We start from the raw sequence: 264,227 nt of genomic DNA on the forward strand, positions 1-264,227 counted from the left end.
GAACATGAACTTGGACATAAATTGGACATGAATAAACCAATGAAAACATCACACATTGAGCAAGAGAATGATCACATCAAGAACTGGGGAATTACATGACTAATACATTTTTCTCAGAAGTTAGTGTACTTGAGAAAGAAATATGAGACACATGATGATGAAGAAATAAAGAGAAATCAAATAAAATATTATTTCTGAGCAAAATATTTTTTAAATAGCTTTAATTTAGTCAAATTATGCAAATATAAAAATTATTTAATTGTGTGTATTTAGGATATACAGATGCTAAAGAATAGCCCCAGCAACAAAAACATGTCCTGTGATGCATGTATATATCCACTGTTAGACATTCTATAAAAAGTATCTAAATGTTTAATAAAAACACCCATACATATAAAATAAAGATGACTATCTGTTTATTGTATTTACTTATGAAACACTTACGTGAGGTTCCTGAGATTCAGTAAGGACGGAATGACTGCAGAAAAAAACTCTGTGCCTTTTCGGTCCACTTTAAACTGAGAAAACCTGGACACAAAATGAAGTGAGCAGGATGCAAACTAAGAAAAAAAGACATTGAATACACCAAAATCAGCATAAACTCTCATTGACTTACTTTAAATCCTGCAAGGCAAGACATTTCTGGATGGGAAGTGTCAGAGGAGTGAGATGCTGTCCTTCTATGTCACAGCCCTCAAAGCTAAAGAATGTGACAAAAGTGTTGTTGTACATCAAATGCACAGAATATCATATTAAAATGCAATTAAAGAAAAGCATAAAACATCCAACAACCAAACAAAAAGCCAACACACCTGATGGACTGCAGAGCAGGTTTGACATTTTCAGGATTAACTCTGTCAGAAAAAAACAGGCCAAATTAACTTTGCATATATAACATTATAAACCATTTTTAGACAATATTTACAGCACGTTGTCTATGAATGTAAAAATTATAGTGAGTTATGAAGCTTACATAGAAGTGGAGCTGGGACTGGAATTGGCCTCTGTAATCATGTTTATGGAAGCACAGTTGACCCTGCATATGTTGGGTAAAAGATGTTTTTTAATCTCTTTGGGATGATTCATAAGAAATATTTAGTACTATACTTTTTACATAATCATATAATACATTAGTAAGTTAGTATCATTTGCAAATGGATATATGTAAGTTAAAATTTGTTGTGCCATTGAACATGAACGTGCGAGTGGGGTCTAGTTTAGGATGAAATGAGGGTCACGTCACCACACAGGAAACCACTCTGTAATGATTTGTGTGTCTGTGTGTGTGTGTGGCTTGTAGGTGACTGTTTCAGGACCGCACCTGATCTCCCTGATGTGTGGCTGCAGATTCAGACATTTGGCAATGAGACTGATAACAGCATTTCCTGTCAGCCACGGCTCTTCAATCCTAATGCAAACATCCCAAACACATCATTATCCTCACATTGTATCTGCTATATAAAAATAGCAACTAATCACAGAAATAAACTAATTTTGTTGTTTCTTAGGGCACTTTTGGAAAATAAACTCTTAATATATACATGTATCACAAGAAAATTCAGACTTTCTTCCCCACACATCCACCAAAATTTCCATCACATCTCAAATCATGAAACACCCTTAAATAAACAGATGTTTTGTTCTGTTCTTACCTGATGTCTCTGTGTTGGTGACATCTACTGAACTGTTTGACAAAATACTCTATTTGCTCAGAAATCAGGCCATTATTTCTTAATCTGAGAGGAATAGAAAAATGTGCATTAAAAATCTGTATTAATATGCCAGCTATCCAAATTATTATAAAAAAATCCATGCAACTGTCGAAAGCGATATGTCATCATTTATCTGTGAGATCAATCCTTGTTAAAACCTTACTTCACAGTATGGATTGTGGAGAGCTTAGCCAGGCTGTCCAGTAAAAAGTCTTGACTCTGCAGTGAATTAGAAGACAATCTAAAGAAAGAGAGGAACAATATAATGTTTCTATGAGGTACAGCATTTTTCTGAGAGGACAATAAAGAAAGGGGTGACTTCAGGGTGACTTTTTGCCATTGAGGTGACTTGGAAAACTTGTCCCAATCAACCCTACCCTACTCAATTCACCCTTCTGAGTTTTAGAAGTTATGAAGTGTGCACAAAACACTTGTAATGTAACTGTGGTCAAATACTCACTCTAATGTAAGTAGCCTAGGGCATCCTTTCAGGATTTCCACAAGCTTCTCCAGGTGTATGACATCAAAACTGCACTCCCTTAGCCTGTGTGTAAGACAACTGTAAGAGGAAGCTAAACACCAAACCACTTTCACTTTTGACTTGAATAAACCTATTATCCTCGTGACCATTTGATTGTCTTTCGATTGTGATGCCTCACGTGCATTTTGGGAAATTACCTAAGAGTCTTGCCGTTGACATGTTCCTGCACAAAATGAATCAAAGACTGATCTTCCACTCCAAGACTAAAGAAGAGAAAAGCATATACAGTAGCTAAAAAACTTCTGAGAATAACTGGGAAAAAAAAACTTTTCTGTAAACCAATCATTGTTCATGTCAATGAAAAGTGAGCAACAAATGGCAATGTTAGTGCATTAGTCATTACCTGATTTCAACAGCAACAACTTTTTCACAGGTATTCATTGAGTTGACCAGATCCAGCGCACCTACTTGAGTCATTCGGTTGCCACTGATGCTGTGTGGGAGTACAGTAAGTAAACTTTATGTGGTAAATTAACCCATAATGTCAATTACAAGCAACAAATGTTAGTGAAGACAGGCTGTGACTAAACTCTTACCTCACTGAGCTTGAGATCTTTAGTTTGGGCAAATAATCAACGAAACATTTCACCCCTTCATCTTGGAGAAGGTTATGAGACAAGCTACAATGGGGAAAGAAATAAAAATTTGTTTGCACAACAGTAAAATGTACCGACTTCTAATAGGATGAGAAAACAGTGGTAAAAGAACAGAGGAATACTTACACTAGTTCAGACAGGCGAGGACAGTTCTCCAGTATCCTTGAGAGCTTCTCGACATTGGTTTTGCTCAGTTTATACTCTGTGAGCCTGTAAACATCAGAGAAAGAGTCAAAACCTCCTGTTTCCAAAGGTGCCAAATCTATTATAGTGATTCAGCATTCAGTTTAAGATGTATTGCATCAAAAGCAGTGTTATTTTAATATTATTTATATACTATTATAGTTTTTATTTCTATTTTCAAATTGCTTTTATTTTTATATTTAATATTTTTATATTTAAGTTTTGGTCATTTTGTTATGTTTTAAAAAATGTATTTGTTTTTTTATTTCTAAAGTCCATTAAATTACTCACTGGCACAGAAGAAATCCGCTCAATACCACTCAAATGCGAGTTCTGATAGCGTGAGATCACTGACTGAGTTCTGAACTCTAACGAATGCTCTCATTATAGCCAGCAAGGTGAATAAATTATTTATACAGTAAGTATAAACCACTTCATAGAGTTTTCACAAGAAGGCAGAACTCACTACATGCGCTGAACTGAAGTGTTTGAGAGCTTCAGTAATTTTAAAGGGTGTGTCATGCTGCTAAGAAGAACTTGACCGTTTAGTGACCATCCTGATTTAACTCTAAATAATTTAAAAGTATAATTTTTGTCATAATCACATGGCCATCAATAGTGAGCTGACATTACTTACTTGCAAATTGCTGCCTCTGCTTTTTCAGGAACAAATTTGATGAATGCTTCTGCCTGGTGTCTAAGAATCATGTTAAAACCAACTTTAGATATTCAAATAATCAATATTAGTGTTTTTAAAAGCATGTTTTAAGAAAGGTAATCCCTACTTTAATATCTAAAAATATGAACATAAATAAGACACCTTAGTTCTACAGCCGTGACACGCTGGCAGTCAGCAAGAGATCTGACCAATAACAAAGCCCCATTTGTAGACAGGTCAACATGACTTAAGCTGGAAAATAAAGTAATCTTAGATGAATAAAGTCAAATACAGCTGTGCTACAGGAACCAGACTGTTACGGCCACTTACTTCAGTAGATGAAGAGAAGACATTTCAGGAAGGATCAGCATTAACTTCTCAATGGACTCATTTGATAATTTTAGATGGGAGAACCTGTAACACAAATATAAAATGTGGAAAAGCAGAATGTAGGTGATCCATATAAAAGTATTTTGTCTACACTATAGATTAGCAGACATTAGAGCTACTCACTCAATCTCCAAAAGGTTTTCACATTTAACCAGCTGCTTACACAGCTTGGCCATGTAGGCAGGTTGGATATCACAATGGGTCAAACTGGAAAGACAAAAAACACATAAATTAACTGATTATCGCTAAATCAATGTATATAACAAAACTAAGAGATATACCTGAGTTTTTTATGCACATGTATCCCATTTTCACTTGGGGTCAGCTGTCTTGAAGCATGTCTGCATTAATAAAGCACATTAGTTATACTACACCAACATTACATACTTTACATATTAAGCAAAAATGTCTGCAGCCACATCTGTTTCCGTACCTTCTGCTGGTGTCAAACCAAAGAACCAGCTTTTTCTTTTCATTTCCACTGGTGAGAAAAAGCACAGTGTTAGCATTTTAACAGCCATTCAGACAGGCAGAAAAATGACCAAAAACTCAGTGCTGGTCTTGACCTTGCATTCACTCTCCTCAGGCTCTTCTGGTTACAGAGGGCAGAAGCAAGCATCACCACCCCGTCCATATCAACACCATTTTCACTGACACTGTGTGTGTTCAAAAACAAAATATATACTCTTTTGAAAACAGAAATGCACTGGCAGTATGGTAAATGGGGAAGTGTCTCACTGGATCTGTCAAAACCAAAGGAAGCTGCAGATAAAAACAGGCCTACTTGATCTCCTGAATTGTCCCTAGTTTAGGCAGAAGGTCCAGAATCTTCTTTAGACCCTTGTTACCCAGCGAGTTGTGCGACAAACTGAAAAATGAGGAAAACATGTAACATCAGTGCTGTACTTGCAAGAAGAATTGTGGGTGTATGAACTAAATCTGATATGAGGTACACTGAAGTTTAAAAGGTGGGATTTATGGTGAATTTTAATACTTACTCTAAAAGGGTTATGAAGGGGAAGCCCTTGAGTTTATTACACAGACTGGCTACATGTGAAACAGTGATGTTACACTGTTTAAACCTATAAGGAAACAATTACAAGAAACATTTACTTCCTGTCAGTTCAGTATGTTTGGTTTGGAAAATATAAACCCAATGAAACAGTGGTAGTGACACAGCAGAAATTGTGGTACACTTTCTCAAGGGTGTAGGTTTGATTTTGTCATTGGTGGGGACATAAGCAGCACCCGCTCTTAAGACGCTGTAAATAACTTTATTTTAATATTAAAAATTAAAACGCTCTGTGACCCTACTGTTGCTATAGTAACAAACATTTCAGGTGCATCTTGACAGATAAACTGCACATTCTTATTTCAGCAAACAGTTTGCTTTGTACATTCAGTGTAACAGCATTACGTTTAAGAGAAGTGATTAAACAATGAAATTAATCTGTGCACATGAATTTTAATCACTTACGTTATGTTCTTGCCTCTTCCATGCAATAAATGGGTGTTGTTTAATGAGCAGGGTTTTTATGGCGTATTTACTTTAACTTCTCAGGTACTAATGTTAATGGTATGACCCATTTCAGGTGCTGCCAAGACTTATTAGCCTTTTATTAAGCCTTATTTGGTGGAGTCAAGAGTAGAGATCTGAGCCAAGACTCTCTTGTGAAAGAGAATATTAATCTTAATGAGAATGGTTAAATGGTTTCCTGGTTAAATAAAGGCTAAATAAAAAATAATAACTAAAAGACACTAATGGACAACAGCATGCCATAAACGTATGTCTGTGACCTTGTAAGAGGGAGTTGGAGAAATCATAAAGAAAACTTTTGCACATCAAATTGCAGATGATCATCAATACATACTGTGAATGGCCTTTCACTTTTTATTCCTGATTACATTTTTTTTTTGATAAATAAATAAATGCATATAACAAGTCAGTTTCTCATGAGTATTTTGCATCAAATTTGTCATTTTTGTTTGCTGTCTTCAATATGATTGTCCTGAAATTGCATAATTTCTGTCAAGCCTATCCTCTTCCACAAACTATCTGACTCTATCCTCTAATTCTCCTGAAATGTTGCCAAGTGATGAACACTTGGACTTTATAGACACCACACACCACATTATTAAACAAAGCAAGATGAAAGCACAGCTCCTTCTATATGATATAATGAAGCCATAAAGTCTAAACTCATTAAGTCTAAAGTTCAGTGTTAAGTTTAAAATCTAGACTTTGTAACTAAGGATTAATTTGTTGTCCTTTATCTGAAGGAATATGATTTTTAAAGGAATCAGCACTTACCTTACATTCTTTGTCTCTGCCGTGTTATTCAAGTCTGTGTTTTCACTAAGAAAGAAAAAGTGAGAAAAATGCATTTTTATTGTGTTTTTAAATGCCTTCAGTGGCCATCAAACTGTGCAGTCACTACAGACTGCACTTTAAAGGTGGGGTAAGCGATATTTTAAAAAGGCTGTTTGAAAGTTGGTCGGACCGACACAACCAAACACAACAACAAACGTGTAGTCAATCAGCATTAGGAGAGACGGTGGAGGAGAGAGAACGAGCAAGAGGGAGATTTGAAGAAATACTGTTGAAAGACAGATGGCTGAGAGACATTACAAAAGAGAAAATCTCAGAGGAATATCACTGGCGGCAAAGCAATGTATAGAGCGATGTGTTTGTTTGGGTTGATTTCAAATATCAACAATGTTCAGCAACGACTTTCAGAAATAACATACTGCACTTTTAACATCAGGGTAAAAGCTATAGACTTGCCCTCAAATAAAAAAAAAAGATGCACAACATTTACCACCTATCAAACGTTATCACTTTCAGGCCATAGTGCATTGCACTGCAATAACTAGCCAAGTGCATATTGCACAGACAAAGTAACCACAAAACATGTGCCAGACATGAAATATGAAATATAAAACACACGGGGGTATTCTGGGGTATTACCGACCCTTCAAATAGTTCAAACACGTATTTAGAGACTATCTGTCAATCAGCACTCACCATATTGTGTCAGAGCTTTGTGAGAAGGAAAGACTGATCTCTTTATTCCCCCTATATACAATAAGAGAGAATAAAACATCCCATGACAATGAAATGGACCCAAATAGACAGATCAAGTGAAGTGCTATTATCTTCAAAAACTGAACAAAACTACACAGGGTAAAATAAAATAAGGCCAAGACTACAATAAATACAGTTCAAAACATGGCGAGATTAATATGCGTTTTACTTTAAAGTACATTAATATTAAGATTTTAAGGACATATTTATGGGACACAACTTTATGTACTGTAAAACACGGGCCCCTAAACAAAACCAGTTGAGAACCCCTAATCCAAATTGTGTGGAAAATGTTTCTCATTTGCCATTTTCATTATAAATGTATAAGACAGGCCAACAAAAAACAACTTACTCAACATGGACTTCCCGAATAGAGGTGCAGGCAGCCATCCTCTCAATGAGTGTGAGGACTCCATCTGTGGAGATGGTGTTTTTCCCCATCCTGAGTAAAAGTGTAATAATGTATCAGACGTAATATAAGTAATACTGTCGTGAATATCTAAATATCTATATTGTGTACAATCAGGCTTTTGAAATGAAAACACACTACTTACAAAACAGAGCAGATGTTGGGCAGTCTGGATAGTGTTTCCGCAATCACTCTTATACCTTCATCTTTCAAGGAGTTATCGCTGACACTGTCAGATAAACAGTGTTGGGAACGTTACTTTAAAAAAGTAATTAGTTATAGTTACTCACTACTTGTTCCAAAAAGTAACTGAGTTAGTAACTGAATTACTATAAAATAAAAGTAACTCGTTACCAGCGAAAGTAACTATTTGCGTTACTGTTAAAAAAAAGTTGCTATATGTCAAAGAATTTGGATTTTTTTTTAGCAGTTTTCACAAGTCAGTTGAAATGAGTAGAACAGACAGGTGTTTGTGCATAACTTTCGATATTTATTGCATGTCGACAGACAGCAAGAGGTTTATCCTGCACTTCAAGCATTATCTTTGTAAGAAAAGTAAACAGTTACACCATATAAAGTGCATTTAACTCTAGCAAATTAAATCAACCGCTCTCAACTTTTTATTAAAAGTTTTATTAATAAAGTAAAGGCATAGAACCAGTTTATTTGTAGTGCACTGACAATAGTTTTATATAATTAGTTCATTAATTAAATTAATAAAAAGACAAAAGGACCTTGAGATATGTTTGGTAATTGTACCTGAATGAATTGAAAATTAATTTGCTACATTTCAGATTAATAACGTTATATTTGTTTTCCTTAACATTTTAATTAGCAGTAACTTAAACACTTTGCAGTTTGAATATCCATAAACAAAATTACGGAGTATGTTTTTATGTTTCCACTGTTCGATCCATAGGGTTCGATCGCGTCCGCACCTCACACACACGCACGCACGCACGCACATACACACACACACACAAATGTAAACACTTTGTGCCTTTTCGATCGCGCCCGCGCCTCTCTCTCTGTCTCTCTCTCTCTCTCTCTCTCTCTCTCCCTCTGTGGCGCGTGTGCTGGCATGTGTGTAAAAACACTGGCTCTGATTGGCTACCATGAAACGCATGACTCTGCCTTAGCCAATCATAATCGCTTAACTCGTTATTAACCCACCTCCTCACTAGCTGTGCGAGCCAGGGGTGCGTTCGGATTGCACAGTTTATTCAATCAATGCATAGTAACGCAACGACTTTAAAGTCCAGTAAGGTTAACGGCGTTGTAACGACGGGAAAAGTAATTAGTTAGATTACCCCGTTACTAAAAAAATAACGTCGTTACCTAACGCCGTTCTTTTAAACGGCGTTATTCCAAACACTGCAGATAAACATAACACACTGTTTGACACAAGACAGATGTCCATGACAGATCATCAAGACCACCTACTGTAAACTTTTTGTCCATTCCAATTTCAGAGATAAGTCGAAAACTTATGTTTATCAGAAATATATTTGAACACAAACATGTCAGGCCAAATCACTATATTGCTTTAAATTTCAATCTATGAAGCCCATGGCATAGCAAATGGTATTACTCCAGGTGTGTGATGTGGGGACAGTCCTCCAAAGCCCTGGCAAGTTTTGCAGCTCCAACATCAGTGAGGCCTCCACTGATAAAACTGTAAATCAGAGGAAAAACACAAACCAGTGCAAAACACACTGCAAGGAAATAGTATGACAAAATGCATAAAGGTCACAACAGACACCGGATGAATCAAAAACTTACTCTAATCGCCGCAAGGCCTGGAGTTTAGACAGGATACCACACAAAGCCTCTGCAAACCTGTCATCGTATTTCCGGCTACGGAAACTTGATAGAAATATATTTGAAAGTTTAATATATCAGCATGACCAGTTTCAGAATAAAAACTACAACCTGAACCAATATCATGTGCAAGAAAGAAAATTCTGATATTAGAAAATCTATACTATTATGTCTAAATTAATTAAAAAATTTAAGCTAAAATGACTCAAATTAATGTGAATTTAGGCATCACAACATTATAATGTACAGTATGAAAAAATATATATTCTTTTTGAGATTTGGTAAAAATTACATTTAACATTTGTTAAATTATTAGTGTTTTTAAATATTAACTTAAGTGAGCATTAGATGACAGCAAAGGTAATCTAAATGTAAAATATGGGGAATTTCTGTAGTTTATTAAATATCCAATTTATTATACATCTAATATCAACTGATACAGATAAAATAACAACCAATTATCAGCTGATAACCAATATGGTACCACTATTTCATGCATCAGTATTTAAAGATGCCATATGGACTCCAATTTACTACACATAAATATTTTGTTCATAAAGGAGGATTTTATGAAAACTCACATGAGACGATCCACATTCTTGAAACTAGGGAGGATTTCCAAACAATCCAAGTCAATTGAACAGCCACCAAAGTCCAGACATACATTCTGATCAGCAGCTGCTGTTACAAATGCTAAAGAATCCATGTCAACTGCGTTGAGCCTGATATTTCTAAGTTCAAACTGCGGTCTCGAACCAACAGCTCTTGCCAGCTTAGAATCCTGTGTTTCACGGGCGCATCGGCACAGCTCCACAATTTTGGGGCCTGTTTGACTGGTACTTCCAGCGAAACCCTGCAAAACATTACGGACGACAGCTTGGCGCCTTTGTACCCAAGCCTTGGCTCCCTCGGCCACTTGAAGCTGGACCAAACTGGAGGTGCAAACCTCTGCAGCAAGCCCACATACGTAAAGATGGAGAGAGTCTGTAAAGACAGACTTTGGGTCAGTCTTGGTGGTCCAGCGGGTTTTCAAGTTAAGCTTCTTCTTAAGCTGACTCTCTGTTATGTTCTGACTGGTCATGAGGTAGAGAGCAGCGAGAAACTCCAGCATTGTAAGGTGCATGAAGGTGAAACCATATCCTGACGATCCATCCTCACACGTCAGCTTGACACGAGACAGTATCCCGCTTTTGATGCCAAAATCCTGGAGTTCTGGAGGCACTTCTTTGTCCATGAAGACTATGGTGCTTCCCTCCAGTCCTTTGAGGGCCAACTGGCTCATCTCAACAATTTTAGTTCTGTACCTCTCAAGTAGAGGTTTACCAGACACCCCACCTCCATTGAAGCGTCTGAGGGACGCCAACAAGATTTGCATGTAGATTTGAGTTAAGGACGTTGGAAGCTGTAGATCAGCTCCATCACTGGAGAACAGATGATCCACACACACACAGCAGATATGACAGAGTCCAGGTACATGCGACATTGACAAGAGGTGACGGCTGTCCATTAATAAGTTTACAGCCTTCTTTTTGAATTCATCTCCTTTTTCATGAAAGTAGTGCTCTGCGTATTCCTTCACACCCAATCGGTCAAACCCCTGAAGCTCACAGGTTATGAAACCAGGGCTCGCAAACATGTCTGTCACATCTCGTGGTCTACAAGTGACAAAAACTGTGCAATCTGGAAGGATTTTACGATTGCACAGTCCAGAGAGGAGATCTGTCATTGTCAGAGGTTTGTTTGGGTCAATGAAGCTCTCAAGCTTTCTAGGAGTTGTAAGCTTGGCACGAAACTCATCATATCCATCGAATATGAAGCAGACCTTCTCAGGGTTGGAGAGGATGAATTCAAACACCGCTTCGCTTTCCTCATCATCCTCACAAGCAGGATAGAAGAGAAAGAGTAGATCTTTAAGGGAAAGATCTCGTGAGATAAGATTGAGCTGCCGGAACTCCAGCAGGAACAGCAGCTGAATAGACGGGAAGGAGCCTTCAGCCCAGCTACGGCCGAGGCAGTGCACCAGCAGGGTCTTACCAGATCCAGCCTGGCCCAGCAGCACGACAACCCTGCTGGTGGTTTTCAGAAGCGACTCAACAGACACTTTATGCTCTGACTCTTCTCCTTCATGACTGTCCGGAGACGCTTGAAGCTGGGTGGTCCTGTCTTTCACTCGAAGAGGGTTCCTGTGTCTTAAATATACCCATGTGTCACTCAGACTGATGTCCTTTAACACAGCCTGTGTCACTGTCTCATGTTTTTGCAGTATCATGGATTTAAGAGCATCTGTGTATGTCTTTACATGATCTATGTAAGAAAATCAAAACATTGCAAATTTACCATGAAATATAATTTGCTGTTCATACAAAAATACGGTGGCCTAGAGAGCTCAACGTGCTGCAACTGAAGAAAACACATGCAAATAGAAAAACACCCACAAATTAAGAAAACATCTTAATCAGTTTCACAACACAACCAAATACAGATACGCGCTGCAAAAGTTCACAACACAACCAAATACAGAAACGCACTGCAAATAGCACAAGACCACAAAGGAAACGTTTCCTGGGGACCCCAATAACGAACCCGGCTGGGACATGCTTATTGCTCGTGAGCATCCCTATGCCCTACTCCCTTCGGAGGGCAGGCGGCAGAGCCCTTGAAGTGGGGACTTTGGAGTGAGTAGGCCACTTTACAGCCATTAAGTAGCCGTTTGGAACGGACTTGATGAAGGGACCAAAGAAAGACAACATTATTTCCTCATTATTTTCACCTGGGATGTTCCCATGACAATCAGCTGAATAACTGTTATTACCAGAAATATCTTATATATAGCTGTTAACATAACTGTAGCAAATAAATATACATTTTATACAAAAAAAGTTTTTAAAATGTGCATTATATATCTGTGTGTGAGTGTCTCAACTTTAAAACTTTCCAGGCCCTATTTTAACGATCTGAAACGCAAGTATCAAGCGCGAAACACAAGTAACTTTGTGGGCGGGTCTTGGGTGCTGTTGCTATTATACCGGCGGGATAAATGACTCTTGCGCCCGACGCAAATCTTAAATGGGTTGGCCTGAAGTAGCTTCATTACTCATAGGTGTGGTTTGGGTGTAATGTGAAATAAACCAATCAGAGCGACATCTCACATTCCCTTTAAGAGCAGGCGCGCTTGTTCCATGGCAGATTGCTATTATAACGGCGGATTTGCCAGGTGCGCGCCAGGAGCGGTTCACAGCCGAGGAGACCGAGCTCTATCTATCTATTTACCTATCTATCTATCTATCTATCTATCTATCTATCGTAATAATGTATGATTTTCAAAAATGAAAACTGCTGCTTCTGTGTAGATGAGAGAATTAAAGTGTATGCGCGTTGTGCACACGCTACATTGATTGGTGGCGGAATTTTCTAAACCTGCAAAATAGCATCAGGGAACGTTTGCGCCGGAACACGCCTCCTCTTTGCGCTGAACTGCCCCCGGGAGCGCAAGTGTATTTCCTAGTTTACCGACGTGCGTCTGTGGAGGGAAAAGTCCGCTGTGCACGGGTGCAAAATAGGAATGATACATGCGTCGGTGTACAAAGTCAATTGCGCTATGGGTGCAAGATAGGGCCCTCCATCTCATCTTTGGACCATGCATTACCTAACATTTCTTATGAAACTTATTTAAACATAACATGACAACATTTGTACAATGTAACTGATGTATAGATTAACATCTTTCCCTCGTGTTCTTTTTCTCTATATTTTTTTATTTATTTATTTATTTTTTCAGCTCATTGTTCTTTTCTCATTAGTATTCTGATGACATTGAACATATTGTTATTAAATGTTGTATATTGTATACAAAGTTGTATGTCATAAACATGTCATCTCTGTGTGTTTTGTAAAAAAAAAAAATCAAAAGAAATAATAAAATAAAATAAAGTAGACTTTGAGCTGTAAGCACGTCCCAGCCAGGTTCGTCACTTATTGGGGTCCCCTGGAAACATTTCAGTAGTCTGTGCTATTTGCAGCGCGTTTCTGTATTTGGTTGTGTTGTGAGTATTTGGAGCACACATGTGTTGTGAAACTGTTGAAGATGTTTTCTTAATTTGCGGGTGTTTTTCTATTTGGGTGTTTTCTTCAGTTGCAACAGTTTTCTTTTGTAATTTTGGTTTTCTTAACCATGTTTGCATCTAACAAACATCTTTGAAAAGTGTGTTTTGACTATTTCTTTAAAATAAATTCCATTTGGTTTGATATTTTGAAAAGACAGTGATATATATATTTTTAAGTGTGGTTTAAGTGTGCATATACTTTGGGATTGTATAATAATGCTGTCGATCACAATGTGAACATTAATAACAAGGTCAATGCTCAATGTGATGTGTTTAGCATGTTATTTTTTATTATTTTGATCATTTGCAAGATTAATCACTGGGAGATTTATTCTTCTTGTTGAATGGCCAATTGGTTGCTGTCATCCAAGTTGAAGTAAATGTTATGTTGTTCAAGCCGATTCAAGATATCTTTCACAATGAGTCAAAATTCAAATGGGTGTGTCCCTTAAAGAGTATAACATACCTAGTCGTGGACGTTTCACTTTTCGTGATGGTGAAGAATTATCTTTCTCACTTGTATGATTGAAGTTTGTTCCTTCAAAATATAGGGGAAAAAAAACTGTATGAATAATTATATCCCAGAATTCAATAACATTCCTATTTTAAACGAGGCTTCTTTCTTTAAACAACTTCAGGACACTTTCACTTTCACTTCAAAGATTTTTTATTTATTTTATTTTTTTATATGTGTTCAAATTAAATAATAGAACAAATATTATATAAACTGATATATGTTGTTAAATTAAATTATGATTAATAACAAAATTATGCTTTAATATTAATTGATGGTATGAGTAGGGGAAACCCTGCAGTACAATAAAAATAAAAAAAGACTTACCAATTGTATTTTCTGCTACGGATACCAGTGTAGTTTCAAGAAGAAAGGGAATGTTTTCGCAGTACTGATATATGATGGTGAGAAACTGTCTACATATGGTATGTTCTGCCGTTTTGAAGTAATCCACAGTGGCTGAGACAAGGTCTCTGTTGCTGGTCAGTGACCGTAGCTGATCCATTGTCTTAGGTTCCACTAAGGCAAAGATCCGATCCAGAACACCACTGTCCTGTTTGCAGAGCAAGTCCACCAGTGCACTGGCCTCCTGGGCCACCAGGAAGCCCCCCGACCAGTCCTCCCTCTCCATCCTCATCCATTAGCTGGCGATAAATCACTCATTAAACAGAAATTACTTCATTTTGATTTGTATTGTTTTAGTTTACATGACAAACCTTATTCACCACAATAAATGCAATGGCATTGAGTGCTGATATATAGGCTAAAACATGACAAAGCACAGGAGGTCTGTGATGGCAGTCCACGTTGTCTAACAACAGAGGCTTTGTTTGGCAGTGCTAAAAGCATGTGTATTGTTACAGTTAAAAAAAATAGACGCAGTATAGACGCAACTTTTCCAGATTTGTTATAAACAAAAGATAGTCTGTATGCTACAGACCAAGACAAATTATTGTTCAGTAGGAAATTTGTAGTAAATGCTTTCAGGGTGGCACTCATGTTATCACTGATATTCCAAATAATCTTCTCCATATGCATACAAAGTATGTAATATGAAACTCATTCAAAAGTTTTGCTATAAGGTTTCTGTCTATGTAATCAATAACTAAAATATAATAAATTGTTATTTAAAGAGCAGCTCGCGCATATAGTGCCCTGCAGGAAACGACGCATGTCATTCTGGAGACTATAGGTCAACCACATGGATGGCAACGTTAGTCAACAATGTGCTTACTCGCGACAAGAAACATTTACAAATGTTCTGTATGTTTATAAGATGTAATGGACTCACCGCTGGTGGCATAACGCATCGGTCCAGTATGAAATGAAACTAAAACCCTCTTTGGTTTCGTTTTCTTTTATATGCGCAGTAACGTTAGCCTACGGATCCTATCTTTAGCAGGAGTCTGGCGCGAGACTATTCAACCAAACCCGCCAATCCAGTGTGTCACTTAAGTATGTTTTTAATGTAAAACCGCATTGTTATCAATCGACGACTGAGCGTTTAGCCAGGTTTATTTTCCTGATACGTTTCTATGTATTCACAACCGAAAGCACTTTATAAATAATTCACAGACGTTATTTTAATATTACTTGAACGTAATACATTTAGAACACAAAAAAATTAGCGCTTATGTTGCTAATTAAAACTACTGTGGTTATTGACTCAATGAACAGTATAATCGATTTCAAAGTGTGCGCGACGCTTCAAAAACCCAGTTACATCAAATTTTACAACGTCGGTTTATAACATCATTTGAATCGTGAGATAGGGCAAATGAGGACACTCAGGGTAAGAGTGAGGTGAGGTCACGTTTATTGTGTGCTTACTCACTGACGCCACCCAGAGGTGAAATTAAATAGCTGTCCTTATAAGGACATCAAGATGTGATGTGGAGCTTTATCTCTGCAATGCATCTACAGATATTTAAACCGTATATAAAACAATTGGTGCAACTTAGTTTTCACGTTAGTTTAAAATGCAACTTACCTTAAGGCAAGACACCACAAGTGACAGAAGTTTAACAGAAGTTTTCATTTTTGGATGACCAATCCCTTTAAGAATTGGTAAAATAATAGCTCATGTCTTTCGGAAGAAAAGGTTTAACCAGAAACCTGCAACACACAATCATGTGTGACAGCACCAGGAAATATTTAATAATGGTAATACAATCTCATGTACATTTTTTTGAACTAATAAAGTTATATATATATCAAACTAATAGGCTATCACCATACTTCCCCAATCACAGCATATTAACATTAAAGTTTCTGAAAAATAATGTTTAAATATACAATGGGGCATTATCTAATTAAATATGCACTAATTTGCATACTTTCCAGAACAGAAATCTGAACACATGGTTAAAGCCAGGTTTAAAATTCACGTTTCATTTAGTTGACATATTAGAGTCAACGGTATCACTCCATAAATCAGAAAATACTGTCAAAAGCCAGAAGAAACTCCGTGTTTTTAGGAATAAAATGTTAGGCTATATAAACTAAGCAAATGATAAAAGAACAAACCCCTCTGCACATAGCCTAGGTGCATAGGTGCACTCAGTGCTTGAGAAACAAACTCATTTAAAGGAAACAACCTTAAAGGACATCCTATTGTACAGAAAATCTAGACACCATTGATAAAGTGTAATAAAATAAACACTTAAATATGTATTTTGGATGTTTAATTTTGTTTCCCAGAAGAAAATCTTGACAACTGCCCTAGTTCCTTGGTGCTCATTAAGGCTCCAGTTCTCATTAACTGTAATTGCATGAAAAGGGGTAGGCCTATCTTATAAACTGGCGTACCAGTATATTATTCAAAATGTCTCCCTTTGTGTTCCACTGAGGAAAGAGTGTTTGAAACAAGATGAGAGTAAATGATAACAGAAGTTTAATTTTTGGGTGACCAATCCCTTTAAGAATTGGTAAAATAATAGCCCATGTCTTTCGGAAGAAGAACAGGTTTAACCAGAAACCTGCAAACAAACAATCGTGTGACAGCACCAGGAAATGTTTAATAATGGTAATACAATCTCTTAGTTGCATTATGGAGGTCATGAGATCATATTACTGAAGAACATGTAATTCACATTTTCATATTTACAAAATTGATCATCAGTGTCACGGCTGGTGCCGTTTTGTATTGTTTGTTTGTGTTGTTCCCCTCCCCTTTCTGTTTGTTTTTACTTTCACTTTCTTAGCTCTGCGCCATTGGTGCTGCTCCCTGTCAATCATCGTTGGAGCCGATGACGTTGCCTCCGCTTTCGTCCAATTAGCGGACACCAGGATACTAAACGGAAACGCTGACACGGATCGAGAGAAAATGCTTTGTTCGTTGTCTGTTGCTATTCTATGGGGGATTGTGATCAAGAGACGACGTTAATTCTGTGTGATGTGGGTTGCCATTTTGTGCTGTATGTTCACATGTGTCTTGTGTGCTACCTAAACGACTCTTTTCCACCTCCCTTCATGTTGAAACCATTTGTTTAAACATGAACAGTTATTAAGGGGTTATTCCCTATACCCCTTATTAACTGCAGCGGACGTAACAATCAGCTACACAAAACATCAAACATCTTTACAAACAAGCAAAATTGCCAGAAAGAGTCATTCATATTTTTGTAATGCATGTGTGCATGTCTGAGTGTTGTTGTTTTTTTGTTGTTGTTTTTTTTTGTGCGAGAAAGAGAAGACAAGACTGTCAATCCAGTGTCCTCTTCAGGAATTCCACCAGCAGATGTTGTGGAAAACCAAAATCCATTTGGACTACCACATACCCCTGTACATTCACAATTAAAAAATAAGACAATGTTACCGTTCAAAGTGTTTTTCTTTGATATCATACATTATGACTGTAAAATACAGATTGATAATTATCTGCTAGTGAAATATACTCACGTCCTGAGGTAAAACTTCAGGATTGATGATGTCAAAGAGATAAAGTCCCTGTTCATCCATCAAAGCGGTTAAGTCTGGCTCCAAGTCTGAGGGGAGAGATGAAATATGATGCAAAGATATAGAAACACTTGATTTATATTGCTTGGTTATGGTGGCCACACTTACATGATATGACTTTGGGGATTCCCATCTTTTCCACAGCCTCCTGTAGATAAACTCTCAAGCTGTCTGCCACCTTTGAGGAGGTCATATAGCATTTATGATGATAAAATAGGTGATGTATGAAATAAATAAATAAATTAATTAATTCTCACCTCAGTGGCTCCTTCTGATGTGGAGACTTTTTCTATAGAGATACTGCAATCGTCACAAAACAGAAAAGAAAACTTTAAATCAGGGACATAAAACTTAAAATGTGATTGTGTAGAATCTATCTCCTTTATAACTTACTGCTCTGCAGTGGCTTTCAGAATTAGTTTCTTCTTTGCATATGAGGCTTTTACAATAACTGTCACATCCTGTAAGCACATAAACCATTGAAAACCCAACATAGGGAAACTGTCCCAATAACAAGCATTTTTTGTCATTATATCTACAGCGGGGGAAATAAGTATTGAACACGTCATCATTTTTCTCAGTAAATATATTTCCAAAGGTGCTATTGACATGAAATTTTCACCAGATGTTGGTAACAACCCAAGTAAGCCATACATACAAAGAAACAAACAAAAATAAGTTCAGAAATTAAGTTATGTGTAATAATGTGAAATGACACAGGGAAAAAGTATTGAACACATGAAGAAAGGGAGGCGCAAAAAGGCATTGAAAGCCAAGACAACTGCTGAAAACTTACAGTAATTAAAAAGCAATCCAGCCCCCTGTCAGTGGAAATTAATAACAGCTGGTTCAGTCCCAAATGATGGCCTACAAAAAGGTCTCATTGCCAAGGTGTCACACAAGACACATCTCATGATGGGTAAAAGCGAAGAGCTGTCTCAAGACCTTCGCAACCTAATTGTTGCAAAACATAATGATGGCATTGGTTATAGGCGCCATTCTAAGCTTCTGAATGGTCCAGTGAGCACTGTTGGGGCCATAATACGGAAGTGGAAAGACAATAATTTCACCATAAATTTGCCTCGACCAGTGCTCCTCGCAAGATTTCTGATAGAGGAGTGAAAAGAATAATCAGAAGAGTTGTACTTATTTCCCCCGCTGTATCTCCTTAATGTGCTTTAGCTTACGGTCTCAAAATAAAGTACTGGCACGTCTTGACTATCCAGCAAGAGCTCGACTCCAGCCACAGCTCTGACAGATGAGCCCTCTGTGGTGGTCCGCAAGTGTGGAACTGACACACTCCTCGCCTTTAACATTGGACCCTCTGAGGACAGCCACTAAAGAGAATGTAAAATCCACCATCACACTTGCACAAACACGCAGGTGCTCTAGTTTGAAATGACGGTTGGTGTGCTTCGGAGGGAAAACAATTTATTTGCATGTTCCAGTGGCTGTGTATAAAATGAGTCATTGAGTCATTCTAAAATGGCGGTCATTTCCTCCCCTTTGTGCGGTTTGAATATTTGTAATGAGTGCTTTAGTACCTTGCTCAATAATTCAGGCCTGGCTGAGGACAGCTCTGTCTGAAACAGATCCTGTAAAATAGACATTGCAGGGTTAATATAGTTAACTAAAACTAAAACCATAAAAAAAAATATGTTACTCAAAATAAATTAACGTTAACTGAAATTAAATATATATATATATTTTTTTCCAACATTTATCATTTAACTTAATTTGCTAAAATAACTAAAACTAAAAATTAAATACAATTATATAAACACACACACACACACACATGTATATGTATGTATGTATACTGTATGTATGTATGTATGTGTGTGTATATATATATATATATATATATATATACGTGTGTGTGTGTGTGTGTGTGTGTGTGTGTGTGTGTGTGTGTGAGTGTGTATGTGTGTGTGTGTGTGTGTGTGCTCTAGCTCATTTTTGTTACTGTCATATAAGCACTATTTCCACTCAAATTTGTGTTATGAAAATGTATGTAATACAAGTAGTAACTTAAAGGGTTAGCTCATCCAAAAATGTAAAATCTGTCATTAATTACTCATCCTCGTGTCGTTCCAAACCCGTAAGACTTTTTGTTCATCTTCGGAACAAATGAAGAATTTTTAAATGAAATCTGGGAGATTTCTGTCCTTCCACTGACAGCTACACAACTACCACTTTCAAGCACCAGAAAGGAAGACATCATTAAAGTAATCCATGTGACTCCAGTGGTTTAGCCTCAATTTTAAGAACTTTCTTTTGTGAGAGTACTTTCTTTGTGCAAAAATAAATAATAATTGACCACTTTATTCACAAAATATTAAATCTCCAACGTTCACAAGAGCACCATGACGCATCCGTGCTGTGTTGACCCAAGACGTTGTTGCGTGAATGCATGTCGGACCAGTGGAGTCACATGGATTACTTTAAATTATGTCTTTTTACTACCTTTCTGGGGTTTGAAAGTGGTAGTTGGCTAGGCTGTCAATGGAGGGACAGAAAGCTCCCAGTTTTCATTAAAAATATCTTCATTTTTGTTCCGAAGATGAACGAATGTCTTAAGAGCACGACATGAGGGTTAGTAATTAATGACAGAATTTTCATTTTTGGGTGAACAACCCTTTAATTCCATACACACTACACAGACTTATCACTGTAAATATAGTGTTTGCTTATATGTCTTAGTTTTGTTTTTTTGGGGTTTTTTTTCGTTTTCCTAGAACAAGGTTTTCAATGCAAAAAGGTTTTACCTTTTTCATGTTTTTCATTTAGATGCAAAAACATCTGCTCAAAAGCACCCCCTGGAGTTTAAAAGCATGTATTACATCACACAAATGCTGCGTATAGCTACAAACTTTCATAATACAAATGGCTCCAAACACATCTAATACTGAATGATATCATACTGTGAGATCTGTTCCAGAGATATTGCGAATAAATCGTCCATCATGGTGTGCGGCGCCAATTATGGAGTCAAGGAGCCCATCGGAGATCCAGAAGTAAAGCATGCGGTTCTCATTCAATTGGGAGGGGTTAAACACAGAGGTGTTGAGGTCTGAGGTCACATTATAAAATGTAACCAAACCCTGTTTATCAGAAGAACAACAGTAATCACATAATACGATATGCATTTATTTGAACAAAATCTTTAAGAATAAAATCTCAGACCTTATGATATGATTCTATATAATTAGATTTGATGATGGGAGAAGAGGTCACAGATATGTCTACACCGATGTTCCCATCACTAATAAACTGCTCTGCACACACAGAGAGAGATGTCACATCAATACAGAGCAGATACACACAACACATAACCACACACTCACACAAGACTGTTACATTAAAGAAGGGCAAATGAAAGCTCTGAATTTTACCTGCTTGCTCCTGTATGAAGGCCGCTAGTATGTTGGCCACATTGTTTATCTCCTTACAGATCTGTTAGAAAGGAAAAATAATGTTTTTGTGCTAATGTTTTGAGCACCTGATAACAAATGATAACCAGATAACAGAAAACAAAGTTCTAGTTACTGGAATAATGATTGTTTGAGTGCTAGAACGTTAGCTAAAATTCTGAGAACATGTTAGCTGGACAATCATATGGAACAGGAAACTAGGCACACTCACCTGTGACTTTACTACTAACTTCACTGTGAAAGTCACAATGTCTGTGAACATTCTTTTCAGCCATCCAGGTCTGCACACAGTCAAAATAAGAGTCATTTAAATGCTCTTGCAAATTAGCGCTGCTTAAGGGTGGAACATATTGTGTCAAATTGATCTCCAGGAAGTGCTCTTTACTCATAACCAAAAACTTTGACCTAGATATAAATCAAAGCCCAGATCTAAATGGTGTTTGTATCGTTGTATGGTCTGATCACTTCTAGTGTCTCTCAGTAATGTGAAATGTCAAACTCACTCTCTGTCTCCCTGCAGGAGCAGCTTCAGTTTGTGAAATGTGAGGTAACAGTCTGATGTGTCTGCAGCCACTCTGCCCTTTCCACAGTCTGACACACAATCACATATTTTTTTAGACAATAACTAGTACAGGGAATTCAGGATTAAGTAAGTAATGTCAAACAGAGCCGTCTAAACAAAATGTGACTCACTCACATAGTTTTGGATTGATGACCAGGTCAATTTGCGACTCAACTTCAAAATCCAGTGACTGTTTCAGGCTGAGTCTGTTTAAGAAAGAACATGGCAATGCAAATTTACATAGTGTAAACTAAGCAACAATAAATGGTACTTTCCACAAATACGGTATACTTTGTCTCGTGACTTTCAAGTAATAGAGGCACAAATTCCATGTTAAAAATGAATACATAAAAAGTAAGATTCCTAAAAATCCCTTTTGTAATTTTTTTTAAATATTCAAATATTAAACTCTGTTAAGTTATTGCAGAAATATATATATATATACTATATACTATATATATGTATACTCTATACTATATACTATACACACACACACACACATACATACATACATGTATATATATATATATATATATATATATATATATATATATATATATATATATATATATATATATATATATATATATATATATGAAGAGTTCAGATGCAAAAGCCTCTAAGTGCCATCTGAAATTTTCTTCTAGAATGATAATTTTTATCAAGCTTGTATAAGTTCAGTAATTTCACTTAATGGCAATGAAGATTACCTATTAATTGTCATTTAAGTGAAATTACTGAACTTAAATATACGAGCTTGATAAAAATGACCATTCTAGAAGAAATTTTCAGATGGCACTTAGAGGCTTTTGCATCTGAACTCTTCATATATAGCCTAAGTTATGTTTAAGTGTAAGAATGATGAAATTCAAAATTATTAGGTAATGAATTATGATTTTTGGATATTTTTTTATGTCCATTTAATGCTTATTTCTATGAAATTACAACAACAACAAAAATCACAGTTCATGGTTGTAAATTTTATTTAGACATTTTAGACATTATTTAGAAATTTTGCAAACTTCATAAAAATGCTTCAGCTAAAATAATGTTTAGTCTGTCTTCCTGAGGTTCATAATCAAATTTTCTGAAGGCTGAGTACCTTGAAAATAGATATTACTTCATTTTTGACAGCATAAATATAAATAAAACAGAACGAACTATGATTCTGTAACTGAAATATAAGTGTAGTGTGGAAGAAACCTTGAAGACCTTTCTCCAGATAGGAGCACTTTTGGACAAAACGCCCTAATGAACGCTGTTCAGTGAAGCAATGTGAACAGCAATAAGGAGATCTTTGCGTGTTGAGAGCTTAAACAAAAGACCACTGTTTTACAAAATCATATGTAGAGTAGAGCACAGGGTTAAACCACAGCTGTGCTATGACAGAAACCTGATTTGTGGTAATAAAAAGAAACACTCACAGCCAGCTGCCATATCCATAGTTGATGGTCCCTTTGAATACAGCAGAAACGTTTAAAATGGAGATCCCAATTCCTTCATTCTCTTTCAGCTCAAACTCACTCTTTCCGATGGAAAGGTTATGGATCTCTAAGCTGTGGGTGATGTGGGAAAGAAGAGTGTCGTGAGATACAGAATGTTACCACATAACATGTAAGCAACTGCAGGAGTTCCTTACTTGTGGAATCCGTATTTCACCGTCCCAAAGCCAATTGATCGCTCTCCCTCTACGCTGGGATATCTGGCATGCTGAAAAGCGGCCTGTATGACTTCAGTGGTCTTCTCATTCACTGAGGAATCAAGGCAGGGAGATATTTATTCTCTAGTCAAGGGTTTCCCAAACTCGCATGGGGTTTATGAGTTGATGAGAAGCTAATAATTAAATCATAAACATTTAAAATTGATTTATTTTTAAATACAAACAAACAATTTAAAACACATCCTATAAAAAGATTAAATATTTTATTTGTTAACCTGAATATTTTATTCATTAATCAACAAACTATGAACAAGTGACAGTGTTGTTAAATAATTGAAATATTAGATTAAATTTCAGGGGGTAAATATTTTAAGTTAAAGTGATTTGGCAGCCAAAAAAACACGTTTTTAAGTTTAGAACTTAGTTTAGTTATATTTTAAGTTAAAATGTATAATTATAAGGGAATATTTTAGGTTTTATGTCTCTTCCATTTTACTTGATAATGTGTTTTATAATTGTATTGACTTTTATGCTGTTCTTATTGAATTGTCCTGCAATCATTTTCTATTTCACAATCTTTACATATTACACAAATATTCTAATAATAGCTTTAAATGATACATTATACAACTGTTTTAAATGAAAAATAGCACGTTACACAGCATGACACCTCTTTCATGCTTAATACATTAACTATCTATTAAAAAACAGATACTATAATTTATTCTGCATGAAAAAAGGGGGTCTTGATAATGTTTGAAGTTATTTTTACCATCATTTTGAAACAAAATAACCTATTTTTTTGCTATCTGGTTAGTACTAACAGTTCCTAAACTGTTTTTGCAATTCCTTAACGCCATTTTGAGTGTAATAGACTTCTGCCATAGCTCAACTTGGCATGTTCATGAGAAAAGTAGCAATGTTCAATTTGTGAAGTCTCAACCTCCATAACGGTTTTGAAACTAAGCTCCTGTTACTATGCATTGCAATAGCATGGAAAAAAAAACTGACCAGGAACATTGTTAAAACAGCTCCACGGATTGTATTATTTGACACTGTCCCTTTAAAAATAAACCTTAACCTCAAACTTTGTATTGACTACAACTCTTGGCCTTGTTTCTATCTTGCATTAATCAAATTACTATTATTTTGCACTTGAATGAATTCTGCTCCAAAATAATGAATATCAAAACATAATACTCACTTACAAACAAGGTCTAAGTACATAAATCACTGAGAGAATACTTACGGACTACAGCTGCAGGATAGGTAAGTCTACAAACAACTCCTGTAAACCTGTAGGCCGAGGGAAGATCCAGACAGCAACTACTTATTTTGACCAGAGCAAGAAAAAGGAACAACGCTGTACTCCTCTCCATCTCAACAAAGTCTGAATGGACACAGATGAGGCTACACAGGCTACTCTTTCAGCAAGTATTTGAGTAGGAGGGACAGATTCAGAGGTAGGCCCAAAGGAAGAGGGGGAGGACAGGGCCTGTAATGTTTGATTTGCAGTGCCTCTCTTCTGGAGAACAGAGGAGAACATGGGGTTGACTAACAAATGTTTCTCAAGGTTATTGGAGGACAGTAAACCGTGCACAGGAATGTTTTTCTGGACATTCTGCTGTTCAAAACAAATAAGAGATAGGACAGAGTGGACAAGAGTAGGCCAAAGTTCATAGGGGTGGACAAGCTCTTAGGCGGTGGTGTAAAGTGCAGATAGGACACCCCGAAATGGACAGTCATCACCACAGTCCACAGGAAGTGGCTTTAGAAAGGAATAAGCCATACAAAACAAGTTATTATGGTTAGCAGATGCAAGCCAACAGACAGTTGAGTATGCTTAGGCATACATATTATAATCGGGCCACGATAGGTTTCTGTGTAGTTAAGTATTCTATTCATCACTACAGTATTCATCGGCCTGTCCAAATATAGGCTACATGTGTCACGATTTTGGTCTATGTATTTTGGGACTCTTAGTTTGAAGTTCTTTCTGTTCCGTTTTGACCTAGTTTCCCTTTTCCCGTTTAGTTCCCTCATTGCCACTGTGTATTTAATTCCTCAGTTCTTTGTCTTGGGTTGAAGGTTTGTGCTGGTGTCTTTATGTATGGTTCCTGATGTTTATTAAATGTGATTTTATCGTTCATCTGCGTCAAGCATCTTGGGATTATCAAGTCAAGCCAGTGTGTGACAACATAACAGCACAATATCAAATATTTAAAGAATAAAAAAAGTTTGCCATTCTTGCTTAGAATACACACAACGCAGATGCCAATTGTAATGCGACTTGCAAAAATCTCAATAATACCATTTCAGTTGGACAAAAGTGTGTATGACTATTTATTAGTCCGCATGTGGCCAAAGGTAAAACCTAAAATTATTTTTTTTTAAAAGCCAAAAAATAAAATCAAAACATAGGAGAAAACCTATGCTACACAAACAGAATGCAGCTCGCATTTCTATTACACTTTTCAAAGAATTTCAATATGAAATTGAAACAAAGTTGTTTATTTCTTTTTTCATTTTCTGGTACAAAGAGGCTTATCTTATTAATGTTAAACAATGCTATTTTATACATACAATTAAATGACAGCAATGCTACAGTGTTGATAAATACCAGATTAAAATTTTATTTTTTAGTCTCTCAGAACCATACATGTCCTAATTTCTGTCCTCCACTCTTGCAGGTACTAAAGTGCAGTTCCTTTGTGTAAAGAAAATGCAGAATTGCACGTCACTGAAATTGAAATTCGTTCGCCTTTGTTTCATCTCAAAGTCAACAGCAAACTCTGGTGCTCTTTAAATTGCAAATTCTGCTCAAACTACTTGAACGCATACCAAACCTTCTTCATAAATATTAACAATATTCATTTCACAGGTTGAATACAATTTAAAAAAAGCACATGTAAGCATATTTAACTTGCATAAACACCATTAGCTTCAAAGTGCCACAAATGCATTCTCCCTCCATCAATTCATGCAAAATCAATGTATGGCCTTCGTTGTCCATTATACTAGAACCTTAATAAGATAATCCCATGAGTTTAATCCTTGGATCACTCATCGTAGAGCACTTCAAGAGAATGAAGCCCTGGTGACAGAAGCCTATATAAGAGGATCAGGCCAGGAGACTGATACCATTGATTCCAGTCGGTGTGGTTATCTAAAGTGCTAAGCAAAAACTGTCCAGCAATATTTACAACTCCATGTCCATGTTTATACAGAATGTGCAACCAATGTTCACATAGGCAAAGGACTGGAAAGTGCTACTATTTGTAGTACTTGTAGCCTTCATGTATAATGTCCAGTCTAAATGGTCAAGCCAAGGGTCTCTAGGGTCCAGTTTTGTCGTTTCAGTCCGACTGCTTCCAATTCAGTTTGCAATGCCCTGTGGAGCCTCAGGTATCAAAGAAGCGAAAAAGGCTTTGAAAAACACCCATGCCGTCCATAGGAGGGGTCGTCTAACTGGGGTAACAGGCACTGCTATCATGGCGGGTTCAACAACTTCGGCATCCTCCACTTCAGCAGGGGGCGGCACCTTCAGGACAAAATGAGAATTATTAAATCACACACACGCCTACACACGCCATCCAAGTATAATTAGTTCTTATTTTCTTTCTTAAACAGAAACTATGACTCACTGGTTCTGGATGTCTGAGCTCATTTTGGTTCTGCTGGTTCTGTATGATCTCTGGTGCTGGTTGATTGTGAGGCCTGGCTTGGGGTCTCCGTCTAAAAGGAAACCAGCCTGCGGTGTGTCTGAAAGAGAGAAAAAGAACCATAAGAATAGCTTCAAAAAGGAAATCAGGCCTCCATAAGCTCCATTTCCATTAAAATTACACAATTTATTTTAAAATAGTCAGCCATTAGCACCTCAACTGTGCTCATTCATACATTACTAAATCACTGAGGACGCCCAAACTGTTTGTACGGTGGGGTGGGTCAAGATAAGGCCATAACATTGAACACCCTCAGATCAAGCTGAATATTGCTGGAGTGCTACGCACTAGTCTGCAGAGCAGTCAAACTGCCACGTTTGCAGAGATAAAGTATCAGAAGTTAATTGTTATCAGTTATAACAGCTGGAGCTCAACAAAATAAGTCCCAGAATGCCACCAACCAATCAGCAGTCATGTACAGGAAGATGTTTTTATCTATCTATCAGGGATCAGAAAGTGCTATCTGCTAATTTTTGCTTGCATAAGCTAAACTAAGCATACTGCTCAGGAATGCATGTTTGATAGTTTGTACACTCAAAGCCTGAAGTTATCTAACTGAGTGTGTATCTGTGTTTATTAACGGATCTCACACTTGCATTTTTCCAAAAACAATCAGTGTGACCAGTGTAGTCCAGTTCCCTAAACATATAACCTGCATGAACCTGTTCTTTTTAGTGAATCAAAAACATACAGCGCGAACTTCAACTCATTCTTTTTAGAGTCCAACTCCCAAACAAATGACTCTTATGAACTGATTCCTTAGTGAATTAAAAACATACAGTGTGACCAGTGTAGTCCAATCCCAGAACAAATGACTCGAAAACACTAACCACATGTTTCTGAATATTATGTTTGCAAAATTACAAAATAGACGTTTGGCGTTCAGTTTAAACTTACAGGTACATAATAACCAGGCTGCTCATGACCAGGACGAAGCGGCTCATGCTGGAGTAGTAGTACACAATGCTCAGGAAGACACCCAATCGGGATGCGGTGTACACCCAGTCCAGCCAGTCGCGGTTTATGTCCTCCTCGTCTTCCATCACAGGGCCACCCTGGGCATTCATTCTCAGATTCTGATTTGCTCCCTCTGGGTTGATGAACGCAGGACCTGGGGCGTTCTGATTGGCTGGCAGGTTGTTGATGGGACCTTGATTGGGTAAAGCTGCAGGTACAGCGGCTTGATGAGGGCCAACAGGCAGTGAGGTAGCAGCGGCAGGGACGGTCATCGGAGCGGAGGCGGCAGCTGTCATGGCAGCGTGACTGAAACAACACAGACGTTTCATTCACAGGTTGTACAATCTTGCTAATATTTTTATTTAATAGTAATAATACATTTAAAGTGCCCCTACTATGCAATTTTAAAGGCTCCTAATTTTGTTTTGGAGGTCTCCTAAAATATGCATCACATTTCTCAAAGAGTCTGAAAACAGTTTGGTCAAAGATTCAGTCTTTCTAAACCCCTCCTTTCTGCGAATGTACTCTGCTCTAAATGGTCAGACGGCTCCCAGTCTGTTGTGATTGGTCTACAGTTATCACCATATATGAACTTTAGCTACGGAAGCACAATGGCATCGGTTTTTCCGTACCAATTCCAGTGAGTCCTTGTCCTTTTGAACTGCATACAAAGTGGATTCGCAGCGCTGAAACAGTGTCTTCTCGACATGTTGACAACACGTTGTTGACGGGCAGCAAATGAAGACTATAGGCTGGCATTATGTAACTTTGTTACATTGTTACGTGGGTATGTAACAGAGTGGAATTGTTGAAGACTAGTTACAGCCGCTCAGAATCGATTCTTTCTTTTAGGAGACACTGTGCACTTTGATCGTTCACAAACAGCTATATTACACATTGCATGAAATGTAATATTCGAAAAAGCATATAGAGGCACTTTGATGATAATAAAAAAATTGGCCAAATTGTGAAGCCCTAAAAACATGCAAACCTGGAGCTTTTTTTATTTATTTATCTCATTTTACAATCGCAATTTAGATAAGGAAGGAAATAGTGTGCAATTACATGGTTTTTTTAACCTAATCGTGCAGCCCAACAATGTAATGTCTATATAGGGTGTACTTACTATTGCATGTAGTATTGGCGGGCATACATCTGCTGCAACCACAGAAGCTGTTGTGGACTGTAAAGGGAGTACGTGGGGAAGGCTGGGTGGGTCATCGCTGCTGTTACAGGCCTGTGAATGAAGGACAAACATTAACGTTAAACTCAACTTACACATTAACATTCATACACCTTTAACACTTACAGCACTGAATATCAATTTGACAAAAGACAAGAACTCACGTAGATGTGTCAGCACTAGTGTCGGGCCAGACAGCATGACCTCGCTGTCTAAGGCCATCCGTGGAGGTCACGGACGGTCCTGGAGACTCTGAGCTCTGGGTAGCAGTTAGTGGGGAGGGCTGGGAACTCTGCTGCTGTGTTGATGTCACCTACACCAAAGATTAGAAAGAGAAACACTTGATTTTTAAGCAGGAAAACCAGAACAGATGCATGAGACATTATGCAACTTCATGTGAAATTTGCTACAGGATTTGGTTTATGCAAACAAGGATGCAGAACGGAACAGGAAGTAAGCAGCTGTGTGGTGATATCTCCACCCAACTGAACAAGCACAGCACTACCCTGTGACAGTAAACCGCCACATCTGAACCATAATGTAAGGTGAACAAATATATTGCCTTGGAGCTAAATTCAGGACATGAAACTTATAAATAAACAGAATGTCTGTTTTTACATGTAGCACTAGATCTTACCACATGGCAAAAGCCTAATATAAACAGTAGATGGGAATAGCATACTTTGGGTCTTGCTCCTAGCTGGGCAGCAGGTTGGGGTCTCACAGCACACACCAGGTGAAGCGTAGGCTTGGTATCTGTAGGAACCTGCAGAAAAAGTTTTTTTTTTCAGTTCTTTTGACAGAAACAAGAGGTAACATGCTTTTTGAGGTGGCAAAGGCATACATCAAAGGAACTATCATATTGTGAAAGAGAAAGCTTTGAGAGATTGGATAAACCATGAGACTTTCACATTGACGCTCTTGATGGCATGACATCGATCAGGAGACAGGCTTTCACCACGTTTCAACAAATGTCCTTTTTTCAAATTCACAACTCGCTTCTTGAGAGGCTGCTAAGTGTTGTTTCTCTGAGCAGCTTTAAATTAGACTAACTTGAGCACATGATAAGAAGATCAGGCTGAGGATACAGTACAAGAGGTGTCTGTGGTTCCTCCCGTTATTATCATTTTGTTGTTGTTGTTGTTGCTTTGACAAAAACAATGACAAAACTATCAGTGTTTTTGCCAACACCCCTGCCTTTCAGGATAGCTAAATTTATACAATGAATCTTTTCTGTAACCCTGAATTTTGTTTCAGGGACATGGCCATGCTTTATTTCTACCATAAATGCCAAAATTGCTTATGATTATTTTTGATAGATTTTTCTGGATGCTCCTACTGGTAATGAAGAGTATTTTATAAAAATAGCCTGCAAATAATTCGTTAAAATTTGTATTTGTTTAATAATAAAATAATTTAAATATATAATACACATAAAATATAAATAATACATACAATTTTATAATTTTAAATGATAATAAAGTTTCAAAATCATAGATTTTTTTTTAATTTAAATATTAACAAAGAAATAGCTGGAATTCAATTTTTTTTATTTTTCATAGTTGGAAGCAGGTAAAGATAAGATACTGTAGAAAGTAAACAAGTGTAAGCCTCATGCATGGCAACCCATGTGTACATGTCTGTTGCAGTCACTTGTCAACCCTGAAATAAACACAAAAAAGCACCCATAGATGGTAAAGTCCCTCACCTTTGAGAAAACATCTGTCATAAGCAGGTTGTCCTGAAGCAGCTTGCCTGAGTAAATGAGTCTCTGGTCTTTCTCAGCCTAAAAGAAAATGAGTCCAAACGTCAAATAGTACCTAGAAAGTACCTTTATTTCAAGGTGACGTAGTTACACGTTACTACATGTACTTACTATAATAATAACAGTAAATTATGCATTACAAGTAGTTAACCGAAAACCAAACCCTAACTCTATAGTAAGAACATGTAGTTAATTAATATTACTAAATACTTATTTAAGTGAGTACAATGCAACAACGTTACTGTAAAATAAAGTGTAACCGTCTGTTTTTGCACAATGATATTAATCTAATGGTTGAAATGACAGATGTGTGTGAGAAGTAAAAACATACAACAAATTCCACATGTAACGTAACGTTACCTAGTAGTTGCTTCCGTATAATGCAAAATAACTACACAGTAGAGGAATAATGTTATAAATTATTAATTTACTAACACTATAAAAAAAGAAACCAATGGGGTGGAAATGTATCTTCTGTTTATAGAGTGCGAATGATTTATTGACAGTAAGATATTTCCTGCATTGCTCAGCCATGCTAGCTGGGTGTTGTATGTTGAGGAATGCTTACGACTCGCTAGATGTAACCCGACACCCATAAAATAAGAAACCAACCTACCGGGTTGTTGGGATAAACCTCGGAGAGGTGACATTTGAGGTCTTTTACGGTCCAGTCCACGCGCACTCCCTCGATCAGCTGATCGCCGTGAAACTGATTTGGCGTTTTAATAACCAGCGAGATAGTCTCTTTATCCGAGACCTTAGAACTTTCCATTTTTCCTTCGCAATTTAACCAATTAGAACTATATTAATGGTCGCATAAAATATCTACAGTAATTTTCGAAGACTTCACCACTCGATAAGTCAAAAGGACAATACACGATAAGGAAAGGTAGAGGTTCCTGATTCAAGAAGTTTCGGACGGCTCATAAGCCATGAAGTATTTGCGTGTAGTTTCCCCAAACACACTGTGGCCGCCTGTGATTGGCTGGGACGAGCTCGCGTTCAGACGTGGAGCCTGTCCTGAAGCCCCACGCACTGCGCACGCGTACTGAGAAACAGCCTTTAGAATTTGTTTTCACTGTGTTTCCTGTAAATGTTGTGATTGCATCAGATGGCTATTATGAAAGCTTCTTATTATCTCAGTACAGTTTTACAGAAATATGCGCATGTCTGTTCACGAATATGGGACACTTTGACGCCCCAAGGCTCAAATCCATGTTTTTTAGATTTATTTGAGATTAACGTTAACTGTTATCAACATAAAATTTAAAACATAAAACTTAATTTGAAAAGTAGCTATAGTTTAAACATAAAATTACTGTCTCCCCTTAAAATCAATGTTGTAAATTGGTTAATTTTAATTAAATTGAGTTGATTTTGATATTTTAAAATAAAAAGAAAAGAATAAACATTTCATACATAAGTAGTAATTTATTAAACATTCAGATATACATATGCAAACTGTTTCAATTGCTGAATTAAGATAATCAGAATCAACTAAGATTATTGTAAAATAGGCTAATTACACACATAATTTGAGAGGAAATTCTTTGAATAGTCTTTTGTTTGAATTATAACTTCTGGAGAAAGTGCATAACATAACTAAAGCAGCAAAAACAAATAAAATATATTCTGAGAATTAAAAAGTTAAACAAATTAGGACAAACACCCTATTAACCACAAGACATATGAAACCAAATGAAAGTAGGCCTATGTAAATCTGTCATAATTTTGTAATATGTCATTAACAAGTTGAGTTTCTTTTCATCTGATGTACGCGTGTGAACAGTTCTGTCAGGAAAAGGTGGCGTTCACTGGCAGTAGAGCGTCAGCACATTCTCCTGATTGCCTCGGACAAGAAGAACTGGGGGTCGAAGGTCACGTGACACGATCTCTAGCCAAGCCATGTAAAGGGGACTAGGACATGCCCCTCTTCGCCCCACGGGCATAGTTCTGCCAAACAACAAAATATAGAAAAATTACAGGTGATTTCATAAAGTCACATAGCTTAAAATGGTTGATCACGGTTTTGTTTAAATGTAATCTAAATTACATCATGGCACAGCATCCTGTATACTGTAGCACTTACACAATGATCAGTGCAGCATCTCTAGAGTAATCTTGAATAACTTCATTCAGGCGGATCTGTCGAAGGGACTACACAAACACAGGACAAACATCTTTAACCAGAACATGCATGAAAGTAGCCAAGCAACCTTTTTAAAGGCTTAAATTACCTTTGCTTTGAACGTTTCGAATTCCTCATCAGACACCATCCAGGAGAATTCCTTTGTTGTCTCGTCGGCTTCTTGACCATCCTTCTGGACTGAACTTACTCTATACGGAGCTATGAGATCTTCAAATCTTCTAATGCTGTTTCAATAATTTAAGGACAGAAATAATTATTTTAAATAGGAATATACGGTCCATTAATTTAAGAGGTCAGTGCAGAAAGTTGAATAGAATAAATGAAACTGTACCTCTCAGACTGTGGTTTTCCATTGATGTCAGGAAGAACTTGAATATCTTGGAAACCCAGACGGAACCTGCTGATCAAAGCTTTGAGCCTGACAAAATACAAATGCAAGCTCGTCTTAATGGACTTTGACATTCATAGGACCAATTAAATAAATGTTGTTAGAATTATTAAATAAATCAATTAATAATTTTCAAAGATATATAGTTTTACAGATATATATGAATAAATATATTATTAATATATTGTATGCATCATGTGATTAAATATTAGTTTTATGTTTAATAATATAAGACATCAACATATCATTAAAAAATAAAACACTCTCACATATATATATATATATATATATATATATATATATATATATATATATATATTACACACACTTTACCATTCAAAAGTTTGGGGAAGTAATTTTTTTTTTAAGAAATAGAACATTTTTCAAGGATGCATTAAATTGATCAAAATTGACAGTAAAACATTTATATTGTTACAAATTTCAATTAAATAAATGCTGTTTTTTTCATTCATCAAAGAATCCTAGAAAAATGCATATTGGTTTCCACAAAAAAACTGTGATGATATCAAAAAACCAAAATTATAGGACCAAATCGGCATAGAATGATTTTTGAAGGATCATGTGACACTGAAGTCTGGAGTAATGGTGTTGAAAATTCAGCTTTGCCATAACAAGCATAAATTACATTTTTAAATATATTAAAATAGAAAAGAGCCATCTTACATTGTAATAATATTTGACTATATTTTTAGGTTTAAATATAATGCAGTCTTGGTGAGCATAAGAGAATTGTTTCAAAATCATTAACACTAACCCCAAACCTTTGAACGGTAAAATATATTTATATCATGTAATATGTATGGCATGGACTTTGTATTATGAAGTGTTACCACAAATAATATTACAATAAAGGTTATGCATACTCTTGTTTCTGCTCATCGATATTTTGAGCTTCACCTCCAACAAACAACCTCACTTTGCATCTGCCCCAGCGTTTCTTGCGGGAAAGGAGGTACGGCACTAATAGTGTCAGACCTGACAACACAATGAATTGTTAAACCATGTTTTTCCACTGCAAAATCTTTAAAAAAGAACACATTATTTGAATATCAACTCACCGCCATCATCAGAGAGCCAATACACATCAATGGTCTTCTTTCCCTGTCTAGTCTGAAACACACTGGTGGGCTGGGACATGGCCATTAGTGCCTCAGGGTCCACTGAAACACAGGAGATCACATGTTTTGGAAAAGAGTCCAACAGCCTTGAATAGATTCAGTATTTAAGAGTCTGGATACACACGTGATGTATCAATTGTGGCTGTTGTAGCAGTAGTTGAGCTCCTTGTGTCAAGTCCTTGTTCAGTAGATGTCTCGAACCCTAGATTGACTAAAGTGAACAATTCCGTCACTGCACATAAACTGTAGAAATTGTTAAAAAGGGAGTTTTGAAAGAGTCCATACCATGTGCTTGCATCGTTCGACTTATGTCAAGACCCTCCTTCATCCGAAGAACACATACACCATATTGCAGGTCAAATGCATCGCTAAAATCACATGGAACTGTCACATGCCTTGACTTTTCTTCATCAGAATTTAACACTGAGGGAATATTAAACTATGTGATATACATACTGCAAAATTCCAATATAGTTTTCAATTTTGCTTGGTTGAGCTTTACGCCAGTTCTTCTTAAATCCCATCACTAGGACATTGGGCCTCATCCGACCCAAACCCGTACTCTGGAATAGAACCACCATAAACAGACATTACGTTTTGCTGGTATACCTTCATCGGACTCTATAAAAATTAAATAAATGATGTTTGTTTTGAGGTTAGAACATGAAGCGTAGTGCATTGTGGGACATAGGTGACCTGCAGCAGCATCTGTACGCCAACACGAAGGTCATCAGCCACTACAGTGTGGTAGAAGGACTTTATGCGCCGCTTGTTTAGCCAGCTTATATGAGGACTGCTTTTGGCTGAGTCCACAGGGCCAGGCGAGGGTTCCCCCTGTCAATAACACACAGTCAGTCAAACATAGAATATGTGCTCAGGAGAAAAGATGAAAGAGTGTTCAGAGTTGCAAAGAACTTTTAAAACTTGATGTATTGGACAAAAACTGTTTAACACAAAGTTTCAGTGAGAGATAAACAGATTTGGTAGTCTATGGAAAAGAGAAAATATGCAATCGATGTTTCCAAGAAACAACCAAGATGAAAAATGGTTCCAAATTTATTCTATCTATTATTATGAGAATTATATTACAGCAGGGTTCCCACATCTTTTGAACTTATAGAGTTTTCCAGTGGTTCATTATTATTGAAAGGGTCTGAAAATGTCATAAATATAAAGATTCTTCATTTGTAATGCGTCTGTGAGCTATAACACACATCTGTTTTCTATCAGCATGTCTTTTATGTGTTTTTTAGAGGTTGAATTCAAACCAAATACTGACAAATGTCTACTTAATAAATAGTATGTAAGTTTAGTACTGCACCCAGACAAGATTTCCCTGAAAGCTCATTTTTTGAGATATCAAAAACACAACTTTTATGGCTTTCATTTTCTTGCAGTTTTAAAGTAAAACATGTTTTGTAAAATATATTTATGAAAAAAATGTAAAATCACTCCTACAATAATCTACAATAGTCCAAGTGACTCCTTTAAAAAGAGACCAAACTTAAGTCCAAAAGTATTCATTCCGGTTGCATAAATGGTTAAGACTAGTCATCACATTTGTTTCTTTAAGACTGTTCATAACTAGTCAAGTTATATAAAAACGTAGATTGGTTAAGTTTGATACTAGAAACTAAGACTGATTGTCCCTTGACTCAACGCTAGTTGGTCATACTAGTACTTAAAGACACAGTCTTAACATAAGGGCTTTGTTTATGCAACCAGCATATAACAATTTAAAGTGGAAATATAATTTTGGGGTCTATGCCCCAAAAATGGGACTGACAAGTAAGGGGTTAATATGACATTTATATTTCCATATTTATATATTTCAATATTTATATTTGAGTTATACCTCCTGATATTCATAGGCTTTTCTTTGACTGTGAGAATCCTCAATGATTTATTTCTTTCTTTGGAAAAGGACATTTTGAAAAAATGTTAATTAAACATTTGTTGCGTAGACCACCCCCGCTTTTCTCAACCCTGTTTAATGTTTCTAAGCGTTAACTTACTGTAATGACATTTGCACATATCATAAGGCTCTGGTTCTTGGTGAAGGTGCTGATGAAATCCACTAGGGAAGGACGTGTACATGGAGGCCCAGTGAGGACCAAACACTGTGGCCTGAGAAAAAGAACAGATGGAAAAAAGTAGGACACAGGAAGAAATGATGAAAATTGAGAATGTAAAAAGAGTTGAAAAACACAAATGGAACATTTTCAAGTGAGCAAAAGACAAATAACAACATGAACAGGGTGTTATTTACCTGTAATTCTTAATATGGTCTTCCACTTGGTTAAGACCTACACATTGAGACAGTGCCATGTTATATGAGCTGGCTTGCATTGATGAACCCCAGTTGACTTCTGAAATGTAAAAACACAAAAACAGTCATGCACTAAGCAAATAATGAAAGCTTGGCAATATTATACGTATTTGGGATAAGTTGAAATGCTCATGAATATGAGCTTCATGAGACTAATTATTTCTGACAAAGACTCTATTAAGAGTGTAGGTGTCTTACCGGGTTTCTTATACAGCACATAACCCAGCAGGAAGATGATTATGCCGATGGCTATGAGAGCAGCCCACCAGGTTAGAAGAAACATGATGATCACAGACACTACTGCTCCAAGCAACGACAACCACTTGCTATAAAATCGAAAAGTTGGACGCCAACCTGCTCACGCACAAGAAAAATGAGAAATGCTTCAGTGAGCGGAATATAGCTATTCTGAGACGTGTGAATTTACAGTAGCATGCAGCGTTTTTTGAGTGCCGTAAAACATATTTTGTTTGCATTTGTCATTATCTAAAGAAAGAGCCCTGTGGTGGTTACAGCATGCACCATTAATCCAAATAGCAAACCACCATTAAATAAGCAAATATTGCATCATAAACTGTTAGCTTAATCCATCATGGCTTGATGTATGGGTTTAAGTGCTCACCTGGAGAGTTAGTGATGGATGCATGGAAGCAGCTGAAGTTGATGAGGGCGTAGGAGCAGAGGAAAAAGTTGGAGATGATGGGAGCAATGGTGTTCAACTCAGCTGAAAAATTAGAACATTTGTTTGTCAGAAGGGAATTTCTATAATAAAAAATAAGTACTTTTTTTGAGAGCATCCAACAATTGCATGGTCAAATTTTGATGTTTGGTGGTTTACCAATAAGAATGAAGCATATAGCGATGATATAGGCTAGCAGATAGCTTCTGAGTGGTTCATTATTCTTCCCATAACCCTTCCCGAAAAATCCAATGCCTGGATAGAGGTTGTCCTTGCAAAGGCACTATAGGGGGACAATGAATGGAAGGAATCAGAAAGGGGAATGGATAAGAGTTGTGTTAAAGGAGTGTTTGAATTAGTAAATAACACTGAAGATTGTTTTGCACTCTATAATGGAGTAATAAAGATGTTCAGGGGCTCATTCGTTACCTGGAAAACCTTAGGAGCGGACACCAGACAGGCCAGGGCTGAGGAAAGAGTGGCTCCAAAAATGCCAGCACTGATCAGAGGAGCAACTGCAGACACCAGGCTCATAGTCTGAAGTGATATATGACAGAACAACATATTACTTCTGTTAACCTCTGGTATTCCTCACTTAGAGGTCATAAAATATATATTTTTTAAATGTAATCATTGTACTAAATTTTGTTTGTTTAATATTTAGTATTTTGAGATATATTATTCACCTTCAAATTATGCACCATTTACTTCTATATAAAATAATACAAATATTAGAAAAAAACTTTTGAAAACTGAATTCAAAGTGCATATTTTTGAAAACGATACCATTATCATCTCTGTGTAAACTACAAAAACACAAATTTGTGAAAACAGTGATGTCAAGTGCATACGCAGTACGTGTTCAGTCTATAGGTTTCTTAACAAAGTGACATCGCCAACTACTGGCCTGGCAGCATAATACAGCGTTTTTAATCGTTTTCGTGGGTACTAGTGAACAGGGATCATGTTGACAACGTTGTCGTCTGTACGTCAAAGATGCAAAGGAAAAACGTTTCCATTTTAAGTACATCGTTGTCATGTAAACGTACCCTAAATGTCTGTATAGCAATATATGGTTAATGGTTGCATTTCCCATTCAAAATGTGACTATTATTTTAAAAAAAATTGCCTTTTCTGATCATGTCTATAATTTGTGTGTATTTAGAAAGTGCCAGAAAAGTCACCAAGTGTCATACATTTAAATATAAAAAAATTAAAAAATGTAATCTAAAATGACCGATGACCACCAAAGGGTTATTTTTGAGTTGATATATGGGAACATTTCATGTTTAGGGGCCAGAACAATGCGTTATACAGTATACATGTTTTCATATTTTCAGTGACACGTTGACATAACTACTCAATGACCATTTAGACATGATGGTCACCTGGTAATTATTGCTGAGTCCAAAAGGGCAGGTCTTATTGTTGATACAGTCAGTGAAGTCCCAGCCATAGTTGCAGCCAATTCCCAAACACTCCCCAGACAAAGATGATATGGTGTCATTCACAATACCAGAAGCATCACGCACTACACAGGAGCCTGAAATGCATTTAAAGAGCACAACAACAGGGAAATAACACAGCTGTAATTGTGACTGGATAATACAATGAGCCTTACTGGCATATAACTACATACAATTGGCATATTAATGTGCACAGTAACTGATATCTCACAAAATTTTGCTCTAATGTTGATGAATCCAGAGGATGCTAAATGAGTGAGCATGTGCTGGCAGCGTGTAATTTACGTAAAATACGCTCAAATCACTTCCATATAATGAACACTTTTGTAGAGTCACATAATTATTCAATTTCGAAAATATATATTTAGAAAACTGACAAAATGACTTGCCTTACTTAAAGCAGGCATGAAATTAAAATTATTAGTATTTCCTAAATGCATGTTAAAGATCTTATGAGTGATTCATCCATGTAGATGTTTATTTTGTTATTTTTATTTTTGTCCTCATAATTTTAAATGAATATGTCATAATTGGAGCAAAATCAAATTGATCCACCAACTAGAAGTCCCTTTGTATTTTACAATAATCCGTTACACTCGGATACACAATAGGGAATAAACATAAAAAGTACAGAAGAAAAACTTTGTCACTACTTCCATTTCATTGTGACTTTAAGGTCATCTGGACTACGTGGGGTTTCAGTTGGTTCTAAACATTACTGTGAATTAATTTTTTTTATTTTTTTATTTTAATACTTCTGATACTCACCAATAGTAGCTGAGATAATGAGATAAGAGATGGTGGTCCAAAAAATAGCCAGCATTGTACCACGGGGTATAGCAATATTTGGATCCTACAGGAGGTTTTGTGTGTGAGAACAATAAACAGAAATCTTTTAGAGGCTTGATTTCCTGCAAATAAATATGCTTTCTGAAATGCTTTATTGGAGGAAACATTACTGTGACTGGGAACTCAACTTGCCTTCAGATCTCCAGAGATATTAGCGCCCGCAAGGATGCCTGTAGCTGAGGGGAAGAAGATGGAGAACATGCCAAAGAAACTGCCCTCCGGTCCGCGCCAGCCGGGCACAAAGTTTTCCGCAAAAATATCAGCTATTGGGCACAAATTGAGACACTTTATGGGGACATATGGTAGTGTAATCTGACTAGCACTGAGAAAATGAAGATGAAGTGTTGTTATTAGCATATTTTTGGAACATATTGACTGCATTGCTCTCTGACCTCGGTAGCTGAAAAATCCTCTGGCTTGCTTCTGTGTAGTGGCTGGCATGATGGTTCCCACAATGTAACTGGCAAAGGAGATCATGATGACGAAGAAGAACAAGATCTGGGCCTGGGAGAGTAACGAAAACCAGTGTAAACTATTAGGAGCTGAACTTACTTAGGTAACCAGACAAAATTGCTTAAAATCGCTTTGCTTGTGAAACAAACCTTGGACTCCCATTCCATTCCAGCCATTGAGATGGCCAGAAGGCAGGTGACAGTAATCACTCCAATGATACGGATATCATTAAGTCGGTCTACCATGCTAACCCCAGTGTCCTAATGGGCACCAGAAAAAAGATATTGGTGGTGGTTGAGGAGATTCCCCCCTTCTATGTAAAGCGCTTTGAGTGCAGTGAAAAGCGCTATATAAACGTAATGAATTATTATTATTATGTCTCAAAATCATGGTTCAAACATGAGAAATAGTCACCATGAAATCAAAATGGACAATCCTTTTTTTTCTTTTTTTTAATGAAATAGCCTATTGCAGTAGTAGCCTATTGATTATAAATGATTTATGTGTGCACATCATTATTTTTTTTAATTCATGTGCCCTCATATTCTTTGATTGAAATCTTTGATTCCCTCCCTCTTGCAAACCACTTCTCTTTTCAGATGACATTTTAATTTCGGAGCAAGAGCAGCACGAGATTTCGGCGATAGCAAATGGTCCAATCAATTTCCAATAAACTAAATCAAATCCCGCCCTACATTGTTTCTTGTCCGTTTCACTCGGATATAGCCTACATCATAATATGGAAGAAAAGTCTGTCGAGACTTCCGATTCACGCCGACTTTAAAGAGACAGTTTAGCCAAAAAAAAAAAAAAGAAAAGAAAATTGTTTACTAACCCTCATGTTGTTTTAAACCCGCAAACTTCCATTGAATACAATTCAGAGTTCACACGTACTCAGATTTATGGACAGAGGTGAGGGACGGCTATGTAGACCTTATTCACAGCAGCGCCATCTTTGTTTTTTCAACGGGAATGAAAGCGAGGCTGTGAGGGATAAACACACATCTCTTCAGTGGGTTGTATTGTTATTTAATGTGTTTTTTGGATTAATCTGCTGACGAAACATTGCAAAAAATATAATTACAAGAAACTTAAGTAGACATAAAACTCCAGACACCATGCGCTGTGGAAAATTAGGCTATAGCTAAGTGATCTAGGAGCTTTAAAGAAATGCTTTCAGTCTGTGAGCAAGTTTTTTCTCCAGTTTTGACAGGATGATGTTTCTCCTCCTCTTCACTCTCGTCATTACAGCTTTTTACAGCGGATGCCATTGAAAACACGGTAAATCGATCCCTCACAGCCTCGCATACTTTCATGCTTGTCATGGCGCTGCTCTGAATAAGGTCTACAGAGGCCTCTTCTCACGCTGATTGGTTGGATTAGCCTACATCAGGGATAGGCAACTCCGGTCCTGGAAGGTAGCCACTAGCCAGATAACCAGTATTTTTTTTCTTTATTTTTTTTCGTTTTGTGTTCCAAAGAAGAATTTTTTGGGGGAAAATAGTAGGCTACATTTAAATTTTTGACTTTTTCTACTTTTTCTTTCATATTCAGTGAATTCTGTGTATACTGGTTTTCACCCACCTGCATGAGTGCCTGTACCGTTTCAGCAAAACCCACTGTGTGCATTGCTACAGCCACCGCATTAGCGAAAGCAAATATAAGCCCAATCGAGCCCCCAAGTTCTGGACCCAAACTACGAGAGATCAGAAAATATGTTCCACCTGGGGGAAAGAATTACAAAGAATAAAAAGAAATCAGTGGTGATATCTGATAGTTATTGAATAACATGACTAGGCCATATTGCATCCTGGAAAGAAGTCTGATGATGGCTTAAAGACAAGTAATTAATCATGTTAGTCAGTTTTACTCAGCACATACATGTAATGCATTGTCTTTACCTCCTTTAACCTTGCCATTAGTAGCAATGGCTGATGTGGACAAGCCAGTGATGCCCGTTATAGAAGAGGAGAGCAAGATTATAACCCAAGTCAGACCTTTAAAGTGAAGAGGAATATGTTCATATTATGCATTGTTAAAACACACAGTCACAGAGATCTGTAACGTAACAGCCCTCAGGTTCACAAAACATCAGTGGGAATTTAGCGGTAAAACACACACATAAAAATGAAGGGATAAAGACATAAAAACATAGATTGACATACCAATCCCTGCCTGCGCTGTGATCCAGGGAAGCCTCAGGTACAGAATAACACCCCAGATATTCAGCATACAGCGGATCTACAGAGAGTTCAAGAAACAGTGAAGCTTCAGTGGGATCAGATAACACAATGTAGAAATGCTTTCTGTTTGACTTTATTCAGATGTTTGGAGTATTTTACAAATAGGCAGAAAAAAGACAGTTTAGACACTTAAAAATGTATGAACACTTTTGCAATATAACAAAATGATTAAAAAGTTATTTATGTTTGTACACTGTAACAAAAAGTTGCTGCTTTAAATTTTGAGTACAATCAACTTGGGTGTTTAAGTCATTTCAACTTAAATAACATAAACTTAACAAGTTGAATCTAGTATAACTTATACAAAAAAAACGTACAGTACTTTAATGGTTTAAGGAATGTAAAAACATGTTGTCATAACTTATTGATCATATATTTTTTTACAGTGCACTATAAACATGTTCCACTAATATATGACAATCAAAAAGTGCCCAAACACTCTTAAATTTTAAAAAATATATATGTCTTGTCTTGTTTTAACATTTTAAACCTAAAAATCCTTTTTTGTAAAATTTTAGCTTGAAAATGTTTTTTTTGTGCTTCTATTTGTGTATATATTTTTATACATAGGCTACATACAGTATATATATATATATATATATATATATATATATATATATGCACTAATAGAAGAACAAAAAAAAACGTTTTTCAAGCTAAAATTTCACAGAAAGATATATACTCACACATGCATGCATGCATACATACATAAACTTGAGGAGAGCTGAGTTCATATTTTTTCAATATAAATAAAAAAATCCTTTAAAAAATGAAAGTTAGTTGTGATAAAAGTTTTTAATGGAATAAAATTCTTGCATTTTCTTGCAAGTTTGGCCCACAATACGTTTTGGTGTCAATGCTTCTATTATTGTTTATACACCAAGAAGCATGTTCTGGTGCGGTTTTAAAAAGTAAATGTTTGTTTTTTTGTGTGTAATGTTCTTATACCATGACTCCCTGAGCCCATCCAAAGCGAGCCGGTTCTGGTGGAGGTTCTGTGGGTTCATCTTCATCCAGGCTCTGTTTGTCCACACTCGACTCCTCATATAGAGGAGGTGGAGACGGGTCATCCTAAGAGAAAATAATGGAAAACATGACTATTTCTTTGTGGATTCCTGGATTGAAGATTTATTTATTTGTATTTATTTAGAATAAACTTTATCCTATTGATTCCTAATGAAGATTATCAACATTTCACTTTTATCTAGAGGAACAGACATCATTCAGCATTGGTTATAAGTTCATCAGTGCGGTTATATGAGCGACTTCTTAGGGAAAAAGTTTCGTTCCTACCTGAGGGTTGGCGTGAAGCTGAAAGAGAGACGGTCTTGACTTCTTTGCTCTCCCAAAAACCTCAGTGTTAGTATAGAAGTCATAACTCGGCGGTGTATCCAATGTGTCATATCCAGAAAAGATGCCAGAGCTGCGGGATGCCACGCTGTCACTATCAAAACTGCTACATCCCCCCAAACTGAATTTACGGTCATCTCCATTGTTCAGTGAGGAGACCGAGAACGGGCTTCTGGCGGTTGTGAGGTTCATCCCTTCATTGGCCTGCGGTACCTCCGGCACAAGTGAAACAACAGATGTCTGAGTAAAGCCAAGGCTTGATTCGAAGGGTTATATTATACCTGAGCCGGAAGGAACCACTTATTAGATTTGAGAACATATTCTGGAGCTTTTGTAACGGTCATTAATTCTCAATTGTTGCCGCAGGGCCTTTAGTTTGTACTGGGACTTGTAAACATCATCAGAACATGTAATGACTCAGATCTTTAGTCAGATATCCTTGACACAGGTTCTCAAGGACAAATGCATGGTTTGAGAGTCCTGTGTCATGCATGAGAAACAATAAATTATGAATTTCACTGGCAATGTTGTCAGCTTATTTGATTGAATGATTGAAATGTTTAATTTTATTATTCAGTTATTTCATTTTATTAGGTAGGCCTAATTTTGGTAATGTTTTACAGCGATCAGTCTTCAGCCTGACAAATTACAATAATGGCAAAACTTTCAACTTTGAACAATGGCTTGTAAATATTTGTTTGAGATACAACTAATATGGAGAAATTGTATTGTAATTGTAGTATTGACTGAGATGGTGTATTTAATAGTGTATTTTCCAACCTGTAGTGACCTTCATGTTAGCTGCATTAACCCGCCAGCACCTCACAGTCGTTCCAACTGACAGACTTTTGCCTTGAGCGTTGACTGATCATTGCTGAAGCAGTTCCTCATTAACTAAAACACCAATGTCCGCCAATGCATGTGACCCAGGGAGCAGCATCGGGTTAAGTAATTATTTCTGCAGAAATTGGTCTGGAAGCCCCAAAGGTGGAGCCTTTTCGGTGTAATTAGTGCGGGCCCTGCAAACGTACCCGCAGGTGCTCTCCTTTGAAGCAGATTTTTGATTAAATTTCTATTATTAGACACAAAGCTTAAGCAGAAAACAAACTGCTAAATGGTCATTTTGAAATCCTTATTCTGCCTGAGGGAACTGTCATAACAAGGAGTAGAAGATTGTATAAAGTGTTTTAAATTGAAATTACAATGAGCCTACTGTGTGAAACACTTCAATTTATTTCAAATTACATAAAATCATTCTTAGTTACACCTAAAGGTTTAATCAGATAAAACCAAATAACTGATTGTGTTGCGTTATTTATATAAAATAAGATGGACGCTCTAAAATGATGAAAGTTTGTAAAGAAAAATGATTATTACTATATAGGTTAAACCACCATTCAAAAGTTTGAAGTCAGTACTTTTTTTATTTATTTATTAAATTAATGTTTTTATTCAGCAAAGATGATGAAAAGTGACAATAAAGATTTACATTGTTACAATATATATATATATTTAAAAAAAATGCTGCTCTTTTGCATTTTCTATTCATCAAATAATCCAAAATCAAAACGTGTTTTTCACAGGAAAATTAAGCAGCACAACTGTTTTAGAAATTCATAATAATAAGATAATGTTCCTTGAGAACCAAATCAGCATATCAGAGTGATTTCTGAAGGATCACGTGACACTTAAGACTGGAGTAGCCTAATGATGATGGAAATTCAGCTTTGTCATCACAGGAATAAATTACGTCTTAAAATATATTAAAATACAAAAAAAGTTTATTAAAATTGTAATACTTCACATTAAACATAAAAAGGAAACTTCATCTTGGTTGTACAAAGTTTTATTTTCAAAAAACCACTCCCATATTTTTCCACATTGAGGATAATACATTACATGTAGCCTAAGCTTTGTATAAGGGATGAATGAGGCGATCCGTTAGCAGAGCTCCTGTTGACAGCGGTGTGGTGCCACCCTGGTGTTGTGAAATAGCCGGGTTATCGCGGACGTGTGACATCGGCCTGATTCACAACACCAGCTGCAGCACACACACCAGTCCATGCGGTGTGAAGACGGAAATTTGCCCTCCAGGTCTTCTTCTTCTGTCCAAGACACTTCTATTTTGACACTTGTGATATGGAAGATTGAATGAATGTGGACCAGGTTTGTCCTTGCAGGAGAGCTTTTGCTTAAAGGGTGAAATAAAGTTAAAACAGCCTGATTATTGTGAATCCTGCACCTTGAATTTAGGACAGTGCACTGGAATATTTAGCTCCAGATGCTAATGGTTACAAATGCAAAGCAGAGTTTCGAGGGAGCTGAAGCAGACACTGCAGCCGGCCGTGACGAAGCAAACACGTCCATCTGTGTGCTCTATGGGCATTTCCTCCATAACCCAGCATCTGCTGAGAGAATCGATGTCACACACACACATCCCTGCTCTCAGAACTCTCTGAGAGAGATTTAAACCCTCCCTGACCGCCCGGACACTTGTACAGTAGGATTGTTTGTGTTACACAACATACATTACATGAATAAGTGTGAGCGAACCAAAACAAAGGCAAAAAAAAAAAAAGTACGTAACGAACTAAAAATGAAAAATACTTCTAAAGCATTTAATAAAATAATAAATTCATTTCAATACATTATTAAAATAAAAAGTTGTATCTGTTAATATAATTTAATGGACCTGAACTAACATGAACTAAGTTCTTACTAACATTAGATGAATAAATACTGTAACAAATGTATTGCTCATTGTTAGTTAATGCATTAATGGGAATTTATTGTGAAGTGTTCCCTTAAAATAAATACTTGGTTGGTGCCTTTGTTACAGTGTAATTGTATACTTAAGTACGGAGTAATATTAAAAAACAACATGTACTTACTATATGGTTAGGTGCATGTAATTATGCATAATTTACTGTTATTAATATAGTAAGTACATGTAAAGTGTAACAAGGACAGTGTAAAATAAAGTGTTACCAATATTTATAACCTCTAATGAAGAGCAATATAAATAAATACAATATTTGAGAGGAATGTATAACTAGAAAAATGTATAATCACTATTGAAATTTGTCTAATTAAATTCCATGCCATTTCCAGACCTGGAAAACAGAATTCCCTAATATTTCCAGGACTGTGAGAACCCTGTATGTATAGTACAGTAATCTGTGTTTGCAACCAAATCTACCAAAGTGAATAATCTCACTGATATTAATATAATAAAGAATATAATCTCCATGAGATGTGCAAATTGATTGCTTGATATTGGATGTCATGAGAGATAAACTGTAATTGTATATTTGATATGGCTTTTAAAAAAAGAATAGCAACTGAGATGTAATAAACTAAAACAGAAAATGCAGGACAAAACAATAACGTCACGTCAAAGTAAAAATGAGGTTTATGATAAAAAATTAAATTGAAACAAAACTGAACTTAATTTTTTTTTATTTCAAATCATGGAAAGAATACAAATATAAGTTGACAAAATAATGGTGGAATGAGGACAATAAAGGAGAGTTGCAAGAAAAGGGTGGGGTGGGGCGTTTCAGTTCATTAGGACCTCCATCTGAACCAGTCTGGCATTGGTATCTCCAGCCATCCGATACGGAATCATTCCCGCAAACGTGATCAGAGCCCGGGCTTGACTGCGCAGCAGCTACAGAGAAATGCACACACACACTTGAGAAGAGCTAATCAGGATTAACATGTATTGTCACAGTGTGTGTCAAATGTCCAGTGAATAATGGTCTCAGGATTAGTTTTATAGTTGAATAAGCAATAACTGTTATCTTAGAGAATACATCTTACAGTGTCTCTGTCCTCTAGGGTACGCTGTGGTCTTCCTGGTGTGCCTGCTGCAGCCCCCTTTAGACGCTTATACTGCGTGAACAGGATATTCATTGTGGCCAGTAGAACCTCGGACAAATTATGTCTGACCTGGAAATATTATGGAGAGAATGTCATGTGAATTAAGGTCTCCTCCATTCTGGCCATTTAAAATGAACACAATTTTTCAAAAAATATAGACTAGATTTTGGTCAACTCAACCAAAAAGGAAAGATTTGAAAACGCATACTAACAACTTGTTAATTTGGGGTCACGTGAAATGGCACAATAACATTTGAGATAACAGCAAGTGGGCAATTTATGCTAATGCAAGATGATCTCTTACCTCATCACTGAAGTTTCTGAAGGCCGCGACTCGCTCCTCAACACTGTCCTGACTTAAGGGAACCAACTTTAGCCTCTCAATAACCTGACACAGAATGGCACAAAAATATAGATTAGTCAGATACCTAGCTCTAGCAGCATGGGCCCCAAGGTCAGCAGGGAGGGGTCTTATTGGCGACTTACATCGTAGGCTCGGTCTATGTGGCCGGCGTGGTACTCATCAAAGAACGTCATGAGGTCCAGAAGCAGGTAGAATGTGCTGTCCACAGACTTCTCCCCAGCTATACCGTTGGTACGGTACCTGTGCTCAAACAAACAAAAGGTGTTCATTGAAACTACAAGACCATAAAACCCATAATGCACCATTTAGATGGAGGCTACTAATGAAAGCCTGTAAAAAAAAGAATGTAATTGTGAGATAAAATAAGAAATAAAGTCACAATTGGCAGATACTATTACAATCACTATTACAAGGAACAAAGTCTAATTGCGATAAATAGTCGTAATTGGGAACTTTTTTTAGCTTCCATAATCTATAGAGGTCTGTGTACAAAATACGTACCTTTCAGCAATAGCCACTGCCATGTTTTTGAGTCGCTCTTTGTTGGACTGGGGCTCGCTGACTTGAGCAATAACTGGACTCAGCAGTTTGTTCATCAGCTCCAGGACCTTATCAGAGTTCTGATGCAGGAAAGAAAAGATGTTTTAGGCACAAAATCATCACTAGACTAATAAAGCCAATGGCACATCACAGCATATCTTACCTTGGCTAACTCGTACAGTTTGACGGCCTCCTCAAACAATCCCTTGTTCTCGGCCTCCGAGGCTACCTTGGTAATGATGGCCCGCGTGTCTCCGGCAAATTTGTCAATCACGCCGGGCTGAAGGGATTCAAACAAGCACTGCTTAGAGCAGAGGACTTTGAATGCACAATGGTGTTGTCAAAATGGCTTTGAGCATGAAAGGCCAGACTGTGTTGTAAAGACCTCCGAGACAAAAGCACATTCTACACAACCCTGCACGGCTGAATGAACCAAATATAAAGCAAAATCAATGTGTGCAGTGCACAATGAGTTACAGAGAAAGAAGTGGCACGTTCGCTGTCTGCTAGTCAGGTGATATAACAACAAAAGCCTCCAACATACCTTTCTGCTTCCATCTTTTTCGAGTCTTCCAAGAAGCATATCAAACTACAGGAAGAGAGTTAAGAATTGACAGAAATTATGTAATGATAACAGCAATTAGTATGCAGAAACTCTTCCTCCAATGAGCTCGTACAGGCTTCTTACCTCCCGACTCTCGATGACTAGCTCGCTGACACAGCGCATGAACATGTTTTCTCCTTGACTGTCCTTCTCATTCCTATGGCCAATCAGAGAACAGCGATTTAGTTTTCACTCGGTGCAGTACAGCAATTATGCCATTTGTAGCACAAAATCACTTTGACCTGCGAATGAACGTGCTCGCTTAGTGATACGCACGGAAACCCAGAGATAAAAGACCTTTAGAAGATCAACTGTTTCCCGTGGCTGCGAGGTCTCTTAAAACAATGGGGCAAGTTAGCATCGAATTCACAGTGTGCATGGAACAGGTTTAATTATTCATAGATCATTCGTGGAAGGTTCTGAGTTATTCATGACACATTAATCTCTTCTCAGAGAGGGATTTCCGCTCAGAATTTTCAGGGAAAAAGTCATGACTTACAGTTCAGCCACTCATCAAACAGGAAACAAGATGATTTCAGGACAGGTTTGGTATAATGAAGTATAGATTTGCTCGATAGCTGTTCAACCTGACTGATTTGAGATCAGCTCTTTCAGTATGTTACCCCCAGATGACCCAATAGCATCAGCTGGGGTTAGGATGACCATTACCGGAGGAAGTAGAAGTACTGTAGAGCCTCTCGTGGGTCAGTGGACTCAAACTTGCGGGTGTAGAGCATAAGCAGCCTGATGAAGTTCAGCCTTCGCACCATTGGAGGATCTCCAGCCTCTTGACTCACTGAGAAGAGACCAAAAACCTCCTTAGAACAGAAACTAGATACAATTTAGAGTTGTCACTCAATGATCACAACTTACAGAGTTGTGCGCTCTGGCCTGATGATTTGAGCAGCAGTTTGAGTTCGTACAGCACCAGAGCTACGTGAACTGCATGGCTGCGCAGACGCTCCACTCGGAAAAGGAACGCTATGGCCGCCTCAAACTGTGCCGTCAGGAAAAGCACCTGGAAGTACAGGAATGGCTGGTGGCTGGCTGAGAAATGGGACTCGCCTGCAGAAAACAATTCAAATAATGCCACACACCTTTATGAACACATTCATGGACATTTGGGATAATCCAAAACCACTTATAAAACAATATAAACCACATATTGGAAATGTGCACATGCAGCCAATAAGGATTTGTAACTTAAGGAATTCGAATGCTTCTTTAAGCGAGTAATAGGTTCCACATAAATCTTCCTCAGCTGTGAAGTGCTTAAATAGGCTGTTTCATTTCCATTTGCATGAGTTGAAATAATCCCCTCTTATTTAAATTGCCATTAAAACTGACGTCTTAAAGCAGCATTGAAAAGACCTGCTGTGACTTTGCATGGAGCGTAGTGGCAGCGCAGCTGGGAGTGAAGGAGTCTTATCAGCAATAGAGGGAGTCTTTAATGTGGTGTACTGCAGGAGTGCTGGAGAGATAAGACTGACTCATCAGGCAGGTGGAAGAAACTAAGCGGATGCCTTTTTAAAACTGGGCGAGGAGAAGTTTAAGCCATGAGAAAACAGCACAATGACATACACTTTTATCTGGGCTAGGCACACTGGCAGAGACTGAATAGGGGGGTTTTGCATACTGACTAACTTCCTAGTCTTTCACATGCCCAATTAAATCTCTTCCTTTAAGACTGGAGTGAATCTAAAAGATAAGTGGGAAGATTTATTGGCTTTATGGAATAATTTGACCTGAGTTTTGCACATTGCCAGAGGCCACTTGATTTATAGAGTTGAGATCCCTCTCCCAATGCATTAAGACATATTGACAACATTTTTGTAACTGTAATATTATAACTAGAGTAGTCTGATTAATCCAGTTTTACAGAAATGGTTAGGGTCCCCTTGTCACTAATAAATTTTGATCAATTTGATCCCAATTTTCATCATTCTTTTTCTCTGAATCTGATCGAATCTAGTTGAAACCTGCCCGTCACAGAACAGCTGTTAAATATTTTTGATGACTGTGGGTCTCACCATAGTCCTCCAGTAGCTGTTTCTGAAGTTGTGCCAGAGTCATTCTGTCCTGAGGCGAGCTGCTACCGTCCTCATCAAAACACACTTGATTCAGCTGGTAGGGACACAGAACACGACTCAAAAACTGGGCAACTAAACCCTCATCAGTAAAAGATAATATACTAACGTACAGCTATAACGTACACACTGATATACGATCAGTGACTATATCTGACCTTGAGCCACAGGTAATCCTCGGTCTTATCGGCCACTTCTCCATGATTGTCGGCGATGTCGCATTTACCGATGAGGCAGTAGACTGCACGCTTGTAGGGGTCTGCGCTGTTCCTCAGCACACGCCGGTAATGAAGTCGTAGTTTATTCTCTGTGGCTGGAGACAAACTGAGAAGAACAATGCAGTTGAGTAAATTTATGAGGAACTATAAAACGGATTTACTGAATTATTCAGGTTTTAAGATAAACTTATGCATGAGATACAAAAAGGGAGCAAGCTGGGTCAAGCATACCAGAGAGAAGTAGTTACCAAAAGCAGAGGAGAAATAGTTCTCTTAGGATGTGATCTAGTTTTTGGGGTGTGCGTATGTGTGTTCTCACCGTCGGTCGGGGCTGTTCATGTACTCCTGAAACCAGATCTTAAAGTCTCCCAGCTGATGCTGTGCCCTGTTCACCACCTGCATGGCGGCAGACAGGTCTCCACAACGCAGGCAGAAATAGATCAGAGCCCACACTGAATGTCCCTCCACCTCGCCGTCCTGTTACACACATGCACGCACAGCAAGGTTTATCCTCGGGTCACACTGCGTCCATTTACCCCCTTTTTACTTTCGAGTCTGAAATAAGCAGCTTATTAGCCCATGCAGGGAGAAACCACTGCTGTTATCTAAACTACGGAAGCCACACTCAGAGCAGTTCGCTCGAGAGTATCTGCAGTGATGGCGTCTAATCTGTATGATGTAGTGCTGCCTGTGCTGTGCGGTGTGGACACGTTTTGCTGCAGTACCTGCATGCCTGGCAGCGGGGTCGGCAGCTTGATGTTTAGGAAGCTGCATACGAGCTGATAAGTGCCAGGTACACCACCCAACTGAGCCTGGTGCAGATTCCCAAAAACAGTGACCATAGTGTAATTTTTATAGCTGCAGAAGAGAGAAACAAGCATTGGGTTAAAAGAATGATTGGTTCACAAACTGAAATCTCTACGGCCTGTAAGCACGCTTTAATCTACACAAGAGCAAAATCAAGCCGATGAAATGTATACAGCATAAAATCGACATTCACAAATTTTCATGAAATTGTTTCATTAATTTCCATGACTTTTCAAGTGATGGACTATGTGGGTGAGAAGTCCCTGATATTTTCAGGTTTTCAAGGACCATAGGAACCCTAAACATACAGTACAATTCAAAAGGCACTTCTTTTATTCAACAAGGATACATTAAATTGATCAAAAGTAACAGTTAAGACATTTATAATGTTACAAAAGATTTCTATTCTAAACAAATTCTGTTCTTTTGAAGTTTCTATTTATCAAAGAATCCGGACAAAAATGGATCACGGTTTTCACTAAAATATTAAACAGCACAACTGTTTTCAACATTGATAATAAGACGCATTTCTTGAGCACCAAATTAGCATATTAGAATTTCTGAAGGATCATGTGACTCTGAAGACTAGAGTAATGATGATAATTCAGCTTTACCATCACAGAAATAAATTACATAAAAAAAAATAATAATAATTAAATTATTTAAAAAAAAGTCTGTGACTTATTTCAAAACCATTTAACATTTAGTGTAACTGCTGAATCGTACAAACAATTTCCACAATAAATTGGAAGTCTTTAATCAGTGTAAACTGTACAATTGTACACTGAAACATTCATTACTTCAATGAGCTCATTGTTTCTTCCTTAAATTATTACATTGTTTAAATTAATATATTCTTAGTTAACTGTGATTTTGTAGATGTACATTTCTGAAATACATATCTTAGACAGTTACCTCTGATAACAGATCACTCTAAATTGTAATGTGGAATTGCAATATGAAACGATGTGTATTGTGAAAAGCGCTATACAAATAAATGTGAATTGAATGAAATGTGCAATTTTTTCAATATTATCTCTCTAATCAAAGAGCAAGCTGCATTTCCTTTCTTTCACCTGTTCTCCAGGAACTGTAGAGCTTGTCTGACGAAGGCCATCTGCATGTCCACAGACACTCGACTCTTCAGAGTGTCCTTTGCCGGCACCAACAAAACGTCTGTCATCTGCTTCACCATGAGCCACATGTCTGAAACGTTCTACAAACACACGCACAAACAACTTTACTATTAATGCAATCGCTTCCTGAAATTTCTGAGATGAAAAGCACAGTTAAGAACACGCATGCAGAAGCCAAATGTGATATACCTTATCATCCAGGCTTTCGGCCACTGATGCACAGAGATCTCCCAGGTTGGGCTGAAGATGTCCATTTACTATCTTCTCATTGAAGATGTAGATCTAAACAAAAGAGGAAAAATGCAAATTGAGAATGATGGTCAAAGACTGACTGCTGTCTAAGGCCAAGCTCTGGGCAGCTGGATCCACTATGATCTGGAGGTGAAATGAAGGACGATGAAAAACAAAACAAACAGGATAAAAATGTTTAGAAGGTCTTCAAAAAAGAGTGCTAAGACTAGAAAGATGACTCCGCAGGCGATGTGGCGACACATGATTAGAGAAAAAAAGACAAAGGAAATAGATGAGAGATCTGATAATAAAAAAGGAGAACAAAGGAGAAGAGAGTGAGAAACGGCCCTCCCCTTTATGGATAGATTGGGAGCTAACCCATCATGCCATCATCCAGCCAATCAATCTTATAGATCAATCGAGCTAGGCTCGCAAAACAAAACACATTTATTCTTGTGTCTAGATCACGGAACAAGAGAAAAGCTAAGCTGAACTAAATGACAAGGTACTCTGAGTAACTATGAGCCACTCGTTTAATTTTCAACATGTCTGCATGATTTATTAGTGATTATATTGCTGTCGGCCAGTTTGTTCTTTCTATGTGATGTTTCAAAATTCTGGAGAGTTAACATTTCTACTGTAAATTATAATGTTTAAATGACTGATTTCATGCTTATAATTATACGCTAAAGCTTTAATACATTTTTATTTTTTTTAATATGTATTAAAATGATTTCTTAAAATATATAACATATATATTTTTATACTTTTTAAATGTATATACATACAAATACATAAATAGAAATAGCAAATTTTAATTTTAATAATTTATAGATACAGTATATTTTATTTTTATTTATCATTATATTTATTTTGTATATGTGTGGCTTTCTACAAACCTGTCGGCTGTAGGCAACTTCCACACTGTCCAGTGCACTGCGTCCTGGAACTGCGACCTCACTCACGAAACTGGGCTGTGGGGCACATAGCAACAGTCGTTAAGGCATAAACAAGGATGTCTACACAACAAGACCGTATTAATATTCTCTACATGTGTAGGTGTGCATATGTGCCTCTAAAAGCGTGGGTTTGACAAGTGCACAAGCTGCGTTTATCTCGCAGAGTTGTTTTAATCTAAATGCAGCGACCAATGTAGCGTGAAGCTATTGTTAAGAACATAACTCACGCTTGAGAGCACACAGCTCAGTACTGTGAATATACAGAGAGACACACACACGAAAACCTTAAATTTTGTACGTGGACATAATTGTATCCAACCCGTTCTAAAGAAAAATAAAATAAAATCACATTTAGAAAGATTTCACATTGATAAAGCATATGGTGGTTTAATTGAAATTATTTTCAAAGACACTCATACACACGCACGTGCACACACACACTCCCTAGTAGCAAATTCCATGAACAGCCTGGCAAGAAAGCCACTGAGGCGTTGTAGTTTGTGTGACTATCTAGCAGGGAGGGGCGACTCAGGCTGGTGGTACAGGGAAGAGTGAGCTCCTGGCATAGGAAGAGAACAGCAGGTCACACATGGAAAATTTAACTGCTGTTTAATAATTAAAGCAGCAGGACAGCAGTCAAAAATCTCCTAGAGCAAAATACACAATATACACACAAACACAACACTCTTCTCAAATCCTTTATAGGACAATAAAAGGAAAGACAAAAGCATACCCTGAGGTTTCGACGATCTCAAAAAGACTGTCACTATTTGCCGTAGACAGACTATTGTTATACTTGAGGACATAAAAGTGAAAATGCATTTTTGGGTATATATTATTCAGAAGAGGAGTGCTTGTCATCTTCAATGTTTGATGTTTTCTACATCCTTTCCTCTTGCTCACCTCTCCATTTTGTGACAGCAGAGATGTGAGCAGTGCTGCCAAAACACCTTTTATTTATGAATAATAGCCTCTAAAAACAACCAGTCATCCCATCTTATTCTCATGATTTTTTCCCCTTCTTGTATGCTGAGAGCATATACAACTCTGTCTATATAAAATATACACACATATGAATATACCCACAGCTAAGAAGAAAAAAAAACATATTTATTGGCAAATAATAATGCTATATAAAATATCAGTATATATATATATATATATATATATATGTATATATATATATATATATATATATATATATATATATATATATATATATATATATATATATATATATATATATAAGCTAACTCTCTCACTCTCCCACTAAAGTTTTTATTAATATGTACTAATATCTAAAATTATAAATCATTTAAAGACGATCAATAAAAAGACAATCAGGTCTAAATGTCCTTGTCTGAAAAGAGCTACTAGAAAAGCTCTTGCCAGATAAGATTTCACTAACACTCAGATCCAGGCCAAACGTAGCCACAGGCTGGCCGTATCACAGCAACAGATCTGAACAAGCTCCTTAGATGCTATAAGAAAACTTGTGCTTCATGAACACGTCAGAACACGTCACATGAGGTGAGTGTGTGATATTATGAATGTGTATAAATATATCATATATATATTATATATATATATATATATATATATATTATATATATATATATATATATATATATATAATACAAGGGAGCTATGTCATATCTGTCCTGTGTGTGTATTGTGTTTTATGTGGCGTGATGTTCCTCAGACCTCCACTTCCTGGCTGAAGTCCAGTGCATCCTCTCCAGCTCCCAGCAGGGTGTGCAACACTCTCTGCTTCACCTGCTCCCACTGCACCAACATAGAGTCTCTGTGGTACTCCTCCGCCAACAGAAATGTCTGCGAGAAGGACAGAACGAGTAAAATCGAGGGGACGAGGTACAAATCACACATGAAAAACAGACTACATGTGATGATAGAGAGCCAAATGAGTGAAACTATGAAGCCTTCAGTGAATATATAGGTTACCCAACATGTGACGCATTAAAAATAGCTAGTGGAGTAAGAAGGGAGCAGCCTGGATCTGGGAAGCATGCTGTGAACAATAAGCGCTAACGGGCACCACTATCTTCACCCCTCCCCCAATCCCACCTCCGAGGGACAAGGAACGAGAGCTGGGCCTGGGGAGACTCAAACTGGGTCTGGCCCGCAAAAGCCTGGATGCGCAGAGGCCTCGCTAATGGAACTGTGCCGCTATCTGGGTCTGTCTTCACGCCTACTACAGATTTAGCCCATACCCTGATTGAATCCGAAGACCTTTCGTCTATTTTTCTCGGTCCCGGCGGATCGACGTGTGATAATTGCAAGCGTTCTAATTAAAAAGGCTTCTGAACTCTGGAGGAAGAGATTTTGGAATCAAGCTTAATGAGGGAGGGAGTGAGATAATATCAGTTCAATGTGCAGAAGTTAATGTGAATCAGGTAAAATTCAGAGAGGAAAAGACGCATAGGGGCTTTTTGTTTTAGGGTGGGAAATAATAGCGCATGGCTTTATAAGCACTTCAGGAACTAACTGTTCTTCAGATGATTTTACTGGGTCAAAAAAGCCATTAATCATCCTGCAGTTTACTCCATTCTCACTTGGGGTCCAAAATGAACACAAAAATAAAATAAAGAAAGAAAACTGACAAAGAAAATTGGCTTTGGAGAGTAGTGTGAATAAAGTACTTGCCAGTTGGACGGTAACTTTATTAGAAACTGCAGTTTATGTCAAATTTTAAGAACTATTGTCTGACACTTGCTGATGTAAGTCACGTGCAAGATTCAAAAACACATAAATGGTCTGCTTAAGAAAACTTCTACTTCTAAAACGTCTAGCCTAATTTCTGCCCAGCTCTCCATGCGGCAACAAATATGTGGAATATTCCTCCCATTAAGCCACAATAATAAAAATATAAGGAATGAGTTGTCATGTTTTTCCAAACAGGTGCCATTATTTTTATTAAATAAATTTAAATCATGCAAAACAGTTTTGGCCTGTAAGAAATATATATATATATCAGCAAAAGTTGTGTCAAAAAGCTTTTGACCCAGTCTGTGATGGACATCAATTTTACTGTAGTGCTTGAGGACCCAAAACTTTCACCAGCGACATTTTGTCACATGCAGGTCATCTGGGTCACTGGTTAACACCTCCTCTTTGGTGAGCAAATTATCCTCTCCGTCTCTTTGCTGACATTCCTCCTCCTGAGAGGTTTGATGACTAGACTGAGAGGATGGATGGATATTGACCTGAGCTCTCTGCTGCTGAGAGATTGATACCGTAATAACAGCTGAAAGGGCCTGTTTTTACCTTGCTGACAGTGGCTGAAGAGGCAATAAGGGGAAAAGGGGATTTGGTCTGAAACCGAAAGAGTGACCCTCGGAAGGAGACGGTTTTAAAGGAGTTGTCAGATGAATAGTGCAGATTCTAAATGTCTGGACAATTCGGGATATAGTTACACTGAGGTTTAATGTTGCTAAAAATCACGTTCCTTTTCTCTCCAATGGACATAAAGGCATAATTTGACCGACTAAGAAAATAAATGAAAAGTAGTGAAGGAAGACACTCACCCTGCGGCGTGATTCCTCGATGGCTGACAGCAGTGCATTGTCTCTCTCGTTCTTGAGAAAGCCCTGGAACAAGAGACACGGCATGGAGGTTAAACGTACTGCAACCTACTTTCCCCTTTTCTGCATGCAGAGCACACGCCCTCTCTCCCTTTCTCTCTCATTCCCTCCATACTTCCTCTAAGACGCAAGCACCACAGGCTAGAGATGGAGAATTGGCATCATTATTGAAATAACTGCTAAAAATGTGCTTAGAATCGACCCTATGCGAGATCGCTCACCCAAAATGGCGGCTCTCGACTGGTCAGAGCTGGTTCAGCAAAGGTTTGGTTCAATACGTTCTTGAGTGTACAAAAAGTACTGTGCATTTAAGACACCCCACATTCGTGCAAACACGTGAACCACAGTTCTACACACAGAAGTTCATGGACGGGTTTGGAAAATGTGGTTGAAACTGCTTGGTTTCCACATATCTAGACTTTTTGGACCAATCTCTATGACACTGTCAAAACCAGAGACAAGCCTGATTTGAATGTTCCCCACTGCAAATCATTAAGCTAACAGCTGCTTATATCTAATTATGGACCATCATCATCTAAAACGTCATCTTTGTTCGATCACAGATGGAAAACGCACACATCAGTAGCCTCCACGGATACACAAGCTACATTTTCTGACTAGATGACGAGTGTGCAGCTCGAACAACCTGTATGGATGCATTACAAGCACTCGTTTTTGATGTACACCAGGGTAACGAACACTCACACACACACCCGCATTCGTTTTGATTAAACACAGAACAGAAAGATCCAGCAGCTGATCCTAAGGACAGAGAAGTCACTGGAATGGCGTGCAACACACACACACACACACACATTGAGTGGGGGCTGGGATAGGGAGTGGTACTGATGGAAGGAGAAAGCTAGTTCTGATGGGTTTGGAGGATCATTAGATCGCTTAAAAAGCCAATATTGAAGGATGGAGAGAAACGTGACCTCTGAACTGGAACCTGCACTCATCTGCTTTTATTATTGTAACATAGATGGAGTTGAAAAAGCATCAAGTACATTTTCCATTGATTTTTACTGAATACGGTAATGTCATAAAAAACATGACACTACATTGATTTTCGAGATGTTTCCTTGACTCCATCATTAAATCCTTGACTCCTCTCTTATCCAAGTGTTAAGTACAGAGGTGAATCCTGACCCCCCCTCCCCCCGATGATTCCTCACTTCTTTCCTCCCCCCTCTGAGATCGCACGACCCCCATCACCCCATCCACACGTTGACTGACAGCTGTAAATGAGGATTGATTTATTCTGATTTGGGGAACGCAACGTCTAAATGACACATCTGAACGAACAAGCCGAGCTAATGGATACAGAGATGGAAAGTGGGTGGGGGTTTAAGGTGTGGGAGCAGCCAACATTTCGTACTTAGCAGCATTATTTCTTGCTCAGTCACTGTGCCTCCAACCGCTAGCTACAGAACAGTGCCCCCTTCAGGAATCCATGCTCTGCATCAAGTACCCAAGACCCACTAACTGACAAAAGGAACATTTTAAATGGATGCATTTGGGTCATGCCTAAACTGAGAACATGCTTAATACATACTGTGATGCGTGTCATTGCATGTGTCATTTTAACCCATTATTAGTCACATCGAATTAAAGTTCTCAGAGGAGATCAGATGTGCAATTTATACCAAAGATTCACATATCTTCTGATGCACGTTTTGAATCATCTGACCACGGTGAAATAAATGCGTGACTAAAGGCTGGCATAAAAGCAGCTAGACAAAGTGCAGATCTCATATGCTGAAAGGGAAGGTTATCATATCCCCTACAATTAAGCACTGTGGATTTCTGGAAGATTCAAAGCACAGCGAATATTGAGCGAGTTTGATAGAGATTAAAATGGTGCATCATTACGGGCAAAAAAACGTCATTACAATATGAAATACATACATACATATATACTCAATAAAGCCATTGTAATGAATGCAACATATAAAATACATACATGTTCATGATGCACACACCTTCTTTTGGATGCATTTATATTTTGAAATCAGGTATAACGCAATGCACTGATATTGACCATCACAGATTGAGAAGTAAAGTGAAAATAGCAGGAGCATATAGCAGAAAATATGACATGGACTGGCATCGAATTCAAGAGATGGACAAAAGACATGCATACATACGCCAACCAAACCCACGGCAGTTGATTTAAACAAAAAGCCCCCTCTATATCTACACATCCCTCTCTTTTTCTTTTCTTTCATTTACTTCAGCACAATAAGCAGTGAAGGAACCCCACCCTAACCCAACCACTTCCTGTGTGACAGACAAGCCTTCATCATCCTCCTCCTCGCCATCTTCATCATCCCTTCGGAGAAGACGATCGTCTCATTTTCCTGGTTAAACCGACTGACTGAGATGCATGTAGTAGCCTATAGCGAGGTGTGTGCATGTGCGTGTAGGTGATACTCACTCATGCTCTGGTTTAACCTGCTGGGAAAGTGCTGCTGGGAGGTGAAACTGTCTAGGAGCGGTGTGCCCGTCCCCTGCTCGTGCTCTCTCCATCTTCTTCGTTCTGTAGAAGCGGACCAGTGCATTTCTGGGGCGTTCCTGACCTCTTTTACCAGAGGCCCACTCTGTCAGCCACATGCACTCTTCTTTACCTCAAGGCGGCCCAGTGGTCTGAACCTAGATATGAGCCACGAGCAGGGTTACAGTGGGCTGCTTTATTGTCGGAGGCGGAGCGTACCAAGTCAGCCCAGAGACACGGGGGGGGGAATCTGAGGAGAAGTCATTATTCAACCTGATCCGTGTGCCTGTTTACCATCAGCCGTCCACCCCTCCTCCTCATCTCTCCTCCAGCATCCCTGCCAGCCTCCTCGTTCACTCTCACTCATTTCTTCCTTTTTTAAACATCTCTGCATCCTTCCTTTTTCCACTTCTGCTAGCGCAATGCAATTATGGTAATGGATCCCCCCCCACACACACACTCTCCTGATGGATTTCGACATCCTGTCCAGAAACTGGGCTAATAATCCTCTTAAGAGTCATGTTTAGTTAATGAACAGAGTGCACTGACCAGAGATCAGACTCCACATGTAGAGCTATTTGCACTTATCCCACACCTACCATTGTGTGCTTAGATAACACACTCTAGTGAGAAGGTATGGTGCAGGAAAGATGGAAGTAAGTTGAAGAGAGAGTTAAAGAAAAAGATGAGATGCATCGCCTGTTTCGGCGCCATTTTGCTCGGGTAAAGCATCTCCTGCTTTCAGTCTGTCATTTAAGGCGTTTGCCTTTTTGACTACAAGACATAGGCACCTAAATCGAGTTTAAATTTTTTTTATTTTATTTAGCTTTTATAAAAGAAACGTGGGTTACAGAAGGCTGCACATTTGCCCACACACACACAAACGCAGAAGGCGAGAGAAAGGCAAGAGACTACGCCTCATCAGCAGCAAGCATTTCCTTTGTCTTCAGGCAGGCAGCTCAGCAGCCTTATGAAGCACGCACAATATACAATTTACACTTTGCCGCCACCTCGCAGGGTCGATGCACATCTGGATATCTCGGCACAATTGTACTGATGCAATTCTGAGCATAGCACCTGCAGCATCTTTGTTTTATTCAGCAGCACGTTTAATGTGATTCTGAACGTCTTTTCAATAGGAGATTGAGACGGCGGCGATACATAATGAGAATGAAGATGATGATAAATGGAAGAGCAGTTACACAAGTTCGACAAAAGGAAGATATTAAATCTCATAGCCCTTAGAGTCAATCAGAGTTGTACTGAAAATGCTAAAGAGATTGTCAGCCACACATACATTCGGGCAGGGAGGGAGGTGAGGAAAGTGCCAGGCAGTAAGTGCACTTCCAGTAAGAGTCGAGCCGCACTCTGGCAGGCCCACCACAAAAATATGTCTGACGAAAAAGACGAGAGTAAGGGGAGGGATAGAGACAGTGGAAAAGAGAAGGAGAGAAGAGATAAGCAGAGGAAAAGATGGGTGGGGGTAGATGGTTTCGAACCTTCAGGAAGCGAAAACCAAGTAGATCATTACAGGACTTGATGAGTCAACAGCCAATTCTCAATGAGCGTCTATAACATTCGAACAGACGAGAATATGTTTATCCTTTATGGAAATAAGTAATTGAGGACATCATCCAATTGCTATTATCAGGACATAATCTGTTAAACGTCTCCCGTACATTTAATGGGTGTGGCTGTGTGATTGTTCAAAAATTCTAAATATCTTTTGATTCTGAAAAACAGTCAAAATCTGTGCACTACGGTTGTGCCTCGTCTTTGACAGCATTGAAAATAGGTCATGAATTTAAAGATAATCACCAGTTTAGATCCATGTTTCCCAATTTATGGAAGCCGTTCAGTAAGACTTAAAGTGTCCTTTCAGTAAGACTTATAGTACCTCTTCATCGACATAAAACCACAAAAGTGCTCTTTTTAACTCATATTATACTGGACATCATTTAGCATTGTCAATAATATTGTTAAGATGCCATTTATAACAATGACTCACTTTAAAACTTAAAACAATCAATACAAGTAGCTTCCTCTGAAACTGAAGCACTTTGAGAAATAAGGAATATATTTTATAACTGAGAAATGCACATAGCAAACCTACTACTGTTTAGAGTCTTTATATTATTTTTTTTAAGACAAATTAACTGAGGGATATTTTAACAGAATTTGTAAAAAAAATTGGAATAACAAAGTAAAACTGACATCTTTCCCAATAATGATCGTCCTTTCGATGAGACGTTAAACCACGGTCCTGACTCTCTGTGGTCACAAAAAATCCCAGGATGTCTTTCGAAGGAGTAGAGGTATAACCCCGTCATCCTGGCCAAATTTGCCAGGATTTGACAAATTTGTCTCCTCTCCACCAATAATCTGGTGTGTGGTGGGCGTTCTTGCACAATATGGCTGCCGTCACATCATCCAGGTGGATGCTGCACATTGGTGGTGGTTGAGGAGATTCCCCCCTTCTATGTAAAGCGCTTTGAGTGCAGAGAAAAGCGCTATATAAATGTAATTAATTATTAATTATTATTATTTGATGATGGATGAAGCCCCAAGAAATGGGCTTTAGTTTATCCCAAATCCACTTCAACATTCAAGTATGTGATGATATATTACTTCCTGTGATTTTGTGTAAATACATTTATGTCACTGGTTTGCAGCATTAAATGTATACACACTGGAAAAGTACAAACATTTTCCACTTATGCAGTAAACATCCCACCAAACAGACTAATTTAAGCTTAGTAGCTCACAATGCTATGAGGTGTGCAGACATGGACAAAAGCCACAAAGAGGTCTCCAACTTTAATTTCATGTGGTTTGCCAGCTCAGTGTTGACTTGACTGCTAATTCCCGGCTCTAGTGAGCTCACTATAATTCACTAAACCTGTAGCATCACAATGCGGTCACCATAAACATCACCCTTCTGTCCCTTTCTGAACCCACATGCTCTATTTGTCTTCAGGTGCTTTGTGTACCAGAACAGAATAACAAACATGGATTGGAAATATGCATGATTTGAATAATCCTCTGGTATCAACAGCATCCACGGGGGGCGTAGTAACCACTGTTAAGTTTCATGAAGTAATAAACATAATTAAAGGCACACTGTGAAGGAATTGTGTTTTTGTCAAACAGCGACCCCTAGAGTCGCTATGGAATACTTGCACTGTCGTAAATACCCCTCCACCCCCCCACCTCCCACCCTGTACACCGGTACCTGCATCGGGCATGGAATAGGCACAGATAGACTCCGAAGACATGATTATTGCAATTTATCATAATAGTTTGCAAATTGTACTCGTTTACACTATTTACAACCTCTACGTTAGGCTTATTTATGTCCTGATAATTATGTGAGATATTAAAAACTGTTCTCATGATAATCGCAAGAATCAACGTCAACAGCGTCGTCTGATATCCCTCAGGACTACGTGATAAATACACCTCACAACACCTGAGTTCAGCTGGCAAACTAGTTCGTGAGGCAAGCTAGGCAATAAAACATAACGCAAAAAAACATGTAAGAGAAACGAGTGTTTTTTTTAGCAAGTCTGTTAACAGCTCTGATAATCGAAAGCTAGCTAGACATATGTGGAAATTATTGGACTGGTCTAATTATCAGCAATAAATGAATGAACAGCATATAAAAAAAACATACTACAAGCAAGCGCAACAACATACAACATAGAATGCAAACAAGTTTACAAATAAGAGATTTATTTACTGGCCACTTCATGCGTTTTCTCAGATCGGATAGCTATCTGATTTATCAAAACAATTCCATTTACACCTGGTCACATAAATGTGTTTTTGCGAAACGGATTTAAATCCGATCTTCAATTCCCGCGCTGTATGCAGATTTAATGGAGTGCACGTCACCGAAAGCAACAGATATGAACAGCATTTTATTGATCATCAGCTAAAATTTCAATATCAAAGACCGCAATAAGAGAGAGCAGTAACAGCCCTGGTAAGATCATTTCATTTCTTTACTTTTAATGATGATGATTGTGTGTTAAGCGTCTGCGACTTACTTTCACTTTGATTTGCGATAGTTTGCACGTTCTCTTGATGACTATGCTCAGTTGCTCATCTGCGGTGATGTGTGTTCCAGTAGCGTCGTCATATCTGTCTATAACATATAGCCTATAACACGCTCTCACACGTTTTTATTTTTAACATTTTTGAGAGGAGTACAATTTACATGTGGTTTCAACAACCAGATGCATTTACACTTGTCCAGTTTCGTCTGGAATGCGGCACAGACCTCCTCCTGAAGTGGTTTGAGCGATCGGATTCAAATCCGTCTTGAATGCGTTTCGGAGGGCATTTACACCTGGTCTTTTCACGATCGGATAGCTATCCCATCTGAGAAAACGCATGAAGTGGCCAGGTGTAAACAGCCCCATGACAAAAACATACGCACGAAAGCAAACGCTGGTTGGCCTCTCACGTCCAAATTTGAGGAAGTGGTGGGGGAAGTGATGTATGCCGTAAAGCAGTCGAATTTTGTAGTTCTTTTTGTGCTTGGGTTACTACCCGAACCCCGAAGTTACATAGTGCCAGTAAAAGCGATACAGACCCCGTCAGGCTATGGCATACGTGTCATTCAACCTATTGTAAGTCGATGTACCATCACAAGGGTCTTGGAAATATATTATGAAGGTTGAAAAGTTTCACAGTGTGCCTTTAAGTTAAAAAATAATTTTTCTTTTTTTTAAACATTTATTTCTTTTGATTTACAAAGGCAGCAGTCAGCAAAAACACTAAACTCTTTATTACGCTGTAATGCTCTTGGCTGTGTAATTTCAATGTTTGTTTGTAAAAGGTTTAAAGAATTACACAATGCATCGCCTGACTCAAGTTGCATTGCCTGACTCAAGTTTTGCCACATCACGCCTCTTGGTCATCATGACTGTCTTACTATTACAGATGAAGCTGAATTCAATTGTAACTCATTGCTACAGCAAAGTCACGCCTTAGCAAACACATATAATCAATTCACACAGCATGAACTATATAATTCCTAAAAGTCACCATCCACAAATTCCCAAATCAAAATAAACAGCAGGAAATGCATGGGGTATGGTACACAGTACACACACAAGAAAAGTTGCACTAAGGAGCAATGAAAATGTACAAAAACATGAATAGCAGGAAAACCTGTTGCCATGAAGATAGACGCATACACATGGACTGTCCAAAACCCATTAGACCCATCCTGTCTCTCAAGCTCTAAAGGCAACAGCATAGTGCTAATTATAAATGGGCTGAGTGTGGAGATTGTTTAAATGTTTATTTGGCTTCTACTGAGGCAGTGATGCGGAATGTCTCATCAAATTATTACCCCAAGTCGATGCAGAGTACATCACTAGGGAAAGCAATAACAAAAACCAAACACTACCAACAAAAAAGTTTCAGGACAGTCAGATTTTTTTAAAGAAATTAATGAATTGCTTCTGTTCAGCAAGGATGCATTCAATTAATCAAAAGTGACAGTAAAGACATTTATAATGTTAAAAGAAAATTGTATTTAAAATAAATGCTGTTCTTTGGAACTTTCTATTCATAAAAGAATATGTCAGACTGTATCATGGTTTCCACAAAAATATTAAGCAGTACAACTGTTTTCAATATTGATAATAATGAGAAAATGCTTCTTGAGCACCAAATCAGCATCGGCCATGTGACAATGAAGTCTGAAGTAAAATTGCTGGCAATAAAAACTATTGATACAATAAAAACTAACTATCTCATGCATACAATTAGCATTAATTTTGAAAAATTACATTTAAAAATGTTTGTTGTAACTGACAAGCTAAATCATTTTTTGATATTATGATCTCTTTTTTTAAAATAGAATCTTTTACATGCACAGCAGATGGTTTCAAATTGAAGCCACTTAAAATAAAGGGAACACATATTACATTAACAATTACAGACTGAAGTTTTTAAAAAATGCATCTGAAAGCACCTTTAAAAGCAAAATCAACTAGGTATCTGATTAAGTTTAACTTACAGACAATACAGCACAGGAATGAGTACAACTTATACAAATATCTTTAAAAAAACTTATCAGACCAGGCTAGCAATTTAGTCATATGATGTCCATGTATATGACAAGCAAACATGTATCAAATGGTGGTGTAAAGCTTGATTTTACTACCCATACATGTTTTAAAATGAGAAAAAGGAGGACAATGACAGACTCAGACTATAAAATATAGAATATAAAATGAGAAATGCTACACTGTTCGCTTCCGACCATATCGAAAGAAAGTAACTTGGTTTTCTATGTAAAAAAACCAAAAAAAACACCACTAAATCTTTGGAAAAACTCAACACAATATTCAAGCAAACTGTACTTTGGCTGGTTTCCACTTATTTGCTGCTCTTAAATGCTTTTCTTTTGAACTTTCTATTTTTCAAAGAATGAAATGAAAAAAAATTATCGTGGTTTCCACAAAAATATTGAGCAGCACTGTTTTAAACATTAATAATCATAAGAAATGCTACTTAAAGGCACAACATGTAATTTAGGCCACTAGAGATCACTTATTCAAAACAAAGGCTTGATGATGCCGTGAATTAGCGTGGATTCAAGGGAGTTGTCGTCTTCACCTCCACCGATGGAGAAGAATCCGACGGACTCGGGCAGAAATCATGTTCATGGATGAGCTATTAAAGTTTGTATTATAGTTACTGTGGTATGAAGCAGGGCTGGAGCGAATGCTAATGAGAGAGACCTGCGATACACACCGGCATTGAGTCAAGCGGTGCTTTTATTATGCTTATGCTGAAAACAATCATACTAAATACATTTGAGAGTGTTGAAAGTTATATTATAATGCGTTCGCTCTGTGGCTGCTATGAGACACTTGGTGCACTTTGCAGTAATCTAGATCGATATTAGAATATCATATTAATAAAAACTGGATGACTTGTGTTGCTAAATGACATGTTAATTTTTAAATATAATGTGTGATGGAGAAAGCTCTCTATGATTATGCCTTGTTAGCCACTTGACAAAATAGTGTTGTCTCTGAGGCATGGTACAAACATTGTAGGCTATTCTAGGTAAATCAAGAAAACAAGTGATTCAAACAATCCCAGGTGAAAAAGACCTGTATGTTTTTAGTACAATACAAATATACTTTAATGCATTTTTAATACATTAAACAGTACGTCTTTTTCACCTGGGATAAGACTAACCGTGTTGAGCTATACATTGTTAGAAACGTTTGGAATAATGCAAGTACACAAGTCAACAAAATATAACATTGTTCTAGTGTTTTTTGGATATTTTAATCAAAAATCTTAGATATTGTGCCTTTAAGCAGATCAACTTAAATTCAAATTAAGGAAATCAGCATAGATTGATTTCTGAAGAATCATGTGAATATTTAAAAATATTAAATTACAAAAACATTTCTAAATTGTAATATTATTTTACAATATTGTTATATATGATGATGTTTGTTATATATTGTTTTACTGATTATTTTTATCAATTAAATGCAGCCTTGGTGAGCATAAGACACTTCGTTAAAAAGCCTTTAAAAATCTTACCGACCCCAAACTTTAGAACTTGGTGTATATAAGTTATTTTAAACTGTAGTGTACATCCAGAAAATTAGAGCACTTTGATATCAACAAATGCTACAGTTTAAACAATTTAAGCAGCAGCTAAATATATGACATAACACAGCTGCATCTCATGAGATGCAATGGGGAGGTATAAAGTATAAACGCAACTATGAACACAGCCTCCCACCCAAACAAAACACCTACTAACCTGAATATCTGTGTCCTTGACTGGCTCAAGAGGCTCAAATGTAGTGGCTGCACTGAGACTTTCAAGACGCTGGGAGATATGGAAGATGTCAAGACCACGAGAGCCCAGGAGGATGGAGCTGAAGTAAAAAAAAATTATGACACCATTTAAAGAGCATGCTTTTTTAAAATTACTTTCCATGAATTGGCATGACTTTTAAATGCATTTGAACACATCAAACTGAAAACTCACGCTTTTACATCAGCTGTGTCTTGAGAGGTTCTGGTGAGAGTGCGGGACCGTAGTCGCTCTCCTGCCTGCTGGATCTCCTGTAGGTTTCGCTCGACATGGGGCAGCTCGGACACGGCCTCGGTCTCTGCTGCGAGCTGTTCTGCCTGCTGCAGGAGTTCCCCGAAGCCCTCAGTATCCATATCCAGCACCTGTTCCACCTGACAGCAAAACAAGAGCAGTATGCCTGTTACACATGGTGATATGCACATCATTTGTATTCAGTATATCAGTTACCAAAGTAACAGTAACACCCAGCAGATTATCAAATACTAGTTCTTGTAATCACTATAATACTGTAAGCTTTATACATTGATAACCCTACAGTTTGAAAGAGACTCCAGGTTCATTTATCATGACTTTACAGTAGTAACTGTGGGATTTCTGTTGAAAATATATATAATTTTCATGATTACTTAGGTAAGTCAGTGACATGATATACATACATTCGCATTTATTCTTTTAGCATAACTGGGACGAATATTCGTGATAGATAGATAGATAGATAGATAGATAGATAGATAGATAGATAGATAGATAGATAGATAACACAATATTAGTACTACATTGAATGAATGTCATGGTTGTTTAGCTTGTGTAATAACTGTAGTCAATAGAAATGACTGTCACTTGCTAGCAAGCTAACTTGACATGAGGTGCTGTCGGTAAACGTGTCCCAAACAGACACCTGTCAAATGCGACTACAATTAACAAGCTATTAAATAGTTAATTAGTTAACGCATATGTAACAACCCACCTCGCTGAATGTGTATTCTTATAGCGGCTATAATACAATGATTTCACTTTAGCCGCTATGCTAAACACATCCCCCCTCGTGAACTCCCGGGTTCCTGTGAGAGCGAGCGCTGATTGGTTCAAACCGTTTTTTCCCAAAAACACCCGCGACTAGAGCCTCGATAGAACTTTATTCAGATGTTTCTGTTTACAAATTACAATACGTTAATATCGGCGAGATCAAGTCATGCACAATTTCTGTAAGATTACTTGGAAATCCATTTCACTGAAACATGACGGTGAAGATACAGAAGTGTCCGATATACTTGATATATCATGGTAAGCCTATATAATGTTTAAAAATCACGGGAGGCCTAATAACATTGTACAATAATAGCATTTAAATATTTAATATAATGTTTTAATAATATAAACTTTATATAATATATAAATTAAATTATATATACATTTGTACAATATAATTATTAATAATAGTAGGCTAGTACTAAATTACAGTAATATTACATTCATATTAAGTCCTTAATTACACCATGAGGGTAAAACATGTTGGCATCTGCCTCATTTAACTGCCTACCAAGTGACAAATGAATGTGTGCCAAAATGCAGAGTATGCTTGGATAAACAGCCTTTGGCATATAAATTAATACAAATAAAATATTTTCCCAACTTGGAAAACTTTTTGTTTTGCTTTAACCCAACAATTGAAAAACATTTATTTTTTCCTCTTCACTATGGTGACTATTTTTCCAGATACGCTCTTTGAACAAACCTAACAGAGCAATGACTGACTCAAACAATGTCAGCTTTAAGTTAAGCCTCCTGCAGTTATCAGCTTCCAAGAGAGATGTGCTCACACATGCCACATTTAACACCAGAAATTTTGGTTTCACATTTTGATGGTCCCTTTGACACATTCTGATGACGAAGTAACATTGCACCTACAGGTCTACTAAATGAGTGTTATAGTCTTACTAAGAGTGTGAAGTAAACTAGTAGGGTTAAAATAAATTGACATGCACTTGTAAAGTTACTCATGTCTTTTGGAGGACCATCACAATAATGAGTTAACAGATATTACTCTAAAGTTGACAGGTAGTTGCAAAGTACCTATACATAATGTGTAAAAGGGACCATCAAAATAAAGTTTAAACAAAATTAACAGTGAGTGGGTCTTAGTGATTGCACTGCCATCTTATGTATTCTAAAACTTGCATTACCAATAAAGCACTTCAATAGCCGGTCAAGAGCATCCCACATTATAAGGTGCATAATGTATATTAGAGTTCACAAAAACAAGAGAGGTATGAAATAAAGCCACACACCAATAACTGCTGACAGTGATATATTGTAGACAACGTACATGGCAGAAAGACTTACAAATGTCTATTAATAAAGAACCGACATCTTATGATAGTCTTATTTTTAGCAATACAAATCAGTGCATCGTTTTCCCTCTTTAGCCTTTAAGTGATTCCACAACATTAAACAGTGAGATTTGGAGAACAACTGGGAGGTCATTTATTTCATAGAAAGACAACATTATGCGACACAAAACGATGACAAATACAGATGAACAGATTCACATTGTTGTAGCAAAACATCACGTTGACCTCCTCATTGACAGCAGCTGGAGCCGCAGGAATTGCCCTTACAGACACAGCCAGAGGCACATTTGCTGCAACCAGACGGGCAGCAGGTACAGCAACCTGTGACAATAGAAGAGAAATAAGTTTAGCCACCTCAGAGAGAGAGAAAAATATAAAAAAAAATTAGTAAACAGTTACAAAGTTCACTTACTCTTCTTGCAGGTTGTACACTGGCAGTTAGTGCACTTGCAGGTGGCACCACAGTTGCAAGTTCCAGCTACAAAAACACATAACATTACAGTTATAACTCCAATTAAACCAATTAAATAAATCTAAAACTACTATCAGATTGTGCTAGAACTAGAAGCATAATTTTCATGTTATTTGAGGCTTTATTAAAGTCCACCTATACACACACTTAAAACACCACAAATATTTTAAAATTAAATAAGCCCTGGTAAAACAATCTGACAAGTAAAATGAGACGTCAGACAACTGCAAGTAGTAACTTGATTCCAAAACTAAATTCAACATAATCGTAAATTGAATGTCTAAAACACTTACTCTTGGCGCAATCACAAGGATCCATTTTTCCTCAAAGTATCTTTAAAGAGCCCGAAAGTCCTTTGGAAGTATCGCTTCACTCGGTCAGTGAATGAGTTGATGTAGAAGGTGCCAGAGAAGTGATCGCGCGCTGCATTTATACAGCTCTGATTGCACACACCGAGTGCAAAAGCCCCCCCGCTTCAGCCTGCACACGGTTAAACATCCTTAATCACACTGGGTGCAAACTATCAGACAATCAGGAGTCATCATTCCCACCCTGTCACATCAATGTGTTGTTTTTACGATTATATAACTACCGTTCCACTCCACTGGCTGAATGTTGATTGCTGTTTGTTTACGTGATTATATAATTAGATGCTTTTGTTTGTTATTTTGGTTTTGGGAGATGGAAAGACCTTGTTTGATAGCAAAAAAGTAGTGTGTTACAATCAAAGAGGTCTATAAAATACCATACTTTGTCATTCTTGCCCAGTCTTTGAGCTTATTTAATGGTTTTAGATTTCTGTGAGAAAGGCAAAGTAATGCGACACCTTTAAATATTAAAGTAAACACGTATAAGAGTCTAAATAAGTTCTATGCCCAACTTAAGGAGATATTGGCCCATAGATGACATTAAAGACACAGATGATGCTCGCCTAGAGGCAATTTTAGATTGTATGAAAGCTTTATTCTCTCCCATAATTGTTTGTCAACAGTTTGTCCTCTCTGCACACGGCACTAAAGTGAAACAAACTGCGTGCGTGTGTGCGACAGCCTCATCACGTGCTCCCTGTGTCTGCACTCGGCGGAGATGCGGGCGAAACCTCAGTAAACAGAAGAATTGATTTGCACTCGTTTACTCTCGTATTTTTCCATTACCAATTATTCATTACAACTGAACTGATGTAACGAGTGCAGAGTGTCTTTGAATTTTGGGGGTGAAGATAAATAATTTAAAGCGTTAAAATGCCAAAAAACGCACGTTTTGAACACTGCTCACTCAACAAGTGCACGTCCCCATACATCTAGTCAAGTCAAGTCAAGTTTATTTATATAGCGCTTTTCACAATACAGATTGTATCAAAGCAGCTTCACAGTATTAAATTAAAATAATACATCAATGCTTGTTTCTAGTGGAAAATGTCCACGTTTGGTAATGCTGATCAATAGTATTGTTGATTGATTAAAGCCAAAGGCAACGCCCCTACATCTATGGGTTATATCGGGACGCCCCTCCCCATAACCCATACAGAAGTCACCTAGATTAAAATGTTGATAATACATAGATTTCCACATATTTAAATGTCTTAAATAAATAGAAGAAAATATTTGTAATACTTATATGCAAATATATTTTGAAATATATTTTGAAAATATATTTAAATATTTGATTTTAGCCCCTTTTTAATATCTATCTATCTATCTATCTATCTATCTATCTATCTATCTATCTATCTATCTATCTATCTATCTATCTATCTATGTTAATACGTTTAGATATTTGCAATATATTTACATCTTAATTTCTAATATTTGTTAATATAGATTAGTTTTCTGTATATGTAGATCTATTTTGAAACATTCAAATATTTAATTAATGTTCCTTTTTATATTTCACATGTGTGCCTCCATATATGTAAATATTTTCATTTTATATACATTTATAAATTAAACAATCAAAATGCCAAAATACATAAAGCAAAGCCTGCAAATGTTTTACCTGCTAGACAACGCTACATATTTAGATAAATAAACTAATCTAATAATCTAATAAACTAGATAAATATAATTTAGGTAGATCTAAATTCAGATGATCTCTCGTATCATTGTTATATATCGGCCAGCCCCAAAACTTGTTAAAGCACTGACGCATTTCGCATTATAGGCATAACATTATGACATTAAGTTCTTATGCTTTATGTAAAAAAAAAAAAAAAAAACCTTAAAGAGATAAAGTCCGTACACGGCTCCAAAAAGTAGAAATTTAGAGTCTGTCAATAAATGTACTTGTTGGACCCGTGGTGTTGCCAACTTTTTTTGCCAAACTGCCAACTTTTATTACGGCCTTTCTTTTAAGTTCTTAAATCAGGACCATAGACTGTGATCAGGACCCTGCGCGTGCTCACTGCACATCCTGCTGGAAACAATCCTCTCCAAGTTATGGGCATCAGTTTGTCCTGTCTGTCAGTAATAGCAGAATACAACACCTGGCAGCGAACAAGCTAGCGGCTGCGGTAAGACACTTCCATTTATTGTAACTCGTATGTTTATTGCAGTAAAGGGAATATAATTATGCACACATTATCGTCTCCAAGCACAGTATGAAGGGTTTCTGCTAATTAGCTACGCAGAGTTAGCAGCACCCCTAGCCAGCGCATAGAGAATACGCTGAGTTGCCTGGATCTGTCTAATATATCGATAGCATGTAAATTTCTTCGTTTTGATTGAAAATGGCGGCGCGTAATTAATATGTTAAAATAGAAGTACAAAGTAAAACCTTTTTTTTTTTTTTAAACATAGTGAGCAGACGTGTACACTTAAAGGATTAGCAGAATAGCATGCTAGCAAAAGTGGCTTGGTAATGCCGTGACAAGCTGCCCACTGTTGCTAGGCAACAGAAGCCCCATCGGGCGAGAAGCACAGTAAGCTGTTTATTCTATTACCCAGAGAGAATGGGTAGTTAGATGGGCTAAAGCCTGAGTATAGTCTCTTGTTGTGGATCATTTCCCCTTTACCCAAAATAGCCTTTTCATTTCATTTATATTAACTTAGTTCTAATTATGTAAAAGTTTTGTTTATTTGACAGTGACAATACCGACATAACATTTTTGAGCTGTAGATTTTAAACATTTAAAAACAATATCAAAACCGGAAAATGTATACAAAACTGAGTAGACTATGTTATATATATATATATATATATATATATATATATATATATATATATATACAGTGAGGAAAATAAGTATTTGAACACCCTGCTATTTTGAAAGTTCTCCCACTTGGAAATCATGGAGGGGTCTGAAATTGTCATCGTAGGTGCATGTCCACTGTGAGAGACATAATCGAAAAAAAAAAAATCCAGAAATCACAATATATGATTTTTTAACTATTTATTTGTATGATACAGCTGCAAATAAGTATTTGAACACCTGTCTATCAGCTAGAATTATGACCCTCAAAGACCTGTTAGTCTGCCTTTAAAATGTCCACCTCCACTCCATTTATTATCCTAAATTAGATGCACCTGTTTGAGGTCGTTAGCTGCATAAAGACACCTGTCCACCCCATACAATCAGTAAGAATCCAACTACTAACATGGCCAAGACCAAAGAGCTGTCCAAAGACACTAGAGACAAAATTGTACACCTCCACAAGGCTGGAAAGGGCTACGGGGAAATTGCCAAGCAGCTTGGTGAAAAAAGGTCCACTGTTGGAGCAATCATTAGAAAATGGAAGAAGCTAAACATGACTGTCAATCTCCCTCGGACTGGGGCTCCATGCAAGATCTCACCTCGTGGGGTCTCAATGATCCTAAGAAAGGTGAGAAATCAGCCCAGAACTACACGGGAGGAGCTGGTCAATGACCTGAAAAGAGCTGGGACCACCGTTTCCAAGGTTACTGTTGGTAATACACTAAGACGTCATGGTTTGAAATCATGCATGGCACGGAAGGTTCCCCTGCTTAAACCAGCACATGTCAAGGCCTGTCTTAAGTTTGCCAATGACCATTTGGCTGATCCAGAGGAGTCATGGGAGAAAGTCATGTGGTCAGATGAGACCAAAATAGAACTTTTTGGTCATAATTCCACTAAACGTGTTTGGAGGAAGAAGAATGATGATGAGTACCATCCCAAGAACACCATCCCTACTGTGAAGCATGGGGGTAGTAGCATCATGCATTGGGGGGGGTTTTCTGCACATGGGACAGGGCGACTGCACTGTATTAAGGAGAGGATGACCGGGGCCATGTATTGCGAGATTTTGGGGAACAACCTCCTTCCCTTAGTTAGAGCATTGAAGATGGGTCGAGGCTGGGTCTTCCAACATGACAATGACCCGAAGCACACAGCCAGGATAACCAAGGAGTGGCTCTGTAAGAAGCATATCAAGGTTCTGGCGTGGCCTAGCCAGTCTCCAGACCTAAACCCAATAGAGAATCTTTGGAGGGAGCTCAAACTCCGTGTTTCTCAGCGACAGCCCAGAAACCTGACTGATCTAGAGAAGATCTGTGTGGAGGAGTGGGCCAAAATCCCTCCTGCAGTGTGTGCAAACCTGGTGAAAAACTACAAGAAACGTTTGACCTACTGTACCAAATATTAACATTGATTTTCTCAGGTGTTCAAATACTTATTTGCAGCTGTATCATACAAATAAATAGTTAAAAAAATCATACATTGTGATTTCTGGATTTTTTTTTTTTGATTATGTCTCTCACAGTGGACATGCACCTACGATGACAATTTCAGACCCCTCCATGATTTCTAAGTGGGAGAACTTGCAAAATAGCAGGGTGTTCAAATACTTATTTTCCTCACTGTATATATATATATATATAATTTCACAATAATGCTTCATTGACTTGCAATCCATGTCGGAGATTCTTGTGGTTTTCTAGTACATGTGTGAATGCTACAGAGTCATTGTTTTAAAGGGATAGTTTGCCCAAAAATGAAAATTCTGTCATCATTTACTCACCCTCAAGTTGTTTCAAACCTGTATGAATTTCTTTTTTCTGCTGAACACAAACGAAGATATTTTGAAGAAAGTCGGTAACCAAACAGTTGATGGACCCCATTGACTTCCATAGTAGGAAAAAAAAATACTATGGAAGTCAATGGGGTCCATCAAATGCTTGGTTACCGACATTTTTCAAAATATCTTCTTTTGTGTTCAGCAGAAAAAATAAATTCATACAGGTTTGAAACAACTTGAGGGTGAGTAAATGATGACAGAATTTTCATTTTTGGGCGAACTATCCCTTTAACATCTGTTTATGATATTTTCACAGGAAGTTTGCATTGGTAACATCTGATTTTGCTGTTGAGCTGTGCCACCATGTTAGTGCCCATCTTCACCCTTAAACTGAACCATAAGATTAACCCTCGAATGGTTGCTATTGGAAAGTACGATGGGATACATCCATGCCTCACTGCAGCCACGCAAGCAGGCAAGGTAAGTGAAAAGTATTATATTAAAAAGTAGAGATGCACCGATGTATCGGCTGATTTTTTAAAATCAATTTAAAACCATCGGCATATCAGCTATAGAATGAAATGCTTATTAATTAACTGAATGCAGGCTCTAAGCTGTATAATGTCTGTTGCATAATCCAATGTTTTTCTCTAGATAAAGTAATTAAATACTTGCTAAAAAAATAATAAAAAAAGCCACTTTTGGACACAAATACTGAATTGAGTTCTCTTTCTCTTCTAATTCACACAAAATTATATCAAAATGCCTGTCTTGGCGAGTATCCTTGTAAACATACTCGGTTATGTCTTAAATGAATGTAAACAGTTGAGAAATAAAACGCTTTTGTACCAGTACATTGGATCCGTGCAGCTTTTAAAGTGACAGCAGCCTAATATTCCTGCTGTGCTGCTGTCTGTGTTTTAATCATACAACAAAAGACATAAAAAATCGCTCACTACTATTGACTAAAACACTTTTGTAACTTTAATAAGAACTAATCTATTTTTATAACAAAAGTTCAAATAAGAGAGAAAGTGACCGTATCTGAATCACCAATAGTTGTTAGTTATAATCGGATTGGCCAGAAAAAATTCTTATTGGTGCATCCCTATTAAAAAGTATTATATATTAAAATGATATCATATTAGATTGAATTACAATATGTTCTATTATATTATATTTCTCATTGTAATAGTTATTCTTCCCTTTGGCATCAATAGCACATTAAAAAATTTACAAAGCACATATTTTGTTCAAGAATATTCATGCTCTTGCCATTGTTGTAGTTGCATTCTTGTTTTTTTTTCTCTGACAAGTGCCAATTTTTTTTCCCTCTGACAGGATTTTTTCTAAGCTTGGTTGGCAGCATAGCCAGCTTTGTTTGTTGTATTTTATTACAATGGACTTCATAGTGCTCATGGCTTTGCCAATCTCTATTTAGCCTTTTTTTTTGTACATTTACACAAGCAGCTCCTTGTGGTCCTAATGACAAGCGGGATTGATTTGATTGGCTATTTTAGTTACAAAGTCTGTGATATTTATTATACAATAAAGGATCTGAACTTGAATACATAAAAATGTTGTAATATGGACACATGTTGTGCCTTGTTGAAAGACTTATTATTATAAATTGTAAATGTAAAATTGACATTGTTAAAGCAAAGTGATTTTAGGACATTTTCAAATGTGTATTTGTAAATAAAATGAAAAAACTATATCTAATACATATTAATCCATTAGGATTTTTACACACGGTACAATCCAGTTTAACTTCTAAACCCATCCAGGTGTTTATCCATAACCCTCACACTCGAGGCCAGAGGCCAGAAGCCCACCGGCTGAGCCAGAGTACCCAGGACTCCGATATCTCACTCCTCAATATCAACCAGGCAGTCAGCTGTCTGACGGCTGGTACTCTGGGACCCAACACCACAGGACACACGCTGCTCGTAGGCTCTCAAACTAACCTGTTGGCCTATGATGTGCATGACAACACCGATGTCTTCTACAAGGAGGTAAGGTTTATATGGTGTGTCTCGTATACATAAAGCTGCAGTGTTTTTTTTTTTAAAGAATGGATTCTTAAAATAAAATGGATTTCTTAAGATATTGATACCAGGTGATTGAATGGTTCTTATCCAAGTAAAACAGAAATGTTTATCACATGCTTGTTATATAACAGGTGACTGATGGGGCCAATGCCATTGTTCTGGGAAAACTAGGAGATATCCAGTCCACCCTTGCCATCATTGGTGGAAACTGTGCCCTGCAAGGCTTTGACTATGAGGGAAATGACCTATTCTGGACAGTAAGATCATTTTTGCGTCCTATATTCAAAATATATTTGAGAAACAAAACTATGAAGGATATTTATAGGTATACCTATTTTTTTAAAGGTCACTGGAGATAATGTACGATCACTTGTGCTTTGTGACTTTACTGCAGATGGCAAGAATGAGGTGAAGCATTATTCTTTTCATTTTCACATCATAATGACAAAATATGTTTGTAAGTTATTATAAAATACTGCTTTCATAAATTGACTACACATCCCATCTTTCCAGCTGCTTGTTGGCTCAGACGACTTTGACATCAGGGTGTTCAGAGAGGATGAACTGGTGACTGAGATGGCTGAAAATGAGGTATGAATTATGACATTTGGTTGATAGTTGGATCATTTTTTTTATATACAGTTATTGCTTTCTGTTTTTTTTCAGACAATCACATCGCTTTGTCACATGCACGGCAGCAGGTTTGGTTATGCTCTGGCCAATGGCACAGTAGGAGTGTATGACCGCACTGCACGCTACTGGAGGATCAAGGTAGTGCATTTTGGTCCATTCAAAATTATATCTGAATCAGCATTCTTTCCTATAGGAAAATGATCATTAATCAACATAAATGAGTAAGAATAATTTTAATTTTTTTTTCTCACAGTCTAAAAATCACGCCATGAGTATCCATGCCTTTGATCTTAATGCTGATGGTGTTGTTGAGCTCATAACTGGGTGGTCCAATGGAAAGGTCAGTCTTTTAGAAATTACACTGAGTGGCTGTTTACACGACACCTTTTTCAACTAAAAACTGAAAACTTTTTATACGTTTTGGCTATCCATTTACACTACAACAGCGTTTTTGGGGGCCTGAAAATGCAATGTTTTGAAAGCTGGTTTAAAAGTGTACGTTTTTGAAAACGATAATGAAAGCGAATTTGTGAAAACAATGTTCAGTCTATAGGCGCGTAGTATTTCTTTACAAAGTGACAACTACTGGCCGGGCATGCATAATACAGCGTTTTTAGTCATTTTCGCAGATCCGTGTCAACAGGGATCATTTTGACAACGTTGTCATCTGTAAACGCAAAGGAAAAACTTTTTTAGTACAGCGTTGTCGTGTAAACGTACCCTCACATTTTACTTACCAAGGTTTTTGCTGTACAAGTAAAAAGAGACGATTCCCTGTGATTCCATGTCTAGATTGATGCTCGCAGTGATCGCACTGGTGAGGTGATCTTCAAGGATAACTTCTCATCCTCTGTGGCTGGGGTTGTTGAGGGAGACTACCGCATGGATGGACAGATTCAGCTTATATGCACCTCTGTGGAGGGAGAGGGTGAGATGACGTACATTTATTGTAAATGCATGTTGCCTTTGAGTATTGGCTCATCATATATATGTGTCATCCTACAGTACGTGGCTATCTGCCTGCCAGTAAGGATATGAAGGGAAACCTAATGGATGCAAGTGTAGAACAAGACCTGATCAGGGAGCTGAGCCAACGTAAACAGAACTTGATGCTGGAATTACGAAACTACGAGGAAAATTCCAAGGTTACACATGCGGTTCTTTAGTTAAAATTTAGTGATTTATGTTGATGTTCAAAATGCAGTTTTTGGTGAGTGAAATTTGTGTGACATAGGCTCTTCCTGGAGTTTCGGAGGGGGAATTTAAGATGGGTGTAATTCCAGCTAACACGCAGCTCCAGACAGCCTTGTCTGTACGAAGAGCCACAGAGAGCCAGAGAGCACACATAGAGCTCAACATCTCCACTCCGAATGGTACAGTTAAACCATCTTAACTCAGTTGCAACACTTTTTTCACCTGCACTACAGATGATCTATTATGGTTTTTTTTTTGTTCAATTATATAGACCTGTCATAAAAGCCACATTCAAATTTGTAAAATCTGTTTGACTTGTACAGAGCACCACGCATAACATGTGGGGGGAAAAAACAAGATATCATTGCCACCATTTAACTAAATTAAAACGAACGAATGAATTCGTACAATGTAGCCACAATTAGAATGAATTAGAACGAATTATTAAAACATGGCCACGGTTTAACTAAAACAAGGAAACAAATTAGCTTAACATGGTCATGATTTACTAAAACAAGGGAACAAATTAGTATGCCCTTAATATACGTTATGTTGTTCCCAAATCCATGCCCTTAATATACGTTTTTTGGGCTCTATCAACATGAAGTTTTAAATGATAATATTATGATATTCTTTTTGCTGCCCTCCTTCAGAAACAATCATTAGAGCCGTGCTGATATTTGCTGAGGGGATTTTTGAAGGTGAGAGTCATGTGGTTCACCCTAGCGCTCAAAATCTCTCTGGCTGTGTCCGTGTCCCCATCATTCCTCCAAAAGACATTCCAGTTGACCTTCACATCAAAGCCTTTGTGGGAGGAAAGACAAGGTACACAAATGTGGAATATCATCATGACAATTGTCAAACTTAATTATTTGGATTACATTTTGAGGATTCATGCAACTACTTATTTTAAGTTTAAAATTAAGGTATTATGAAAAAATATGGTGGAAGAATTTCAAAGAAATCTCATGACCGTGACGATGCATTTTTCTGTTCTCCTTCTCCATTTACTCCAGTACACAGTTCCACGTATTTGAAATCACACGTCAGCTGCCTCGCTTCTCGATGTATGACCTTAGCGTTGACTCCTCAGCCACAGAACCCACAGGAAAAGTCACATTCAACATCAACGACAGACCTCAGAGGGTAAAAGGACACACTCACTCAAAATGGAACTGTGTGTGCATGACGTCACAAAAATTGTGCCGTGTGTTGTTTATCATTGTGCTGATGAAATATGAGGCATGCATCTATGTCTGCAGGTAGTCATGTGGCTAAACCAGAACTTTCTGCTGCCCGAGGGCATTGACAGTCCAGACATCACCTTCACCGCACTGCGTGGAGGAGGTCTCCTGAGAATCAATATGCAGCATAGTGGAGAGGTGCTTTTAGTGTGTGTTTGTCAGTATTTGTGAGCTACTTGCTCAAAAAAATCTCTAACTTAGTTCTTCCTCATCAGATCACATTGAGAACAGATGACATTGATCTGGCTGGAGATCTGGTCCAGTCACTTGCTTCTTTTCTGGCCATTGAAGACTTACAGGCTGAAGCTGACTTCCCTGTCTACTTCAAAGAGCTACGAACCATTCTCACTGAGGTTAGGAAAAGCAACATCACCTTTAAGATAAACATTTTTTGATGTCTTTTAGCGGCAAACATCCTTTTATGTTCGTGTTAGGTGGATGATTTTCACTCAGTGCATCAAAAGCTCACAGCAGCAATGGCAGATCATTCCAACTACGTAAGAAATATGCTGGTGCAGGCGGAAGATGCCAGACTCATGGGTGATTGGTGAGCATCTTAGTTTGATTGATCAGTCCTCTCGCTTTCTCAAAGACATGTACTCACAGAAATGATATTCTGTTTTTTAGGAGAAACATGAAGAAACGCTACATTGAGCTGTATGACCTCAACAGAGATTTGATCAATGAATATAAAATCAGGTCTAATAATCACAACGCCCTCCTCGCACGGCTGAAATCAGTTAACCAGGCCATCCAAAGGGCAGGGAGATTGAGAGGTGGGTGGATTTTACTAAGAGAACACAGTTAATGAGTATTCATAGTTTTCACTTGACATCACACTGTATAGGAATGCCCACCTGGAGGGCAAAACAAGATTTTCCTCCACTGCCCGGCAGTTATTTTTACCAGGTTTATACTGAGTACTAATGTACTAAAACAGTGAGTTTTCCCATATAAAACCTTTTTCAAGTAAAAACTTAATATGAAATGTAGCGTGTTTGCATTCATATTTTGTTTGCCTATATATAGTATGCATCATCAATAAGAAGTATACTGAATTTGATCTTTAAATAAGTATATTAAGCCACATTAAGTGTTTTAGAATGTCCCGCTATTTTTCGTGATTGAAATACTTTGCCTGGTGTTTTATATGGATTACAAGTGCCCCAAACTTGCAGTTTGTTCAAATATCTTTTTTTTTTGAGAGAGAGAGGTCGTCTAAATATTTGTGGTTTGAAACGGATGGAAAATGCACAGGCTTGTGCTGCAGTTCTATAGATGTTTTGCCTTCTAGGTGCCAGTCATATGACTGAAAACTATGAATAGCTTAAGTGGTCTCTCAGCTCATTAGTTGTTTTTTTGGCAATTAATTGTAATCATTGCAATTATTCTTTTCAGTGGGAAAACCCAAAACTCAGGTTATCACTGCCTGTCGAGATGCCATCAAGAACAACAACATCAATGCTCTTTTCAAGATCATGAGAGCAGGGACTACTTCCTCCTGAGGAACATCTGGTCCTAAATGACCTTAAGCAGAAGTCTGGAAGATCAGACCACATTCCTGGGGGAGAACCCCCAAAACAGGCTGGGAAAGTGCCCAGTAGCCTACTGGGAAATGAAAAGGCCTGCATGAGGGGATATATTTTGAATCCTGCCTTCACTGGCTGCAGTTTTGTTTTAGAGGAGTAACTGGGTTGGTCTGTCAATAACTGTAAAGTCTTAGCCAAAACGTGATAGCCAAAGAGACTGTATTTTGTGTACCAAGGCAATGTGTTTGTAAATCGACTGGTTTTATCTGTATTCAAACAGGATATTAAATTATTATATAAATGTATCTGTTTTCATTCAATCTGTGCTGTTAAACGGTTACATCTAGTTTTATTTACCACTATGGAAAAGCGAAAGGGGCAGCAACGGGCCTCTCCTGAATTCATAATTTTCTTGCGCGTTCTCGCTTCCCTGTCCTCGCTCCCGGCTCGCGAGGAGTTGCTGCGCTGGCATCTGGCGCGCGGTGCATCCCAACAAACTTCGAGCTGTCACGTGATCAATGAAATAACTTTTTAAAAAATGTGCAAGAAGTCTTCAGCTTGTAACTTATGTACATTCTTACGAACATAACTGATGCGAACAGAGATGTCTTTAACGTAGCGCATTTCAGCGAGTTGGAAATTTTCTTTCTGAAACATGCACACGCAACAGTCTCGTGTAGCAGCTTTAATAGTGGAAGCAGATGTTTGGATCTGGTTGCAGTGCTGTCTTGTCATAGCTCTCCTGGTACGCCGTCATCTGGGTAAGTTTTGTAAATGTATGTTTGAAACAATGAAAGGCCGTTATAAAGAAAGCTGAACGGGAAAATGTAATTAAAAAAGAAAGCAACTTGAAATGCAGACGCACTATAATAACGATCCTGAAGGGTAACAATTATTTATCACACGAGGCAGTGTTAGTACATTTTAAAAGATTGTAACTAAAATGAAATTGTAGTTATTTAGTGTTATTTCTAAATTTCAAATGTTTAAATTACACAAGTTTGTTTTAAGCTTATAAAATATATGGATGTTGTGACGCGTTTGTTTTTGAATGAATCTTTTAAGCGAACGAATTGTTCGGATGCACAGATTCAAATACGAGTCGCTGTTTTGGGTTTCGAGGCAGAATAAACTCGTTCGTTAACGAACTGAACCAGATCTTGTTCGTTAATAGTATAATAAAGCCAATTGTAGAGCAAACACAGTACAGGGTTGTCATATGAGTGGGGGAAAAAATGCTTAGAAACACTCTTTCGGGAGACTTATAGGCACACAAGTTGGCTTTGGCTGTTTTTAACGAATCAATTGACTAAATGATTCAATAACTCATACTTACAAACTATGTAGTTACAGAATAGACAATTGAGCTAATAATTTTAGTGAACATATTTGAGGAATGAAGTAGTACGTCTCTTAATGCAGGGTTTCTCAAACTCGGTCCTGGAGGGCCACTGTTATGCACAGTTTAGCTCCAACCCTGATCAAACACACCTAGCTGTGAGTTTCTACTGATCCTGAAGACATTGATTAGCTTGCTCAGGTGTGTTTGATCAGGGTTGGAGCTAAACTGTGCAGGACAGTGGCCCTCCCGGACCGAGTTTTAGAAACCCTGTCTTAATGTGTCATTATGTGGTGTTGACGAATTGGATATATTGATATATTCCATATGCATTTTTTTAAACTGACTGATGACTTGGAAAAGCAACTGTATTTACTTAGGTATATTTCTGTGAATAACACATGAAAGAGACACTTAAGCTCTTTCCACAGTTTTAACCTTTTTTTTTTTTTACACTTTGAAGTGCCAGAAAAGATTATTAAGTTCCAAAATTGGTCAGATGTGTTTCCTGTCATAAATTGTTTCTGTATCCTGTTTCATAGAAGTATGCGGTCCTGGCCGTTTATGAAGCATAACTTTAGTCAAGTAATATCCTGTGTCTCCTGTTGTTTGATGACATCCAGGATGCTGTGGTAAGAAGTATTTGTGATGCCTCTCAAATACAGACATATCTTACACAATAGGAAATTGGTTTTACGGACATGTTTTTAAGTATAACTGGAGATTTAGTTATGTGTTTTAAGAGGTTAAACGTAGCATGAAATTTATTTCTAGGAGGAAAAATACAACCTAAATGATGATTTTCAAGCAGTTATCGTGCATTTATTTTAACAGACTTTTGTTTGTACTTTTATTTAGCAGAACCTACTACGGCCGTGAAAAAATCCGAACACTTTAAGAAGAATGTGAGACTTCTACCGAATTTCATGGGAGTATAACAGTAAAACCGGTCACACCATGAGAAGGGTCTATATAAAGGGAGATATACTTTGCTCCCTAATTCTGCTGGTGCTGCTATTTCTGCTGTTATATGCCCATCAAAGTATGACTCCCGTATGGGGGACATTGCACATTCAACATGGGTCCACCAGCTCAAGAACCCTCCTCAGTGGAGCACCAAAGGGACTGGAAATAAAGCCGTTCCCTTCAAAATCTCCAGACATACCTCCTTGCAAGCCTGAGGTTAAGATCAAGCCTAAAGCACAAAGACCATCAAAGGTCAAATCTCAGAAAGTAAAGTCTAAATTTCTCCAACCCTCAACGACAGCAAGTCTGCTACCAACACATGCTTCCTTTGACTTTTACGATTACCTTAGAAAAAAAGACCAACGGGACTTCAAGCTGCTAATCGATCAGCCTACAAAGTGTTCTGGACCAGAAGGAGCGCCCTACATGTTGATCGCCATAAAATCAGTAGCAACGGACTTCGACAAACGTCAGGTCGTTCGACGCACATGGGGACGAGAAGGTGTGTTCCAGAAAGACGTGAACGTCAGGAGAGTTTTTCTTCTCGGTGTACCCCAAAATCAAACAGCGCTTCCATTATGGGACAAACTTTTGGGATATGAGAGCCACACTTTTCACGACATCCTCCTGTGGGACTTTGAAGACACATTCTTCAACTTGACACTAAAAGAAATCCACTTCCTACAGTGGATCAATGTTAGCTGTCCCAAAGCAAAGTTTATTTTTAAGGGTGACGCAGATGTGTACGTGAACATCGACAATATCCTGGAGATGCTTGAGGGTCAAAAGATCAATAAGGATCTTTTTGTCGGCGACATCATTGTCCACGCAAGACCAATTCGCAGGCGCAACAGCAAGTATTTCATCCCCGAGTTTATTTACGGCCAGGGGATCTACCCGTCCTATGCTGGCGGAGGTGGCTTTGTCATGTCGGGATATACCGCATTGAAGCTCCACCTCGCCTGCAAAGAGGTGGAACTCTTCCCCATTGATGATGTCTTTCTGGGCATGTGTCTGCTGAGGATCGACCTTAAGCCGACTCGCCACGAAGGCTTCCGCACCTTTGGAATTGTGAGACCGTCCGCTGCCCCCCACCTCCAGGTCTTTGACCCCTGCTTCTACAGAGAGCTGATGGTGGTGCACAGCTTGACCGTCCCACAGATCTGGCTCATGTGGAACCTTCTGCATGACCCTAACCTTCAGTGTCACAGCAGTCAGGATCCTACGGTTTTCCCTTTTCAATGGAGAGACAAGATGACTGCTAAGAACAAGGCAAAGGAGAAGCTTAGGAACAACGACTATGGGTTAAAAGTGTTTGTGGAGCATTAACTCCTAGAAAATGACTGTACTGTGAAAATAAAACATAAAACGGACAGGGAATATATGACCCTGGACCACAAAACCAGTCAAATGGGTTTTCAAAGTACATTTCAATCAATGTAGATGTATAAATAAGCTTTCCATTGGTTTGTTAGGATAGGACAATATTTGGCCGAGATACAACTATTTGAAAATCTGGAATCTGAGGGTGCAAAAAAATCGAAACATTGAGAAAATCGCCTTTAAAGTAGTCCATTTATGTTCGCGATTGTGCTGCATTCACTCGCAAAAATAAATGTCATATATTTACGGTAGGAAATTTACAAAATATCTTCATGGAACATGATCTTTACTTAATATCCTAATGATTTTTGCCATAAAAGAAAAATCGATAATTTTGACCCATACAATTTATTGTTGGCTATTGCCACAAATATACCCATGCTACTTGTGACTGGTTTTGTCATCCGGGATCACATATGAGGAAAAATATTGTTTTAGTTAAATCGTGGCCACATTGTACTTATTTGTTGGTTTAGTTAAGTCATGGACGTGATTTAAAGTCCACCTGTAGTCAATAATTTTGTCCTTTAGAATTCATCTTTGATCACCAAAATGGCATAAGTTTTTTCCTGTGAAAATATTTATTCATGCCTTAAAATAGCTTGAATGTATCTCTACACACTTGCTTCATTTAGTACATGCGGATACATGAATATGCAAATGAGCCCCGCCCACACTCACTTATAAAGGCTCCTCTACAAGTCAAAGAATCAGAATGGTAATGCGTTTTTTTTATGTATCGCTCTCTACAACATCGGACACATAACGGTAATTGATATGATTAGCCTTTTGCTTGACTACGTTATCAAACAGCTAATGTGTTGCTAACATTACACAAACCATGTTCACGCTAGAGTCAGACACTTCTGAAAATCTTACTTAAACAACTTAGAGCGTCAGTGGAGAAAGGCAAATAGTTCATCATAACATCGTAATATACATCATATACATAATTCACTCGCTATATTGCTAAATGTACACAATTTTTCACATTAACAGAAAAATATACCGGGATAACCTGGCTTCTCGTCTTGAGACTCCCCTGCTTCGCAGCAAAGTTAATGATATGCTAAAGCCCGCCCACACTTGACGTGATTGGTTACGAGGTAGTTTGTGATGTAAGAAACACCAGCCATTTCGAACCGTCTTTCACTGCAGTTTTAAGGAGGAAAAAATCAGCAATGGTGTTGACATGAATTTGCACATGGTTTGTCTTAAAGCATATTAAAAACACCACATAGACATATAAACAACATTTAAAAAAATATTTTCACCACAGGGTTTAACTAAATTAAAATGAGGGAATGAATCAGTACAACATGGCCACAATTTACCTAAAATTATGAAATCAATTAATTCGTGGCCATGATATCTGTTTTTTTTTCACCACGTCGTATGGGCTCTCCATTTATATGACTTCCTTTCTTGATTGTTTTTTGAACATGCTGCTCTTTTTTTCACACAAAGAAAACATCCAATGACCATCAACTGTCCTGCTCCAAAGGTACAACTCATACAGCTATATTCCAAATGCTCTGAAGCCATATGATAGCTTTGTGTGAGATATTTAAGTCATTATTCGCTGAAAATCTCCTGAAGTGATCTGCATTGACACATATCTGAATGTTTCAGGCTTTTGGACCGTTTAAAAAAAAAAGTTAAAATATAAAATCTAAGAAAAAAGGTTCACAAAAGCTTCTGTAGATGATTCTTATATCCAACTCAAACTATTCTCTATTTGTTTTGGAAATTACTGCAGAGTTTTTTCTAAATGATAAAGATGTTGTACAGAAGTGCAAGGGAATCAGACACATTTTGTATGCACAAAATGGACACTAATGTTATGCATTGAAAAGTACTGAGTTATGTAATATAGAACAGACTATTACTGTATGCATATCCTTTATTAGACAAATGGCACCACTTTTTTTTTTCTTTGACTGATTAGTGTGCTGCATTGTTTTGGATGACCTGCTGTCTTTTAGATTTACATTAAACTGAATTGAATGATTCTGAAAGTAGTCCTGTGAACATGAAAATTAAGTGAATAATTTTTTTTAAACAAAAGACAAAAGACGCCTCCATTCTTTCCCCCCATATTTATTACATCCATTCTTTAAATATTTTTGTTGAACACACTGTAACAGTTTTAATGAACAAAATGCAAAATTAGCAGTTAAAAAAAAAATTTATAATGCTTTCAGTAGATTGAACAAGGAAACTAAAATCCAATGGTCACAGCATTGTTGCCCCACTCGGAGCTTTTGACAAACCAGACCATTCCAATTTATACTCCATCAACGCAATGATTATTGCTTTGAAAACATAACAAAAAGAAACAAACAACAACAAAAATTGCCTGATAAATGTTGATCTTCCGTGTACATGTTCCTTAAACCTACAGATTTAAAAATATCTGTGATACAAAACACCACATTGCAATCAATTTAGATACACACTTTTTTTTTAATCGAGGATAAATCCCACTTCCAGAAATGGGTTAAATGTACTGAATCCACAAAAAATAATCACTTTTTGGAGGATGGGGAAGAACATACAATATAGAGGAATACAATACATAGCATTAATATGCGCATTACACTGTATGGAGTTTGTCCATTTCTAATTAAAATCCTCAGGATGATCATTCATTCATTCATTCCGATGCAAAAATAGGATAAAGTCTGAAGAAGAAACAATACAGCCAAAACCCATTTGATGAAAAGCATTCACTTGCTCCTGGCATTTAAAAAAAACATCCACCTGAGTTTGGGCAGGCAATCAGCCCATCAGACCACATTCCCCCCCTCAGTTACAATCCCTAAATGACAATAAAAAGCGGTTGTGTTGTTCCTTATCGACAACGGAGATTCCAATTGTGCATCTAAACAGTTTGCTTAAAGACCTAACCATATTAAAGTGGAACTCCACATCCATTTCAAAAAGTACAAATTGTATTAAGAGAGAAACACCACAACCACTTTTGTGAACTTCAGATCACGAAGGGCAATCTCCATGTTCTGTAACATGTTTGTACGCAGACTGCAATAATCAATTTAAATACACTGAACACATTAAACTAGCGCTTCATGAAAAGAGTTCAATACCCAACGAGTCGTTTTTTTCTTCCTCTAATATTCAGGTACGTTTTCGGAAACAAAAGGACTATAACTATTAATTTAGCTTTACATGCTCAGACATACACAAAGCAGTTCAAACATTTCATTTACAGAGAAAAAAGTCAAGACAGGCTCGGTGGGAGATGAGGCACAATGTTAAAAGCATCTTCCTTGTAAAAGACCAAAAGTTAAGGGTAAAATATATTAAAAACGCCACTGACGGTCTTCCGGCGCAGGTTAATGTAACAGAAAGCTAAATGCCCGAATTAGCCTGAACCACACAGTGCAGAAGCCTGAAGGGAGGTTGGAATGACACCAGAGGTGTGGAGCTTGACAGCCATTGGTGGTTACGCTGCCAGGAAGCAAAGCAATGAACAGTAGTTAGAGGTGAACAAACCATCTACTGAAGTTAAAATGCTCTAGTCATCTCCGAAAGTGGTCAAATGTAGGCTACGCCATCTAGGACAACACTCGAGGGAAGCTGCTATATTGTCCCTCAAGAGCTGGCAAAGGAAACCAGAAACTCTCAGAATGTAAGCAGTCTGGGGAGTTCCAGACATCAGCTGATCTGATACGGTACCGTTAGGGCAACAAAACAATGAATATTCTGCACGCTATTTACAGATCTGTACAGACATGGACACACCGTGCTTGAGAAAACATCACGTCTACTTGCTATGGAAACAACAGCAACAAATCTTGAAGAGAGAGAAAGCTTCAAATAAAAAAAGTTGCTATGCTAAAAACAATTCAGGGACTTAATAGATCAAATCAAAAGGGAATGTTCTTACACTGTGGGTGTTAAAAATGTCAAAGAGCTAACTGTTGTTTCTTCTTTGGCTAATGATTTGGCAATCAGGTGACAAAACAGTTCTGCAGTTAAGACTTTAAGATACTGAACAAGGGAATAGAAATTCACATCTTTCTACTTGGAACAAAATAAAAGGACGCAAACAGAATTGACGGCATGACATCCAGTGGGAAAAAGAAACAGTGATGGGTGGATGGCTTTTCTCTCCGGTCTGGGTTGCAACTAGCTTTGAAATCCAGATTGCACGTCGTCGTCCCCTCCCCCGCCGTTCTTTCTCTCTGAGACTCGCAATTAAAATGTTCCTTAGTGGACAGGAGACAATTATCAAGTAAATTAGGTGTATTTTAGTGCAAATGTTCAAAACTAATGAGCTCATGAACAACAAAACAATAACGGAATCAACACAAGCGGGTGTGGGGTATCGAAATGGGAGGTAATCTGTGCTGCTGACTTGGTATGAAATGGGTTTATGAATCGTTATGTGTGTATGTGAGCCTGCTCATGTGCCACAAGAACATTTTCACAGCACTGGATCCACACTGTGCAAGCTTGTGCTTGTAACCTTCCGTAAATGCATACAAAACACGCTCGTTGAATTTACGCGGCAAAAGTTTGTCCTCATTTGACTTTGTTCTCATCCTCTGCGCATAGGAAAGCAAATGAACTTGAATGCGTGTGCGTTTTGGTTAAAGTGTTTAGCGTGCAGAGGAGAAATCGGTTCAATGTTCGCCCTTTGGTGCGTCTGGTATGGAAATTTAGAAGGTTGGGCAAAAAAAAAAAGAATACACAAATTTGCTTGTGTGAAAATGAATCACCGTGCATCCACAAGTACTATAACAATGATGACGTTGATGCATGTCTGGGTTAAAGCTTTGGGGGCAGAGCCAGGTTTGCATGGTTATCTGAGATTATTAGCAGGCTGAGGGCAGCCTCCATGCTATTATTGAGGAGACCGAATTGAGGGGGGAAGAGTTTAACTCCAGAGAAACTCCCAGCATGTCTTGCTTTAGCTTGTGTGATGGCAGCAGTGAGTGAAGGCACACTCTACTGGTCAGGTCAGAGGCTCTGCAGGGCTGGACGGGCACCGTGGGCATGGCGGATTCCTCAGTGGGCACTGGGTTCGGCACGGGCCAGGCTACTTGGACGAGGCGCTCCGTAGAGAGTCACAGAAGCTATGTGGTTATTCTGCATGACCTGTAACAACAGCAACAGTATGGAGATGAGATCCAATAAGTGCTTAGCTATGTATGAGCTATGGTATATGGTTATCTGCCAATATTATGGACTATGAAAAAGAATATGATTAACCAAACAGTTGATGGACCTTATTGACTTCCATAATATGGAAAAAAATAAAATACTATGGAAGTCAATGGGGGACATCAACTGATTGGTTACTGGCATTCTTCAAAATATCTTCTTTTGTGTTCACTGTTCAGCAGGAGAAAGAAACTCATACAGGTTTAGAACAACTTGAGGGTGAGTAAATGTTTGGGTGAACTATGCATTTAACGGCATCATCCAAAATGTTAATATCAGTACATCCTTAATATAAGCAAATGATACTTTCACTGGACTGTAAACATGAAAACCAAATCTGCCATTTATTTGTAAAATTAATATCTTTATTTATTTTTAAAAGCAACTTTTTATACAGGCTAACTAAGTAAAACAAACAGTACACACAGATGGCCCAGTCACATACCTCAAATATCATTCTCTGCAGTCCAAAACAAAATGTGGAACCAAAAGGGTTGGTGTTGTTTGCAGAGGATGACCTGCAGAGCAGTGCACAATAAATCCATTAATCAGAGCATTATGGGGGGGGGGTGGAGGAGAGATAGAGGAGAGATGTCCTAGACAATGACTAACGTTAGAATTATATTCTCTTGAATTTTGATATGGCCGACACTCAACCAAAGAGACGACGTTCCGATGAACAAATAGCAAGAAGAGGGAAAAGGAGACGGAATACGCAAAATACCGAATTTACATCGGAAAAGCCTTCAAAAGGTGGCGAGAACTCCGCCGGCAGAAGGGCTTCCAATCTGACTTTCAGGTGGCTGTTTTTGGTGGACAGGTGGGTAAATCCAGGCTGGCGTTCATGACTGTTTCAGGAAGCACGGAGGGGAGGGGGAGGGGGAGGGGGAGGGGACGGGATGAGGAGGAGGGAGGGTCAAGCTATGCCTCCGTTCTGTTTGACAATACTTCGAAAGTCAACAAGAAGTGACGTCACCCAACATCGCTTAGAGCAATTATTTTCACTATCGGCCAATTGTCAGGGCCAATTGTATCCTGTCAATCAATAGGAGAAAAAAACGTGTCAGACTGATTACCAGACTGCATACTGTGTGTGAAGAAAATGCCTCCTGTGTTGAATTTAGGACAATAACACTTTTAAATAGCGATGTTAAAGCAGGCTCTATTTGACCCTATGAATCAAGCCAGGGATGCCAGGTCTGAGATTTTTCCTTACACTCGCCTCGCATCCAACAAAGCTTTGTTACTTCTGATAAGAAACAAAGTCTCAGCTTTCAAATTCTGTCCATTTGATCATGAAATTCAAACAATAAATGGTGTTTTGATGCTCTTGAATGTGACATAACAGATCGCTGTAGTGCCCCAGTTCAAGCGGCAGCGCAAATCTTTTCTTCCACTTTAATACAGGTTATAGCACATGAACATGCATAAACATCAAAAGGTATGTTGAGATACAGTACAACTTACTGAATTGCATCATGTCTCATGTAATGGCTCAATCAGTATTTCATTCATGGAAGATGTCAATAAAACAGTTTGTACTGTATATGTGGCCAAAATATACATTTCTCACCTGTGTAGCACAACTGGTTTTTCCATGGGGTGTCCTAGAAGCTCCTGAATCTGATCCCACTGGGTGCAAAGGTTGAAAACACAGTACTCAATTACTTAAAAATGTTTAATTATTTATCACATACAGTACTACATAACATCTAATGCATGTGTATATAATGTGTTACATAAAACACTGTCTATGAACTCACTTTGCTGTAAGTGGTCAGAATGCAGTCCTCACTCTGAGCATCCGCTCCATCTGAAACAGAATTTTAAAGAATGAGACAAACACAAAAGACCACAGAGACTCAACAGAGAATTACGATCTATTGCAGAGAGTCTGATATAGACTAACCTTTTTTAATGACAAGAGGAATCTTGAAATCACACCGATGATATCTGAGATGGGAGTGAGGGGCAATAAAGTGTGTAAATAAAGTGGTATGTGATACTGTAACCACATATTTCTAAAATCATTTCATTTCACTTAAACGAAAATCAATATTCAGTCAATATGTCCAGACTGCAAACCTTCCAGACCTTTTAAACAGCATCGACCAATACAATGCAGCAAAGAAATGAGACTTACATGTTGAAATTGTAATGACCAGGGAAGTTGGTGTGAAGGACAAATTTTTTGACCAGGTGGGTTGAAGAGTCAAAGAGTATATCCTGAAAGATATATAGAGACATAATGCTCAAAGGTCAATGGCTTTATGCAAATTGAACAAACAAAAGCTACACTAACAGCATGCTATGATAAATAGTCATTTAAGTAATCGAGTTATTTAAAGCTAATACTCACCACTCCTAGAATATAATAATTAAAGAAGTAGTCATTACATTTGGACGGGACTTGCTTGTGAGGGGAGGGTGAATGGATCTTCATCTGAGACATAAAAAAAAGGAAAAGATATGTCAGGACAAACAGAGTAAATGTGAAGAGGGAATGTCCGGGTTTATTTCTGAGAATGTAGCTTTGCTCATCTTGAGATTAATCTACAGTGTGTTGTGTATAAATTGGATCGGTCATTACCTTGTCCTCTGACTTGTAGAAGACCTTATGTGGGGAGCCAAGAGCACTCAAAACATCCTGACAAGAATCTCCAAAGTAGATGTTTCTCTCAACAGCCCGCACTTTCGTATCAGCCAACACTCCAGGGCCACATCCTGAGAAAGTGAAGTAACACATACAATGTGACAAAGCAGCGTTCCAAACAGCATATTTGTTTACCAATTCAATTTCCATTAACACTGGACCACTGGATATCACTTATAAACTGGATTACAGCACCAAGATTTTACTTTGGACACCCAACGCAGAACCAAAATCGGTTATGAAAAAAATAAAAATAAACATACACTGCCATTTCAAATGCTTGGGGCCTGTAAGATTTTGTAATCCTATTCTCACCAAGGCTGCATTTATTTGATGAAAAATACTTTAAAAATAGTAAAAATTTGAAATATTATTACATTTTAAAATATTCCTGTGATGGCAAAGTTGAATTTTCAGCAGCCTTCCAACCAGCAGTCTTCAGTGTTACATCATGTTCCTTCAGAAATGATTGTAATATGCTGATCTGGTGTTCAAGAAATATTTCTTATCATCAAAGTTGAAAATAAAATATTTTTGTGGAAACCGTGATAAAAAAATTCAGGATTCTTTGATGAATAGAAATTTCAAAAGAACATTATAAATATTTGCATTGTAAATGCCTTACTGTGACTTTTGATCAATTTAATACATCTTTGCAACAACAACAAAAAAGAACAGATCTTAAATGATGTTTATTAAAGACATTTCTGTTTACTTGTTATGATAAACAATTTTAATCCTGAGCTTGTTTTAATATTAATATTATTTATTAACAGTAAAATAATTTAGTACTTTGCTATCATTTCAATTCATGATTACATAGTTGCAGGTTTTTCTTTGCTGTCTGTGACCCTTCAGACCTATCAGACTCACAACCCTCCAGTTTTGTGTCACAACCCTTCAGCTGAGAACCACTGGACTATTAATAGTAGTTAAAGTCACACAGCACTGATTACCAGGAAAACGACCAAAGAATTGATAATAGAAGCTATATAAACATATTTGTTAAGATCAATACATTTATGATTTTTCCAGCTCTGGTTTATGCTAAAGTGAAATAAATAAACCTATGTTGTCTGTTTATGTTGGTGATGACTAACAATCAAACAATAATCAGCAAAAAAATGTATTTATCTCACAAGCACACATTACTAATGCTAGTTTTCTAAGCACAGCATAGCTTAGGAAATAACATGTCATGGCATGCCTTTAAACACAGAAGCATGGCAAAAACAAGAAACTGTGTTGCCCTCATCAAAACAATACATATTTGTTAATGGCATATTATGATTAATTAAAATACATAGAAATTTGAATGGAATCAAAGTATGGTTTTCTACTAAATGTTTTCTAGTGGTTACAAAGTACAGGATGAGGGCGATGACAAGAGCTGGTGATGAAAAGTTTCCTTTGAGGCATCTAAAAAAATCTCAGTATTGTGCATTCTGGGAGTTCATGAGAATATGAAACTCTTATAAAAAGGTGTGCATGCTTACAATGAATTTAGTCATGTGCATATTTAATAGAACCATTGCGAAATGATTTCTGACATTAGTGAATGAGTTTGGGTTGCTTGTATTACCTGCGGTGAGGAGGCGAAGTTTGAGACCCATGGGTCCCGCCCCATCCCTCATCACCTCCACACTCTCTGCATACACATTACCAAGGAAACAGGCCAGAGGCATCACCGGAGCCCTGCGAAGAAATATATAATTTACAATGATCACTGCTTGTGGAAATGCAACCCATGAGGTTCTCACCAAACTCTTAAACTGAACAATCAAAACTAGACACCCAAGGTAACAGACTAAATGCATATTAATGCTCCCCTTGGGCCACATCAACATTACAAATGGACATAATAAGGTCTGTTAGTAAACACATCCATGCTCAATAGTCTTATGCATATAATCATTCATTAGTGATGGCATTTTTACACATTTTTATCCTCACACAAAGGCCTCAATTTTCCAAACAAATGCACAAATCTTACTTGGTTTCTTGAAGGTTGTTTCCGGAGTAAATGTACATCCGTTTGACAGTGGCCCCATGGGGAATCTGCAGGGAGGCCAAGCCATGGGCAAAGTTAGGCTGTCAAAGCAAAACAGCTAGTAGTAGAATGCAGTGTCTGTGCAGGTGTCTACTCTGGTGAAAATATGCTCGCATCATCATCACAGGATACATTCATACATCAGGCAGGGGTTATTTTATCATTAACTGAAACTAAAACTATTAAAACATCTTTGTTCATTGAAATAAAGCCCATATATATATATATATATATATATATATATATATATATATATATATTACATTAAAAATTTGAACTTTTTTATTTTGGCTTTATTTCAATGCAGAAAAATGTTTTCATAGTTTTAGTTTCAGTTCATGATAAAATAACCCTGGCCCGATGTATGAATTTATCCAAAATACGTTACTATGAAGATGATGTGAGCATCTAAGCACTAAAACTGAACTAAAACTAAATTTACAAAAAAATAAACCTAATTATTAATATTTCAAACTAATTAAAATCTAATAAAAATGTCAAAAGCACATAAAAAATGACTAGAAATTTACTAAAAATAAAATGAAGACTTAAAACATAAAATTACCTAATTAAAAATATAAATACATTATACAGAAACTATAATAGTATATAAATAATACTAACATAACACTGACATTGGTATAATTGCATTACATGCAATAATAGTGTTACTGTATTTATCTTATTTAAAGTACTTTCTTAATAATAAAGTAATATCTCATTCATTTATTATTAGTATTATTTTACTTTATAAGTAATAAAGTAATGCTTAATTTTGTGTCTTATTATTTATTATTATTAGGGCTGTCAATAGATTTAATTGTTTTTTAATTGCAATTAATCACATACTTATCGTGAAATTAAGATCATTTATTTTGTCATTATTTGCTATATCCAGCAAAGTAAACTATCAGATTGAAGATTCTCACAAAACTGCATCCTGGCACCAGGACTGCTAATTATTATTATTAATTTATTTGTAGTTTACTTCGTTAGTAATACAGTAGTGCTTTATTTTTTGCAACCATTCTAAATATTTAGCTTTAAATGTATTTTAAATCACATGTAACAATACAGAAGTCACATTTTTTAAGGCAGTGGGCTATTTTCTACTTGTCTGTGCACAGAACAAATACAAAGCAGAAGGGAGAATAAACACTTAAAAAAATTGAAAATATCATGCTTATTCAGATATATACCAATACCATGTTTCTTGGGATATGTACCAATAGGATTCTTTGAAGCTCCATCTAAATACCATGATGAATATGGTATCCTTCAGAACCATGGTTTTCCATCTAATGGTAATACAACAGAACTTTTTTTTTATAAGAGCATGAACAACACAGGGAGGGAACATAGTCTCACCTCATATTTAGGAGCTTCGCTCCAGGAGTCCAGCTGAAAGGAGAAGGAAAGCCCTCGGAAGTTCAGGTGGAAGAGCTGCTCGGCAGCATTGTAGACTGGAAAGAGAGAACATGAATCCCCCAGCAATCACACACACACACACAACAATGAAGAGTCTGGACAAATAACTAACGCTGAAAATAAATCTCACCTCCTGGATGAGTAGCGCCAAAGGACTGATCGATCTGCTCAATAGTAGGTGCTATTGCCTGAGAGTTAAAATGCACTCCACTGTAATGAACAGAGAAAATGGTAATTTTACATTTCTGTGGCTGACACAGTGGTTAGTGGTAGATCTACAGAGTGTGACATCTACAACATCTAGAAACAAAATGTAATCCGCAACTATTGTGGCAAAACATAAGATCACTTACCAGTATTTCAGTTTCACTTTGCTCAAATCGTACACTTCAATGACCTGAAAAACGATGGAGATATATTTGGAACATAATGTAACGGGTGTAAGAAATAAACCATGCGTGTGCACACACACACAGATGCTGTCTCTCACTTTCAGTCTCTGATTGCAGGCGTCAAACAGCAGTTTAATTCCATCCTGAGTCAAGTTGAGAATGAGGTCGTGGCTGAGTGGCATCTGTTTGGGGAAGAGAAACAGGTCAGATAAAGATACAAAAAAAATCTGTATGATTAACTTCAGTGCACATTGACATTTATAGAAAATAATAGTAATAGCACATCCTTACTTGTTCGCTGTAGAGCACCTGGACATTTTTGATGATTCTGCAGTGTTTCTGTAATATGGAAATGGCCTGGGCCAATGGCATCCCTGGAAACAAATCCAGACAAACAAATAGATTGTCAGGTTTCGGCTCACATGATGATAAAAGAAGTGGAGTCAACAGCTCTAGAAGCTGCTATAGTAAAAATATAATAATTTCATGGTATATAACACAAACATGTAGAGTATGTAAGAAAATAACAGAATATCAGCTTTCTGGAATAGTGGAGTGGTATTGGTCAGGTGCCACTGAGTGTTTTTTTTTTTTTTTTAAATGGTCAAAAAACAACACAGCTCCTAGTACATCCAAAAATGACTTAAATTGAACATTAAAGGTCCATTCACACTAAAAACGATAACTATAACCATGAAGTAGCTACTCGCTCGAACAAAAATATGTCCTCTTACTCTAAAAGAATAGTGGATTCCACACCAAAACTTTAACAATAATGACACAAAGGAACAATATTGTTGGAATCACTTTGAGAGCGATTCTTCCCCCAGCTGATAAACAATAAAATTGTTTTTAAAGTCGACATGAAATGGAAGCTGTGATCTTTTCTTGCTTATTGTGACGTATATACCAGTGAAACGCCTTCTCGAATGAGAAAAAAATAGGTAGCACGGGATTTAATTGGATCATTGGGGTTTGCTATAGTCAGGATCTGGAAGCAAAAACTCCATTCATCACTCCATCCGAACAGAAGAATTCATGGTGAAAAACTACATTACCCACCATTATGCTGTACAGAAAATTCCACCAATCAGCAAGTAGAAACAAGCTAAACATGGAAAAAGAGCTCTTTAGCTCTGCCAATTCCCATTAAGCACTGCAAAAGATGTAACTGAGTCGCCATAAGATCTCAAAATACTTAAATATTTGTGTGTATATATATATATATATATCAATTTTTCTTTTATTAGCTAGTAGTTTTATATTTCTCCACTGCTGTTCGCAATGCTTCATGGGATTGTAGTTCTTTCCCTCACTAAAGCCATTAAGTGCAAAGTCTAGTACCACTGTATTTTTGTCCGATTATCAAATACTTTTTTGTGCTTAAAATCAAAAATTGTAATATTGTGATTCACCACGCCGCTCATTGGCTTAGTTCATGGATTGTAATCCTTTAACAAAGACTTATTTTTTAAATCCCTATGGGAGAAATGAGTGAAAAAAATAAAAACACTTCCAGAACCAATGGCGCTGATGCGTGGGCGGGCACTAATGCACTCTATTGCTGTGATCTCATGTGAGTGACAGGTTGTCTCGCCCTCGCGCCAGTAAACACGTCATCAGAAAAGATGCAAGAGAGAGGGGTTTTTATTTTGGTTACAGATTACAAGGGCACATGAATTTTAAAAATTCACTGATGAGTTCAAAAAAAGAATGATGAGTAATCATGTTTGAATATCTTTGAATAGCATGTACCAGCCCCAGTGAAAAATCTAAAGGGCCAAATAATTCATTCAGTGTAACAGAGACCCTTTTCAGGTCAAGAGAACCTCAGACGTGACCGTGTCAAAAGGCATGTGGTGCAGTTGTGAAATCCAGATGGCAACTGATTAATACAGTCAAATAAAACAGCTTATTTTCAAATAGTAAACATCCTGTCAATAACAATTCAATGTGTGTGCAACATGCAATGTTACTTCAGATTTTGAACTTAGTCCACACTCACCTAATGCGAATTCCCATTGTTCATTTCCCAAAGATCGCTCAGGAACGACCTCCAGATCCAGCATTGGCGGGGAGAAATTGGGGATATCAACGAGGATCTCTGACTGTGCCAGATCTGAATCTTCCCAAAATCTTGAATAATCCACCGTTAAATCAACGAGTCCAACTTTAACGAAGTAGTACGTTTAAAAAGCTCCCACACACTTTAAACACAGTTTGAGTGACACACGACACCCTGACGTCAGATATGTCAAAACACAAGTGAAGCAATCCGGCTATCAACGCATTCCACTGTCACCATACTTATAAATAACACTATAAAACGAATAACAGATACACACGTATAAAAGGTCAATATGACTTAAGCTTAAATAAATTAGACAAGTAAACGGTATGTCAGTCACAGCGAGCTGATGTCAGGAAGGAAGAATTGGTTACAAGTTGCTGCTCTTTTATCAACTTTCTTAAGCATGAATTAATTCAAGGCGTTAATTATCTTATAACTCACATAAATGGAATTAAAGTATTTATAAAACTGATGTCTGCTGTAGAAAAAAACACTTTGATCTGACCTTTGACTTACTCCAGAATCACATAAAACACGTAAGCTGCTATTTATTACAGCGAACGAAGACCGTTTCGTAACCAAACAGTTACATTACATGCATTTAAGCTTTTTATGACCGGTCTATATGACTCGAGACACACACATCAGACTATCAGTGAGTCGTTCGAGCTTCGCCTAACGTTGTTTTCTTTCTTTCCGATGATTCAACAGCAAGCAAACAGATCATCACTTATGACCATCTGTTCATAATAACACGGATTTCTCCGCGTTCGGCCGTTTCGGTTGTTGGAGGCGCCGCACTGTTACATGCAGCTTTATTTTCCGGTGTCTTTGACGTTTAAGATTGGCTTAAGATGATAAAGAAAGAGCCCCTCCGTTCCAAAAACAACTTCCATCCAAAACACCATGATCAGCTGATAATTCAACTTCCGGTGCGAACGACATAGCACTTCCTGGCGGCAATCTCCAAAATAAAAGTCAAATAGCGCAGTTGACGAATCAGATTTTGTGAGTAACACCAATTATGAGAGGTGTACTGTTTAAATTGTTGTATTACATATGTATTACTCTGTGTAATTATATATAGCCGCCGGCCGATGTAATTAAATTAATTCAAGAGAGCTAGTATTTATTAAACTTTATTTTTTAGCTCAACTGACATAGCAGAAAATAAACAAAAGACAACTTATTTTCCACTACAAGTATCTATAAATAAATAAATAAATAAAAAATAACTACATAAAATTATTTAGGCCTTTACCGTGTCTGTACTGTACTGTTGAGAGATAATGGGCAGGGGCAAATACGGATCTCTTTACTTTTTTCTTGTTCATCCCCGTCTAAGGCTAGACCTGACAGCTAAATCCGTCAAACCGAGTCACTGGTCGCACGAAAAGCCACACCATTGAGGACAGTAAATTGAAAAGGTTATAGATTGAGAAAAAAAAAAATCCACCAGATGGCGTCATTTATTGAGTGCTTGCATAATAGTAGGCCTACAAGTGATGATAACACAGAGGTAAACGCTGAAATTGAGCATACCGTCTGTGTTTTATTATTTAGACTCAAAATGTTCACATGAAATGTTCACCTGGTGTCTGACTATTTTGCTTTCATTGAGTTTACATTTGCCTGTGTTTTCTGTGAGTACTCAGTACAGTTTGTACGGTTTTATAAAACGTTTTGTGCCCTGGATGAATGCTTGTTATATAATAATAAAAAATAAAATAATAAAAAACATTTGTTGGGCATATGCATGCAAATAGAATAGAATAATGAAATATAGCATATAATAGAACAGAACACAACAGAATAACGGCAGCATTTAGAAGCTGAAGAGGTCTTATGATCTGAAAAAATGTATAATATAATCAATGTTTGGATGAAAATCGTTATATACGATCCAGATGCACCTCCTTGTGTTGGTCAGTGTTCTTTCATGATAGTTTGTAAATGTAACAAATTGTTTGTTTATTATAAGGAACATGATTTTGTGTGCAAGCAAACCCCATTTAACCCCATATTGTCCCACTGGGCCTTTTCCCGTAATTAGGTAGCTTTGTAAGTAGCATTGGGTGAAAAGGCCTAGTAAACAACAACTGTCCAAACAGAATGAAAGATACATACAACTCTTCTGAAAAGTATGCAATATATTCACATTTGACATAAATTGACTGAAAAGACGGAACAAACTCTGTGAATAATTTGACTTTCTCTGCACCAATAGCCCAGATCAAAACTCCAATTATATTGTTTGTGGAAACATTGTTGGCCCTGATTTTATTTATTGTGTTTGGTAACAAACCTTGCCAGTCTGTTTCACAGGGGTTTTTGTTTGTTTTTATCCTTCAGATGGGAACATGATGAATAAAACAAAAAGTAAGGAATTTTAACACATGTTGCTAACAGTTAAAAATAACAGAAAAAATCTGTGTCTACTTATACAAACAATCTAAAACCACATTTCTCTCCTTGTTTTGAGTCTAGAAGACAGATTCGCTGATTAAAAATTCATGCTGAATGAAAATACCTGGAATAAAATGTTTTAGGAGCAGTCAATAATGATGCAAGATATAATATATGAAAACAAAGCCAATTCATATACTGCAACATGAAACACAAAACAGGGCTTTTCTCTAATTATTATAGCACAATAACACAATATGGAAAGGTTACACATGCTCAAAGAAAACGGCAACACGTCTGTTAGATTACCTCTACAGCAAGCATAAGAAGCAACATTATCGGAGTGGCGTGATGTCGGTGTGTCTGGATTTTTAGTCTAAAACTTTATGAATCACCATCTTTAGAGGGAAAGTACAAACTCAGGAAAAACTTTTAAGTTTATCCACAAAAACCTCCAAACGCATAATGTAATCACAGGCCAGCTGTGTGCACTTGTAAAGTTGTTATAATCCCTCTCGGTCCTATAAACAGGAAAATACATAATATAAAGCATCATGCGTGCATTCACAAATAATACAGTTTCTCCTAACGTCCAGCCAAGTTTTCCTTTTTTGGATATCACTGCTCTTTTATCTATTGTTAGCAAACTGATGAAATCTTTAAATGAGACAATAAAGAAGCTATACGGTAAAAATGGTTTTGTATAGCAGCTGTGGTTGCCAATCTATTACCAAAATTTAGTGAGGATATTACAAGTCATGTCATTAAATTATAATAACAAACCTAAAATCTTTTTAGTTTTAGTCACACTGATAACAGCACAGGTGGTTGGCAGACCACATGATGTCCTAAAGTTCAAAGACACAAAACATGATCAAGACCAGACACACAATAATAAAATAATACAATAAAGATCAAATACACCATAAAACATTTCAATGCACCGAGAAGAACTTTTAAATTAAATAAAAAAAATAGATGATTTCAGGGAATAGGAATACCATTTTCCTCATGAATCTTATATTCCCATTTTATCCAAGGCAATTAGTAGCACTCTTTTGATGATCCAATTTACAAAAAATCTAAAAGATATTGCCCTTTGCACTTTCTATGTAAATTATAAGATAATTCATACTTTTTACTAAAACAATAGTTTATTTTACTATATAGGCTATATCTTTTGGTAAATAAAGTTTTGCAATCAAAATTGCAAACAGTGCAACTAAACAAACATCTACTGTTTAACTTTATAATTACAGATTCATCTGAAATAAAAATGTATACATTTTGGGTAACACTTTAGGTTAGGGTCCAATTCTCACTATTAATAGTTGCACATGCATATGGATATTGGCTGTTTATTAGTACTTATAAAGCACATATTAATGCCCTTATTCTGCATTACCTTATTCTACATCCCTAATACCTAAACGTAACAACTACCTCACTAACTATTAATAACTATAGGCAAAAGTTATAGTTAGTTAAGGGAATTGAACCCTAATCTAAAGTGTGACCAAAAAAGGTTATTTTGGTAATATTTTACAATAAGTCACATTTGTTAACATTAGTTAATGCATTAACATGAACTAACAATGTATTAATATTTTGTTTTGTATTAACCTTTGCTAATGGAATGTTCATATTCATGTGAGTTCATAGTGCATTAACTGATGTTTTGATTTTAAAAACGTATTAGTAAATGTTGAGATTGACATTAACAAATGCTGTTGAAATTTTGTTCATTGTTAGTTCATGTAAACTATAATCTTAACAAATGAAACCTTTTTGTAAAGTGTTACCGTCATTTTCTTTTACATAGCCAGCTTTGTTTTCTTTTCTAGCAACCCAAAGCAACTCCCCAAAAGAGCTCTGTCATGTTTGCTTGTTCTCTCTGTGCGAGCAACTTTCAGCGTTAAGGGTGGACGTGATATTTCAAACATCAGATCAGTGCGTTTATGTATTGGGTGCCCGGAAATTTTTCCAAATAAACACAGCTTGATTCAACTTGGGTGGGCAGACTTATCAACAGACTAATTCTATAAACAAATGAAGGAATAACCGAGCACACCATTGGCTGGTAGGCAGGGGACACGCGGAGAGAGAGAGAGAGAGAGAGACACTCGAGGCTTTCTGCAATGAAATTTTAATTAATGTGGGTGGGCTGAGGGAACACAACGAGTGTTTATCATAGACAATTTATTTTCCAGCGCTAAGTCAACATAAAACAGAAAAAAAAACGGACAACAATTATTTAACATTTAGACTCATGAAGCGGACACACCGGTGGCGATCTCCACAGACTGAAAGTGTCCTCCGAAGTCATGAGTTTATACCACAGCCCAGTGCCGCAGCCCGGCGTGGCTGCATCGGCTCTCAGTCTATCGAATTCCTCCCTAATCTATGTTTACGGTGGCGAAGTTGGAGGCATCATTCCCGCTTTGGGATTCGCGTCCAGTCGGCAGGAGCCTCCACAGAAACCTCCCTACAGCTACATCGCGCTCATCGCCATGGCAATTAAGAACGCGCCGGACAAGCGCGCGACGCTGAGCGGGATCTATCAGTTCATCATGGACCGCTTCCCCTATTACCATGACAACAAGCAGGGCTGGCAGAACTCAATCCGCCACAACCTCTCGCTGAACGACTGCTTTATTAAAGTGCCCAGAGAAAAAGGGCGACCAGGGAAGGGCAGCTACTGGACGCTGGACACCAAATGTCTGGACATGTTCGAGAACGGAAACTACAGGCGGCGAAAGAGAAAGTGCAGGGGTCAGGAGACGGGTGAGACTAAAGTCGCTCACAAGAGAACACGAGCAACGACTTCCAAACTTCACCACAGTACCCATGTGGAGAAAGAGTCAGATTTAAGCAAACAGCAACATGAAAAACATCCTGAAACCGATATAAACGTCCACGAGAAGTTTAACGGCACCCAACCACAAAATAGTGAGGCAAACGTGGGCGCACACGCCTCCGACTCCACGAGAGACTGGTGTTTGGCACCCTCGACCACAGTGGGCGCTAACCCGGGATGCCCGACGCATGAACAGACCAGCACAGTGTCTCTAAACACCCAAACTCGAAAAAACACAGCGCATTTAAGCGCGCAAGAGACGCTGGAACCCGTGAAGAATGACATTGGAAGCGCGCAAAATGGAGACGCCAAATTCAAAGCAATAAATGCGCAGACGCAACCTCGAAAAAACACAGACAAATCGAAGGAGTTTAGCATTGACAGTATTCTGTCGAAAAAGGAGAGCCAGTTCCAGCGGAGGTGCGGGGTTTCTGGAGGAGCGCCGGTTGAGTGTGTGGAGTCGCGCGGTTACGCGCTCACGTCCTCGCTGATCGCACACACGCACCCACATCTGTACCCGCGCGCATTCCCGCTCTGCTCCTACCTGTCTCTCACCTGTCCCGACAAAACGCTGAACTTCAGAGAGAAAACAGGCGAGAAATTATTCTTTTGACGAATCACAGACTGTTTAGCAAATAGTTTTATGCCTAAAAATATTCAATGAATTCAGTCTCATTAACATTCTTATTTTCTTTTTATTATTATTAATTGCAAACAAAACTTTTTAAAACATATATCGAGAATTCAGGATAATATTATTATTATTTCTTCTACTACTATAATTGTTGTCGTCGTCGTTATGGGATTCAACATGGGTGGCCTGTATCTACAGAACAGGCCTATACTGTACACAGTATACTAACAGTAGTTCATTCTATGATGTGTATACAATGATCAAGAACACACTCTTTGCAAACCATCCATACAGATGTCTTTGTAAAATGTTATTGTTTATGTGAGCAAGAGTTTTATATGTTCCTCTCAGTGCTTATGACAGATACTTGACAAATTGCATTGGGCTGTTGTTCTTGTCCTCTCCTCTAACTATAGATACACACAAACTGAAACTTGATTTACTGCTTAAAGACACAGTAATGAAAAGAAAATGAAATTATTTGGTTGTACCCTGGACTTTCAATGAGAGATTTATATTGAGTTAAACAGAGAACTCAATTCTTCAAATAAACATTGAGTATGAGTAAAACTTTGTTGAAATGAATGCCTTCAATTTCCTACACAATATATATATAGATATGTGCTATTAATGCAATAATATGTCTGTATACTATATAAAGGATATAAAGGACTACTTGTTGTTCCAGGACTATGCATAATCCTGAACTGTGAAACTAGTCTACCACATGTATTCCTTGCCACCATATATAGCCATAAGTGGTTTTTGAACTGAAAGGTTTAAGCCTCAGTGAGTGCAAATCAGGAATGCTTGTGGAAATAAATAAGCTTCCCCACATTCGAGCAGAGGAACTCACATCCACAAGCATTTCCTGTGTATAGGATTCTTTTGGTCAGAAGTGTAAATAGAGCGTCATCCATCTGAAGGTTTGTAGAGAGAAAGAGACTACATCTCTCAATCTGCTGCCTCCATCTGTCCTCCTCTTCACAGATGGGCTCCTTAGATGGAGCAGTCTGCAAGGGCTCTGCTGGATCGCAGCCCCATGATCATAGCGGACCACTGCTATCTCTAAGGTGATCTTTAAGAACGTTCTTTCATATTCAGCGGGATTTCATCACGGCATCATTTCCTATACACCTCATAGGATATTAAGTGAATTATGACCTTTACCGATACAGCTTTATTGCATTAAACCCAAATAAGTGGAATAAATAGTTGAATGTATAATTAGCTATTTTTGACATTTAAATTCTCAAACTAAGCACTGATTGTCTCTTTACGTTGCTAAAGATAATTATGCCCTCTAGTGTTATAATGTATTACAATACTCAACCTCAGTTAGGCTACCACACATAGATGGTTAAGTTACCAGTCTATGTTTTATAAAAACATTTTCATTTTCATCTCTGCAAAGATCCTGTGATGTAATACAGACGGACTGCTAAATGTCTAACTGTTGGATATTTGGCTAGACTGGCATTTTTTAGATATTTTGGTAACCGCAAAAACAGTATCACAGAAGGCAAATGTTGTCTCAACAGCTTGAAGCTGACGGACCACAGAGCTGGATGTGAATTTTTAATGACAACATTCTCAGTTTGTGTTCGGTCCGTCTCAAGCATTATATTAAAATAAACACGAGAAGAAAGATTATCTTCCTAGTGTTTAAAGTGTAAAAAATTCTCACTCATTTTCATTTATTTTGACTGGAAATGGAGCACACTTTCTGCGGCCGTAACCACAAGAGCTCTACTGTGAGAGATGCCATTGACTATAAAGCAGTATTTGATAAACAGCAGTTTCCTAGTTAAAAAAAAACACAAACATTTCTGTCACACAAACATATTGTTTAGCTGAATTAAAGTCAAAAATCATTCAGATCCACAAACAGTTGATTCAGACCACAAGTGAAATGATAATGACACACTGCCTTGCAATGATTTTTAATTATTTAAAGAATTATTGTTTGAAACCAGTTGTTTATATATATTATTGTAAACATTATATCAGACAAATTATGTATTTTGGTGTTTATTGTGCCATTAATACATGTCAGTATACAGTACAGTATATATAATTATGATTGTGCCTTTAGAATTATAGTGTTGATGGTTTTACAGTTTAATGTGACATTATAAGCCATGTGCTCAAGGTCCTAAAACTGTGAGGTGCTAGATATTAATGCAATAATATGTCTACAAATATCATTTCAATTGTCAGCTGTTTTCTGTAAAATGCCATGACCACCCCCAATGACAAATTTAGATAAATATAAAGTGAGAAAACTGTAAAAAAACATTTACCTGAAATGATTATGTATACTGATGAATTTATTTATTTAATCATTCATTATTTTATTTTATTTTATTAAAATTTTATTTTATTTTATTAAAATTTTATTTTATTTTATTACATTTTTATTTTATTTTATTACATTTTTATTTTATTTTATTACATTTTTATTTTATTTTATTTTATTTTCACAATGAACCATTTACCAAGAGCCCAGTCATGAAGAGGTCTATCGGCCATGCATGGTTCTAAACTTGGATCTCCTCAAATGACTCATTTGAGACTGAACTGACAAGGCCTGATATATCAGAAAGGGGTCAAATCAAGAATGAGAGAAAGGAGCAATACTGCAGAAGCGTCATCACCCTTGTTTCATGTGCAATCACGTCTCCAAGCAGCACTAAATCAAACCATTTCAAGCCGCCGGCATCAAAAGAGTTTAATCTGTGTGTTTATTATATATTTTCACTCCTAGCGTAAACCAAACTCAGTTGTCCAAATACGCTCTCAACGCCGAGGGAGGGGTGGGGCTCTGATGAAGATTGATGGTCTCTCTGGGAGGAACATTAGCTGCTAATCAAGTTATGTTTCCTGGAGCTCAGTTTTATACATCGCTATTTGCATGCGAAGAGAACAAGATCCATGTTTTCTATCAAGCCTGCTTATGAAACGCACTCAGTCCAAGTCAGAGCTAGCAGGTAGCAGATAGCAGGAGTATAGGAGACACCTTCGTGCATTAACTAATCACTGTTTAATTGGAAAAAACAGACATTTTCTCTTAGCACATTTAAAAGCAATATAAGTTGACCTAAAGTACTGCAAAATTCAAGAAAATAAACGTGAACAAATTCTCAAATAAATAATAGCCCAATAATAACATTTATTATTATTATTATTTTAAATGAATACATAAAGTCAAGTCAAGTCACCTTTATTTATATAGCGCTTTAGACATGTCAAAGCAACTTTACAGTTATAAACAGGAAAATGATTCAGTGATGCAAACAGAGTTCAATTATGCTGTAAAGCTGCTCAAAAGTTTCATTATTTAGCTGAAGTTATTAAAATAAGTTAAATTAAAATAAGTTTCAGCAGAGAAGTACATTAAATGCTAGTGTTCTTCTCATGAGACACACTGTAGGTGATGCAAAAGTGATCCTCATATCAACCAAATTTGCAACTGACACATGAAAAACACAGATGGACACCCACTGCTCTTGAATCAAATGTAAAATTTGCTTTTTGATTTGAAATGATGTCATGAAGTATTCAATGATGATTGTGTGTTTACATATCTTTTCAGATGCCTGACTGAGAAGCTGTAATAGGAGGTTAGCACAATAAATATCTCTCTCACCCGCACATATGGCAGTGCACAGTAATTGACATGATTACTCATGTGACTCATACCGTGAAAATACAATTTTTGAGGGAATAACAAAGAGGCATTTAGAAATAAACTCTCAAGTGTTGTTCTATGGGCCAAACTAAATATTACACATATAACCGTCATCTCATTGGATTATGCACCAGCTGGCTTGGATATGGTCGTTTTCCTCCAGTTTAGCTCACTCAAACCAAGGAATTTAAATTAACTAACAGCTGAATGAACACTTTTTATCGTGATTTTCGCAATAGCCCACCCTTTCCTTGTGCATCATTAAACCTAAACTAAATCAGTAACGTATACATTACTGAGGACCAGCAGTTCAAATGCAGTCTTTCAGGTATTTCCTTGTTTAAATGCACCTGCATTTTTCAACTAACTGAGTGGGTTTTCTGTTTCTGTTTTCTGCGTTTTTTATTTATTATTATGGCACTTGTTTAAAGCTACACTGTGTAGTATTTACTCCTATCTAGCGGTGAAATTGTATATGACTACCAACTGAATATTACCAGAGCCCGTCTACGGAGAGCCTGCCCACTCCCTATTAAGTCCTATTGTACCGAATTTTGGTTGTAGTTCCACCAGAGTTCCACTGGGGGCGATCGCCCATGAGTGCAGAATGAATGGGAGTCTATGGGGCTAGACGGCAAAATGTGTCTCTTTCACCCGATTGCCGTTGAGAAATCTCAGATTTGATTGTAGGTTTTGCAAGTTCAACATGGGTTATAGGTTGAAAGTTGAATGAACGAGTACTTAATTCCTTTTGATTTCTTACAGGTTGAGTTGTTGTTGCCCATAACACGCTAGCATTCTGCTAATGAACGCTGATTGGTCAGTGAAGGACTGATTACGACCAGAGATGCCGCTTGATGGCATCGTGGCATCCGAAGCGGGACTAGAAACAAACAAAACAAAAACTCTTCTAGCACGTGTATTTACCTGTGTCAGCTGTGTTGTCGATGCCTCGAGTGAAAAGAAAGTGCAGAGTGCGAACGCACCAGAGTGAGTGAAGGATTGCTGTTAAGCAGTGTCTCTGGTCGTACGATGTGTATGAAGTCATTGACACTTTAAAAGACTTTTTAAAGCAAATAAGTGACTCTAAAAAATCTAACACCCAGCAATGTGTAATTTCTTTGCATCTCCTTTCGAATACAACATTCAAATTACTAGACAAAAAATTATATCCTGAGAAAAGTGGATTTTGATGTGCATAGACCTCCATTCATTCTGCACTCGTCCTGTGAGCGCCCTCATATGGAATCAGAGTGGAACTGCAACCAGTTCAAAAGCCGGAAGTGTACTGAGAGTGAAACTTCTCGCCTTATTAGACATTCTCTGATATTACTTTCTAGCTCCTCCCATTCCGAAGGCGTTTTAACTCCTACAGTGGCCGTATTATTTCAAATCTGCCGGCAAACGCGAGCAAATCTCCCTCTCGCATTCGTCACGGTGCCACTGCGTGTAAAAACCAAGCGGCAACCTCCCTGTCTCTCTCTTGAAACCAACACGGAAGTGAATTCAACGGCAATTCATCGATCGGCCGCTTGAGGCTGGATGCAGAAGTGAGTCAAATCTGTATCTCCCCCATGTTAAAATGCCCAACTTTACAGCAGAAAAAAACATGTTTACAGCCTGGTGCAAAAAGTGGCTTTGGTCTATATAGCTTATTTTTCCCTTCATGACAACTGTGAGGGGGGTGAATTTTTTTATAACTTATCCGTTTAAATTATATTAAGCCTTAAAATTTCTGCATAATTAAGGGTGTCCACTTTAGAGTGACGGGTGGATTCCCGCTGCTGTGGTCATTAGTCATCATTAGCCGTTTGTCTGCTGTCTGTTAGCCGTCACGTTACCTCAGTTCATTGTCTGACTGTAAAAATAAATAAATTCGGGAGTGACGCGCTGCCAAGATGGCAACGGTCGGCCACGGCCACTTTAGGCTTCAAAAACGGTCTTCAGAAACCTACGGGTGACGTCACGGACACTACGTCCATATTTTTTTACAGTCTATGGTAAAAACGCGAAAGGCGAAGCTTGTATGTCCCTCATTGTCTAATGTATTTTCAAGATGGATGCGCAACATGGCTTCCGCCATTCGAGCGACTTGCTCATATGTATTCTAAATGGCAGATTATACACTTACGAGAATACTTAATTAGTTGAAGTGATTACACATTAATGAGAACGTATAATTTTGAAATAACAATGTGTTTTTTGCTAAAAATCAACTTAAAATATTACACAGGGGTAATCGGCTTTAAAGGGGTCATCGGATGCCCATTTTCCACAAGTTGGTATGATTCTTTAGGGTCTTCATGTAAAGTTTGTAACACATTGGTTAAAATTCCTCAATGGTTGTGTAAAACAACACCCTTTTTACCTCCTCAAAAACAGCTCTGTTCACAGCCTGTTCGGTGCCTGTCTCTTTAAATGATAATGAGCTACTGTTCACCCCACCCCTCTCTTCCATGGGGGTGTGGACACAAGACATGTAAAGTGCTGCCTTGGCAAACAGTATACAAATGGCTGAGGGAAAATGCTAATACGGGACAGTCTCTCAGTGGTCATGGGCGGAGCATGAGCAATATGACATCATATTGCTCAGAAAATCCAAACGGCTTGATTATTGTGAGTGTTTAGGCTTTTTGGGGGTAGAAAAAAAGGAGTGAATGGATTTTTTCAATGTATGGTGGTTGTGTCCACACACTGCAAAGACACATTTATATGCAAACACCATATAAAAGTGAATTTTGCATCCGATGACCCCTTTTAAGGCAGGGTAGGTGATTTGTTCCAGAAACATTTTTTGTTAAGCTGGTTGAAAGTCTCTTCACATCCTGATAGCAATCACTAAGTTAAGTGATCTAAATGTATTTATAGCCTATATATAAAGTCTGTGGAAGGCGTAGGACCATAAAATGTTCGTCCAATCATTGAATTTGGTCAAATACAATGATACGATGTCGTTCCTGCCTGTCAATGTATGTTTTTCCATATCTCTATGTGCACCCTGCTTGAGCAGACATCACACGTCATCAGAGGGTGGGATCTTATGCTTTCAAAGATAGCTCACTAGCTAGCCTCTCCGAAATCTGTCTACCCTATAGCTTTAAGTATGCCAACCTGCTATGCTGAAATATTTACTATAAAGTTATACAGCTTTATTGTCTCATTTGTAGTTTTTATGATGTATTTATTCAGTCAACTGCGCCATCTAGTGGTCTGAAGGAATAATGAACACCCAGCCGGTTGTTATCTAAGAATAAACAGACAAAGTGATCAGGACAAGAGCAAGTCCATGATACTGGATGACATTAAAGGTGCATTGTTTAATATTTAGGAGAGTCTGTAGACAGAAATGCAATATCATATACATAACTATGTTTTCAGTGGTGTATAAAGACCTTACTTAATGAACCATTATGTTTTTATTACCTTAGAATGAGCCATTTCTATCTACATACACCCAGAGCCCGTCTATAGATGGGTTTCCGTTTCTCGAATTACCCATTATCCTCTGCGGCGCGCCGCCATGTTGTGTGTCAAAGCTTTCAGTAAGCCACTGGGAGACACGGCTCATTCACTGTGCTGCATTAATAGAAAGCCAGTTAATATAAAGTATTTTTGACTCTTTTGTGTTGAGATAACGATGACAAATTAAGAAGAAGAAAGTCTCTGGAAGCATACAATTATTTTGTTAGAATGTCCGAGTTAAAATTTTATGTGGTCGCATTTGTGCGAGTGCATGGTCATACACTACTCAGTTAAATTCACGCATGAATTCTCCTGCATTGAACTTGTTTTAGCGCCCGCCAAAGTGAATTTTTGTCCCGCCAAAGTCTTATTTGATCGGTGAGTAATGTAGATGAACTGGGTGCATGTTTAACTGAAAGAACGAGCAGATAGAGAGAGAGCCGGTCGCGCGCGCGCACTCTCTCTCTCTCTCTTCGGAGCCAGGCGAACATGTAAACAAGACTTCACCGTCTCCAAACTAAGCGCTGTCTTGCTCTCTCTCCCTCGTGGAAATGTTAGTCTGGAGCCCTGCATTGACGGTTCACATCGCTGTAGCCAGGCGGCTGATATCTGCACAGCCCTTATTATATGGTACATTTAGACTCAGTGTCAAGACAACACCATCTGGGTAAAACAACAACAACAACAACAACAACACAACGCTCCGAGCTAATTTAGTGTAACTTAGGAGAGAGATGGAGAGCAGAGGCACGGAGCGATGTGCTCGACCAGCTGATGTGGCCACAGAGAAAGTGATGAAGGTGGACAATCGTCAGAGTGTGCTTCTGCCCAGCCAACACCTCTCAAGGGCTGTGTCGATAGTAGCCGCCTGGGTACAGCGATTTGACAGCCGATTATAGCTAGCTAGCGCATTTAGCTAGCCCATCTTGGAAATGATTAGATAAAGTGTCACATCTCCAGAGCACAAAACCTCTAAATGTTCACAAGAGCAGCACTGAACATTAACTCAAGCCAAACGGAGAATAATCGTATGATTTTTATGTTCAGAATAATGCCGATTCAGGGTATTATCATGCTCCGTAACACAAACGCTTGACCCACTTGACACACAAGATGGCGCCGTAAGGAGTTGCGGGAGAAATGTGACGTCATCGGAAACCTATCTATACGGACATTCTCTGATACACCGCGGGTCCCCTTAAATTTAAAATGCGCGGACATGTTTCTACAGTAGCCCTAAACGGACAAACGCGTTTCGTCACTATGTTGTTAGCTAAAGTCAGCGAATAAAACACTGACACAATGATGAACAAGTAACAATAACATTTGCAATAACATATCGTTTTACTGAATAATTAAGTAAATATAATTTCTTAATTTATCTTTGCAAAGACCTCATTGCTTAATTGGCTACTCTCTGCTGTATCTCTTCCTCTCAGCCACTGTAACTTCTGTTGGTTGCAATTCGCTACCTCACCACTAGATGCCGCTAAAAAATTACACAGTGCACCTTGCTAGACCGATTGTTTTGTACGTTGTAATTAAAGTCTTACATTTTTTCTGTTCGAGAAGCCCGTTTAACTCTACGTGACAATAGGGGGAGAAAGACCGCAATTTCCCTCTCAACATAGGCCTATAAGTAAGATGTAAAATAAATTCAACTCTAAGGAATATTTCATATCCACGTTTTTATTTATTTGGTGAGTAGCCTACATGTAGGCCTAACACATACAGTCGACTGTTCATTATCGCGAAATTCATAAAATTCATATATTTTTTTCTTTACACTCAAGTTTGATGATCTTGGCTAATTGATATGAATTAAATCAGAAAAATGCAAAACATAATCAATTCCACTAGTGGTCTCAGCCTTTTGGGCCCACTGTACATGATAAAGATCATTATTATATACAATTAAAACAACTAAAGGAGATGTGTTTCTTCAACTTATTTGGATTACTTATACAATACCATCAACTGAGGATATCAAGTTAAATGTATCATAACTGTACGGACCACTGTGCAACAGAAAGCAGACATTCAGAGGACATTAAATCTGCCATACTATCTGCTGGTGGGATTGTCATGAAGACCTACATGTGTTACACACACTTCTTATAACAAGGGATCTTTTAAAGCAACATAAGCCATCCTCAAAACAATCTTTTCAAGTTCTAAGAGCCAGATGTGCCGGCCAAATGTCTGAATGAAAGTGTCTATGCGTGTCTACTACACATACCCTTACAGTTGTGTGTACTTGTCTGTGAAAGCTCCCAAGACCCATTAGTTTGTGTTTTGTGGCCCTTGTCACAGACCACCCGGCTGTCTGGTTCACACTTAACCTACGGGGAGAAACTTGACTCCAGTTCAGCCTCCCAAAGAGGGTTTGAAAAGTGCACTGGCCTCAGAGGTCCACTCCAACTGACCGACTACAGCAAACTGTCTGTAACCGGCCAGCCAAACATCACACAGACACACTAACACAGAAAGGGATTTAAACAGAGATGCTGAGAGGATGTATATGTGTGTTTATGAGATTCGGTGTTTGAAAATGGGTAGACAGCGATATTAAGGATAAACATAGGACTTATTGTCAGGAAACAGAGCCATTTGTGTCCCATTTTACAACCCCCTTACATGATCTGCACTTCATGCCCCTTAAAATTCAACTCCAAAGCAATTTCAGTTGTACAGGGTTGGTGCAAAACATGTTTTTAAAGAAAAAATGTCATGGGTAATTAATATTTTAATAACCTATTAATATTATAAAATTTTCTACTATATTGTGATTAATTTCACATCAAAATTAAGTGATACTAGGTCTACCAGATTGCTTGATTGTTGATTAAAATGATTTGAATTCCAAACTGCAACAAAACTGAAATCAGCGCTTCAGGGTTAACAACAAATAACTTGGTAAGGCTGTTAACATATAGGATAGGGAGTAATAGTCTTTTGAAAACCCATATTTCTAATCTCATTATTAATTATTAAACTGAAAATTAACATATTTCTATGGAGGGTTATAGCCCTGCCCTGGTACTTTTAGCCTGAGGTTGGAAAATATATGATTTAATGCAGGACACAATGGGTGTGAATGGAAGGCCACTCATCCGCACATTTACAGATTACGAGGGGTGTTCCTCAGGGGTCTGTTCTGGGGTCTCTACTTTTTATTATTATCTATATTAATTATCTTGGTTTTAATTCATTTTAATGCTGATGACACAGTGATTTATTTTAGTGCACCCAAATTACATCAAGCTGTGTCTTTTACAGTCTGCTTTCAAAGGCTTTTCTGCTTGAATTTGATTTTTTCTTTAAAATTCAAAGAAACAAGCAGCAAATCTATTATCAGTTACAGTTACATTCAAGTGGCAGAATACAAGAATCTTGGTTTTGTATTTGATTAATCTTTTTCTATTAATGGCTAAACTCAAGTTAAAGATGGAACAAAAAAAAAAAAACAAAAAAAAAAAGTTTCTGCCACCCAGAGGTGGACAAAGTACACACTTCCTTACTTGAGTGAATGTAGAGATACTACTGGTCTTACTCCATTATAAGTAAAAGTTGTAAAGGCCTATTTCTACTTAAGTAAAAGTACAGAAGTACTCGTTTTTAAAAGTACTTAAGTATCAAAAGTAAAAAGTAAATGTCAATGCATTGTTTACTTACAGTACCTTATGCCTCTGAATCTATGCCTGCCTACCCTCATATCAATATCAAATTTATAACAGTTCCAGTAGTGGGATTGAATGTGAGATTGAATAAGTGCACTCAATAACGTCCACAATGGTTTCAGACGCCCAAATTTGTTCCCTCAAATAGTGCCCTATTTAAAGTTTTTTTGGCCTTTAGTATGAATATGTTAGCCTTACTGTTATCTATAAGTCAGGTTCTGATGTCAATATGACGTCGGGTTTTGACGTCAGTCTGACGTCAATCAGATGTCGGGTTCTGATGTCAATCCGACGTCGGTTTCCGACGTCAACATTCCCAACCAAAATGCAACCCCTGACTGACGTTACTACGTAGGACCTTGACAGAAATGTAGTGGAGTAAAAAGTACGATATTTGTCTTTCAAATGTAGTGAAGCCTAAAGTTTTCAGAAAAAATAATACTCAAGTAAAGTACAGATACTCAAAAAGTGTACTTACAGTACTCAAGTAAATGTACTTTGTTACTGCCACCTTCATGCTAGTTCTTGATTATGGTGATGTTTAGTACAAATTGGCACCTATGTTTCTTTGACATTCTTTATCATGGTGCTCTCAGGTTTAAAACAAATTGTAATTTCAGAACTCATCATTGTGAGCTGTATAATAAAATATGTTGGTCCTCATTATCAGACTAAAGCACCTGTTCATTTATAAATCTATTTTGGGTCTATTGCCATCGTGTCTTTGTTCCCTTGCCAGGACTCTTATGAAAAAGAGATTTTTAATCTCAGAAAGTTTTTAAAGGACAAATAAAATAAATATTTTTTTGTTCATGCAATGGAAGTCAATGGGAACTGAAACTACCGGTTTCGAAAATCACTGTGTCGCGTGTATAAATCATGATAAAAGAAAGAGACAGAAAAAAATGATAATTTCTGGCACAATTAACACAATTTCCTGACAAAAAGAAAGACCAAAAAAAATAAAAATAAAAAATGAAAGAAGAAAGGAAGTAAGAAAGTGAAGAAGGATGTGATCAATCACCAACTGTTGAAGATAAGGAGAGTTTATATTGTTTGATGGGGTCTGGGATTAATTAGCAGTAGAGCTCTCAGTGTGTGACACCAGTGCTTGGCCTTTCACAGCTCATTACTGTGTGTCCAATCAGTGCAGGCCAGTGTGACTGCTGTTTATTTATACACACAGCCAGCCATGGTAGCCATTTGGCAGTTTTCTCCACTGGGGAGCCTTAAACACTCCCACATTGAGCTGAATCTGCACGGACACATTTGGCAACACAAGCCCATACTAAGAAAAAATAAATAAAAATCCTTCACATTAAAAAATATCAATTCCAGATATTTCTTAATTCCTTTCCCTGATTAAAATGTTTTAAACAAAACATGTTTTCTTATGAATATCGGTTTCATTATTATTAATTCAATATATACTGTATATTATTTCTGTTAAAGAGGTTTTCACTTCATACTTTTTTTTTTTTAATGACCCAAAGGATAGAAACAGTACAAGAGAGTTACTTTTCTTTATTATTATTATTATAATAAACACTTTACACATTAGAGACAGGACAACACCTCTCTCGTTGATTTCCAGGTATCTTCAAATAGGAAATTCAGGGCACTTGGGGAAAAATACAATGCAGAACACTGAGCTTACTATAAATGAACATTAATTTATATAGACAGCACAATATCAACAACATCGTCTGAAATGCAATGACTAATTTCTGATACAACCATGCGCCCATGTACAACACATACAGACATCAAATAAATAAATCCCCAACAATCTGACAATCCCTTTAAACCATCCCATATTCCTCATTATTCTGTCAACAAAACAATGTATTTACAAACCAAATATATTAACTTTTGTTTTTTTCCCTCACATGGAGGACATTTGATTCAATACAAGCTCTTGGAGACCCCACTCAGTGGTTGACATTCACCTTCACTGATCTACAGTCAAAGCGGAGGGTTATGATTGCCCTCTATTGGCTTGAAATCTAATTGCACAACAGTGTAAGTTGATGGTAAACAATGTGCATGCATACCATGCGTTAAAGACACAACACTGTACGACATCCAAACAACTGCAGCATGATACTTCTCTTTAACTGACTCTAATACACAACACATCTACTGACAGGGTGCACAAACTTATGAGCGCTAACCCCAGAGTCTCATGGGAGGATGACAGCATGCTGACACAGGTTTGCTCGCTCTAAAATAGGAAGATCACTGCTTACTAAATGACTAAAGGCACTTTAAACAGGGGAAGAGACATGGTTCCAGTGTCCACGTGTGAGGATGTCACAAACACTATTAATACTCAATTTATCCATACAGGAAGAGCACAAAACCAGAGAAGTGCAATAGATGGGAACATATGACAGGAACAGGCCCAGTACAGAATTTTGAATTAAGAAATATTGATATATTAAAACATTGATATATTGAAATACTGATATTGTTAGACTGTATTTTTGTTCATTTTTTGTCACTGAACTTGCTCAATGGACACTTTTAGTACATAAAAGTAGCAGGAAAGATTTAAAGGGAAGAAACTAAGGGAATATTTTAACTGACTGGATCTGAGGATGTGTTTTGCATCATATTCACATCACACAATATGAATTCCGTATAATATATAATGACAGATACTGTGTTTTATGATGCTTGAAAACTGTGAGCCATATTGCTATTCCGGTATAGGTGCATATTTTGACACATTGTTGCATTTTCAACAAAAATGAACCGTTTCCACACTGCAGCTGGACACTGAAGCATCATGGGATTTGGCTGATTTATGCCAACCATTTTAGTTGCATGATTTCTGTAAATGGTGAGAATAGTAGTATGACTTTTTGGTGATGATAGAGGCGAAACTGTGTTGGCATTTGTGGAATACTGGTCATTAGAGATCATGGATGAGCTGATGTAGATGGTAGAGTTTAGATGATTTTGGACATTCACTCTGCAGCCATCTGCTCAATGTGATCACACAGCAGCTTGTTTTGCTCTGAAACGTAATAATAAAAAGTGTGAATCGTATTAATACATACATAGCATTCAAAAGTTTGGGGTCAAGAATGTTTTCAGCAGTGATGCATTCAGTTGTGACAGTAAATATATATATATATATATATATATATATATATATATATATATATATATATATATATATATATATATATATATATATATATATATATAGACACACACACACACACACACACACACAGCGGGGGAAATAAGTATTGAACACGTCATCATTTTTCTCAGTAAATATATTTCCGAAGGTGCTATTGACATGAATTCTGATTATTCTTTTCACTCCTCTATCAGAAATCTTGCGAGGAGCACTGGTTGAGGCAAATTTATGGTGAAATTATTGTCTTTCCACTTCCGTATTATGGCCCCAAAAGTGCTCACTGGACCATTCAGAAGCTTAGAATGGCGCCTATAACCAATGCCATCATTATGTTTTGCAACAATTAGGTTGCGAAGGTCTTGAGACAGCTCTTTGCTTTTACCCATCATGAGATGTGTCTTGTGTGACACCTTGGCAATGAGACCTTTTTGTAGGCCATCATTTGGGACTGAACCAGCTGTTATTAATTTCCACTGACAGGGGGCTGGATTGCTTTTTAATTACTGTAAGTTTTCAGCAGTTGTCTTGGCTTTCCATGCCTTTTTGCGCCTCCCTTTCTTCATGTGTTCAATACTTTTTCCCTGTGTCATTTCACATTATTACACATAACTTAATTTCTGAACTTATTTTTGTTTGTTTCTTTGCATGTATGGCTTACTTGGGTTGTTACCAACATCTGGTGAAAATTTCATGTCAATAGCACCTTTGGAAATATATTTACTGAGAAAATTGATGACGTGTTCAATACTTATTTCCCCCGCTGTATATATATATATATATATATATACAGTGAGGAAAATAAGTATTTGAACACCCTGCTATTTTGCAAGTTCTCCCACTTAGAAATCATGGAGGGGTCTGAAATTGTCATCGTAGGTGCATGTCCACTGTGAGAGACATAATCTAAAAAAAAAAAAATCCAGAAATCACAATGTATGATTTTTTTAACTATTTATTTGTATGATACAGCTGCAAATAAGTATTTGAACACCTGAGAAAATCAATGTTAATATTTGGTACAGTAGCCTTTGTTTGCAATTACAGAGGTCAAACGTTTCCTGTAGTTTTTCACCAGGTTTGCACACACTGCAGGAGGGATTTTGGCCCACTCCTCCACACAGATCTTCTCTAGATCAGTCAGGTTTCTGGGCTGTCGCTGAGAAACACGGAGTTTGAGCTCCCTCCAAAGATTCTCTATTGGGTTTAGGTCTGGAGACTGGCTAGGCCACGCCAGAACCTTGATATGCTTCTTACAGAGCCACTCCTTGGTTATCCTGGCTGTGTGCTTCGGGTCATTGTCATGTTGGAAGACCCAGCCTCGACCCATCTTCAATGCTCTAACTGAGGGAAGGAGGTTGTTCCCCAAAATCTCGCAATACATGGCCCTGGTCATCCTCTCCTTAATACAGTGCAGTCGCCCTGTCCCATGTGCAGAAAAACACCCCCAAAGCATGATGCTACCACCCCCATGCTTCACAGTAGGGATGGTGTTCTTGGGATGGTACTCATCATTCTTCTTCCTCCAAACATGTTTAGTGGAATTATGACCAAAAAGTTCTATTTTGGTCTCATCTGACCACATGACTTTCTCCCATGACTCCTCTGGATCATCCAAATGGTCATTGGCAAACTTAAGACGGGCCTTGACATGTGCTGGTTTAAGCAGGGGAACCTTCCGTGCCATGCATGATTTCAAACCATGACGTCTTAGTGCATTACCAACAGTAACCTTGGAAACGGTGGTCCCAGCTCTTTTCAGGTCATTGACCAGCTCCTCCCGTGTAGTTCTGGGCTGATTTCTCACCTTTCTTAGGATCATTGAGACCCCACGAGGTGAGATCTTGCATGGAGCCCCAGTCCGAGGGAGATTGACAGTCATGTTTAGCTTCTTCCATTTTCTAATGATTGCTCCAACAGTGGACCTTTTTTCACCAAGCTGCTTGGCAATTTCCCCGTAGCCCTTTCCAGCCTTGTGGAGGTGTACAATTTTGTCTCTAGTGTCTTTGGACAGCTCTTTGGTCTTGGCCATGTTAGTAGTTGGATTCTTCCTGATTGTATGGGGTGGACAGGTGTCTTTATGCAGCTAACGAAACAGGTGCATCTAATTTAGGATAATAAATGGAGTGGAGGTGGACATTTTAAAGGCAGACTAACAGGTCTTTGAGGGTCAGAATTCTAGCTGATAGACAGGTGTTCAAATACTTATTTGCAGCTGTATCATACAAATAAATAGTTAAAAAATCATACATTGTGATTTCTGGATTTTTTTTTTAGATTATGTCTCTCACAGTGGACATGCACCTACGATGACAATTTCAGACCCCTCCATGATTTCCAAGTGGGAGAACTTGCAAAATAGCAGGGTGTTCAAATACTTATTTTCCTCACTGTATATATCTCAATAAAAATCAACATTGATAATAATAAGAAATGTTTCTTGAACACCAAAACAGCATATTAGAATGATTTCTGAAGGATCATGTGACACTCAAGACTGGAGTAATGATGCTGAAAATTCAGCTTTAACTTCACAGGAATAAATTACATTTTAAATATTAATATAGAAAACACTTTTAAATCGTAATAATATTATTTCAAATTTTACTGCATTTTTGATCAAATAAATACAGCCTCGGTGAGAATAAGAGACATCCTTTAAAAACATTAAAAAATACCCCAAACATTTGAACAGTACTGTAATTAAGCTTTCAAACTTAATAAAATTGAATTATTACCTTCATTCAGATTTCCAATGACTGCCTGCTTCTTCAGGAAGTCATTGCAAAGTTTCTTGCTCAGTCCAAATGCCACCATGTTATGAGTGAACGTCCTAGACAAACAGAACAAATATATATGAGCATATGAACATGCAGTGAACATTGTTTTTGTCAATGTTGTATAAAATGAGACAAATGCCATGTGACTCACCCCAGTTGACCGAAGGTGATGTTCTCATTAAATCTGGAGCTGTCGTCTTTCTCTTCCTGGGTCATATGACACCACTTTTCTCTAAAAGGTATAAAAAACATGGAGGTCAAGGTCAGAGGTCAATGATATTTGACCTTTTTTTCCTCTCATCAAGCACGAGAGACCATCAATCAACACATTACAATGAATACTGGGAGGTTATAGAATTAAAAATGTGTAAAAACAATCATACAAAAGGACAAATGTGTATTAGCCATACATTGGTGCTCATGCAAAAATCCAACAAACATTTCAGAATAAGTATTAGTGAGCAGTCAGCTGTAGCCATGATTCACAATAAATCAAAACAAAAGCAAGACAATAATTTAAATAATAAAGAGCATATGTGCAACACAGAATCATGGTATAATTCGGCTCACAAACAGGAACAAATGCTCAGACAAACAAACCAATATGCATTTTTTCTATGTAAAAAAATGTTCCTTTGTTGTTTGAGTCTCATATTTTTTTATGTCTTAAGTCTGAACACTTAGAAAGGTAATAGCACACCTCCCTTCAACAAGCCAAATGATTTGAGGAATCATTTATGTCAGTAGCACAAACGGTTTGGGACGAATTACATGCAATGCCAGAGTTTAATATCTACGGCTGGGGATCTGAACGAACCCCTAACAGCAAGCATGAGCACTAGCAATAGTCATGCTTCTCTTACTGTATCAAACACTAATAATTCAAGCTGTTCTCGGTTAGCAGTTGACATTGCAGTGAACAGGAATATAATACACTCTGAATGCATGCAATGATACAGAAAATAATGCAGAAAAAGTCAAAGAGCGAATCAGCGGTTCTCGACTGGTTCCAGAACATCGCAGACATCAAGTGTTGACCAAAAACAGTTCCAAAATTGTTTATCGTTCAAAGTAAACAAAAATGTCCCCGGTTAAACATTGAAATGTATTAATATTATTGTTTTCAATAATGAGGGCATGTCATGCAAGCTGTCCATGCTGACCAGATGAAGTTGATAAACCGTGCCAAAATACTGTGTTAGATTGGATGCAAGGCTTTTGAAATCAACAACAAAAAGGCATTTTCTCTTCCTGTTTAAAAAAGAGCATATTTATTTTACAATACTAACTGCATGAGTGTACTGTTGTTTGCTTTATCAATGTTTTTCCCTGCTGTCAGAATAGATATGACACTGTATGATGTGTCACAATGTTACTTTTAATAAGGTCCACTGTGTCTTTGAGAGCAAAGTTAAAGTTGTGCAAGACGACATGATAAAAAAGACAAAGCATTATGTCAAGGCAAATGTGACACGAGTCAGTACTTTTTTGGTGGACCTCAAACACTGTGAAGTTTCCTTTGAGTACTGATGAAAATGTTATCAGAACGTTACACAGCTTCCTGACTGGATCCTGCGCTGATAGAGATTATTGTGAATATCTAGATGAAATACGTCAAGGGTTCCACAAGGGTTCCTAATCTTTTGACTCATGAATTTCCCAGACGTGAATAATAAGAATTACATTAAAAATAAAGTATTTATAGTTGTTTTTAGTGGAGCATAACTAGAAAAAAAAAATACAATATAGAATTTTACATATGCTACCGTTCAAAAGTTTGAGGTCAGTAAGATTATTTTTAAGAAATTGTTTTATTCAGCAAAAACACATTAAATTGATCTAAAGTTACAGTATAGTTAGAGTAACAAAACAGAAAATACTTACATTTCAAATAAATGCTGTTCCTTTGAACTTTTAAAGAATCATGAAAAAAAATTATCATGGTTTCCACAAAAATATTAAGCAGCACAACTGTTTTTAACACTGATAATAATAAGAAATGTTTCTTGAGGAGCAAATCAGCATATTAGAATGATTTCTGAAGGATCATGTGACACTGAAGACTGGAGTAATGCAGAAAATTCAGCTTTAACATCACAGGAATAAATTATATTTTAAAATATATTAAATAGAAAACAATTGTTTTAAATTGTAATAATATTTTAATATTTTACTGTATTTTTTTTAATCAAATAAATGCAGCCATGGTGAGCATTAAGGACTTATTTTAAAAACATTTAAAGAAATGTTACCGACCACAAAACTTTAAATGGTAGCGTATGATAAATAACTATAAATTTATGTTTTGATATTTAGGGGTTCAAGCACGAAGTGCTGAAACGCTATTGTAATTGTAAGGGTTTTTATTATTATTATTCCGCCGTAAAACGCATCGTGCAGCCCAAACTGTAAGTGCTGGAGACTTGAAACTTTGCCAGATGGTAGTACAAAAATCGAGGAGATTGGCCAATAGGTGGCGCTATAGCAAGCAAAAGTATGAAATCGCTAATAACTCCTAGACGGTTTGTCGTAGACTCAACACTCAAGTGTCTTATATCACTGTAATCCTATATCTCCGATTTCATTTCCGCCTGGGAAAATTTTCCGCCATTTTGAATTTTGTCAAAAACCTACTTTTGCGAACTAATCCTAGGTTTTTCGCCCGATCGGAACCAGACCAGTCTAGGACAATTCTCTGGACTCTCTAGATCAATAATTATCAAAAAAAAGTTGAACTTTTGCATTTGAATGGCTGTAATAGGGTCATTTATAAAATGGGCGTGGCAAAATACACTAAAAAGCCTATAAATCCTAAATAAAAACTCAAAAATTGGTGAGCATATGTGACATAACATTATTAACAAGAATGCCAAATTTTATGGAGATCGGACGATAGGTGGCACTATAACTGTTAAAAAGCTTTAAAACCATATATTTCCTATGGTACATTGCCTGTATTGGCTGTAAATGGTATTTTTCATCTATTATGTCAGTGGTTACATGCTTGCTAAATAAAACTTAATAACTTTTTATGCTTTTGTGCTTAAAGGCCTTAACTGCTTGAACCCCGATAAATGCTGCTTGCAGCTTTAATTTATCATTATATTCATTATTAGTTTTTATTCTTTTTTTTAGGTCTGGAAATCATTAAAATTCTTTGATATTGCCAAGCTTTCCATGGCTGTTAGAACCTTGCGCATATTGTACGTATATAAAACGCTGTTCCAATTCTGTCAGTGTATCATCCTTTTCCTAAACTCTCTCCACTTTCCCCTTAATTTATTCTGTGCTGCTCATCTTTCACTCTCAGTTCATTGTAACTGATCTAACTTTCCCCCCTCTCCTTTTTAATCCGCCTTTCCCGTCTAGCATTGTCCATGGCAGCAGACGGAATGAAGGACAGACCTTTCATCTTTCTCTTCCTCAGCCGTCCGCCTGCGCGAGGCAGCAAGGCACAGGGAGAAAAAGGGTTAAAGTCACATGCAGAGAGAGAGAAAGAGCCACAGAGAGAAAGAAAAGACAAGAGAGGATGATGAGCAGTGTGGAAGAATAAACCATAAGAGCACTCAGAGAGGCTGCAGGATCCAGACATCAGAACAAACACACCGTAACACTGTCACGCACCTCGGCTGAAACATCTAGCTAGTTTATTTCAACATCACTAACAATCTATCAAACACACTGTAAACTCTCAATCTCTTCCTCTGGCTTGAACAGACACACAAACAAACACGCAGTCTAAACAAACACGCAATCTAACATGTGCTTTTGGTGCTGTGCAAAGTCTGTTTTGTTTAATAGCACGATATATTAGGAGAAAGAGAAAAGAAACGCACTATGGAAGTAATAAGAATCACATAGTTAAAACCCTGCGCTCTCTCACCTCGTGGTGGGGGATCTTTTATTTCTCTCACAATGGACGGCATCAAAAAACGCTGCGTTCCAAAACCTCAAAGTGTGCCTTTTAAAAAAATAGATACAAGCAGACCAACATTAGCATACAGCATATGTGACAAATGATCTGACACTGTGTCTGAACAAAGTTAGAATGACATTGTACATTAAACACACCAGCCTCCTTTCCTGATAGGCTTCCATTGTACGTTTTCTGTTTTGTTTAACAAACTTAAAATATTTTCTGCGGTAATGCGACATTCTGTCATTATTTTCATGACCATTAAGTATTTCTCTGCCCAATTCCCATTACTGAAAGGCAAAAAAGGAATATTCCTTTAATTGCAGCATTTAATAAGCAGCAACACTGTTTTTGACTTTGACAGTAATAAGAAATGTTTCTTGAGCACCAAATCAACGTATTAGAATGATTTCTGAAGGATCATGTGACTCTGAAGACTGGAGCAATGATGCTGAAAATTCAGCATATTAAAATGCCATAAATGAAAACATTTTAGGATAAGTTTTAAAGATTTAAAAGTAAAAATAAAGATTTTAAACAATTAAGTATTTCTCTTCCCAATTTACTGTGATGGAAAAATTTATATATTAGCCTACTTAAATTGTAAAATATTTAAATATCATGGTACTATTTATTGTAGTAAATTTAATTAAATAATCAATAAAATAATAATCAATAATTTACAGTCACAAAAAAATAAAATAATTACCCTCACGACTTTCTCGTTACTGGTTTATTGTAATGAAAATACAATTGTATTTTTTTTAACATTACAGAGAATTACCAATTACTGTAATTTTACAGCGTTAATAATAAAATGATACAAAATCCAATTTCTTTTTTTATTCTGGCACGAAATATGATTGGCAAATTCGTTGATTCTGATGAATTTGTCTGAAACAATGTAACAGTAATTTTTGGTAGACACTGACAGTATGCTACCCTGGAAATCCAGAGTTCTCGCGAGAGCACAAATTGAATTTTCTCAGTGAGTTACTCTGGTGTTGAGTAATGATGCTCATTAAATATGCCCTTGTATCCGAGCTGCACCAATCACATCGGGTTATCTGATATAGGCGGGCCAGAGGCGAGCTAAACAGATGACGACAGCGCTGTGACGTCGAAGTCATTAGTAAACATTGCAAGATGGCTATGGATGAACACCAGTTGTTTGAAACGGCTTTGGCTGCTATAATGAATGAGTTAGACTTGGCTTTTTATCTAAAACAGGAACAGAAGACGCCGCTCGAATCGTTCCTTTGCAAGAAGGACGTTTTTGCTGTTTTGCCGACCGGATACGGTAAGAGTATAATTTACCAGTTAGCTCCGCTGGTAGCTAAGCCTATGGGGTTTATTGTTGTGATTGGTCGTAGTGTTATCCAATTGCATGCAGTGAGATTTTCAAATGCATACTTGGTGCCGCCCCTCGAGCTGGGCAATTTTCATTACTCGATGCCAGACCATTAATCTTTCAGACTTGGGTCTGGATTTCCAGGCTAACAGTGTGCCACAAACACAGTCCATAAGCAATGAATTATAAAAACCAAGAATATTCCTTTAAAATGCTGATTATGTGAAAGGATACATTTTAGACAACTTCAGCTGTTCGTTTCAGCATTTTTGCGGGGAAAGAAAGATTATTGACAACCTACCAAATGGGCTGCTGTTTCAGGTGCGTGTACAGGTAAATTTTCTCCTCTTCTTTTCTATCCGGGGAGAGGGGGGGAGAAACTACAGGGTACGCAAGCAGAGATGAGCACAGTTAATAACTCAATCACCTACACATGTCCACCGAGATGACTCCTGTGGGTTAAGTGTCTTGCTCAACAGCATACTAGTGGTTGCCATTGAATCGTTTGGGTAACCGACCCAGATTCTTAACCACTAAGTCTCACCACCACATTAAATATAAAAAACCCTTAGTGAGATATCTAAAAACTGAAAACGACACAACCACAGGTGAGAAGAGGGAATTAGAGAACACACAGTGATGGTACATGGTGAACTACTGTACCTGGAGTTTTGGTTTTCTGTTCAACAGGCCTGTCTGAGTCTCTGAGGAGGACAGAATAAGAACAGAACGAGTTTGTGAGCAGCAGAAGCTTGATTAATTAAAAGTGTTATTATTAGCGATGACAGAAAATCACTCACTCATTCTTTCGGCCCAAGGGTCCTCTCAGTTTGCTCTCCAGACCCCCAAAAAATCCTTTAACGTCAGACTTGGCGGAGGTGTTTTTGAGCATTCGCTCTGCGATATCCTTCTTCCCAGAGAGCCAGACCTTTCCACTGCGCAGGTACGAGTCGATCCCCCCGCTGGGCCTCTCCAACAGCTCTGTGGGAGACAGCTGGGACTTACCTGTCACACACACACATATATTCATTAGAAATTAAAATGAAATGAATTGAAAAGGCACACTAGGCAGTCACACTCTGTGTACATGTATATTAGGAGTAGGAATCTTTAGGCATTCCAAAACGATTATCAACATCCATGACATGGAGTCAAATCTTTAAACATTACAAGTGTTGAATATAATGGATCTGTGTATACTTTTTTAAAACTAGTAAATCACAAAATTATTCAAAAGTTTGGGTTTGATGAGATTTTTTAAATGTTTCTGAAAGAAGATTCTAACGCTCACCAACGCTGCATTTATTTGATCAAAAATACAGTAAAATTGTGAAATATTACTACAATTTAAAATATATATTTTTCAGATTTTAAAATGTAATTTATTTCTGTGATGGCAAAGCTGAATTTTCAGCAGTCATTTCAGTGTCACATGATACTTCAAAAAGCATTCTGATTTGGTGCTCAAGAAACATTTCTTATTATCAATATTGAAAACAGTTCATATTTTTATGGAACCCATGATGCCTTTTTTCCATGTTTCTTTGATGGATAGAAAAGAACAGCATTTGTTTGAAATAGAATCTTTTGCAACTTTATAAATGTCTTCACTGTCAATTTAAGCATAAAACAAAACAAAAAAATGACTGACCCAAACTTTTGAACTATAATGTATATCTATGTTTCCCCCATCCCCCGTTTTTTGTGTTTAAAATTTATTTTCGTTAAAATGGCATTGTCCAATTTTCCGAAACAATAATGCGTCAGTGCCAGTAATGTCTGAGTCATACACTGTAACAGGAAGTTGGAGGGTGTCTCTTTTTCAGATTACATTCCACACAGAATGATTAATATTAAAGGTCGACTTTCTTACCCATGTAGTAATATGTGAAGCACATGGTCATGAGGTGTTTGGCGGGAGCATAATCATCCACCTGGTGACATCTGTCAATCAATAAAATCTGGGTCACATGTGCATCACACACATGGCACACATGCAAAAACACTGTCTGTGTCCAAAAACACCCCCATGTCCTTAAATAAGGCACTATTTGAGCGGACAAATATTTGTAGTGGTATCTGAAACCATACTGGATGTTATTGAGTGCACTCATTCAATCCCATAATGCACCACAACAACAAGTGTACAACTGATGTAGTGAGTGTCGCGCCAGAAGATGGCGCCCACAGCTGAATCATCCAGCCATTCATTCTCAAAACTGCTCATCCAATGTGGGTACAGTGTAATATCTATTAAATTGTTTAATTAAGGTTTATACATGCTAGTTTCCATGGCAGAGTCAAGATAAATGTTTTCATTACTACTGGAACAGCCAGTTTGCTAAGTTTCAAATGCTTATTAAACAGCAAGCACAAACTACGCAAAAGCGGCAGCTCTTCCGGCGCACTCAGTGTCCGAATTACTTTTCATTCACTCCTTCAAGGCATATTAGTGGAGTAATTTAGGGAATAGTGAATGAGGGTATAGGGGGCGATTTAGGACACAGCTACTGACTCGCCAGGAGTTCTACAGAAAACTGAAGCAGTTCTCAGACAGTTTGGAGTGAGTGGCTTCCATGTAATGTCAAACATAAACCTTAGATATTATCGCTGATGTACTTACTCAAACAAAACAACAGCGAAGGACTGCACCAGCCTGTAGAAAGTCAGTTCGCTCACACATTTGGAGTGGCAGCGCTGCAAACACAATGCACGGTTATCATCACAACTGTGTTTGTTTATGCATATGTATTTTATTGCATGAGTTTTCTTGATCTTTCAGAAAGACTGAGCAATCTGCACATTGAGTCTACATGGACTGTGCTTGACGTTTATAGAGATGGCCAGTTGAAAATTTACTATTAAAAACACTATTAAAAATAATAATAGTCAGATAATCAATAAATGGGCAATTATTTAAATAAAAGCTTATTATAGACTAAATAAATAAATAAAATCAGTGAAAAACCTAAAATGAATGATTTTAGGCATCACAAAAATGGATATTCATAGGTCTGTTACATTAAAGTTATATTGAACAGTTTTATTTAATTGTGTTATTAAAGATTAATTTTAATATTGGCTGATGATAACCATTATGGTAATGGTATATTGTGCATCCCTACTACGTTTTGGTCATTTTAACAGCCAAGTAGTCAAACTATTTTTAACACATTTCTCAAACAATGGGCGTGTAGTTCACACCATTATTTTGTGTTGCTTCATAAAATCCTATATTGCAGAAAAGTGTGTTGCTAAATAGGTTTGCAGTGCATTTGCAACACGTTTTCTGCTAGGTTTAGCATGACACAGCAATAATAGGCTCTTAAGTGCTGTTTTTGAGACAGCACAGACAAGTTTTTCACCACATTATTTATATTTTAATTATTGATTTATTTAATTATATATTTTTTAATAGTTTTAGGTTTACCTCTGGTGCAGAATGTGTGAAACAGGTCTAAACCATCACCTAAAATGTCACCATAATCAATCCCAAAATTAAAAATGAATTTAGAAAAGAAGTCAAGCAATGATTATTTTCATGATTAATTATAGTTGCGCCTCTCATACCTGCGCACTGACATATTTGGCGAACCACTCCCTGCCTTTCCCATTCTCTCCAGTGCACAGCTCTCCAAAGTGAGCCTTCTCCTCCTGATCAAAGTCCTCCCTGAGAGAGGGAAAAAGAATAAAAGGAGCAAGTGGGAGGAAGAGAAAGAGCGAGAGAGCACTTGAAACAACAGGAACAAACGCATCAGTTGATATGTGACTATAATTCACTGTGAAGTTTCATCCTCATTCAAGGGAATAGTTCAAAATTCTGTCATCGTTTACTCGCCCTCATGTAATTCCGAACCTGTATGACTTCCTTACTTCCGTGGAGAACAAAAGTAGATTTTCAATACAACAAAAGTACACCGTGACAACTGGCTGTCAAGCTCCAAAAAAGCCCCATAAAAGCAGTCTCGTACACTAAGCCTTCTAAAGCTAAACAATAGCTTTGACTGAGGAATAGATTGAAATTTAAGTGCGTCTTATCAGTGGTGTTGTTTCTGATCTGGTGTGAATGAGATTTGCTGAAACTGCAGAAATTTTCAGTAGATAAAAACATACATTGGCCTGTTCCTCACATAAAATTATCTTATGGCCTCAGATAACTTAGAATATAGCAAGGCACGCAAGTACTTTTATTTGTACTTTCTGGAGTTTGATATCCACTGGTCACTGTAGTTATAATGAAAATATCCTTTTCCTTTAAGGTTTAGTTTGTGAAGCAAATCACCTTCCATGGAAAAGCTTTGCCACATAGGTTTTCATGAACGCTCGTATCTCCGTCTCCTCCGCGTCCTCAGTACTGTGACTGGAGCAAGACGAGGACCGCCGCGTGCTCGACGGGTGTGATGGCGATTCTGTGCCCTCGTTCTCACTGTCGGCAGATTCGGTGGCATCGCTATCGTCTTCTCTGTGGGAAGTGTGTGTGGGGGCCATGGGCTCTGGAAGAAGGGGCTCCATGGTGACGTCGCTCGCAGGCTCAGGGACAAGAGGCTCGGATGAGAAAAAGTCCACCCCACTGGAGGGTCCGAGAACAGAGGGCGCTGTCCCTTCTGGGGGCGAGTCAAATTCTATGAGGTTGTTCACCACGGCCCCCTCCATGCTTTGTTATGGGGGTGATTCAGTCACTAGGTGAGATATGATGATGTCAGCTCAAAAACCCACGGATGGTACAGTCGTTTGTAGCTCCACAATTTCTTCACAGCAGGACCTAAAAAAAATATAACAATTTGAATGTTATAAACAAATAAAAAAATATTAAATCTATTACATTTCATACAAATGTGTATAATATATATATATATATATATATATATATATATATATATATATATATATATATATATATATATATATATATATATATATATACACACACATACAGACATGCTATTCAAAAGTTTGGGGGTTGCAAGATTTATGCTCTCCAAGGCTGCATTTATTTAATCAAAAATAAAAGCAGGATTTTGTGAAATATTACCATTTAAAGCAACTGAAATATTTTAATATTTTAAAGTGACATTTATTCCTGTGATGCAAAGCTGAATTTTAAGCATCATTACTCAGTCTTCAGTGTCACATGATCCTCCAGAAATCATTATAATATGCTGATTTGGTGCTCAAGAAACATTTATAATTATTATCAAAGTGGAAAATATTGACATATTTTATCGTAATTGAATTTTTTTAACAAACAGAATAGAAAGTTCAAAAGAACAGGATTCATCTCAATCAGGATTCAAATCTTTTGTAACATTATACAGGTCTTTCCTATCACTTTTTATCAATTTAATGCATCCCTGCAGAATAAAAGTATTCATTTCTTTCAAAAAAAATTCATATTTCACATTATTTCATATTTTAATGATTTTTTTTTAAAATATTTATTATATATAATTACATTATAAAAATACATACTAATATATACGTATATATAATAAATAAATATATATATAATGTAAAAATCTAAATATATATAAAAATTCAACTATTCAAAACATTTTCATGAAGTGTAACATTACGGTAAGGGTACTTTAACATCCTCTTCTGTCATAAACTTCCTTGCAGCTGTGTTTATACAGACTGACCACAGCATGTGGCAACGCGGAGTCAGTCAAAGCCTGTTAATATGATGTTAGATTATGAAATCCAATGCACAGAATCTCAGTGCAAAATCATGCGTTTCTATGTCCTGCTAATGAAGCACCAGAAGACATAGCATAATGCGTGTGTCTTTCACTCTCAGAAACATGCAGAAAACAAATATAAGAATAAAACAATTTTAATCTCAAATTAAAAAAATATTCTCATGCAGACCAGTATATAAAAGATGCCCCATCAAATATGGTAACGCTTATTGGCTTGATATCGTGGATAAAATTTAATTTACACAAGTACTTAATCTTGCCTCTGTGAAAATACCATCTGCTTCTCATAAAACTGAATACGAGTGACACGTGATTTCTTCTCAAACGAAAGGCTAGTTCGCTCTGCCCCAACAGACGCTAATGGTTAGTGTTAAATTCAACGTGAATTGCCATTTATCATTATATATTTCAGAATGAAACCAGATATGAGGAAAAAAAAACTCCATTAGGAAGAGATTGGATCATGAATAGTAGTTATTTTATTTGGCTATTGGATATAACATTATCCAGTGTGAACCAGCCAGTGATGCAGTGGACCTTGCAAGGCTTCTAAACCGTGGCTTCAGGAAGTAAAAGTGAATGAAAACTGAATGAATTCTGAATGTAGAAGAGCAAATCAATGCTATATACCAGAAACTACATTCCCTTAGGTTTTGGGCAAAACCCTGAGAAAAGCAATAGGACTGAGAGGATGGTTATGTAATGCAGAGCTGGAGGAGCGTGACTTGGCTGGCATACGTGCTCACAAGTGCACACAAACACAACCACGCAGTGACCAGAGTCAGAGACTGTGTCAACTGCGTCTGCTTTTTTTTTTAACACTTATCTTTAAGAGGCACAAGGCGGAAAAGAAACTCTATGTTGGCGTGAGCAGTATGAAGACTAATACAAACCAATACTAATACAAACCAATTTTTGGATAAAAATGCCACCAAATGCAAAAATAAGAAAAAAATACTGTACAATCACAATCACTTAACTTACACGCTTCACACAAACATCTTTTTAAAAAAGATTTGAGGCTCATATCTAAAGACACCAAACCTCTACACATTGCTGCTTCTCTTGAGCTTAATAAATCTCAGCATTCGAGGGTAAATGCACATGCTGCAATATTCCTTCCTCCCTGCACTGGAGCACTTCCCCCTCTTTCTACTCCATCCATCCATCCATGCAACAAAACGCCCCTTCATCGCGAGCCTCGAGGCTCAACGCAGAGGTTCTGCTGTTAGAGTGATGGGACACAGATGAGTTGGAGTGGGAGTGAGTGGGTCCACTGGTTTAAGAGACTGAATGGGTTAGGGTTACCAAAGCACTGCAGTGATATCGCAATAGTCAGCAGTGCAGACAGAAAGATAATTACATGGGTGATAAATGTCTCAGGGACGGAGATATTGGGTTGGCTTGTGGGCAAGGTCAAGTCGGTCAAAAAAAAAAAAAACTAGAAAACTAGTGAGCCAGAACAGTCAAGGCAAGTCAAACTGAACCCATATTTAATGTAATCTGGGTTGCATTTGATTTTTATTTTATTTTTTGCAGAATTTTGTTCTTTTTCTGACAGGATGAATGTGAAGTCAGACATTGCCTAATCTGGTTAGCTTCTACCAAGCAACAGATGAATCTGTGCCAAAATACTGTCAAGTTTGATTAGATCCACAACCTCTGACAACAAAAGTTTTAGATAAACTGAAAAGTCTGTTTATTTTGCCATCATATCTACGCACGATTCGATTTTATTATTTGCATTTGGCATTGTGTTTTTTTCCTGCTGTCCCTGCTATCAGATCTGACCTGTATTCAACCCTTTGAGAACCAATGAATTAGATCACTTGTTTATTGCATCACGAGCAAAATGCAAATATAGAGAGACTGATTTAGATTACAAAGAGATACCAAAGAGTAAAACTGTTGTAGGGAAGAAAATAATTATTAATCATGTAGGATAGTGATACAAGTTACCAGAGAAAACCCTCAAAAAAACACAAAAAACCCCCAAAAGACAAGACATCATCTGGGTTTAACATGCAGAAGCTTGCAGAAATCTGTATCAGGAGCATAAGGCTGTATTAGCGATGTGAGAGACTGTGTGAAAATAAAGCCACAGAGAGGTTAATTTGAGGCGGATTCATTTGCATCATTATGCAACATGTCCTGCTATTTCCTCAAGGGAAACCTCACTCATATCCGTCACTGCATCAGATGCTGTGAACTTAAGACAGTCATCCACGCACAGAGCTTGATCATCTAAGCCGCTGACTGATGCTGCACAATCAGACACATAAACAACGTCTAAATGGATCAGTGGTTCTAACCAGAGAGCATCAGATTCAATAAAAGTCACATAAAATTACCCTTTTACTGAGACACTGCAAAGAGCGCACAGAATGAAAATTGCTTCAAACAGTGAGCTTTTCATCAATAGCCTGCACTTGAATAGGACAAGAAAAACGATCCTCGGCTTGGATGGAAACAAGAGCACTCTTATCTCAGGCCACTTGAGTTTAAAAATATGTAGTCATGTTCATGAGGCCTGCAGTCAAGCATGGATGCCAGGTTTATCTGACTAATGCTAAATGACAGAAACACACTTATGGTTGTGACTTTAAAAATGGGAAAGGGGGACAATGCAGGTAATGAAATTCCTAACACTTTGGCTGATATTTATTAGTTCACAACGACAGTAGATTCATCTAAGCATATATCAACCACTAATCCAGGCAGAGACTTTGACTTTAACAACACATTGAAAAACAATGGTGTCATACCAGCTAATGTAGTTCAGTGGAAATAGAAATCTTAATAAAGTGAGAAGGAACTAGATTCCACGCTGTTTCAGGAAATCGCATGGATTTCTCCATTGAAAACAATGGCACTTCTGCTCCAGTGCTTTAGACCTTTTCTTTTAGTTTAGGTTCTTAAAATAGCACCTGTCAAAATACCAGCTTATCAAAAGACAACTCACAGGCTTCATCAGAAACATTTCCTACAGTCATAACAGCCCTATTTTTAGCCTCCACAATAAGTGCCTATTTACATTAGCACTAATTTAATATCTCTAAATGCATAGGCTGCATCTCTGGTTGCTTGAAACACTGATGAAATAAAATAAGCAGTCACATATTGATCTGAAACAGTGGTTGTGAGAAACATTTAGGCATTATATGGCACACACATTATAAAAATGCTGTCTGAATAGGCAGCTCATTAGGTTTTGAGACGTAGCCATGTTCTTAAAGCTCATCATTCATACTTTTTTCATACCAGCACTCTATAGCTCAGTGTACTCGTGAAAAATGAAACCTCCACCACTCCACCTCCTTATTGTAAACAACACTGTGCAATCATATGGCACTTTCATGCGGAAAGGAAAGCGGAAAATTCTTGAAGTAGCCTACGTAGGGGAGTCTCATTCATTCTGTTACTAATTGCATTTATATAACGGCTCGCGCGAATGTATACGGGTTTCTGCTTGCAACGTATGAATGAATATCAATAATGATAAATACAATTTTATTGTAACATCATGTTCATTCAGGCTACGAACTTAAGAAATGGCATGATGCTGGACATGACAGCACCTATGTTATGCACCTGATAAAGTCTTGTTAGTAGATGACACTTACCCTGGATGTTCCAGCTGGAGCTTCGTCTTCCCAGCGCGTACGATGCACAGGCTGCTCTGAAATAAACACTCTAAGTGTGCGCATGCGCGAATATCAGTAGCGGATGGGGGAATCCAGTGACGTAGCCATGATGACACGTGACTGCACACTGCGCATTTTTTACAGTTCACGTTTATTGTCAGTTCAGTATCTTTGTGTGTGTGTGTGTGTGTGTGTGTATTTCAGAAAGCCTAGGTAGAAACTTTTGAGTGTCAGTCAAAAATGTGCATACACATCTTTCGTTAATTATTTTTGCATAAAAACGATTAAATAATTATTAATACGAAAACGCTTATACAATTAAGAATAAAAAAAATACAGCAATTAATATATTAAATTAATTCATTATTAAGTGTATATATGTATATTATAAACATTAAAATGTTAAAAATGTGATATTTAATTTGTAAATAGCAATATAAATTTTACTTTATGATTAAGCAGTCTACCTTGACATTTTTTTTGCACGTTTTTGTTACTTGATTTCATTATGAATGTATTTTACTAATGTATTGTTGTAGCCTATTTCCATCTAAATTAAAGAACAGTTTTATACATTTATTCACAATCAAACTATTACACACATCCATGAAGTATGCAATTTCTAATTTATACCGATATCCAGATTTTGGCTAGATTTGAGAAACATTGAAATGCTTGCAGAAATCTATATCCAACGCAAAAGTTTTCTCTGGGAATAATTGCACTGCATGTATGGAGACAAAATCATTTATGCACACTGCACAGCACTATGTTTATTGGTGTGATAAATAATTAGGCAGTGTGGAGTCCAGCAAGTTTCTTAGGTAATTCAACAGTGAAAAAGAGCAGCTTGTCCATCTTCAGACCCTGTCCCTCAGTTTGCTGCAATCCTAGGTTCATGTATTTATTAGACTGGTCGTATACAGGCCAATTCACCAGCCTGGGCCCATTTGGTGAGCTGTAGAAATAAAATATTAATTTAATGAATAAAGGATCATCGGTAACAGATCCTAATACTCTAATGCACTCACCCAGTACGAATAAAGTTAGCCCAGTATCCCATGGCAGTTCTGCATAGTTGGTTTTCCTCCTCACTGAGTGTTCCTGTGGACGGTTGATATCCATAACCACATCACACTTCATCATAACCATTTTCACTTTTGTTGCAATCATTTGCAGTTTCAAACCCCTGCCGGAATAATTGCCCAATATCATAATAATTAGCCTGGGCAAACAAGTTCTTAGATCTGCTTACCTTCAGTTTTGACATGGCCATCCCAAAAGCAGGCCCCAAACACAAATCCAACGTCATCAGCATGGTCAGACTTCACAAAGCTGGGTCTGAGATCTTTAAATATACTGGGCCGGTGCTGAAACTCATACATATACACAGGGACTCCAGCATCTGTGAAGTTATAACATAGGGTGTTCGCTAATAGTAAAGCCAACCAACAGTGAAACTTCACTGGAGATGAAATTTTGAAGGTAACACTACAACCAACCTCTGTGTTGAGATGCAACCATGATGGAGGGTATCACTATAAAACTATCCCCCATCATCTCAGTAAATGCGTCGCGAATGTCCTCAGGAGTTTTAGCATCTTTCAAGTATTCTTCTACAATGAATTCATTGACTCCTGATGTCTATGATGACAGAGAGAAAGCATATTCTACCGAGTCTTCTGAATGGTATTTTGTACTATGTCCACTAGAGTGAGACAAATACTAACAAATTAGCCAGACTGAGTTAATCCAAATAAATGCATTTGCATATTTTAGCTACAGGTAAATCACTAGAAATAATCTAAAAAGAAGGAAGAATTTGTTGAGCTTTACACCAGCTTTATTGACAATGTCCAAAATTGCTTTCACTGATTTTACGTCCATCCCTTTAGCCCATCCTTCTGAGACCACGTCCTGAAATAATAATATAAAAATAAAATGAGCACATCCTGTTCAGCACCGTGTATTGTTTGTGTGTTTCCTATTTCATAATGGTCATAAAGGTTCATTGACCATTGTTTCATTGCACTATTCCATACAAAAATATTATGATACTTACCTGTGCGAGCATCCATCCAAATTCATGGTTTGTTGTTCCGACAAGAATTGGAACTTTCAGAAAGTCTTTGCTCTTTAGTATCTCCTCTGGTGGAGCTTTAAGAAAGACTCCATCAACTGCCGCTCCAGGGAAAATGTGTTTCTAAGGAAATCACTTGGTCTAAGAAATTAATTAATTCTCTCTTCAATCTGTATATTTATGAAGACTATCACCAATAGATCTTAGCAGGGTTTTTTTTTTTTTTCATGAAATACTGGAAAGCATCTTACTTCAAATTCTCTGCTCCTACCTTTTTAGTTGCATTTATGATCTGTTCCTCGGTCAGTTCTTTTATGCATTTGACCAGCACTTCAGAAGAGCTGAAGTCACACTCAGTAACATTTGCTACCACCTGGTCAAACAGATTACAGACAATCAGCTTTCTTCTAAACATTCCATTGTATCATTTTGAAAACATTATGGAAACGTTACTTTTGAATGTTCTTTGAACGTTCTGAAAGAGTAACATTTAAAAAGAATTGGATGGACGAACAAAAAAAAAAAAGTTCCTTGAACAATATATAGGCTAAATTATGTTTTTGTGCTAACGGTTTGAGAATGTTATTAAAGACCAGATAACTTTGAACGAATATTGTATTAATGTTAATGAAAGAATGTTTGTTCATAACTTTGAGAGAACCCTGCCAGAACATTAGCCAAAGTTCTGAGAACATTTCCTGTTATTGCAATTGGGTATTGTTCTGTTTTTTTTTTAAATGCATTTATGTATTGTTTATGTGTCTGAAACCACACTGCCTTCAGGGAAATTAACTAAACTGAACTTAACAAGGCTCTGACATTTTTTTTATATCTTACATAATTACAGACTCCCTTAAAGGGAAAATTCACCCAATTTTTTTTTAATTCTGTCATCATTTACTCACTTGTTCCAAACCTTATGAATTTCTTTCTTCTGCTGAACACAAAGAAGATATTCTGAAGAATGTTGGGAACCAAACAGTTGATGGACCCTATTGACTTCCATAGTATTTTTCCCCCAGCTATGGGGCCCATCAACTGTTTGGTATATTCTTCAAAATATCGTCTTTTGTGTTCAGCAGAAGAAAAAAATTAATTCAGGTTTGGAACAACTTGAGGGCGAGTAAGTGATGACAGAATTTTAATTTTTGGGTGAACCATCCCTTTAAGGAACTATTGAGCAATACACATTGATTGTTGCATTTGGGTTAAATACCTTGGCAAACATCAATGGGTGTTGGATGGTGTAACCGATCGTGGTTGCTACTCCACTCTGAAAGATGGCTCTGTGGAACAGACCCTTGGTCATGGGTGACAATGTCTAAAAATCCATAAGAATACATCTTTAGAATACATTTAACCCTTGCATTGAACTTTACAAAGAATCTATTGTTGGGTAATATCTTATATTGTTTTAACCACTTGTCTTCACATTTCCAAAGTGGGGCCCTGAGGAAGCCCAAAGGACCCCAAAGAACTAACTTACTGTTTTTTACGCTTTCTAAACACTAGTCAGAAATCATAAGATTAATCACAATATACCAGGCAGGAACATACTTAAAAATAGGTATGATAATGTTGCATTACAAACATTGACTGACTAGAAAAGAGGCACTGATTCCTCCTGCAGACTCTCCTGCTACGGTGACAGACTGGGGGTCTCCTCCAAAACCCTCGATGTTTTCCTTCACCCACTGTAAAGCTGCAATCTGGTCTAGGAAGCCCCAGTTTCCTTGTGCAAGCTTATCGCCCGTGCTAAAACCAGAAGCATATATGATTATAACCCATCCAGCAGAATCAGTGTCTTCAGTAAGCTAAAAAAATCTGATGTCATTCTTAAAGGGACACTTTGATCCATAAATGAATACCTGAAGTATCCTAACATTCCAAGTCGGTACTGAATGACAACCACAACTATGCTCTCATAGGCCGCCAACGGGGATCCGTCAAACATGGCAGCTCCGCCAAAGACCAGGCTTCCTCCATGAATCCAAACCATTACCTGTTGGTTGGCATACATTACTTTTGTCAGAGGGGTTAAGGAAATTATAAATAAACCATAGGAAAGTTCTACTGTGAATTCACAAGTGCTGTCCTCTAGTTTAGATGAGAGTAGCCATAATTCAGTACTCACTGGATGTTTTTCTAATCTTTGAGAAGGAGTGTAAACGTCAAGATACAAGCAGTCTTCTGAGACGCCTGTGGTGGTGATATTCAACTTCATGTCCTTTCCTACTAAAGGCACAATATCTGGGTTTTGAAGGCACCTACAATGCAGCAAGAGAAGATAGTTGACGGGGTAAAAGGAAATCTGAGCTCAGAAATGGTTTATATTACTTTAATATAGTGCTATGGCTCGCGGAGGGATAAACACAGAAGCGCGCACCACTGGTCGCGTTAATGTGTTGTAGGATTTGTTATAATCTCACTGTTTAATAGTATTTATAGATCCTCCTAATTTAATAAAACAGGCTGTGTGACTATGAGGAAAAATCACCTTAAATTTTTTTTACATCCGTACGCAAGTTATGGTGATTTTATTTAAGTTAAATACATGCATATCTTTAGCTTTTGTCATGCCTGTGATTATCCCTCTGCGTTTCAGTGTTGACACACATGTCTTGCAGACCCCAGATATAATGGTAAATAAGGAATTTATATATAACTGTAGTAAATTACTGAATAAAAATTATGTGATGAAAGTTGTATTTACTAACGTAATCTATTAGGCTACATTATACATTAAATAGGACTACTTTTAGATTACTTTTGATCTAACTTGTTTGTCACTTATAAAGCCTAGTAGTACAGATATATGGCATATCTTTTTTCAGATACTGTTATGACTATATAGCAGTACTCACATGGGAGGGTTCTGAGTGGCATTTCTTATGCCTTCCCATGCGTGTACAGGATCAGGTGCAGCGAGGCGGAGAGGACCAACAGGTGGCTGTGCAAAAGGAATTCCCAAATATTGCTCCACCACCTTTTCGGAGCCTTTAACCTTCATATATTGCCCACGGACACTGCCATGCTTCAGGACGACCACTGGCCCAGAGTCTGCACACGTACGCAAACAGAAATCTGACATAAACACAAATTCTGTACAAAGATATGTCCTGAAAAAATTATATAGGCCTACATGATATATATATATATATATATATATATATATATATATATATATATATGTAAATATATATATATATATATATATATGTAAATATATATAGCCTATATACACATATACACACACACATTGACGATACTCCCACAAGTAAAATATTAATTCAATGTATAATTTCCAATATTATTTAAAAAGCAATATAATAAGATGAAATACTTGCCTGTCTGGACAGGAGTTGTCCAAACAGGGGCCATGGCCAAGCACAGGCAGAGCAAAACTTCTTTTCTCATAGCTGTTCTTTCGTTAATGGCTAATGAAGACCTCACAAAACAGGCTGAGTTACAAAATACTGCCCTTTAACCTGTTCCTACTTTACCCCCTAAGTAAAAACAAATCAAATGTTACCTGTGTACACAGTGGAATTCCTGGACTGAGGAGAAAAAAATCTATTCCCTGTAAATAATAATGGCTATTAGTTTAGAATTGTATTTCACAAACGTCCTGTTACGTTTACACGACAACGATATGCTTAAAACGGAGAAGTTTTTCCTTTGAGTTTTCCGCGTAAAGATGACACTATTGTCAAAACGATCTCCATTCACACGGATCCGCGAAAAAACAACAACCCTGTATTCTGCTGCCAGGTCATTAGATGGCGATGAATACTGAACACGTAATACATGTGCTTGACGTCATCGTATTCAGAGATTCGCGTTTTTGTTGTTTACACGGAGACCGTTTTGAACAAAAAAACTTTTTTAAACCTTTGCGATTTCAGGCACCCAAAACACCATTGTCGTGTAAACGAACGGCCAAATAGCATAAAAAGTTTTACGTTTTTAGTTGAAAATGGTGTCGTGTAAATAACGTTAGCTGTTTTCATTTGTTCCCGTTTTCGCTCCTTGTTACTATGGTTTCTGAATAATGAGTCATCACCTGTTCCTCATTTGAGTTCAATCACCTTGTGAATTTAAGTTCCTCCTTTTCAATGATTTGGTTATTGTCTGGTATTGTTTTGTTGGTGTGAAACATGATGTCACGTTGCCTTCCTACATTTGAATTACCTGAGTTTGTTTAATGAAACCTGTTTTTCATCATCTTCATCTGGACCAGATCGTGACAGTATCTCTCCTGATGTGTTTGTTAGAATAAAGATTTCTGAAATATTGAATGTGTGTAAAGTGAACCAAATATATCAAATGAATCAACATATCAAAGAAAAGTCATAAATTGACACCTAAACAAACATTTTTATTTTCAGCTATTGTCCAATATGGATAATTTATTTGCCACCACAGTAAATTCTTCTGTTAAAATCTTCATGCCGATAGTAAAAAAGTGTCTCAGAGGCTCAGATTCTTCACAGGTATAGATTAATAATTCATGTCTTATGCCGGTTTTATTGAGCAAAGCTTCCAGGAAAGCTTGAAGGTTACAAAGTTAAAAGCTGTTTCCAGTGACAAGCACTTAGTCGGTTTCTTTTTTTTTCTTTTTTATAAACGGTTGTTTGACTAACTGGCTTAACGGTCCAAGGTCTGGGTTGGTAACATAAAGACTGCAAGTTCAAGCTCGAGAGGCATTGGTCTAGAAACAGGGGAGGTATCGAGAGCTCAATCCGAACTGGTTAGTATGAGGTTTCCATGAAAATCAAACTGAATTTTTTTTGGTGTAAATTTTAACCAGCCAAAGTGCATTCTAAAAATGTAAACTTTTCAGTTAATAAGGTATCTAGAATTATTCAAGGAAAATAATAGAATAGTAGAATAGTAGTAGAGTAATCATTTGTCATTTTGACTCATCCCTTTTCTTAAAAATGGTTTAAAGGCTAAAATGTGAGGTTTATCTACCTTTCTTGTCAAAATGTATTTGAACATGTACATGTTATGATGTAAGTCACTTAACCAACATTTTATGTTAATTTAAAATCCGTTCATTGTTGCTATTGTTATTATTTTAATGTTTTTGCAAACCAGCAGTGCATAGTGCTATTTATTTTATTTGTTGGTTTGATTTTATTGTGTATACCCTTACAGAAAAGAATTATACTTCAAGTTAATTTTATCAAGTATACTTAAGTAATGTTCAAGTAAATTTGTAAGGATATTTTATGTAGTAATATTTCTATGTACTAGATGTATTTTTGGTAGTGTATATTTCAAAACTTCTTAGGACTAAATTGGCCCACTTTAGTATATAAAAGTACACTTTTAAGCAGTGTTGGGGGTAACTCATTAAAAGTAATTTGAGTTACGTAATCAGATTACTTTTTCAAGTAACTGTAGTAACGCATTACTTTTAAACCATAAAAAATTTATCTGAGTTACTTTTTCAAATAAGCATCCTATTCATCCTATCCCATAGACAGTAAAAGAAATGGACACAGCGACCCCATAGACTTCAACAGACTCAAACTGAGCTTGACGATGTAGATGTGACGTGAGCAACCTGTCTGTCTTCTAGTAGCTGTGCCAAGAGAAATCTGAACCATTCCCTTCTGAAACTTGCAGAGACGGAGAGTATGAGTAGGAGGTGTCCATGAGCTAGGAGCAGGAGCAACTTTTGCTAAGTATTCTGATGAATAATTTTGCCATTTTCCCTCCACGTCCCCCCGATTGCCTGCGAGCTTCTCCTCCTGTCCATACGGTAATCTGTCTACTGTGCGACAGAGAGTCGCGTGGTTATGACGCAATCGTTAGCCTATTTTTACAAAATCTGCTTCTACGGGGCCATAATGTAAGATACAAGGTAATGGAGCCTTTTAAACATTTTCGTGTTTCTTTAGAAATAAATAATGGACAAATGGAGTCTTTAAACGCCTCAGATGTAAAGTTATTCGCTGTCAAAGTGACGCCAAAATGAATGGGAGTCAATGGGATGCTAACAGCAGGTGATGGTCTGCTAATCAATGGCGGCCCCCAGGGAAGCTTCAGTTTCCGGCTGATGGATTACCCCCTTGTCAGGCGCTCTAACAAGGAGGCTAAAGACTGCAGCCTCTTGCGTCTGTCGCTAGAGCACCTATTGAGATCAGAGGAGTGAGGTTTACTCGCACAGCGACTACTAGCTGGCCTCCGTTACAAACAGTAGGAAACTTTGAGCACACAACCACGTTTCTCATTTGTACTGCATCTGTACTACAAGTGAACTTATAAGTATAGTGGTTTACTATTTTAATACTTGTCGCACATTTTTTAGTTTATGAAAGTACACTTTGAAGTATATACTCTCAGTAAAGTTCTAGTTTAGAAGTTTTATACTGCAAGTATACTTATATCATATAGTTTACTATTTATATGTTATTTTTGCTCTTTAAGTATACTACTATGTTCCTATTTAGTAAAAAAATATTTATACTTGAAATATGTAAGTTTATAACACAGGATGTAAAACTATGTAAAAAAAAAAAAAAAATTTAATAGGCTATACTCAATCAGAAGGTTAAACACAACTACAAGCCAAGTACACTTAGAATACTTAATTATATTTTTTAGTATATCTCGATCAAAAGATTGAGTACACGTATAGGCCAAATATACTTTCTGTCAGTATAAGTCAAGTATACTTAAGTTCAATTTTAAGGATACTTTTGAGAATAACATAAAAAGTAGACTGAAAGTAGAATTTCTTATTTTTAGTTTAAAAGTAGTGTACTAATAGTAAGTATATTACTAATAGCATACTTGAATAAAAACATCTTTTTCGTTAGGGTATCAGTACTTTTTGAACATGTCCATCACATTTAACAATACCATGATAACCATGATCATTTTGGTCACTATAATAATGATTTAAAATGATTCTCTAGTCCTACTCCTCCATTCCAAATAACAAAACAAAACAACAAGAAGTGATTACAAAAATGACAAAGAAGGAAAAATGTGGCTGCAGCTTTTGAAATAACTCTTAATTTTCATGTTTTTTCAAAGCTACATTCTCAAAAACAAAAGGAGGTTTTCATAACGATGCCATTTATATAAGCACCATATCATGTTGCCTTAAGAATCTTGTAGCAAACAATTCTACAATATTCTCAGTGTGAAGAATATTTTAATAATCTGTAGAATCTTTTTCCAATAGGCTATAAACATTCAATGAACTATGGCTATGAACAAAAATGCATAGTAGATATTAAAGGACCTTCGTGGAGTATACATACACTGTTTATTATTTTGTCAAATACTTCATTTTAAATAAATTTTTTATTTTAGTTGTCTTTATTTTGTTATTCTACATGACTGTCTTTTTTGAGTGGGTTTGTAATGAATCTGCTGTGGACATGGCCATACTTTACAGGTAAGTCAATTTGTTTATTTTCCTTTCTAAATGTTAAATTGGTTATTACACTTTTTTATAAAACATGTTTGAAGAGTTGTGTCTTTTATATTTTACTCACCTACTCAATATAATTTGAGGTATGCATGGGTTTGACTATGTCCAGCATTCATTTATTGCTATCAAGTTTTCTTAAAACCACTGTATAACCTTCTATAGAGGCAGAGCGCACTCTAGTGGCTTCATCTTGTTGCACCTCCTGATTTTGCAGTGTTTTAGATGCATTCCTGGGTCAACATACTTTGTTGTTCTTGGAACAACACTCCTGTCCAAAAATGTAATCCTAACCCCTAAACATAAACCTGGCCATAAGTTATCCCTAAAACGAGATGGAAATGATAGGTGAATAACACGGATGTAGAAGCACCTAACCCTGGTTGTAAGCCTAACTTGACATAAACTGTAAACTTGTCATTAAAATCTGATTGGTTGATTGGAATGTTGTTCCAGGATCAACAAAGATGTTGATTTAGGAACAGCGTGTTTGTGTTCAACGTCTCCTGCTTTAGTTTATTGTATTACATCATCATTTATTGTCATTATGAGTGCGGAATTCTTTTCTATGTCTTGATTTCATCATGTTTAATCATGAAAGACAAGATTAACAAAGACTCTCCATTATCAAGATTAACAAAACCAGCATTGATCTTATTAATAGCCTAGTTAATAGTCCTTATAACAAATCTTAATAAATCATGACACAACACAGAAATGCAGGGTAGTGTTTTTTTTGGCTTGTATTTATGGTTGCTCCACAACTTTCAGGTTAGCTGTTGCATATGACACGGCTGATGTACTTGACTTATGTTCAAATGCTGGGGTCTGCAAGGAATGTGTGTATAAAGTCATCTCACTACAACCATGGTGGCCTTTACTGTGAAGGATAAGATCAACTTTTTTGTTGGTCACTAGATGGAAGCAGTGAGTTTTTGAGGAGGCCACAGTGTCAGCATATGTGCTGCTAGCACCATTCTCACTTTTTTGGTAATTATAACATGAGTGACAGCTATAATTGTATGACTTTTTGCATTTCAGTAACTACCACTGAGCATTTTACATGGAGATTCTAGTCACGATCCCATTTAAAGTAGACAAGTAGAATACAATAGTATTTTTGATCCCTGTGTGAGGGGGAATTGCAAAATGGCAATAAACAATAAAAATAATCAAAAATGTTAAGTATTCAGATTATACAATAGACAAGGAAAAATAATAAAACCTAAATAAAACTAAAAATATATATTTTTAAGAAAAATATTTACTATATCTTAATCTAAGAAATTACAAAAGGTCAGAAATAATAATAATAACACTAATAATATAAAATGTTTTATTATTTAATATTATTATTATTAATAATAATATAAATTCAATATTAATATTATTCAATTTATGTTAATATATGTAATAATAATACATATAATAATTAGTCATATGCATAATAATAATATCATGACTTGCCTATATGATCATATATTTTATAATACTAACAATTTAATAATAATATTGAATTTATTATAATATATTTTATAAAAACATTATATATATATATATATATATATATATATATATATCATAGCCTACATAATAATTTATACTATTACTATAACAATTTGTTATCATTGTTCTTATTTTACTCATAATATATATATATATATATATATATATATATATATATATATATATTATGAGTAAAATAAGAACAATGATAACAAATTGTTATAGTAATAGTATAAATTATTATGTAGGCTATGATATTGTTTAATATATTATTAACAATATATTATAATTAATTCATCATCATTATTATGAATATATAATCGTTTATAGAAGTAATACACAATTATAATAATTAGGCCTACTGTTGTTATTAAAATGAGTAGTTGTAATACTTAATTATATTTTAAATAGCCCATTTAAAATGTTCCGTACATGCTCATCATAATAACTAAGAAAACTGTTTTGCATGCAAACGAGGCATACATTTCATGCCTTGCACTGATGGAAGTGTGATGTTCGGGGCATCGAGTTGCTTGAGAGCGCGGGCGCAGTGAGGAGCGTGCGGCATGGCATCATACGCAAGGGGCGTGACGGAGGCGTGTCATAACATTACAGCGCCACTGTTTCATGTGTCGATCGAGCCCCGTTGAGAACTGCGCTCTCTCTGTGCTTCACCGGAGTAGACATAAACAAATCATTAAAAGCTACAGGTTTAGTTCCCTCCAGCAGCGTATGCGCTGTCAGGGCTGTACCGGCAGAGTTTGTTTTGGCTAACGAAGAGGATAGATCGCGAATCTGGGAAGACGTCGAAAAGTAACTAAGGCTCACTCGGCCACAGGTAGCTCTTTCGGCTCTGAATATCAAAGTACAGGTCATGCGGGTGTCTCCGGCCGGGCAGAGAGCTGTGATCCAGTGCTGCTGTTACTGCTAGTCTCCCCGGTGGACTGATCGCTTTTGCCGCAAGCTGAGCAGGAACGACGGAATAAGCATGTCTCGAAGAAAGCAGAGCAAACCCCGGCAGATCAAACGTAAGCGTTTAAAGTTTCACTAGTGCCAGTGCTGTTGTTGTGAATGGTGATTCATTGTAAAAAGTGTGTGACATTATTCATATGACGGGATATCAATGTTTTTTTTTGAGCACAGCTCAACAATTTCGTGGAAACTGACAAGATATTTCCAATAACACGAAACGAATGGTAGGCTGCACTTCAGATGTGTGACCGGTCTGTTCAAATAATCCTTGTGTTTTTATGGTTTCAAGACAGCAGAAAATTAGAAATAGCAACATTTAGTTACAATTGCCATAGTAACCCCAGTAGCTTTTAAGACGCGCAGCTCTTTTTGGAAAAGCGCACGGCACGTGAACGGCGCTGAACAAACTCGCGCTTAATTTTTCAAACCCAGTCGAGATAATTGTGTTTAAATCCGTTTTATTTTACTTTTTCATTTGCAAAAGTGCTCTCGTCTGCTCCAACCGAAGTGTAACCGTGGCTTCCTGTTTAATACTGTTGTGGAAACGTCACTGTTCTCTGAAAAAGACGATATGAGTTCAGATAAACAGTGATCCGATCCCAGTCGAGATAAGGATTAAAATTGGATCTTTTATTTGTTTTCTGTCTGTGGCTGCCACGACGCTGCTGTTGCATTTTCCTTCGGCTTTTCAGTTCTCTTTCCAGAGATGAGACGTCAGATAGCGCACCCAGCTGATCTCTCCACATGATAGTGGATTACAATTGGATCTTTTTTTTCCATCTATCCATTTTAACTCTAATGTTCAGGCACACATTAATTGGACTTAAAATGTGTTTTTTTATGATTGAATGCAAGATATTATATTATTTGCACTTCCTCATGTTGCTCCAAACCTGTGACTTTCTTTTTTTTTTTTTTTTGTGGAAACCAAAATGATACATTTTGAAGAATATCTTGGTTGCTCTTTTCCATACAATGACAATGAATGGTGGCTGAAGATGTAAAACCTCTAGAACGACACAAAATAATCATAAAAGTAATTTATGTGACTCAAGCTGAATATTCAAAATAAACTGTTGTTACTTTCCTGAGAAAAGTAGCAATGTCTGAGTATCTATGAAATCGTTGATACACGTCATGAAACCAGTCAGAATGATTTGTTCATGAATCAAACTGATTCGACTCCTGAGTATAGCTGGCTCATTGATCCGTTTAACAGCTCACTGGAGGGGAATATTAATTGGGAATATGATTGTAACATCCTTTTTGAGGCTTGACATCTTCAGTCACCATTCATTGTGATTAGAAAAGAGCAACCAGGAGATTTTTTTGACATCCACTGGTGAAGGAAAGTCATAAAGGTTTGGAACAACATGAGGTTGACTGAAGTTTTTGGTCAAAGTAACCTTTAACATTTTGTGGTCAATAAAATCATAAGGTAAAAATCAAATTCATTGACCCCTGCCTCTCCCTCTCTTTCTCTGAAAAGAACCAACAGTGCTGAAAAGTCGTTTTGCTCTGGTGCCAGGCGCTGTTTCAGTTCTTCATCCAGAAGAGATGCTTTCAGGCGATAAGCACAGTAGCAATATCTTGGAGGTTGAGTTTGAAAGGGCTGCTCAAAAAAAATAAATATTAATGCGATTCAAAGGCAGAAAGCGACTCTTGAATAGGAAAGAAAAAATGGTCTGATAAGGCAACATTAGCATATACCACTGAGTGTAAACGGGGCGGTATCAAGGTTTGTTTAAGTGACTGGAGAGTTATACGAGCGCGTTGGCCAGCGACAATGCCAGTGACCCGCTGACCCATGAAGTCGCTCTCTTAATTGAGATGTCTTATCTGATATAAAGCTATCTCTGCTTGGTTTCCGGAGAACTCATATTCCTACCTAGAGGCAGCTGCGAATGGTGGAACCAGCTTTACTACTTCAAGCCAGTCGGAGCTGATGTTTTGAAGTTGTTTTGTTATTCAGAATACACATTCCTTATCTAGATTTCATATCTGGTGGCTTTTAAAGTACAGATCGCCAACTCCACAAGTCCCCCATTGACGTCTCATTAGACCAATGATGAAGATGGTGGGAAAGTATCTCAGATTTGCCTAAAGGTGAGTTCCACCACCATGAAACTCATGTGAACATCACATCACCCCTCTTATCTTACCTTTTTGCATATGTAACCATCAAGACAGTGGCGAATAATATAATAAATGCGCGATTGCATTGTTTTGTTACACTCTTACTGGAAGGATTACAATCCCGGCCCCTCTAAAAGAAGGTATCCGGTATCATGGAAGTCTATGTTGAGAGGAAATATTTTTGTGTGTCTTTTGTGCGTCACTCTCCCAATGGTAAAGATCGTGCTGATAGATTATCCATCCCTCCCTGATGGCGAGATTAGCTCGCGGCCTAGCGGGGCCACATCCCAGGGCTTATATTTTGGCAGTTGAGATGAGAGACAAGATAGGTGAGACGGCGATCTCTGTGGAGATAGAGCCGACGTCGAGGGGGGTTGGGTGGAAATTGGGATTATAATTACATTTGGCTGAAGCATTCTCATCTTTGTCATGTTTGTGTTGTTGTTTGGGACTGGCTGGGTGTATCTCTAGATAAGTTTAAAAAAAGAGAGAGGAGAAAAGCAGATAAGGGGAGAGTAGGATGGCAGGGCTGATAAGGGCTGGGGGAGAGAGGCAGGAATACAGAAATGGTAGATGGGGTGTACGCTGCGTTTTAAAAGCAGCTGCCTCAGTTAGATGGCAGGGGCCGATAAGAGAGCCGTTGAGATGATTGGGAGATAACAGAGGAGATTCTCACAGATAACAGCCGAGTGACATCATTCAAACGGCTCAGAGGTCGGCGTGAATTATTCATGAGCTCCCAGAATTTGGCGTCAGCGGCCGGAGGATGTTTGAGAAGCTGGGGCCAGACAATGCACTTGTTTGAGTTACCACCTCCTGTACCTTGGGCTTGCACTTTTGAAAGTGTGGACAACTGATGGGATCTCTTCCTGTTTTTGTTGAAACGGTTCTGAGAGCTTTCGCTTCTGTCAGGTTCGGCGTCTCGGGGGTCATTTGACCCTGAGGGCTAGTTTAATGCTCAGCCCAAAAATATTGCAAAGAATGAGAGATCACAGGCTTTCGCGCACATATTTTCACACATACGCACACACGCAGTTGCGTCGTGGTGGTTTTGCTTGTGTGTTTTCCTTCTTTGTTCTGCTTTTAGCTCGATGTGAACTTTTGATAAAGCCTGGGGCCTGATCTCCGGTACAGATAGAGATCGCCAAGTGCGATAAGAGTTGTTATCAGCACAGAGCAGGCAGGAGCTGAGGCTTTGCTGCAATAACAAAGCTACACATAAGAACAGCAGGGCCCCGGACCCTGGCAATCAGTTCCAGCCTTAATGTGATTAATGTTGTTGTATAATTAGATGATAGGTGTGAATGCATCCCCCCCCCCCCCCCCCCCCCCCTTTAGTTACTCCCCACCCTCTCAGTTCCCACACTTGTGTTTTCTCCTAACAACCATTGTAGTTGATTAATTTAATTAAAACTAATTCCGCATATTACTCACTGTAGATCTTGTGTTAGATAGCATTGAGATGCAGGTTGTTTTTTTTGTTCATCGATGTTAATCTGTGTGGGGTTCGTTTTGGTGAAAAACAGTGAAAAAAAAAAAGTATTCAGCGCTAGGCCTTGCAAAAGGAAACAAGAATGTGGCGTCAGCAGTATGGCTGAAATGTTGATTTGCAGTGAGATATTAGATACTGACTGATAGTGCGTGCAGTGAACACTGTGAGAAAGTCACAAAGTTTTTATAATGAGTTGCAAAGCCAAGGACGACTTTAGTGAATTTGATAATCAATGTTTCTAGTATCTGATAATATTTAAAGCAAGGTTGTTAAAGTCTTCAAAGTCCTGCTTTAATGATTATTATTTAATAATGCATCTTTCTAACTGTGCTTAGAATGAAGACTAAGCCAATTATTTATATTTATAATTAATATTATACACACTGTCTGACACTATTTATTTATATATTTCAAAATGTATTCCTAAATTTTCAGCATCATTACTCCAGTCTTCAGTGTCACATGATCTTTCAGAAATCATTCTAATATGGTAATTTGGTGCGCAAGAAACATTTCTTATTTTTAAGAAATGGGCATAAAGACTTTATTGCACAAGAATTTGTTTCTGATGAATGATTCTTACAAATTACTCTAATTTCTGTGACATATGTTGTTTTATGTTAGTATATGATGCTCTGTATCTAGGTTAACCACACTCTTGTAAGCTGATAGACATAATCTGTTGATGTAAGGATTTTTATGTGTCTCTGTGTTGTTTTCTGCAGACAGATCTCACTCAATCATCAACTTGCTGAAACCTCAAATTTTAATCTAAACCCCAAGTCCTCAAATACACTGTTTTCAATATAGAAAATGGTGTATTTATTCTAAATAACCTGTATAGCTAATTTGTCCTATTATATCTTTCACTGCTTAGGCTATTTATTAGAGTTTTGTGTAGTATGTTAATACAGCTGGGTGATGTTCTGATTGGTTCAGCCCATGAGCTCTCCTGATTGGCTGAGAGAGCTTGCAATATGTGGGCTGAAAGTGATGTCAAAAAGCTGTAACTGTAGATTAGAATTTACTGTTTAGGAAGTGTCTGTTGGTTGCCGCAGTGAAAGGAAAAGCTTTTAGGTGTTTTGATGAATTATTGCTCTTTCCTAATGTTTACGCCAGAGGAAGTCGAGTGAGTTATGATAACTGATCCCTCATTGACCCATTAGCACTCCTAAATCCTCACTTCTTTTGTTGTGTAGGCTCATAAAAAACGTAGAAAAGAAAATAAATACTATAGTTTCATCTAAGATGATTGTGTAAAGCAGAAACTTAACGTCCCAGCGAGCATATTTGAACTGTCATAAACCCCTATTTTGTCTTTCATACAATCTAATATTTGCAAGTGCAACAGAACAACCACCAAGTCAACCGCATTTATATTACGTTTATATTATGTAAATATATGTAAATGACACTTGATGTCAATTGTCACCTCAGAGTTCCAGCACTCAGTATGCCATCTTTCTTATAACAGCACAACTCAGACGGATGCCATAGAAGTTGTGAATCCCCACCAACCACAGCCCTGCTAAATGTAAAGACAAGCATAAAGTCTTAAACACATCTGCAGCTGCATGTGATTGTGGAGCGGTGGATGAGAATAAAATATGAATGTGTTATTAAGGATCCCATAGCCTCTGGCCCCAATGCAATTAAAAACAAGATGGGAACAGGGCAGTAATCTTTTAATGCACTGTTATCACATAGCATCTTATGAAGAGGACTTATTTTTATGTGCCGTTTTGATAGGAACGGCCGAGGTGAGATTTGCCATCGCAGGAGGGAGATATATTTTTTTCTCCAGAAGGTTGGTGTAATAGAGTTTCTGTGCTTTTTGGTTGGAGTTAATGAGTTGCGTCTTAAGGAGAATGGAGATATGATAATTTGTCCGATGTGGAGGAGCCGTATTTGATGTGGATCACGGCTAACAGGGTTGATTAGATTGACTGATTTCCACGCTGAGGTTTGATGTCATGTTCTTTTATTTGATGTGCTTAATTGGCATGGTAGGGGGTGTGGGCCATCAATTTGATGTAGTGCTAAGGACATAAAGTTCAAGAGTGACACTATATACTGCATGTTCACTCCTTTAGAAGGATCGCTGCACATATCTCAAGGGGTGCTTTATGCAAACATTTCATCTGGGTGTATTTGTCTGAACCATAAGGCCGTAGATTACATCTACTGGTCACATCCCAACGGCATTCAGGTGAGTTTCTGTCTTAGAGTGTAAAAAATACACTCTGGGACAGAAACAGTTCTCACTGGCTTACTTGTTATGGCTGCCAAGAGCCGAATCTTTTGCTAAGTGTAATCAAATGCACAAGGCCAGGTTTTTTAGTTATATAATGTTTGTGCTTCATTTTACACTTATAAACGTAGCACCGCAGACTTCAAAATAAGATTAATGAGTTTGACTATAGTGAGCTGGGATGGGTCACAAAGGTTGAAAAGTTCAAAAACTGACCAGAGGTTAACAATTTTCCAATTTAATATATTTCGAATATGTAACATTTTATGTGTAACTCTTATGTATTTAACTATAAATTAGTGCTGTCAAATCGATTAATCACAATTAATTGCATCTAACATATATATAGGCTACTGTATACACACACATACACACACATATAGGCTATATATATATATATAATTATATTTTTTTATTTTTTTAAACATTTTTGTGTTAGCTGCGATTTATCAATTTGACAGCATATAAATATAATTTAGTAATATATTTACATATAACAATATATATATATATATATATATATATATATATAAACAATAATATGAAACGCATCGTATTGGTTTCTGGACCTTTAATCAGTCTAATTATATAAGACAGATTATTAATCAAACCAATTATTTGATATATATAATCAATTATTTGATCAAACAACCCATTGAGTCGTCAGTTTTTAAAATATGTAGTTAGCACATCTCTACTATAAACTACCACTGACCTATCGTGCAGTGTTACAAAAAAAATGCTGCCCTGAGTATCCCTATTGCTCACGGTGCAGAGAGCTCAGGCTTGGGTGTTATATGCCAGGCAGGAGGCTCTTGTGGGAAGGGAACACCGGGCATGTTTCATAAGGAGAGGCGGAAAGAGAGGAGATAAGCACAGAAGGGCAGCTGGGACAAAGGCCCCAGAAAGAGGAGAGGTTAGACCGCCTCCAGGGAGCCACCCCTGAACAGAGGTGGTCTAGACCAGAGTGGCTCCTCTTTCTGCTCTCACACACTCCACTTGGCCTGATCTAGAAAGAGAAGGGAGACTGCCAGAGATCAGCATCCAAGCTCTTTCAGCTTCTGTCTGAGAGGGTTATTCATATATGTGTGTGAAGTGTGAATCACATCGTGTTAGCCACATAAAATGTTGCAGATGCTCAGACATGTTGCTAATAATTGCCATATGTAATCTCATTGCAAATCATTTTTACATTTTAGACACATAGCCGAAACTCCTGTTTAACTGTAAACATCTCCTGTTTAACAGTGTACAGTGTGTTTTTGCCTTTTGTATTTTTTTAATTGGCAAATCTAGACTACATCAGTGACATGGAAGACTACATTGAGGTTGTCTTGAGGCGACAGATAGTTTGTCTTTGTCACCTATCTTGTTTCTTCTTCTGTGCTTTTTCTGGTCATTGGTTTCTCACTTCCTCTTTTTTTACTTTTGCCCCTTTGTTGACTCTTATGACCCCTTTAGCAAGTTGCAAACACTTATCTCATTAGATTATTTGTTCCTTTCTGCAAGGCCATAGGAATATCTCTATAGCAACAGGTGCTAGCATGTTCTTTATATGTTTTATAATACTCAGCATTTCTTACAGCATAACCAGTCAAAAAGCCAGGGTTGCATGATGTATTTGTACCATATTGGTTATTTGCTGCACGATTAATCGGTAAAAGACAGCAATCTCGATTCAAACAACCACACGATCTTATTCCTAAATGACATCGATTTGCATGTGTCTGTCAAACTTTTGACAAAATCCTAACGGAGCATTCAAATCTGTGTTCGCGCTGACACAGAGAGAGCAGTTATCATGTTAAACAGCTTCACAAACAGTCTTTTCAACCACACAGTATTGTTATTATCTGTCTTACAATAATTCAAAGGATATAGTTCAGATATAAACACTGATGTCTATGATAGCGATTAAAATAGAGCAAATCCCCTTTTGAAAGTAACATGGCGCTTCAAATAACGATGGTATCGATTACATTGTTACACACTTGGTAAAAAAGGTATTTGCCATTGAATAATTCATTCAAGAGATTCTTTCAAAATCACTGATTCATCCAGTAATGAAACAAGTGAAGTCTTTGAGTAAGTCATTAAATCAGTCTTTCAAACCATTTAATTTTTTTTAATTCTAGTTAATTAAATATTTTTAAATAGATTGCAGCAATTAATATTTTGTCAGAACCTCTAGTAATTTACTTGTTATTTTATTTAGTTGTCTGATCGTGATCTCTATTTGATACAAAGAATCATGAATCTTAGTTTATCCAGAATCATGCAATTCTAATTAATGCTAATGATATATATATATATATATATATATATATATATATATATATATATATATATATAGATATATAGATATATAGATAGATAGATAGATATATAGATAGATAGATAGATATAGATTCACTATTCACTAATTCATTTGTAGCATTTAAATAATTGATTTCAGTTTCTGTTGTTTTCTTTTTCTTTTAAATAGACAAAATGGTATATCATTTTAATATTAGCTTTTTATTTTAACGTAATCATCTGCATGTCTACAAATAGCATTGCTTACATGCAAGCATTGCATGCAGAGCATTGGCATAGTAACTAGAGGATCAGCAAGATTGTGTTTTATAAACCTGCAGTGTTAAAATTATTCAGTTAGGACTCTACAGTGCTGTTTAGGAATTTATTGTTTGGTCTATGACTTTCATTGAATCCATTTATTGTGTAAACTTGCACCATTTCCAATGAGCAGTATCTAAAATGAAATCTTGCCTGTCAGAGGTCATCATCCATAGGGTCTTAATCTTTTTAAACAATCACAATGAAAATATTATCATTATCATGATTATTAAATGATAAGACTCGGTAGTACATTATAGGCAGTAATCATTGCGATTTCATGATTGTGGACTTTTGGACGTTACCCGTTCTCTTGTTTACCCAGAATGTATTCTGAAAGTCAAGAGTACTTCTCAACCTGTCAATCAAAGTCCTGCCCAGTACGTACGCCCTCCCCCCTCAGTGCGTTATCTCTGTAGACAATCACAATGAAAAATTATCATAACAGAGATGATTATATGATCAGACCGGTGGTATAAAATCATCAATCAACGGACTTTACTCCTCTAGGCCTTCCTGACCTCACCTTACTTTTTACCCAGAGTTTCATTCTGTCAATCATAGTCCTGACTTCCCAACCCTTTCAAGTAAGCCCCTCCTCCATCTCTCCCCCTTCATTTCTGGGCCGCTTTCCATTACTCGCCTCTCTCTCGTCCTCGATATCTACCGCTATCTCACTCTTTCTCCCCCGACCCGCTCCCCCCCCCCCCCCCCCAACAACTGTCTCTCTGTAACCCCCATCCCGCCCCCCCTTCTCCCCCTGTCTCCAGTCAGACCTCTAGCCTCACTGAACCAGGTCTTAGCGGTATGATAATGTGGAAAGTTGAACTGGCCCCATTACAGCTTGGCTGATGGCAGCGCCGATAAGGCCCTTGATAATGGGTGCAGATAGAGCTGACACAGCGGTCCAATAGCCAGCCCTCTCTCTCCCATTATCATTCCTGCCCACCGATGGGCTCCCAGCACACTATCTGCTCTCCATTTCCACTCCTGCAACAGATAAGAATGGAAATACTGACTTCATAGCTGACTGATTAAAGTGTCTGCCTTTCTTGATAATACACAGATAAATTATGTTTTTTTTCTCTCTCCCTCTTTCTCTTTTGCTCCTTTCCTCTGTCTCTATCGCTTTCTCTCTCTCTCTCTCTCTCTCCCCCTCTCCCTCTGTTTTTCTCACTCTCTAGAAAGGAGAGGGGCGGCAGGGAGAAAAACGTCTCCTCTGTTAATTTCTCTTTCTTTGTAGGTTTATTTGAGAAGGAGAGAGGAGGAATGGGGAAGGAGGGGTATGTGGGAGAGATGGCGAGATGGTGCGGTTAATAAGAAAGTTTTGGAGGGCGGGGGAGCACTCGGGGTGTGATGGGGGAATGACTCCATTCAAGTGCCTCTCAGGGACTATTACATTTGGAATCTTGTCGACTGACACTCTACGACGCGCAATCACATCGCCATCTGCATAAACAAGCACTGCCTAAACGCTCTCGTTCCTCTCTCTCGCTCTGAAACACTGGGTCACCCAACCGCTGTGAATATTCATGGGAACGGGCTAGTGGCCGTCCGGCCGAACGCTGATTTCCCACGGCGACCGGAGGAAGTAGCCAGGTAGCGCGTGGGTAGCCCTATCGGTGCTGATGACCTCCCATGATCTTTAATAACACGCTCTTCCAGGGTGCTTTTTTATCAACGATTGCTCCACAGAGATACCATGCTGATCAAACCGATTACATTCTTTTGTGTACTGTAAACCTTGTCCGCTCTGTCACTTCCTTTTTGTTTCTCATCTGTGTTTTCCACCCATCCAGTTGTAAACTGGATTTTTGTCTCACACTTCCTGGATCACATCGCTGATGTCAGAGGGACTCGTGTGTCATAATGATGCAATCTAGTGGCACACCTCAAATCTAAGGGTTCCTCCTGCTCTGCCCACAAGTGATGATGTCATGCACATGTGTTTTTATATGGATGCAATCAAGGATGTCTAATATAACGTGCAATATTTTTGCTGATGGAGATGAGGGATTTAGGCCTTTTTTTAGTATTTAGTAGAATTATACAGTAGATTTTCAAACCGGAGTTTTCCAGAAAAGTTTGGTAAAAAAATAAATTCAATATTTTATCAATAAATCAATATCAAGATAAAAAGTGTAATGAAACTAATTTTTTTTATGTTTTTGAATTAAGTCTCTTATGCTTACCTAGGCTGTATTTATTTGATAAAAAAAATCCAATGATAAACTGTAATATTGTAAATATTATTGCAATTCAAAAAAACTGTTTTCTATTTTAATATATTTGTTATTTAATATATTTGTTATTAATATATTTAATTTATTCTTGTGATGGCAAAGTCATGAGTCACATGATCCTTTGGAAATCATTCTAATTTGCTGCTCAAGAAACTTGTGGAAATAACTTATATTAATATTATTAATAAAAACTAATATTTTTGTGGAAAAGTAAAAAGAAAAAAGCATTTGTATGAAATTAAATCTTTTGTAACAATGTAAAAATTCACTTTTTATCAATTTAATGCATCCTTGCTGAATGAAAATATTAATTTCTTTTGAAAAAACTCCAAAACTTTGAACAGTGTAGACACGATAAACTGGTAGAAATTTGTGACGTGCTGTGCCGTCACGAAAGCTTATCATTTGCATGCATTTTTAAGTGTGCTCGAAAACGCAGTGAATGTAAACAGTTGAGAAAGAAAACACATGTGATTTAGTATATTGGATCCGTGCATTCGGTCTTAAAGTGACAGCAGCATATTAAACCTGAATATGAGAAAAATCTCTCACCGCTTCAACTGAATCACTTTTGTAACTTTAATAAGAATAAATGTATATTTAATTTACACAGTGAAGACTATTTAGTGTTTTTTTGTTTTATTACTTTATACAATTTATATAGTATTTCTTATTTCTATTGTTTTAAGTTTTTCAGATAGGTCTATTTCATTCGTTCTTTGTCTTTGTTGTAGTTTGTTGTTTAGTTTCTTTGTTCTTATTTTATCATTGACTGTTTACTTCTCTTCAGTAAGCTTGATTTTTTTTTAGTTAGGCTAGTAGCCTATTCTTTTTTTTTGTGATATTGAAATTGGTGATGAGAATTATGAAATTTCAATGCTATGAAATTTTTTGATATCATAAAATCCTTATATAAAGCAAAAATAACTATCGTTATATATATATCGTTAACGTGAAATTAAGTTTGTGATATCGTATCATAATAATCTTCACTGAAATGAGTTTGTCCTCCTGTTGAAACCTTACTGAAAATCTTTATTGACCTCTATATAAAACATATTAACAAATTTAGCAAAGCATTATCCCAAAAGAATGTTCTTTTCTGGATTTTACTGTATAGCTTTTCAATCACTTAATACCGGAAGTTTGGGGTGATTGGCATTAAAATTCTGTCTGTTGTACCGTCTAACTGACTATCTGTCCTTCTATCTTCCTGTCTTTCTGTCCAAGCGTCCGTTCTCTGCTTACATAGAGAGCTCACTTAAACTGCTCTCTTAAACAATGCGGTATTTGTTCAGGGCACTGTAACTGACCTTGATAGATTAGAGAGACCTTTTTTTACTTTCTGTGAGAGTTTGAGCACGTTAGACCGAAATTATTACTTTGCGTCTTAAAATGTCCATTTTTCCCCACATCGTTTGGTCTAGGAAACAATGTTTTATATAAATGGGACATTTAAAAAAAAAAAGTTTGCGAGTTGGCTTTTGCTCCCCAAATCTTGACGTTCCCTCTGACATGGCTGCGCTCCCACAATCTCTTCAGCCGCGTGTCCCTGCGTGCTGAATTATTCACATTAGCGAGCCTGTAAAAAGCCTGCATAAGGTTAATTTGATACCAAAACCTTGCCTAGATTTTTAAGGGCAGTAGACCTTTTTTTTCAGTTGGGCTACAAAGAACAGGGAGTGGAGGCGAAGAAGAAGAAAAAAATAACGAAAGCATGATAAAAAGCTCTGATAACGGAATGACTGTGTTGTGTAGGAGTTGATATCAATGTTATCTATCTGTCTTTTTCACTCTCTTAGCCCTTCTGTTGTTTTTTATGCCTTATCTCTCTCTACCTAAATGCCAGGAACAAAAAGGGAGAAAGAAAAGAAATTACCGTACGGATTATTCATGGGGCCTGCTGATAAAGCGGGTGATGCAAAAATTAAGAATATACGGGGCTATTTGTCTTTTTCAGATGGCAGTTGTTTTGCAGGATTATAATTATTTATTTGATTTTATTTATGAGGGAAGAGTGAAAAGATCAGTTTGTGTGGCTGTATCTCCATATCTGTCAAAGCGTGAGTGATTTGGCCAGTGTTAACCATTTCTGGTCTGTTTCTAGACTGACGCACACACCTTCAAAACACACACACACCTCAGCATTTTTAGAGCTGCTGGCCTCTGATAAGGCTAACCTCAGTCTGACCCAAATAAAGAGGCTGGACACAGTGGACAGGCGTGTTGCAGTGGGAGACAGGCGTCTGATGTTGTTGAGGACAGCTGAGTTCACTTCCAGTAAAATGAAAAGGAACGGGGCGTTACATGTAATTGACTTTTCTTTCCATTTCTAAAGCCATTTTGGCAGGCTCAGATCAACGGCTTAGTAATTTATTACCTGGCTAATAATCTTTTCATTCACTTTGATAGTTGTTTTATGACTCAGAGCTTCTAAACGTGTGTGTCTTAAAGGGACAGTTCATCCAAAAATCGAACCGTTGTTGAGGACAGTTGAGTTCACTTCCAGCAAAAAGAGAATGAACTGGCCGTTACATGTAGTTTGAATTTTCTTTCCATTTCTAAATCCATTTTGGCGGGCTCAGTTCAACGGCTTAGTAATTTATTACCTGGCTAATAATCTTTTCATTTTGAAAGTTGTATTATGACTCAGAGCTTCTAATAATGTGTGTCTTAAAGGGACAGTTCATCAAAAAATCAAACTGTTGTTTAATTGATTGCTTCCAAACCTGTATGCTGTTATTTTTTCATTGGATGAAATTTCTAAATAATTGTCATGCAGCCCTTACCATACAGCTATAGTTCATAGTGACCAGAGGGTTTCAAACTCTTGAAAGTAGCACAAAACAAAATGGCGGCAACAACAACAACATAAATGTGTATGGCAAGTAGGGGTTTAACCAATCGTAGGTTCGACACACGTGATTAATTGCAAAGTTTAACTATCATACAGTTAGGGTGACGACCCGTCCCGCTTTGCGTTGTACCGCACAGCATTTTCACCGCTTGTCCCGCACGTCGCATATTGAGAAAATGTCCCGCATTTTCATCAGTCTATTGGTTTTTAATGATCATATTAAGAAAACGTGCATGCGTTCTTTTGCCTTTTTAAGAAAGCATTTTATTTATTATTTTTGCGGCGTAGTTTTCCGTACAAATACAACAGCCGTTTTTTAAATCCTATCCAATGGTTGAAAAGAAAGGAGTAAACACGGTCACAAGTAGGTTTTGACGGCTGTCAATCAAAATGTGGACCGGTGATTCGTTCCATGTGTTCCCTGTCAGAAAACAAATGGATAATTCGGTCAATTAAAATTTTAATTTAACAGAATTCATCAACTTGTTGCCTGCTGTGGTTGTTCTAATTCACATCCTTTCTAAAAATCTGAAAGTTTTTGGTTTAATATGTTCTTAATATATAAGATTGTCAATGATCTAATTTCATGTTATTTTATATTTTATTTGTTCATTGTTTATTTTGTTGGATTTTAGTTGGACTTGGTCAGAACTGTTTCAAAAATAGTGATCTGCATGATGCCTGCTGCCTTTGGGCTCAGTGATGTTGAATTTAAATGAGATGTAAAATAAAGACATGTTATGTTACATTGAGATGTAATGGTGTTTTCTGGAAGGGACTAAAGAATTTTTATCAGCTGAAAGGCAGAATACAAATGTCTTTATTAAGTTAGAAATTCATTATATAACAGTTTAAGGTTATGTTTTAGTGTTGGTAACATGTCCCACATTGTCCCACACAAACTTATAATCGTCCCACATTTGGTTTGTTTGATGGTGGTCACCCTACATAGAGTGAAAAGTTATAATTTGCACGTGTTTTGTCTTGCCAATTTAGTAGTGTTATCTGTGGGCACAGCCGCACACACCCGAAGTGCTCGCACAGAGAGGCGCGTTTCAGACCGAAATGATTTCTCTTTCACGTCTCCTTGCGCTTGAATGGATACATACACACAAAATTATGCCAAAATACCCGTCTCTGCAAGTATTCTCAAACACAGTCGATTATGTCTTAAGTGAACGTAAACAGTTGAGAAAGAAATCTGATTTGTATTATTATACTGGATCCGTGCAGAGCAGCTTATAAATACTTGCTGCTGTCCATGTCATTAATGTTAATCAAACAACAGAACACAGCTTTAACAAAGATTAATCTAGATTTAATTTATATACACTATAGTGTTATTTTACATTTAGGCCTAATTATTACATTTATGTTCCTGAATATTACAATTAGTCCTTACTTTATTTGTAACTTTGTTATATTGAATTATATATATGCATGCTTGTAATTAATGTATTAAATATATTTTTAGCCCCCCCCCCCCATTATGTATATATTGTTTTTCATGCTGATCTCAAAAGTGATTTGTGACTCAAAAAACGTAATATGATCCGAACTGTGAGTTTTGTGATCCGTTGAACCACTAATTAATTACCTAACGAAATTTTTCTACCATTGTGTTGCAAAAAAACAAACAAACAAACAAACAAAAAGTGCATACACTACACTACCATTCAAAAGTTTGGGGTTGGTAAGATTCTTTTTTTATGTTTTGGGAAGTAAACCTCTTATGCTCACTATTGCTGCATTTATTTGATAAAAAATACAGTAAAAAAAGTTATACTGTGAAATATTATTACAATTTAAAATAACTGTTTTATATTTAAATCATGTTTTTTAAAATTGTATTTATTCTTGTGATGGCAAAGCGGAATTTTCAGCATCATTATTCCAGTCTTCAGTGTCACATGATCCTTCAGAAATCATTCCAATATGCTGCTGTTCTTTCAATATATGACAATATATCTTCTGCATTTATCCCTTGGGTACAATGTTGTTCTCTCAAATCTGACTATGGTCCAGTCAGGAGTCTTTCCGTGGAATCCTTGTGATTTACACTTGACCCTGTTTTTTTAGCTGAAGGTCAGGTGGTACTCCAGTCCTGCGCTCGCCCGGACGCTTCAGATTTCCTCTTGCCTTTGTGCCTCAGGCTGTTGTGTGTGAGAGCGGCCTCTATGTGAGAAGATTCATGTGTATATTTTTGTTTGCGATTTATACACGTACGTGTATAAAATGTGCACACATTAAAAATTGTATATGTACATATATACATTATATAGCATTTTTCCTTGGATGATTGGTCCTCCGTTTTTATGCAACAAAAGATAGTTTTAACAAAGTAAACTATTAGCATGATTGTTTTTCATATTACTTTTTGCAGCTTCTCCTGACTGAGAACCACCTACTTTAACAGGTAGAGATAATGTAAATGACATGCTAAGTGACCACAGTTTTGTTTTTATGAATGGGTGAAATAGCGCATTATGGGGAAAAAAGACATAATGTGATGGATCAGATGATGGTGTTTTTTAAGATGATAGGGAAATTCATCCAAAATCGGTTTGGATCTGGCCATTTCAGGCAGTGATTGCCATTTTGTATGTGCAGTACAGTCGGGTGGACTATGAGTGGCCTGTAGGCATGTCGAATAAAGCTATTTATATGTTTATTTCTCATTTTCGACTTTGCTTAGCTGGAGATGTTCAACTGCATAACTGTATAACTTCAGTCAATGTCTTTGCTTAATATTTTACTTATTGTTTCGTGTAGTAGGCTACTAGTCTGAAACATACTTCAGCACTTTTTAATGTTAAGATTTCCAAGTCGCACACAAAGGCAATATGCAGCATTTGAGTTTCTGTGATATTGAGCATTATTAAATCAGATTGCGGAGTGAAAGGAATGTATAATCTCTACGAAAACTGTCATTTTAAACCTGTGCTACTGTTAGAGCCCATTTTGATCACAATCTCCTTGTGAATATCCCTTACTCGCGCACGCACACACTTGGCTCCTTTGCCCTTTCCTCTTTGTGCTGTGTCTATCCCTCCCTCTTTCTGTTCTCCCTCCATAAGCGGTGAGTCTTGTCTAAGTATTAGTATTAGAGGCAGCAGTGTCCCCTGAAGTAAAACAATCTGCTGTAATCTATCAGTGTGTTATCGGTCCTATCTGAGAGCTGGAGCGAGCCGGGCCGGGGCCATGGCGCCGTGCTCCGGAGCTGATAAAGTTTCAGAGTTCAGCGATGATGAATGTTAAGAAACTACACCCTCGTTAGAGAGGATGTGGACTTGGCAGGGACCATGAAGGGGGCCGCACATGAAAGCAGAGAGAGAGAAAGGAAAATGTTGGCACCCCGCACTAGTCGTCAGGTTAGAGGTCAAAACCCTGTTATTGCACAGACGTTCTCGCTTTCGTCTTTTATTTTTCCCCTTCCTTCTTTCAGTTCAAACATTCTGACGTTTTAATGCACAAACATTTATACAGTGGTTTCAAAAAGTTTTTGGACACCTAAGCCACTTTTTTTTTTTTGCTTTTGCTTTATATTACCAAATTTCATTTATTTTAAGGGCACTAAAGTACTAAAGTGGCACTAAATAGTTGGTACCTTTTTTAGGCCAAATGTTTTGTTATTGATTCTAATTTAAATAATTTTTGAAGTGTTTAAATTTAAATACTTTTTGAGGCGCTGAATTTAAAATGTTTTAGGAAAATATGTGTAGGGCAAATAAATATTGCTGTTTATTTTATTTACTGATATGTTGGGGCATGAAAAATAAAAATATTCATTTTGTTCATTTGAAGAATATAGTAGAAAACATTTATTGGTTATTTTTGTCCAGATTTGTATTTATTGTAGTTACTACTTGCATTAAACTTTCTAAATCTACTTGGCAAAAATATTTAATTGAAAGGTTCACTTTTTTAATTAATTCAGAGCATATATTAATATTGAGATATACTTTCAATCTCAATTGATGGTTGAATTATTTTTTTTTAATTAATTGTTTTAGCAATATCACTGAGCCCTATAATTTAAATTTCTCCCATATCACGATATCTTGATGATAAAGTTGCTGCCTTAGCATTGCTGTCTTAGCTGAAGATTGAAAGTGCTTATCTCTGCCTCTAATAAACTAGTACAGTCGCTTCCCTCATGAGAAAGTTTACAGAGGACAGCTGGATGTCTTCTGGAGTGACTGCTTTGTTGTCATTAACTAACTAATTATTTTGAGCTTGTGAAGAACCAGCTTCTCATGTCCAGACTCCAATCCTGAGAAGAACTGCAGAACTGGACCCAGACCAAGTGCACAGCTTGTCCTGCCCTAGTAATGTCCTCTGGCCCGTCTTTCCAGTGACCTCTCTGCCTAAAGCCAGCGCATCAACTGCTCCCATCTATCAGTCCGTATCATGCCTCAAAGTCCCCTGATGACGATGCATTTGATAAGAGCGCAGTACTTAGAAGTGCACAGTGCAAATAGCCGATAAAGCATTATTTTCCTGACAGATATTAAGTGCTTAGAGTTCAAATTTCAGGCTAATAGCTTTTCTGAGTCTTTACTCAAGATTTGTTGTGGTGTAACAAAAATAGCTCTGCTCTCGGGAGAGATGTGCGACGCTTCGTCAACGTAGAAACCTGCGTGTCATTCACTAATCGCCTTCAGTCCAGTTTAACTAGGTGGTAACAGTCCCATATTGGTTAACAGCCTATATATAAGTTTTATTTGTTAATTTATTGATATTGGAAATTAAATTGTGATGCTCATTTCCTGTATTTTTACATTTAGATTATCTTTGTTGCCATGTAACACTTACTTAAAAACACTAACAATACATTAGTACCACGGGTTTTTGGCCTATATTGGATTTTTTATTTATTTACTTATCAATGTTTGATATTTAACTGTGCATGCATATTTCCTACGTTTTTACATTTGGATGACCTTTGCTGTCATCTAACACGTAAAACTAATCTTTAAAAACACTAAGACCATAAAGGTCCTTGCACACTGAGTCCGAAATTTTCGCACGTTAAAAAATAAATACGACCTCACGTTTACACACTGCCTCCGAAACTTTCGTCCGTCATAAAATAAATTCGGATCTGGTTCGATTTTCTGCGTTTTCGCATCCGTAGCAAGCATTTTGAGAGGTGTTTTGACAATTCAGAGCCACCGAATGACGAATACGAAAAAACACATACGAAAATTTCGGATTCAGTGTGCAAGGACCTTAAAGCAGGGCTATGCAGTTTCGGGAATTTCTTCGCTGTATTCTCGCTTTTTTTCTGTAGAGCTCCCCCTACAGCTTCGGAATAGATATTTGACAACACTGTCGAAAAACTCGTTGGCGACTCTCAGATACCAGAGGCTAGTAGATCAACGACATCAAAGCAGACGGGACATTCTTTAAAACGTCTTCTTCATTCGGGTTCGAACAGCGTGAGGGAGCGCAATAATTACAGAATTTTAGTAGATTTTTTTGCCATAAAGCGATTCGTTACATCGCGAGACCTGATATCACGCGATACTTCCTGACGCTGAGGCCCGCCGGCCCAAAGTTGCAAGGGTGGTTTTCCGGCTCACAGGCGCTTGGGGGGTGCGAGACGACCACCATTCAACCCGAAAAAAGTCATATAACTATTCCAATGATTCCGAAGCTGTTCGGTTAAGGTAAAAAAGTTACTTAGTTCACCTTTAAGACTTAAATGTAATCTTTAGCAAATCTCATATAATGTTGCAAATAATGTGATGCCTAAATCCACTAAAACTGGTTTTAGTTTTAATCCATTTTATTTAGATAAAGTAGTATAGAATTTTGACCATTTTATCAGTTATCTGCCATAACATGACATTTCTTTTTTACGTTTGGCCAGAATTTTAATATCGGTGAAATATAATATAATATAATATAATATAATATAATATAATATAATATAATATAATATAATATAATATAATATAATATAATATAATATAATAATGAATTAAGTGTCATTCTTTTGCAAACACACTTCATTTCTATGAAAACTATGTGCTTGGATTGCAGTGATGAAATTTTTGGCTGTGTTTGTTCATTCATTTTTCTAGTGAATCAAGCACTAAAACCGTGCCAAAAGTGGGTGCAGATAATCTGCGCTAATAGTAAGAACAATGAGTTCTTGGTGAATTCTCCGACTGTCTGCTGAATTAGACCACGACGGACCTTAATAAAAGCACGCCTCTCGTTCCCTCCTCGTGCAAAGTCATATTTGAGTCTTCTGATAAATAGAAAAGAGTTCTCAGTCTTAAAAGCTCTTAAAAGACGGGTATACCATTGTGATCACGACAAAGTTCATGAGCGTATAATGGAAGCTAATGTGACGCAGGGCGCGAGCAGCTTTGTTCGCAGAAGTGCGGAGCGTTTAATAGAATCTGATAGGCGTCAGTCCCCAGGCCCAGAGGACAGAGGGGGGACTGCGCGCTCATCAAGGAAGTCTTTGCTCATCAAGGGAGTCGGGCGCGCTCTGAAGGAATAATTTGTCAATAATTGGCCGTGTCAGTCTCGTTAGACATTTGATAATGTCCCGTTTCTTTAGGGTCGGCCTGGCAAATATCTCCAATGAAAAGCAGCGCATGGCAGCAGATCTCGGCTCCCGATAGCACCATTAAGGGCTTTAGAAGTATTTTAGCTGAATTCACACAAAGCAAAAATAGATAAATAAATAATGAAAAAGAAAAGTGGAACATCAACTGTCAGGGAAGTGATATGGACTATAAAAATCATTGGGGAGGGTTGAGAGATAAAAGATTATCCCTTTTTTTTTGTCGCCTTACTGCCTCCTCAGCCGTCGCTGAGGCTAATTCGCTTACTCAAGCAATAGAGCAGACTTACAGTGCAAGTGTGTGTGTCTTGTGGCCCTGTTTTAAGAACGCTTACTCTAGCACTACAGCATGACATCTGACTTTACGCTAAAGGTGTTCAATACAGGGGTCTGTTTCTGTCATTTTCGTAATGCGCCAGGTTTATTGGGGATCTTCTTTTGGACATGGGCGTTCTTCTGTCAGATCTCATAATCACTTGAAGAAGTATGGGATCCATTATCCATTCCGAGAGGCCAGGCATTCCTTTCTGCAGATATGGCGGAAAGTCTATCTCTATAATATCTCGGAATGGCTAACCTTCATCAGATTGCCCAAAATCCTTGATGACAGCCACATTCCAGAGGGCCGCTCAGGTCAGTGGTTGTAGTGTAGTCACACAGGCTTGCGTCTGACAGAAGGCGTGCTATCGTGTGAATCTACGGCGGTGTCGTCAGTTTGTGTGAGGTCCATGTTCTCTCCCCTGGCCGTAGTTCGGGAAGGTGTCCCTTAGTGCCTATCAGAACAGAGATCAGCCTGATACGAGCTGTCATGCCCTGCTCTTGTTCGCCCTGTGACCTTTCAGTCAACTGGTCCCGGTTTGCATGCACAGTTGCTCTTTCCTTTTTATGCAAATGCACTCTCAGAGGTTGCTGAGAGAAGCCTCGGCCCTGCCTAGAAACTGAAGTTTGTATATTAGGTTTAGTGTGGACTTAAAGTTATCTGTTTATGTTTTATTGTTTTTTTTTGTTGTTTCTATTATATTTCAGGTTTCCAGATTTATTCTTAAAAATATATATTTATTATTTTTAATCCTTTTTTTAATCCTTTTAATAAAGTTAATATTTTAACTGACCAGAAAATCACTAACAATTTACATTTTATTCTTGAATATTTCTCTCTCTCTCTCTCTCTCTCTCTCTCTCTATATATATGCGTGTTATATATGTATATGTATGTATGCGTATATGTATTTAAATAATATTTAAATTATATATAACATTTTTTAATTAGATTTTCATTATTTTATCTGTCGATATACATATCTATATCAAATCTTCAGTTTTAACGAAGTTTTTGATCACTATCTTCTAACTGACCAGAAAATCAATTAGAATTCAAATTGACTATTTGCATCATCTTTTACTACAAAACAAACTGTATTTACTTTTCATTATTGAAAATTGTATATATTATTTAATTAGAGATGCACAATATAGCCTATATAGTTTTAAATGTATTTAATGTTTTTCTTTTGTTATGATAGTGTATAAGCAAATCTCAGTATTATGCATATTTCAATCTGTATATTATAATGTGATGCCTAAATTTACTTGTATTATTTAAAAGATTTTTTTAAAAGATTCTTTTGTTTAATTTAATTATATTAATTTATTCAGCCATTTATCTTTCATTGGTCATCATAACTAGTAAATAATTACTGGCTTATCATTATTGGCCAGAATATTTATCAGTGCATCCTTAAAATGTATATTTAATGGTTACGAAGTCTTTGGAAAGGAATGCAAGGCCCTCACCCCGCGTTCATGCAAAATCTATCATTCTTATGATCCAAACTGCTGTTATGGATTGTGCCATGTTCTCACATTAATAGGAAAAACTATAACAGTCAATGGGATTTTAAAAAAAAGGGCAGGAGTTCTTATTAATCAGAATAGCGACATGTCTTAAGAGTTGAATGATGAGAACGAGGGAATTGTGGGTAAAGGGCTTTTCTGGTAGGGAGGAGACAGACAGACACATTAATATTCTCTTCCCAGTGAAAGTGTTTCGCAGAAAAAAAGGGAAAGGAAAGAAATGAGACATCTATCGCTCTCACCCCATGCTTTTATTTCCTATTGCCTCATCTTAAATTTCCATTATTCACCATGAAAAGCCAAGCCAAGCCTATTCACACTCCTCTCTGACACCGGCGGCCCCCTTCACACACACGCTCACATACATTCACTTCAACCAAACACCATTATTAATCATCCCTATCGGTTTCTTCCATCTCCCTGCTATTTGCTGTTTAATCACTAAAATAATATCAAGAGGGGGGGTAGAGGGCCCGTTACCATGGCGACCAAATGGAAAAGGTCAGGGTGAGTTTATCTTATCAGCGATAGAGAATGGTTACTAATTACAGATAGGTACTACCAGTGCTCAGTCCACAGGGCCCTGCCTTAGAACACTATCAGCAATCCACACCAGCCAGATATTAAAATTATCTATAGTCATCCACATACACACGCAGACACACCTCATCCTGGCACACATCTGATGAGATGGGCCTCGGCTTTCTGCAATGTCCATTACCCCTGTTAATTCACAAATTGCACTTAATACTACTGATAAACAATGTTTGTGCTAGCTAGATTGTTTCTACTTTTTGAAAAGCTTGTACTTGCTAGTTTTGATTTATGACAAGACCTAGCATTAATGCTTCACACTAATGGTGCAACCTTTATCAGTTCAAGTAAATCATCATCAAATATTTGCTGTATTAGTGTAATTGTCGTGAAACCAATTCCTAACATCCTGACAACAGAATCCTGTTCGGAGGCGACAAGACGTTCTGAACTGGCTTTGTAACCACTGAACTATTGACCCAAACTAAAGTGACTGTTTCATTTAGTTGGCTTACCAGTGTTCTTCTGAAGCGAGTCGCGCTCATTAATGTTTCCTTACCATCATTTGCGGTTAATGACAAACCAGTTGTAATTAGATTTAGTGAGGCTGTGGAGATAACGACGCTAATTAATGGTAGGTGTTTGTGTACGTGCATCCGCACACATAATGCTAAAGCTAGCTCACCCAAAAATGAAGATTCTGACGTTACTTACTCACCGTTTCACAACTGCATTTCTTTCTACCAGTTTAGTACTGAGAGTGTATTTTTGATGAGTCTGTTGATCCTTTCTACAGAACTAGTCAGAATGATTTGTTCATGAATCACTGACTCAATGATTCAGCTTTAACTGTTAACAGCTCATGAGAGGGAAAGATTCTGTCATTATTTACTCATTTTGTCAAAATCTTTCTTTCACGGAGTACTAGAAGTGAATTTTTGAACATCGTGGACACTGTTTAATATAATGAAGGGAAATCAGGACTGATTAGGAAATGAATTGTTCATGTGTGTAGGATTCTTTGGATGAATATGTTGGTTAGGGATTGTTTTTTTTGTTTGTAGATTGGCGCTGCACATAACACTTTATGTATTTTCATGATCAAAGTGATTCCAGGCTTTCAAATCCATAGTTTCTCAAAATACCGTATTAACCAATCAGACAATTATTTTTAAAGTCACAGTGATCATCGTTTTCATGATCGATCGTCGCGGTCACGTCCGAGTACTGGAGTTCTCTACTGTTGATCCCGTTCACAAAACTGGTCTGAGTGATTTGTTCATCAATCACTGACTCTGGTTCAGTTGTAATTGATTATTTTTGAATAATGCATAAATTGCAGGCTTAAATTATGGTCTGTTTGTCATACAAAGCTATCATATGACTTTAAAATACTCTATATATTTATAGTGGTATGGACTACTTTTATTTAAATACCTTTTAATCCTGAAAGCTACCATTTATTGCAATTGCATGGAAAGTTTTTTAATTTAAATTTTTTTTGCTTTCACCTCAAGAAAGTAATGCAGGTCTGTAATGACTTGGGTGAGTACATGTTCATTTTAAGTTACACTATCCCTTTAAATTTTCTGTTCTTTGCACACAACTTTTATCGTTGTACGTTTTGGTTAAAGAGAGCAAACAGACATGTTCTGTTTGTTCGCGTCTTAGACATGCACATCAGAGTATGCTGATGCACTCCTTCATTTATCATCGTTGACATTTGGCTGTGCTCCTTCTATCTTCCTCTCATCTGAAAAGAACACATTTTTCCCATCAGAAATCCCGTTGTGACTTTTGCGTTCGAGGGGTGGTGATACTTCCTTTCACAAACGGCATCTCTGTGCGTATCTTTCCCGGGCTGCGTTCCCTGCGTTCTCCCCCATCTCCGCTTCCCCCTTCTGTACTGCTCTCTCTTTCTTTCTCAACATGGATGTTATCAGAGGCACTGAGGGCTCCAGTGATGCCCTGCCTCTTGAAAATACCCCCTTTCTTTCCTGCTGCCAGCTGTGAGCTGGTTTATATTTAACGTACCTACTTCATCTGCCCTCACCACCCCCACTCTACATTCGCCATACTTATCTTTGCCACCCTCACACATCGCTGTATTTTTATTTATTTTTTTGATTTTCTGCCTGTGCGACAATGGTGAAAGATAACATTTCAACAGCAAATCCTGCCTCTTTCCTTCTCTACTATCATGCAGATACGTTTTTGTGCGCCTCTACCTTAGATGTGGCACATGCATACGTCTGACCACAGCTGAACAATGTGAATGCACGTGAACAAAAGTCTTTTGTCTAGCTTGTGAATTCTTTCTGATGAGGTTCCTGTGCAACCGTTTTGGTGGGTTTGAGCAGCCTGAGGTGACACTTTTTTCACTGCCTTTTATCATTCGTTCATCCAAAAATGAAAATTCTGTCATCACTGACTCACTCTCATGTAATACCAAACCTTTCTCTCTTCTGCAGAATGTAAAGAAATATATTTTGAATAATGTTATTAACCAAACATTTCTGGTTACCATTGATTTCCACTCTATGGACAATTTGTTTTTATAATTCTCAAAATATCATCTTTTTTCTGCAAGCTTGCAAGGATGGTGTATAGGCAGAAGTTTTTTAGATTTTCTCTTCCTCTAGGAAAGGAAAAAAATCATTTGATGTCCCTCATAGCCTTATATTAAGAATATCAAGAATATATTTAAACCATTAAGTAACGATTAATGGTTTACATGACATCAGTGAGAGGAGCGAATTGTTTGGGAGCAGTGCTGGCCGCTGAAGTGTTTTAGTATGTGTGTGTATAACGGTTAACCTATGTCTGTCTGCTTCAGCTCCTGGCCAGTAGCTCACTGTTTTTATGTGCTTTTATGGTGATTAAGTCATAACAATTATACAAGAGCCATAAAGGGATTTTCTCTGCTTCTTGAAGAAATATACACATTCACACACTCACTCTACAAAATATTCATATATAAAACGCATGTATTAGTTTAAATGTACACTACCTTTCAAAAGGCGTAAGATTGGGTCGTAAGATTTTTTTGAAAGAAGTCTCTTCGACGGCAAGGTTGCATTTATTCGATAAAAAATACAGTAAAAACAGTAAAACTGAAATATTATTACAATTTAATATAAGTTTATATTTTTATATAAAGTATTTATTCCTGTGATGGTGACACTGAATTTTCAGGAATTTTAATATGTCATTCTGTTGGTGCCCAAGAAACATTTCTTATTATTATTAACGTTGAGAACAACTGTTCTGCTTAATATTTTTGTGAAAACCATGATCAATTTTTTTCAGGATTCTTGGATGAATAGAAAGTTCAAAGGAACAGCGTTTATTTGAAGTCATTAGTGATTTGTGACATTATAAATGGGTTTAGTGTCACTTTTGATCCATTTAATGTGTCCTTGCTGAATAAATAAATACATTTCTTTCAAAAAAAGAGAAAAAATATAACAATGTCCAAATCGTGTCACTTGTGTGCAACAATTTCCTTTCGCCTCTCTACTATGTCAGTAACCGTCCCCGGAATCTGTTGTATTATATTATAACATGAAATTCAAATGGACCGTGTTTACATTCTTAATGCGTATTCCTGGTCGTATTTTGAACATTTCATCAGTGCACATGGTTTCAAATCTTTGAAATAATTTATCAGAACCTATTAACTCTCCCTTTCCACTGAGCAGGATATTGGATGGGTTCAACCTAGCATAGACCTGCCATCAAACAATTCAAGCAATTGTAATTCTTTGATTTGCATAAGTAAAATGTCGAAATGCTCTTCTTTAGGGCATCTTGTGGTCTAACCGCAGTGTGTTTGTGTGATCTGCCATGTTTAGTCTTTACTCTGGACTGGAACAGCTGGGGATGTGTCTGGACGGGGGAGCTGAAAGATCTGTACAACTTATGTCTTCTTGAAGCTCAGATCTCAGGGTCAGATTCTGGATAAACTGTGAAGGCCGTGTGCATGTCTGTGTGTGTGAGAATATGTGTGTGAAGAATGAGAATCGTCTCTAGTAAGGAGATGACGATGAATCTGCTAGGTTGTGTCAGAGCAGAAAGTGAAGGGCATGATGGAACGGTGAGAAGAGGGAGGGAGAAGAGGATGAGAGGCATCTCCTCCACATACCGTCGGGACGGCTGCCTCTCCCTTTTCCTCTGAAGAGTCTCAGAAGCGTTCTGGGTGAAGATGTGTCTTAAGAGGGATGGCTCTCATCCTCCCTCTACTCTTTCAACTCTTCTGCCTTGCATTCTCTCGCTGACTCATTCGTTGTAAGATTTAGTATAAAACACACGCAAACACTGAGTTTGTGCAAAACGTGCATAGTGTCTTGAAGGTTACGGCGTCTGATATTAATGTATACTTTTGATATTAATTTAATCTGCGATCGTTTCTTTTGTTGGCTCACGCTGCTTTAATTGAAGGAGTTTTCATGGGAAAAGAATGTGTCTGAATATTGCCTCAGGCTTATCCAAGGACAGCTTATATCAATCAAGTTAGGGTCTGATAACAAATGCAACAATGTCTTTGAGAGGCCGGTCGCTAGTACTATGAGTCTCTTTTACCTTGTTCAGTATTTGATGAGGTGAGTGTCATTAAATAAAGCAATGTCAAGGTCTTTTATTTGGCTTTAGTTATGCTTATAGGGGAAAAAATATAGAATTTCAGAAATTAGTGATGGGCGATATGACCAAAATCTTATATCAGGATATGAGTAATTTTATTTCATGATAATATATATCATAATATAGTTATTTTATAGTAAATAAGGTTTTCATAAATACATTTTTGATACCATTGAAATTTCATAATTCTTGTCACTAAATTCAATATCACAAAAAAATAATACTAGCCTAAGTAAAAAGTAAGTGAAAAATGAAAACAAGGAAACAAATCACAAGCAATTGGACAAAAATATGATAGAACAAAGACACAAATGAAATAGACCTACCTGAAAAACTTCAAATTAAATATAAATTTATTCTTATTAAAGTTACAAAAATGATTCAGTCAGAAGCATTGAGTGATTTTCTCTTTGTCTTTTGTTGTTATATTAACATTAACACGGGTATATGCTGCTGTCACTTTAAGACCTAATGCACTGATCTAATATACTGATACACACGCGCTTTTCTTTCTCAACTGTTTCTTTCTCAACCGTCTCTCGGACAGCGCTCAGAAACAACCACAGCACGCGCACATAATGAAATGAGTTCGCTTTTGCTGCAAATTGCTCTTCAACAGTTTAAAATCACTTGCTTTTAAATAGCAATGCTTAAAAATGCATGCAAATGATAAGCTTTTGTGACGGCGCAGCACTTCAAAGTCACGTGAGTGCATAACCGCGACAGAGACAATAGTCAAAAATCGGTTCACGAATACTGGTTAATCGTGCCTACCGGTATATCGCCCAACACTAACAGAAATGCACTTGTAATAGAAGTCTACAAGGCAGTTTAAGGATTATATTGCCCAATAGACTTCCATTGTAAGTACATAATTGCAAACACTGCTGACAGACAAGTCAAGATAGAGCTTAACTTCTATTTATTGCACAATTTGGAAGCATTATTTTGCTAAGACATGAATGTAAGCAAACCGAGAGCAGTGTGTGTGCCTGGCTGTATTACACTTGTATGTGTGTTAACAGGTTGTGACCCCTGCGTAACCCTACCGAACTGTTTGCACTGATGCTCATTATTCCATTAGATGCGTCTTGGCAGCTGTTGCCCTGACCCCTTTTGAATGCACAGAGCTTGATGCGGCTTGCAGACTCTTTTGCTTAACACGCACACGTTTGCGTATTGATCTGAACCTCCGTGGGGGGAGGGGTACTTTATACAAAAGAAATGTCAAAATCTGTGTCAGATAAATAAGCATGATAATGCTGTCCATATGCTTGTCAGATTCTTTTATGCTGATTTCACACTCTGTTACTCTCTGATCTGCCTACTGTTAACTGCATGTTGCTCTGCTAATGAGTGATAAAACTACACAGCACACATAATGGGTTCAAATAGTAATTTTTTTATTACTCTTACTATTTTTATTGGTATTATGTGGTATAAATTAAAGTAAATTTAAGCCTGAATTATACTTGGAGCCTTGAATTAGGTCTAACTGGTTTTTGCATGTACGCAAAGGTAAGCATCCAGTGCATGTGATGTAAATTTCATCATCAGCATAGTATGGGTGTACTGTATGTACTTTTTTAAACCACACTATGCATACTTTCAGAGTTTGCCTCAAAGGTTAAGTTTGCTTCATTAGGGCTTGGTATTGAAACAGATTTGACAAATCGATTCACAAGCTCCTGATTCAATTAAATTTCAGTTCAGTATCAATTTATTTGGATATATATCATGTACAGTACATATACATTTTACTTTCTCTCAGAAAACAATCTCTCAACTAATGTCGTAAACTATACAGGGAAACATATCAGTTGGTACATTACTATAATTTTGCCCATATTCAATTGCTATTTAGTTTTAGATATAATGATCACACTCAAATAAAAACATTGTATACATTGTTCTTCTACTTAATGATATAATTATGTTTTCGCTCAAATTTGCTGTTGAAATATAAACATTTAATTGTTTCATGTCGTTTAAGGCGGCATTAAAACAACATTTATTGTTTGAGTTTCAGAATTTGAAAGCTGTTTGTTACTTTTATATCAAAAGTAACCAAGCACAAGCTTATTGCGATTACTGGATGGGAGGCATGCTACAAAAAATGTTTGGTGAAGTTTTGTTCACGCATCAGCAGAAAACAGCATGGACTAAAAGATCAGTTTTGGAATTCAAGAATTGTTATCGGTAGGGGTGTGACGGTTAGTATATAACCGTGAGACCGACGGTTATAGTTGAACACCGTCATTAGAACTCTATAACCGCCAAAACCGATTTTTTATCATAGAGAATGTTTAAATACTAATTAAAAACAATTGTTAACAGTCTGTGTTATTAATGGTCTATGTCGTTTCCAACTGTATTTGATTCTTTGCCAAGTACCCCCTGACCGACCGCCAATCATTTTTATTTAATATTTAATCATTTTATTTCATAAATAAAAAGCAAATATAGCAGACAATATAACCGTGACATGGAGGCGCCGGTGCGCCGCGTTCACTTGCATTGCATTGTGAACTAGAGCGCATCTCATCGTAAATGAATGAAACTCAGCGTAGGCCTATGCCTCATACATTAGCATTAAATATCTTTGCTGCATCCTTTCTAGAACACACAAGGGCTTTCTTGCGGCTCGCATCAGCAGAGCATTGCATCGTCCATAGACCGCACAACAATCAGCGGATGGCAGGCGGGTGCGGCTTTGAAGTTTGGTCAAAAAACGTTGGTGCGGATGATGAGTTTTGTGATGTGGTTGTGGATGAAATAATACCTCATCCGCGTATCTCTATCGATAACAACATTGAACACTACACAAATACTATTATTATTTTTTTTTTTTTAGGCGATCAAGTAGCTAATCAGTGTCTGCTCGTTTATTCAAATTAAGTTGTCCTATAACAGACGAAGGTCTGTTGTCCCCCCCATAACGACGGTTATGTTATGAACCGTCACATTTGACTCGCGTCATAACCGTCATCACCAATTCTGAAACCGGCACACCCCTAGTTATCGGTTCATCAAAATGAAGATTGATTAGAAATCGATTAATCGATATCCTTAATTTATCTCTGCTTGCCGGCCATCTTGTTTTGTTAGTCAACTATCTAGGATTTAGAACCTCTTTGTCCATCCTCAGATCTTATGAACATTTCCGCTTTTAATCATAAACAGAAGTTTTGCACTTGCTGTAAGGTGGGGTGAGCGTGGCGTGAGAGAGGAGGAGAGATCGAACTGGGGGGAGTGAAGTTGCCAGGCAGCCGGAGTGGAGACCCTGGACTATTGAAGCCAGGCACGCAGACAAGAGCCAGAAGATAAGCCGCCTGATAAAAGATAGAAAATAGCAGCAGATTTCAACTTTCCCACCATCCAAGATTCTCGGGGAGGAGGGGCGGCTGAATCAACTACTTATTTCATCCATCCGTATCTGTCTTTCCCCACGAACAACTTGCAAGGCTATTGAGAAGGCGGACACACACACACACACACACACACACACACACACGTTCAATCTTAAAAATGTGACCGCAAAAGGCTGTTAATTGGTTAACGGTAAATTCCCTTAATAAGTACTGGGGGAAAACTGTGAAAGATCTAATCTTAAGTTTCATGTAATTTTACAGTAAAATGCTATTAAATGTACCGTTTTTTGGAAGACAAGTAAGAAGTACAAAGGTTGCACTTTATTTTACAGAATGTGCACTTTCAGTGTACTTGCAGTGTACTTACTAAGAAAGTACTGAGTAATATAAGGTAACCACATGGGTTAAGATTAGGTTTATCCAGTTATTGTTATTACTTCAAAAAGTATATAGTCCTTTTCCTCATGCACATATGATGTACTTATTACAGTAATTACAATAACTGGAATAACCAGGTACTAACCCTGAACCTACTCCTAAACCTAACCTTAACCCCTGTAGTTACCCTATATTATGCAGTATTTTCTTAGGTAAGTACACTGTAAGTACATACTGTAAAATAAAGTGCAACCAAATCATCTTATTATTTACAGTGATAAGCCCGAAACTGACATTCCCATAATTCCCAGTGACACTTTACTTTTGATGGTTTTTAATTTAAATAATCATGTTTCTTAGTTTTTTGTTGTCAGTTATGTACATTATGGTTTTATGTTGCATCTTATGTTGGTAAATAAATGTTTAATGCATTGTTTTGTATTTGTGTGCACCTTCTATATATTAGTATTTATATTTGTGGAAAATTCATCATGTGGTTTTATCTTTCCCCCTTGTGTTATTATGGTGGATGCCAGTATAGTGTGTTACTATGGTGGATGCCAGTACAGTAAAAGTATGAAACAGATTTTATTAGCCGCATAGCATTGCTAAGTAAGCACAAAAGGACTGTTGGATTTTTAGCAAATTACATTGCTTTTTTTTTATTTTTAATTTACAGTTTGTTCTATAAATATCTTTACACTTTACACAACCACAGCTGCCAGCTCTTTTCTGTAAAAACAATAGGATTTTTGTGTATGTATGCACTTCCTTGCACTCTTCTGTTTCTCTGACTTACCCCTAGCTTTTCTTTTTCAGTCATTCTCTCACATAAATACTCGTACGCGCCCCCTCTTTCCTATCGTGTCTTTCTCACTCTGCAAACAAACACAGGCGCACATGCTCGGATATGAGTCTGTTTACCCACACATATGATCTGTTTAGTCTATTTCTGCTGTTGTAGCGATGGGAGGAAGGTTGGAGGGGTGAAGTAGAGATGTGGCTTGTTGTAAAATGTGTGAGGTTAGAGGGTGTTTAGCACTCTCTCTCAAGAGGGAAAATGCGCCTTCTCACCTCTCCAGAAAAAGGGGCCAAAGAGTGCTTCTATTTCTCAGAGAGTGTTCTGACCTTTTCTTGTCATATTTCTAGATTATTGAGAATCATGTAGTAAACATACATTATCGTTAAAACGTTTGGGGTCGGTAAGGTTTTTTGAAATATGTCTCTTATTCTCAACAAGGCTGCATATTTGATTAAACACACAATATTGCAAAATATTTTAAAGAACTGTTTTCTGTTGAAATATAGTTTAAAATGCTATTTATTCCTGAATTTTCAGCAGCCATTACTCCTGACTTAAGTCACATGATCCTTAGAAATCATTCTAATATGCTGACGTTTATTATCATTATCAATGTCGAAAGCGGTTGTACTGTTTAATATTTTAGTGGAAACTTTTTTTTTTAGGATTCTTTAATGAATAGAATGTTGAAAAGAACAGCATTTATTTGAAATGGAAATCTTTTGTAGCATTATAAATGTATTTACTGTCACTTTTGATCAATTAAATGTATCTTGCAGAATAAAAGTTTTCATTTCTTCTTCAAAAACCAAAACAAAACAAAAACATGACCCCAATTATTGACCCCAAAATTCTGAGTGGTATTGTACATATTCTGACAAATTGCCAACAAATAGAAGTTTTTCTGATTCCATCCCTCCATTACATTTCCAGTCCTGTCTATACCCCATAATATGAATAAAATTGGTAAAAAATTTACCAATGCAAAACCAACATGGGATATTAAAACTGGCCTGGAAAAGCCATATAAATGTAATAAAATCAAAATAAATCATGGTAATTTCTATAGTGAATGTGTTATGCTTAGTTCTAAAATATTTATTTGTCTGAAAATTCCTTTTTGTGAGCACAATTCCTATTAAATAATTAAAAAACTAATATAAATGATGTCAAATAAAAAAAAATGATTCTACGATTTCTTCTCTTCTGTCAGTCTCTGACGCTGTTCACGTTGTAAACAGTGCGGCACTTCCTGGTTCTACGTCAGAACGCCGGCTCAGGATTGGCCGGCTCCTGCATCAGCATCACATGTGTCGTGATGTTCACGTGAATAGCATCAGAGACTGACACGGAAGAGAAGAAACTGTTGAATAAAGTAGTTGTTTTTGTTTTTACTGTGCACAAAACGTATTCTCGTCGCTTCATAACATTAAGGTTTAACTATAGTCACATGGACTATTTTAACGATGTCTTTACTACCTTTCTGGGCCTTAAAAGTGGTAATAACGTTGCAGTCTATGGAAGACATGAGGGTGAGTAATTAATGACAGAAATACAATTTTTGGGTGAACTATCCCTAGAAAAATGGAAAAATGATGAACTAGAAAAATGGAAATTGGTTGGTCAAAAGGTGTGAGAACCCTGAAAGCATGTGGATTTTTGAGCCTCAATATTATGTAATAACTTGAAATGTTCTGTACTGTTCCCCCTAGATATGGCATTTATATATGTGTTGTACGAGAACGCTATCAGTGTAATTGTTCCAATACAGAAAATAGACGTCAGACGTATTTTGGCTGGGCTTTTTTCCCCTCTATACAGGAAGGGTCTGATAAATTGGTGAAAGCAAGTTTGTTGATCTGTGCTTGCAGGGGTAGTTTTTCTCTCAAAGGGGCATGAGAAATACCCTCAGACGCACCATTCATCTCTGTAGCGACTAGACCGGCTTGTAACCTTAGAGATATCGTTGCCGACAATCGCACCTGCCCTCTGTGGACACAAAGAACAATTTCCAGAGCAGGGGTAAAATCTGATTTCTCCCCTGTTCGGTGAATCCATCTCGGTTTTTATTCCTCCTTTTCTTTCTCTCTCATTCAGTCTCCAGCCCTATCGGCTCTCCTTGACCATTATCTGGCAGACAGCTCCTGCTCATTAAGGAGTTAATTTTCTTCTCTCTATCTCTGATTAGTATAGTTGAACCTAAAGCACTGTGAATTCTTTAAATTTTCCCTCCCTGTTATCAAAAGGAGAAAAAGGGGAATGGGGGGATATTTAATCGTTTAAGTAGTCTTCCTGGGGAACTGCTTCTGCCGTTTCTGTTTTTTTCCCCCTCCCTCTTCCCAGCAATGTAAAGAAATCCTGCCGAAGCCGCCCAGCTCAGTAATTCAGTTTTTAAAGCATGAAAAAAAAAAAAAAAAAATGACTTGATGAAATTCCACTATCAGCTCTGAACCAATATGCAAAATATCTCGCTGGAAATCAAATAGCTATTATGTTTTCATTTCCACGTCGGCGTATTTGCTTAATGAAGAGGAGACAGATCAGACCGGTAGAGTCTGCAGGAGGCGATAACCGGGAACGGCTCGCAGCTATCCACACAGAGTGACGCTCCCAGTCACTCTCTGAGAGAGAGAGAGAGATGAAGAGTGAAAGAAAGGAGAGAGTAATAGGGAAAGGAAAGAGCTCGCACAGGCGAGAGAGAGAGGCAGAGAAAAGGTGCAGACAGTAACATGATGGAGGGATGTAAAAAGCAGAAAAGGAAGCGTAGAGTGAGAAAAGAAGATAAGGAAATCGAGGGATGTCTTTAAAATGTGCCTCTTTGCAGTGTCCCGGGCTCACGACTGTTTGATGTTTGACAACCTGCTGACAAATCCACGGCGAGGATCAGTCAGGCCCGTTTGAAGTGCTCCGATGCCCAGCGCACATGAATGCCATCACCACACATTATCACTTTACAATAATCACTCATTATCATAAGTATTATAATCACTCACTCGTGTGATTTGACTGATGGAAATGAGAACAGTATCTTCCTGCGCTGTTTACTCTTTTTATTTCATTATTAACGAGCCTCGTCAAGGATAGCTTTATTATTTGTTCTGTGTTCGTGCTCTGTCTTAAGAGTTTTGATAATTATTCTTCTTTGTTTGGCTGGCGTTCTTACTCTTTATGTTCATGCTTTGGCAAATACAAAAGATATTAAGTAAATACACTGAAAAGTTTATTTTTAAGCCCCTCTCTCTCTCTCTCTCTCTCTCTTTAATATTTCAGTTAAGAGTTTAAAGGAATGTTACATGTCTTTTGAAACCTGTACAACTTCCTCCGTGGAATGCAACAGAAGTTATTTACAGAAGAATGTCCAAGCTGCTCTTGTCCAATAAAAATGGATGGTGACCATAACTGTTTGGCAATATTTTGAGTATGACTTAAATATCGGTCTATATCGCACATAAAACTATGGAATGGCTTCAAAAGACTTTGAATATTGCACATGAGGCGTTTAGACTGCTTTTATGGTGCTTGAAAAAAAAAGAAAGCCACTGGCAGCCATTCACTTCCATTATATAGAGAAGAGCAGCGTGAACATTCATTGAAACATCTTCTCTTTGTGCTGCACAGAAGAACAAGTCATGCGGCTTTCGAACAACATGAAAATTAATAAATGACGATAGAACTTTCTGTCATATTTTACTAACCCTCAAGTTGTTCCAAACCTTTATGAGTTTCTTTCTTCTGTTGAACACAAAAGAAGATATTTTAAAGAATGGAAGTCAATGGCTACCATCAACTGTCTGGTTACCAACATTCTTCAAAATATGTGTTCAACAGAAGAAAGAAACTCATACAGGTTTGGAACAAATTGAGGGTGAGCAAGTGATGTCAAAATTTTCATTTTTGGGTAAAGCTCAAGATTTATTTATTTTTATAAAAAAAAAAAAGTAAAACCATTTTAAATTAACTTTAAATAGATCTTTTTAAACAGTCCTGCAATGTAACAAAGTAAAAGTCTTCCATGCGTGATTTAATAAAAGATATAAAAAAAGAAAAAGGTGGAATATAGCATGCCATACCTCTGGTCATTTTGTTTTACAATTTAATGATTACCACCCATGTACAGAAATGCAATGGAAGTCTTTGGGGCAAGCTTGCTTTATGGCCTTCAACTGTATAACTGTGAAAATTAACAATATGCCATGTATTAAAGCACATTTATTGCTTTAAAATGAGCTTATCAAACAGATGATGTTGTGTGGCCTAGACACTATGAAATGAAGATGTTAATTTAGTACAATGATTAATATTATTACACCGATGCCTGTTTCTAATTGTGAATGTTGTCTTGTCAATGACAAGACTCTTTGGCCTTGTGTGGATGAAGTTACTCTGTTTTACTGAATGAAAACAAGAGTGCTATTCACTACCTCATTTCACACCGCATGCTGTGTTGGCAGAATCCGAGATGGAGCGGGTCTTGGCAAAGCAGGTGAAAGTCCACTCCTGTACGGCAGTGTGTCCGCAGAGGTCCTGCCAGTGGTGTGCAAGCCCAGAGGCTCCCAGCTTATCTTCAGCTCCAGCGACGCTGGTGACACGAGTCCCGTCAAGTTTTTAATGTTGTTTATATGTCTATGGGGTGTTTTTAAATATGCTTTAAGACAAACCTAGTGCAAATTCATAAGTCAGCACCATTGCAGTGAAAAAGACTCGCTGGTGTTTTTTACGTCACACACTACCTTGTAACCAGTCACGTCAACATGTGGACGGGCTTTATCATTAACTTTGCTGCGAATCAGGGGATTCTCAAGACAAGAGAAGCCAGGTTATCCCGTTATATTTTTCTGTTGATATGAAAAATCTGGTACATTTAGCAATATAGTGAGTGAATTTTGTATGATGTATATTACGATGTTATGATGAACCATATACCTTTCTCCACTGGCATTCTAAGTTGTTCAGAGCGTTTCTAAGGATGATGATTTTTAGAAGGCATGACTGAGATGGCAAATGGGAACATGGTTTGTGTAACATTAGCAACACAGCTGTTTGATAACGTAGTCAAGCCAAAGGCTAATCATATTAATTACTGTTATGTGTCTGGCGTTGTAGAGAACGATACATTACCATTCTGATACATCGACTTGTATACGAGCCTGTATAATTCACTCTTCCACTTCTTCTTCTAAATCAGTTTCTGGTTCAAAAATATATGGCTGAATTAATCCACTTGCCATCGTGTAGCATTTACTACAGTAAAGTTGACCAAGTGGATCTCTGAGCTCGTGTGATTGAGTTGTGGCGGGACTCATTTGCATATTCATGATTCCGTGTATACTAAATGAAAGAAGGGTGTAGACTTACATTCAAGCTGTTTTAAGGCTTAAATAAAATTGTTTCATAGGAAATAAATGTTTAAATATGTAATTTTGGTGATCAAAGATGAGTTTTAAGGTATAAAATGATTGACTACAGGGGGACTTGAAGTCTCCTTTTGATTTATGTGGGCCGCTGTGCTTTCAAGTGCCCGGGATCCGGTCTAACCCTTGGATTCATCTAATTACTAAGAGCGTGTTAATGCCCTTGGCTCTGATCAATGTGTGTAGCCACTTGTGCTTGAAATTATAAGTACTGCAGGTACCGCAGTTCTTCCTTGAACGCTGGCACACACACACACACACACACACACACACACGTAGACTCTCACCAAAGGCTCACTGTTCTCCTCAAAGTATCTTTCTTCACAAGTCCCTGATTTCCCGATACAAGCAGTGTTCTTTTTTTTTTTTCACTGTGTTTGGGCTGTTTGGTAATGTGGTGATTAACGTGATGGTGAGGAAGTTTGTTCGTTTAATCAGGGCTCAGGTTTGATGTGTTGTCTCTTGGTTTAATCACTGCCGCTAAGCACACTGGTTTGATGTGGACGGGGGCTGCTTAATAAAGCCCTATCTCCTCCGCCTTCATCAGCTTTCTCACTTTGTTCTGTCTGTTCGAGTGCCAGTTAGAACTCAAAAGTGTATTTCTTTCAGTTGATCTCCTTTCTTTTGCTTTGTATAATAGACAAAATAGGGGCTTTTACAATTGACATTTTAGTCCTTAAACGTGGATTGGGAATAGTTGTCATTTTTATCATTTAAACAATATAATTGTAATTTATATTTTACGTCATTTGTTTTAAATCCTAAATTGTTTTTATTATAAATTCACAGGTTTAAGTTATATTTCAAAGCGATCTATGCATCAAAAAGCACTTTTTTATGCATGTTTAATGTTCTTGAGTGCTATATTTTCCCCTCATTTTTTCATACAATTTATGGCAAACAAAGTTGTCTGCTGACATTCTGAATGTAGACAACCCTTTTCTGTCGTCGGTTCTGTGAAAAATGCATATTATTCCTTGTATAAGATGAAGAGGGAGAGCAGAGACTTTTTTCCGCGCCATTTGATGTCTGTAAGCAGTGATGCGGCGATTTATTCATTTAACCAGAGCGGTAATAGGAAAGAAAATCATAATTCAGACTTACATTTAAACACAAAATGTAATTGGAATTTTAAACAGAGGAGCCCCTTTGTACAATTATGATTAAAGGAAAATTAATTGTATGAAAATGTCGCCACAGATATAGAAAATTAGATCTAGCAATGCTCAGACTACATTCTAAAAATATGGCGTATGGGATCGATCTTTTTTTACTTTTCTCTCTCGCGTCCTTTATTACTAAGGTCCAAATCTAAGTGTGTTAATTTTATCTGAAATTACAGTGAACCATGCAGGCGTGGAAGTCGAAATTAGCCTAAAGATGTTTCATTTACAAAGACAGAAACACTTTGTCAGGGAGCGATTGTTTCCAAGCATTATCTCCGCCTCGTTTTAATTGCTTTGGAAGTGAAATTAACAGAATTAGAAAAATTGCCTTTGCCTTTTTCTACAAGGCTCTTTATTCACGGGTATTGTTGTGTGCTTTGTATAGATTATAGGCCTCTTTGTTCTAGGAAGTGTAAATATATACGCCTCCAGTCACGGCTTTAGCTCCTAACAATCCCCTCTCTGTTCATCACAACTTAATGAAAATTAATTTATGAAAAACCTGTGGTAAAATCCGATTTTCCAACCCCTGGTAATTTTGCTTAGATGCAGATGCATAAAATAGTGGGAGTCCTGGTTGAGTTTAGCATAGTGAAAATGTGTTTGATGAATTTATGTGAAAACTGTAGTTTTGCTCATCTTAAACCTCATTAGAATAACAATACGGTTGGCGAAGGTTGAATTAACATGCAAACCGCTGTGGTGTCCACTACAGAAGCCCTTGTCTGTCACGTATTGCATTCATTTATTTTAGAGGGAACAAGCCATACAATAAACGTGCTCTCTGAGAATATTATAATTTAAAACTGATTTTATGTCAAAAAATAGTTTTACTACTACTGCTTTTTTTAAAATATCAACTAATTAAATTGGTATTTTTAAACACCAATGATTGGTTATCTCATCATGATTGAAAAGTGTAAGGTTTTGTTCAAACGTCTGCCAACTGGGAATGTATTGAGTTATACAAATGAGTTAATCACCCTGGCCAGTGATATAACACACACACACCATTGTTCATTTACTTCCTTGTGGTCTGAAGCTCTGGGATTTCCAACCAATTAAAACTGTAAAAGGCTTGTAGCAAGATGGTTTGAAATGAATCTGAATTTTCTTGCTTAATCATGTACTTTATCACTTTTTATTTACAGAGCACCCTACTTCCTTGAAGATATTAACAGGGTATATTCACATTATCTTAAGCCTCTCAACTGAGGCTTTGGCATGATATGATATCTTTTCAAAGGCCTTTCAGTGTCAGATGACTTTTATTTTGTATTGCTCCTCTTTTTATGACCGCTCTCTCTCTTTTTCTCTGCAGGTTCTATTGGGGATCTTAATGGAGGTGAGGATCCATCTGATGATGTAAGCATATCAGGAGAAGAGGGCGGAGCTTCAGACCAGGAGGACTCTGCAGAGTGTGACGGTTCAAGTCCACCTTCATTTACACCACTTTATAACGAAGGTGAAACGACGCATGCTAAAATGGCTTTCATTACCACCTGAATGTTCCTCTAACATAACCTGTGTTGTTTTGTGATGAAACTGATATTGATATTGATAACAGTATTAGACATCTCACTCACATCTGATTGTCTGGATTTCGGAAAACAGCTTCCTTTTGCCATATGACTTTAATGGATAGTTAAAGGATATAATTGAAATTCACTCTCGTGTCGTTCTAAACTTATTTGCCTTTTTTGGTGGAACACAAAAGGAGATTTTTTTTAATCATATTTTACAGAACACTCACATCAAGCTCAAAAAAGGACAAAAAACCCCCCAAAACAATCAAAGAACCATAAATCTATGAACTTCTGGAGCCATGTGAAAGCTTGTTTGAAGTATAGACTGAAATTTTTCAATGAAAATCCACTGGAGCTTTCTAATAAATGTTATTGAACATGCAAGACATTGATGTTTTCTGACGCTGATGTCCAACCTGACACCATGCATCTAAAGGTGCCATATTTGACTTGAGAGCTAAAGACATTTTAGTAAGAATTTATCATAATTTTTGTTATTTTTACTTAACTTTTTATGCATATATATATACAGCAATATATATGGAGTTTTAGACTTAGTGTTTTTTGTAAAAAAAATTATTGATGTGGTCACTGTATGAAAAAGCAATGTGAAGATTCTTAAATTCAGTTTTTAGGTTTTATTGAAAAAAATAACGCCATACTGGTTGGGAATGACAAAAGAGTGTAAATAGTGACAGAACTATTACTTTATGAAATAACGGTTCTGTTCAGGAAAAGGAAACTCTTGCTGAATGAGATACAAAGCTTTGTTTAATCAAGTTTTCTCTGAAGAGAGTTCATCACAATTTAAGATTAGATTGTTTTAATACCTCGTGTACTCCCTCGTTTAGTTCATTTCTTTAAATTTCTTTAAATCTTAAATGAGGTTATATGTAATTTTTGCAGACATGGATGGATATGGTTGCCTTGTTGCACTTTCTGTCTGGTTTTCCAGCCGTAAGATATTTAAGTCACATTCTTAGTTGAGATTTGTTTTTCCTCTTCTTTTTTTTTTTAATCTGGAAAATTCCTGTTCTTGTGAAATTGGGGACTGAGGAGATAAGAGCTGGTTCGTTGGCTGCTTTTGATAAACGCATGGAAATTCTGTCAGGTGCTAATCGTGAATAGTTTAGAGATTGTCCTGTTTTGTTTGTGTGTGCGTTTAGACATGTAACTATGTGGCATTTGCAAGTTTGTGTTTGAGGTGATGTTTGTCATCCTCCTCTTTTCCGGTGTGAAAAGAGGGTCTGCGTTAACGTGTTTCTTTAGCTCTTTTTTTTTTCCCTTTATCAATCTCGCCCCCACCCCTCGGGGCTCCACTGTTGCCCGGTGCTGCTATTATCAGCCTCTGTAAATCAGCCGTGTTTGACGAACCTGCTCTTTCAACCTGCGATCAATACCAGGTCTTTATCAGGCCAGCAGTGGCTAATAAAGGCAAGCTCCCTTATCCACCATCTGGGAGAGAAAAAGACAGGCGATAACCAACTGATAACTGCCTCAGAAAAACACTCAACCAGTCACAGGACACACAGTGTCGATAACCACCTGTAAAAAATAAATATAAATGAAAGTACCACCTTTTAATAATCATTAATGGCAAAGCGGCCGCTGGTTTCCATGTAAAAGGGTCAGTCTGAAGTGATCCGAAGGAAGATCTGATGGTGAAGTCGTCATCCATATCAGCAGAGAAGCTGATAAACCTTAAGCAAAGATGACTCTGTGTTCCAGAACACCTTTTGTTATCTCAAACCCGGTGAGGAGGTCTGATCGTGGGCTTGATCTGGCTTATGGTTTCACCAAGGCTGTAGTATTTAACTGGATGGAAACATCTTAGCCTGTACAACCAGCTAGCCACGCTTCGGGCACCATGTTGGACTCAGAGTTGGTATAGTTGAGCCTTACAAGAAAAGAACTTGACCCTGCCATGATGATCTGTTTGGGAGAAAGAACTTGGAGAAAATTGACTCTAAAAAATGAGGCCAGCCAGGAAGAATGGAGCAAGTTGGGTGACTTTGCCCTCCAGGTGTGACAAAGGAAGTTGCTGTTATCAGATGAAAGGAGGTTGTTGGGTTGGCGACGGGGTGTGTGTGTGTGTGTGTGTGTGCGTGCGTCAGTGTGTGTGTTTGCATGTGCTGGTAGACTAAGGAGACTGTCGGGGAGCCAGGATGGTGGCAGCACCCATCCACCCCGCCCTCTTTTCCTGATACCTGTCGTCTCTGCTCAGATGATATGGGAGATTATATTGATAATATTAAATGCAATAACTGTGGCTCCAGCTCCTCTCCCCACGCTGAGCGCTGCAGGATAAAATCAATGTGCCATTCAATGTGATTTATCGCTGAAAATAATAGGGCTTCTTAGGCAGGGAGGGAGGCGCGTCATGGGACGGCATGCGCTGGGACGGGCTGAGAATGGCGGTTGGGCTTGGGTGGAATTATCGGGGCTGACGACAAGGGCGTGTGCATGTGTCATTTATTTGATGATGAAGATCTAATCTCCAACCTGTTGCATTAATAACAGCATGCTCTCACCACGTCACATTTATGGCCCGTATCGATCGGTAGCTATCGCTGTTTATCGCCACGGGAATGCAAGGGTAAACATGCCCTTTGTGCACCACAGATGAGCTGTAATCGAGGTGGGGTGAAGGGGAGGGAGTTGGGGAAGGGGAGAGGGAGAGAAGTGGACAAGAATTCATGTCAATTTACTCATACATGTTACACTGGCACTCAACCAACCGAAAGAGAGAGATCGCTATCGGAAAGGTGATCACATTGATCAAAGAGAATTGGTAATCATTGGCATCAATGTCTGGGAGATCTGTACTCTGTCTTTCACACTGATGAAAAAGATCGGCCTTAATAAAAGGAAGACGCTGGCCGTCTGTTGGCCGGGGTTTCCAATTCTCGCTTGGTAAATCAAAAGCGTATGGGTCGGGTTTATCCTAAGATGTCGTGTTGCTGAATCACACAGGCCTCTCTGTTGACCACTTTTGATCATCAGTGCGAGACCATCACACTCATTTGTTGAGTATTAAAGAGAATGGTAGATCATTAAGAATTAAACATGGGACTCAGGATTCGGTTTAACCATCACATGCTAAATGCAAGTTAATATTATAAATAAAAAATAAATAAATAAATGTTTAATCTTTATTTCATCTTATATTATGTAAAAAATATACACTATTGTACAAAAGTCACTTTAAAAAAAAAAAGAATGCTTAATTATAACGATGCATTTGTAATTGTTTAAAAGATTTATTTTTCAAATAAATGCTGCCCTTTTAAACGTTCTGTTCATCAAAAAATCCTTTAAAAAATGTTCATGGTTTCCACAAAAATATTAAGTAGCACAACTATGCCAACATTGATAATAAGAAAGAAATGTTCCTTGAGCAGCAAATTGGCATATTAAAATGATTTCTGAAGGATCATGTGACACTGAAGATGCTGAAAATTCAGCTTTGCCATCACATGAATAGATTATATTTTAAAATATATTAAATAGAAAAGAGTTATTTTAAATTGTAATAATATCTCACAATATTAGTTTTTACTGTTTTTGATCAGATAAATGCAGCCTTGGTGAGCATAAGAGATCCCAATCTTTTGAACAGTAGTGTGTTTTTGTATATAATAAATATTATATTGGAATACAATAAAAATGTACCCCTCAATATACTTATGTACCAATTACACAAGTAAGGAATAACATGCAATTAGCTGGTCATGTAAAAAAAACCCCGATATTGCACAAAAATTTAAATATCGCACAAACATAAACTCTGGTTGTTTTCAGAATATGTGTGATTTTTGAGTATTAATTCCCTGTCATCAAATTGTTCCACTTGTTTTGACACAGAGCCAAGAACGCACGAGTCCCTGGCGGTGCCGGATGAGGGTGAGGAAGATGAGAAAGGACTGAAACGCTGTACAGAAGATGAGGAGGAGGAAGAGGCAGATGGGGAAGGGGAACCCCAGTGGAACGGCCCGGGTCAGTCTCTATCTGTCCCTCTTTCAGGAGTGTTTTACTGATGCATGAGTCACTGGCTCCTCAGGAAGGGCCAGCCGTAGTCATACTGTCACCTTGGCAACCATGAAACAATATAGGCCATGACTTTATCGAGATACGCGTTCAAACCAGAAATGATTCAGTCTGATCTGCCTGTAAATTTCTGAGAAAGTACTGTCATTCTTATACCACTTTGCGGAGGGAACCTACTGTAAACTTTTCAACAACCCGTGACATCACACTTGTGGCATGTCTGAGAATTCCAATACACTTTCAAATCTGTATCCCATGGAGCCTCATTAAACAATGCTTTAACTCCAGGGTCAAATCACAAAGTTGTCATGTAAATGCATGACTGTTAGCTCAGAAAAAACTCCACACAATGTCTCAGAAATGTTCTAATAGTCTCTGTGAGAGTCGGGACTTGTCTCTCTCAGGCAGCCGGCCCTGATTTGAAGTAATATAACTAGTGCAAATGAATTCATAAGCATTTTTACCATTGATCATTTTATGTTCTTGGTTATTTGTGGTACAAAGGAGCTAACAACAGAAGAGAACATGCAGGTTAATCATGTAAATATTAAGAATTTTGCTGTATTTATATGATAAATATTATAAAAATTAAAATTATAAATATAATATTATTTAACATTAATGTTATTTTTTATTATTTCATAATATTATGCAAATATTCTATTATATAATATATAATATTCATAATGATTTATAATAGTTGTATAATATAGTTGTATATTAAATAAAACAGTTTATGAAGAGTGCAAAATGCAATTTCAGGTTTGATAAGTTATTAATAACTTGAATTCAAGGGCATATTTATTTCGTTTTTTATGATAAATAATTTTGGTCCTCTACTGGGTTGCCACTTCATGTTCAAACTAGGCCTGTCGCGATAATTAAATAACCGTCTGATCGCGATTATTTGATCTAACCGCGATTGTTTCAGACAACCGCGATTATTGCGCTCTTTTATAGGCCTACGGCACAAGGGGGAGTCATGGACCAAAATAAATAGACAAGCACTAATTACGTTTTCCAGCAATATATTCAAAGTCATCTGAAGCCATTCCATAGCTTAATGTGAGGGACAGTAGTATATTTACATTGTTAAATTAAAGTTCACAAACTCGTCTGCAGCTGTCAATCATTCCATTCAGCATTCAAACAGCGCGCGTCGTCCGGTTACGACAGGATACACGGTAAAACTTTCTCCAATGTGACATTGACGTTATAATGCTTGATCTGTAGATAAAGGGCTGTGGATTTGCATAAAATGACTTTATTTTGCTGGAGTTTTTTGCTGTTTCTAAATGACTCGCTCGCTACCGTGTGCCTACACAGCACAAGGACTATGAATTGGCATCAGACGCACAATAACTGGAGTTTAAAACTGTGAAGAAACAAATGATCAATAAACTGTTGGACTGATATACACCCTCGACATTTCTTCGCTTTGTGCCGTGAACTTTTAAATGCGCACTTGTGCAGCGCTGCGCACTGTGACTCCATGTTGCATTAAGCACATCATTCTGCACCCGCGATGCGCATACGCGCTTTGTTCCGCTGTTTTGAAGCGTATCTTATTATCATGGTTTGTGCACATTTGTTTTTATTAACATGTTTAGATTTTATTAAATTACTGTGCAGATGTTTTCAAAAATTACTTTTTGCTGCTGATTTATACACTCACTAAGTTTAATAAACAAATTGTCATAGCTATTGAATATATTTATTTAATATTTAAAGGTGTTAACTGTAATCTTACACTGCAAAATGATCACTTACAAAGGATTAAATTCATCACAATTATTTAATGAATGAAGCACAAAGCCCTAAAACAGACAATTAATCGGCATAATTGCCAAAGCCCTAACACAGACAATTAATCGTCAAAGCCCTAAAACTGACAATTAATCGGCATAACCGCAATTATTTTTTAGACAATTAATCGTCAGCCAAATTTCATAATCGTGACAGGCCTAGTTCAAACTGGGTCCCAAAGCAAAACCATTTGAGAACCACTGCCATTCCTGCTGGAAGAAAAAAACATGTTAGACCAGCCTAAGCGGATATGCTGGTCTTAGCTGGTCTCTTGCTGGTTTTAAAGGCGTTTTGGCCCTCTTTCAGCTGGAGACCAGTAAAACGGATGAAGACCAGCTTAGTTTAGGCTAGTTTAAACAGGTTTTTCAGCAGAGATAGAAGTTCCATCAATCACTCTGGTAAAGACTCACAAGTATGAAAAAAGGCATTCGTCAACCTTTGTTTTTGTGTTGTTTTCTTGCCTTCAAACTGGTTGCATAAAATCGGAAAACATCCTAAGAACATTTTACTGCATTGACTGTAAAAACAAATTAGTAGTCTTTAATATTGGCCTGGATAGCGTAATAAGGCTTTTTCTATCATTTTTCTCCATCTTTTTCTCTCAGGACCACACAGCTGAGCAGTGCAGCTTATAGCGATAGTGGGGATCTAGTAGAGTATGACATGATTCAATATGCAAGGCATTTTCTTTATCTCGAATATTTAGAAATCGCCTAAATGTGTGTGTCTCCCCGTGTGCATGTGTGTGTTTTAATTTTTCACGTCAAGGATGTGTTTATTATCGTCCTGTTCCAGCCTGTCCTTTTAACAGTAATTGGAGTGATATTAATTGCTGTGCGGTTGCCGCTTGATGACAGCGCTGGCGATGTGAGTGCGATAGGCTTCCCCCCCCCCCTCCCTTCGCAAACTAACTGCCAGGAGAATGAGGAAGAGAGGAAGAGGGGGGAGAAACAGCAAGAGAGAGAGAGAGAGAAATAAAGAAGGGGGAGCAGGAGAGAGATAGGCCTTCTATCAGTACTGGAGCAGGCGCTGCCTTTATCAGGAGCACGATTGGCAAAAGGGAAACTTTGACCGGTCTGAATTTTTCCCTTATCATCATGACCCCCCTCCTCACACACCACCCCACATCCCACCACTGGTCTCTCCATCCCCACTAACACCCCCCTGCAGAATGCAGACATGCACTTCTTTCCTTGTTTCTTGTTGTTTCGGCCCCTCCGCATCAGGAGTGGAGTCGCAGGGTGTTTATCCATGCGTTCATTTGGTGTATGTTGCCTCTTTTTCCTCATAATCCTCTGGGAGCTGAATGTTCAGTTCTGTGGTAATTTTTTTTTTGCATTGTTGTCATTAGCAGAGTTCTGGTGTTAACGACCAGACTGACTTCTTTTTGAGAGGACTGGGCCATTTCTGATGATGTCACATCCTGTTTTACTCTTTCTTGTGGGCGTTAGGGGTTGGAATGGGTGTGCAGTGGCAGCCAAACTCATGATTTCTGCATATTTTTCAGTCATTATGTAGTGTTTTGTCATTCTGTACTGACAATTTCTCTTGTTTTCTATCTCTGTTTGACCTTTCATATATTGACCTAATGTTTCCTGAAAGTTCTCAGCTGGCAGATTCTCATCCAATGTCATTCTTATCAGTTTGTATAAAGCTTTATTGTATACGCATACACAAAACTCATAGAGAACATGGGCCATAAATAAACAAGTATGCTTATTTATATATTCCTTATCAGTTTTGAAGCTGTAAAACTCACATCTTACTGTATATGATTTTACACTGGGTACAATTTACTTTGAAATCTGTCTAAAACTGAACAAAAAATCGAATGGATATGAGCCTTTAGCGTATTATACATCCATTTAGAATTGTCACTCAAAAATATGGGTATTATTATTTTTTGGAAAATTCAGCATACCATCAAAGGATAGCGCATATCGCATTTCGACACCTTCCACATTTGAATTTGCACGGGTGGTCTATCCGTCCTTTAAAGCATCCATACGTAACATCCGTGGAATATTCTTGCTTGTTATTTGTTAATTGCTTCTGTATCTTTATAGAATATTTTTTAGGGTGGGGTTCTGTTGAATGAATTGATAGGCAGTGGTGAGGCAGAAGTGTCAGGAATGGGTTGATATGGCAAAGCAGCTTTTTAATCTATAACGTGTCCTGCTGCATGATATGCAAAATAAATTATGAAGAAAAAAATTATCTTCAAAATGACCTTGCTGGCTGGAGGGTTTGATATTTTCCTCTCTGCTTAAAATTCTTGATATGCAAATGGACGTCACAGTAATCCCTTCTAGCTGGCGGACTGTTGCTCCTTTTTCCCCTTCTCCCCCTCTTTCTTTCTCCCTCTCTCTCTCTCTCTCTCTCTCCATCTCGCTTGCTCTTTTAGAGTTTCACAGGATGGAATAGGACCTTGACTAAACTAGCTCCGCATATAACGTTCCTGCTTGGCCAGCATTCCCTCCCCACCAGCATTCCTTATCCACACAAGTTATTCAAATTACTCCAATAAAGCATTATAATGGCAACGATAATAATGATTATTATTATTTACCTGGTGCGGTGGGATTTTATCATATTTAATTATAAGGGATCGGAGGGAGCAGCGTGTGCATATTATCAGTGGCATTTAAATGCTGATAAATTATTTGCGGGTGCTGGAACTGGCATTGATGAGAGGGCTGCAGGGATGCTGATAGGTGCGGAGGTGTTGGCCAGGTTTTACAGCGTCAGCAGAGAAGCAGGAAAATCTGCATAGACCTCCTGAAGAGTCCTGAGCGCTGGAAAATTAAAAACATATCAGCACAGCTCAGAAAGAGTGAGAGAGTGGAACTAAATTGAAATAGAAGTGCATTTGCAGATGTCAGTCCAATGTCATGAAATGTTCGTGCAAATACATACACATATTGGACGTGTTGCTGCAAATATTATTATTTACATATATATGTATGTATGTATGTATGTATGTATATATGTGTATATATGTATGTGTGTGTGTGTGTGTGTGTGTGTATGAAGAGTTCAGATGCAAAAGCCTCTAAGTGCCATCTGAAATTTTCTTCTAGAATCATAATTTTTATCAAGCTCGTATATTTAAGTTCAGTAATTTCACTTAAATGGCAATGCAAATTACCTATTAATTGTCATTTAAGTGAAATTACTGAACTTAAATATACGAGCTTGATAAAAATGATCATTCTAGAAGAAAATTTCAGATGCCACTTAGAGGCTTTTGCATATTAATATAAATTCTTACAAAATAGTGATTGTTTTTAAACAGGTTTCCCCGAGTACACTCCCTGTTTTCCATTGGTTGGATAAAGATATAGCCTCGCCCCAAACCAGTGTTGCTGTATTAGGCCGTGTGTCGACCAAATTGTTTTCAGCTGGCTATTTCCAACACTCTTCTGAAAACGCCTTGCTGTGGGATCTTGAGAGTGTAGCGGGTTTCTTTTCAGCTGAGACGCTATATGATATGGAATATTCGTGGAACTGTTACTAGTATCTGATTTCGCAAATAGTTTGTTTCTGTCGAGACAATGTAACGTACTTGCTCTGGCACTAGTTTTGGATGAAGGCGAGAAGTGCTTGTTGTTGTCGTTTGTTATCGTTGTACAAGCAGAATGTGATGGTTGGTCGGTGTGGTATTTGTCCCGCCCCTTATCCACTGTGATTGGACGACTGGGTAAAAAGTGACAGTTATGAGAGCTTCGTTTTACCCAAAGTTGAACATTTACAACTCTCGGCGACCGGTAGAAAACGCAGAGCACCAGCTTGAAATAGATGCTCAGCGCCTTGTCACGCTAAAAACGACCTCCTTACATTGAAAACAATTGAAAAAAAATACGCTAACCTCTGAGAAAAAAGGTTCACACCAAGGATGATAACGATAAAGATAACGATAAGGATATAGTTCTATAAAGCGTTCTCAATATTAAAGAACAGTAGACGATAACGATAACGTCACAGAGAAACTATATCGTTGGAATCACTTTCAAAATGATTTTATCCAGCTGATGAACGATAAAAACATTGACAGCCAATCAGAATCCATCCTGCTGTAACAAGCTCAAGCCTTTTAAAGTGACAAACAAGCACACGCTTAGAATAAACAAAACTATTGTCCGCTGGTGTGGATGCTAATATAGTTATCTTTAGTTATTTTTATATTTATCGTTCATAGTGTGACTGGACCTTAAGTCTGGGTATCTGTGTTTTGATAGTGCCACAGTGGTTATTTTTTTCACGGTAAAATACTCGCACATCAGCTTTAAATCAGATGAAACTAGAAGTAGAAAACTGAATATTACTGTTCAAACAATTGAGTTGAATTTAATTGTTATACAGAGTAGCGTGTGGTAGTCCTTGTTAAACATATTTATATTGTTCTCAGGGAGACAAAAGCGCCTGGAGTCTGAGGTTTTATCAGACGTGTCTACAACACCCGACTGCAGGAGTGAAATTCACTGGCGAGTCATTCAATCTCATCCCTGGACCCATTGTTTCGCTGCTGAATGAGGAAGCTTAGATCAGAGCGCTGCAGTGTATGGATATAATATCCAATTGTGCTCAGCATTTCAAAGTTAATTCAAAAGATTCATTCACAAGTTTATTTTGATCTGCTGTCACTCTCAATGGAAGGGCATCGGTGGCACTGATGCTTTGCTACACCTTTAATGATCTATATCCTGCTGTATACAAAAAAAGAATTTCTTGATTTGGTCTCTTTTTGTGTCTTTCTCGTAATTTCTTGAATGTGTTTTGGGAGCGAAATTTAGTGGAAACCTGAAACCACTTTGTTGGTATCTGTCCAGACAAATTCGGCTCAGACTAAACATGCTAATAATCTTGACATGCTGTCAGTTATGTGGTTAGTGTGGTTAAGCTGATTTGGGTGAAAATACTAATCATAAAAAGTCTCCAGGACATAAACTTAAAGCGGATCTGTAATTGTGGACTACTGACTATTAATCTTCTGCATGCTGTAGAAGTTTTTTTTTGTTTTGATTCTTTAGAAAAATATGCAGTACCTTAAAATCTAACAAGTTTAATGATGTAACAGGTTAATGGTAAAAAATGAGCATGATAGCAGGTGTTTTAAGAGAGTGACAGTACATTGTACAGCAGCACCTGGTATTTTGCCAGTGTACCAAACTTAATGTGTTGTTTTTTTTCTTCATTCCTGTGTCGGCGAGAATGTATCGGCAGTGTAGATATATCAGAAAGACCGCCTGTGAGCTCGATGGTTTTCAGTTATTCTGATTATCTTGCCTTCTTTTGCAATCTTAAATTATTTCTTCCTGAGATCCGGCTGTGGTTGTGCTGCACTATGTGGGACTCGGGCGAAGCTGTTATCTGAGGCTGAGCAGAGCGGGACCAGCGTCAGACCGTTAACATCCATTCTCAGTCGCTCTCACCTCCCCACGTTACCCTCTTATCCCAGCACAGCGTGTTCCCCAGGTTCCTGACCTGACATGTTGGAGTTGTAAATTATCTGTATCTGTTTATATTGATTATATATTGGATATTTATCTGCATGCTCAGTTTTTGTTTTTACAATTAAATGTTGCTGTAAAATGTTGTAACATTTTACATTGCTGTCATCTTGCGCTCCCTTTAAGTTTATCTTTAACAACACTAAAAATTCAATAACATCTTAAAATCACATCATGATCCATTTTTTTTATACAGCAAATTATAGTTATATGACGACTTTTAGCATTTAAAATAATTGACTTTATACTTTAGTGATTTATTTCGAATTTGCCTATAGCATTTTAGGTAATACTTTACAATAAGGTTCCATTTGTTAAGAGTAGTTACCTACATCATTTAACATGAACTAACAATAAAAAATACTTCTGAAGCATTTATCCGTCTTAATTAATGCTAATTTTGACATATACTAAATTAATATATTGTTCAAGTCAAAAATTTTATCTGTTAAATTATTTAATGGGCCTGATCTATCATGAACTAACAGTGAACAGTAGTATTTTTAATAACTAACATTTACAAAGATTAATAAATATTGTAACAAATGAATTGTTCATTGTTAGTTAATGTTATCTAATACATCAATGTTTAAGTCATCATGAAATCAAAATGTACATTTGATTTATTCATGTTGTTTAAAAAAATAGTAAAAAGCTTATGCTCTTGTAATCTTTAATCAAAATAACTTTCCTTCCCACTTGTAGCAACATCTCTTCTCTTCTCTGATGACGTGTTTACTGGCGTGAGGGCGGGACAACCTGTCACTCACATGAGATCACAGCAATTCCCAGTGGACAAAAGTCCTGCCCTACATTTTTTCTTGTACGTGAAGCCGTTTCATTTGGATATACATCACAACAGAGAAGAAAAGACTTTTGCAACTTCCGTTTCATGTTGACTTTAACTAATGGGACCTTATTGTAAAATGTTACCAGATTTTAATATCTCCAATTTATTGGCTATTAGTCATTACATGAAAATAATAATTGGCTTATGTGTATCAGCCTGAAATTTAAAGGGATAATTCACCCAATTTACTCAACCTCACGTTTCAAGAATTTCTTTCTTCTGCTGAACACAAAAGAAGATATTTTAAGAATTATTGAAGAACAGTTGATGTGCCCAATTGACTTCCATAGTATTTTTTTCCCCCCCATACTGTGGAAGTCAACAGGGTCCATCAACTGTTTGGTTACCAACATTCTTCGAAACATCTTCTTTTGTGTTCAGCTGAAGAAATAAACTCATAAAGGTTTGGAACACCTTAAGGGTGAGTAAATGCATCCCTACTACTGGACTAACATGTCTTTAATTTGTTAAGAAACGTTTTCTTCCTCACTTTGGTCATGGCGAACCAGATTGACAAATTGAAAAAACAAATTGATGCACGCTTTTTTTATTGTTTTTTCAAGAATTAAGCCTGATGGCTATAATCAATTCAGTTAAAGCTTATTTCATAAATTAACAGTAACAAATTTGTCTTAAGTTTGGCAGGTTTTTTTTCTTTCTTCTCACTGTTTGAATTTCATTTGTTGCATTATTGGTCTTGGCGCACATCCCACACACCTGCAGAATGCTGGAACTCAATTGCACGCAGTAGACTGCGGGACAATCGTCCCACGCTTGTGGTTAAACGGAGCTCAACGGCAGCCTAATGCACGTCACGTGAAAACTGTTTAGACTGTTTAGAACAACCGTCCGTGTGTGAATAAGTGAGCATTTCCCTGTGTCGTGTGTCTCACACAATGATGATTGACTGTAGGAAAGGGCATTTATCTGTAATTAAGAACATACTCTTCCCTTTCTGTCTGTCACTCTCTTACCCTGTTGATGATTGAGAGGTGTGGGCTTTAATCTAGAGGAACATTTCTCACTGCCGTCCCCTGCTGCTATCTCCCCAGCTGCTCCATGTGGCCCACGAACTGGCGGCTGCAGACGGGACACTGCCACGCCGATTACCAGCCCTATCAGATGCCTGCGCTTTCCTGCCGCTTCCTGTCTCTCTTTCACTGCCCCGCATTTCAGTTTGTCCTTCCTCCCTCCTGCCCTATATCTTTCCTCCGCCAGGCCTTGCTTTTTCTATGTGCCACTTGCATCTGTCATTTGTGCCATGTTTAAATATGTGAGAAATAATTTATAGCCGCTTGTGAAGAAACGGGCAGCTGTTTTGCATTGATATTAGATTAATAGTTGGATAAAATCCAATTAGATTAAATATTTGTTTAGTGTAGTTTAAAGTTTATTTCCTTCAGACTTTTAGTCATAGACAGTTTCCTATATCAGTCTGTTTTTTTAAAATAAATTAAGTCAAACATTTTTTTTAATTCCATTGTATGTGAATTTGTTACAACACACACAGTGCCCTCAAATAGTATTTAGACCGTTTAGCCATGCTTAAAAAAAATATTATAATAAAGTATTAAGCCAAATGGCATTTTTGTAATGAAAGATAGCACAAGCACACTTTTAAAGCAAAACATTGGAATTGGTTGCAATTAGTTAAAATGGCTTGAAAAATGTTCATTTAGCATCATCTGTTTGCAGATTCCACTTGTTTATTTGGCTATTTTATTGAATGCAGTGATATTCATGCATTTTAAATGTTCACAATGTGTGTATGCACTCACTGAAGTCATGTTTTTAGTGTTTAAATTCTCTCACCCCTGTATTTCAGTGTTATTTCCCATACTTTTCTTTCAGAATCTAAATCCTTTACGCCGCTATCATCAAAATGTCCTTTTTTTCCAGCCAGAAGGAGTTGCTAAAGTAGACATGAAATAATTATTGAATTAATTATCAAAGTCACATACCGTACAATTAATTTGATGGCTTTTCCCGGAGTCTTTTCCCCTGTCTATGCAGCGAGAATGTCAAGAAACATTTTCTAATTAATTTATGTGTGATTATCAGGACGAGTTTCTGGAAGGTCCTCACTTTCAATTTGTGAAAGGGTAATGGTGGTGGAAGACAAGGAAAAGCAGTTGAAAACGCACACACACAAGATCAGGCCTGCAGTCATACAGAAGATTATAGAGCATCTATATGGTCTCTTAACCAGAAGACAGTCAAATGTGTAAATTAATTAAAATAGCAGCGTTAAGGGTGAGAATTGAACACAAAACTGTTCTCCTAAAGCAACGTATTACCTGTTTAAGCGTCAGTTTAAAAACCCCATGAAATCAAAATTATGTGAGTTAATAGAGTTATGTGTCTATTAGCTATGAAGCAAATCTAAATACTTTTCTAAGCTAAAATCCTTTTTTGCAGATAAATACGCATTTAAAATTTACATTGTTCCACGTGAAGGAAAATGGACCACAAAACTGATGGCTCATCTTGCACTACACAGATTTCTGTCCAATCTAAAGCTCTTCAAAAACTAATGTCTCTGTAGCAAATCATAGTTTATGACTGTGAAGTAACTAAACCCTAGTTTCTGACCCCTTAAATACAGGACAAAACTTTCAGTTTGTTCCACTTTAGCCTGCTTTAGGTAGGTTAAAGTTGAATTATCTAGCATGATTCATTGCACAACGGTTTGTTCTGCTGTCTCTTACAGTAGTTATCCTCTTGGTTCCTTGCATCTGGTTAAATTATCTTGGTCAAATTTAAATATATTTCTCATTGTGCCCATCAGACCTGCATTATTTCCCTCATTTCTATTATAAACCCTTTCCAGCACTTCAAATTTTTCTCCACAGTGGAATGTAACATACTACTTAAAGTCTTTATTTGTCTCTCCAGGCGTGTGTCTTCAAAGCCACATATTTGCTGCGGTGTGCAACGCTTTCTATTTGAGCATAGTTCATCTTCCCTGCCCCTTTGCATATTTGCTGTTTGGCATCAGCTCTTCTCCAGGCCTTGTGTTGGTCAGATAAAAGTTCAGAAGTACAGTTAAGAGAAATTAGTTGTGTAAACAGTAGTAAATGTCAATGATAAAGTTCTGTTGAAGCTCATCTGATGAGAGTGGCGAACGCAGGTGTCTTATCTCTACCCAGCAAAATAAGGGTAAAATGGAAATGATGCCGTGCTGAATATACGATGCCTATCCCAGAAATTTGTATCTTCTCAACTGAACTCTTTGACTGACGGACGCTTGGGTGAGTTATCAGGGACTCTGTGAGTGTGTGTTGATCACTGCTGATGAACTACAGAATAGCCACTCCTCTACTAGTGTTATACTCATGCTCGCTGACAAACACGCTTACACACTCTATTTTCACTCTTTATGGTTAGGAAAGTGTGGGATTTGTCATTCAGCAGAGGTTAAACCCCACCTATTAGCGTAGGGTCGGAGTGTGGCTCCGATAAAGATTTCCTGTTGTACTGTGTCAAAAAATCAATGGCTGTGGAGCGATCTGCTCATTTGATATCAACAATAGTCTTTTTAAAAATCAATTAGTCCTGATAGAGAAGCCCAAAGAGCTACGGAAAACCTGAATAGGGCCCGACTGGATAACTACATGCTCTTTTTAGCCAATAAAGAGGAGTCACTGGAGCTTTAAAAGATGAACTCACTCAATGTTGCTGTTATGAGAATATGAGGATGATTGTTTGTGTTTTTCAGGAACATGTCTGATAAGGTTAAAGCTAAAAGGAAAATTAAGTATGAGGCTGTTACCTGTCAAATATCAAAATATATTGAGAGGAGAATTCACTAAGAATGAATAGTGTTGGTTAATCCCATGCATTGTTTTTAGGGATGCATTGACGTTTAAATCCTGGTGGATACCATCAATATTAAATAGCTGACAATAATTTATCATGTCATGTCTAATTACTGATAATTGGCTGATATTAAAATTCTATACTGTTTTGTCTAAATAAATAAAAAAAATAACTTAAATCAATTATTTTAAATGCTACTAGTGATTTAAGGTGTCACAACATTATAATGTACAGCTCGAAAAATGAATATTCATGTTCAGATTTTCTAAACATTACATTTAAAATTATTAATTTAGTAGTGATTTTTAAAGATTTAAGTGAGTATTAGATGACGGCAAATGTGACCTAAATGTAAAAACAGGGACAATTAGACTAAATATATTGAATATTGTCCTTTACCAAAATGGCACCGATGTACTATGCATTCCTAGTTGTTTTTGCATAATGGTAGGAATAATGCCTCAGGTAATGTTTGCTTTGTTGTTTTGAGTGTTTGCGTGATGTAATTCTGAAACTGTTTATTCAATTCCCCTCTGTGTGTGTGTGTGTGTGTGTCTGGGTTTTATACATACTACTTCAAGAGGAAAAAGTTAAAGCTACAGCCCATCAGTAACCGTTTTCCACTGAAACCGTTTTCCACCCGTTTTCTGCTTCTGTCTCTTTTCTGGCAGTTTGAGTTTTTTTATAATCAGTATTGTTCTAAATATGACTGCCAGCTTTACTCAAAATATCTGGGATCAACAACCCCGTCATGCAAATGATTAAGAAGTAAAACACAAACAGGTTCATTTAGAATAGTTTGTTTTAAGAAGGACATTTTGGATCCCAGAGTTTTTTGGTTGGGTTTCCTTAAAAGGTAAGTTCACCCAAAAATGTAAATTCTGTCATTAATTACCCTCATGTCATTCCAAACCCGTAAGACTTTCATTCATCTTAGGAACACAAATGATCTTTTTGATGAAATCTGAGAGCATGATGAAAAGTTCTGTTGAAGCTCATCTGATGAGAGTGGCGAACGCAGGTGTCTTGTCTCTACCCAGCAAAATAAGGGTAAAATGGAAATGATGGCGTGCTGAATATACGATGCGTATCCCAGAAATTTGTATCTTCTCAACTGAACTCTTTGACTGACGGACACTTGGGTGAGTTATCAGGGACTCTGAGTGTGTGTCATGCAAATGATTAAGAAGTAAAACACAAACAGGTTCATTTAGAATAGTTTGTTTTAAGAAGGACATTTTGGATCCCACAGAGTTTTTTGGTTGGGTTTCCTTAAAAGGTAAGTTCACCCAAAAATGTAAATTCTGTCATTAATTGCTCACCCTCATGTCATTCCAAACCCGTAAGACTTTCATTCATCTTAGGAACACAAATGATCTTTTTGATGAAATCTGAGAGCATGATGAAAAGTTCTGTTGAAGCTCATCTGATGAGAGTGGCGAACGCAGGTGTCTTAGACTTTCATTCCAAAACTTAAACTTTCATTCATCTTAGGAACACAAATGATCTTTTTGATGAAATCTGAGAGCTTTCTGTCCCTCCGTTGACAGCTACACAACAACCACTTTGACGCTTCAAAAAGTTCATAAAGAGATCGTCAAACCAATCCATACGAATTGGCTTAGTCCAAATTTTCTGAAGAGACTCGCTTTATGAACAGATTTAATTTAGGCTTTTATTCACATATAAACATTGATCAGTGACCATAAACTTACATAGGTTCTTGCGGAAGCTCAGACGGCTGCTTAACGCGAGAATGAACCTCATTGGTTCTCGCACGTCAAGCAAACATGCTTGAGCTTCTGTTTATCATAACTGATGTGTGAGATGATGAATGTTTTTATATGTGAGTAAAAGCCTACATTCAATCTGTTTGAATTCAATTCAATTCAAACTTTTTGAAGCGTTGAAGTGGTAGTTGCGTAGCTTTCAACGGAGGGACAGAAAGCTCTCAGACTTCATAAAAAAGATCTTCATTTGTGTTCCGAAGATTTACGAAAGTAATTAATGACAGAATTTTTATTTTTGGGTGAACTATCCCTTTAAGCTAAGGTGAATCCCCTTTAAAAGGAAGCGCGTGGCTGTGATAACTGTGAGTACGACTAGTTGCTCAACTCCCACCATTGAGTGATTTGTGTTGCCTTCAGGGTGTTTACCACACTGCTGCTCGAGAACTGCTCTTTTGTGGGATGTTTCCCTCTTGTATGTGATCCAACTGAATTCATCCTTCTTTCTTTCTTTCTTTCTTTCTTTCTTTCTTTCTTTCTTTCTTTCTTTCTTTCTTTCTTTCTTTCTTTCTTTCTTTCTTTCTTTCTTTCTTTCTTTCTTTCTTTCTTTCTTTCTTTCTTTCTTTCTTTCTTTCTTTCTTTCTTTCTTTCTTTCTTTCTTTCTTTATGTCTGTGTTTTGTCTGATGGTGTTGTGTTAATGATGGGGTGATTTTCTTTTTTATATTGCACACTGGCCGCTTTGGTGTCTGCGGAGGCAGTCATATTGATAAGGCGCTGTGTGGACACTGCCAGTGTGTAGAGCTATTGATAAGAGCTGTGTGGACTCATCGCTATCGATAAGAGTGGCGTATATTTTTGGGAACCAGTCACGCAGAGCTATCGATAAGGTTGATGGGGGTTATTGTAGGGAAGTTGCTATGGCCTAACACAAGGGCAGCGTCACAATTGTGTCAGTGTATTGTGTGGGAAAATGGTAGGGTTTTAAAGATAAGACTTCTTGGTCTAGACTCGTGAGAAGCCGTTTGGGTTGTTCTCGTAAATTGTAAATTGTCCAGCAGAGGCCCTGAGAACAATTAGCTTGATGGAAAGTTCAACACAAGTTAAAGTTAAAGTTAAACAGAACTGTTTACTTAGTCACCATGAAATAAAAATGGACAATTCATATTTTGCAATAATTTAGTATTTATTTACAAAAAGCCATTTTAAATGGCTTCTTGTACAAGAAAGAGTGTAGGGCGGGAGTTGATTTTGTCCATCGGGAATTGATTGGATGGTTGAATTGTTGTGGTTTGCTATTGGTCAATCTCATGTGACTGACAGGTTGTCCCGCCCTCATGCCACGTCATCAGAGAAGAGAAGCGATGTCGCTGAAAGGGGGAGGGGAAGTTATTTGGATTAAAGATAAAGAGGGCACATAAATTTTTTGAAGACAATGATGTTTACGAATAAATCATTTACAATAAATACTGAATTATTCCAACAAAAAACTATTTATATATTATTTTATGTATAGCATTTAATATTACCATTAATAATTTTCATGTATTGTTAAAACTTATAATACTTCTTATTATTAATGTCAAATTATATAATAATTATTATTATCAGTAGAAGTAGTACCGGTATGTATTATTAATTAATTAATTAATATATTTTATTGGATATATATATAATATATTTGTCTTAATTTTTACACTTTTTTAAAGTTTTGTCTAAAACTTTTTTCTTTTTTTTTTGCCATTGCCTTACAGGAATTTTAAAATTTAAAATGTTCTTAAATTTAAATTTAAAAAAGTCTTAAATTTAAAGGGTCTTAAAATCATATTGTTTTGTTTGTTTATTTTGTTAACCTGGACCTTTTTCCGTTTGATTCCCTAATTCAGACTGAGAATTTTGAGATTTTACTCTTGACAATCTACCTGTTGGCAGTCACCATCTGCTGAGCACAGATGGTGTAGGAATTGCTTATGTAGGAATTATGCCAGTGATATATTGGTAATAAGGTCTGCTGCAGTGATAAGATTGGGTCATGTGAGAGGTCAGGGTGGGTACTGATGCTGGGTTTAGATTAGAAGACATGCAGTAGATAGGAGTCATTGACTCTGACACTGGACTTCAGACCGTTGATAGAGGCCCAGCCTCTCATTAATAATGAACCAAACCCACCACTGACTGATATAACTAATCATTTAATACTGCCTTTTAGACGAGGCTTTTTCCTGCATTGAAAATATTTTGACGGCACCTAAAATTAATCTTTGTCCCCTCAAAGATATATTTGATCATTTTAATGTGATGATACCTGCTGTTCTGCTGTACTGGTACCCTCTGATAGCCGGCTGCTTTTTAAACGGTCCCGTGAGTGTTTTTGATTCACAACGGTGTTTTTGCAGCATTGAGCATTGTAGAAAATTACACACGGACATATCTGTTGAGTGTAACACCACTCAAAACGGCTGAGTTTTTTGTTCAGGATGAGATCTGCACGCTCACAAATCTTTTCATTGTAACCAACAAAGTATAAACATGATGTGAAATGTCAGTGCACAGAATAGACCGCTTCATTGATTATGACGAGAGTTTTCGCAAGAGTGCAGCTTTGTGTACCTCACAGCTTCAGTGAATGTAATGGCAGCGATCTTTGCTCACTTTCTGTATGATATATTTTCATGCTGCTAACTATACATAGCAAAGGATTGACAACTGTAATTAAATGTGCGATTGACACCGATTGACAGTGATAACCAATCTGTCACTCAGTGACTTTTTACAGATTTTTAAGTATAAAACAGTTCTAGGCATTCTGTCCTGACGGTGAACATATTTTATTTTATGAATAAACATATTGCAAATCTTACAAACTAGAGAACACGTGTGTACTGTGTGTGTGGATGACTCTGTTCAAGACCATTTTTGACTCAGGAAAAACCCTATTTTCTGGTAAGTCTCTTTCTCACTCAGTGACGTGTTTCTGTCCAGCATCCGTCCCATTCCACCCATGTACCCCTCTCTCTCGCTCCTGTTGCCCTCTCTCTCCCTCATGCCCTCCCCCGCTCCACGTCTTGGCTGTGGGAAAGCCATTTTATCAGCGTCTGTCTGTTGTTCTCTGGTGGGGATAGATACAGAGAAGATAGATGAGTGTTTTGACATGGAGAGTGTTAGACAAACACTCTTATCGGTCCCAGCACTTTAGCCCGACCCCCAAAAGCGAGGCTGTTGGGGGGGTTGGGGGTTGCTAAAGGGAGGGGGTAGTTAAACAGAGCTGTACTGGGATGAAGATGCTGTAATGGACTGTAGCACCACCACAGGTCGGCCTCTCCAGCGACTCTACTTTTAAAGTTACCAACTGTATGGGGACGTGTGCGGAAGCTTTTCTAATAAATGTATATTGTAAAACATGAATACTAGGTTGAGTGAACGGTTGGGTGTTGTGTCAGCTTTGTCATAGGCTATCTCTATTTGTGGAGCCTGTGTTTGTTCCTGTGTTAGGCCTGTGTTTGTGACTCACCAAAGCCTTGACTCCCATCACACTGCACTTATCTCTAATAGGAAGTACAGAAGTTGTCCCTGTTTTGGGCCAGTGTCACTGCTCAGTGAGCACCAAACTCCCCCTAGTGGTACTAGACTTGGTAGTCTGTTTTTGAAATGATACTAAGGATAATTACTGAAATAGAAATGGTTTGCTAAGGTGTTCTGAGTGTTTTTTTGCACATTGCTATGTGATTGCTAGGTTGTTGCTTGCTGGCTCAACGAAGTCAAAAGTGCCTCCATGTCTCTGGTATTCTGGTTCCTAGATATGGCTCAGATCCCTCCTGTGGGATCTTTTTCACCTGTATTATTATTCATTTATTATTCTTTCAATTATTATTTAGCATATTACGTTATTGATTTTTAAAAAAAAATTAGACTATCTAATTCTCACTGAAAGTTAATCTTTAGAAACACTTCAAATTGAATAACACTGTTAAATGTTATCTCATGCTGTACATTATACGTTTGTGATGCCTATTGGTTTTTAGTGTTTTATTTGTTATTTATTTAGACAAATTTTTAACGGTGACCATTTGTCGGTTATCGTCCATAACATGAAAATAATGATCAGCTTATCAGCTGGAATTTTAATATCGATGCTTCCCTACTTAAAGGGATAGTTCACTCAAAAATGAAAATGTTCTCATCATTTACCCATTTTCATTTTTGGGTGTACTATTCTTTTATGTATGAGCAATAGCTATCACCTTAGCGATCAACAAAAAACAAACGAACACTCCTCTTTTTAATTGTTGTGCTGATATATTTACACTCTTTCTCCTACTGTGTGTAAACAGATGATCTTATGCTAAGCAGCAGTGCTGATGACTTCAAGGTCCTGGCCCTCAGGGACCTGTCAGGTGACACCGTGTGGGGTCCGTTTTCTGGCAGCATCCAATCAGGAGAGACCGCAGACGGACCTGCCAATGAGGTAAGGGTGAGGGGTCAGCGATCGTGTCATGAGGATATTTGGTTAAGATTCCTATCCCACCTCTGTTCTATCATAACTCTAACACTACAGTTAGAAACAAATAACATGTTATTACCATATTGAAGTTGGTAATATCAGTGTTTTTGGACACGTTACCATATACTGTAGCCTTGTGTTGTATTAGAGTATCAGTCATGTGCTGTAGGTCCATCTGATGATCATGTGATGTGAGCTCTGGGAGAGGTTTCCTGGCTCATGCAGTGTTCTCAAACATTTTAAAGATAACACAGACCCGTACACACTTACACACAGGCAAAGTTCCTCGCTTGGCTGATTTCCATAGGAGATGTATGCATACAAAATGTTGCATGTTTTCCAAACTGGTTTGATTCAAGAGCAGGTAGTCAGTGAAATGTATTGTGTATTAAGTAAAACGGGATTGAATTTATCATTCACCCCCCTTGGCGCTAACCTATTAAATTGATGATGAATGAGCAAGACGGCTGCTTTGCACCGATTCAAAGTGAGGAGTAATCCACGGGAGTATGGGTGTATGCAAATGGAAGTGCAGGTTTTGAGCGAGTGTCATCTTTATTCCCCTGAACTGCGCTCGGCCGTCCCTGCACATGATTGGCTAGACCCCCCCACCCCACCCCCCAGACGGACGCTTCTCTTTTATCTCAGTATGGCGCCATCCTCTTGGACAACAAACCCCAGTGATTGATTTCTACTTGATAGGCTCTCATTTCTAAGATTTCATTTATTATGAGAATTTCTAAGGCCGTGCACCCCCGCTCTCCCTCCCCTCCCTGCACCTTTCCTTCACCTCCTCCTAATCTCTCTCCCTTCCTCTTTTTTTTTTCTCTCTCTCTCTTTTTACAAAAAAAAAAAATCTCGTTATCGAGGCAGGGCTTTGTTGATGATTTTCGGCTCAGAACTTTCACATTCGCATTCTATCGCGTTTGCTCTCGCTCCGCTATCACTTCGTTGAAGGAGTGTGTATCTGGCAAGAGATAGTGTGTCGAATCTCACATTCCTACGGCATCTCTCGCCATCCCTCCACATCCTCCTGGGTCTGGAGCTGCTGGGGTCACTGGGTGTCAGGGTCCGTCCTGTCACGACTGTACTTGTGTATTTCTCCGTCTCCCTGTCCTAGAGTTTAATCTGAGACACTGTGAGACATGAAATGGGTTGGGTTAAAGTAAAGCATGATATTGTATTTCTTACAAGATACACTATCATACTAGGGGCATGCGATATTGACATAAGTTGATATCAATTTTATCAATAACGATAATTAGACAATATTTTGCTGAGTGCGTTTATTGTTAACTTGGTACCTTGGCAGGTTTAGGACTGCTGTAGACTGTACGTTTTTGTTATTCTTCATATTCTGTGTGGTGGTCAGTTCGCAGAAATGCAGTGGACAGAAACTAACTTTTGCAATAAGCTTAAATTGCACTCTTCGTGTGATTATTAACTATATTAAATGATATAAATATAAAAGACATACAGAGTTATTTTTGCTCCCTTATCTTGAATATTGAGGGCATTCTTAATGCATTTTAATAGACTAAATCACATAGTGAAAGCGTGGACTGTAAATGCACAAGTGCACTAGTCTAACTAGACTACATCATGTATAGTGTATGCGTGCGCTCTCTAGGTGTGTTTTTGTAAAGTGATGGAAATACTCAACAATGTCAGATCACACATCGTTAATTCCACTAGAAACCAATCAATAAAAAACAATAAATTCCACTAGAAACAAACCTTGTTGTATTATTTTATTTTAATTTAATACTGTGAAGCTGTTTTGATACAATCTGTATTGTGAAAAGCGCTATACAAATATACTTGATTTGATTTGATTTGATCGTTAAAACAACAATTACAATATTACGGAAGTCCTGTTTTAACAGGTCATTTTGTATTTATTATCACTTTGAGCTGTCTGTTTAATGTAAATCTTTAATTTGCATATTTACAAAACGGCCATAACATTGCATCTATTTGAATATGTCTTTGATAGCTCAAAGACTGAAAAAGCTTATATGAACGATTGTCTCTTTGTGTTCAGGTGTCTTCATTCAATTTCCTGATTTCATCAAGTTTTATGAGTTGTTTTAACAAGAGTTGTTTTGGATAAGTGACAGTTTCCATACAGATCCGTTATTGCCGTTACATATTTATATTTTGTAATATTTTGCATGCTATTGGCACCTGCCCAGGGACTGCAGATGTGAATTAGCTTTTAGCTAAATCTGGTACAATACATATACTGTGCATTGTCCCTGTTAAATAAATAAATAAATAAATAAATAAATAAATATGTTTTTTTTTGTGAAATAGCAGTTATGCACACCTGTGTTTTAATAGACATGTAATTAATGTTTGGCAGGACATTTGGTGCTTTTTTTATTTTATCAAAACATCTTTACTAAATATTATCAGATTTATGGATAATGTAAATATAATATGTACTTTTGTACAATATTATGCATATTATATAGTGTTATAATATACACTACCATTCAAAGGTTTGGGGTCGGTAAGATTTTTTTAAATGTTTTTAAAATGCTCACCAAGGCTGAATGTATTGGATCAGAAACAGTGTAAACAGGGTCATATTGTGAAATATTATTACAATTTAAAATAACTGTCTATTTTAATGTCTTTTAAAATTACTAAAGCTGAATTTTCCTCAGGCATTACTCAGTCTTCAGTGTCACATGATTCTTCAGAAATCATTATAATATGCTGATTTAGTGCTCAAGAAACTTATTTTCTTAATATTATTAATGTTAAAAACCGTTGTCCTGCTTAATATTTTTATGGAAACCATGATACATTTTTTTTTCAGGATTTTTTTGATGAATAGAAAGTTCAAAAGAACACCATTTATTTAAAATCGAAATCGTTTGTAACAAAAGTCTTTGATCAATAATGCATCCTTGTTGAATAAAAGTATACATTTCTTTAAAAAACCCACATTTTTGAACGGTAAAGTATTATATTTGATATAATATTATAATATTTTGCATAGCTTAATGTATTCATATACTGTAAACATGTAAGGACATATCATTGATGCTGTGATTAGCCTACTATTGATGTTGACGTGAGCAGAACTGTCAGTCAGACTTTTGGTGGTTAAAAAAAACGTTCGCTATAGTTGCAAACAAGTGCAGAACGACTTCCACTACCACGTCGCCATTGTTCTTTCCACTTCGCCTCTCCTGTTATTTCGTGGAACGCCGCCCGAAGGCACGATGGTAGCGGGTAGGGAGTTCAAAGCGTTATCATGCACCGAGCGCCTTTTCATCATGTTTTAGAAACAAGCGTCCCAACTAATCCCCCAATAATCTCTCCAGGAGAACTGCTCAGATAAGCCCCGCCACCCACTGCTCTCCATCCCACTTTTTTGGGGGGGGCCCCACTCCCCCCCCCCTCCCTCTGCCACCCCACAAAGGACACGTGAAGGTGAGCGCTCTTCATCTTTCTCTTTTTCCTCTTCTCGCCCACCCTTCTTTCTCGCACCAATAGGGTTTGTTTACCCTCATCCCAATCTCTGGTTTATCTACATCTGTCAGTAGAGTGATCTCAGAGAGTTACCCCTCGCTACACATGCTTTTCCCTGAAAGGAATGCATGAATACCCTTAATTATTGGCTCTCTCAATTATCTGCATAATGATAAAAGGGAAAGCAAGTCAAGCTTCAGATGGGAGTCCAATTGAGAGCATCACACATTGGCACCTGTGGACTTCTCTGCTCTCCACTCACAGAAGTGCGGAAATGTAGCAGAATAGGTTGGAACATCAAAAGGAGATGTTTAAATGGAAGACTCGCAAAAAATAAAAATAAAAATGAGAATTTAACAAAACAGGCATAAAGTGTAAAGAGATTTTACAAAAAATGATTTTGTGTTTTTGTGTTGATGTTTAATAAAAATGTAAATATTAATAAAATTAGTTAAAAAAAAGAATTCTATTAGATTCATCTTTTTAGAAAATATATAATTTTTCCTACCTCTTTTTTATTTTAAACATAAACCTCAATTTTTTTTTTCAATTAAAAACAAATATAGAACATATCAAAAGTTATCAAAGTGATAATCCATACAAAAGGACCTGTTAGTATTTTTTTTTCTTCTCAATTGAATGCACGAATGAATGTTCAAAAGTTTGGGGTCGATACGATCTTTTTCATTTAAGTCTCTTCTTTTAAAAACAATCAAAAATATATAAAAAAAATGTTGTGAAATAATATTACAATTTACAATAACTAAATGAATTTACAATAAATAAAATGAATTTCTTTCTTTTAAAAAATTACTCCAATTTGTGTATGTGTGCATATTTATGCATATATACTGTGTGTATGTGAATAGATAGATAGATAGATAGATAGATAGATAGATATACTCCTTTTCTGCAGTATCGATACACCAGCTGCACGTTCTCGCTCACTTCTCTCTGACGGCGAATTGACACACACCCGCCTCCTCTCACTCATTCGTCTCATTCACTCCGGTTAAATAGTGATTGTATTGTGCATTATTTTACTCATTCCTGCAGGTTTCGCGCTCACACCTAAAATGTGTGCACCACTGATCCACTGCACCACTCAAACCGCTCGCGAGAACCAAATTGACTTCTTTTTCGTGGCTTATTGCGCTTAAATGGTCATATACATGTCACAATGCCTATCTTGCCGAGTATTCAGGTAAATACAGTCAGTTTTGGAACGTAAATAGTTGAGAGAAAACACATGTTGTGTAACAGTATATTGGATCTGTGCATAAGCTCTTAAAGTGACAGCAGCCTAATATTCCTAGTGCTGTCTGTCAGGTTAATCAAAGAACAAAAGACAAAGAAAATCAATCTCTGTTCTTGACTGAATAACTTTTGTAACTTTAATTGTGAGCATGAATCTGTATTTAAACATGTAAAAATAAAAATAAATAAAAAGTAAAACAATATTACCCACATTATCAAAAAATTATGAGATAAATTATCTGTATGGTGGTATATATGGCTGTGGTATCAAAAATGGTAATAGAATATTTTTCAAGGTATCATATCGAAGTTGGAAATTCCAGTATCTTGACAACACTGATATATACATACATGCACATACACAAAAATACTGATTAATAAAATAATTTTTTTGTGGGAAGCAACAACACTCATCACTTCAGATATGTGTAAAGACGTACAGTTTGCATCGTCATGTACTTGGACTTGCAGGCTTTACGGTGGAGAAAACGACAGAGAGAGATAGGATGGGTGGGGAGTGGAGAGAGGAAACCTTCCTCTATCTCCGAGCCCGATCACCGGCAGATCAGGAGCCCGCTTTCCAAGAGTGCCTCATTTTCAAATCTCTTATCGCACCTTTTTAAGTATCACAGTTTCCCATTTTTACATGTCATTTGCATGCTGCTCATCTCACCTGGATGCTGTTTTCTTGGAGGGATGTGTAGGCGGAGATGTGCTGCTGTTTGCTTTGGGTTCATACATAGGAATACATGTGCGCAAGTGCTTTCGGTTGTATGTGTGCGAACGAGGCCTGAAAAAAGGGAAAGATGGAGAAAAGGAGAGGGGAAAAAAGGATATGTGTGTGAGAGAGGCGGATGAGAGAAGGTTTCTGATTGTTATCGCCCTTCCTTTTCTTCTCTGTATTTTTGGAGGATTCACACACTGACCTCTTTGTTTGGGACAGTATGAACCCCTTTTTCGCCCCCCCCCCACCCCCCTTTTTGGGAAAGAAACCATTTCCTGTGGAAAGGAGATTGAGAGAGGGATAGACAGAGGGATAGGATTGGGAGAAGGGGTTGGAAAAGTGAGAAAGGGATGTGTGGAGAGATATGGAGAGGAATAGATAGCGAGAAGGAGATGGAGACAAAGAGTGTGGCGGAGCATGAAAAGAGGGATATGGACAGATGAGGAGAGGGATAAAGGTGGAGATAGTAGAGAAACAGGAACAGAAGAAGATAACGCTGGAGTAAAAAGCAGAAAAATGAGAAAGAGAGGTAGAGAGGACCGGTACTGAAAAAAACATACAGTGGGAGAAGAGTTAGTTTTCATTTTAGTCATAGTTTTTCTTTTAACATATCTGTTAAATTTAGTCAATATTTCATTGTATTGTATCCATTTCAGTCCATTGTAATCTGAAGTGACATATAATTTTAATCCACAAAAATAAAATTTTAGTTCTATCAGGGCTGTGACTGATGGTGTGAAATGTAGGAATGATTCAAGGGCCCTCAGAATAGGGGCTCAGAATAGGGGCATCATGTTTTACGAATTTTCTGTTTTAGATACTGTTTAATACATTGCACTAAATAATGTACGTATTAATTACACACTCTGACTAGCTTGTTACTTGGTTCGTTTAAAAAAAATGTTTTACAAGTTGTAATATTAACGATATCAGTGATTATTCTCACATACACTACAGTTCAGTTGGGGTCATTACTTTTAATCAGCAAGTAAGCATTAAATTGATCAAGAGTGACAGTAAAGCCATTTATAATGTTATAAAAGAACTTTCTATAAAAGAATCCTGAAAAAATATATCGCTGTTTCCACAAAAATATGAACCAGTGTGACTGTTTTGAACATTGATAATAATAATAAGATGTTTTGTTGAACACCAAATCAGCATATTAGAATGATTTCTGAAGGATCATGTGACACTGAAGACTGGAGTAATATATTCAAAATATATTCAAATAGAAAACTAGTATTTTAAATTGTAATAATATTTCACAATGTTACTGTATTTTAAATTGTAATAATATTTCACAATGTTACTGTATTTTTAATCAAATAAATGCAGCTTTGGTGATGAGCATAAGAGACTTCTTTCAAAAACATAAAAAATCTGACCGACCCCAGTCTTCGCTCTTTCAGTTACAGCAAATCAATCCCCAACATACTATGACTGGATTAATTGAATCAATTTCTATTTATCATTTTCTTCTCGATTTTATTTTTTTTGGTCATTTTCGTTGAACTATAGTTTTGATTAATCTTTTCCCTCTCATATTTATTATCGCTAAGTCAACAAACATTTTTCTTCAGTAATCTCAGTAAATTGAGACAATTAACACCGAGTAGACGCCTCATTTAACAATGGCTCTTTTATGACTTGCACTGGTCCACACCAGGGCTTCTTTTTTTTCACTGGCAAGTGTTGCATCACAGACCACTGCAGGATTACACATTGTGAGATACATACTGTCATATCTTGAGCAAACACCTTTTAAAACCTTGTTCCACACCATCATAATGAGCATCGGTTTTAGTGTATTTGCACACAGTTTAATGCGTTAAACATTTACATGCGAAGCATATGGAGTGTGCGTTCCAGAGACGCACACATTATTTCTAAGAATGTCAGAAACACTGGCCTTTCCTTTGGCTGCTGGAAGATGAGTTCAGTCAGTTTGATGGGTTTGGAGGGAGATACTCTTTTAAGGAGACGGGCGAAATATTTTTTTTCCCCCACCGGAAGGAGGAAAAATGCGAAATGAAAATCGTCCAAGAATCATTTGCATTCAACTTTTATCAGAGCGAGAGGACGACGTTTTTTAGAACGATAACGCCGTGAGTGGCATGCACCAGGCTTGACTGTGAGAGTGTGTTAAAGGTGTTGTGGTGTGATGGTGGTGCACCAAGTGTGTGTTTGTGTGGAAAGGTGCATCTACCTCTTTTCCTGATGGCGTGCATGTGTAAGGAGGAGAGAGGGAGGGAGGGGGCTGGTTAATATCAGACCAAATAATTAGATTCGCTATCAGGGCGGCGGCAGCAGTGCGGGGATCAGGCAGATTAAAGCACGGCCGTCGTCATTAATATTCATGAGGGAGAAGGGCTCGGACGAGGGGGCTTAGACTGTTCCTCAAAGCTCCGCACTCGGTGGGGCTTAAAGAGCCGTTCTCAAAGTACCCTAGTTACTTGTGTGTGAGGGGGTGGGGGGCATATTCAGCAACACCAGGGTTAGACACTAAAACATGCCGTTCCTCCTTCACAATAGTCTACTTTCTGATTTCTCCACACTGTCTTTCAGCCACCCATGCTGAACAGAAGTGGCAGGACTACATGTCACCTGCGTTTTTAGGCCTGTTACAGCAAGAATGTTTTTTACCTTTTACATTTTGGGTGTGTTCACACTTGTAGTTCGGTTTGCTTGGTCCGGATTTAGTCCTGGTCCGCTTAGCATTCAGATTGGCATTTTTAACACCAAACCTAAAGGCATAGGGATATATTCACAACCAGATTGGTCGGCTTTTATGACGTATTGCGTATTTTTTGACAGAACTTATCCGAACATCCAAAACAATGCTGTGTGCTGGGATAAATGCGCTCGTTGTATGTGTGTAGCTACATATGATGGTATTTTGACCAGCTGAGAACTTGTGAAGAGCTTATAAAATGTTTGAAGAAGTCAAAACAGTGGCAGGAATCCCTCCGTCACACACACAAACGAAGATATTCTGCGAGAAGACACTGTTCTGATGCCTGTCCTGAACTGTGATGGGCAACATCACGACTATGACGAGAAAAAACAAGTGTGCTTGAGCATTCTGCCCTTTTTAGGGTCTCATCTTCCTGTTTTTGTTTAGTTTACATGTCTTTGGTCCGTGTTGCGTTCATATATCATTCGAACCGCACCAGAGTTCGTTTGGAAGTGGACCTTAGTGGTCTCTGTTTGCTTATTTGGTGTGCACTTGGGTTTGGATGGCAGCGTTCACATTTATTCAAATGAACTGCACTAACAGAGCAATCGCACCAGGGTTCGTTTTAATCGAACCAACTCAGTCTTTAACATTTGGTTTCAACTTAAACATGGTTTATAAATGGTATAATATGATGTTCAGATACATTAAATGATACTTAAATGGAAAAAAAAAATGTTCATTGATGATCATTGCACTGCAAAAATAACATCTAAATGTTTAATTAGCAAGTCACAACAGATGTTACTTTAAGTAGACTTATTTTAGTAGACTTGCCTATGCAACATATTTCAGTGCGCGTCAGATGATCTTTATGAAATATTGGTCATTTTCTACTTAGTCTTGTGTTTAATTTTCTGCCCGAATGATGTCTGGTCACCTCGCCACTTCCAAATAAAAATGAGGACCCGCTGTGCTTGTCTTGATCGATTTGAACCGGTTCTTGTTCGCTATTCACAATGGGTCATAACCGTTTACATCTTCACTTACTCTCCATGTGCATCTGCGTGTGCAGATCTGTCTGTGTGTCAATATGTGTGTGTGTTTAATTAGAGAGCGCGTTTGTCTGGAAGTGTTTTGTCAAAGGCGAGGGCTGACCAGGCTGCCCTCTCCTTTTGTGAAGCTTAAAGTCGAGTCGTGTTAAATGAGTCTGAAACAAATTAGCAGAAGCACGCAGCACTTATGCCACAGACGGCTCCAGCATTGGGTTTCAAATTAAAACAAAAGGAGCCCTATCTCCTTATCAGCACTAGTTCCTCATGAAATACAATACGGACTGTATCTTCAGGCAAGAACAGACAGAATTAGAAAGAAACCCTTCAACTGTCCTCCTCTGCGGCCCATCTCTTTTCCTCATCCTCTCGACTGGTGGCTTTTTATCCTCCTTTACACAGTTGAACTAATGTCTTTTTCATTTTCTCCTGTCTTTTAAAGTTGATTTGGTAGCATGTCAGGGATATAAGGACTAGTCTCCCCAAGGGCATGTCTTTAACTTAGTGTAGCCGAATGAAGGAATGGGAATCTTTTCTTACATATTAGACTGTTAATGAACTTGGCCTGCAGAAATGCTGCCACCTAGTGGAATGGATCAGTCACACTCAAATAATCTGCTCTTAAATGAGACGTGCAATTTTGTGAATTTCATCCTTAAATCAACCCTTCAGTTCATGTACAGCCCGTTATCAGCACCATATAATGGCTTTAATGTGGTTGGATTGGGATAGACGTTGTCAGTCGTTCTGCTGCTCATTGTGAATACCTGTTAAATCTGACATTAAAAATTACCCGCCAATTTCCCCTTAAACCTATTAACGCGTGCTTGAGCTGAACAATGAAATGATTGTGTGGCAGAGTCCAGGTGTGTTTATTAGGATATTTGCCAGCTGCCAGTGCCAATACACACTTCTACCTTTGTACACTCGGTTTAGTTTACTGAAAATGTTCAGTTGAAATGGATCTAGTATACCCACGTGAGATCCAGTATACCCTTTCCAACCGCTCTTGTGAATTTCCTTTGAGGTTTTCTGGGGGTTTTCCCCTTTCTTTTCTTACTCAGGGCATCCCTGTGCCCAGTCCCCTGTGTTCAGAAGTTTAATTATTAAAAAACTGTTTATTGGTCTGGAAGTGTAGGTCTGCTTGTATGATATTGAAGGTAAAAGAGGTATGCTGGATGCTGAATTTTAATGACACAGTATCAGGAAGAAGGGATTAAACGTGCATGTGCTTTTTGTATTTCTTTGAACATTCTTTAAAACCATTTCTTAAGCTGAAAAAGAGTCACAGTGTCTCTCACAGATAAACAGGTGGTTTTCTCTTGGAAAGTGCAATTCAAAAGCGGTTTTGTAGTGAATAGACAGTAGTGTAATATAGGAATTAGTAGTGGTTCAACCTTACGGCTGTACTATGCTTTAGAATAAAGGCAAACTAGTTAAATATAATAAGTATATATTACTTTGATATTTGTTGAGAAATTGTATGTTCCTAAGTTAATTGTGTATTTTACATATACTTGATTTGACTTCATTTCCGGATTCAGTTTTTAAAGCAAATCATCTTAGGAAAGTACTGTATTAGATATTCCAGCATATTGACAGATAATTGCACGATGACAAAGTCCTTTCATGTTTATAAAGGATGCAAAGGAACCCATTTAAAATTTTCGAAAGGAAATGAGAAATCTTAAGCAGAAATCTCTTTCATTTTAGTATAATAGGGTCTTTTTTATAACCTCTCGATTGGATCTGCTGTAAGCGTCCCTCTGAATCCTCCTCTACCTCTATCTCTGTTCTTTTAAAATTGCAGGCTGACTGATTTTCTTTCCCTTTGTGTGTTTTAGAGCCCTGTAATGTCTCTGGAGTGTGAGGAGCCAGACTGCTGGCTCAGAAGAATTCCTGTGACCTCAAGCCTCACTGTGTCAAACTGCACCATCTACAGTCAGGGTATGACAAAAAAACAACAACAACACATACACCTCTCACATTCACTACCGCATTAGATGGAGTCTAACAGCGACAGTTTGTTTTCCAGGAGGAGTGTTATTCTGTAAGCTGACACGGGAGCTGTCCAGTGGAGATGCTCTTCTGGCAACGCTGTCCTGCTCCACAGCGGATCATTCGGCAGCGATTCAGACCCACGGCGTGCGAGTGAAGGAGGAGCCTGTGTATCCCGCTGCTCTGCACACTGAGATCCAGCTCCTCCCACAACAGGCTGGCATGGCTGCCATCTTAGCAACTGCTGTCGTTAATAGTGAGTCACTGCTTGCTGATAAACACAACATGTCTTCACAGTTTCTTGCATTTTTATGAGTGTGTTTACATCTGTGATTAGGGATGGTGGGCCGTGTTTTTGCATATGTGCGTAAATCATGACACATAATGCGTAATGGATTAAAATGAATTGTCAGTTTTATTTAGTTCTACTTCCACTGAAAGTACCTGTTTTTTTAGACACTATAACATGGCAATATTCTTTTAATACTGATTTAATACTGACCCCCTCGAAAACGAGATGGTTCATCTCAAGGGGTTATTCCTCTTCAATAAATGTCAAATAATAATAAAATAATAATAAAATATCATATATAATATTTTTTAAATATACCAAGTAAATACAATGGTATATAAATGTGGTAATCATTCAGTAGCACAGTATATGTGAAGTTTGGGGTTAGTTTTTTTTTTTTTTGCTTTGAAAGAAATTAATACTTTTATTCAGCAAGGATGAACTAAATGTAAAAGTCTTTACTATTTCAAATAAATGCTGTCCTTTATGAACTTTCTATTCATAAATAATAATCCTGAAAACGTTTCCACAAAAATAATAAGCATTAGAACTGTTCAGTATTTTCTAAAATCTAACAGAAAACATTTATTTTAAATGGAAAAAATATTTTACAGTTTCTACTGTGTTTTTAATCAAATAAATCGCAGCCTTGGTGAACATGAGGGACTTATTATTCTTTTATTTTTTATAAATCTTACGCACCCAACCTTTTGAACATTTGGGTAAATAATAACATTAAGAAATATAATTTGAAAATCATTAAATACATTTTGTTATATCATCACTGGCTTGTTCAGTTTTGTATTTTACCTCAATGGTAATTAAAAGTCATTGTGCATTTACTTTTGGAAATGAGACAAATGCATATTTTTCTGGATGTTGCAAAATGAATTGACAACGGAGAAGACATTAGTTCAGCCATCAAACAAAACTGCAAAAATAATGATAATTTTCATACAAGTTCACAATGGCGACTTATTTTACCATTGAAAAAGGACAAGATTTCACCTTTAAGTTGCTTGTCATTCATGCTCATCGCCAGTAGGTGGCAGCGTTGTGTCAGTTCCGACAGCGGAGGAGTTAATTGGCTGGTATAGCCCTATCTGCAACATCAGCTAAACTGCATGAGGAGTGGTAGTGCACATGGACATGCCATGATGAAGACATGAATCACTGTAAATAAGGCTTAAGGGTAAAAACATGATCAGCCCAACTGTGCGCTTCCCGCTGCATTAGCTGGGCTGCAGGTAGATGGATAATTGAGATGTGACGGTCATTATCAAATATAGCCTGTTCAACATGTGGCCTGACACCAGATCAGCCCGATTACGTGCACACACTTTTGTGCACATCACAAACTCTATGTGCCCGTTGCCGTGGAGATGATGAAACACTTCTGATTGCTTTCTCTGATTTAGAAATTTGAGTGTATTATGTTTGTGTGTGATTATATATACAGTGGGTGCATTACTAAACATTGAATATCTCACATATGGTTAAATAAATAGAGGATATCAGTTAAAAGTGGGCTTGCAGAATAAATGGTAAAAATATCATGTCAGAAAAACATTATTGCTATTATGCAATTTTAATTAATTCAAGTTTTTATTTCCATAATCCATGTTCTGTCCTTTTGTAATGTACACACAAAGCACAAAAATATCCAACATCATGAAATGAATGGATAACCTTCACTTAACATCATCTGTGATAAACTATCTTGAAAGGATAATCATTTGTTACCTTTGTTCTTACTAGTTGTATTTTGTGTGTTTGTGTGTGCAGAGGACATTTTCCCTTGCAAAGACTGTGGGATCTGGTACAGAAGTGAGAGGAATCTTCAGGCCCATCTTATGTACTACTGCGCAAGCCGCCAGAAGCAGCAGAGCGCTGCCTCTCCTCCACAGGACAAGCCTAAAGATTCATACCCTAACGAGAGGCTGTGTCCCTTCCCGCAGTGCAACAAAAGCTGCCCCAGTGCCAGCTCTCTGGAGATCCACATGAGAACACACAGCGGTGAGACACTTTCCTGACAGTTTCTTCTTTCTTTTTTTACTTCTTGAAACGGGCATGCTTGCATGAGTATTAACAATGTTTTAGTGAAGTGTAATTTATGTCTGATTTGTAAGTAATTATGTGTGTGTGTGTTGTGTCTCCAGGAGAGCGTCCATTTGTGTGTTTGATTTGCCTGTCAGCTTTCACCACTAAGGCGAACTGTGAGCGACACTTGAAGGTTCACACAGACTCTCAGAATGGTTTGTGTCATGGCTGTGGTTTCATCTCCACAACGCGAGACATCCTGTATAGCCACCTGGTCACCAGTCACATGGTTTGCCAGCCTGGCTCTCAAAGTGAGGTGTACTCACCCAAACCACCACTGGCTGGAGGTAACAGCTCTAATATCTAATATCTCTAATATGTATATATATATTTTTTTTTTTTCTTCTTTTTTTTTTTTTTTTTTTTTTTACAAATGTGTATGTTTATATACAAAAATGTGTATTCACACAAAAAATGTATAATAGATTGAAATATACTGTCTCTGAAACTTTTTCAGAACTATTCATCAGATCTCTCGTGACCTTTAAAAATATTTAAGCATAAAGTATTCTTAATCATAAGACTTAAAGGAGTCTTCCTGTATCTGAATGTCTGTCATTTATTTCTTTGTGACAGGCTTGAGTCCAGGAGACTCTGGCATTGTTCTGAAATGTCAAGTGTGTGGCTACTCTGCTGACACACCTGCCCTACTTCAGCAGCATGTCCACACACACCTGGAAGTGAGGGTTCCAGCTGAGAGGAGCCCCACTCCTCACCAGAGCAGTCCTCCTTCCTCTGAGCTCCCAGACCTGCAAGACAAGGAGCTTGTTGCCTGCGTGCCCCGACCCGACTCTTCGAGCCCAGGAGCCAATGGCAGCTCGGCCTCTCAAGGCTGCAGTCCCCTCAACCAACTCATCATCAAAGAGGAGCCATGTTCAGACTATGAAACCGATGCAAAGGAAGAAGAACAGGTGGGCAGTCCTCAAGTAAATGCTGTGGAGGCAAGCTCATCTCAGTCTAATTCCCCTAAGAGCCCCACCGTGGTGGCGGTTAAGACCGAGCCGGCCAGTCCCACCCCAGGTTCCAGTCCCGCACACTCTGGAACAGGGGGTTCAGTTCTATCTGGAGGGGCGTTGTTCTTACCACAGTACATGTTTAATTCTGAGGCTGCCATAATGCCACAAGCGTCTGAGATATTGGCAAAGATGTCTGAAATGGTTCACAGTAGGCTTAAACAGGGACAAGGACCTGCAGCCGGACAGCAGACCTTCTATCCACCTGGCTCTCCTGCCAGCGTTCAAAAGGGAGCCACTTGCTTTGAATGTGACATCACCTTCAACAACATCAACAACTTCTACGTCCACAAGAGGCTTTACTGCTCCAGCAGGCATCAGCAAGGAGAGGCAGCAGGTCTGACGAAGGAAGGGGCGGTCACTGCAGCTGCTCCTCCTGCTGCCCACGCTGCTTCACCCCAGGCCAGACCGGTCAGTCGTGCGGCTTCGGCCTCTCCTAGCTACCCCGACCCTGCAACAGGAGGCACAGCCTCTGAGCCCAAGTTAGTGGAGGTGAAAAGTGAGGATTCAGGGATGAAAGATCTCACCTGCTCATCGTCCTCGGAAGGAGAGGGACCTGGTGGTGGGCAGGCCAGCGAGGGTAGCCAAAGTCCTAGTGGCTCCGCAGAAGACGCAGACGACGATCCCACTCGCACCTTCTGCCAGGCCTGCAACATTCGCTTCAGTCGTCATGATAACTACATTGTACACAAGAGATTCTACTGCGCCTCGAGACATGATCCCTCCAACCAGCGGCCCCATTCTGGCAAGACCGCCTTCCTTCCCCAACCTATCCGCACACGCAAGCGCAAGAAGATGTACGAGATCCACATGGCTCAAACGGAGGCTTTGGCTAATGCCACTGCTTTGCCGGCAGCAACAAGTTTGGGGGTGAAACAAGAGGGCCCTTCCATTCCTCCGTTGCCCCAAATGTCCACACCAACACAAAGCTCAAGTCCTGAGGGTGACGGACCCATCGACTTAAGTAAAAGACCCCGACTAAGAGAAAGCCAAAGTGGGGGCAGCATTCCCGCTCTCCCCCTTACTGACTACCACAAGTGCACCGCCTGCAGCATTAGCTTCAACAGCATTGAGAACTACCTGGCCCACAAGACCTACTACTGCCGGGCAACTACCCTGCAACCGCAAACTATGGAGCAGCTTAACCGGCTAAAGAGACCCGCTTCCACCTCACCGAAGAACCGAGCTGTGGACCTGCACTCTGATGCCAAAGTGCTTCAGACAGGTAAAACTGCAGTGGTTGCGCATCCATCCACCTTGCTTGGCTCTGAATCCACCCCTCCACATGTGCAGGGAGCAAAGACCCCAAGCACCTCCCCAGTGATGTGTCCCTACTGCCCTCCCAACAAACTGCTGACCTGTGATCTGATGGAGCATTTTAAAACAACTCATGGTCTGGTGCTCACACTACAGCAACATCTCGAGGCGCAGTCCGCTGGAGTCAGTCCCAGTTCTAGCCTAAGCCCTAGGGAAGGAGCTCCTCTCACCCCTCCTAAACCAAGCCCTCGGCCCCATAAGGACAGTGTGAATGGCCGGAGCATCAAGTTGGAAGCAACCTCTCCTTCCTTACCTGTACTTAATGGAAGTCCAGTAGAACCCCAGTCTGTGGGGTCTGGTTCTCCAAAAGCCGTACCCCCTGCCCTCTCCCCTACAGGAGTAACTGTATCACCTGTGCCTGAAGCGCTAAGAGAGGTTGGGCAGCTAGGCCACACCCCATTGCCCACACTCCTCCCTGAAAAGGCGGTCATTGCTATAAACCACGCCCACACAACTCCGGCCATGCCTAAAACACCCCTCGCCTCACCCGTGCAGAATGGGAACACGCGCTACTGCCGGCTGTGTAACATCAAATTCAGCAGCCTTTCCACTTTCATTGCACACAAAAAATACTACTGTTCCTCTCACAGTGCCGAACATGTCAAGTGAGCCCTCTACCTAGTCAATTCTGCCATTCCTCTAATGCATAGAAGTGCCAATCACGGCACTGCCCGACCTGATCTGGACAGAGCATGATAGCAGGACTGTTACTAGCCAGATACAGAGGTCTTCATGCCGACCATGTTATCTGGAGTTGTTACTATGGTAACTTATTACATGTTATGGGTCAAGTTTTTATCACACTAAGAGATGAGACTACCTGCACACAGAATGTGCCCCACTGACCTATTCCCACATTCCTGCAGACTTCTTATTTCACTTCTAAGTTTAGAAGTCTGCTCATGGAAAGTAACCCTTTAATTAGCTTTTGAAAATGGTGTTTTAATCACTCCTATGTTTTTATGTTCCTTCTAATCAATGATGGCATTGTATATTTGTAAAAGATTTCAAAGTTTCTCTGAGCCATTTTTGTTTTGTTTTTTGTTCTAAATTGCTGATTTGAGGTAAATTCTGACCCCTAGTGGAGGTCTCTTTAGAACCCTGTCGGCAGATTTTTGTCAATACACTGACTCAAAAAAAAATTTGTAAAAAACTGAGTAACCCAGTTGAAATGTCACCTGGTTACCAGTTCAAGATGAAAGAAAAAATGTGAAGAAACTATTTATCATTTGATTCCTAATGCATTTCATGAGAGTTAAATACTACCTAGTTTCTTTTTAAAGAAAGACTTTTTTGTTTTAATACTGTCAAAAGGAACCATTTCAATCTTCAGCGTGGTGTATTTTCTTGGTTCTTGAATGTCATATTTGACTTTTTTTGCATTGATCAATGGGACTTGAGATGTAATTCTGTAAGTGTTGGTCTAGCACGGGAGAAGACGGCACAAACTTTTCTCTCTCAGTATTTGGTCTTGGCTCCCAGACAGACTTTTTCCATCAGATGGATGTGCATTTCAGATCTAAGGACTGTCGTAGGGTTTTAGGGTTTGGATTTCAAACAGTATAAGATGTTTGTTCTGTCTCTAGTCACCAGCTCACCTTGTCCCTAACAAAAAACCTTCACTGCTTCAAATCCAAAACCCTTTTGACCTGCTGAAAAGTGCCATCTGTGATCTGACAAACTGTCATGGACATGCAAAGAAAGGCGTGTTTGTTTGGTCTTTTTTTCTTTTTCTTTTTTTTTTTTACCTTGAAATGAAGTATAGCATAGAAGATTCATATCAATGTCTTTCACACTGTTGAATAATGTTGAAGGCCACTGAAAGCAAGAGAATCGGAAACTGACTCATTGCTCGTATTGCTTCTTTCCTAAACTGGCAACGCAGCGTCACTCTTGTCCTTCTCTCGTTTGCTCCGTTTCTCTCATTCTCAATGTTGACTCAGTGACGTTTTATGCTCCTCTACATGTGCGTGTATGTTGAAAAGAACAGCGTCATGCAATCTATTCTCCTGTGCAGGCTACCTTGGCAAAGCCTTAATGAAGACTCTCGTCACTATGTCTGAAACAACGGGTCACTTATGTCCACAATGCTCGTCACTCTCCCCCACTAAGTGGACTTTGTGTATGTTACAAGTGGTGTTTTCCCATTTCCTGTGTTACAAAAAAACAACCTCAGTCATCTCTGCGGTAAGAACAGGAACACGCAAAACTGCGTGCAAATGAGAAAAGTTGAAATTTCTCTCTGCTGTTGTGGTTTGAAACGGTGCTGCAACCGTCATCAACACATACAGGGGCGTTTACAATTCCATTGTTTTATCATTTAGCGACTGTCACATGTCCAAAAGACCAGTGCTGAAAACCTTTGACCTTTCCAGATCCCTTTTCTATTGCACTGTGTTGTACAAAAATACTGAATGTTTTAGTTATAGAAGCTTTTTTGTATGTATTTATGTTTTTACAGCACTTTTTCTTGTCCAAACCTATCCCCCGAAGGACTTACTCGTGAATTTAGAACATTTTAACACAAGTGAAAGGTAATTAAAATACTTTGTGAATAATTAAAAATGTTGATGGAAAATAATGAATGTCAACCTTTTTCTTTTCTTTTTTTTCTTTTAGTTTGTTTTGTTTTTAATTTCAGCTACAAAAAGTTCCACTACACACTTGTCCAAACTATGCATGGGAAATAAAGAGTCCAGAAGGACATTCAAAGTGCAAGAGAACTTGTCGTACTCTGTGATGCAACACACGTTCTGCATTTCGGGAACTTTGCATAGCAATTTTTAATGACGAGACTTGTTTATTTTTCCCTTCGGCTTAACCGTTTGACACACAATGTTTATAGTGGAGGCACATTTTACTTTTATGTTTGTGAGAACAATAATCAAAGGGATAGTTCTTTTTAAAAAATTTCCTCATGTCATTCAAGCACTGTATGTTTTTCTTTGTTTAGTGAAAGACTAAAGAAAATATTTATTTATCCAACTCCAATCCCTTTTTTCCCATACAACTAAAGTGGTGTTTTCTACTGTCGAGCTCCACAAAAGCAGATAAAAGCCCCATTCCAAGTCTTCTAAAACTATACTTTAATGTGTAAACTTTAGACAAAAATTTGAGTCCGGTTTTACAGACAAGGCTTAAGCCTAGTTCCAGACTAAAATGCATGTTTGAGCTGTTTTAACTGAAAGCAACTTGCACTGACAAATCTTAAAATATGCCATTGTTTTGTCTCAAGATGCACACTTGTAATATTTGCACACTTGCACAGATGTAATATTTTTTCTAAGGCATGTTTATAAAAGCTACTTAAATGTCCTAATTGAACTAAGGCCTAATCCTGGCTTCATCTAAGCCCTGTCTGTGAAACCAGGCATCAACTGATTATCTTGCTTTTTGTTGTGCTTTTTTTTGTTGTTTTGTTTTGTTTTTTGGGGATTTTTAGAACTTGGCAGTAGAAAAATGGCAGTTTGGGCAGTTTTCGTTGCTTGGAACAGAAAAATCATGAACATTTAAAAAATCAGTTTGGGTAAAATGTTTGAAATTAGTGCTTTTTTATACTCAAAAGAATGCATGAACATCTTTGAGGTAACTTTCTAATATAGTCTTTGTTCTTGCTAACAGTCTTCTGTTCTACACTAGCCTACAAACAAGTTAAGTCAAGTGTATTTATATAGCGCTTTTCACAATACAGATTGCATCAAAGCAGCTTCACAGCATTAAACCAAAATAACACAACAAGGTTGTTTCTAGTGTAAATTTATTGATTGATAAAATTAAATTAATATCCCCAAAATATCCCCAACTGAGCAAGCCAAAGGCAACAGTGCTTTGAAACGTTCACATCAATGTTTACATTCACAGACTGAGGGTTGTTGTACAAGGTAAATTATTTCTCATTTGCCCCCACCCACACTTTTTTATTATTGTAGTGGTTTGGTCAAGCCTTCTTGAATTATAAAAGTATTGCTCACACAGCCATTCCAGAGGCAACATGCTTTTACAGCACACGCGTTAAAACCAAGCTGTAATTATCTGAATAAAGTGAAGCTTTCTTGCCTTGAGTTTCAAGGCTATTCTGCCCTGCTCTTTAAAAAGACTTGAGAGAGAGAGAGAGAGAGAGAGAGAGAGAGAGAGAGAGAGAGAGAGAGACTCTCTGTGTCCTTTTGACATCTTATATCATTTCAAGGCTCTGTGCTTTTATTTTGTCATCCATTGACCCTTACAGTATCACTTGATGGTGAAGCTGTGTGGAAAAAGAAAGACATGTTTCACGAACTGAGTCACATCAAAATGAGTTTAACTTGTGTCCTGAGGGAACCAAGCACAATTTTACCTTCAGTTTTCATGGTCATAATGAATGATATTTAATGAAAAGGTTTTGTTGAATAGTTAAATTCCATTTGGTATTTTAATGGACATAATACATCACAAATTGTGGAGTTGGGTTCGTAAATGTTCAATTTCTGCATACACAGTTCCTGTAGGAATTGAGTTAGGCTATTTAGTATTATTTAGCATTTTAGTAGTATACACTTATTCACACATTCTTAAAGGGTTAAAATGTTCTGTTTTCACCTACTGAAGTCAAGGGTAGCCATTGTTTACTAATGTCATTTAATGAAGTGATGCATGTATGAGCATGCAACCTTATATAAAATATACTGACTTGATTCATCTGTAGTCAAGCATGTCCAATAAAACAGAATTAAAAAATGAGGTTAGAGAATGAGTCAGAGGTCTCCTCTTTAGGGACAATTACAAAGAACCTGACATGTTTTTCATTGTAGCAGTGCTTTTAAATCTCATTTAACATTCAGTTTACGTATTCACCATTTAGTTCTGGCCCATATAGATCTCCTTTGGAAAGGAGACAAAGAGTGAAAATAGTCTGTCAGTGCAAAATACACCAATCAATAAAAATATTCTGAAAACAAAGAGACACCTGTCGTGCAAGAATGCAATTTAGCACAGCATGTAACAGACAGTGATGATTCTAATCAAGTGGCACATGTAATCAAGTGCATGTTTATGAAGGTCAGATTATCTTTAGGTGGTCATAATTCATGCTTTTAATATCTAGCGGTGCTTGTTTGGGTCATTTTCTTTTTCTTTTTAGTTGTTTGAATGCTGTAAAATGGCACAGCCTTTAGAGTGACAGCTGGAAATGCAGATAAAGTCAATGAATGCAATTTCAGATGCTGTGTATTCTCGAGTCGGTTTTGAATTTTTTGAATGGCTTTTCAATCATGTCGTGATGTTGCTGTACCTGAAGTACCCCAAAGCAGATAGCTGTCCACTTTGGCATCCCCAATACACATCAAGTGACAGATCTTTTTCTGCAACCTCCCCTGGCCTTGGCTGAGCTCATCTCTGAATATGCTTTGGCACCACTTTATTTCATCAGTGTTTTTTCATTTTCATAGTCTAGGGCTGACAGGAATAGTGGAGATGAACAATCAAATCTATGCACATGGAAATGCTCTTCAAATGTTGTTTCAGCATGTTTAACAATAAAAACAACAAAAGATCATAATCCAGCCTTTCTTGCACTTCTTACATTTTATATTCTCACTCATTCTCTAATCCTTCTGGGCAGGAAGTTTAGTGATAGGGTCAGTGACCATTGTTTATTTTCAGTAAACAACTTTACCATGCCCAAGAGGCCATTCCCCTGGTGGGGTGGGCCCTCACAACGATAGGGCATTGCAGACCCAAGGAGGCATAGGCCAGCACTATTGCATCAACTATGGTGGGTTCAACCTTCCAGCCCCCCCTCAGGATCTTGACTTTTGAGTCAGCCTTTCTGACCAATTGGCTGGCTAGCGGGGCATGGTGGGCCGTGATAGCCACCACATATACTTGTAACATGGATGGGGTGCAACCCGCATCCAGCAATTCTTGTAAAAATGTCAGGATCGACTAAACATCAGACTGACTACTTAAGGGCATAGAGACGCCTAGTAGATAGCGCTCTTGCCTCTGAAATGGTGTTCATGAAACTCTGGGGAAGGCACAAAGGCTCCCGTCAAGAGGCTATAGATGGAGGCTCCACAACTTGGGTTGAGGGTGCCAAATTGTCCCTTTACCTGGAAAAGGAAGTCACTCCTCAGTGGGATTGACCAAGGGGCTGCTGACAGCAGCTGCACCATCTCGGGGAACCAATGTTGGTTCTGCCAGAGTGAGGCCACTAGAAAGACCAAGCGTCTGTCCTCCCTGATTCGTCTGATGACCTGAGGGAGCAAAGCTACCAGGGGGAAAGCATACAAGTGTGAGCTGGGCCACTCGTGGGATTGTGCATACTTCTCCCTTGAGAAGAATATTGGGCAGTGAGAGTTCTCTTCTCAACCTCCGCTTGCCTGAAGACACTCCAGATCATCTGAACCATCTGGGGGTGGGATCTTCATTTCCCTGGAGATCCTCTGTTCTAGGACAGCATGTCCGCCCCTTGGTTCAATCCGCCCGGCACTTGCACCACCTTCACCGAATGGAGGTTGTGCAACTCACTTGTGCACTCTTCAAGCTGTTCAAGAAACAGAGGTTTCCCCAAAGCGTTAGCAACTAACGCAATGCGAGTGAACCGTATTGAAAGGGAACCACATTTATCAGCAGTGTTGACAGGTGGTCAGCTGCATTAAAAATGCAGTAGCGTTGCATTGTCAGCAACAAGCTTTCCAGCTAATTGTATGTCTAGCATGACATCGTTGTCATTTGTTACTTTATATTGTACACGTCGAGTGTACTGAAGTAACCTAATATTTAAAACATGCTTGACTAAAACAGTATGCCAAATTATACTATTAGAGAATCATTTTAAAAATCAATATAATATTTCATTAAATGGGGCTGGTTAATTAATAGCACCTAAAATTATTTTCTAACAAAGTCCTTAGGATCATTGGTGTAAACTGATGAGCCTAATGGAGATCATTTTTGTGTCCCAGATAGATATCCAGTGCAATGCCCTGATTGTAAAGAATTGTAAATGTTAGCTACTTTGTAGTTTAAAGATGTATTTCAAAAGTGTAGCTTGAATGTAGAACTAGTTTGAATTATGTGGAGTTTCTATTTTAAATTATGGTATGTGTGTGCAGAAATACTTTGAGGGTGGTTTTATTTGTAACAATGAATCATCAGAGATGTAGAACTCTGAAAAGTTTGTTAATCATTGCTGAGATGACTATTTGTTATTATGAGATGATAGGGAGTTAGCACTAAAGACTGTCGTGAGGTAGAGGCTAATAGTTATGGTTTTAAGATATATATATATATATACACACACACACCACTAAAGTGTCAAGACAATCAGCTCCTTAACAACCAATCGTCAGCATTTCTAATGAGCTGTTCTTTATCAGAGTCACATAGCTGACGATCCTTTCTTATGAATGCTTTCCAGCAGCATTCCCACAACGTTCAAAGAGCTGTTATAACGAGATGCCCAGGTTCTGAACGTTATGGATGAATATGTTATACTACAAAAGTGCTATCATCTCCTCAGGTGTCTTACCACTCGAAATTGATAAACTAATGATCAGAGCATCACACCAGGAGTGATCTGAATTTACTGTCTACATAGGTCTGACCCCTCTCCTTGTTATCTCATCTTTCTTCTGTACTAGATGTATTCTCTGCAGGCAGGCATTAAAGTCCATGTCTATTAGTGATGCAGAGGTATGCTTTATTAAGATGAGAGACTGCACAGTCTGCAGGAGAGGTGAGTAGGCCTTTCTTTCAAACATCTTGCAATGTTGGCTTTAATGATGGGCTCTTCAGTAGCCACCATCCTGACCAGATGATTCATCGCTTAGAAGAATATACAACCAATCATGTGTAGGCCCCCAGAAGTGCACGGTTTGAAAGGCCAAACCTTGGTCTCACAGCAATAGACAAAGTGAAAAAGAAGAGGTAAAATCAGGTGCATTTATACAAGAAATGTTGTGTTCAGACAGATGCTGGCAAGGTCAAGGTGTCTGACCGCCATCTGGGGCATTTGTGAGTCACTCTTTCCTCACAGCATCCCTCATTAGTCCAACACACACTTCTAAGAACACCTCTGATTCTCACATTCAGCCAAAAATGTTTACACTTTTATCGTTCCAGTCCTTTACTGGCATGTGATAATGTCTCTACGTACTGTACTGGAGATGTGTGCTAAGCTAACAGCTTAAGTTTAAGTTGTTGCCTCCGTTTTACCATTAGAAATACTAACTTGTGATTTATGGTCTCCTCTTTAGAATTTTCTTGAGAATGTATGTTGAATGTCCTTATCTCGTGATTTCTGCCCATTTTGGCAGAAACCATGTGGACAAAATACTTTTTTTTGTATATGTATAGACATTAAAACATCATACTTTCACTCTAATGTAGCTCCTTAAATGCTTTACACATTTGTCTTGCTCTCACTTTCTGTTCAAACCTTACTGTTATACTTCCCCAATATTATATATCATATCTTCTAAGCACCTTTTTGACATCACATTTTAAGGAGTGATATTATTGTTCAAACTATTTTTGGCCACTGGTTACTCTTACAGTTTTTTTCTCAGTAATTTCTGTTATAGGAAAAAAAATCTGTAAGCATTTTTTTGCAGAAAACATATTGTCCTTGGCACAAAGTACAAGAATGTGGCACAAGGGTTGTGCAATTATGTCTGCTAGTTTGATGTCATCGGGCATTTATCCAGTGACTTTCAACCCTGTACCATTCAATCTCAAAATATTTGGAAAAAAGGGCTTTCACAAAACTTGTTTTGAAAGAGAAATGTCATGGGCAAACTCCACTTGGCTGTTTTTTTAGCATTAGCAGAATTCCATCCATCCATCCATCCATCCATCCATCCATCCATCCATCCATCCATCCATCCATCCATCCATCCATCCATCCATCCATCCATCCATCCATCCATCCATCCATCCATCCATCCATCCATCCATCCATCCATCCATCCATCCATCCATCCATCCATCCATCCATCCATCCATCCATCCATCCATCCATCCATCGAATGGCTCTGATTGGTTTTTCTACTGATGATTTCCTACTAGAAACTTCCTACTTCATGCTCCAAATGTGTGATTTTACAGCATATCAGTTGGTTAATTAAAATAGCAGCAGCATGAGCAGGAGAACATTTGACAAATCAGAAAAGGATGCTTAACTAGAGCAGACAGACACAAGTTGCTCTGTGACTGGAGATGTTATGATGCGCTCACTCAGTATTGCACTTAAATGGACATTAAGTGATCATGAGTGGTGGTAAGTGCTACAAAATCCTAAGATTGCCTTTTGGTGAGTGCTTGGTGTATCACTGATTAGAGTAATGTGAATTATGAATGAATGTGTTTGAAATGTAAACTAGAGTTAGACCTGTATCAGACAACCCACTAGACACAAATCTGCCTTCTGCCATTTGAAGAAAAGTCCTTGTTGGTCCAGAGATTTATACTGAGCAGGTTTGAATCTCAAATGATGGAGCAATTAGAGACACCGGGTTGCTATATTTGTCAGATCACAGAGCCCTGATCTCACCTCCGAAAGGATGAGTGGGTGCCAATCATAAATATGGCTTAACCTTGCCCTCAGAGTTCATGGTTATACGACTAATGAGGATAAACAGAATATGTAAAATTCTTGTTAAATTTGGGTTGAATGTTCCTACAGCCGATAAGCATGTATATCGGGTGTGAGACTTTGACAGTACTTCCCTTTCCTGCTTAAAATGCACAGCTCTTTCAAACTTTAAGCCCCAGTTTCAAGGACAAGCCTTAAGCCTAGTCCTAGACTAGGCCCTAACTGAAAGCAACTTGCACTTACATATCTTAAAATATGTTAATGTTATTGTTTTGTCTTAAAATGCACACCACCAGTAATGTTTTTTTTTCTAAAGCACATTTATAAAAGCTACTTAAATGTCCTTATTGAACTACGGTCTGATCCTGGCTTAATCTAAGCCCTGTCTATGAAAGGCCTAAGATTTTTTTTTTTTTTTTTTTTTTACATGTATTTAGCATATGCTTTTATATAAAGTGATAAATGAGGAAAAACAAGCTAAAATGTGCTAATTTGCTCTATAATTCTCAAATTTTATCTTCTTTCAGGCTTATCTATCAAATAGTAGGCTTATTTCAATGGTTTTCAAACTTTTTCATGCCACTAAATATGATGATCACCTTTCAAATGATCTTTGAGAGACTTCAAATATAAAAGGCTGTTATGGATAAAAACCCAATTTTTACTGTTTCTATTAAGTATTTAGAAAATATTTTTTATTTATTTATTTATATTTTCCTTGGATTATTTGATTACTCGTAAGTAAACTGAGAGACTTTTGGTGGTAAATGTTACAGGGTTCTGCACTGCTAATTAGCAATATAATATGCAGATCTGCCGTGCATGTTCCTTCCAAAACCTATAACGGAGGCTGGATGATTTTCGAAAGGTTAACTAATTATTCACAGTTCTTATTCTTTTCATTCATGAATATCATTAGTGATTAATTATTGCACATAAATTGTCATGGCAGACGCTCCAGTGAGAGCTACAGTAGTAGAGTGACAGAATGTCTGTAAAGGCTGGGAAAACAGTATTTCACTGCATTTTCTAAAAAAATATTGTTAATCAAATTATTGCTTAAATGTGTTTATAATGTTGTGGAAGGAAGGAAAACATGTTTAAAGCAATTACAGTAGTGTTGGTTGTTAAATGTCTCCATAGAAACGTGGGAAAATGAGGGAAGAGATAGAAAAAACTCTGAACTGTTATAATGGCCTGACTGAGCCAAATTGAGTTGAGAGCTACAGGAGATGCTTTACTTTGAACTGCTTGATTGGAAAATTATCAGCCATAAGCAAGGTCCGTTGAGTTCCCTGGGCTCTGAAGACCTCGGGGTCTTCACGTTACATAAGAGCATCTTTTCTCTCTTCTTCAGGGTCAAACGTAAACTCACAGGCTGGAGAGACTGTGTTGCCACTTAAATACTTCTGGCTGTGATTGAAAATGAATGACACAATTAACTCACATGAACAATGCTTTAATTACATCTGCTGATGATGCTTTATTCAGCAATAGATTAGAAGGATGATTATGATTGTGGTCTTTGAATTCTTTGTTCAGTCTTCACTTAGAAATGCACATTTTCATGCTGTATCATCACCACCTATTTATATCTGTCTATCCATCCATCCATCCATCCATCTTTGTTTAGTCTTCACTTAGAATTGCACATTTCTACAAAAAAAATCTACACTGAAAAAAAGTTTAAAATGTACTTAATTTTTCTTTTGCAAATTTTTGTATACACAGATTGTAAATTTCACATATGAAATTTCACAATTTCACATTGTAAATGTGACATATGTCAAATCTGCTTAACTAACAAAATAAGTAACTTTAAATTTTAACTTGGCCAGTTAAAGTTTGTTGAGTAATTTCTACTTAATTGAATTTTACTTTGCAATATAATGGTTAATTTTTCTCAAACAATATAACACTGAATTAAGCCATGCTTTTAAAGTGTGTGCTTTACTTAGAAAAACGAAGTAAATAATACAGTATATCGTGTAGTAGACAACATATACATAATAGAAGTAACATGCCCACCCGAACACAGAGATCTCAATACTTGTTACACAATACACAATAACGGTAACATTCGTTGGATCATTTTTGAGTATGAATGTGTCATTTTGAGGTGAAAATGAACTCCAGATAAACAGCAAGTTACTAAATCTAACAACAAAAGCTGAAACTAGTGAAAAATGATACTGGGAACACCAATCTCACAAAGTTGAGTGGGTCTATCTACCTTTGTTTATTTTTGTTAATGGTAAAAAATTGAATAAACAAATGTAGGCTATAGGTAAAAGTGCCTTCTAAATGATTTTTGCTAATGTTAAAACTGTGAAGCATTATAAGATATTCCAAACTATGTGAATAAATGAACAGATGCCCACTTTTCTGAGGACACTATTGGGAGGACTTTCAAAAAGTGCTTTAGCCATATTACTTGAGTTTCATATGACAACGTGAATTCAGCTCTCATGTACGTTCTCAGATAGCTGTGACTCAATCTGTGATAATCATGGCTTGTCTCATTATGTGTACAGTGGTATAAACCCTCACTCCTACACAGTGTTGTCATTAACCAGTACCTGTTTTAATCCCTTCAGTGCTGAAATTGATGAAATCATCAGTGTTGATGTCAGTAAGTTGCCCTTTTCTCACACGGAAATTGCAGAACCAGTCGGAAACCTCCCTCCCCCCTCTCTCTCTTTCCTATGTGGTTGCCATGGCAGTGAGTCATACCAACACTAACTGCCAAATTCTGACAGTAACATAGCTATAGTGTTTTCCATTAAAACAGTAATGTATTGTGGAAAACAATGCATTTTGGGCAATATTTTGCACAGAAAGCAACTGCTGTTAATTACCGCCCATTTTCAACGCTAATATACTGTATTTATGGATTACGGTTTTGTACTGTATACGCAATGCATTGTGGGCTAGTGCATTTGAAGTAATAGCACTGAATGGGTGTTTCACAGTGAATATAGGAGTTTGAGTCAGGGGCGGCTTGGCTTCATGTAAATGGCCCCTGAAACTGACGTTCTTTTTAGGGGCGCTTGAACGACACCGTAAAATTATTATTATTATTTTTTTTGCATTTTAGTTGTTCATTTACACAACTGTGCTTTGGGGGCCTGAAAATGAAACTTCCTGAAAACTTTTGAAAATTGGTTTTAAAGGACGGTTTTAAAGGAAGTTTTTGAATACTTTATCGTCTCCGTATAACCTGCAAAAACACGAATTTGTGAAAATGGTGACGTCATGCGCATGCGTATTATGTGTTCAGTCTATAGGCGCGTAGTGTTTCTTTACAAAGTGACTTCGCCAACTGTCTGGCAGCATATAGCGTTTTTAGCTGTTTTCACAAGTCCGTGTGAACGGGATTGTTTTGATAATCTTGTCGCCTGTAAGTGAACGTTTCAGTTTTTAGAACATCGTTTTTGTGTAAATGTAGGCTACCCTAAAGGCCCGTTCACACCAAGAACGATAACTTAACTATAAAGATATATTAGCGTGTGCTTGCTGGTGTGAACTCTGCTATTCTTTAATATTGTGAACGATTTTTAGAACTATTTCTTTATCGTTATCTGTATATTTATGTTGGTCCTTGGTATGAACGGGCCTAAAACAGTGACTAATGAGCTGGAACTGAACAAGCCGGAATGGCTTGAGAGTGCTTTTAAGTGTGTGATTGTAAACGCATTAAACAGAGATGTAATACATAATTTATTCCCAACTTTATGTTTATTAGGCTAAAGGCTTTCAGACTGTGTATTTCTTGGTGGAACTCAACCTGATGGTTTTGGCCATTTAGTGCTCATTGGTGGGAGAAAAAATAAACAAAATAAGTGATTTTTTTCTTCTTTTTTTATTACAGATTTTTTTTAAGATTAAGATTACTGATTTTATACTTTTTATACTTGTTTATACTTGTCATTAAGCTCAGTTGTGCTTTCAAATATGTTGTATAGTAGCTATAATCAACTATTACTCTGTTTTTTATGATTCAGGCATGAAGTAGGCTACCTAAAACAAAGTCTTTTCAAGATTTCCAAATGGCCGTTGCCCTTTTTGGACATCAAAAGACTATAAAACTCATCCACTTGCTGACTCGATTTTGCCCCTTTTTTTCTGGATCTAAATTATGTGCACCAGTTTAAAAATGCTGAATGCAGTGTGAATTTGACATAAATCACTACTAAATTGTACCATGAGGGCCCTTTTGGTCTGAAATTGGCTTAAAGATGGAGGATGAGAGTAGATGTGTGAAGACTGATTGAGGGGAGATGAGTCAGCCATGAACCACAAATCTGAGAATCATCAGCACTTCAAGTGTAGATTTAGCTGATGCAAACACTGGCCTTCAAGAATGATGACGCTCTAAAACCATGTGCTTTGAGCAATTCAACAGGAATCCTGAGAACTCAGTTTTGAATTAAAAGAAATTCTTGGCTAAAGAGATGACAGATGCTTCCTCTCTCTTTCTTGCACACTTTCTTTCATTTTCCCCCCTCCTCTCTATCTCTCGCCCCCTCCTAGTTATATTTGTTCAGAGACCCGAGGTCACATGCAGAAGCTGAATGCTGGCAGGAATGATTTCACCATGCTGTTCCTTGGCTCTGTTTGTATGACAGAGAACAGATCAGTTGTAGTAGCTGTGAAAAAAAGATCAAGCATACACAATATAAAATAAAGAGTTTATCATTATTTGTAATTGTACAGCAATACTGCTAAATACTGTACATAATCACTCAATTTTTCATACTTTTTTATATAATTTTTTTTTTTTATTTTACAGTTATACATTTTATTATACAACAGTTCCACACTTTGAATCTGCACAGAATCCCGTCTGTCCATTAGTGCTGGGGATTTTAGTGAATCTTTCTGTAGGCTACATTGGTAGCCAGTAGGTGGCAGCAAATGACTGTCTTAATGAATGAGTCATTGAATCATTCATTTAACCGATTCCTTCAAAAACACTGAGTAGTTGTCTCAATTTGAAAGATGCGCCATCGAGGATATCCCGTTTCAGAAAAGTAACCATTATGAAATTGTTTTTCCTTGTGAGGTGTGAATTATTGTAATTTCTGTCTTCCATTGGAATGAAATGGTTACTTTTCTGAAATTAGACAACCTCAGTGATGTATGCAGCCGACAAACGCGACCTCTAGGATGCATCCTTCATAATGAGACAGCATCTCATGAAGATACAAGTAACAGTCTTTATGAACGAGTCACTGAGTCATTCACTGAGCAAAGCCTACATTAATTTGGTAAAAAATACAATGAAACAGTAATACTGTGAATTTCTATTTTAATATTTTTTTAAATGTAATTTATTCCTGTGATGGCAAAGCAGAATTTTCAGCATAACTGTTCCATTCTTCAGTGTCTCGTGATCCTTCGGAAAAATTATTCTAATATGCTGCTTTCCTTTTAATAAACACACACACACACACACACACACACACACACACACACACACATACATGTACACATATATTTATTTATTTATTATTATTATTATTTTAAAGTGATTTTTTTTTAAATAGAAATCTTTTGTAAAATTATAAATTTCTTTTATGGTCAATTTAAATAATGTAAATAATTGTATGTATTAATAATGAATGGAAATTTCTATAAAATAATATGTATTTTTTAAAATAATGTTTTTATTTTAAAATACAGAATGTATTACTCACTGACAACCCAGAAGTTCAGATAATACATTTTATCAGAATTTCACTAAAAAAGACTCGTATCATAATTAATGTTTTTCTGTCTAATTCTGCAGCCTTACAGTTGCGATATATTGAGTCACAATCATGACCAATATCTCGCCAGCATGTTACGTGGGGCGTTAGGAATGACATCTCTGCAGTCTGTCGGTGGAATATCTAATTAACAACATAAAGGAGAAGAGAAAAAAGAGGCCATGACAACCAGGCTCTTACAGATAAAAACTAATTTTCATTAGGCACAGAGTGACATGCAATCTGGGAACGGCCTCGTGTGAAAAGTTCACTGATAGTCGCTTCGTTTCATCCCTGTTTCCATCTCTGGAATTTCTCCATCAGTTTTCTGCACATTTGCAGCTCATCAACGCTCCCTCATGAGACATTATTAAAGACGATTTGAGAATATCACACAGGTTATTATCTGGCTTGTAATTACGGAAGCCCGCTCCTCAAAGGCTCAAAAGATTTGCCGCAACATTCTCCTGATTTCTCTTGATAAAAAATAATTTAGACTAAATAAAGTCTGTGCATTTTGTGTATAGGCTACTTCCTTTTATTGAAATTGCTTGTCCATCAGCTGGCCATTGCCTGCTTCTGTTTCGCTTTTGTATTCTTGATAGTTGTCATCTGGACGTGTGTCAGGTTTTGTTATCATTTTTTGAAATTATATTTTCCATCCACTATTTCCCCAGTGACTCAGCGTGTGGTAGCGGCTCAATGGCGCAGTAGGCAGATGCCACTGACTGGCCATTTTGTCTGTCACACTTCACTACCTTGGCTACCAATATCTGAACTCTAAAGGTCAATTTAAGTTTATGTGTTATACAAGTAGTCAAGTGTCTTTTTTTTCTGACTGTCAGACCAAAAGTGTTTATGAGAATAAAGGGACCAAAAACTCTCATATCTTGTCATCCTCAGACAATTGAGCAGTCATGAATGTGTTTTTGCAGGTCTCTTGCTGATAGGAGGCTTAAAGGAACAGTTCACCAAAAATAAAAATTCAGTCATTTAAATGTACGCAACCACAAAAAAAGAAATTGTGAATTGTATCAGTCGCAACTTTCCATTCAAAATGGTCATTGTGAGTCTTCCGAATAGTGGTCGACTGATAGTGTTTTTTTGATGGCCGATATCTTTGAGATCAGGGTGGCTGATAAAAAGCCTATATATATATACATATATACATATATATATATATATATATATATATATATATATATATATATATATACACACACACACAATATATATATACACACACACAATATATATATATGTATACAGTGAGGAAAATAAGTATTTGAACACCCTGCTATTTTGCAAGTTCTCCCACTTGGAAATCATGGAGGGGTCTGAAATTGTCATCGTAGGTGCATGTCCACTGTGAGAGACATAATCTAAAAAAAAAAATCCAGAAATCACAATATATGATTTTTTAACTATTTATTTGTATGATACAGCTGCAAATAAGTATTTGAACACCTGTCTATCAGCTAGAATTCTGACCCTCAAAGACCTGTTAGTCTGCCTTTAAAATGTCCACCTCCACTCCATTTATTATCCTAAATTAGATGCACCTGTTTGAGGTCGTTAGCTGCATAAAGACACCTGTCCACCCCATACAATCAGTAAGAATCCAACTACTAACATGGCCAAGACCAAAGAGCTGTCCAAAGACACTAGAGACAAAATTGTACACCTCCACAAGGCTGGAAAGGGCTACGGGGAAATTGCCAAGCAGCTTGGTGAAAAAAGGTCCACTGTTGGAGCAATCATTAGAAAATGGAAGAAGCTAAACATGACTGTCAATCTCCCTCGGACTGGGGCTCCATGCAAGATCTCACCTCGTGGGGTCTCAATGATCCTAAGAAAGGTGAGAAATCAGCCCAGAACTACACGGGAGGAGCTGGTCAATGACCTGAAAAGAGCTGGGACCACCGTTTCCAAGGTTACTGTTGGTAATACACTAAGACGTCATGGTTTGAAATCATGCATGGCATGGAAGGTTCCCCTGCTTAAACCAGCACATGTCAAGGCCCGTCTTAAGTTTGCCAATGACCATTTGGATGATCCAGAGGAGTCATGGGAGAAAGTCATGTGGTCAGATGAGACCAAAATAGAACTTTTTGGTCATAATTCCACTAAACGTGTTTGGAGGAAGAAGAATGATGAGCCATCCCTCACCATCCCTACTGTGAAGCATGGGGGTGGTAGCATCATGCTTTGGGGGTGTTTTTCTGCACATGGGACAGGGCGACTGCACTGTATTAAGGAGAGGATGACCGGGGCCATGTATTGCGAGATTTTGGGGAACAACCTCCTTCCCTCAGTTAGAGCATTGAAGATGGGTCGAGGCTGGGTCTTCCAACATGACAATGACCCGAAGCACACAGCCAGGATAACCAAGGAGTGGCTCTGTAAGAAGCATATCAAGGTTCTGGCGTGGCCTAGCCAGTCTCCAGACCTAAACCCAATAGAGAATCTTTGGAGGGAGCTCAAACTCCGTGTTTCTCAGCGACAGCCCAGAAACCTGACTGATCTAGAGAAGATCTGTGTGGAGGAGTGGGCCAAAATCCCTCCTGCAGTGTGTGCAAACCTGGTGAAAAACTACAGGAAACGTTTGATCTCTGTAATTGCAAACAAAGGCTACTGTACCAAATATTAACATTGATTTTCTCAGGTGTTCAAATACTTATTTGCAGCTGTATCATACAAATAAATAGTTCATATCATACATCATATCATAATCATACATTGTGATTTCTGGATTTTTTTTTTTAGATTATGTCTCTCACAGTGGACATGCACCTACGATGACAATTTCAGACCCCTCCATGATTTCTAAGTGGGAGAACTTGCAAAATAGCAGGGTGTTCAAATACTTATTTTCCTCACTGTATATACATATATATATATATATATATATATATATATATATATATAAACAATATATATATATATGAAGAGTTCAGAGGCAAAAGCCTCTAAGTGCCATCTGAAATTTTCTTCTAGAATGATACTTTTTATAAAGCTTGTGTATTTAAGTTAAGTAATTTCACTTAAATGACAATTAATAGATAATTTGCATTGCCATTTAAGTGAAATTATTTAACTTAAATATACGAGCATGATAAAAATGATCATTCTAGAAGAAAATTTCAGATGGCACTTAGAGGCTTTTGCATCTGAACTCTTCATATATATATATATATATATATATATATATATATATATATATATATATATATATATATATATATATATATATACACTCACCTAAAGGATTATTAGGAACACCTGTTTAATTTCTCATTAATGCAATTATCTAATCAACCAATCACATGGCAGTTGCTTCAATGCATTTAGGGGTGTGGCCCTGGTCAAGACAATCTCCTGAACTCCAAACTGAATGTCAGAATGGGAAAGAAAGGTGATTTAAGCAATTTTGAGCGTGGCATGGTTGTTGGTGCCAGACGGGCCGGTCTGAGTATTTCACAATCTGCTCAGTTACTGGGATTTTCATGCACAACCATTTCTAGGGTTTACAAAGAATGGTGTGAAAAGGGAAAAACATCCAGTATGCGGCAGTCCTGTGGGCGAAAATGCCTTGTTGATGCTAGAGGTCAGAGGAGAATGGGCCGACTGATTCAAGCTGATAGAAGAGCAACTTTGACTGAAATAACCACTCGTTACAACCGAGGTATGCAGCAAAGCATTTGTGAAGCCACAACACGCACAACCTTGAGGCGGATGGGCTACAACAGCAGAAGACCCCACCGGGTACCACTCATCTCCACTACAAATAGGAAAAAGAGGCTACAATTTGCACGAGCTCACCAAAATTGGACAGTTGAAGACTGGAAAAATGTTGCCTGGTCTGATGAGTCTCGATTTCTGTTGAGACATTCAGATGGTAAAGTCAGAATATGGCGTAAACAGAATGAGAACATGGATCCATCATGCCTTGTTACCACTGTGCAGGCTGGTGGTGGTGGTGTAATGGTGTGGGGGATGTTTTCTTGGCACACTTTAGGCCCCTTAGTGCCAATTGGACATCGTTTAAATGCCACGGCCTACCTGAGCATTGTTTCTGACCATGTCCATCCCTTTATGACCACCATGTACCCATCCTCTGATGGCTACTTCCAGCAGGATAATGCACCATGTCACAAAGCTTGAATCATTTCAAATTGGTTTCTTGAACATGACAATGAGTTCACTGTACTAAAATGGCCCCCACAGTCACCAGATCTCAACCCAATAGAGCATCTTTGGGATGTGGTGGAACGGGAGCTTCGTGCCCTGGATGTGCATCCCACAAATCTCCATCAACTGCAAGATGCTATCCTATCAATATGGGCCAACATTTCTAAAGAATGCTTTCAGCACCTTGTTGAATCAATGCCACATAGAATTAAGGCAGTTCTGAAGGCGAAAGGGGGTCAAACACAGTATTAGTATGGTGTTCCTAATAATCCTTTAGGTGAGTGTGTGTATATATATATATATATATATATATATATATACAGTATATATATATATATATATATATATATATATATATATACAGTTTATATATACATACAGTATATATATATATATATATATATATAAGCAAATATATATGTCTGTATATATATATATATTTTACATTTATGCATTTAGCAGACGCTTTTATTCAAAGCGACTTACATTGCATTCCAAGGTACACATTTACTTTCTTATCAGTTCTTGCTTTCCCTGGGAATCGAACCCATGACCTTGGCATGGCAAGCTCTACTGTTTGAGCTATGTCTATATGTCTATAAATATATAAATATGTGTGTATATATATATATATATATATATATGTGTGTGTAGGCCAATACATTTTTTGGGCCAACTATCCCTAAGTGATGGACCAACATGGCATAAAAACATCTTGCCACACAGTGGTCAAATTTTCTAAAGTTGGGGCCATTTAAATGCTTTTCAGACTCCCAACAGGCCACTGTTTTAGAAACTATTGCCAATTCATGTGCTCTACAGAGGGCCCATTCTGATTCTATTACATTTCTTCTGCTGTTTCAATTTTCTCCTCAAATATGTTTCCAAATGCCTTTTACAATATCAGAGAAACAGGTAAGTGCATTTATACTTTTGAAATTTTGAAACGGGTCACAGCTAGTCCATGATGTTAAGCCACATGAAATTGCAACCTTTTTTTAATATGCATATAAACAATGGATGCTGATTTGAAGGGATAGTGCAATCAAAAATGAAAATTTTTACTTACATACATGTTGTAAGATTATCTTTTTTCAGACAACAAAATCAGTTATTAATTTGGATGTTGATGCTGCTCTTTTGCATTCAGTTGCATATATATGAGAAATGGGAGATTTTTTTTTTTTCATGCTTTTGCATTCTCACAAAAGTTTTGCATTCCCCCAAGAAACTTTACGTTCATTCGCAAATAACTCAAAAGTTGTCAATGCAGTTTCTCGGGGAATGCAAAACATTTGCGAGAAACTGTCACGTACTGCTCTGAGACATGAAGGTTGAGGATCCAAATGCAGTATTTATTGAATAGGGTAATCCAAAGACATAATCCAAAGTACAGGCAAGGTCAAACACTGGCAGGCAGTCCATACAAACAAACACAAGGCAGGGAACACGGGCAAAAGAGTAATCCACAGAACAGGCAAGAAATCCAAAAACCAAGAGACATGAAACCAGAGAGAATGCTCGGAATTGCAGTGTAACACTAAAAACATTATAATACATTTTTCCTCCCATCTCATATTTTTTTGTCCATTTAGGGGCTCCGTAGCCCCTCTTCTGCTGGATCAAAGGTATCCCAGTCTTAGTAAAAAGTTTTGAGCAACACAAACTGATTATTTGATCCAGATCAAAACCAAGTTTTGATTTTGTGATCTAATCTCAGAATTTTTTTTCTTCTTCTTCTTTTGAACAACACATTTTTTTAATATCCGATCCAATCCGATAGCTGAAAACCGATCATATTACTTTAGAACAACTGGGCCCTGGTCACCATTCAGTTTAATTGTATGGAAAAGAGTCAGCTGGTTGGCATGAATGACTGAGAAACTTGTAACAAAACACATGACAGTCAATTCATAAAAATGACAATATACGTGTGGCACAGTATTTCACAATCTGAAAGTGTCTGTGGAAGAGGAGGGTTCAGATTTTCTAAGTTGATAAGTATTAGAGCCGTTTTTCTGTCTGCAATAGTGCAAAGCGCTCGGGAGGTCAAGGATTTCCTCTTGGAGCGAGCTCTTCAAGTTTGCCTGTGTTCGCTCTGACATTTTAAGTTTCAAGAACATCCTTTCTATACTGAGTTTGACTTCTGATCCCTCAGGAGTCTTGGACCCGTTATTCTGTCAGTGAGGATTTTTCAGGGAGTCTTTATATCTGCAGGGATGATGTTGTACCATTAGGTTTTTAATGACTTTCTTCATTATTTTCAGACATTGTTCAAATTCAGCTTTACTCTAGCCTGTATAGATTTTAGCTGAGCAAAGGGAACACATCAGATGTAAATACTGTTCATACTGTATTCAAAATGTTTGGGTCAGAAAGATTTGTATTAAAGAATTAATCATTGATCAAAACGCGACAGTGGCAAGGAACTGACTCCATCTTGGGAGAAAGCAGGCTCATTGGGGTGGGCCAGTTCTTCTCTGGCCAGACAAACAAATATGGTGTGGTTATGATTCCAGGCTGCATCACAAGTCAGATTGTAGATCGATATCATCCAGTTCCTTCTGCTTGAAGATCGGGATACATTATCGGGATACACCATATGCAGAGGACTTGTCTGGTTCCTTTGGTCTTTGCTGAGGGTTTGTACCAATGGCTGCCGAGTCAATGAGGTCTTCACAGGAGGTCTGTCTCTAGGGCTTGTCTAGTTGTCATGGTCTCAGCTGACATTCAGGGCTGTTGTGGTTGTGTCTAGGTGCAGGTCCACCATCTGGTCTGGTCTACGATAACCTCGGGCTAAGAATGAGACAGAGAGTCTAATATCAGTATAGTAGATGCCTTTCCTCTTACAATGTAACAAGTACATTGGATGTGATGGGAAGTGTTCCCGGTTCCGCTTGATTTACGCAGCCTAACAATCCTTAAGGCATTTAAATTATTGAAATGTGATATTATGTATGCCAGGTTAAAGAGATCTTGGTCTTGAATCTAGATTTTAACTGACAGAGTGTCTGCTTCCTGAACAATGCTTTACTGTCAAGGTGACAGGAATAAAGTGACAGGAATAAATTGCATTTTGAAATCATTTTAAATCTGAATCATATTTCACAATATTACTGTTTTTATTGTATTTTTCAAACAAATGCAGCCTTGGTCAGCATAAGAGTTCTTTCAAGAATATTAAAAAAATCTTACTGGCCTCACATTTTTGAACGGTAGTGTATTTTTTTACATTCACTACGCAGACTGCAGAATACAAGCTGACCAGAGCTCTGAGTTATAGTTTAGGATATTTAATGTCACCCTATGAGACAGTAAATTTTAGTAGGCAAGTTTGGGAACTCAGCAATGGAAAACATGAGACATTGCAGATTTGCACTGTGTTGTGGACATGGTAAATCCAAACATTCCTGTCTAGCATACCAATATGAGCTTCTCTTTTTCCTTCACTCGGTTATTTTTCCATTTATGGAGTCAATCATATCAGAAACATTTCCTATTTTCTAGACAATTGTTTATCTGATGGTTTAGACTAGAGTGACTAAATGACAGAAATGGGAGGGACATACTGTATAATCCTGCCCATCACAACATGATCAGTTTACCTCATGTCATTGAACACTTCTTTCAGACTTTATCTCCTCCAACCAAACTAACCTTGTCTCTCATTACAGACAGAAAATCACAACTTTTTACCTTTTTCCGCATCTTGTGTGTGCACGATATAAACATGTGAAAAGTCTGGTTTTGTCTTCATTCTAAACTGATAATGATAAGCATTTGAAATGTGATCATCAGTTACAGTAGTAAAAGTAAAATGTGATATACAATGTGGTCCAAAATGTCTGAAACCAGAAGTGAAAATGCTTCCATTTTGCATTTTTATAATGTAATACACTTCCTCATTAAATTTTATATTATCTGCATAAAATTATTTTATACAATGTCTTAATATACAATGTCATTCAACAGTTTAGGGTCATTATGTTTTTTTCTTGAAAGAAATTAGTACTTTTATTCAGAAAGAATGAATTAAATTGTTCAAAAGTGACATTTACATTGTTACAAAATATAATATTCAAATCAGTGCTGTTCTTTTGAACTTTCTATTCATCAAAGGATCCTGAAAATAATGATCAATTTTTCCTAAACATTTAAAAAATGTTCACCAAATCAGCATATTAAAATGATTTATGAAGGATCATGTGATACTGAAGATTTGAGTAGGCTGCTGAAAATTCAGCTTTGCTATCACAGGAATAAATTATTAAAAATAATAATAATAATACAAATATAAATAAATATTATAAATAATATATTAAAATAGAAAACATTTAAATTGTAATAAATAATTCCCTCTTTCCCTTTCCCTCAGCTCCACAAGTTAGTGTAAAACCTGCTCATGTTCTCAGAATGGTTCGCAAATGATCCAAAGAGCATTGTGTGCTTCAGTGGAAGCAAGCTCACACTTTTGTACAAAGTAGCTCAAAGTTTTATTTACACTAGTGAAAATAGTGCAGAATATTAAACATTTCTCATTCACTTTCCATCACAATGTTTCTTTGTTTAAAATGGCTTAAAATCCAAAAACTTTATTTATTTTAACATTTAAATTAGATTTAGATTTTCAGCGTGGAACTCACTGTATATTTCTACAAAGCTCTAAAAACAGCAATTTTCTCAGCATAAGCAGACAGGCAGACTTTGGCAGACATGTCAGACGTTTGGAAATTGAGACGTTCTCAAGTGCTAACAGCTATGTTTTCGGTCTATACTAGTACTATGAGAGATTTGGGGTTGTCTTTTCCAAGATATTGAGAAAGGTGAACACTTCTTAGGGTCGGAGGACCCAATGAGGCTTATTTTTCAGGAATGATTTGGTTTATATGGCCTCTTTCACCTCACCATGGGCTACAGTATGAGTACATTTGTGCGGTTATTTTTCAAAGCCACTGTGACCCTGACACAGAATGGCACCCCTTCTACCTGCTGTTTTCCCCCTAATCATAGGCACTTTCTCTCTCTGTCTCTTTTTCTCTCTTTCTCCCATCCATCGATCAGCATGCTGTCTTTGTCCCCGATTTCCCTCCATCTTTTCAGTTACTCAGAGTCAATTCACATGCTTTGTCTCTCCTCTTTTCAGTTGAAACAGCTCAATCCCCAAATCAATGTCCTCTCTATTATTTCAAATGCAGGGAATTTGTTTTTCATGCATCTCTTTGAGCCATTTGATGGAGCCAGAAAGGGGTGTTGGATGTTGAGGGCCATGCAGAAAAGAAAAAAAGAGTGAGAGAGTCATCTTCTGTGGAGAGCGAGAATAATTGGAGTCCAATTCAAAAATAGAGCAGTCAGAAAACTGCTGGTTTTATCGCTCTTATTGCTGTTTTCTTGTCTGCGCTGTTTGAGAGAGTGGTGTGACACACATTTTAAACTCTGAATAGTGGCCTACCATGCTACAATAGAAGAATTGCATGGGCATATGTAAATAAATCAGTTATTTTCTACAGATCAGAAAGCATTAAGCCATTATGAACAAATGCAACAGTGCACACAAACAAGAGCTCTGAAAGCACGGTATCAGAAGAAATTAGAATGTTGTGTTGTGGTTGCTAAGTCCTTACGTGTGTTGAAAACCATGGAAATGAGGCTTACAATCAGTCAGTTACAAAAATAAATACAAAACCTGTCCTAATTGAAAGAAAACAAGTTGACAAAAAGATCAAATCCAATATTTGGTGATAATATTGCATAACGAGAGATTTATAAGCCATTTCGGTCATTCACAACAAGTGTGACTGTGCCATTTTGTACAAAATAAAAGCATTTCAAAACAAACTTCCTGGTTAAACATTAAAGCACAGTGCAATTTATTATATATATATATATATATTATTGAATATTGTCAAAACTTTTTTTCATTCAAAAAATAGAGGTGCATAAACTCATTTTAATGAGGCGTATGATCAGTCAGTTACAAAAGAGAAATACAAAACCTAGTTGAAAGAAAACAAGATAAAAAAAAAGATAACGAGAGTTACAAGCTATTTTTTGGAGGCCGGTCATGTTTGAACGGGAACACAAGTGTAAACAAGGTGGGGAAAAATCCCAAAAAGGTGCAAAAAATAAAATAAAATAAAAAATGTTGGGAAGTAGTTATACCACTGTGTGAGAGAAGTCAGTAAGTTTTAGTTCAATGCGATAAGATTAACTAACATTTTCAGGGAAAAGAAAATCCTCTCTGGGTCAAAACGACCCGAACACAAGGGTAGAGGTCTATGAGAGAGACCCTTCTGGAACATAAATCTGATGGCAAAGGTCACCCCTGGCAGAAGCAAAGAAGCATATCGCACACAATGATGGACACTATTTAAAACTATTGCACTAAACGGCTCATATGTACCACGTATAATTTATGCACTATTAGCTGCACCAAAGGCATTTGTAAATATAACTAGATTTTTAAAACCGTTACAGTGTTTCTTAATAGTTGCTAGGTTGTTACCCGGGAATTGTCACGTTCTGGGTGATTAGGGGGTTGCTAGGGTGCCGACTTGTTGCTATGTGGTTGCTATTAGTCCACCCCCAAGTTTACATATTTAGATATGGCTTTTAAGGTAACAAACTGTCTTTATATATATGTACCATGTATTTGATATATTTACACCGTCTTTCTCTTTCTTCCAGCCATGTCTTACTATTTTATTCATTGGCCCACTTTATCCCAGGCAGGTTGAGTCCATAAAAAGCAGGTGTTGTAGATGCAGGACATTCCGCTCACGTGGAAGGGGTTGTCATCATATTTATCCACGCTCGAGTGCTCAGTGGAGCCAATTGCACACAGCAAAAGAGACGGAGAAAATTGCACATGACCCAGATAATCTGGGTAGACTCTCTGACAGGGCTTAATTTAATTACAGGGCAATTAAAGATCAGTTTGAAGCAGCGAGAGGTCGGCCCCACCACAGAGTTGATGATCTCCCACAAGGCATCTACCTGCTGGCATGACAACCACTCATGAGCACGATACATTACACGCTGCTGGGGAGAGTTAACTCAAGAAGTAGGTGATGAAGGCAGGTAATTTAACTTTTTTGTATTTTCATTTACAAAATGGATTTTTGAATGCAAGCATTATATTTAAAGTCATAGAGGCCTCCGCACAAACTAAAAATGTATGTTAGCTCAGTAGCTCACTATACACATTAAAGGTAGGGTATAGGCAATTTTCAGAGAGGCTAGCAATAGCGAGCTAGCTTTGAAAGCATAAGATCCCACCCTCCCTTCAGAGCGCTCTACAAAGGCACGCCTCCTTCAAAACAGCAGGGAGCAAACACGAGCATCAGGAGAGACGGTTAAACTATCTCATGTCTCTTAAACCTTAATTTATGGCAACTCGACTTTACTAGTTTTTAGAGCTGCACAATTCTGCATGATGAATTTTGTTTCAAACAGGGATCACGATTCTCCCACGATTCTGGACAGACAACTAAACAAAATATCATGTCATTTACTAGAGGTTCTGACAAAATGTTAATTGCTGCAGTCTATTTATGTATATCTATGTTTGAATGAATGATTCAATGACTCACTTGTAAATATATATTTCACTTGTTTCATTTCTGGATGAATCAGTGTTTTTGAACAAATCTCTTGAATGAATGATTCAATGCATTTTTAAGTAACTTGTCGATGTAGTTGATACAATCGTTATTTGAAGCACTGTTACTTTCAAAAGTTGGATTTGCTCTATTTTGATCACTGTCATAGACATCAGTGTTTATATCTGAACTATAAACTTTTATCCCAGTACTTCTGTGATAATATTACTAATAATATAAGATAATATAACTCATCTTTGATCACCGAAATGACATATTTAAACTTTACTTTTTTCATGTGAAAATAATGTATTCATGCTTAAAACAGCTTGAATGTAACTCTACACCCTTGTTTCATTTAGTATATGTGGATCCATGAATATGTAAATGAGTCCCTGCCTCCACTCAATCACACGAGCTCAGAGATCCACTTGGTCAACTTTACTGTAGTAAACGCTACACGATGGCAAGTGGAAATACTTAATTCAGGAATATATGTTTGAACCAGAAACTGATTCAGAAGAAGTGGAAGAGTGAATTATGCAGGCTCGTCTACAAGTCGATGTATCAGAATGGTACTAAAAATGAGTATCCTTAGAAATGCTTTGAACAACTGGCATATAGTTTAACATAACATCGTAATATACATCATATACATAATTTACTCGGTATATTGCTAAATGTACCTGATTTTTCATATCAACAGAAAACTATACAGGGATAGCCTGGCTTCTCTTGACACTCCCCTGCTTCGCAGCAAAGTTAATGATATGCTAAAGCCCGCCCACATGTTGACGTGATTGGTTCCAACATGTTTGTGACAGAGAGAACAGGGGTGATTTCAAACTGTTTTTGAGGCTGTCTTTGGTTCACTGCAGTTTTAAGGAGAAAATACTCTCCTTAAAGCAATGGTGTTGACTGATGAATTTGCACATCGTTTGTCTTACAGCATATTAAAAACACCACATAGACATATAAACAACATTAAAACAACATTAGGTATTTTCCTACCTAAACAGAGGCAGGCAAAAACCCACATTACGCTGACTGACAGCAGGTGTCATTGATCTACGATTACTTACTCCCCAACAGCCTTCAATCACTCCTCTCACCTCAGCATATCCTGGGGGCCAGAAGAAGGATTTCCTCAAGAGCAGAGCTGAACCGTGAGATTGAGTGTGACAATTTCCCTGCCGCCGCAGCGGAAAGGCTCATCCATTTCCCATCAGGAATCGCCAGGAGTGTGTAACATTTGTTTCAGAAAGAACACAAAACTACTGTACACCTGTGCTGCCCACAGATCTGAGTCATATAGATCTTATAGATTAATTTATTTTGATTCACAACAGTGAGTCATACCTCATCTCTCTCTCACTAAAAAATACCGGGTTTAGTTTGTCTCAGGAAAAAGCATGTCGCAAACTGAATTGTTTTAAAGTCAAGCTAGGCAGACAGTATCGCAACACATCTTTAGAAGTAAAAGTTACATTTTAGCTTTTTAAATGTATGTGAATGTGAACAGTCTGCAAAGTTGTAAAGCTGAAAGTGCATCATAAATAAAGTTAGTTTATCTCAAAAGAAAGAGGCGACTCTGAACCGCTCAAACGAGTCGTTTGGAATTCGAATCTATTTTTGTGAAGTTCACACGTCACAACTTACAACATTTGCATAATGCCGCCTTCATTCTGCGTGGACAGGACATTTTAGCTTGTTCGTATGGATATCATGTCGTCAAGACGCTGTGCTCTACACTGTGAAAGTAAATTCGGTTTATTTTCACTTCCAAATGATGAGGCTGTGAAGAATCAGTGGTTAAAATTAATCTTTACCAAGATACCACAGCAGTATAATACCAAACTTTTGCTGAGTTCCCTTCATTTTACTGATGACTGCTTCTCAAATCTTGGAGTTCAACCTCAACGCAGGATTCGCAAAACGCTTGCTCTAGAAAGATGGGTCTGTACCCAGTTTATTTGGACCAACTTGTTCAGAATCACAACCTGTAAGTATGACTAATTATTGATGTATATATTTTCTACTGGGTGTTTTATATTGTGTAGGTCTCCTGCTAACTGAATAACTCACGTTATTACTGTCTTACTGAAATACTTCTGTAATCAGTTGTTAAGCTGAACCACTATTTCTTAAAACGGCGTCTATTAATGCAGATTGTCTGTCGTTCTTACTACTTGGAGTAAAAATAAAGGATGGAGCAAGATTTGTTTTACCAACGTGTGTTACATCAGTCATTCACGTTTGAACTCGGCTAACGTATGTACCGTTATCGATACAGTTCCCGCATGTGCACCGCAATAAACTGGAAATATGGGTTTGTTGATGGACAGACTCTTGTTAATGCTGATGGTGAGGAATTACAGTTGAAACATCTCATAATGTACCTCAAACTGAGTAGTGTATCACTGAGAAACGTCCTGCTCAAGTCGTCCTTGCGATGGAGGTTCAGGTTTAATAACTAGTTCTTCCAATGTTTCATCTTCGGACTTGCGCTCAGATTGATATGGTAAAATCGATGTCATCGTTCGTTACTGTCTTTAGTTTACGGTGTACAATCGCTGAGCTATAGGAAGCCTCCAGATGGAGCTTAAGTTCAGTTATGACAATGAGTGTTTTTGTTTCTGACACGCGGTAGACCAATCACAACACATGAGCTGTCTGACCAATCAGAGCAGATATAGCTTGTGGAAAAGGTTTAGAGATTGATTCATCCATGGAGTCGTTTGAGAATCATTGAAAAAAGTGGTGATGTGCAATGTATATTATGAGAAAATTAAACCATGTTTTTTTACCCTGTAAACCTGTTGTAGGAGTCCTCCAAAACAGAATTAGGAGACTTTAAAATAGCATAATAGGGGCACTTTAAGTCTTTGCAACAGTGCACTGTCAACGATTTTTTACAGTACAGATTATTCAGTCCTAACTTGGATTATCACAATATAATCTATAGCCTATATCACTAAAATATATGTCACTATATATATAGGCTACAGAACAAAATATAGAATATATCAAATTTGATCAAGAAAAACGCACTGTGGCCAATTCAGCGTGAGTGAGTGACGCAGCTAAAAATAGACTCGGCGCCGAAACAATCGCGGCGATAGCAAGCCTCCAATTCATTTTATGACGGATATATCAATCCAGCTAGCAAGCCAATAAGTTAAGAACCAATTTTGCACAGTTACAGTCAAATTCGGGATCGTTAGACTGGTCTAACACAGAATTTGCACGTTGCGTGAGTAAGTTAAGCTATCGAAGGGACACTTAAAACAATTCACCTCGCATAACTTTCACTGCTGTTGCATATTTCACTCAAAATTATGATATAAGTTACACATCCTCTTACAGTGAGGTAAATTCTTTATTACAAATACTCAAGCAAGATAATACTTACCAATAACGAATACGGCGTTGCAGTCCTTGCGGCGGCAGACGATAAAATGGCGGCCACATCCTCTGAGCATGTTCTTCTCTGAGCTTGTCTTGCACATGCGCAAATGGCGCTCTCCGAAGCCAAATAAATTTGAGTTCACCAAATTAAATTAAATCTCATAGATGACACTATTTATACATTTTACGTTAGACTTATTAAATATATATACGTTTTATTCCTAATTAGATATATTTAAATAAAGTGAACACAATTTAAATGTGTCATACCTAAGAAGGCCTTGAATCATTTTTTTGAGTGTTAGGCTAATATAAAAATGGGAAGGACTTATTAATAAAAGACAGAACTTTACTTGCTAAACTAACTGCATCAAATTTCATAATAATTTGCAAGGTCTAATTCTATTTCCAAGTGAGTTTCATCCATAAATAAATAAACAAATAAAAACATTCAGCCAAGACTGACAAGCATAAAGAAACAGAGCAGTGCAGGAAATTCGGTTCTAGTTGGGAAATAATCATTTTGAACTATTTTCAAATAATATTTGCATTAAAACGTGCACACGTGTAGGCTACTTTTTGTATGCCGAAAACGTTCAACCTTTCTTGCATCGTCACAGTCAATTGAATTACGTAGCCTAAAAGATAGCCTACCAATTCAAAACGGCAATATTTGAGAAAAAAACAAAGTCGAATAGTTTGCATCACTGGATGTTACTGTCGGTCGTTTAACATTTCTATCGTATAACATTTTACATGTAGCCTATTACATATTTCGCTATTTACGATCTTACCTCAGTCTCTTCCAACGTTAAACTGACTCGCTAAACAGTAAACCCCGCCTATAGTTTGATTTGATTGGCTGTCCGAGGCAGACCAGGCTGCAAATGTCATTTTTAAGCCCTAATTTCAAGGCTCTGCAGCTATGATTTTTCGTTAAGTTTTTGTTACTGAACATCATTAACATCACGGACAGATCAAATCGATGTGTAGGCAAATGGATTAGGAAAATAAAACATAGCCTAGCTATTGACTTCTAAAGAATTTGTATATCTATTCAATGTTTACATCTAGCATTTTGTAATGTCTTTAAATGATCTTCATTTGTGAACTTGTGAATTTTTTATCCATTCATTTGATTAAGTACTCACCAAATGGACATGATTTTTTTTTTTTTTTTTTTGTAAAAATATAAAATAATTTAATCTGAAATCATTATATTAAGGCTTTCACAAAAATAGTCCATTACAATATACAAAATAATTGGCCTAGCAAAAAGATGAACAACACTGCAACAATAAAGTGATATTACAGTTTTTAAAATTGTTTTTATACTAAAAGTGGTACTTGAGACCCACAAAACCATTCACTCATGACTTAATCTTCAGACCAAGCCTGCAAAATGCAAAACTGCAAGCACATTATATGCTTAAGACACACTTTGCAATTGAAAAAAATAATAATTCCCTACATTAGACACATCACTCAAAACTAACATCTTTTTTGTTTAATTTGGGAAACACTGCTATTCAAATGCCACACTCATTTTCCGATTACCATCATGTGTGAAAACATGCATAATTTGCTCACTCAGAAATCAAAACTCAATGTTTTGAGAAACAAATACAAATCTTACCCTTGCATTTGTTTATTTTGTAAATATATACAGAATATACATAAAGTCATCACCTTTATTTATAGCTCTTTATACAATACAGATTCACAATTGTAACAAATTTAAATTCTGCTGTAAAGCAGCTCTAAGAAGCCAATAGTGCCTTTATACAGCAGTTCAGTGTTGATTCAGTTCAATAACTGTAAAGTTCATCAATTGTTCATGCATACTGTATATACAGTGTATTTATGCACATGCATATAAGTGTGACAAACTCATTTACACTCCACCGCACTAAATTAGCCTATTTTAAAAATGAAATTGACTGACATCTGAAATTATTATAAATAAAAACGTTGACTAATAAACAATTTTAGTAGTTTACAAGTTTTGGACATTTTATTTTTATCATAAGTATTATATCATATGATTTATTTTTATATAATTCCATCAGCTACACCTTTATAGACTCGGTCAGAAGGAAATGCTCAGGAGCTGCTGATGTACTGTCATGAAGCCTTCCTGCCTCTGATGGATGTTTTCCTCTGTCTGGCTCTGCTAAAGGGCTCTGTGGAGGTCGTTCTCCTACTCAAAACGTGGTTATCACCTCTCCACGGGCATGCAGTTGTCTTTGTGCCAGTGTTTCTGCCATGTTTAATTCATAGAGCCAGTCTGGCATGTGACTGCCTTTAGTTACAAACAACTCTAAACCCTGAATCTCTCCAGCAAACCTCCTCAATGCACTAGGCCTACTATACTCTCACTTGACTTGTTCTGATATTTTCATAATCTCTCAAAGGGGTGTCCTCATTCACTAAACCCATTTTTTTCCACACTGCTTCGCAAGATTCATTTTCTTTGCTGATTAAAAATTAATTGTGGCATATGAATATATTAAGTATGAATATTATAATATGTGCATTGTTTTTATAGGCTAATTTAATAATTAACATTAGTAATGATTTAAGTGAGTCATTTTATTTGCTCAATTCATTCTTTATGAGTTGATCAAAAAAAATGAGCTTCTTCTCTAAAGGAATTTGATTATGATTTATTTTGTCAGGAGCAGCAAAATGTTCCAATTTGAAAGATAAAATGTGAAAAAATAGGAAATAGGTTAGACTTGTTTCCATGGCTACTTTTCACATGGCAACTTTTCAAAGTCCTATGCACTGTGCAGGTTTAAAGTGTTTTAGTGTTTAGTGTTCGCTTCTGACCTGGGGTGCGTACGAACGACGTAACTTGCTGCTTAACCCAATAATAACAACGAAGCATCGTTAAAGAAATCAACTTGCTCGTCACGACTGTTTCCCGAAACCATATCATCGCAAATTTGTTGTTTGTTCAACCACGTTGGCTATAATGTCAATGAGTAATATAACTTATTTTAATGAATCCGTTTGAAATCTAATGAATGCTGGATGTTTAGCTATAAATTATAAAATATTTTGCTTTATTTCCAGATTCAATCGTAAGCTCGTTTTTACGTAAGCTCGTAGGTAGCTATAGGCAACTAGAGCAAGTGCGCACGCACATCCACAGTCTTCAGAAACGGTGCTTTAAATCTCGACAAACTAAAAGATGAAAATTACATTTAGGCTATAGCCTATTCGAAATAAAAGATATACATAGCCTACTGAATGTCAGCGTGCTTATTTTGCTCAAGAAAAGGATTATCATGCAAATAAGAAACGATGCTTCTTCTAACATCAGCACAGGTCGATAGCTGTCGTTCCAACCACACAAATTCGCGATGATATTTGCCAGTGTGCGTTGGAAATATGATTTCGGGAAACACCGAGTCGTTGAACTAAGCTTAGTTTAATGACTCGGTGTTTCCCGAAATCATATAATAACGACGGAACTTATTTACCTAACGATGCTTTTGGGAAACGCACCCCTGATAATGACGGAATTTGCGACCATATTGGCTGACGATGCTTTCGGGAAATGCACCCCTGTGGAGATAGGTCTGACTGCAGAACCGCAGAATCATACGTCATAGCAGTGTGAGGACGACAGCGTCAGCCCAACAGTCTGGTGCCGGAAGTGGATACCATACATATCCACCTTACATATACCATACCTAAACCTACCCATCTCCACCCCCTGACCCCTAAACCTACCCATCTCCACCCCCTGATCCCTAAACCTACCCCTAAACCTACCCATCTCCACCCCAGATGCTTTTACCCCGCCCACTTCCGGCATCAGACTGTTAGGCTGACGCTGTCGTCCTCACACTGCTATGACGTATGGTTCTGCGGTTCTGCAGTTGGTTATTATTGCCCCTGTGTAGTGGCTGAAGTTGGCTACAAATAGTTTAATTTTTGTCGCTCAAATATTATCAGAAACGTCTCCCATGATAAATACACTAGAAGTCTTCTTACACCTGTGCTATCAATCACAAAATGCAACTTGCATTCCCTCTTAAAATAGGCTTCGTCTGACATTCAAGTCACTCCATGTAGAAGAATGTCACATGGGGTTTTCTCAACCTGCACACAATCCGTGACTAAAGTAACCTTGTCCATCGCCATGACGATAAACACCCCCACAGCCTGTCCGCCCCTTGCGTTTGTCAACGTGTGGCTAAATCAGTGTGGAACAGAAGGTAGACAGAAATCACATCTAACTTACTTTGACAAAAACAACCTAATGAATAAGTCATGCAGCTTTCCACACAATAGTTTGCTCAGTGCTGCTTAAAAAAAAGATCTGTTTATACGTTTTTTTTTATTTTTTTATTTTATTAGCCTACATCCTGAATATGATTTTTGTTTAGATTAGGCTACCTTTAAACAACTGCAAATTATTTTGTCATTTGTGTGCAATTACTTGGTTGGTTTGTTGGAAGCATTGAATGCCCTTCTTGTTTGTCTGTCAGCAGTTTAATATTTAATGTCACTTCCTTGTTTTTTAGGTTATGAGAGTTGATCTCATATTTTAAATATTTCTCTGCCACACGCCTAAAAAACTCCTGCTTGGAAATAGTCTTCTAAGTTTTTATTCCTTCTAGAAGGCCTTTTCAAATTCATCCAGATCCCCCACCCCCCATTTTGCTCTAATATCTTTCTGTGAAGCTGAAAGGCGGCATGCTTTTAACCTTTAATGCTTTTGCTTTACATGGTCTCTCAGTCTGTTGGAGACGGGTATATTCTACATTGTTATTTAATTGCTATAGACTTAATAATTCCTTTCAATACCTTATTTTTTTTATTGCAAATGTACCAAGAATACATCTGTATAATCAGACAGTATGAGATCATACGACTGATGCAAGCATGTGAAGTGCTCTTTTTGTTTGTCTGTACTGGGTTTGTGTGTGTACGCTTTCCCTAAAGCACATCACCCGTGTGTTTGAAGTGCCATCCTCCGTCTGTTGCCTAACAAAGCACATGTATCCCCTAAGCTTGTGTCCTCCACATTTAAAAACACAGGCTCTCAGCTCACCCTCACAGTCCTTTATTCTTCCTACACTTTATTTAAAATTACCATACAACTCATTGTCTTGCCATCAACGTGGTTATTGTGATCCAACCAGCGTAATCAACACTGGAATCCAAAACAGATCATTCAAGTGTGGACATCAAACGAGTGGACCTTGAGCTCAAGAACAGGTGAGCAGCTTTAACAATTGCTATTTCATTACTGACTGCCTTTAGAGAGAGAAACAGGTGCACTTGTGTTTGCCATGAAAAGAGAGGTCATGTTATTTTCTGACCTCTGTACAAGTGCACAAGACAAGTGCACACAGTACAAGATGTTCACAATAA

The 264,227-nt window shown here is 37.4% G+C and overlaps 13 protein-coding genes across 16 annotated transcripts in view; 4 read left to right on the forward strand and 9 right to left on the reverse strand.

The window, feature by feature from the left end:
* nlrc5 (NLR family, CARD domain containing 5) overlaps window positions 1-15,444 on the reverse strand; it is a 20,075-nt gene extending 4,631 nt beyond the window's left edge. Inside the window, exons 1-31 of the mRNA XM_084125085.1 lie at window positions 15,304-15,444; window positions 14,340-14,656; window positions 13,965-14,036; window positions 9,977-11,699; window positions 9,357-9,440; window positions 9,166-9,249; window positions 7,720-7,803; window positions 7,518-7,607; window positions 7,106-7,156; window positions 6,392-6,436; window positions 5,079-5,162; window positions 4,865-4,948; window positions 4,647-4,736; window positions 4,514-4,561; window positions 4,362-4,421; window positions 4,204-4,287; window positions 4,021-4,104; window positions 3,853-3,942; window positions 3,670-3,729; window positions 2,976-3,059; window positions 2,790-2,873; window positions 2,597-2,686; window positions 2,391-2,456; window positions 2,173-2,256; window positions 1,876-1,953; window positions 1,653-1,736; window positions 1,322-1,408; window positions 974-1,036; window positions 813-854; window positions 617-700; window positions 445-528 (exon numbers count right to left, since the gene is read on the reverse strand). Of these exons, the coding sequence (XP_083981211.1) occupies window positions 445-528; window positions 617-700; window positions 813-854; window positions 974-1,036; window positions 1,322-1,408; window positions 1,653-1,736; window positions 1,876-1,953; window positions 2,173-2,256; window positions 2,391-2,456; window positions 2,597-2,686; window positions 2,790-2,873; window positions 2,976-3,059; window positions 3,670-3,729; window positions 3,853-3,942; window positions 4,021-4,104; window positions 4,204-4,287; window positions 4,362-4,421; window positions 4,514-4,561; window positions 4,647-4,736; window positions 4,865-4,948; window positions 5,079-5,162; window positions 6,392-6,436; window positions 7,106-7,156; window positions 7,518-7,607; window positions 7,720-7,803; window positions 9,166-9,249; window positions 9,357-9,440; window positions 9,977-11,699; window positions 13,965-14,036; window positions 14,340-14,649 (4,157 nt within the window). The 5' untranslated portion in view covers window positions 14,650-14,656; window positions 15,304-15,444. The remainder of the gene's footprint in view (window positions 1-444; window positions 529-616; window positions 701-812; window positions 855-973; window positions 1,037-1,321; window positions 1,409-1,652; window positions 1,737-1,875; window positions 1,954-2,172; window positions 2,257-2,390; window positions 2,457-2,596; window positions 2,687-2,789; window positions 2,874-2,975; window positions 3,060-3,669; window positions 3,730-3,852; window positions 3,943-4,020; window positions 4,105-4,203; window positions 4,288-4,361; window positions 4,422-4,513; window positions 4,562-4,646; window positions 4,737-4,864; window positions 4,949-5,078; window positions 5,163-6,391; window positions 6,437-7,105; window positions 7,157-7,517; window positions 7,608-7,719; window positions 7,804-9,165; window positions 9,250-9,356; window positions 9,441-9,976; window positions 11,700-13,964; window positions 14,037-14,339; window positions 14,657-15,303) is intronic.
* A 1,438-nt stretch (window positions 15,445-16,882) lies between these two features.
* cetp (cholesteryl ester transfer protein, plasma) lies at window positions 16,883-25,152 on the reverse strand. The gene is made up of 16 exons (XM_084125096.1): window positions 24,875-25,152; window positions 23,605-23,716; window positions 23,390-23,521; window positions 22,101-22,171; window positions 21,907-21,994; window positions 21,615-21,684; window positions 21,365-21,425; window positions 21,156-21,247; window positions 20,894-21,073; window positions 19,514-19,564; window positions 19,157-19,306; window positions 18,363-18,430; window positions 18,227-18,269; window positions 18,078-18,147; window positions 17,913-17,998; window positions 16,883-17,793 (listed from the first exon to the last, which is right to left on the reverse strand). Exons 1-16 carry the CDS (start codon window positions 25,002-25,004, stop codon window positions 17,716-17,718), a joined length of 1,482 nt encoding a protein of 493 aa, XP_083981222.1. The 5' UTR covers window positions 25,005-25,152; the 3' UTR covers window positions 16,883-17,715.
* A 963-nt stretch (window positions 25,153-26,115) lies between these two features.
* herpud1 (homocysteine-inducible, endoplasmic reticulum stress-inducible, ubiquitin-like domain member 1) lies at window positions 26,116-32,274 on the reverse strand. Its single transcript, XM_084125233.1, has 8 exons — window positions 31,869-32,274; window positions 31,196-31,273; window positions 30,170-30,253; window positions 29,652-29,800; window positions 29,431-29,541; window positions 28,245-28,610; window positions 27,270-27,387; window positions 26,116-27,166 (listed from the first exon to the last, which is right to left on the reverse strand). Exons 1-8 carry the CDS (start codon window positions 32,022-32,024, stop codon window positions 27,002-27,004), a joined length of 1,227 nt encoding a protein of 408 aa, XP_083981359.1. The 5' UTR covers window positions 32,025-32,274; the 3' UTR covers window positions 26,116-27,001.
* A 392-nt stretch (window positions 32,275-32,666) lies between these two features.
* Window positions 32,667-44,489, reverse strand: slc12a3 (solute carrier family 12 member 3; the record flags this gene model as incomplete). Its single annotated transcript, XM_084124824.1, has 26 exons — window positions 32,667-33,205; window positions 33,342-33,409; window positions 33,490-33,625; window positions 33,733-33,819; window positions 34,674-34,785; window positions 34,869-34,970; window positions 35,053-35,139; window positions 35,214-35,296; window positions 35,385-35,491; window positions 35,625-35,762; window positions 36,944-37,055; window positions 37,198-37,297; window positions 37,456-37,611; window positions 37,880-37,981; window positions 38,096-38,219; window positions 38,366-38,473; window positions 39,325-39,479; window positions 40,171-40,255; window positions 40,384-40,514; window positions 40,644-40,755; window positions 40,854-40,964; window positions 42,289-42,428; window positions 42,606-42,701; window positions 42,870-42,945; window positions 43,896-44,018; window positions 44,241-44,489. 26 exons carry the CDS (start codon window positions 44,487-44,489, stop codon window positions 33,064-33,066), a joined length of 3,042 nt encoding a protein of 1,013 aa, XP_083980950.1. The 3' UTR covers window positions 32,667-33,063.
* Window positions 44,490-47,739: 3,250 nt separating this feature from the next.
* nup93 (nucleoporin 93) lies at window positions 47,740-70,188 on the reverse strand. The gene is made up of 22 exons (XM_084124145.1): window positions 70,056-70,188; window positions 69,263-69,459; window positions 69,032-69,149; window positions 58,671-58,733; window positions 56,830-56,958; window positions 55,066-55,140; window positions 54,125-54,217; window positions 53,876-54,015; window positions 52,718-52,850; window positions 52,312-52,469; window positions 51,933-52,098; window positions 51,718-51,811; window positions 50,561-50,752; window positions 50,357-50,483; window positions 49,772-49,844; window positions 49,628-49,672; window positions 49,247-49,363; window positions 49,045-49,163; window positions 48,666-48,783; window positions 48,484-48,567; window positions 48,120-48,248; window positions 47,740-47,967 (listed from the first exon to the last, which is right to left on the reverse strand). The coding sequence occupies exons 2-22, from the start codon at window positions 69,439-69,441 to the stop codon at window positions 47,857-47,859; spliced, it is 2,463 nt and encodes an 820-aa protein (XP_083980271.1). The 5' UTR covers window positions 69,442-69,459; window positions 70,056-70,188; the 3' UTR covers window positions 47,740-47,856.
* Window positions 70,189-71,379: 1,191 nt separating this feature from the next.
* Window positions 71,380-72,551, reverse strand: mt2 (metallothionein 2). The gene is made up of 3 exons (XM_084124302.1): window positions 72,205-72,551; window positions 71,852-71,917; window positions 71,380-71,760 (listed from the first exon to the last, which is right to left on the reverse strand). Exons 1-3 carry the CDS (start codon window positions 72,227-72,229, stop codon window positions 71,669-71,671), a joined length of 183 nt encoding a protein of 60 aa, XP_083980428.1. The 5' UTR covers window positions 72,230-72,551; the 3' UTR covers window positions 71,380-71,668.
* A 1,581-nt stretch (window positions 72,552-74,132) lies between these two features.
* Window positions 74,133-83,837, forward strand: bbs2 (Bardet-Biedl syndrome 2). Its single transcript, XM_084124628.1, has 18 exons — window positions 74,133-74,420; window positions 77,198-77,361; window positions 78,669-78,896; window positions 79,064-79,189; window positions 79,278-79,340; window positions 79,446-79,523; window positions 79,599-79,703; window positions 79,819-79,905; window positions 80,358-80,493; window positions 80,571-80,710; window positions 80,800-80,938; window positions 81,413-81,584; window positions 81,776-81,905; window positions 82,022-82,141; window positions 82,219-82,356; window positions 82,438-82,550; window positions 82,631-82,779; window positions 83,402-83,837. The coding sequence occupies exons 2-18, from the start codon at window positions 77,245-77,247 to the stop codon at window positions 83,506-83,508; spliced, it is 2,148 nt and encodes a 715-aa protein (XP_083980754.1). The 5' UTR covers window positions 74,133-74,420; window positions 77,198-77,244; the 3' UTR covers window positions 83,509-83,837.
* Window positions 83,838-83,948: 111 nt separating this feature from the next.
* b3gnt9 (UDP-GlcNAc:betaGal beta-1,3-N-acetylglucosaminyltransferase 9) lies at window positions 83,949-89,239 on the forward strand. 2 transcript variants are annotated; one of them, XM_084124793.1, is made up of 3 exons: window positions 83,949-84,293; window positions 85,414-85,503; window positions 85,730-89,239. In XM_084124793.1, exon 3 carries the CDS (start codon window positions 85,829-85,831, stop codon window positions 87,164-87,166), a length of 1,338 nt encoding a protein of 445 aa, XP_083980919.1. In that variant the 5' UTR covers window positions 83,949-84,293; window positions 85,414-85,503; window positions 85,730-85,828; the 3' UTR covers window positions 87,167-89,239. The 2 variants fall into 2 exon arrangements, with proteins under 2 accessions (XP_083980919.1, XP_083980918.1); XM_084124792.1 differs by having other exon boundaries at window positions 84,158-84,293; window positions 85,417-85,503; window positions 85,730-89,224.
* A 65-nt stretch (window positions 89,240-89,304) lies between these two features.
* Window positions 89,305-101,944, reverse strand: phaf1 (phagosome assembly factor 1). Of its 2 annotated transcripts, none has more exons than XM_084124796.1 (16): window positions 100,939-101,944; window positions 99,225-99,307; window positions 99,032-99,115; window positions 98,895-98,938; window positions 98,672-98,751; window positions 98,482-98,576; window positions 97,057-97,121; window positions 96,646-96,758; window positions 95,001-95,134; window positions 94,770-94,853; window positions 94,554-94,636; window positions 94,320-94,363; window positions 94,174-94,223; window positions 93,984-94,042; window positions 92,856-92,928; window positions 89,305-92,344 (listed from the first exon to the last, which is right to left on the reverse strand). In XM_084124796.1, the coding sequence occupies exons 1-16, from the start codon at window positions 101,000-101,002 to the stop codon at window positions 92,255-92,257; spliced, it is 1,245 nt and encodes a 414-aa protein (XP_083980922.1). In that variant the 5' UTR covers window positions 101,003-101,944; the 3' UTR covers window positions 89,305-92,254. The 2 variants fall into 2 exon arrangements, with proteins under 2 accessions (XP_083980922.1, XP_083980921.1); XM_084124795.1 differs by having other exon boundaries at window positions 97,057-97,154; window positions 100,939-101,923.
* A 3,650-nt stretch (window positions 101,945-105,594) lies between these two features.
* foxl1 (forkhead box L1) lies at window positions 105,595-107,461 on the forward strand. The gene has a single exon (XM_084124674.1). The coding sequence runs from the start codon at window positions 105,735-105,737 to the stop codon at window positions 106,878-106,880; it is 1,146 nt and encodes a 381-aa protein (XP_083980800.1). The 5' UTR covers window positions 105,595-105,734; the 3' UTR covers window positions 106,881-107,461.
* Window positions 107,462-119,243: 11,782 nt separating this feature from the next.
* Window positions 119,244-138,332, reverse strand: kiaa0513 (KIAA0513). Of its 2 annotated transcripts, XM_084124303.1 has the most exons (13): window positions 138,255-138,332; window positions 133,215-133,694; window positions 132,503-132,602; window positions 131,556-131,629; window positions 130,806-130,876; window positions 129,733-129,937; window positions 129,596-129,636; window positions 129,234-129,312; window positions 127,549-127,626; window positions 127,071-127,100; window positions 123,817-123,897; window positions 123,624-123,718; window positions 119,244-120,756 (listed from the first exon to the last, which is right to left on the reverse strand). In XM_084124303.1, exons 2-13 carry the CDS (start codon window positions 133,583-133,585, stop codon window positions 120,707-120,709), a joined length of 1,275 nt encoding a protein of 424 aa, XP_083980429.1. In that variant the 5' UTR covers window positions 133,586-133,694; window positions 138,255-138,332; the 3' UTR covers window positions 119,244-120,706. The 2 variants fall into 2 exon arrangements, with proteins under 2 accessions (XP_083980429.1, XP_083980430.1); XM_084124304.1 differs by lacking the exon at window positions 127,071-127,100.
* A 687-nt stretch (window positions 138,333-139,019) lies between these two features.
* ces3 (carboxylesterase 3) lies at window positions 139,020-144,102 on the reverse strand. The gene is made up of 13 exons (XM_084124558.1): window positions 143,703-144,102; window positions 143,220-143,415; window positions 142,490-142,622; window positions 142,224-142,357; window positions 141,957-142,110; window positions 141,572-141,676; window positions 140,627-140,728; window positions 140,338-140,478; window positions 140,112-140,192; window positions 139,778-139,919; window positions 139,531-139,680; window positions 139,307-139,379; window positions 139,020-139,233 (listed from the first exon to the last, which is right to left on the reverse strand). The coding sequence occupies exons 1-13, from the start codon at window positions 143,770-143,772 to the stop codon at window positions 139,068-139,070; spliced, it is 1,647 nt and encodes a 548-aa protein (XP_083980684.1). The 5' UTR covers window positions 143,773-144,102; the 3' UTR covers window positions 139,020-139,067.
* A 5,807-nt stretch (window positions 144,103-149,909) lies between these two features.
* On the forward strand, window positions 149,910-231,034 carry zfpm1 (zinc finger protein, FOG family member 1). Its single transcript, XM_084124559.1, has 9 exons — window positions 149,910-150,339; window positions 189,940-190,083; window positions 194,009-194,140; window positions 212,233-212,366; window positions 223,443-223,545; window positions 223,634-223,852; window positions 225,674-225,904; window positions 226,048-226,275; window positions 226,565-231,034. Exons 1-9 carry the CDS (start codon window positions 150,300-150,302, stop codon window positions 228,925-228,927), a joined length of 3,594 nt encoding a protein of 1,197 aa, XP_083980685.1. The 5' UTR covers window positions 149,910-150,299; the 3' UTR covers window positions 228,928-231,034.
* Window positions 231,035-264,227: the final 33,193 nt, after the last annotated feature.

The sequence above is a fragment of the Abramis brama genome (assembly GCF_963993115.1).
Source record: "Abramis brama genome assembly, chromosome: 9".
Taxonomy (NCBI): Eukaryota; Metazoa; Chordata; class Actinopteri; order Cypriniformes; family Leuciscidae; genus Abramis; species Abramis brama.

Coding starts and splice junctions, on each gene's coding strand:
- cetp (XM_084125096.1), bottom strand. CDS start 25,004: ATGGAGAGGAGTACAGCGTTGTTCCTTTTTCTTGCTCTGGTCAAAATA. Junction 19,565..20,893: donor TCTCTGGAACAGATCTCACA/GTATGATATCAT, acceptor TCTATTTTACAG/GATCTGTTTCAGACAGAGCT. Junction 18,148..18,226: donor CATCAGAAGGAGCCACTGAG/GTGAGAATTAAT, acceptor ACCTCCTCAAAG/GTGGCAGACAGCTTGAGAGT.
- herpud1 (XM_084125233.1), bottom strand. CDS start 32,024: ATGGAAAGTTCTAAGGTCTCGGATAAAGAGACTATCTCGCTGGTTATT. Junction 30,254..31,195: donor TGACAGATGTTTTCTCAAAG/GTGAGGGACTTT, acceptor CTTTTTCTGCAG/GTTCCTACAGATACCAAGCC. Junction 29,542..29,651: donor ACTAGTGCTGACACATCTAC/GTGAGTTCTTGT, acceptor CTTCATTCACAG/GCCTGTAACAGCAGCGATGA.
- bbs2 (XM_084124628.1), top strand. CDS start 77,245: ATGTTAGTGCCCATCTTCACCCTTAAACTGAACCATAAGATTAACCCT. Junction 81,906..82,021: donor TCAACGACAGACCTCAGAGG/GTAAAAGGACAC, acceptor CTATGTCTGCAG/GTAGTCATGTGGCTAAACCA. Junction 82,551..82,630: donor GCCAGACTCATGGGTGATTG/GTGAGCATCTTA, acceptor TCTGTTTTTTAG/GAGAAACATGAAGAAACGCT.
- nup93 (XM_084124145.1), bottom strand. CDS start 69,441: ATGGATACTGAGGGCTTCGGGGAACTCCTGCAGCAGGCAGAACAGCTC. Junction 54,016..54,124: donor CCGAAAGCCTGGATGATAAG/GTATATCACATT, acceptor GTGTGTTTGTAG/AACGTTTCAGACATGTGGCT. Junction 47,968..48,119: donor CCCTAGAGGACAGAGACACT/GTAAGATGTATT, acceptor ATTTCTCTGTAG/CTGCTGCGCAGTCAAGCCCG.
- mt2 (XM_084124302.1), bottom strand. CDS start 72,229: ATGGATCCTTGTGATTGCGCCAAGA. Junction 71,918..72,204: donor TCCTTGTGATTGCGCCAAGA/GTAAGTGTTTTA, acceptor GTGTTTTTGTAG/CTGGAACTTGCAACTGTGGT. Junction 71,761..71,851: donor GTGTACAACCTGCAAGAAGA/GTAAGTGAACTT, acceptor CTATTGTCACAG/GTTGCTGTACCTGCTGCCCG.
- kiaa0513 (XM_084124303.1), bottom strand. CDS start 133,585: ATGGAGGGGGCCGTGGTGAACAACCTCATAGAATTTGACTCGCCCCCA. Junction 132,603..133,214: donor GCAAAGCTTTTCCATGGAAG/GTGATTTGCTTC, acceptor TCCCTCTCTCAG/GGAGGACTTTGATCAGGAGG. Junction 123,898..127,070: donor GAGGAAGAGAAAGATGAAAG/GTCTGTCCTTCA, acceptor TATACCTTTTAG/AGAAAAGTGGTGTCATATGA.
- b3gnt9 (XM_084124793.1), top strand. CDS start 85,829: ATGAGAAGGGTCTATATAAAGGGAGATATACTTTGCTCCCTAATTCTG.
- ces3 (XM_084124558.1), bottom strand. CDS start 143,772: ATGAGAAAAGAAGTTTTGCTCTGCCTGTGCTTGGCCATGGCCCCTGTT. Junction 140,729..141,571: donor ACCCATTGATGTTTGCCAAG/GTATTTAACCCA, acceptor CTGTTTGACCAG/GTGGTAGCAAATGTTACTGA. Junction 139,920..140,111: donor ACATTGTCAATAAAGCTGGT/GTAAAGCTCAAC, acceptor CTGTCATCATAG/ACATCAGGAGTCAATGAATT.
- foxl1 (XM_084124674.1), top strand. CDS start 105,735: ATGAGTTTATACCACAGCCCAGTGCCGCAGCCCGGCGTGGCTGCATCG.
- phaf1 (XM_084124795.1), bottom strand. CDS start 101,002: ATGCTGGATCTGGAGGTCGTTCCTGAGCGATCTTTGGGAAATGAACAA. Junction 96,759..97,056: donor AACAACCTTCAAGAAACCAA/GTAAGATTTGTG, acceptor ATTTCTTCGCAG/GGCTCCGGTGATGCCTCTGG. Junction 94,854..95,000: donor TCTACAAGTCAGAGGACAAG/GTAATGACCGAT, acceptor TTTATGTCTCAG/ATGAAGATCCATTCACCCTC.
- zfpm1 (XM_084124559.1), top strand. CDS start 150,300: ATGTCTCGAAGAAAGCAGAGCAAACCCCGGCAGATCAAAC. Junction 150,340..189,939: donor CAAACCCCGGCAGATCAAAC/GTAAGCGTTTAA, acceptor TTTTCTCTGCAG/GTTCTATTGGGGATCTTAAT. Junction 212,367..223,442: donor CAGACGGACCTGCCAATGAG/GTAAGGGTGAGG, acceptor TGTGTGTTTTAG/AGCCCTGTAATGTCTCTGGA.